We start from the raw sequence: 278580 nt of genomic DNA, 5'->3' as shown, positions 1-278580 counted from the left end.
GGGTGATCACTATCAACTTGATCTATACATTCAATTTAAATTTAATATATTTTTTATTTAAACTTTTAAAGTCTTTATTTTTATTCTATTGTCCTGTTTATATTTCTGTATTCTCTTGTCTGACTCATTCTGACCTGCCTGCTGCTGTAACAAGTGTATTTCCCCGATGTGTGGATAAATAAAGTTCTATCTAATCTAATACAATGTCGGCAGTTGACTTCGGTAGCAATAACAATGAATCACAGACTGAGGCTGCCTCTTAACTTCAAAAAGAGCTAACTTAGAGGTAGACCATAACACAGCACCATGCAACCTTTTTAGGTCATAATAAGTTTTCCTGAGAGTAGCTGCACTCTTGCTCACCCCATAGAGGATCTTAATCCTGGTCTTCATGGCAGTATGACGGGGGTCAGCCTCATACTCCTCACCATCACCCCACTCAGGGCCTGGCTGCCTGTCTGTAGCTGTGGCCTTCAGAGAAACCATGGGGAAAATAGGTGTTAAACAGCAGGAGCTTTACTAAAGTACACAAGCAATTCCTTAAATACCCACTCTGTGTGGGAATTATAGCAAACAAATAGTAATGTTTGTGTTTTCATTAATGAATTGTGCTTTTCCACCCTCCTTCATTTAGAGCGGGTCATCCACTAACCAGAAGGTCGGCAGTTTGATCCCCGTCGTCCCCATTCTGCATGCACACGTGTCCTTGTGCCAGTACTGAAACCTGACACTGAAGGTAATTGCCCCTGATGTATGTGCCAGCAATATATTAATGATGTGAGAGTGTGTGGTCATCAAGACCGTTTACCATTTACATTTGATTATAATAATTGTAACTTTATTTGTATGGCCCTTATCTAAACAATGTTACAAAGTGCTTCACAAAATCCATGGCTACCCTTGTACACAAAATATTGGACACAATATTTGTATGCTATGCAAAGAGGGAAAACTTTACATCCTGCTTTTTTTAATCATTCTCTTTTCTGTAATTCTTTCTGCTGTGCGTCTTTTATTTTTTACAGGACACAAATGAAAGTGATGCCCTGCTGCTCTGTTTTCTGCTTCCAAAGCATATAATTAGCCCAAACAAGCAGATATGAGTATGATTCTGAATCTGCGTGCTTTCCTGCTCCCCTAATGAGAGACAAAGAGACTCACTCTTTCTCTGTTTATAGGATGATTTCTCCGACAGTTCTTGTGCTAGGAAAGGCACAATTTTAGGAGAGCAAAAGGCCTTATGTTTGATCACCATGGGTGAGTTAGAAGTTATGTAAGGCATAATAGTGGGAAGTGGGAAGGGATTTATAAAATCTCCATTTTACCATTGAAAACCCTGCCATGTGGAACTGATGGGATTGCTGATGGCGCTGGTCAAGATGTTACGGCTGCCATTTAGCTGTCTTAGCGTCACACCGTGCCCACAACACAAAGCCCAGCAGTTCAGTGAACTTGTTGAAATCCTTATCCTCCAAAGTGACTGAACTTTCCTCTGGTGCAAAAAGAGTCACACCAAATACACAAATCTCATTCTCAATAAAACAGCTAACCCTTCTCCTTGTCTCTACCCTTAAATCCTTTTCTTATAGTTACTAATCTAGCCGAACTGGTGTCTCATTTACACTTCATTTATATATTTTCTTTTTCAATTTGGTTGTTTGTTACCTAAACCTAACAAATAACAGTTTGACTCTCTGTGACCTTTTTGTTATCTATCATTGTACTCTGAGATGTCAGCAATTGCTTTCAACATTGTCATAATAGCTGATAGCAATGATAGCCATAACTATGAAAAGTTAAATTAATTGAATCCTCAATATCCTCACACAAATGCTGAAAAGAATGATCCAATTGCCAAGCACTGCCCCTTGTGTTTTTCTTCTTATCCTTTTCCTCTCATTTACTCCCCCTCTCCTACCTGTGATGAGAGTGATTGCTTCGAGGGGGATTTAAGGAAGGCCGGAGAAGAGGAGTTCGCTTCCTCCTCTCGCTCTCGCTCTCGCTCTCGCTCTCGCTCTCGCTCTCTTCACCATTTGAGTGCCAGCACACTCTGTCATAGTGCCACAGTTGTCATTGTTTGTTTCCTTTTGAGTTGGGGGTCTGAGTTTCACCATACCCAGGATATATGTCCGTTATCCTGTTGAACTTAACACAACAAACGATGTTGGTTATCGACTCGGTAAGTCAACCCAGGTTTTCCTAATCTAGATATGAGCACGTGCACATAAAAAGGGGCGGTGTTTACTGCAAATTACCAATCGCAAACATGGATAAGTGTACGGGCAGAAGAGCCACATATTTCACAACAGGGAAGAAACTATTAAAATCGCCAATTGTGTGAATGCATATATGTCAATGTCTTTAGTGTAAAACTATCATGTCATTAGGGCAAGAGTAGATCCGACGATGCATAATTTACATGTATTCTCATTGTGTTTATAACTGTTTTACCCTTATTCTGGGTTCAAGTGCACTTGGATGTAAATACATTTCACATACATATATTGATATACAGTAATTTTTGGGTCCACCTGCAAACCTCAACTCTGACGGATCCATGTGAGAGTTTATAAAATAAACTACTGGCCCACATTACTTAGTTGACTCAAAATAGAACTATATGCAAAAGTAGTCTTACATGTCATTGCTTATAGCACACAATGTTTATCCTTTGCTGGATGGGCTGAAAAAAAAATCAAGAGTATACCCACTTCTCCAAGCACCACGACACCACTGATTAGAAGGCCATCTTCCCAGCAGTGAATTACTTATTTAACATTTAACAAACAGATAAATTGATTTTACCGCTTGTTTGAAGCAACATGCGGATCTTTTGTTTTAGCATCTAATTATTGTATTGCAGCTACTTTCACATTGAGTTTCCCTCAGTATTTTCCATTTCTCTCTCACATAAGCACAGAATCCTCAGACTCTGTATACAGGCGGATGTGAAATCCAACCGACAAGAAATCCAACCTACACAAGACTAAACAGTCCACAAATCCCATATGAGAACCAAAATTAGCAATAAATGTATTTAACTAATATGTGCTGTGTGTGTGTCTCCAAAGACTGATGGGGTCAGGGAGATTCCTTATATCTATCACACTGCATTTAGTGTAATTACCTGTATGTCATATAAATGTCACTATTAATCATGTTTAGCATGTAGCTTGACGGCTTGGTAAGCATAACAGGTGAGAGCCTGTGATCCTAAGGGTTTCTGCGTAATGATTACCACTGGCCATCCTCTCTAGCTGCTCCTTCAGCACTTATTGGTAGTGTTCAGGCTTCTCATGTTACTGTTAGTAAAAATCTGAGAAGTCAACTAAAGTTATCTGTATGCTTCAAATGAATGAAGTTGGTATGTGTATGGTCATTTAATTCAATTTTCTGTTCAGAAATGGATAATAATAATAATAATAACAATAATAATAATAATAGTAATAATAATAATAAATATAAAATAATAATAATAATAGTAATAATAGTAATAATAATAGAAGAAACATGTAGTTGTTAATTATTGATTTAGCTATTAGATGAGACAAGTTAAAACCAAGATACAAGCAGATTTGTTATGGTCAGAAATGGATAGGATTTTTCATATTCTGAGACCAGATGTGGTCACTCACAACACAACACCACTAAATGTGGCATTACCAGTGTGCCAGACAATGTTGCTTTAGCCCACGTTAAAATGTCTCTGGAACCCCACTATACCCTAAAATTTGACAAAAGGCAAAACATGGCGTTTCATCTGCAAAAATCTCACTAGTCAAAAGAGACAGCCACTGCTTGAATTTGAATGCGTACGTATTGGTGTGTTGACAATGTGAGGGAGAGAGCAAGAGAGAGAAAGGGAGACAGAGGGAGAGAAGATGATAGAGAGAGAGGGAGGGAGAGATAGAGAAAGAACGGTTTAGAGTATGGTGGATTATTGAGAAACATTGCAGCAATAATTTCACACATTATATTGCACACCATGATTCAATAAAGGCTTGTTGAATGTAATGTCACCAATTAAGTCCTATTTGATGAAATGGGTTTTATTACAGAAAATTAAAGTTAGTCAGCTCAAATAATTTCAATACTTTTCTCAGAAAATGAAACCATTTTATAAATCCCGCTCATCCCTCTTTGACCACGAAGAGGAAAAAAAACATTTAATAGTCATTAAAAATGAAAACTACTACCTTTTGTTGTCTTTTTTTGTTATCTCTTTCTGAAAGGACTAAAGATATCTAGGTTGGACACAGAGTCATCAGACCATGTCCAAAGACAAAAGTGTTTACCTATTCCAAATGACAACATTCAAAGACAGGGTCAAAATTCTGAGGGCATTCATGGTGTTGCACTTAGTTGTACAGGCAAAACATGAAGGGGTTGAAAAAGCTTACATAAAAAAAAAAAAAAGATCTGAAACTGATGAATGCAGAGATCTTATCCCAGGAAAACTGAAATCACAGAAATTCAGTGAGTGGGATACAAATCAGTTCAAAGTTCGCTTTGTATAACCCAATGTATCTCAATAATTTAAATAATGTTGGATTCAAGATCACTGCAGCAGACCTTGTTATTATCGTCGCCAACAATTGTCTTATTGAATGCTAAATCTTTCCCTGAGCAGCCACACACAGCCCATTGCCTTACTGAATTGCAGCCTATGAACACTATACGTGATAAACAGAAGTCTATAGGCTGTGCTGCCTATAAAATCATTATTGTATGATCACAACACTTGACAGTTGTGTTTAAATTAACCTGGTGATTAGATGACTACACGATTGCTTATGTATCCGTCTACTGTATATTGATGTTTAAAATGACTGGTTATAGAGAAAGTTACATTTTCACAGTCTGTGGCTCTCATTTGACATTTTGTTTACAATCTTAATGTAAAAGATGAGGTTTCCATGTCAAACTGAAACATTAATTTGGACTTTTAACATTAGAAATTAGAATGTCTAATTTTTATTTAAAACTGCTGAATCAGCCACAGCATTAGAATTAGACCCTGTATATAATAGGGATATTAAATTACATTAAACATGAAAAGTTGCATTAACTGTTTTACAGATGCTCTGGTCTATTGTTGTTTTACAAATTCTGGCTTGGCACAATAGCACGTTGGACTGTGTTAATTACACAAAAACAATGTGAAGTCGCTCAAGCTCTAGAATGTCTCCCCAGAGATAGTCTAAAAACCATAGTTGGCTTAGACCCTGCCTGAGTGAAAAACCTCATTATTGGTTGTTAGCGTGAGGACACTCTTGTTTGATCTCAAACTTGCTGAATAGATTATTCAAACAGTTGATAGAGGGAGTTATTTCCCCTCCCATGCCATTAAAAGGAGGAGATTCTGGCAGACAGATATGCGTGAGTCATATCTGGGAGAAGCTTCACACATGAACACACATACATACTGTATACACACACTTCCTCAAGCTTGGAAGCTGACTGTTGTTTTGTGACTGGCAGCAGCAACATCAAACATAAGTACGAATTAATGGAAATCCCCCACCCAATCTCCCAAAGTTAACTCAAACTCCAAAGTTTCGTATAGCTGAAGTAGACTGATTTGAAATTAAAGAGGCAGAACTGGATGCTGAGGCGTGTTGAAGGGGATGGCTGTCAGATGAACATATGGCTAGTGACTGAGTGGCTAACCAATGACCATATGCAATCATCTAATCATGTTTATGGCCATCAGAAAGCTGCAGATGATGATTGGCTCATCTGTAAAGCTGTCGAGCATGTATATTTAAAGCACAAACCTGAACATATGCCTTTGTCAGAAAGTGTCCCGTCAGATAGCAGTAATATCAGGTCTGTCTGGACTTTTACTGCAGTTTTTACAAGGCCGCACAAATAAGATAAAAGTCTGGGACAGTTCAGTGTGGGTATTTTGTACATGTAGAAGAGTCATCAGTCCATGTTAGTCATTACTCCCCCCCAATTCCTTCCATGTTCAGGAAATGTTAGAGTCAGTCTCTTTAAGTCAAGGGTAAATGCCTTCATCTGGCCCAGCTGGTGATAGGCCGTGAGAGAGGAGATTGGTACAAAGGAAAGGAATAAGTGGAATATGACCTTAACTTGACCATTAATGACATTAATCCACCAATTCACTGACCTTCAGTTATGCTTCAAAAATGTTTACCCTTATCAATGCTGCTAAAACCTTTATCTTGATGTTCTCCTTTACACTTGACATCTATTGCACTTCTGTCCGTCCTGGGAGAGGGATCCCTCACATGTGGCTCTCTCTGAGGTTTCTACCTTCTTTTTAGTCGTTTTTCCTTACTCTTGTTGAGGGTTAAGGGCAGAGGATGTCACACCATGTTAAAGCCCTATGAGACAAATTGTGATTTGTGAATATGGGCTATACAAATCAAATTTGATTGATTGATTGATTGATTGAATATAGACCTAAAAATGTTGCTTGCTCGCTTCAAATTTTATAACTTCCCATTTGTGTCAAAACTCAGAGGAAAAGGTACCTCAATGTAAAACATAGATTAGGAAATGTTCAGAAAATAAAAATATGTCTGGACAGTTACGCTACTCAAAGACAATCTGGCAAACAGGAAGTGAAACCAGCGGTATGAATACAGGGATGTTTTATAAGATGATTGGAAACAGGTGAACAATAACAGGAAGTAGAACTAACAGAAATGCATGAGGGGAAGACTTGATCCTATCCTGGATCTGCACCAATAAATCACAAGCACTCCTGGAAGAAGTCAAGTCAGTAACATGTATTCATGAGATATTAATGTAATGCAGAGGGAGAGGAGGAAAGAGAAGCTCCATGCGCTATGTGTCCCTCACAATCGAGCCAGGTCTAACCATATCGCTTCATAAGAAAAGGAAGGTTCTGATGATTATGAATAAGATAACTCACAATTTGTGTTGTCTCCTTCAGTGCTGAAACTCCTCCTCTGAATGAGGTTTGAGTTTCTTAGCTAATATCTTGCTCACCACAAAACATGGTAAAATGGTGTGTATTTACACACACAGTCCTTCTCTAGTCTTAATGACCACTCAAAGAGCTTTACAGTGTAGGATTTAGCCATTCACCCATTCACAAACACATGACATGCAGTGCATCTATGTGCAGCACTTTTTCTATGAGAAAGCACAGCCATCAGGGACAATTTGGGGTTCAGTGTCAAGGACACTTTTGTGGAATGGGGAAGACTGGGATCGAACCACCGACCCTCTGGTTAGAGGACGACTGGCTCTACCCCCCTGAGTTTTACACACACACACACACACACACACACACACACACACACACACACACACACACACACACACACACACACACACACACACACACACACACACACACACACACACACACACACACACACACACACACACACACACCTTATACTTAACCATACTGTACTGTTACTGCACAGATTTGGAGGACATTTTTTTCAAAATAATCAATCAATCAATCAATATCATTGCCTATGTAGTGATAGCATTGTAATATGATCCGGGTGTACTTTCAGCAGCATTAATAACCCACCTTACTAAAATAATACTAAGAATTGCAAATGTAGAGATTTGTACAGTCATACATAGAAGAGATGAGACCTGTTAACAACATTCAATACGTGTCAAGATCTGTGTAATCTCCTTTAACCAGGCTGATGCAGTGGCCCGAGAAGCCTTTCTACCTGGCCCTTTTGCTCTCACACAATATTGCCATACACACACATAATCCATACACATGTATGAAAAATACATTACAAAGAATTGATGACAGCTAGATTTTAAGATTTAAAGAGTAAAGGGCAGTGGGTTGAGGCAGAGTAGGTTGGATAAAGAAGAAAGTTAAATAAATAAAATATTCCCCTACTGACTGGTCAACTTCTGGAAGGAATGGCAGTTCTTGGGGAATATAAAGCTGCTCAGAGCACGTCCTGATCTAACAGGTCAGTGTGGATAGTGCCACGTGCCTTCAGCCGTTGCCACACCAGGGTAAAGTTTATACATATCCTCAGGTTAAAGAACACACTGATGTAAATCCATAAATTAATATTTTAGACACACACCTCCATTGGCTTTGTCTTTGTTTCCTCAAACAGGAAGTGAGTCGTGTCTGGTTTTGGTTGCCATGGAGAACATTCCATTCCAGCTCTCAGATGCAAGATAAAAACCATCCCCAACACTGCCGCCTTTCCCGCATATTAGCTGTGATTAACACACTAATTCAGGAGCTGATTTTTCTGGGCAAACATTTTAATTGGAAGTGTTCCCTATGCTGTTTGCATTCTGACATGCCACTTAAAACCAATTTACCCCTCCCTCTTTAAAGAGGATAATTCAAAGGCGAGGGCCATATGGTAACATGCAAACAGGAGGAGTAAAACACACAAAGGCATTCAGATAAGTCTGTACCTTGTCACCATCTGCATGTTACCTTTCTCACCTGCGTATGGATGGATTTTAACCAAACTTGGTGTTATTATATTTACTTACTTATGAATATATCTCCACATAATTAACTTTTGGAGCTGATTGGTCAGGAGTGGGGGTGTGGGGGACGGTCCCCTGCAGTCAAGACCTGAACGCAAACAGCGAAAGCGGCATCTATACTGCCTATATGCTGAATCCTGCCTGTTTGCTGAAGGCGGTAAAATATTTTTGGATGGTCGTTAACCACGGCCATGGGTAGTGTTGAGGAATTTTTGACCATCCTCACACATTACTGTATATGCCACTATATATCATGTATATTACATTATATCTGTACAGGAGAATAGTTCCTGTCTAATTCCACAGACACTCCCTCTCTCTAAGCACAACCAAGGTCAGGTTATAGATAAAGGGCCAACCAACTGTACATTGTAGTGTCTACGCTCAGGGACTTTCATATCTAATTCAGATGCTCCAGACAGAGAGGCACCAACTTCAACTCTCACCAACTTTAACTCTTTTGCGTATTACACCAGTGGCAAGACGTAAGGATACAATGTGATGTAGGAATGCATGTTTTAGGCTTAACTATCCAATAGGAAGCGAACACCTACATGTAACATAGAGAGTGACAGCAATTGTAGCCTTTCATGGATGTGCTGTTAGAATGGGTGTGGCAAGTAGAGGGATATATACCTGGATGCTGTGGGAGACATCTCCAGACTTGGAGGTGACGATTGCTCATGCTACTCTGTTAGTGTTTGTATATTATTTCACCTTCTGGTCTCCTTGATGCATCAAGTCTACATTAAAATCTTCTGCATAAGAAATCAGCTGCTGCCTGAGTTCTCCTTTCACCAGCTTCCAGGAAACTTCCATAACAGGTAGGAATTCTCCCAGTGCTGCTGATGGCCAGTCTGACTGTGACAGACATCAGTGTGTATGTGAGGGAGGGCCATGTAGAGAGATGTGGTGATTATTATACATTAAGTGTGACACCATTAAATGGTGTGCCTTTGGGCATTCAATAAATTTGGTTATCAGAAAAATATAGAATATTAATATTAAAAACATAAATATTAAATACTAACTTTAATTGATTAAAGTTACCTCGGGGCACCACCCTTCAAAGGAAGGGAAAATATTGCCAATTTATTGATTAAGTCTCATGAAAGTACTAACTACAAATTTGGAACTCTGATTAATAATTTAATTAATAACTATAACCAAAATTATCGCATAAGTACTAAGCAAAGTTGAAGGATATGGAGTTCTTGACAGTGTAGAGGTTGACAAAATTCACACTTATGCAACATTAATGAAGACAACGTGTGTTAAAGAAAAACATTTATTGTGAAAATAATACAAGTAGAAACACACAAACTAACTAAGTGTACTTACTATATAGATGTGTATGTGAGTATACATGTGTATGTGTGTGTGTGTCTGTGTGTTTGTGAAGAGCATAACATAACTAATATTAGCTTTCAAATAACTTATTACCAAAATATCAAAGCAACACAAATCAAACTTATAAACATCACATGAGTAGAATTGAACAGTCTTTGCTTAGCCTAGTGTAATTATTAAGCCCAGTTGTGTTACCCGTTAGTTTGTGGCTACTGTTGTTGTGGTTCTGCTTGAAAGACGTTGTCGAAGCAGCTCGTGTTGAAGTTCTTAGGCAGGCTCTCGCGTGGCTGCCTTTGGGAAGGTTTGAGCAGTCTGCTCCAGGCAGGCCTGCTTGAAGGTTGGTAGAGCTTGGGTAGGGAGGAAGTTTCCCTCGCTGCGTGAGCTGGAGAGCTACACCTCTCCTCCAGGAGAAGTGAGTAGAAAGAGAGAGGGAACTGGGCTTATATTGGCCTGGTGACCTCATGGGTCATGGGGCCCAGAGTGACCAATAGCGGTTGAAAGTTGTGTCCAGGGGCAGTTTTAACACCTAGGTGTGAAGTTGAAGCACCCTTGGAGACTGAGTTCTGGAAGCTCTCCTTTGTCTTCAGAACAAAGAAACATGTGGTTGCAGGCTTTGGCTACACATGTAGGCCCAACTATAGTTCACAAATACTAGGTCCCAGCAGAGATGTCCACCTGTTCTTTTCGCTGCCATTTGATTGCAACTTTTTCTTGCAATTTTGTGAGCAGCAGTAACAACAGGATGTTCACCCATACACACAAATTCTTTATCTCCACACATAGCCCTCTCTCTCATAGGGGATGAGGGAATGGCTGTGAAATATATTGTGAAAATTATTTATTTTGGGGTGTTGTTTTTTTGTAATGAGGTCTATGTTCACATTGATACCACTCACATCCTGGTCCCAGTCAATGTGTTGCTGGGACCAGAGGCTGGTTAGCTTAGCAAAAAGAATGTAAATGGAGGCCACTAACTACCCTGGCTCTAAAGGTAACAAAGCAGCACTTCTAAAAGTCACTAATTAACATCTTACATACATTTTTTTGTAAAGTATAAAGATGTTAAACTATATGTAGAGACAAATTTGTTTTCAATTTACTATTTAATCAGCAGAGCCTCCAGGAACCTGCATTCTGAAGATTCATATTTCATGGGCAGATATTAGATTGGTATCACGTACACGTACACTTCCATTGTTACGCAGACGACACCCAGCTGTACATGTCTATGAAGCCTGATGATTCTAATCACTTAGTTCAACTTCAGGAATGTCTCAAAAACATCAAGGCCTGGATGACCCAGAACTTCTTACTTCTACTAAATTCAGATAAAACTGATGTCGTTGTAATTGGCCCTAAACATCTCAGAGAAACAGTCTGACCAGATAGTCACCTTGGATGGTCGTAGTTTGGCCCCTAGCTCCACTGTGAGGGACCTTGGAGTTATGTTTGACCAGGACATGTTATTTGACTCACATTCAAAAAAAGTCTCTAGTACAGATTTCTTCCACCTGTGCAATATTATGAAAATTAGGAACATCCTTTTTTCTGAAGGATGATGAGAAACTACACCAGGCATTTGTTACCTCTAGACTGGATTACTGTAATTCTGTATCATCAGGATGTCCCAGTAAGTCTGTGAAAAGCCTCCAGTTGGTCCAAAATGCTGCAGCACGAGCGCTGACAGGAACTAGGAGGAGAGATCATACTACTCCTGTCTTAGCTTCTCTGCATTGGCTCCCTGTAAAATTCAGAATGGAATTCAAGATCCTGGAGTTTTTTCTGTCCACAGTCGCGAAAGTGGTTGCTCATTGTGAGAACTGTTGGGCTTCTCAATAATTTTAAAGGTCTTGACCTTATATGTAAAGTGCCTTGAGATAATGTATATCATGATTTTGCGCTATACAAATCAAATTGAATTGAATTGAATTGAATGGTATTATAATTCTGTACCGAAAAGCAGATTTCAGATTGCAAGTTTTCACAGGTGACCATAATGTAAAAATGTCCATGTCAATGAAGAGATGAGAAAAGAGGTCATGTTGTATCTGTTCTAACAGACAAACAGAGTGTGTGTGTATTTGTGTGTCAGACGGAGTGCTAAAACCAATTAAAGCCATTGAAAATGAACCTGTCACACACAATCCTCTAGAGCCATGTCAGAAAAGTTGAACAGGATTTCTGGAGTGGATTTGACTGCAGGGCCTGAAGTTTTAAAAGTCAATTAGCTCTCCCTCATCCTGAGACAAAGTTAGCTCCAGTGATTTCATCCTAGCTGGCATGTTTGTGTGCGTGTGTGTGTGTGTATATGTGTGTGTTTCATAAAGCTACTTTAGCTGAATATTAGTAATTTGTCAGCATTATGATTTATAGTTAAACTAACCTCATATATATTAGGTACTTTTAAAACACTTGAATCTATGTTATGTAGTGTATTTGCGTTAAATATTAAAACATGAAAAGTAGCCCATTAAAATGTCTCTGCAGAAAAAGTTACAAACTTAGAAGTGTCTGCCATACAACTTGACATCTCGATAAATCATTGTATGGTGATGAGCATCCAAAACAACACACTTTGCTTAATTGTGTGCAACTGTCCATAAGCCTACTTTGTAGTTTGGAGGTTTTCTTTGCTGCTGTCTGTTCATGTGATAAATGTAGAAATGGGGAATGTAAGACCATCTTCTCCGAATAATGATAATAAACTAACTGACTGACTAAGGCTCAGTTGCTAAAGCTGGGCATACACTGTGTAGCTTTAGACATTTTAGAAATTAAATTCCACCTCACACAGAATGAGTAAATCATCTGAGATAGAAAGCCAGAGCTCACGATTTACGTGCTCACACTGCACGTTCCTATTATCTGACACGACCTGACTGCTCACATTGTACATTGCGATGTTGGCTCCTCCAGAAGAATAAGAAATATGTTAGCTAACAATGCTAACTAGGGAGAAACATGCTGCCTTGATCGTATGTGTCCCAAAAAAGAGGCTCAACATATTGGCATTTTGGTTTGGCTGTTTTGCTGAAAGAAAGCAAACCATAGGTTAAAGGCTACTTTATTGTGAACTGATCACTACCTATACTCTGTGTAGGTAGCAATAAACTACATTTTTCATTGTATGGGTGTCTGTGGGCGCCATGTGGAGGACGCATGAGAGCTGCACTATTTTGCAGGATAAACGAGTTTTTGTGCTTCACTGGACATAGCAACATTTTGCGGGTACATACGGAAATTTGGAATTGTATTATAATTCAAATTGCAGAGATATACAGAATGATGTCATCATTGTCACGGTTCTGGGTTTTATGTTTGTGCGTGTGTTCACATTCCTTCGTTCTGTGTCTGTCTTCCTTCCTCTCTCCTGTGTGTGTGTGTGTGTGTGTGTGTGTGTGTGTGTGTGTGTGTGTGTGTGTGTGTGTGTGTGTGTGTGTGTGTGTGTGTGTGTGTGTGTGTGGTCCTGGGTGCAGCAATGACTCATCCTGCCACTTGGTCCATCGAGCACACCTGATGCTTATTCACTTTCATCAACTCCAATACATAAGCTTATTATGTATTGGAGTCCTTCGTTGCCAGATCGTTCCGTCTAATAAGATCATTTCGGTTACGGCCATCAACCGCTGAGTCAGTTTGTACTATTTGTAATTAGTCCTATATTTATTTTCTAATTTAAGTTTCCTTGGGCCTCTCCGTCTGCCTGCCTGCCTGCCCACCTGTTCACTCATCAGCCTGCACTTCACCTCCAAGTCGACGCCATCTCCATAACTCACCACGCCGTCATGGCTATGCCCAATCCACTGCAACCACCCTTGCTTCGTCATTCCAGCAATATTATGGACTGTTGACAATAAGCAATTTTCTTCACCTTTGGGTCAAGCCAAAAACAAAAGTGTTACAAACATAACAAAGATTCATATATTTACATATATTTACATATTGCTCCTTACTATTAAATTATACAATGCATTAGTGAAAAACTTGATTTGGTTAACAGCAGAGTCACTCTTAAGATGGGTCAGGACCACTCATAAATTCTTAGAAAAATCTAAATATGAGAAATTTGGTGACTGCAACAGGAGAAAGTAGAAATCAAAGTCCCTTTCAGACCTGCGAGTCCTTCATTCATGACATTGGACCCAGTCCACTGATGCAGCGGGGGTTCAAAACAGCCCAGGAAGTACAAAACAACTCTGCTCAACTTTGGCTCGCTGTGTTGACCGATGAACATTCCTGTTAAAGTCTAAATGTAACATTTAGACTTTCTAATGCTTACCTCACAATTGTTCTGACTACAGAAAGTGTTTGATAAGCCAGGAAACACATGAAACTGTTACTCCAACCTGACTTCCTGGACAGCACTGGTAAACATGCCCCCATAAACCCAGTGGTCTGAAAGCCTGACATCCTTCAAGTCAATTCTCCATAACCTTACCATCTTGCGTCATTCAGGACACACTACTCTCTGCATTGTACTGGATGTTGGCATTCCCCCGAATCCTCTTGGCAAACCAATATATGATTCCAACTGTAATGAACACAATGAGCAGTCTTGCATCAGAGCAGCGGAGGACTGCAAAGCTACAGACACAAAGAGATTCAATGAATGTGTAATTTGAAACACCCTCAAACTCCGGGAAGCTGTATGATTAGTTTGGTTTGGATCAGGTTAACATTGTTAGAGCTCAGTCTGAGTGAGCGCCCCAGCCAATTCCAGCCTGCCTTCCAATGTCTCCACTATGCACCAGTTCATTCCATAGCTCCAGGGCACCATGCTGGCTGTGGTGGAACAGGAGAAGAGATACTAAATATACCCCCAGTGACTCTTGGGTAATCAGAGTCTTCTGTCGCCCAGAGAAGTCTCCGTAATTGCACTCTGATTAGACGAGCTGCCAAATCTCTCAGTGAAAGGCGTGGAAGGAGCCTCCCTCATGTGCTGTTACACTGACACTGTCTCTCTGCTAAGACACGAAATAGAGCAGATGGAGGAAAGTCAAGCAAAATTATATATGCTGACATTTAAAATATTACTTCATTTCCTGCATCACACTGATCTAGGTTGTGTCTTCATAATTTCAGATCTCGAAACCTTCTCGTTCAAAACGCAGGGGAGGTTGGGGGTTTTGTACAGCAGCAAAACTTTGGGAACCTTTAATTTTGTAATCTAACAACTTCAGCTACGGTGCAGCGTTCCTTACAAGCATAACAATTAGCCCTGCATTCCCACCACCTTTCATTCTGCCAGAGTCAGGGGAAATGGAAGAGGCGCTCCGCAGCAGCCCCTGTGTTTAAAAAAAGATCAAATGAAAGTGAATTTATTAAAGACAGATATAAATATGATCCCCCACCCCCCACCCTTCCCTCCCTCTCCAAATTAGAGGATTCTGTGCTAATTAGAAATGTGTTAAAATCACAAAGGAGTGAGAGAGGAGATCATACGGTATTAATGAACAGAGACAGAGGGATATCATCCAATCTCCATCTCTATCTCCAACTCATCTCTCGTTCTGTACACAGACACACACACACTCACACACACACACACACACACTCACACACACACACTCCTTTTATCTGCTTTTGGTTCCTCCTCTTCTGAATTCCCTCATAAACTTTGTTTCCCATTCTTTCTTCTTTGTCTTTTTTTCCTCTGTACTTTTTTTCCTACAAATTCCATGCTCATTTAGTTTTTATCTCTAATTTCTTCTTTTCATTTTTCTCTTTCCTCCCCCTATTTCCACTCCCCTGTCCTCGGATGGTGCCAGCACTCCATTAGGCAGCTGTGCTCTGGTTGGCATGGTTGGAGGTCTGGCACTGTGCCGCGCTCGGAGTGTATCAGCAGCCCTCACCCATCCTTCTACACACCCAGCCCCATGGTCCTTAATTAATGAAAGCGCTGTTGTTTTTGTTTACAGGCCTGTTATATGCTAATAAAGCGAGCCCTGCATGAACATGACCATCCTTTCTTGATGTCGATTTGTGCCCTCTCAGTGGATTAGTATGAGCCCTACAGCCTTGCCCAAAGTGCAGGTCTGATAGCAGTGGATCACCTTGTTTTGTTAGCCTTTCTCCTCTCAATCATTCGTGCACATGTCGGATCAGCTCACTCAAATTACACAGGAACCTATTTTCTCACTCCCCTAGTGGTATCTTCACATGCAGATAGCTTCTAGGTGTTCAGATATCTATCTGTCCAGCCCAGTACAATAGAGATGAACAGAATGTAATATGGTGTGCTCACATGCAGCAAATTCAATAGAAAATTATTTAGCAGTAATATTTCTGGAAAATCCACACTGCACTTGCTAAAATTGTTGCTGTTAGGTTAAATTTTCTTTACTGTATTCCTAATATATATGAGCAATACAAATGTAAATGTCTGTTCACCACCATAGCATGCTGGGGGACTGGCAGAGCCATCCAAGATGAGCTGGAACTTATACAGACTCATCAGTACAAGGTACAAGCCTGAATACAGAAAACAAACATACAAACTAGAGTTTCAGATCATTCTGAGTTAACATTTGTACCAAATTTGAAAGGATTGCCTGGAGGTGTTCCTGAGATTTTGAATTCACAATGCAAGAAATGTGCTAGGTCAGGTCTCAGGGTCTTTGACCTTTGATAACTGAAGTCAGATCAATTCCTTGAGTCCAAATGAACGTTTCTTTTAAAATTTTATGAATTAACTAGTTCTAGTAGTGCTATGGAGCAGCGTTTCTAGGAGTGGATCCCTGCACAAGCACATGCATGCATGTGTAGGACACTTGGTGATGGTAACAAGCCAAGAAATGTATCCATGGACCAGCAAAAAGAAAGGAGATGATTGTGAGTTAGTCCAGGATACACAAATCTAAATATAATGATAATGCAAATGGTTTTGTGAAATAACCCCCAAAACTTTGCTTTTATTAATCCCAGTGCCCATTTTCTTTAATGAGGGAGAAAGGGTTTACCTAAGCAAACTAACCAAATCCCCGAGGTCCATGCCCTCATGACGAAGATGCGCCTGAAGCTAGCTTCTGAGTATTCTCAATGAACTTTGGGAGTTCAGAGGAGACAACAGGACACAGCTATCAGATGTCAAAGAAGATCTGAAGAGAGCAAACAACAGACTGGAAGAAGCAGAGGGGAGAATGAAAGAGAGACTGTGTTCCAAGCAACATCAATGTTAACCAGGAGGAATGAGCGATTATTAAAGGATCTATCGAACACAATGATAAAGAGGTTCTTGATATGGTCCGTTTTCTGCTTACTCAACCTTCCCCACAATATAGAGTCCGGAATTTAGTGGGCGCACTGTGCCCTGCCACCGAGGCCCATCATCACACAGGGAAAGCCTCGACCCATCGTGGTCAAGTTCAGAAGCTACCGGAAGAAGCTACCTGGCAGGTGGCAGGGAGACCGGTGTGGAGATCGGGATCCTACTGCAGCGGACATAAAAAAACAGCCTAAGAATAAACCTCATCTTGGTTATTTGCTTGAAATCTTTTATACTGGTAGATAAGATTGCTACAGTAAAATTTTTGTATCTAATTAAAGAAGTCGGGACATGCTAAAGCCTGGTGAATGGTGAATGTTCATTTGTGTATTGTATTAATATATTACTATGACACCTTGCCTATACAGCAGCTTTGTCAGCAGGTTCTGGGGGTATTTAGGACCCCACAAAAAGGTTGTCATCCTGTCATGTATTGTTGTCCGGATCAGCCAGGAGTTTCTTGATCTGGCTGGCCACTATACAAACACATCATTTAATGGTGTGCTTGTGATCCCAGGTTCAAGTCTAACGAAATGGATAATAGGTTTAAATCCTGGATATTGAGAAGAGTAACATTCTACATTCTTACAGGAAAAGGAAAAGTAAAAGACTTTGAAAACCTGAGGAAAAATTATTATCTTTAATTACCTGGGGGGGAATTATTATCTTTAAAAACCTGACTTTTTCAGAAACCTCCCATTACATAATTATTTTGAACATAAAATTAGAGATAAAGGGAATGACAAATTTTGGAGACAGTGTGTGTTTCAATGGCATATACGTGATAAGGCTCTTCTGGGCAGAGTTTCATACAACACTATATAAGCATTCTTAACATTAAACTGCCTAATTTTCCACTTTATTCTTAGGAAATGTGGATTTCCAGGTAAGACGATATGAATCTATGTTTGGTAATAAGAACAAATCACTGTGAACATTATAGGATCATAAAACAGTTTTGCCTACTTTAACTGACCTCTAAAAAATACAGGGAAAAGACTTCAAGGTTCAGTGTGTAGAATTTAGTGACATCTAGTGGTGACGTTGCATGTTGCAGCTGAATACCCCTCACCCAACCATCCCCTTCCGAACATAAAAGAGAACCTGTGGTAACCTTCAGTTGTCATAGAAACTCAAAAGGTGTAACAACAGAGAGGACCCGCTCCAGATGTAAATATAAAGCATTTAAATATAAAGGCTCCATTTTAGAGTAAAGAAAACAACAATTTGTACAAATTAGATGAAACACACTAGTGAAGACATCACTAGAGTTATTTTATATTCATTTTCTACCAATCGATACATACATCTGTAAATCTTACACACTGACCCTTTAAATGACAAGTTAGGCACAATCCCTTCTCAGCTGGGCTCAATTAGACTGATATAATAATATGAGTTCAGTCCTACAGCCTCACCGGCATGTTTGTATCACACAAAAGTGTTTGAGTTGGCAGTTTGTACGGAAGGTAGAATGATGAAACCTACACGTGGGAGAACAAAAACTGTAAACAATGTGTAAAGACAAGGCTTTAAAAGACACTCGACTCTCCTCTCTCTGTCAGCAAGAGCTCTAACCTTTCTTGTCACTATGAATTATGGAAAGGAGACGAGCTGAGGGATAGGACTGCTCTCACAAGAGGGATGAAAGAGGGCCAAGTGGGGAGAGAGAAAGAGATAGAGAGTTGAAGAGGAATGAAGGAAGACGGATGACAATCGGGAGCAGAGAAGAAGCCGCTAAATGACAGGAGAGTAAAGACCCAATAGAGGTGGCAAAAGTAGGAGGGGATCAGACAGTGATCATCAGAGAGATGAACTTCCCTTTGTCTGTCACTTATCAGTGCTTTGAGTGCGACTAGAAAAGCACAATATAAATACAGAACATTTACCATCAGCCACAACAGTGAAGATACCTGTTGTAATGTTGTGGCTGATTGGTATGTGGGATCATCAATCAATCAATCAAATTTTATTTGTATAGCCCATATTCACAAATCACAATTTGTCTCATAGGGCTTTAACAAGGTGTGACATCCTCTGCCCTTAACCCTCAACAAGAGTAAGGAAAAACTAATAAAACCTTTTAACAGGGTAAAAAGAAGGTAGCAATAGATGCCACGTGTAATGGCACCTGGATCTGCGAAGGATAAGGCATAGGGACTCCGGGGAAGAAGTCAGTAACATGTATTGATGAGACATTTCTTTGATGTGATAAGGAGGGAGAAGAGGAAAGAGAAGCTCTGTGTGTCATGTGTCCCCCGACATTCTAGACCTATAGCAGCATAACTAAGAGCAGGTCCAAGACAAGCCTGGACCGGCTCTAACTATAAGTTTTATCAAAAAGGAAGGTTTAAAGTCTACTCTTAAACGTAGAGAGGATGTCTGCCTCCCGAACTGAAATTGGGAGATGATTCCACAGGAGAGGAGCTTGACAGCTGAAAGCTCTGGCTCCTATACTTTACCTTTAGGGACGACAAGTAAGCCTGAAACCAAGGAACTACATAACCTACAACAACATGCATGGTCTACAAGAATCCTTCCCACAAACAGGCATGCTTTGTCTTCTGGAATACATGCAGAGTTCTCAGAGCTTCATTTGACAGAACTCTACATCTGATAATGTATGGAGGGTGAGTTTGACGTATTTCACCACAGGTTACAGAAGACATGTCCTTAAGACATTCTCTTAGATTAGTCAGAGTAACATATTTTAAATACTTTAAACATATTATTATTGTACCGAACACGGATTATGAATGTGGCACACAAGCCTGCTAAAAGAAGTAAACTGAGGAACCTGTGTGTGTGAGTGTGTGTGTGTGTGTGTGTGTGTGTGTGTGTGTGTGTGTGTGTGTGTGTGTGTGTGTGTGTGTGTGTGTGTGTGTGTGTGTGTGTGTGTGTGTGTGTGTGTGTGTGTTCCCCCTGGGTGTTGCTCTCGGTCTCCAGTAGTTGCTTAACTCACCTGCACATCTGAGATCCATCTTGCAATAAGCTGATCAACCCTGATGCTCTCAGCTCAGCTCAGTTCAGTTCACCTTCAGGCACCTTTACTGGGAGAAATGTTGAGGCCACGCTCCGTCTGCACCTCTCTGAGAACCTCTAGTCTGTTTGCTTTAGAACAGTTTGTATTGACACCTGTCTGCAGCGCCTCAGGCCCAACATCATCTGCCTGCCTGCCTGCTCTGCCACGTTAACTCCTGTTCACTCACCTGCCTGTCCTGCTTCCTAAGCTCCATTTAGCCAGCAATAATCTCCATCTCTAATCAACCTCATAGCAAAATGTACAATAAACCATACAAAACTACATCTGACTCTTCTCTGCATACTGAGTCAAGTAAACCCTTTAAAAATATATTTAGAAAGACTCAATTTTTTCCCCCCGAAATCATATGATGAATCCAAATATTTTAATCAGACGCACAGACAGTTATGGGCCTGGGCGACACTGGCCTACTCAACCAACTTTGATCAAAACACAATTTCTTACAAAACAATATATAAGAAAATAAATAGATATAAACTTATGATTGTGGTGGTCTCTGGGGAGTAAAGTTCGAAAAATTGGAGTTCATCCTACCTGGTTTATCTGCAATGAAGTTTTCCGTGTTTTTTATTAAATGAAACGGAATTTGCTTTATTACTGTTCATGTTTAGTTTATGTATGAGTTTGAATGATTTACTCATCTAATTTACAACTTTAAAAAAAATGCAATTCATGGCTATACATGCAGCATGACAGCAACGAAACAAAACGTTGCGCTTTTACTTTGAAGACAACTTGCTAAAGAGGAAGTGGTGAATTAAAAATAATCAAATCATCAAAATGATCTGACAGGGATTTTGACCTGCGGTTTGACAGTTGCTGACCACTGCTGAAGTTTATCAGAAGGATGTAGAAGAAGACATGTTCCACTCAGTCCACTGACTGAAGGCAGACTGCTCCGCCCCCACTGACTGCAACAGAGCACTGGTCACCTGTTAACTATGGTAAGTTTTTAAGTTTTTTTTATATTGAACACAGTGCACGTCCAAATCCAACCAACATTGGCATTGCACTTTTTCGGGCAATTTACAATACACCTGCTAAGTGTGACGCCAGACATTGACAGACAGACATTGTTAATTCTTGTAATTGTTAATATTATATATTAATGCTATTTTTTTGTATAGACTTCATATGACTTACACATGCATCTGTTTCTTATGAACATAATTCATTTGACTTCCATCTGAAACTTCTATTTCCCTATTTCTATTGTACTGTCAAATTGAAAAAATTAAAGCATCAGTTCAATAATTGTAACCAACAGAAACCAACAGATTTGGAATAGGTAATAATTTTATCTGAATAATTTGTTTAAATGTCTTAAGATGACAATTTTGGGATAGAAATTAAATGGGACATCCTTTTAAGCAATTGAAATGCAATGTGTAAGCATTACATCTTGTCTGCTGTAACTCCACAATGACAAAATTAATATAAGAACCAAGAGAAGATCGAGACACAGATGGAGTTAATAAACGTCCTTCATTCAACCCTTGGACGGAAACTACAGTGTGTGTGTGTGTCTGTGTGTGTGTGCGTGTGTTTGGTAATGTTAATTGAATATTGATAAGTGAGGCAAGCACATGGGGTAAACAGCTGTGACTGGTACTTCATCATATGTGTATGTGCATCACTCATTATCAGGCCCAGCTGCTCCTCAGAGACGAGTGATCAGACAGTGACCGCAAACACATACACACTCACACACATACACACTCACACCCAACTTCATACACACTCACAGTTATTACAGTAATTGACAAACAATTTTGACAGAGATCAAAGTCACCAAACTGAACACTGCAGAGAGGGAGTCCCCAGTGGCTTTGTTGTTTGTTCAGTAAACAGGCCTCTGAATATTTGATTTATTCATAACTTTCTCGAGCACAGACTATCTTTTTGTCCCTCAGAGGGGTCGCTTCATAGGTAGGCCAACATCTTTATCCTGTTTCCGTGACAACAGAACCCATCGCCTTAGTAACCGAAGTTACAGGCAATGTGTTTATGAAGATGGATTTAGAAATGACTGGAATTTGTTGGTGGGAAGGAAGTATTGAGGGTGCTTTACGATTCTGCTTGTGACATCACAATCCCACGATGATACCCCCCAGAACATGGCTGTGCCTCTGTTTATCATTATTCATAATCTGAGAGATCATTCTGACCTGAAAAATGATTCATTCAAAGATGATAAATCCATGTTGTTTGATCATTAACCTACTGCTGCCTAAAGAACAAATGACTGTTGTAGTAATCTTTTTATGCCCCGGTACACAAAAATATAAACACAACACTTTCGTTTTCATCTAAGATGTTAGATTCAAAAGGCTTATTTCTCTCAAATGTTGTTCTTAAATTTGTAAAAAATCTGTGTTACTAAGTGACTCACCTTAGCCAAGATAATCCATCCAGCTGTGACATATTGAAAAGATGCTGATTATAAACCATGATAATTGCACAGATGTGCCTTGGACTGGTCACAAATCAGTGAACTATAGTTTCACAAAGGGAATTCTTTGGTTAAAAAACAGTCATTATCTGGTATGACCACCATTTGCCTCACGCAGTGTAACTCATCTCCTTCACGTAGTGTTGATCAGGTTATTGATTGTGGCCTGTGGAATATTGGTCCACTTCTCTTCAGTGGCTATGCGAAGTTGCTGGTATTGCACGTTGTACCAATCAATTCAAAGCATTTTCAAAAGGTGACCTGTCTGATGAGTGTACAGGCCATGCAAGAACTGGGATGTTTCCAGCTTCCAGGATATTTGGGGAAAGGTCCTTGCAGCATGGGGCCGTGCATCATCATGCTGCAACATGAGGCGATGGCGGCAGATGAATGGCATGACAATGAGCCTGAGGACCTCATCACGGTAACTCTGTGCATTCAAATTGCCATCACTAAAAAGCATCTGTGTTTGTTGTCTGTAGCGTATACCTGCCCATACCATAACCCAACCACCACCATGGGCCGCTTTTCTGAAAACATTGACCTCAGCAAAGTGCTCGCCCAACCAACACCATACCGCTGTCTGCCATCTGCCCGATTTAATGTAAACCGGCATTCGTCTGTGAGGAGAACACTTCTCCAAAGTGTAACATGTCATCACAGATAAGCATTTGCCCAATAAAGTCTGTCACGACGACGTACTGCAGTCAGGTCAAGACCCCACTGAAGCCGCCAAGCACTCAGGTGAGCTTCCCTGACGGTTTCAGACCATTGGTGCAGAAATTCTGCAGTTGTGCAAACCAACAGTTTCATCAGGTGAAGATGCAGGACGTGAGTTTAACTATTGAACCATTTGGACACATATGGCTGCCTATAAGACAAGTAGCAAAACACATGCGCCCAAAATGAATGTAAAAAACCCGAGGACAGGGATGGGCTACAAATGGATATGTATTGTGTTGACTGAAGGGCGTGGGCTTTGAAAGATGTTTTCCTGAATACAGCCCACACAGAAATGTACAGCTAAACACACACACGTACGTCTGTTGTGAGGATCAGCACAGCCCGCATGGCCCTTAGGCTTTCATTTGTGTACAGATATTTGGTAAATTTTCAGAATTTCACAGCAACATCAACTGTCTGCTTTTAATATGTGGAACAGAAGCAACGCAAATCCAGAGTCAGTTTTGTCATGCTTCCTACGTAAAGCCTGAGTTCTGCCAGAGAAATCTAAAACAGCGATTTAAAACAGTGGTGCTGCATGCACGTCACTAGGAGGTGTTCTTCTTTAGCTGAATGTATTGAACAACAAGATGGTCCTTTTTTAAGATGTGACAGTGTACAAATATTCGTTTTTGCCCTCCAAAATGTGTGCCCTTAAAATGACATCATCATTTCTGGTTCACCTTTAGCTCACTGTTGATAATGATTCCTGTATGCATCGTTTCAAAACCTCCTTAGCATTTGTTTTTCTAATCAGGGCATATTATGGGTATGTTGAAGTGGTGTGGTCAACATGCTTAGTAGCTGTAGGCCTACACTGTATTCCTGCTGAGAAAGCAAGCCCCAAATAGACCTACTACAGTAACATTAGCTTTGCATGGGAAGGCTTCACTTCCACTCATGAAATTCACACTGTGCACTTCTTGTCTGGTTTGTGAAGTGCAGAATGTGTGTCGTTTCCCGTTGAGTTCATGGGTGGATGCATGTGCTGCAGTCGTTAATGATGCTTATGGATGTAGCTCTGAGACTGGTGTGTACAAGGCTGGGAGGGAATCATCACAGCATACCAGTGGCGTGCTGTCAGGGCAAGCCAGTCAAGCAATAGCTCTCCTAACAACTGGTCTTAAAATAGTGTCCCATAAAGGATTCGATGTTGCGTATTTAAATTCATCTTATAGTTCACTACCTACTTGTGCAGGCAGCAGGCTAGCTTGACAACCAGCCGATGAAACACATTGGGTCATGCTCATGTTATGGGTGTTCAGGTCAAGGCTTTGCATGCTGTCTATCCCATCCTCACACGCATGTACAGATCTCTGATTTACTCAAGCTGAAAAAAAAACACAGCATCACTGCTGTTCAGTATAAAGCAACATTTCACTTGTTGAAGGATTCATCTGATCAGGTATTTCCATTGTGTGGAGGAGGATGTGGCTCTCACAAAGTTACTTGCCTTTTGAAAACTGAACAAAGTTTAATTTGTCACCAATTTGTACTGCTATAAATAGAAGAGGTTATCCCTTTGTCGTTGATCAAAACCATAGATAAAAAAGTTCATACCCTCCTCCCGTTGTAAAAAAATATGGCTAAAATATCTTGGATATGGGTGCAGTGTGTTGGTCATGAAGGGCAAACAACGACGACAAATGGGGAATCACAACTGCAAATCACAAATCCTCCTATTTATCCAAGGAGGAGCCGGTGACGTTGATGACCTATACTGGAGCCAGCCACTAGGAGGTGATCAAGATGATTTGGCTTCACCTTTGGGGTGTCATGTCATCCATCCTCATGTACTGTTTCTGATCAAAACACACACACTCTAACCCAGGGCTACCTTATCTCTCGTCTCTCTCCCCCTTTCTTGGATGTCTTCTTGTTGTGGGAGCTGTTGGGTTTCTATATCATTTTTAACCTTACTATGTAAAGTGTCTTCATATTATACATTTTATGATTTGGCCCTATACAAATAAAATTGAATTATCATTGTGCGTGGTTATCACTCTCTGTACTCAATCTCTGTGTGTTTTACAGCAGCTTTAGTTAAAGAGAAATACAAACAAAAAAAAAGCTGATGTAAAGACTTTGTGTCGTGTGTGTACATTTGGATACAAACAGTAGATTGGCCGACTGACCCATGAGGTGACTGGTTACTTCCAGATTGTGTCACGCTAAGAAGCCAAGCTGACTTCCAGTTTGCAAGCTGCCTAGCTCAGTCTCTAACATCACAATGAATTAAAGAGATGTGTTTGTACCATTGTCTCCTGATTTCTTCAAACTAGTCCTCTCATGTGAAGCCATTAATACTATGACCCTCAGTCGGTGATGCAAAACACGAAACAAACAGCTCCATTCCAGTTAATGTCAGAATACAACCATTAGTCAAATGTTTGCATGTCATAGTTTATCAAAGGTCAAATCCAACACAAAAGAGTAATGCTAATTTACCTTGTCGATGCAACTGAGGCTGCTGATTCACCAAAGGAAAATGATGATGTGATGATGCCTTTAAAAAAAAGAGTTTTATCCTTATCTGCTTTGTTGTTTTCAAATCTGCATCAATTTATAAGCTAGCCCCCCCCACTCATTTTGTGGGCTCATTGTTTTGTTTCTCAGTGCTTTGCTGCCACCAACTGCCAATCGGTAGAATAGTATGAATGACAGGAATGTATCCTGCATCACCTGTGAGTACCCGTGCATACATTTGCACATTGGTATACTAGTATGAACTGTGCATGGCTTCTTCAATATAATCAATTCTCACAAGTGGTGTACATGACCACCAGCAGAGCAATCATGGGCTGCAGCTTTTAAGAAGCATTAGGGAATTGGAGGGAGTGTGGGGAGGGAACACAGCTTCGAGATGGTACTGTGTCTATGTGACAGGCACATATGAGTATTCTGTGGACCACGCCTGAGGGAAACACAGACAAAGTTAATCCATATTCAGCGGCTGCCACCAAATACGTAGAACTGCTCGCTCAGTGTGGCATTTATTTGTTTAGCATCAGTCTGTGTGTACCTCGTGCTTTTGCTGCTGCAGGAGGGCAACAGAAGGTCAGCTGAACATCCTCAGGAACTGCATGAAGACCAGTGTTTGTTTATTTTTATTTGTATATTTTGGGGGGATTTTCATTCAATTTAATTGAGAGTAATAAGCTGTGAAGGTGGGCGGCAGCTCTACCAGGTGAGCTATACGCCGCCCCATGAAGCCCAGTGTTGTGCATGAACGCGTTCAATGAACGGATCAGTTTACAATCGATGAACCACAATGAATCACTCACGTTCACGTACACGCTCATTTTTTAAATCATCATTGTATAGGCCATCATGTGAAATACCAGGAATAGGCGAAAAATGTGTGTGTGTGTGTGTGTGTGTGTGTGTGTGTGTGTGTGTGTGTGTGTGTGTGTGTGTGTGTGTGTGTGTGTGTGTGTGTGTGTGTGTGTGTGTGTGTGTGTGTGTGTGAGAGATAACAGGAGCGTTCACGTGAAGCAGCGAGTAAGTGACTTTGTTGAAGAACAGTCGAGCAAACAGTGAAAATACAGAGTTTCCTCTCTGGTCCACAGCTGCTCAATGATCAGATGGATGGTTTGTTTGGTGCTGGAGTTTCCTGTGTCCTCCCTCCACTCTCCTGCTGACCCGCTCTCACTTGAACTAATAAACTCTCATCACAAGTTGTCAGGACGATGATCAGTACATGAAGTTTACTAAGTGTTTGTTTGATTCGCTCCAGAGTTTATGAGGCTGCATTTAAACAGCATGAAATGACCAGTCAACATTTTGTGCACACTCAGTACCACACGAGACGTGACGCTCGCTGTCAGGACTCAGTGTTAAAGTGACCAGATGATCCAACACCATCGATTTAGAACTAAATAGATTCTATCATAAAAAGTAGAGTGCTGCAAGATTTAAGAAGAATCTAAATACATTCTAATCACAGATAATAAACACAGAAAAAGACATTAAGCTGAGGGAGGAGAAAAGCTTGATTTTGAGTCCTGCTCTCTGCATGAGTCTGGCTGCTTCCACATCACATTTATCAGCTTTGATTGTTTCTTTGTCCACTGATTCTCCCTCCTCCCAACCAAGGTCTAATTATTCAAACAAATTATTTTACAGGCCCAGCAACCAGATCACATTAATTAACTGAACTACAAAAATATGTTGATATCTCTTTTATATTTCTATTAACTAAATTGTGACAGCAAATGTTTTTTTAGAAAATCTAATCACAGATTCAAGTTTATGTAATGAGGTAATGTTAATTTATGATGAGTCTCAAATATGCTGTACATATCAGTAATTATTCACAGATAAAGTGTTTGTTTTCCACGAGAATATCTGATGTAACTGCACAACCTCCACCTGAATAGTGACTCCAGCTTTTTTCAAGTGTTCTTTAGACACAGTCGTTTTTATTTTCATTAAACCGAAACCATCATCTTTCATTGACCCCGGATTCTGGATGTTAATCTGTTGATGAGACAGTCCTGATCTTTGTCTATATGTCCATTAACTATTCCTGTGCGGAACGGAACATAATCCAACTAGAGATTCGATGTAAAATGTATTCCCTGTGGACGTTTCGTTTTCCTCGTAGACAGGGTTGGAGAAGAATGAGACCAAAAAGAGAACAGAACGGAAGCAGTGGAAGAAAAGAAAATGAAAGTGGGGTGGGGTTGTCTGGCATCTCGCTCCCTCAAGCACAAAGCGATTTCCACATCAAAATGTCACTAGAACAGCAGCTGCTACTCCGGTGATAGTCCTTTAAAGTAAACTTTCGACAACTCTCCTGAAAGCACACACACACACACACACACACACACACACACACACACACACACACACACACACACACACACACACACACACACACACACACACACTTACCCACACTGTCTTTAATGAAAGTGGGAGGGGTGGGCATCGGATAGAGAGAAGTGGGGTTGTGTGCATGGGGGGCCGGCACAAAGTGCTGATATTATGAGAGGAAATCTGTGTGGGAAAGACAGGCAGTCAAACTGTCAGGCGTGAGCGCTGAGACGGAACAAAGAGGAACAGTGGAGACGATTACAGTGGCGTAGCGGAGTGACAGAGGCAGCGTGCACACAGATGTAGATGAAGGTGGGGGTTGTGCCGCTGTGCACATTTGATCAATGGCAGAGAGGAGCTTACAAGGCCTCGACGCTGTCATTAGGCCTCATGGATGCAGAGTGATGACTTCCACGTCTGACATCACTCAGAAAACTTACTGCTGTGGCTTTCATAGGCCAGAGTTTTTTTTTTTGTTTCTTTCCTTATTGGTAAACAGAAAGGCTGCTTAGCAATTTATGAATTAAAAGTCAATGGAAACTAATGCCAGCCAATGCAACAGAAGAGCAAACAAATATCGTCTGTTTTAACAGCTGCCAGGTTCACTTTTCCTCTGACCAGCCTCCACAGTACAATACTGTAGCTTCATTTGTTAATGTCAGCTTCCTCGAAGGAATACACATCTTCTACTGCCATCTTCTGGAGGACATCTTGAATCTTGTAAATGACAATGAAGTTGGATGACTCACAGTTATCAGGTTTTGTATTTATCAGGCTTTTTTAGAATGGGAAATCAGTCCTAACAGCATATTCAGTGAAAGCATTTTACCTTCTTACTAGGAGAGCTCCGGAGATGTTCTAACCTGTTACGAGCTGCCAAGACATGGCAGTCAGATGAAGACAGGACGCAAAAGAGAGCACGTCCTCCAAATGAACTGAGAGGTCCAACCAGACATTAGCAGTGCATTCATTACTATTACCCATGGTGGAGTAATATGTAGATACATACATTAGACAATAAAGTCATTTTTAAAATTTAGACTGTAAGATGGCCAGTGCAAGACTTCATCTTTTTAATGGGTTTTTTGCTTTTCTATGAAGCCCAAACAAATTAATTATGTTTTGTGTTTTAATGACACTTCCACAATTTATGTTTTAATAAAAAGAAATGATTTTATCTGTGTTACCTTGGCCAAATGCAGCTTAAATTGTTTTCAGTTTTGAATTACCCAAAGCAAATATTCAAATGTGTATTGCAAGCACATACCTACAGCTGTCACTATTTACCATCCATCGTTCCATCCTCTATACCACTTTTCTATATATATATATATATATATATGTAGCCATGTCAATATTAAATATATCTGATATGTACTGTATGTAATTTCTTTTACCTGAGTCAATGGCAGTAACAATCTAAATTCCTCTAACTCTTATTTTCCATTTCCCTGAGAACAGTACTTACGATATTGAAAAGCTTGAAGGGAGAGAACACAATCATCAGATGTTGCCCAAAGACACAACTTTATTGATAAACCAGCAAGCAACACAGAAGAATACGATGCAATACACGCAGGAAAATAAAACCAGCCCAAACCACCCACTGTGGATGTCAGCTGAAGTCACAGAGAAGAAAGAACAAGGAACAAGAAGAATGAACATCCATAGAGGAAATGTGCATGTGAGGTTGTTGTTTACATCCACATATTAAAGACATTCAACAAGTGTCTGGTGGAGCAGACAGACTGGTCTGCTGGACTGGGAACTACAGTGGCCACAGAGTAAGAGGAGGAGGAAGAGGAGGAGGAGGAGGAGGAGGTGCTGCACTGTAAGCGATATCTCATGTTAATAGTGCTGCTGTAGTGATATGACAGTGAGGGGAATACTTTGCCCTCCGAGAGAAAGAGGTCTTCAGTCAGCCATAATATTCAGTGTATTCCGCATTCACATAGGGAAAAGTGTGCATCAATATGGAATTACCAACCAGGCCCCAAGTGAGCCCCAGCTTCCTGTTTTCTTGTGGCCACTTCATGCATGTGCTGTAGATCGTGTAGCTACTAGATAGCTACAAATGTAAATGCCTCAAAGAAGCATAACACGTGAACTGAAATGTGTGTCAGATGTTTAATAGGAGGTAACAGATCTTTATTCCTCTCCAGTGAAACTACCTGAGTAAATTGTCTGTGGAAAGAGCCTGTGAATGGTCGGCAACATGATAATAGCAGCTGAAGTGACACTGAAATAACAAAGAAAGGAACAGTTCCTGACACGTAAAGTGACGTGAAGTAGCAAGCTGCTGTATTTATGGTTTATCTGATCCCTGACCAGTGCAGCCCCTGAATGATGAGTAAGCGCCAATGAATATTGTTGTGTGCTTGTATTTTAGTGTGAAGCCAGCTCTCACAGTGAACTTAATGCCTATCATTAACTTTGTATGAGTAGATGAGACAATAATGCCGCATCCCATTACATTGGCTCTCGTAATGATCGCGTTCCAGTTTCATAGTTTGGCCGGATGTCCAAGAATAAGAACAGAACGTGTGACCATATGGAACAATGTTTACGTTAGCCAGCTAGCCATTGTTAGCGAATCCATTCCATCCATTGTTAAAAGGGTTTTTTAGTAGTTCTTCCTTACTCTTGTTGAGGGTTAAGGGCAGATGGTGTCACACCTTGTTGAAGCCCTATGAGACAAATTGTGATTTGTGAATATGGGCTATACAAATAAAATTTGATTGATTCCATAATAACTTAATACGCAGCATTTCACACATACTAACCCCGTAGTAACACTTCCACTGACAGTAATTGGACAGTACTATGTGTACGAGAAATTTAATGACAGAAGTGCTATAATAAGCAGTAAAAACTACAGCTTTCATTTTTTATTGTTGATAAAAGGAGCAGCCATCTTAGATTTCGAAGTCGGGGGTAGTGAGGTTCCTCCGACCTTCCGAGTTGAAATTACGAGTTAAGGGAGCATTCCAGTTGCAACTTTCGAGTCGGTGGTAGATAATGTGACCTTAGAGGTACAATGGAATGTGGCATTATCATGATGGTGAGGAGAGATCATTACACAGAGTGATCCTCACATTTAAAACACATTCAAACCAAAGTCTGCATGAAACTGAGAATAAAACAATGTTTTTCCACCTCTGTCAATGTCTGCTCTGATCAATCAGGGACAGTTTGGACTGAATCAACCGTTTTTCATGACTTGTTTAGTCACTTACTGTAAATAGTGAAACCATGTATGCTGCTACAGTAAAAAAAAAATTGATTTAAAATTGGGGATGGATTTAGTCCAATTGAACTGGTCTTTTTGGTCTTAACTGTTTCATTTTTAACCTTGTTGTGCAAAATACTTCAGGTTCTGAGATATGTGAGTCTGCCCTGTACGTTGTACACACAACATGTTTAACATGTACAAACAGATTTTCAGTCACAGTCAGATCAGGGCGCAGTTCATGATGTTGATGCTGACGTCTGCTTTGTCCTGCTTTAGAAGTCAGCCTCCTTTCACCTTCTCTTTCTTGACTGCAGGTCATTTGCATCCACACTCTCCTGATGTACAGTGTTTACTGGGCCACTTGAATGGACAAAAACAGATCCCATGACATCCTCATGTTGATACACAGGACAGAAGCACTGCCTTATTTCATTTGACAATAAATATATCAGTTTTTCTCCCTGTATGTTCTGTTTTAAAGTGAGGTCTGTGGCTTATACCTCTCCTGCACAACATCTTGTTTGATTCTTATATATAATTCAATATGTGACTATTTTTAGGTATGTGTATATACGTAAATACGTTTGTGTGCATATTATATTTGTAACATTATTATATTTTAAGAAGCAAACATATTTAAAAAAGACAAACATAAAGACAGTGGTGTAAAATATGTCTTTATACATGGGAGAAACAATATTGTACAGTATCTTACCTGTGTATGACACAGCTGCTTGTTTTCACCACTACACAACAGCATTATCTCACAAGTGCTGATATTTTAACCACTATTTTTTTTACAAAACACCAGTTTTACATCTCAAGAAGTGTGTGTTACACCTCAAAGGTATACTATGCAGGATTATCCACATAAACAGGAAAATGTACTCCTAAGTATATAGGCTCATACAAAGGTTATCCGCCTCCATCGTCACTTGTAACCCACAGGAAGTGTGTATTATCTGCAAAGATGCTGCCTGCTGCCTCTCCCCTCTGGTGCATAGCCCCCAGCTGATAACACTGTAAAGTGTGTTAGGGTGTCTCTCTTCTCTGCAATTCTGTCTGCACAGGTGCCTTGATGCATGTCTCCCCAGGGTAGGAGACCCAGGCCCCTGGTCCGCGTGCAGGCCCGAGGTTGGTTGGAGGTGTGGTCAAGAAACGCTTGTCATCATCATACAAAATGTTCCACTGCACATAAAGTTGTAACCTCAGCACATGAAGCATGTACACAACTCATGGTGCAAAGTTCTGTCTTTCACATAAGCAAACTGGGAACTAGAAAAACACAGTGGACACAGAACAGTAACACTTAAGACTGTGTACAAATAAATGTCAACTTAAACTTACTCGCTATAAACAGATTGTCTCGGAGCATGGGAAACTCAGCCGATCCATCTAAATCAAACACATACAAAATGAAAATATGTATTTGCACAGTTCGCACTGCCACCATAGTCAATATTGTGCCAACAAAGTTACAGAGGTTTCCTGTTTTACACGAGCGCACTGTCGTTTAGAACAAAACATATCTATGTTTCCTAATCTGTCAAATCACCATTGTGAAGGCTGTTGTACAGACTTACAGCTTTTTTCCAAGAAAAAAAAACGAGACATTCACATCCTGGCGATGCTCAGAAATGAATACGAATTAAAGAGAATAATAATTTGTGAATTTTCGCAGGTCATTAACCATTTTATTAATACTACAAGCGGAAAACAAGCAGATCACCTTGAAATGTCCAGTTTAGCGATGCTGCTAGCGATGCTGTGGAGGACGGACTGCGCTGAGACCAGAGAAGACCATGAGCTGTCATGTGACACCTCTCTGCTGGTTATTTAGCAGCAGTTAGCGGTTACTTATAGCAACAAGTCAAGACATTTCTCCATCAGATAACTCTAGTTACTGTCAACTGAGGCAGAGCATTAACTCTGACATCAAGAGTTTTTGTGTGACAACTTTCCTGAAATGCTACTTTGTCTCAACCTCTTCTCCCCTCCCTCTCATCTTTACTTCTCTTTAGTTTGCATGATTCCCACTTTACTTTACCTTTACTCTCTCTCTCTCTCTCTCTCTCTCTCTGTCACATACACTCACTCACACACACATACACACACACACTGTGTGTTTACAAAGAGCAATGGACAAATCCTGCATATTATACCTTCAAACGATCTACCTGTAGAAGTTTTTATCAATTAATGAATTCATAATTAATATTTAGCATCTTTCAGAATGTTTTGATGGTATCATCTTTTTACTACTGCACTGTGTGTGCTGCTATCAGTCCATTTATCTAAGATAACACAGTGATCACCCAACACTGACTCTCCCAGCTCAAAAACGAGCTGCTGGGTTGATTTAGGCGTGAAAAGCTTCTTCCCGTCACATCCTACCTTCGTGGGTCTACTTGGCCTGGAGCCACTGCTGCAGCAGGACAGCTGCTGATGTCATAACGATAATGATTTGACATATTAACGAAAATGGTGTCGTCTATAAAAACCAACAAATATTTTCTGTGACTTTCTTGTGAGTTTTCTGAAATGTTATGTTTAAATATGCAACTGAGGTATTATTGAATTAAATATGAAATAATTAACATACATTTCCAGAACAAAAATCGGAACACTGGATAAAACCAGGTTCAATATTCTTGTTTCATTGTAATGACATAGTAGAACCAAAGGTTTTATCAGAGGGGATTTTGCTCCATAATGAGAAAATACTTTCAAAAACCATGATAAAATAAATTTCACAACCTTCAGAATATAAAACTGGTATGTCAGGTGATTCTGATTGATGCTTAACTGACTTTTTGTCAAGTATGAGAAAAAGAATTTGAGTCAACACAATGTAAAGAGTTGTATTGTGATTTAAATCTACGGATGCAAATCATTGAAATATTGGAATAAAAATAAAAATGTTGGATGTTTTATTTCCTCTAGTTGAAGAGAAAGAATGTTATGGAAGCAAAATAGCCCCAAATCTCAAGTGACCAGTGTATAAAAACAATGTTTTTGCCTGAAGTGTCTCACCCCAGTGTTTGGTTTTCTATTTTTAATTTTTAGAGGCAGTAATGTCTTCCACTGTAGCCACCAAATAGCAGGTGTATGTGTCTGACCTTTAGAGTTATTAACCATAAAACGTATTATTCATTAGCGTGGGCTTCCCTGTTGCTGTCCCATCATGGTGTAGCCTACATGGTGGATGATGATGGCTGACATGCACTGAAAACCACAAGTCTAAGCACTGACTGACTGAAGGATTTGCATTTAGAATTAAAAAATGTGTTTGGGTTAACTTAAAGCTGCATGCACTACTAAATATTTTACTAAATATATATTTATCAAAAATGAACACATGACTATGTGTAATGTAAAAGTGAGTACCTTGAAGTTATTCACATACTTCTAGCAGCAGCGGGAAACAACTTGTCCAGCTCCAAACAGGAGATAGTCAAACTTACGATTAGCTGCAGTGTCAGATAGCTTTCACAAGAATTTATCGAGAATTTGTCAATATTTCACTTCCATTTTTTAAAAGGAGCTGTTCTCCATATTAACTTATGATAATGATTATGATGCTTTAAATACATTTTTAATGTTTAAAAAAATAAATTGGGATACAGCTTATTTTAGCGGTAGCAACACCCACACGTAACTGGAAGGTGAACCTCAACATCTTAAGTGTCCTTGTCAGCCTGAGCAGGTCAAGTGTCTCCTCCTCGCTCTCCTTAGAGCAAAACATCTTATGGCCTCAGAAGCACAAAAATGCAAAAAGTGTAATAGCCCATATGCACCCTTTCCTAGCTGCTTCCTCCAGCTCTTCCTGATTCTGGCCCTGGAAGCTGTGTTGTCAGGGGCAACATGTTCGGATCGGGTCACATGGGGCCCTGACCAAGAATAATTCACAAAGCCTGGCATCGGTCTGAACACCTCTCAGCCAGCAGGGTGGCCTTTTGTAAAATCATGTCCACTTCTTGAAGTGATTGATTTGTGAAAGCAAAAGAAAAACTAGGCAGGATTTCACTTCACACAACTCCCTCCGTTACCTTTTATCAGTGTGAATGAGTGCGACCCCATTAGTACCCATTAGGAGCGGTTATCTCTATTTGAACAGTTAATGTGTCTTAACCTGACGACAGCAGACTGTGGCTGTTTATAACATAGCTTCCAGTCCCTTTTGCTTTTTCGACATGGTTTGACTACACAATACCTGAACGGTGCATCTGCTCAGCCACATTAACATGTGATTTTCAGTGTATTTCAGTCACAACTATCATTATGTGGTTTGAATCCTGTTTACCATTTAGGATTTAATATAAATATCGATGACTACTTCAGCTTCAAAGAACTGGAATCGACCTTCAAAGACTACAACATCGAAACCCTGGTCAGGATACACATACCCAACAGTGGGAACATATTGTGGAGGTAGGGGTGGAGGAGGTTTGGTTTAATTCTTGACAGAGGAATATAAACTCCTGCACAATTGTGGATTTGTTATGGTCAACTCATAAAAGCGTGATTTGTGATGATGCAGATTGTATTCTGTGAGAAGTCTTGTACTGTAATCCAAACTTCAGACTGACCGATTGAGAGGAGATATAAGAGCGTGGGTTATGTCACGACGTGTGCACCTGCCAACAGTACTGAAGTTGATCAATGAAAGGAGGGAGGTCGGAAAGAGGAGGGTGGCGTCAGGCGCTCTTCAGAGACAGAAGTCAAAGGTCAGGTCTGACTTGCCCATGTTCTGTCGGTACACCGTGTCAAACTTGTCATTCATAGACACTGTGAAGACATCCTTCCACAGCCCCACACGACCTGCAATGAGAATACACAGGGAGACGGAGGAGAGTTTATTCATTTTAAAAAGTGGAAACAAAAAGAAGTCACCTTTTATCACCTTTTTTTGAAATGATTGTCCAAAGCCACTGTTCATTCCGACGTCAGTTCTTGAGCCAAAAGTTCAGTTCAATCTAAAATACTGCTTGAATGTTTGCATGATGACTTGTGCTGGAATCAACAGCTTCAGCACGGATGCAGCCTGGTGAGGCCGTGACTCACCTGCTGTGGCACCTGCTGTGGCACGTGTGACACAGATCAGAGCGACTGCCAAATGTGTGCTAAGACTAAAGCACACCACTCACCAGACTCCCATACACTAAAAGAAAACAAAATTAGATGGGAAAACAGGAAGACAGAAACTATAAGGAAGACAGAAACCATAAGTACACATAAAAATCCAAAATCAGGAATGGCAACATAAACCCAACTGAAGAATGTAAATAAATGCGTGTAAAAGGTGGAGTCCGGGTGAAACTCAAAGAAGAGTGACGCAAAACAAACTGGACCTGCAGGTTGAGCTGCAGGTGCAACATGTAGCCACACAGCGGTGCTATAATCATTTTAAACTGAGTGTGAGAAAACACTGATCCTGGGTTCAATAGTAAATACACTTTTAAAAGACAACGAAATGAACCAGGATATGAATAATTGCGTCAAAATGAACCAACGGTTTGTGACAGTATCCAAGAACCTCAAATCCAATAATGTTTATAATGCATGTATTGTTGACCAACAGTATTTCATGTGAGGTTTGATTTCATGTCTGTTCTCCAGAAACAAACCTAGCAGAATAAGAAGTGTGTTTAACATAGTACAATAACCTACGACAACCTAACGCTTTCATTTATGGGTTTATTATTTAAATGATCGTTTATCCAGTTTCTAGAAAGAACTCTGTAATTTGGAAGACGGGTTTAGAAGCAGTTGTTGATTTCCAGTGGAAATTTCTTATTCCTGCATTAATCTCCACAAGACTTGTAAAACAAAGTGTTACCTGGATGAGTCAGGGGTTTGAATTAAACTTGCTGGACATTTGTTGAGGCTGTATTGTTATTAAGGGTTGATCAACCAAGTTAGATGGACGCTCAGAGGGGCACAAGTGCTATTTCATTAAATCTTTGTGCTAGACAGGAAAAGGAAAACTGTGCCAGTCAAAATAAAAAGGAAAGATACTTGGCGCTGCATTACACTGGGTCTAAAATATTGTAAGACACACCACTTATGGCTTACTGCTCCATGTGAGTAGAATTCTGAATCCAGTTTTTTGTTCATTTGCAAATGCCCCTTCAATCTTCCCCAAAAAGGTCAGCTGGTGTGTAGTCTGCGAAACCAAGGGTAATATAGAAGTGCATGTTGCTCAGTGCCACCCTCCTCCCTCACTTCACTGCTTTCCACTGACGATTACAATTGAAGGAGACAAGCGTATCAACGTTTTTACCAGGTCTTATCTTGTCTGGAATGCGGTGACTGGGCAGTAATAAAACACTGTGTATGTTATGCATTCGCCAGATATACAAGACCAAAGTTTAAACCCTACTGACAGGTGAGGTGTTTCACTGTATGACCTCATTCAGTGTATGAGGTCAGTTTTGGTCTTTACAGCACATACTGCTTGACTTTTTCAGGCTGTCCTCGCCGTCGTTATCATTAGAGCAGACGTCTGTCGGTCAGAGTTCAGCGAAAATGACAGCTGATGGTTTTTCCAGAATCTAAAAAGACAATTGTGTTGATTCAAAGTTTCTTTCAATAGCTTTTGTCTCTGGTGCCTCGTTCCACATCACAACATCACTGCTATGAAGCAGGCCTGATCAAATTGCACTAGGATCTGTGGATACTGGACTTATGTTCTTTCTCTGAAAAGGCACTCATGACTCTTGTCCCATTACCACAGTGATGCATTTATCCGGCCCTCTACTAGGAATTGTACTTGTTGCACAATGTTATGGAAATGTATGTCCTGGGAACTTAACATTTGTCTTTTCTATTTGCACAGACTAAACACTGTACTGTTTTAATGCAACTTTTGTTTATGCTATCTGGTTCTTAGGATGAATTCCAAGTCTTGATGACTACTAAAAGCACTTAACAGTACAGTTTTGTCTGGGATTAAACTTTTTTTTATTCCATGTTATTTCTACTTTCATTGAAGTAGAAGGATCAGAATTCCACATTGAGGGCTGCAATAATTTGTACCCATTGCAAATTCAACAAAGTTAAGTGCAATGCTGCATCAATGTAGTGCTCTTTCAATAAAATGAATTGTGGGCACTACTTCTATTGGACAAACAGTATGAACATATCCTCCTTGTTTTTTTGGAGGTTGACTCTCTTAATACTCTTCATTGTACCTTCATTCTTTTTGAAATCTGAAAACGTAATCCTCTCATCGCTTCCACCTAGCTGTCACACAGAAACCCCAAAGTATGTCTACTTAGCGGACGAGAGGAACGGAGCAATGCCGCGAGCTTTGTTCTCTTTTCCCGCACCCACTCACCCCTGCAGATGGACAGTGCCTCCATGGAGCAGCACTGCTCAAGGAGCTGGTTGCAGCTCTCCACCATGCCCTCCAGCTGAGCCTTGTCATAGGAAACACCCAGGAACCGGGCTAGCTTTTCCACCAATGTCCCCAGGTCCTGTGGAGGAGAGGGGGGAGAAGTTATAATAAATGGAAAACCTACAAATGTGATGATCACTAAAACCAGAGGAAAGTCCCTCACTCTTGTGCTCATAAATTAAACCGAGGCTGTGACTGTGTTTCCACAAACAGCATCCACCCACAGAGCTGGGGTGAACTGCAGACTCAGATGCAACTGCCCTTTGGGTTTGGACTTCTTTCACATTATACGGTACTACTGTGTAAACTCTTTGTTTTAGTGCTTTAGATCAAGTTCAGATCCATTATATTTACATTTTCATTTCAGTGTTTTTTCTTATGACCACAGCTACTCAGCACACAAGTTACCTCCTATCTAAATTCTCTTCAAGGCAACAAACCTCAATACAACTACGAGGTGGACAATTTTACTTAATTTCTTAGGTTTAGCTTTTTTCTCACATGTTAACGTATACCAAGTTTGACTAGCATATTTTAAATGGCCAAACTCTTAAGTGTTACTTATATTAATGGAAGTTGGAAGTTATAATATCTCAAATCTGTGTGATAACCACTTCAAGTTTTGGATGGTTGGGTTTTTTGAATCTTTTTAACTCATTCCAACATTTTCTGTCCAGGTAACAGTCACAATACAACTATCAACTATCAACTTTCTTACTCAAGACAAGAGTTACACTTGCACTTATTAATAATACAATTAATGATAACAACTTATAACATTATTTATCCTGGAATATCTTTGAAAATAATTTGTAATTTGTATAAATCAATATGAAAAACAAAGACTAAGCCTGTCTGCAGAAGAAAGCCTTGTAAAGCCTTGTAAACATGGGAAGGCCTGATAATGTGAAGAACGACCTTTGGCAATGCAAAGAACAAATATTGATTTGACATGTTGAGCTCTTTTTCTTTGACTGGAGAGTTTTACACAAGAACATTCTGAACAAAGACAGATAGTAACCACGTGTCTTCCATGTTGGTTAAGGTTACAGGTTACAGCTGCAGACAAATGATTGGACAGGAGGTTTGAATGAAATGGGTTTCCTTTTGTCTGAAAAGGTTCAAAAGAGAACTTGTCTTGGCATGGCAGTAATGCACTGCTGCAATCTGATAAATAACCATTATTTTGAATATCCAATAACCTGTCGATTAATTTTCAGATTAATCGATTATTAATCAGATAAAAAGAGAAAAGCTAAATTTTTCCCTTTCCAGCAGTTGATAATTTCAGATACCTACAATTGAATTCTGACTAGTCATAATCCAAGTTGAAGATGTTCACCTTAATTCAAGATACCTTAAATTAAGTTTGAACTATATATCAAAATGGTGTTGTAGATATCATGAACTTGAATTATTACTGGTCAGAATTAAAGTATATATATCTAAAACTGGAATTAAAGAATATAATATAATATTTCAACTGAATTGTAAATATTTATAATGATAAACCACACATACATAATTAAAAAAGTACTTTAAATCTAAATATGTAAGTATAGATGTTCAAAATTTGAGTTTTTAGCTGTTAAACAGATTGAAAGTCATTGTTTTGACAAGTCAGAATGATGTTATATATATATATCTTTTACTGTACTACTGTATATAAAAACACATTACTTGTCATCGTGAAAGTAGATGTAGACTAGTCAAAATTATATCGTAAAGTTATTTCTGGATGGTCTAACTTGGTTGAGAAAAGTCAAAGAGGCTTGTCCTGCTGATTGGTCTGAGACAGAGAGCTGTCTGTGTGACTGGAGGTCTGCTGTGAGTGACAGCAGAGCAGCTGCACTGGGCACCGTTTATGTCTGTATTTACATCAAACTGAGCAATGCAACATCTCCAGCAGGTTGTTTTTTTGCTTTAGAACATGAGCTATGAAACCTTGTGCTCACGATCAGCGCTCCCTCTTCTTCATTCAGTCTATAGGTCTCTCGACCACCGCTGCTCTCTCTCTCTCCTCGCTGTGTGTGAACATTTTACATTAAAGCCTCAATGAAAACCTTAGTAAAGGGGATTTCTCGTGACACCGCAGCATAACATCACTGAGGTATGAAGATAAAGGTGTTTATGATCCGCCAGTAAACTGAGAGAAGAAGAATGGCTCCAACATGTTCGATGATGTGCTGCTGTTCCAGGTAAAATCAGCTTTGTACGTTTTGCAGCCAACGGTCTTATCTAATGGCTTTAATGTAAACTGTTTCCACGCTTTTGACAACTTATTTCCGCTGTATGGTTAGCGATGTTCGTCTCCACCATTTTTCAAACATTTACTCCAGAGGAGATGGCGATTGTTTTATTGGCCAGCTTCTATTTGTGAATATCTCCGAACATTAACAGGGGACCAGAGAAGACACACCTTAACAACCATCGGTTTTATATCACAGCACAGTCTATGTCAAGACGACAGCTTAAGCCACAACATGGAAACAAGCTACTCCAGTAATACCAGAACAAGCTCTGACTCACAACAGTTCATGAAAGCAGCCATGTGGGATCTTAGACTGTGGAACTGCTCAAACTGCAACTGACCAAAATGTTGGATCTGCTAGAAACTGCCCCCAGCACAAGGCTATAACAAGTGTTATACAATCAAACTTCCTCTAACCAAGGAGTATCTCAAAAATGAGGCCGTGCTTTTTCATCATCACATCTTAACAACTGTCACTTGTTGTATTCAACTGAAAACCTGGGCACCGGTCGGCCTTACAGCAGATATAAAAATCCTATTTTTTTAATTTTCAGTTAGAGTAAATTGTGATATAACATGAATCACTCTATTTAGATTTAGTTTGAGAAAGGTTTCTGATATTTCAAATGTGGAACACACTGCTGGCAAGGCAGGACAAAATGTAATCACTGTCAATGACGGTACAGAAAAGAACAAGGGTGAGGGTAAAGAGCATGTATGCTCATTGTATGGATAGAGGTTAAAAAGTAACTTCATACTAGGCAGCAGCACAGTACACATGTACACACATGCAATATCAGTACAGCAGTTCCACTGGTAAGGTGTACTGACTCACTTCCTATCTGAATCACAAAAATACATTCTAAGAGTGAAACCCTTACAGACGACAGACTACTGAGTTAAGACATACATAATGTTACATTATGATAATAGAGAATGTTGAGACAGAGACTAAAAAGAAACAGGAGACAGTGATGATGTTACCTTGTACATATCTTCATATTTCAAGAAGAGGACATTCGTGTTCATACGATGCTCCCAAAATTCCTGAACATGTTCAAACCAGGAACCATATCCCACTATGACAGAGACAGAAAAAAAAAAATACACCTAGATGAGCTTACAGTAGTGAGAAAACTGGACAAGGTGGAAGGTCACGGTGACCCAGTCCTCCAATAACCTACTTACATACTTACACTTGTCATCCATGAAACGGCGACAGAACTCCTGGAAGGTTCCCCGGTAGCTCATGGTCCTCAGAGAGCGGTGGAACTGGTAGTAGGACACCACCAGGTCTTTAGGGTTGCGAGCCATGTAGATCACCTAGAAGAAAACCCACGTACAGTAGTCACTCAGTGCTCACACAGTACTCACTCAGAATTAATGTTTAATTCAATTCAATTTTATTTGTATAGTGCCAAATCTCATAAAACACTTGTATCTCCAGGCACTTTACATATTAAGGTTGAGATCTTGAAAATCACGAGTCCTGTGAATGACTGTAGAAGAGCATTCTTGTAGAATTAGGTTACTGGAGCTGAGGGCTGGTGAGGTCATGTAAACACTGTCTATTTCGGACTTTGTTATCCTGAAGAAAGATCTCTTGATGTCATGGCTGCTTGAAACGTGCATTATTATTGGTTATGTGAGGACTCATATCAGATTCAACTTTGACTAATTCTCCTGTCTGTTTCATATATTTGGTGTGTGATATGGGCAGCAAGACACGTGTGTATGTTGCATTAAAATGAACAGTTCCATACTGAAAACAGTACTTAAAACACTACTCATCAAAGAATGTATTATTTCTGATGGTTACATTAGGGGAAACTGGCTCAGCTGTTTGTACAAGCTTCTAAGAATCAGAGCATAAACATGGATCTTCCTGCTGGAGTTTTACCCCTCTCCTTTAACATACATGTACATTAGATCTTAATAAAATCAACAGTCCGAACAACTTCGCACACGAAGAGGAAGCTGTGACGGCAAATAGCGTTGGCATGAGTGTTTTTGGCAAATACCATTAAATGCCATGATATTGTAGCTGTACTGCAAGTGAAAAGAGTTCTTATCTTTTTCTCCTAACATTTTACTTATACATTTGTTTTGGATTTTTCCAGTTACTGATTTTTTTTCCAGTAACTGTGTTGCTTTATTTAAAAAAAAGAAATGAATGAGCTATTTGTTGTTGTTTTTTTAAATTGTGTATATTTTAGTTTTTCTCTTCTTACTCCAATCATAAATTGGGCAATGGTACATCAGTATATACATCTGATAAATCATACATCTAAAAAAACAAGGACAAAAACCAATGTAAAAAAAGGCTGTGAGATTAAATGAAACAGCTGAGGCCAGTTCCGTGTGGGTGACGTCAATGTTCTGCCTGAACTAACATTATGAAATTAAATGCAATAAAACTCAGGACACAGTCTGTTAATATTTGACACCTACCTCAAAACGTTATTTAACTGTCTTAAAATGCCTAAATTAGCTTCTTCAGGCAAAGAAACATGTGTGGCTACAGTGTGGTATTGTCCAGGCTGACCTTGGCTTCTCCATGGTGCATTGCTGTCGGGAGGAATCGGTAGGGAAGGTGACTTTTTATCAGACGAGGGGACGTCAGCTCCTGTGGGAAAATAAGACAAGTCAGTGCTTTAATCTGTATTCTTCCATCTTCTTATCCATCCAGCAGAAAGTCTCTGGAGATATCAGCTGTCTCTTATCTCCTAGAAGACTATATACTCTATACCCTAACTGTACATGCATTTCTGGGAAAACAAGATAAAGCTTTTCTCTCAAGGAACATACTGGTCCTGTTTATTTCTGACCCTAAGAATCGCTCAAATTACATGGATGAACTTCCATGACATCAATCATCCATATCTAGGACAATCCATGTCTACAATGGAAACAAGGCTATGAATAAATATAGATCTGCAGTGCTGATAATGTGTGTTTGAGAATTTGTTGATGTTGGCTCTGCCCCGTCTTGTACAATCGTTGCATATATCTGTATTTGTGTTCCTTGTTTTCTGTTGTAGCATGCAATGACATGCTGCAATGACATTACATGCAACCAATAATGATCACAATGCTCTGCATGTAGAGTCCCTATATATATTCAAACTAGAAAGCCACCCAGTAGTTAGCATACCTCTGCCAAGGCCCAAGAGTCCCCTTAATTCAATCAAGCTGCACCAAGTTGCAAACAGTTAAAGAAATAATTAAATTCTTCAATTGTTCCCTGGGAAATCAGTGAAAATGTCAAAAACAAATGTTAAAGAAAGCGAGAAAAGATTCCTTGACCTCCAGATCCACACCAAAATTTTAAAAATAACAGACCATTCCCTATGCATTTTACAGAGTCTTACCTCAGAGTGAATGCAGTGTGCAAAAAAGGTTGACATCTTTAAATTGATTGGCATAATCCTAGTTTGGGACAGCATGTCACCCCTGTTGTTGTTTTTACCTTGTAAGCTTCTGAGTATAGGCAATACAATTTGTTTTGCACTTATTGACTCTGCAGTGTTCGACATTTTATGTTTGAACAAATCAAGAGAGAGAGTTTAGCATGTGGCCAGACTTTAAATCAACCTTTGCTGTTCAGTCATTGTGATTGAAAGCAAGGCTAGCCTGTGTTTTTGTCAAATAGAGACAGTAACCAGCATCTTCTCATGTTGCACATTTGTCTTAATGTGTGGGTCTACTCACAACAATGCAGGCAGCAAATCGTCATCTAAAAGCTCCCAATAGCTCAGGCCTCCTGCAGTCCTGTAATAATGAAGGTACTGGTTGAATGCTAACCTGATCTCCTCTACAGTACTGTACCTGTATGATATCCAGTCCAGGTTGGGGGTACTCTAAGACCGGCAGCTGTTCATCAATGTTCATGAGGCCGATTTCATCTGGGTCTGCTCCCTGGCTTACTAAATACACAACCTCTTGAAGCAGACTGGTGCCTATGGGGAGAGAGCAGAGGACAAGGATAGAGAGGGAGTAAAGAAAGTGGATTGGATTGCTGTGCACACAGGAACTTGATAAAAACAAGACAACACAAAATAAAAAGTGACAAAAACCCTTGTTGGATATTACTGCGCTAACTTTGTTTTTTAAGTGGTCACACAGGTGCAGAGCATAGCGTGCATGTTTGTCAGTGTAGGAGGCAATAGAAATGTTGTTCGAAAATCGAAAGTCTTCAATTACAGGACTCTAACCCAAACGCAGTCAGGCTAAGCAGTCACACGACGTTGGTTATCAATTCAGTAAGTCAACCTAAGTTTTCATACTGTAGATATGAGCGTGTGCACATAAAAGGGGCGGTGTTTGCTGCAAATGACCAATCACCGACAGGAACAAATGTACTTATGGCAGAGCCGCATATTTCACAACAACGAACAAACTAAGTACAGTCACATTATCCAGACTAAAAGCAACACAGTTGTTGTTGTTGCCAAATGCAGTCAGGACAGCTGGCAGACAAATTGTCTAAATACATGTAAGTCAATGTTGTTAAAGTAGAACTGTCATCATTCGGGCAAGAGAAGATCTGACTATAATCTTGTTTCTGTTTCCATTACATCAATGCGTTATTTACAAGTATTCTCATTGTGTGTTTGACAGTTTTAGACGTATTCTTTCACAGGCAACACTGGTGGGTTCAAGCTCGCCTGGGTGCAAATAAAATGTGAGCGCATTGCTTCTACCTGTAGGGTTGGTAATGTTCGGCTCCAGCAGCTGACAGGGGTACTGTATATCATTCCCTTCAATGAGAATCCATAACTTTCATAAAGATACTAATAGGAGCAGGCAAAGGGATTTCTCCAGTCTTTGAAGACTCTTGCTCTCGAGACCCTCTAACAATCAGCGCACTGAGTTACTGTTCTGCCATGCCAATGTTCTCTGTGGTAACCCCATGACTCATTCTGGCTTGTAAACATCCTTAAGTGGACTAGTCCAATCTAATCATATAAATATTTCTTTGGAAAAACCTGAGGCTAATAAAACAACAAAATGAAGGCTTGGAGGCTGCTATCAGATTACCTCATGCCATACCAGTCACTGCCATATTATGAAGAGTGGAAGAAAATATCTGAAATTCAGTCTGATCCATACAGCTTTATTAATTAAAGATGTTATCAACCTATTAGCTCGCCAATGTCCTGTGATGTGAAAAGGTCTGACCGTTCTTACTCGGAGAAAGGAATCAAGTGGCCTCAGGCTGACCACATGCTGGCAGTGAAACCAATTAAATGATGTAAGGTTCTCAAAGCAAACTTTTATTTCACTTTAGAGACAGTTATTATTACTTTGAGCCAATGCCATTGGGCAAGAGGTTGGGTAACACCAGCATATCACAGTGCTGACTCTCAGACACAAATAACCATTCACGCTCTCATTTACAATTTAGAGTCACCAATAACCACTCCCTAATTTGCATGTCTTTGTAGGACGTAGTAAGCAAACTGGATCTAGTGTACTTCTGTCCATCTTGGAAAGGGATCCCTCACTTGTGACTCTCCCATGTGTTTCTATGTTTTTCCTCTGTTAGAGGTTTGTCTTCACTGTAGTCAAGGGTTAAGGACAGAGGATGTTGCATCGTATACAGTTAATGAAGCATTATGACGCAAATTGTTATTTGTGAATATGGGTAATATGAATAAAATGTGAGTGATTTGATTGATTGATTACATTAGAGTAGATAAACAAACCAGTATGTCCTCTCTCACACTTTAGAAACACTCTTAATACTCCTCCATGCTGCTGTGGAGAAATCCAGAGCTTTACAGAACCATCTTTCATGTACATGGGAACACGGCGATTTGAACAGTCTTTGACTATTTCTTTTGTGTTTTAACAGGGAGCATCGAATAGTTTGAGCATGTGAGCCAATGGAATCCTCACTCTGCAGCATCCCATCCATGTGATCTGCCATGTGCTTTCTTTCCTCTACAGATACACCAGACCAGAAGGAAGGACACAGGAGAGGCAGGTTGATAGAAGCATTTTTGTCTGCTTCAAGAAACAACAATGCTAATTTTGATAAATTCAGACAATCCACCTACAGCTACGGGGACATGCATCTCTTTCCACAGTAAGGTGGCCAGCAGAGGACACATTGGTCCCCATTCACAAAGGTCCTTTAAATGTCAAACATAAAGATCACTGGGATTTATGAGGTTTTCACCTTATGACCAAAAACCACAAAGATACAAAAGAGAGGCCAGTTGTGTGCTGATCCAGAAAGGAAATCAAGCTCAGATAAGGCATTCAATGTTTGTGTGATGGATCATTGCAGATCCTGCTCTGAAAAACGTATGTAAGTAATTGTTCTCTGTAACTTTGTCCAGACCTTAACAGACCTCACTGAGGAAGCAGCCTTGATATTAAGACCATTGTTCTTTGGAAATGGCTCAGACTTTATTAATTAAGGAATATGGAATTGGGTGTGTGATCATGTACAACCCTAATCCCAAACGACCCAGCAAGAGTCCCATGAATTATATTAATCTTTGGGTGCACATTGCAGTGCATGACCAGTGCCATCATTCAGAAGTACCTTTATAGCAACGCTGTATCTCCGGTGTGGAACTATCATGCAGGAATCTTTTTGCAACAGTTGCTGTTGGGTCACCTTATAAAGCTGAAATGGTAAATGAAATAACAAACTAGGTGCCTATTTACAAATTATGTTTGTGTTTACCTGATACAAAATGAAAACATCAAAGCTCTGCAGAGCTGAGTTGCAGAATGTCTGAATTTCTGTTGGCTATGTCACTACAAGCAACATCCCTGCTCATCACATTACATGTCATCCTTTGATCCATTGTTTAAATAATTACATTTTCAGTGCGTGTGGTGTAATTGCCTGATGCTCCCCATACATGCCTTTGTCCACAGTCTGCCTGGCATAACCATACTGTGGTTGTCATGGAAAGAATAGGTTGGAATTATGAGTTTGACAAATTGTCAGGCAATATCAAAAGGATTGAAAACCAGACCCCAAATTAACTGTTATTTGTGCTTCTGTACGTCATCACAATAAATCAAAGATGCAAGTCTGGTGCATTAACTTAGCAGAACATCAATAGATGACGCAACCAATGTTTGGTTAGCCTGTGGGTCACTATGCTCCAAATGAACCATGGCTGTGTACAGTGAGCACAAGGCCTCTCTGCAGGTGATGTGTCACAATCCACTCACCATTCATTCACTCACTTCCTTTATTTTGTTTATCTTATTTCAATTTACTTGTTGGCTTCTGGCACCTTCCCAGCACACTGTAAATTATACACCTACACTGTTAAGGTCACACGAGCCATTACACAGTTTTTTCTTTAAGCAGATTCACTTTGTTCGTTTGTTTGTTTTTCATAGACTTTTAAAATATCGCTAAACATTCGCTTTGTCATTCGCTTTGTGTTTTCTAATGGAAATTGAAGACGCAAGACTAATATTCTATGGCATAGTTGTATCAACATGACAGTCCGTAATGCCATCAGTAAGCTTTTCTCATGATGAAATTGACCTCTGATGATCACTGCCTGTAATTACTTGGCATTCTTCTGCGACATACAGCTGTTGCCATGCTACTGAGATGATGAGCGAACATGAAAGATGATTCCCATGATAATAATCACACATCCCGCTGCCCTCCTGTGCGCACTGACGGAGAGCTCCAGCTGCCCACTGGCGATCACATGACCAGACCCACCCAGCGCACGGCAAGGCACCGCGCAACGCTGCGCAAAGACACTGGATGTAAACATCGCTCCTGTCTTCCATCTCCGTGGTGAATGACGCCAACTTTGACCAAGCTCATTGATGCACTACAGCCAATCATGAATCGATTTACTTTGTCTAAATCGGTTTGTTGGTTTGTGAACGTGACGCGGAGGCTGGGGTGCTGCTTTGAAAGGGCCTATAAGATGTAGTTCAGCTGCAGAAGCGTCACACGGGCCTAAAGATGACTATGACCAACTCAAAGCTGTTAAATATCAAGCACGAGCCGGTTTGCAACCTTACATTATTAAAGTAAGCTGCACATTATGCACAACGGACGCCAAGACTGACGTAGGCTGTTTTGTTTATACCGTCAAACTTTTATAATCACAGGAGAAAACCCGCAGTCGCCGCTGCAGCACAGAGCAAGTACCCGAGGATAACCGTGAAGACACAACGCCCCGTGCAGAGGGAGCCACGTAGGCGTGTTTACCTGACTTTGGGTACGTGACGATCCATATGTCACTACTTCTGAGGGAGAAATTGGCGATCTCCTCCATCTTCCCCCTGCAGAAGGGCGGCAGCCGCACTCCATCAAACTCGAAGTATTTGCTCTCAAACTCAATCGGCGTGCTCGGCGTATCTGCCTCGCTTTCGGCCATCGTCCAAACGAGCCGCCAGTGCACGGAACCAAAGCGCGCACACGCAGGCGATGGGTGTTGTCGTTTAATCCAGTGGAACACAATACGGGGCCGATGAGGAGACCGATTCAAAACAGCGTCGTCGGGGTGAGGAGGCTGTTGGTGGATGCAGCACGGCAGGAGGACGGGTTGACCTACAGCCAATCACACGGGAGATAAATGATGTAATGCGCGCACACGAGGCACAGCATCAGGACCACTCTCACGGGGGCGAGGATGCTTCCCACCACATCACACAGACCTACATGCTCCAGTAAACACTATCAACACGAGCCTGCTGAATAATCCTATGATATATACTCAAGTAACATCATGGTGCTATTATAATTTATACTCTAGGCCTAGATTTATATGATTGTCTCTATAATACTGAGTTAATAGAACCAATTAGCATCATGCTGGTATGTTACCACTACATTTATCATAGGATTGTACAGTACAGTACTATTTCAGAATCCTAGTATTTGTATGATGACTACATCTGCCTTTTAGATCCATTAATACCCAGTGAATGATGAGTTTACTGTATACAATAGTAAGGTATATCATTTGTATCAATAATGTAGGCTATTACTTTTCATTTAGGCTATTGATACATGATTGATGGAAACATTAAAGACTGTTCTAACAAGTCAATTAAAGTCTAATGAGTGTAAGGTTTGAGTGTTTTAGCATGCCCGTCTTGTGTACATTGTTACCACAGTTACTGTTGATCCTTCTGGAAAAGTATTTGGCCCTTCTATATTTATATGTTCTTATCATGTCTTCCTACCAAATATTTATACTGTATATTTATTTTTAAATACACAATATATTGCTAAATATATTGTGTATTGTGTGTGTGTGTGAACTATGTGTTGTGAGAACTATGTGTTGTGAGAACTATGTGTTGTGAGAACTATGTGTGTGAACTGAGTGAATATTAAAATCCCAGGAGATAAGACACAGACACATGCTGAAGATCTTCTTCGAGGTCTTGGTGTGGGGAGATGAGCACCGTCTCAGATTTGTGGCCCTGATGTCATCTTGGCAGTTTCACAAGCAGAAATAGTATGCATAAGCAGAGATAATATTTAGTGTGGTATAATGGTAAAATTTACCATTAAAATAACCATATCTGACAAAAAGGTTTTTGGTGAGCATCCATTAATCCAACCCTGGTCTGTTTTCTTTACCATCGACTGGATAAACATGCTGGTTTTTAAAAACCATGCATCCCCACAGTCATAATCAGTGGCTTTAAAGGGGACATATCATGCAAATTCCACTTTGTTAGTGCTTCTACAGGTTAATGTGGGTATCTGGCATGTCTACCAACCCAAAAACTCTGGGGAAAAAACACTCGCGCGTTTTGTTATGGTTCCTCTAAGTCAGAAACGTCATGCTTGAGTGACTCGATTGAGCTTCCTGGGTTTTGTGTCGTAACAAGGTACTGGAAGTCTCCCTACATGGCCTTGTTGTACCCGTTGAATGTCGGGGTTCGGGGGTAAATGATGGTCTTCATAGCCCCCCTCTCTCTCTCTGTCTGTCTGCTTGTGTGCTTGTAGTGGATGGGCAGAGGGGGACATTTAATTATGTGATTGGGAAAATTAAAACTCCAGGACAACAGAAGGGGAATACAAAGTATGGGATGCATATTTGATCATTTATATCATATAAAATATGTAATTTATATCGTTTCAAATCATGGGGGGAGAGGGGGGAGGGGGGAGCTGGCTCACTAGCATTTAAAGGAACAGGCACTCAAAACAGGTCACTCTGTGGAGGGCTGTTTTAGACAGGGTAAAAAGGGTGCTGTTTTAAATGATCCTTGTGGTATTTTGACCAAAGTATGTTACAGACATTTCATTAAGACCCCAAGGAACCATATCAACTTGTGGTAAAATGGGCATGCTATGTCCCCTTTAAGCAGCTTCATGCTGTGACTCATGTGAGCAGAGTGCAGATTATGGTCATGTAGGCTATTCATCTTCAAGTATACCCAACAAGCTCATGATGTTTGATCAACCCACAACCTCGCCACCGGAAAGTATCAATCATAGACAGTGAATAAAAGAGCCTAGTTTGTAAAACATCCTTAGGTCACAAAACACCATAAGTGTATGTACAGTATGTAAGATAACGGTTCATTTTCAAATATTACTTTTCTTAGACTTCAGCAATATGTCATTGGCTTTGTGTTTTCTAATGGAAATTGAAGAGACGCAAGACTAATATTCTGTGACGTAGTTGTATCAAAATATAAGCACATTCTCACATGGGGGGGTTGTGAAAGTTCTGACTGCTCCTGAACGCACCAGCAGAGGCTCCCCCCTCCCACTGTTCCTCTGTAAACCGAGTCCGTGTGTTTCAGTTCCGTAGACAGTATATAAACAGGGTCAGGACACACCGTGCTCAGACACTGCTCCGCGGCCGGGGCATGACCCGCCATGTTTCAATCAATCAATCAATCAAATTTATTTGTATAGCCCATATTCACAAATCACAATTTGTCTCACAGGGCTTTAACAAGGTGTGACATCCTCTGTCCTTAACCCTCAACAAGAGTAAGGAAAAACTACTAAAACCCTTTTAACAGGGTAAAAAGAAGGTAGAAACCTCAGAGAGAGCCACATGTGAGGGATCCCTCTCCCAGGACGGACACAAGTGCAATAGATGCCACGTGTAAAGGAGAACATGTTCGACTTAGACAGCGGCTGGAACCTGTCTTTTGCGGGCTGCGGCTTCCTGGGGATTTACCACATCGGAGTCGCCAGCTGCTTGCTGGAGAGAGCGCCCTACCTCATCGAAGGGGCGACCCGGCTGTACGGAGCCTCTGCCGGTGCGCTCACCGCCTCGGTGCTCGCCAGCCAGGCGTCCATAAGTAAGACACACCGCTGGGACTCGACAGCCTGGAGCTTTACGCCCTGGAAGCTGGAAGTTGTATTAATTGTATTATTGTTGTTGTTGTTGTTGTTGTTATTGCTGGTGGTGTTGGTGTTATAGCTTGTGTTTAGTGGCATCAGAAGTAAGTGAAAGTGTCCCGAGACATTGATATGTTTCTCCATCAGCTGCTTCAGAATAACAGGTTGAATTAGCCTTATATTCTAATTGAATTCTAACATGTATTGTGTGGTGTCCTAGGGGAAGACTCAGAAAGGCGTGACGAAATAATATTTATTATGATTATTAAGAATGTAAATCAGGGAAAGCACTGCCAAATAGTTGTGTTGTCCTCAGGGGACAGTAGCAATTTCTAAATGGGGCAATGAGACTTAATCCTAAGAATTACCAGCATTTCTCAGACAAACTGTCTTGAACCTTCCTCCACTGTCACCTCAAACCCACTGAACCTTTTCAGGGAGTCACTTGACTGGGATATCACATTGTCAAAGCATGCTGAGATAATGGCTCATCGGGTTGCTAGATAATAGCAGCTCGCGTGTAGGCTGTCATTAATGCAAATGAGGGACGTAACAAATAATAATACAGATTTTCTGATAATTATCCACTTTCTTTAAAGGTTCAACTTTTCACCCATGTTTCACATTTTCATCTCCACCGACCTCAGTGGCCACTTCTCATCAACACTGTCCAAATTCCACTAAACACACTTAGTAGCACCTTTCCTACTATGATTATTTAAAAAAAATATGGTAATAGATATGTTCAGTATGGGTTCAGATCTAAAACATTGGCATGGTACCACTAGATCGTTAGAGAACCCAGGTCTTTGTTGGTCATTGGCTCCTGGTAACTAAAGTGAATATTGATCCAGTTGCAGGTTGTCATTTGAAGCTGTGTGTTTTTGTTTGCAGTTCAAAGAAGGCATGTTGCTCCCCCTTTACCTTTAATGTCTGTTCTGTTTCCTAGCTAAATGCTGTCAGGATGTGATTGAAGTAGCGAAGGAGGCCAGGAAGAGGAACCTGGGTCCCCTCCACCCAACCTTCAACCTGGTCAAGGTGATAAAGTCAGGCCTGACTCGGGACCTACCCGCTGACGCTCATGTCCGGGCCTCGGGGCGGCTGTGTGTTTCGCTGACCAGAGTGTCTGACGGAGAAAACGTGGTGATATCAGAGTTTAGCTCCAAAGAGGAACTCATTCAGGTACGGGTTGGGGTTTATCTTATAAATCTGGAGAAGCCTTTAGGGTCTTAGAGTGTTGCAAGCCTCAAGAAAGAGATTTGTTCTGGTTCCAAACTGCACTCTGTCCACAGGCACTGATTTGTAGCTGTTTCATCCCCATCTACTGTGGGCTGATTCCTCCGTCTTACAGAGGAGTGGTAGGTGTCTGCTTTTTTTATACCATCTTAACATTGAGCTTTGTTTCCACGAGGGTCACTTATGTGTGAAATACATTGTGAAAAACTGTACATGTTTCATTACACGTGTTAGAAAACATTTATTGTATCAGTGGCAAAGAAAGATCGACATGTACAAGCCATATGTCAGAGGAAACTCTTCATGAGTCTAGATGGGCAAATTCTGTCATAAAAGATCATTTGATTTGCCTTTTGGTTGTAGCTGTGGTGAAAACCCTCCCTGTTATGTGACCGTATTCCAGTCAAATCCGAAAACAGGAGGCGACTGCACCGAATGCAACATGGATAATGCAGGTCAAGGTGCAGGATTGCCATGAGATCATTTTGTTCTCCATGACAGTTAACCATAATAAGTCACTTGTATGCTAAGGAAAAGAACTGTGTTAATCACTTTAGCTGCAGCACCAAGATACTGATATCAGTGTTGCCTTCACTTTAACTTATCAGCTGCTGTTGGACTTTTGACAGGGATTTCCACACCTTCTATCTTCTGTTACCAAATCACTCAGGTTGGATTCAGATCCAGTGATATCATAATTACAAAATACAAAGGTCACGTTATCAAGCAGATTACATGAACTATTATAAAAGGACACAGAATAATCACTTTAGCTTAAAAATGAACAGTGAATGAACATATCTGCTGATGCTGTTACTCGGCATGTAGGCACTAACCTTACAGTTCAGCAGAAATCAATGTGCAAAAAGTTGAAATGTTATTTGAATTGCGTCCACTGATAGCAGCTGAATTCAGAAGTCCAGCTGAAAGCAGTTCAAATGTCAAAGTAACAACATACCAAAGTCCTTATCCTAATGACATGAATGTTATGAAATGTATGTATTAATTCTTAGTTTCCAAATTCAAAATGCAACAATAAATGGATGTTGCAATTCAAAGTGTGTATGTGATGATATATATATATATATATATATATATATATATATAGCAGGTCACACAGTGAGTCCAACAATCTACCGCTACATTCAGTGGAAGTGTTTACATGTTACAGAGCTGTCTGTACAGTCTGTCTGTACAGTATGTCTGTACATTCTGTCTGTGGATTCTGTACATTGTGTACTTTCTGCTGCCCAGATACAAGACTCATAACCCTAGATAGTGTGTCTCACTGACTTTGTGCATTAACTTGAGCCGTGACACCTTGTGGACAAATATTCTTGAGGAGACCAGACCAATGTGAAGTCAAATATCGATTTTTAAGAATTTGTTAGTGATTGTTTAACTTTAGATATTTCAGAAAGCTTTTATGGATCTGTATAGTTCGCTCATACTTTTCTAGAAAGCAACTGAAATTAAATTGTAAATTAAACTGGTAATTTGGTAGTTACAAGGAAAATGGACACAGTGTTTAAATGGTATACTTTAAATATATTGATACAGGGTGTTTTAGTCCGAACATACCTGTACATTGTTATAATAATAATAATAATAATAATAATGATCATAAACATTATTTATTATTATAAATAATGACAGTCAATTATACAATTCAATTAATATGGTGAATAACGTTTCTAAGAATATATTAATATGTGCTTTTCGGTCCCTCCAGGATGTTGTGATGTTACAATCACAACAGTTAACACAAATACAAACAACCTTAAAATGTTGTCCTATCAGCTCAACCTTTTATGCACGTTTGACCAAACATTGCTATCTCCCGTGAGTTTCACCAATCATAGCATTGAAGAGCCTCCTCTAATAACGGCACCCATTATCATTTGCAGCAGTCATTTGTTGGTGGTAAAGGAGATCCTCTAAATCCTCCCCTCACGTTAATCATAGATTCACTCTCCTCCATGTTCGCTCTTCATTGCTACAGCTGGACATACTTGAAACTAGGACCATGCAAGTCTCTCTGGTTATCATGTCCCTGTTTCTAAGATAACTCTGGTTTTTATTTGGCATTTCTTTGTTGCCATTTCTTTTTAATTATCCTTAGACATATGGTATGTGTCAAGCGGACAAATCCATGATAGGCTATCTACAGGTAAACGATATACTGTGTATCAAAGGGCTTTACAGACCTAGAGAGCAAGGAGGATCCCTCTCTTAGGATGGCGGGATTAGCCTTGGGGGGGGGGAAATGTGCCGAAAATATAACAATAATATCACAGCGTGATTCAAATTGACCAAATGTTAATTAAATTAATTACATTTGACAGAAAGATGTACAGTGTATGCATAAGTACACATTTACACATATAAACGTTTATACACAGTAGTTTATATACACCACTGTGATAAGTGAATCATCCTCACTGATCTGGGCCTGCATTTTCTAAAACTTTCAGGCTAAATGTTCTCTTGTGAAATGGAACCGAGTGTTGTGTGACTCATGTTTACAAAGACGTCTCATATCAGAGGAGCTGCAGGACAAAGATGCAATGGTTCAAAAATATGTGACCAAAATGTGTGGATACAAGTATGGCTCTGTGTAGAGCCTGGGTCAATTAACACAGTACAACAGTGAATAACAGTATCCAGTGTGTGTTCGGGACCGGATCCGGATTCAGGAACATTTTTTTTCACCTTCTGTAACATTGGAAGATGGAGTGTTTTCCCAAATTTTCACCTCTTTCCCAAGGATTAATTCATCAATCTGGACAAAATAAGACACATTTAGTGAGTGTGTGAAATTTTGTGAAGCTTGATTAAATTCAAGGGGACTGTTCGGCTTGGCCGAGTTGGATGTTCTACTAAGTGCCAGTGGAGCCTATACAGTACCTCTATACCAACCGAGTGTCTCTTTACCCTTTTCGGTGTCTGTAGCGGTATGTGGATGGTGGGATCAGCGACAACCTGCCACAGTCGGAGCTGAAAAACACCATCACCATCTCTCCATTTTCTGGCGAGTGCGATATCTGTCCCAAAGACGGCTCCACCAGCTTCCACGAGCTTCGCTTCACCAACACCAGCATCCAAATGAATTTGGGCAACATGTACCGTCTCAGCAGAGCTCTGTTTCCACCAGAACCCAAGGTAGGTTGCACACAAGCACCAGGGTTGTTCTTTGTTAATTCTCACATATCACAGGGGTACACGTCAAGGCATGAAGCTGCATAAAACCATCAACAACGCCTGTCCGATGTGGCATGGCTGTTTTAGTTTCACTACTCTTAATCTCCCTCCACTCCATTTAGCCATGACACAGAGTAATATACCTATATTTAAAAATAAAACAAATAACAAATAATATAAAGTTTAGCTTCACTTTAAATTGCACTTACATTGCACGGTAAGTCGCTTTGGATAAAAGCGTCAGCTCAATGATATGGAATGGAATACCTCCTGCCTCTAATTCACCTGCTGCTGCGGTCCCTCTGGTTCCTGTGATGACTATTTAATTACCTTTAAAAGGATCTGACCTTTGACCTTGTTGGGGTAGAGCTCTGTGGTGTGTTGTTGTCGCTACTCACCGCTCCTGTCACATGTACATGTGTGGTATGCTGTCGGGAGCCTATGATTGTGTAATGGAGGTCACAGATCTCTAAAGGGGGCATTTCTGTTCTAACCACATTCATAGAGGGAGGAATTACCATGCATGAGGGACTTCTCACAAGAAAACACACACACACACTTGGCAGATGCAACACTGAAGTGCATAGCAACACAGGATTATTAAGAATTTTGACCCATGACTCATGTGGTGTGAACACTGTAGCCCTGTGTGTGTGTGTGTGTTTAAATCTTCCATAAATCTGAGCTGAAATGCAGTATATTTCTTTGTTTTCTAAATTATTTTCCTTTTAACATACTGTATTTGTTCAGTATATTGTAAAAATTATGACAGCTACATAAAAAGCAACTAAAAGGCTCAGTGTGTAAGATTTAGGTGAAAGGGATCTATTGAAAGAAACTGAATATAAAAATATCCTGGTGATGTTTTCACTAGTGTGTGTGTGTGTGTCATCTAAACTGTACACATTGTTGTTCTCCTTACCCTAGAATGGGCCTTTATGTTTAAATACGTTATATTTACATCAGTAGGGGGCCCTCTCTACGGAGGTCGCCATTTTTCTTTACACTAGTCCAGACTGGACAAACTAAACATCTTTTGAGTTTTGATGACAACTGAGGGCTACCACAGGTTCTCTGTCATGTTTGGAAGGGGAGGGGGAGGAGAGGGTGTTCAGCTGCAACATGCAACTCCACCACTAGTAAAACTTGAAGTAAATATATCAGTGTTTTTTTAACTTCATTTCATTATTTGAGTCAGAGCCGAGACAATTGGCACATAGCATGAAAAGAAATAGTATCGGCATATATCTCCTTATTAAACCATAAATTGTTATTTGTGGTTTAATGGGGTTTTAATATGTCATATAATATTTGTTTCCGTTATTGCTTTTTTTACACAGCAAATTAAATGGAAAATCGTAGATGATTCTTGTCGTGGATTAGTGACATGAACCTAATTGACTGTATTTATATAGTGTTTTTCTAGTCTTTTCAACCACTCACATTTATACAAACATTCTTACAGCGCTTCTATTCACAGACTTTTTTCTATCACACACTATTCATACACTGCTGGTACAGCCGTCAGGGGCAATTTGGGGGTTCAGTGTCTTGGCCAAGGACCACCGACCTTCTGGTTATTGGATTGCCTGTTCTCCCTCCTCAGCCACAGCCCTGGAAGTCAATAAAGTGAAGACTAATCTTCGCTTTTCTTCTATTAATAAGATGGGGTTTCTTCCTCTCAACAGGTGTTGGCTGAGATGTGTCAAAGTGGTTATAAGGATGCTCTACGCTTCCTTGAAGAGAACAGTGAGTACTTTGCTAATGTGTTGCTATGACTCTTAAATAACCATGACAGTCATCTTAACCTTTGGACTGTGTCACCCATGGCATGTTTTGTGGTACCAGACCTGCTGATGTTAGAGCGTCCGACCCTTGGACTCACCCCGCCAGAGAGCACCTCCGACTGCTGCTGCAAGCACACTGAAACAACCAAAGAGCGGGTGCTGCGGAGGCTCCACCTCCGGCGTAAACAGCACTGGTGGTTGGATGAGGAGATCATTCTGCCTACACACATTAAGAAAGGTGCCTTGTAATCTCACACTCAACCGGCTTTTGTGTTGATGAAGTTATGTTTGAAATTATTGCAGTTCATAGTAACTTTTGAATTCAATTCAATTCAATTGAAGATAACAAACCACGTCAAGCCTCTTAAATTGGTGTGTAAATAATGGCTCCAACATTCTGTATGTTTTACTGGTGCGGTTGTCTTCATTCTTCAGTGTTCTGCGAGGCCTGCCAAGAGAAGCCTGGTCTGTTTGCCAAGGTGTCGGAGATGCTGCCAGTGAGAGTGGCCTCCTACATGCTAATGCCATGCACACTTCCTGTACAGTCAGCCTACTCAGTGGCACAGAGGTGAGGTGTCGCTCTCATCAATGACAGTAATCTCAGCTTTCAGAAAAAGAGTTAAAACTCATTTCCACTCATCTTTTAACCAGAGTCACACCCAGGGCTAAGTTGCTTTTGTTTATGATGGGCGTTCTGCTCTGCTGCAGGCTTGTGGAGTGGATCCCAGAGGTGCCGGCTGATGTGGGCTGGCTGTTTGGCGTGGCTGCTGATGTGTACCGGCAGGCCCGGAAAGGAGGACCAGCCCACTCCATCAGGTGATAAATGAACTTCCAGACAGTGTCATTTTCAAACACAGTGCTAGAGCAGTGATCCTCAGCTGACAAACTGAATGAAATGATATCAATATCTGTTTTTTGTTTTTCTACCTACTACTACCATACATTGATTCACCGCCACAATATCAACAATTATGTAGATTTTTTATTTTGTATTGCTTCAGCTGGGTTGTTGAGCTGTGCACAGTGCATTGATTCACTTAACCCCTACTTGCCTCTTTCTCTCCATGCCTTATCTGCCCCCCCTCTCTGACCGAAACATGGTCACGTGCAGGAGAAGGGATTGTTGTTGCTTTTCCCCACACGAGGAAACAGCTGACGTTGCTGTTAGTCGATACCCACTGCCCGTCCACATGGATAGTGTTCATTTTAATTCATTGTGACTGTGAATGTTCGCTCCTCTGTCCAGATGACTATTTCTTAAGAGGCACAAAGACAGTCTGCACCAGAGGTTTTAGCAATATACAGAAGTAAGGAACTGAAGAAAACACGTGGAACAGTGCAACCAGTTATCATATCAATTTCTTTGGCATGTTTTTAGGCTTCAGCCAGTGCTGCTGTGGGTCAGAAAGGGTTAATTGAAGCTTATAAGGAGATGTGGGGGAGTAGGAGGGGCAGCAGACACAGATGCTCTGTGTGTTATTAGAAATGATTTACACAGCTCAAATATGCCCTTTTGTTCTGCGGGTCATCACACACCACCTGGTGCAGGAGTCACTCCCTCACTGTGCTGAACAGCAGGAGCTCGAGAGGTGAAACTGAAACAAAGAGAAAGGAATACAGCATAACTGGTCAAGTTAATTATTATTCAGGACTACACTCAATTATGATAATAAAGAATAATAACTGATTGTAACCATCACTCCTCAGTTAACTGCCTACTTGGTGGCCTACGTATCTATTTATCATCATGGTTTTCTTATATTTTTCTGGAGCCCTCTAACACTGATAAAGGCTTATCAAAAGAACTCTGAATGAGACTCCGACCCCCACAGTGTCTGCTTAGACAAACGTAATTAATGACCCATGTGCTAGACTCAATATATCCGGTCTTTGGAAAGAGCCAATGTGGAACAGTACAAACAAACATTTCACAAAAGGTATATACTTCCCATTAACCCAACCCAAGCTGACACACACAGGCACAAACACATATTGAACCGCAAAAAGCAAATTAAGAAGATTGGGTAAGATAATGTTTGGAACACTGTGTAAAACATATGAAGGTTTAAGGCAGCATTTGTCAAAAGATAGAATAACTCTGCTGTGCTATGTGAACTGTGTTTTGCACAGATATAGAAGATAATTTATGTTACCAAAGGCCAAGTCGCAAATGTCATCTGAACAATTTGTTCTTGTTCCCACACAGTTGTAATTGTTGTAATAGGAAAAACAATGTTAGAGATGAAAGGAAATAGAACAGACATCGAATCTTTCAGGGTAGGATTTCCAGACAGAAATGTGACTGGGGTAATGTGGTGGTTTCTCTGGGAATTGGGGCATAAGTCATTGCACTAAAGACTGGCTTGTAACTACTTGACAATAACATCACAATAAATATATGAACTCTGGGTTGCACCAGTTTTTTCAGATCCTATTCCCATATTTAAAGCAAGTGAGTAACAACTGGGTTTACCTCTGGTTTGTCAGAGCCAGGGTTAAGTACTGAGATTAGGAAAGCACTCTCTAAATGTAGTCAAGTCACTTTGATGTTACAATCTTAACATGTATAATCGACTTCACAGTGAGCCGTGTCTGAGGAAATGCTCGAGTGTGCCACCTCTACCTGCAGAGCACGACAAACCTATGCAAAGAGACAAGCTGCCGGCTCTTTCCTCATTAGACCTCCATGGCAACTACTGGGAAATCCACGAATCTACATCCTCATCCTCATCCTCATCCTCATCCTCATCCTCATCCTCCAACAACCACCATCATCCTCACATCACCCCCACCTCTCCGAAACAAGTGTGCTTCTTCGTCAGCTCACAGGATGAATCCAACAACCACGCACAGCAGTAAAAGACTCTTTTTATAGTTATGTGATTGGATTTCCATTCTGTGAGGAGCTGGAGGACTAATGATCAATATTGTGTGAATGTTTTGAAGGAGACACACATTTGTCACATTGTCTCTGAACACTCCCAGAAGTACAAAGTGTATTATATTTTAGTGAGCCCTGTGGAAGACAACATTACAATTCCCTCTGGATAATGGTTGTGTTTACCAGTTGTGTTGGTGGGCCTGACTTATAACACTGAAAATACGATTTGCTTTCATCTACTCCACCCCCCCATGTGAAGATGGTGCAGTAGAAACTCTTTGACAGTCAGATGATCAGAACAGAGCAGGTCCTGAACACTGACTGGTTAAACATTCTGAGTTTCTTTGTTGTTTTATTTAAAAGTAAAATAAAATGAAAGATAACTGTCACAGTCTAATTTTGAAGAGTTTTTAACTGATAACTGATCTTTTGTGCTTTGCAGTCACATTGAGCCGAATTTGGAAAGTGTTGCCCCCCTGTCCATAACACATATCATGGCTTGTCAAAGTCTTTTTGTTTAAAATGTAAAATCATTTTTGAATCATGTTCATTTTTACAGTAGTGGGATATTTCCAGGTGCCATGTGATGGCTTTTAGTGGCGATGACGCTGCTTCTGGCAGCCACACAGGAGGTCTGCAGGCCACATTTCTAAACATCAGTATTCCCTCCCAGTTTTGAACAAATTCTGTCTATATAATTATACATTTTCCTATCAATCTGACCAGCTTAATTTTTAGACAGTATTCACTTGTTCGCTTGCTGAGCATGTTTAGATTCTGGTCAGCTAACCAGTACTTTACATTACAGGTACCTTCATGGTCAGTTTTACCTCCAGTAAAGTGACTTGGAAATTGTTGGCTTATTTAACCTGACCTATCAGACTAATGTTACAGGGTCTCACATTTCACTCTGACTGTAGCCACATCCATTGGCTGCAACCATGTGCGAATGGGCCATCAGAACTGGTGGAAGGATGAATTCAGCCAAATAGAGAGAGGTCCTTCAAGAAAAGCTGCTCAAGAGTCCACACAAACTGAAAAGGATTTTAACCAAAGCAAATCAATTTGTAATATGAGTCAATAAAAGTGGCCATAAAAAAATAAATTGTACACAACCAGTGAGTCTTTTACAATAAACCATATCCTCATAATGTTTACTTCGGTAAGGACTGTTGGAGAGGTGGGGATTTTATTTTGTTAATGTTTATGGTTGTTTTTTTTTTATATTGTGTTACACAGTATGTATAAATTGTATACAGTTTCAATATATTTGTTCATTTCAATCTAGAAAATATTTGGAAAATGTTTGCATACAGTGCAGGAGGAAGTCCTATGTCTGAATTAAAATATGAACATTATAGCAACTTAGCTTACTAAGCTACGGACTTTCAGTGGAACTAAATCTGTAATGTGGCAACATCCCATTGTGGGGATGCTAATAGGTAATGTGCAAAATCACAAATTATTTCAATGGCTTTACACTCTGTAAAACACACAACAGCCTCTATGCTTGAAGAGAATGTAAAATGTCACTATAGTTTGCTCCCACAGCAACAAAAATGTTCTTCTGCCCCCCGTCTCACTGTCTCACTGTCTCACTGTCTCACTGCTGCTGTTGTAGACAAAATGAAAAACTAAAAAGTTTTCAGAATTACAGCAAAATCAACAGTTACCTGTACTGCTACAAAGCGAGGTTACAAAAATAAACAGAAAATGACAAAATAAAGTGCAAAGTAAACTAACTGACTAGTGATGAGTGTTTATTAGTTAAAGTGAGAGCAGGTCAGAGTGGAGGGAGGACACAGGAACTCCAGCTCGGTACAAACCAAACTTCTGCTCATTGAGCAGCTGTGGACCAGAGAGGAACTCACTGTTTCCACTGTTTGTTTCCACTGTTCTTCAACAAAGTCACTTACCGGCTGCTTCGCGTGAACACCCCGTCTGGGAGCGCGCACACACAGACACGCACACACATTTTCTCTCGCTCCTGGTATTTCAACTGATGGCCTATACTTTGACTAAAAAAAAAAAACATGGAGCGTGAGAGAAAGACATGCAAATAAAAATGTCTTGTATTTAGATTTTTGTATTTTAAAACGAAAAAATCTAATTTATTTCATGGATTTAACCCTGACCCTGGACTAGAACATTTTTCATCTACAGTAGTTTCGAGGGACCTTCAGGGGAATGTTGCTGATTTCCCTGCTCACCCAGAGTTAGAATAATCATTTGAAGAAGAATAAAACAATAATCAATGTCTTCTTGCAGCGCAGGTATGGAGTTAGTACGATGTGCGCTCAGGGTTCGGTCTGAAGTCTTGTCAAATATAATGTTAGGCGTCTTTGCCCGATTGTTGAGTGTCATTACGAAGATACAAATACTAGGCAAGTGAACTACAGTGAACTGTAGTGGGTTGAGCGGAGGGGAGCGTCTGTGGAGCGTCTGTGGAGCGTCTGTGGAGCAGAGAGTCACAGGAGGACGAGTGCATCTGTTGGGTGAGGTGATGCTTTGCGCATGCGCATTGGCTGACCCAACATCATCACTCCAGAAGAAGATGGCGGAGAACGGGAAAGAAGAGCTGGTGATCACTGACGCTGACTCAGAGCCACTGGCCGGAGGAAGGAGCTTACACGTCGTGGTAGGACGATCGCTTCATCTCCTCGAGTGACTCGTAAAACTGCTCGTGTGTGTGGTCTCCCATTGCACCTGTATCCAGTTGTGGTGTTGTGTTCAACGTTGTCTCACTGAAAACATATTTACTGGACATCATTTCGGATTATTGTTCGACATTTAATTAGTTGTGTTTTAGAATTGACCCTGTCGTTTCATATCCCGTTTCAATGGCGTGTACATGATAACATTCGCTTGTCAAACTGTTTCCTGACATGCCCTCCAGAGGATGACTGGAGAATTGCTTCATAAGAAAAATTGAACCAGTGAATGAGTAGGTAGTGGAGCAGTGATCCAGATGTGTGTCTGTCACTGATGTGTTCAGGTAGTGGAGCAGTGATCCAGATGTGTGTCTGTCACTGATGTGTTCAGGTAGTGGAGCAGTGATCCAGATGTGTGTCTGTCACTGATCTGTTCAGGTAGTGGAGCAGTGATCCAGATGTGTGTCTATCACTGATCTGTTCAGGTAGTTTAGCAGTGATCCAGATGTGTGTCTGTCATTGATGTGTTCAGGTAGTGGAGCAGTGATCCAGATGTGTGTCTGTTACTGATGTGTTCAGGGGAAAGAGCAGTGATCCAGATGTGTGTCTCACTGATGTATAAAGGTATCGGAGCAGTGATACAGATGTGTGTCTGTCACTGATGTGTTCAGGAGAAGCAGCAGTGATCCAGATGTGTGTCTGTCACTGATGTGTTCAGATGAAGGAGCAGTGATCCAGATGTGTGTCTGTCACTGATGTGTTCAGGAGAAGCAGCAGTGATCCAGATGTGTGTCTGTCGCTGATGTGTTCAGGAGAAGCAGCAGTGATCCAGATGTGTGTCTGTCACTGATGTGTTCAGATGAAGGAGCAGTGATCCAGATGTGTGTCTGTCACTGATGTGTTCAGGAGAAGCAGCAGTGATCCAGATGTGTGTCTGTCGCTGATGTGTTCAGATGAAGGAGCAGTGATCCAGATGTGTGTCCGTCACTGATGTGTTCAGATGAAGGAGCAGTGATCCAGATGTGTGTCTGTCACTGATGTGTTCAGGAGAAGCAGCAGTGATCCAGATGTGTGTCTGTCGCTGATGTGTTCAGATGAAGGAGCAGTGATCCAGATGTGTGTCCGTCACTGATGTGTTCAGATGAAGGAGCAGTGATCCAGATGTGTGTCTGTCACTGATGTGTTCAGGAGAAGCAGCAGTGATCCAGATGTGTGTCTGTCACTGATCTGTTCAGGAGAAGCAGCAGTGATCCAGATGTGTGTCCGTCACTGATGTGTTCAGATGAAGGAGCAGTGATCCAGATGTGTGTCTGTTACTGATGTATAAAGGTGGCGGAGCAGGGCTGCAGTCTGCTGCGCAGGATGGAGATCTGTGTTGCTGAGGCTGAGAAGAGGAGCGGCAAAAATGCCGTGAACATGCAGGAGATGTTCACCGTGTACCTCATCGAAACAAGGTGAGCACAGCAGGATCTTCATCAGCCACTGTACAGGGAGAGATGCTTTGATGTGTATTCATGTGTACCTCCTCTTGTTTTGGCTCTGTGTTGCATGTATTTAGATCTGTCTTATGTCTGTATGGGCTCGGCATGTGGCCTGTAGATAACAACAACAACAACATTTTTCAGGCGGTATCTTGATGCACAGTCTATATCTCGATATATCTCAAAATCTCCCCTGAATGCTTTGATGCATATAATCCCACTCGTGTTATGATGATTTCCGTCCTTCGCCACACATCACTAGGATTAGCAGGAAACAACATTGTTACTCTATGTATCTGTGGTGGCAACTTCTGTGAATCAAGCACAAAGTCAAACCGTTCTTACTGTAAATTTAATCCAGCATCTGCAGATGGACTCACAGTACACATCACCTTAATGACATGTACAAATGAGTAAAGACAGAGGAGAAATCTGTGTTCTTATAACCCACAGCCCCCTCCCATTGGGTATGTAAAGGTATTTATTACCCTCCTGACGTCTTATCAGGGTGGGAGACATCCCGCCTTCACGTCTCTGTGAGTGTTATATTGTGTGACCTGGGATTTGTTGCATCCCCACATGAGTAGATCGTAGATATCACACACCCTTGTCGCTAGAAAAACAACTTGACCAAATTACTCTGTGGTTTCAATCTTTCTAGGCCAATGGATGCAGTCGCTGAAGGTCGTAATCCAGCCCCCGACTCTCTGTGGAGGAGATACAGTGAATTTGAGCTGCTGCGGAGCTACTTAATCGTTACCTATCCATACATTGTGATACCTCCTCTGCCTGAGAAGAGGGTGAGTTCATTGTCTTTCTAAACCCTGTTCAGTGATTCTAGAAATGTCAAATATACATGCTCTCCTCTACACTTCTTTCAGCTGTGTCATTGGACACAGAGCAATGGAAAAGTGAGCAACAACATGGCCGGCTGGAACCTTCACTAAGACCTCTCTCAAAATGACCAAGTTATAACACTGACCCCGTTCAGACCTGATATTAACATTGGTCCTGAGCGCAAATGCGTCCGAAGTGCGTCCTGAGATCCGATGACTCAAACCATAATCGGAGGTGATCTGGGATGCGTGTCGGCCACATTGTTTTCGCTGTCTGTACTTTTTTTTCGGTACTTTACTCACAATGTATAACAAAAGATAAGGAAACCACTTATACCCGGGCCACATTCCTCACTATAAACGGTTGCTTACTTACGGCTGCTTACTTAGTCCCGAACTTGAAGGAAAGGTAACGGTGCCACACACACACACACACTGACTCCGCTGCTCACTTCTCTCTCTCTCTCCCTCTCCCTCTCTCTCTCTCTCTCTCTCTCTCTCTCTCTCTCTCTCTCTCTTTCTCTCTCTCTCTCTCTCTCTCTCTCTCTCTCTCTCTCTCTCTCTCTCTCTCTCTCTCTCACAGACTCAGCTGACGTCTCTGATCCGCTACAGTTTAAATGTCCATTTGTTTGAAATGACCCGACAATATCAACACTGATCACCGCATAATGATCGATACTTTTCTTAAATGAGTCAAATCTTCCTTCATAGCTGCGCATTCATTCATAATTCAGCTCGTCTCTCGCGCTGACACACACTCACACACACAAACAGTGTAATCGGACACCTGTGTAAAACTCCGACTGGGTGAAAACAACAGAATTTGTAAACTTCGTTAAAGTATGGAGATGGCAGGGCGCGCTCGGTTTGGCCTGATATATATGTATACATATATACTTTGTTGTCTTGCATACAGGCAGAGTTTGTGTGGCACAAGCTGACTGCAGACAACATGGACCCAGACTTTGTGGAGCGCCGCAGGGTTGGGCTGGAGAACTTCCTAATGCGTGTGGCGTCTCATCAAGTCCTCTCCAATGACAAGATCCTTTACCACTTCCTCACCGAGGTAAATGCTGTAGCTCAGGGTTAGGGTTAGTGGTTCACATGATCTTGTGTAGATCCAAAGCTGATCAATAACTGACTTTTTTCACAAATGTGTATGGCAGGAACATGGCTGGAAAGAAGTGGTGTATGAGACAGGCTTTCAGGCAAAGGTTCTGAACTTTTCTCACTTCTTTGATTTCTTTGACAAAGACTTTCAGTGTTCACAAAGCTGGACATCTGACTCTTCTCACTCTTTTTGCAGGCAGATTCCCGGCTAAGAGCTCTCAGTGCCACCTTCCGGGTGAGAAATACAGATAAGTAAGTTAGTGTTTCCAAAACACACCGTAAAGCAGTTTCCAGAGGATGTCAGGAGAATTGGGTCCAGACATTCTCTGGAGTTTGCCTGTCACATATGCACAACACAGCAGGAGATTCTCCACTCAGGTTCGATCACAACAACACAGAAACCTCTGTGTTCCGGTTGAGGGATGGTGCAGCAGGCAGCGGCAGGATGCAACATGTAAATTCTGCTGCAGAGATCATGTGATTTTGTTTACAGCACTGACACTGGCGCATTGTCATCACCAAAACCTCTTTCGACACCTTCGTTGGTGTCTTCTATGTGGGAAAGCTTTTTCATCTGGAGATTTTCGTTTTAATTTAGTTTTCTTCATGTTTGTGTTTGTTGCATATTAGAAAAGTCATCAACATCACATCTTGCGGAGGCTCTCCTGCTGTTTTTTCTCACATGGGCACTTTCAGACTTTCTGCTGACTTTTTCCAAGGGGACTCGCCAGAGAAAGTACACAGAAAGTCTTCAGGCTCATAAACATTTGGTTTCACACACTAAACTGAAATTACAATACCAATAATGTAATGTACACATTGGCTTCACCCAATGTGTACCTTCATTTAAGACCCATTTTCAATTAATCTCAATTTTCTCAGCTCTTTGATTCATCATTTTATCAATAAAACATCAGAAAACAGTGACAATCACAATATCTTTTTGCAGAAGAGGACATCATAAAGTCCCTTTTGTGCAATCAATAGTGCAAAACCCCTAGTTATCTAACTAACCATGATTTCAGAACACAAAAGCTGCAAATTATCACATTTGAGAAACTGGAACCATCAAATATTTCAAAATTTGCCTTAGAAAGTGCATTTAATGATTTAACAGTTTATCAAAAATAATAACACAACTAGGTAGAAAATGATTTGTGTTTATTTTATCTGACGCAGACGCTTCATGGATATGAAACACTACAGCGATGAGTTGCAGTCCCACACATCTCAGCTGCTCCGAGCCAGAGCAGTAAGTCTCTTTTACTACCTTCCTGTCTCTCTCTCTCACTCTCTCTCATACACACACACACAGACTGATTTCATGTTTATGTAAAATATTGAAATAGATTGCTTAAGATCTCTAAACATGCAACAACTGGATGTATCCACTTAGGGGCAGCAGCAGGGACGTGCACAGACATTTTGGGGGGGCAGAGGCTCAAATCAAAAAAGGTTTTTAAAACAAAAGGTTGAATATAGTAGAACATCTCTGACTTACTTAACAATTTATTTACCCTCACACTCACACAATTGTTAAATACTCAACAGTTCACACAGAGACAATGGTCTTCTTTGGTATTCACTGGGTTTATCACAAGAGAAACAACGATGCATCTTGATGTATTTCAATGTATCACATCCTCAATTTCCTATATTATTGCACATGGCTGCTTTTTCATCAGTTAATATTAGTTACTAAAATCAGTCAAATATGAACTCTCTTTTTATTTAGAAAGTACTTTAAAAAGTATTATAGACTGTGACTGTTATTACAAGTGTGCTGTAATTTACAAAATATGGTTTTCAAGTCCATGACAGTGGTCAGTGCTCTCCACACTGATTTGACATTCACTCAGTTTATACCTGTGTGCTGCACCTAAGGACAAAGGACAAACTCTGATTATAGCTTTTCCTGTATCAAGGTGGCCCCAGAGTTGTCCGCGTCACGATGCATCTAAGAATCAAGAAATGTCCACAGCTCTAGTGCTCACCACTGTGCAGGAGACGTGGAGGGAGGGAGGGAGGGAAGAGACTAAGTCCATGTCTCCAGACCTGATATTTAGATTTTTTATTTAATCAATATATTTGTTGACAGGGAAGCTGTGCACAAACAGGAGTATAATATTCATTTATTTTAAAAAAGAAATGGAAAAAAAATCACTCCAGAAAAAGGGGCACTTTCTCATGAGGAAGAAAAAGGGCAGGGGCTCAAGCCCCGGTTGATGTCTATGTGTGCACGTGTATGGGCAGCAGAAAGATGGGCTGGCTGCCGGACTCCAGAAAACCCTAAAGCCACAGCACCACTGCTGCTGCAGAGCACTGATCACCTGTTTGTTTACAGTTTATTAATGTCATGTATCGAGTGTCCAAATTGCACCAAATGCGACGCTGCACTTCCTTGGGCCCTACACATGCAGAGTGTGAGGATATGAGATATGCGAGCAACATGTAGACTGGCAGATGGACAGACAGACGTTTCTAGAATTATAAGATGAATTGCTCTTAACGACCTATGTTTAATCCCCCATTCCATATTGTGAATAAGATGTGTATTATATATATTTAGAGCAGGGGTCACTAATAGGTGGACAGGCCTACTACTACATATTTAAGGTATTGAGGCATGATTACTAGATTGTGCATTAAAATAAAAAAATGAATACTTCTGTCAGCTGCTGGGCTCTAGAGGCTCGGGAGCCAGTCTTAAAATGATCTGCATGTTTTATTTGAATACTCACTTTCAGTTATTGTCTGTCTCTCGAAGAGAGTAGCTGATCGACTCTATGGTGTTTTCAAGGTCCATGGGAACTACGGCAGAGTCTTCAGGTGTGACGAGAAGCGTAAGAAAGTGTAAATAAGGACCTGGGGCCTGTGCTACGAAGCAGGATTACTGGTTATCGTGTGAACTTTATTGGTCTACTGGTTCTTGACAGGGACATAAATGTTTATTAATACAAAACAGCGGATATCTTCAAGTGGAATGGTATTTCTGCTCCAGATCTTTCATGTGTCCATTATAACAGAGCTTCAAACAAATGGAGGGAGAGTTTATCACAATATCTAAATGCATCACAACTTTTATAGCTTAATTTCAATTCAGCAAACGTTTTTTATCCAGACACAAAACCACGAGGAGAAATAAAAACTCAGACCTCTGATGTCTTTCTTTTAAAAAACGATCCACACACCATTCAATATTTCCATTATTATAAATGAATATTTCAGTCAGACTGAGCTCATCACACATTAACTACTTCTCTCTCCTCTGTGCTTTGGCATCAGAAAACGGTCTGAAATCACGTTTAACTTTTTTATCAGCATCACATATTCGTAGTAGTTGTTGTTCATCATCAGACGAAAAGGAAAAATACTCACTAAGTACCTTTAAAAAATGTGCTGCTTATTTACAGATTATCTTTAGCAGTTTACTTAAATAATTGAAATTATACCTACCTTTTCTCTTACCTCATACCGGCAGAAAGACTCTTCTCATATCGTATTAAGAACTTTATTCATGGTTGTGATGATGTCATATCACGACTCCGCCTCTTATCACATGACCATACTGGTATCTGGATAAGAAAACCCAGGGTATATAAGAGCTTTGATAACTAGCTTCGTAGTAGCCTGCAGTTCATCAGAACCTGGGCAACATCCCGAATAACAAAAAAACTTCCTGCTGAACTCGCTTCGTAGTACAAGCCCCTGAATGGTTACTTGAGTGTGTGTTGTTTACATTGTCAAGTCAATTGTATAAATACAGCTGATTCAGCATGTCCAGAACATCTCAGTCCTTAAACCCTTAATTCAGATAAGGAAAAATGAAAAGAAGTTAATGTTCTTGTGTCTAGGAGCGTGTATGACAGACCCACACTAATGTGCGCGTGTGTGTGTGTTTGTGTGTGGGTGCATCCATGTGTTCACTGCAGTGAGTGGAGCGCCATCGAGAAAGAGATGGGAGATGGACTGCAAAGTGCCGGTCATCATATGGATGCGTGAGTGTTTCTCAGACATTGATGTATTTGTGCCAGAATTGCCACATATGAAGATCACAAATAAGTGGATGTTTTTCTTGAATGTGATTTCTTATGATCAGCTTGAAGGATATCAACTCTGCCTTTTGGGACCTTCTTTAAAATCAGTTTTCACTTGGACACAAACATTAGCTTACTGAATTTCAAAGGTCACAGTGAGTCTGAAATGGCACCGGCTAGCGGAGGCAAACAACCGTAGGGCGGTAACTCTAGTTTTCTCTCTCTCACACACAAACAAATCGACATCACCCCCATCTCATCGTGCAGCCGCTGCCACAAAAATAATCTAATTCTGTCAAAAACACTTGTGCCCTCCCACTGCCAGCAGTGCTGGTTATAAAGACAAGTTGCCTTTTGTCTCCCACTTGCAGATATGCTGCCTCAATAGATGATATCTTAGAGGAAGAGGAACATTATGCAGACCAGCTGAAAGAATATCTCTTCTATGCTGAAGCTCTGAGGTAAGATATTTTCACCCAGTTGGGTCTGTTATTGCACATGAATAAGCCAATTAAGAAATGAGATGCAAACATGACATAGTAAACATAGGGAGTTATATTTGAAAGATGTGTCTGTCAGGGGCTGTAGTTAGATATTCGTTCGTCTGGATGGTGTGCTTTTGGATGGATCCCAGTGGTGAACGGGAATTTGAGTCATGGGATCACTAGCTGAGATGGCTGGTGGAAGGACAATTAATCCCGATCATTATTATTATTTTGCTTCACAACTTTAAGGTTGTACAGCTGGCACATAACACTGCAGGATTTGTCACTATTACAAACTACTGTGAACTAGAGGTCGTTTTCCTCATCTATGAGGAAAACGACCTGAGCTGTCAGTGGCTCCAAAGACTGTTGTTGGATCACAGATTAAGTTTTGGTCTTTTGTCAGAAGGTATTATAAGTGGATGAATAGATCATCAGATGTTGAGCAAATGAAACCACTGCACTTCAGAGTGCTGTACCTGTCGATGAATAATGAAAATTGTATTTATGACCTGTTATTTGGCTACAAATGTGTCTTCATGCATCCCATCTGTTGTCAGTGGCTCTGTGTGTTCTGATGTGTATGATGTGATGCTGTACTGTTGGCAGGGCAGTGTGCAGGAAGCACGAGCTGACCCAGTTTGAGCTGGAGGTGTCCTCCCAGGACCTCATCTCGAAGAAGCAACAACGTGAGGAGCTGGCCACAGGGGTACACTAGACTCATGTTCTCCTGATTCTTAGGTCCAGATTTTGCTAATGCAGTAAGCCAGGGCCAAGAACGCCAAGTGTCTTAACTAGTTTCAGATGGACGCATTGTTTAAACAGCAAATGCACTTGTGTCCCACATAGGCAGGTGAACAACCACAACTATTACACTAACAAAACTGGATTTGGGCACAAACTGAAAACCCTTTCTCCATGAGTGTTTGACCATGAGATGAGATTGTTAAAAGCTTACAAGCATATTCTCTCTCTTCAGTCTTAAAGAGCCATGGTTGAGTTTGTAATAGATGTCAAACTTAGGTAAGACCTTTTATGAGGAAGCTACCTTCCACCCAACTGCTGTGTTTGTGGTTACATCAGGTAGTACGGACATTCTCCTTCAAAGGAATGACCAACAAGCTCTTTGGGCAAGAGGCGCCTGAGCAGAGGGAGGCCAGACTGAAGCTGCTAGAGGAGCTGATAGCAGAGGGGGAAGACACAGTCAAGGAGAAAACAGCCGAGTGCGAGTGAGTGCCGGCACACTGTGTGAAAGCAGCTCTGTGCTGAAGTAAAGAGAACATTTTGATGTATTTTTGTGTGTGTTAATCTGATGTGTATCACTGCAGAGAGCATGTTGAAAAGGCGTGGGTGGACATGCAGCGTTTTGAGGAGCAGAAAGACAAAGATCTGAGGGAAGCACTTATCAACTACGCTGTCATGCAGATCAGCATGTGCAAGAAGGTACACAACAGCACACCAGGGCAGCTTTAGGCTACAGAAGCATTTTAGTAGTCGTGGTCATAAACGTGTTTTTATTTCTTCTCTCCCTGCAGGGAATACAAGTGTGGAGCAATGCCAAAGAGTGTTTCCTCAAGATGTAAAGTTGAAACCATATCCCAAGGTTCTCCTCCCTCAGTGATGGTTGCAAATGGTGTCCTCTGGTTGAGGACACCAGAGACATAACGTCTCATAAAATGTGTCTGAAAATAAGGTAATCTCAAGTAACTGCAAAAATGATTTGTATGCAGCTATTTTGAAATAGTGAATGACTTGTGGATTCAAATGGCAAAGGGAAGTGATTGATCACACAGAGCATCGGGGTTCACAGGTTTTTCTCTAACTTAAATGGGCGCTTGAACAGTTTTACATGATAACAGTCAAGAACCAAGTTGTGGTATCACTACTGTACATCAAATGATACAACAAGGGATTCTTCTATAAAGAGTTTGTGGCTATTCATTTTTTGTAAACATTTATTAAGTTAAAACAGCCGTATGCCCACTGTCAGATCCCAGTGTTCCCCTGTACAGGAGTTCCTGACCAGCTCTCCGTTTAAAGGGTCAGAGTCTCAGGCCCTTGAGAGATTTACTCAAAAAGAGATTCACTAAAATTTGTTTAAGCTGGTGGCGAGGAGACACGCCTAGCTTCTAACTGCCTACGTCCAAGCGTTTACCCTGCTGCCACTGAAATAGTCCTATGAGAAAAGTTGTATTTCAGTCACGTCTGTTAACGGCAGCTCTCCTCTCATAATCTGAGCACTTGCAAGTTGCTAGGAATTGTTTAGTGGCTTTTTCAAGCCCCAAGGATCTATATAAAAATGATTGGCTCGAGTAACCTTTAAGAATCTGTAAGTTGTTAAAAATCACCAAAGAAATCCATCTACCATCATACTGAGCATAGATTCAATGTCCGCAACTTCTCTATTAATTAATATCTTTATTGCATTTGTTTTAGCAGGGGCAACGCGTACAGCATTAAATCAAAATACAATATTAAAGTTTAAAAGGTAAAAAGTAAAAATATAAAAGATAAAAACTTCAGCATACTAAATTGATAGCATGATTTATTTGGGCTCGGCCGAAGCCACCTCCCATTTCCTACCAAAAGTCTGAATTCTGTTGAGAACTCCAAACTCAGTACAAATTCCAATAGTTCTGTATCCACAGAATGAATTGTGTAATCCACAGCTCTGTTACATCCTTACATTTCACGACACTACATACTAAACATTGATCTAAAACAGCTGTTTGCCAACACACATACACATACACATACATATATATCTATATATACAGATTTATCTATCTGTATATATAGATCGATAGATCTACATATGGTGGGGGACAGGGGCTCTCCTTTGCAGGTCAATGATATTGTTCTGGGCTGTAAAAAGCGAGCAGAGCGACCTGAACTAAATCCAACAATAGGTTATATATTTATCTTTGGTTTGAATTACAGGTGTGAAAGTGACCTGAGCCTCATGAACAGATCTATGAAGGTATCTCAAAGTTATTATATGATGCTATTAATTAATAGCATCTAAACATCTAAACTGGCTTTTGCTATGAAAACATGAAGTTATAGTTCTAAAAACAACATAATGCAAGTGGCATCGGAAGCTTACATTTCTGTGTTATATGAATAAATCAAAGAGCCTACATGTTGATCATATGCAGTGGTGTCCAGGGAGGTGGATTGCACTGATGTACATTAAGCTGCGCATACTAGTCATGATACTCATTCTGAGATGATATTTAACTCTGTATTACATATGTTATAGCATTATATTTTGTATTTCCTGTTGCAAATGCTTCCCACGAATAAACTCTGAGGGTATTTATTGTCATATTTAAAACTTTAATGCTAAATTTTGCATTTATTCTATTTATTTGAATAAACAGACAATTTTTTGTGATGGTTATGTTTTGGTAACCAGAAATTGTCTGATATACTGTAGATGTATTCAAACTTAACACATAAATATGTAATTTACCATACGCTTACAGTCGTCAGAACATCTGAAAATGTTTTTTTCTTTTTTGGCCTTTTTGTTTGACCATTTTTTTATGGTATTTTCATGTATCTCCACATTTGCTTGGATTTAGAAAACAGCACACAAATACATGTAGTAGTAGTTTAATGACTTAACAGAAAATAAATGTGGAAACCAGCTGACTCTGTCTTCTCTGTCTTAGTGTCATTCATCTCAAGCAGTAACTGCATAGAGAACCATGAATCTGGGGGGGAAGTATTTAGAAATATGTACACGGCAAGTACACTGGTTGGCGGAGGCATACAACCGCAGTGCGGTAATTCCAGGCATTTGAATCTGCCAATATCCCAGACTCATAGAAATAAGTCCCCCAGCCATGCCTGATTTTTTTTCATCAAGATCCATGAATTATTACCTCTGCCAGGAAGGTTATGTTTTAGTCTGTCTGTAAACAATATTACGCAAAACTACTGGACAGATTACCACAATTTGGTGGAAGGATACAGTTATGTTTCAGGAAAGTACTGTAGTGGAAAATTCAACTGACCAGTGTCTAAGGTAGTGGAAATCCCCCTGACCAGGTGTCTCACTGCTGTGATACTGTCTACCTGACAGGATGGAACCCTTATTTGGTGGTGTCTCACTGCTATGACCTTGATCAACAGGGTGATGTTTTCTTCCAACTGCTACAGCGGACGGACAGACACAGATGATCTCTTGTCTTTCATGTCTTTTTTTCATATTATGTCTTATGAAACGCCTCTTTGTATAAGTTCTGGCTCTGTTTTACCTCTGCAGAGCTTACTATTATAAAGACTCAAAGGCAACTCCAGTCTGAGAATTTCATTATTTCAAATCTCAAGATGAATTTGCCAATTCAATTTTTGTGTGGATCTGAATAAATGGGTGGGTCCAGGAAGTTTGCTTCACTTTTTGGAAGGCAGAACGTTTAATGAGCTGCATTCAAAATTGCAATATACAAAGTCTATTCCACCCATGTACTGAAAAAACTATAAACAATACACTGCAAAGCTGAGGGGATTTGTTTTTCATTCGACTGATAGAACACTTGAATGTTCAGTGCACAAGGTGAAGGAATGTTAATTGAGTAGAAGGACATTGAGTACAAAGTTTCTATTAAATATGTTATTCATAGAAATGTAAAAAATATTTTTTGTCATAAAGAACTCCATCTTAAATTAATAAAGGATCATATTAATTTAAAACATTAAAGTAAAGGTGTATCGCATTTTTTTTAACTCAATTCAAATTCAATCAACAGCAAGCAAAAATAACAATAACAATTAATAAAAAATAAAAAAATTCTATTGGGGCTACATGGGGAACTAACAGTCCTTGCAGGGACCTTCATCATCGATCAGCCCATCGTCTTCACCACGTTTCATGAAACCATTGGCTTCAGATCACAGGACACTCTTCTGTGCTCTTTGGATCATCTCTGTCCTAGAGAGATAACTGCTCATGCACTAGTTAGCTAACCAGACAATCAGTTTAAACAGACAGAGACAGACTGTATTTACCATTAACTCCTGTCTGACATCTGCAGTCGATATGCATGCAGTAAGTTAGTAAGTCCCTAAATGCATATTTCTCCATTTACAGAATATAAATGACTGTCCCAGATTACCCAAAGCATGCTGTCCCACATTATCAATCATGTTTGATAAAGTGGAACGACTAAAAAATGTTTGAAAAAAAACAACCTAAAGCACATTTTCAACAACTCAATGCATGTGTTTTTGCTTGAATGCATCACAAACATACTTTGATAATGTGGTATATTCAGCTAACATAGATTGTTAATGACATGTTCATGGTTAGGGGGCCCCTCGTTAATGACATGTTCATGGTTAGGGGGCCCCTCGTTAATGACATGTTCATGATTAGGGGGCCCCTCGTTAATGACATGTTCATGGTTAGGGGGCCCCTCGTTTCCTGGCTCTCAGATGAATCTAATTATTATTCGATATGATACTCGTTAAGTTCTCTTTGACCAGGAGAAACTCTCTTTGACCTGTTAGATAGAGGGATTTGCATCTTTAAGTAGGAAGTAGATAGAGGGGTTTCCATCTTTAAGTAGGAAGCATGTTTTGTATTAGAGGCCCCTATGTATGACGTCATTTTATCTTATTTCCTGGGCGGAAACAACTTCCCTATATGAAGGCTTGTCCGGCACCGGCGAGGTGGACTTCTTCATTGGCCGAGAACGTCTCCGGGTATACCTAGGTACCTGTCCTGACCTGTAACTTCTGTGTAATAAACCTTATTATACAAACAAGAACGGTGTCCGCGGAGATTCCTTCATCATCATCTTCAACATCACTGCTGCTTAAATATACGACAATAACAATAAGAAACATTGTCTTTTTTTTGACAGATTCATATCCTTAACAATAATCTTGTCACTGACCCTGTCATGCAATGCCAAGGGGGAGGGTCTGATTGACAGTTGTCCCCATGAAGTCATGTGATTTCAGTCATGTGATTTCATGCTAACCTGTAGTAAAAGTCCAAAATTTTGTCAGAAAGCAAAATCAACAGACTGTCCCACATTACCCAATGTACAGAACATAACCCGGCTTTCAGGTCATGAGTGTGGCTGTGTTACAGTGGTCGTCCTCCAAGCAGAAGGTCGGTGGTTCCATTCTCAGTCTTCCACGTCTGCATTCCGAAGTGTCCTTGGGCAAGATACTGAACCCCTAAATGGCCCCTCATAGATGTTGAATGCACTAATTGTAAGTCGCTAAGGATAAAACCGTCCGCTAAATGACATTTAAAGAATGAAGGTAGTTTAAAGTATTTATTGTAAATTAAACAACCAAAGAAGGAAGGATAAATGTGGAGTGTGTACGTCGGTAATATCAGTTATGTAGATGTGAGTGTGTGAAAGCATAGCAAAGGTCAAACAAAGGCAAAACGGGGCCGGGATGAGTCCAAGTGAGGGAGCGAGAGCAAAGCCAGGCCGGGCTTTTATCCAATGGGAGCGCTCGGGCGCAGGTGCTCTGAATTAGCTGGCTGTCACCCCTGCACTCTCCTGATACCTTCAAAGACACACAGGAAAACAAGCTGTAGCCGGTTGTGTACATTGCTCTGATCGGCGGGAGGATTCCCATGTGTTTTAAGGACGTTTCGTTTATTAGTTATCGATCAGAAAAATCTGAATCTGTGAAAATCTTTCCAACTTTACCGGAGTTAACTCCTGTACTGTCATTTCCACAGACTCATATGACTCATAGCAAGCCAAAATGCACAGAGGTTTGACAGGTATCACCTGCACACACACACTACTCTCTGGTGAGTAAGGGGACAAGTTTTTGTCCCCTTAAGGGTTCCGTAGTCCTGCTGTGTCGGTGATAATAAAGACAATGTGCCAGAGAAACTGAAACCATTTTTATGAAATGAGGAAGTAAATGAGGATGTCACTTTTGGAGAGCACCTGCAAAGGGGAGAAGAGTCAAAGGCCTCGAGAACTCAAAGGCTGCTCCAAAAAAGCAAATTTCTGCAGATATCTGACTCCAGAGCTGCTGCTATAATTGCTGCTGTTGTGATGAGGTGCTATAAAAATATAACTAAATGGAATGAGCACTTTTAGTGTATTTTGTACAACAGGCTGGGTGCATTGTAAAAAAAAAATTTGGCTGAAAATGTACTGAAGAAGGGCCCATGGAGTAAACGTGCATCTTCTTTTTAAAGAGGAGAAAAAGAGGAAGAGAAATAGAGAAGCGAAAGATGAGGAAGTTTAGACAACTACAACAAGCTGGCCTGTTTTTTCTCTCCTCTTCCTTCTTTCGGCCGTCCTCCCCAGAAAAAAAACTAAATAATAAAACTACAGAATTAAAAACAAAATACCATGAAAGCAGCCAGATAGTGGCTACTGTTATCTCAGATGTCACTAATAGTTTAGCTTTCTCCTAACTGTAGCAAAAGGCCTACGGATACAACTGATTAAAGTTCAGTATTATGTCTAAAGCCTGGAATCCTCCAATTGCATCTCAAGGGTCTTTATACAACTATGAATTTGCAAATTGTCTATTCTGTTTTGGAGCCACAATTTTACAGCTGCTGATGTAACATGTAACCAAAGTGAAAACAGCCATATAGCTAGCGTCACTCCGGTTCCCAATCCGATGTCAGAATCTAAAACTGGAGATCACTTTTATGTGCAATCTACACTGCAAAGTCTATCTAGTGGTTAAATAAAAGTACACATGAAACGAGCAGAAATTGAGCCATTGCAAGACTTTTATGACATCAACATTTTTAAAGATAACACCATTGCCTACAGAATGTAACCACGGCTGAGTACAAAAACAATATCAAGTTAAAAAGGTGGAAAAGAACAGGATCATATACATATGTATCCATCTCTTTATAAATTTATATGGGGGAAAAAAAGTGTTTAAAATATCAAGCACTTCTAATTCAAACTGTAATCAGAGCATAAACACTAAAGTAAATGGAGAAACTTCATTCTGAGGTAGCTGGAAAAAGAGAATTTCTTTCCGATTGAAAACAACACTACCACAAACAGCTGATATTTTAAATACTAACATATGACACCGTTTGTGTAAACATGCATTCACACCATTAAAATACAGAATTTACGTACAGAATCATATACAGCAACAGTTATTAACAACCTGTCCATTGGAACAAGTGGACAGTGGAACGTTCTCCTCAATGATAGGCTCTTTGAGATCTTTACCTCTTCCTCTCGCTGGCGGAACCTGTTGTAAAAACGGCAGAGAACGAGAGATTATAACTGCATCTCAAAATAACAAAAATCTGGTGACATTGTACAGTGCATCAGGTGGCTGTAAAACAATTTTTATACATGGAGCAAATCATGTTAAGGAAAATCACCTTTCTTTGTTAGCATTGCCCCCTTTTTCCTGCTCTCCAACCATTTGTAACCAACACCAACGTTGGATCCTATAGTAAGAATGAGGATCACGAAAAAGTTTTACATCAGGCACATTAGAAATAACTTGATGTGATTATGATGAATTTATGGAAAAATCATTGAAAAAATGTCAATACAACGCACTTTGGTCTCTTTGAATGTCTCGATTTCTGGCCTTGGTCAAATGTTTCGCTTCAGACATGGCCCTCTTCATCAGGGGAGTTGCAGACTCGTGGGAGTTGTGCCTCCATTTCCTCTTACTGGTTGCTGTAGGGGTCTTTGGAGCAAGGGTTTCATCTTTACCCTGCCTGTTCACACGTTCTTTTGAAAGTTTCAGGTTATTATTGTGCACCGACTTAACCAAAAGGCGAGGAATCGCACAAGTACCTGAGGTGGCATCTGCCTTCTTGTCCACAGGCCGAAGCCGTTTCTCTGGTGACTGTTCAGATAATAGTATGGTTTTTCGAGGCCTTGTCTTGGCAGTTCCACAGAGGTGGGTTACAATTTCTGTTGACGGTCTGTTTTGTTGATGAGATATAACACCACTGTCTTTTGGGACTGATGGGGGCTTTCTCTCTGTTGCCTTTTCTTTGCTAGTCTGATCGTCTTTTTTAGCCACTTTGTCAGACTCTAGGGAAACTTTAACTCTTTTTGAGGTTGTTGGTTTGTTACTCTTGTGTTGAACATACTCAGAGCCAACTTCAGCTTCAATCAACTGTCCAGCATTTTTTACGCAGAGAGACGGGTCAGAGCGTTCAGCAGATGACCTCATTTCTTGGAGCGTTTCTTTAGTAGGTCCATACTCACTGTCCACAATTTCAGGTGAATGTCTCTTTTGTGTAATACACGATGAAATGGCACTATCCACAAACCCTGAAGAGATAGATCTCCTGCTGTTCTCCTTTTTGTGGTTTTGGTCACTTTCATCCTCTGTGTCAGAGTCAAGGATAATTACACTTTCGATATTTTTCCTGTTGGTATCCTGTTGAACATGCTTATGACCAGCTTTATTTTCAAGGTGCTGCCCACTTGTTGCTGTACTATGCGATAGCTCAGGACGCTGCGGGACTGGCAAGTCTGCAGTTTCTTTCACGGGTTGATGCAGATCCAAAGTTTCAGGTGGATGTCCTATTTGCTGACCCCATGGGGCATCTCCATAGTCCATTGAGCCTGAAGAGGGTGATCTCTTACGTTTAGCTTTCTTTCTGCAATTTTGGTCACTTTCATCCTCGGAGTCAGAATCAACAATTATTATGTCTGGTTTTTTTGAATACGTTTGTCTGATGGTCTTGAGTTGGACATTCTTTGAGCTAGCTTTGGCTTCAATCAACTTGCTAAGTTCTTCCATACAGCTCCCCTTGTCAGGGCGCCTGCTTCGACCTTTTTGCACATTTGTAGCCTCATTATGTTCAGATGCATAATCGTCTGTCTCTGGAGGCAGAGGTGCTGAGTAATCACAGCTGTCGTCTGTTTCACTACTGTCTTCAGGCTCAGAGTGGAACGTGCTGCTGTTAGGTGTATGTGTGTCTCCCTCGAGGACCATTTCATGTTCAGGTGTGCTTCTTCCTGATGCCATCTCAAAACTGTTCACAAATTGTGCAGATTTAGCTTGTAGAAAGCTCTTAACTGTGTCAAATACCTCCATAGCAGAAGCCGCTACTGGTTTAGGAACTGGACAGTCTGTTGGAATCATGTCACCGTGCCCATCTTTGTCTCCACTTTTACTGTCATCTTGCACAATGTTCTCTGGGATGTCCTGGATTTCATTTTCTGGTTCATATATAATGTTTGTGATGCTTATAGGCAAGACTATGAAGTCATCCATCTGATCGTCACTCTCATCTCCATCTTTGAAATCCTCATAGGAAGGACTACATGAAAATGAGTGGTTTGTTTGCACTCCCAGTTGTCTCTCACTGTCACATTTAGGACATAAATGTTCAAAACCATCATCAGTTTCAACAAAACATGGACAAGTACAGAGTTGTGCTGTATCCAGTAAAATCTGCTTCTCTTCTGAAACGCTTTCAGTCTTTACCTGAGCCTGACCCTGCACATGTCCATGGCCTTCATTTTCAAATAGTGACTGCTTTTTGTTGTATTCTGGAAAAGATATCTCTTGAGCCAATCTCTTCTTCTCTGGATTTTCATCTTCACTTATATCTTCATACTGAGGATTTTCAGCACATGGCAGGAAGCTACATTTCTCATGCTCTGTGTTTGGAAGTTTTGTCATCACCTGTGACACGTCTTCATAATCTGAAATGTCTTCATATTTTGGATCTTTCAAAAGTTTCAGATCGTGTTCCAGACTCTTGCTTTCAGGAAGGAGGGGCAGTTCTTGGACGTTGGCAATTTTTCCAGTAACTTCTAGACACAAATCTGTTTGTGAATGCACAGAACGTGCATCCTCCATCACACATTGATGACTTGCTTGGTTCCACAGCAGTTCACTTTGGTCTGTAGAAATTGATATTACGCTATGAATCTGAATTTGATCAACTGATGAAGTAACCATGGGATGTGCAATTACTTCCTGATCCGTTATATGACAATGTTGATCTTCAGAGGTTTTCCTTCTATTGGGAAATGTGTCTTGATTTTCATCGAGTACAAGTAATTTGTTTCCAGTTATAACTGAACTGTGCCTGGTTTGAGGATCTACAGAGACATCAGTCACACCTTGCGAATTGTCCAAGTCTACTGTCCAACCCACATTGTCAACTGGTTTTAGCCTTGCATCTCCTTCCTCTTTCACCGTCATGTGTTTGGGAGACCAGGAAACACCAGTCACCTTGTGCAATTCCTCCAAATTCCTGTTGATATTTAACTCCACAGATGTGTATTCTTCTTTTGGCTTGTTGCAGTGTTCCTTCTCAGTCCGTTCACCCAAAGTCCTTCCAGACCTTGATGTGAGAACTACTGGACTCTTGTCGTCATTCTTTGTGCCGGTGGCAGCAACTGTCCTCATACGTGGTAGATAGTCTGTGGAGAGGAAAGAGAAGAACGTTATTTATATCACCACTCTCATTCTGTTGCAGTATGACTTTAGAAAAGATGCCAATCTCAGCAATGTTTTTTCACTTTCTACAGACAGTAGACAGTCAATGAATAACAAAGAGTGATCAAGTATTTTCCTAATATAGGTCATGGGGGATAAACTCATAATTTTAAAGCCCTTTTTCAGCTCCACATTTATGAGTATACAATCCCCAATTTAGAAATAAGAGCATTGTAAGTGATTCTAACAGTTAAAAAATTGCAGAAAACCCTACATTTCAAAATCAATAAAAAGATCAAAGTTACCTTATAATGCTATCAAGACCTCCAGATAAAATAAGTCTTTGGTTTTTGAGTTGTTGCTGAGATGTCATTACTTGTCTAAAGTGGCATCACATCATTAATTCTTTACAATGTTGTTGAACGGCAGCACAGAGATCAGTGCATGATCAGGCAATGCAAAATATCAATCACTGTTGATGGTCTCCCAGACCACTAGGATAGTGCTTTGGAATCAGAATTAGGGCCCGAGCATGACAGTGCACGTTTAACTCATCAGTACAAACAAAATTATTGGGTACAATGACATCAACCCAACAGGAAGTCTGTCATTTTGTATTTCCTATGAAATTTTGGGGTGTGTTGAAGAGACTATGCATGGTCCTCATGGACCCGCTCAATCATACACATTCCCATATCTCACCAATACACTTGTGATGGACCACCAGGATAGTGGTAGATTAACATGTAAAAGGACAAGCATACACAATGTCGAGTAAAGACAAAATCATGGCATCAAAGACTTAAGTAGAAATTAAGAAAGGCCACAGCTTCTTAGGGGCGCATTATCACCTCATCATTCTAATAGTAATGCAAGAGTAGTTTTGGAATAAATGGAATTAACATTCGTCTTAAAAATTATGATCCCACCCACACTATCCAGTGGACTGGGAGCCATCAACAATGGAGTTCATTAGTATTTTGCATGTGCCTGACCATGCACTGATAACTTACTGCTGTTTAACATCATTGTAAAGAATTAGTGATGTGATGCTACTTCATATAAACAATGCTATCTCACCAACAACTTGGGTATTGATGAAATAAGCTAACATGGAGATTTTTACAATAAAGTTATTTTTGAAAATCAATTTTAACGTTATAATCACTTAAAATGCTGACTTTTTTTATATTTATATTATATTATATACTCTGAGGCCTATATTAAAAAGGAGATTTGCCCAGACAGTCCCCTAAAGCCCCCCAAACAGTGTAAATTTAGTTAGCCCATATCTCCCTTAATTTGGATCCGAAACATGACATTTCGGTACCATAGATTTCTTATGTGACCAATCATGTTGAATTCCATTCAGATCTGTGAAGGTGTAACCCAAAATTGTGATGATTAGTAACAGAGTGACCCATTGTATCAATTAAAATAATCTACATAGCCAATATTGTCAACACATTCATTTTTAGGATCTTAAATGTTTTTTACAGAGATTTGTGTACCTCTTGAATGTCTCTCTGATGGAACTGTAGGACAATCACTTGTCGGAGTAAACTCAGCATTTACTTTGCTGCCCTTTGAACTGTCCAGTGGAAGTGCTTTTCCAAGTGCAGCAATGCCCAGCTCAGCACTGCTGACACGTTGCACCTCTACATATTGTTGTGTCCCTTTGTCAGAGGATGTGGGGAGGTTTCCAGTGCTTTGGGTTCTTCTGTACTGGTTAACCTCTTTCGCAATATAGTCATGTATTTCGACATCTGTAAGTGGTTTTATTTCTTGCACTGGTGATGGACGAGTTAACTGCTGCTGGTACCGGGGAGTTCTTGAATGTAATAGGTTTTGTGTTCCAATCTGTTCACAGCTGAGAGCATCCAGTGAACTTCTCCCTTGCCGACAATTTCCTTTCAGCAAGGCACATTGCAGTGGGCTAGATGTTTGCTTCAGAGACCCAGAATACCCTTGACCCTTTAAAGGAAGTGTCTCTGCTGTGTCTCCAACGGTCTTTCTCTGAGGTGCTACAGAACTGGTACCAACTGAAAAGGCACAACTTAAATGTTTTTGCTGCAGTGTAGCATTATTGTTCACATATGACCCGTTCTGGGAATATCTACTAAGACTTTGCCCAATACATTCCTCATCTTGTCCACCATTATAAAGATGTTGTCTCCCAGTGTTTTCATTAGCGCAGCTGCTTTGTGCAGTGTCATGCAGTGATGGATTATAGTCAGGATTAGCTTTTCTGCTTTGTTGGTGCCAACTATTCCAAGAAGTCCATTCACTGTCCCCAGGTTTTGGGTGCTGGTATCCAGTGCTTGCTACATTGTGGTGGAGACTTTGGAAATGTTGCCTTGATTGTGCATCGTCTTGCTGCCTCTGAGCTGGACCATCAACGACTCTGAGCTCCTCAGGATCTTGAGGGGCTACCATGTTGATTTGTATTCCATTTGCTGGGTGAACCACTGGTGCAACATTGTTACACTGATGTTGGACAGCAGGGTATGCTCTGTCTTGGCTGTGTGAACATCCAGACCACATTGCATGGAGAGCTATCTTTCAATTGATGACTTCAGTTCAGCGTTTCTCAGGTCTAGGAAAACAAAAAAAAGGAAAATTAGAATGTGGATGAGTCCATGTTTATAGAAAATTTCTGCTACATGTTAAATACTAATGTATCAAATGACACTGACAACTGTTGCTCCATATCTGCTGGATGTGTGACTATGCAACTGTTGCATAGCTCACCCTATTAACTTAAAAGGCAATTACATATTCAAAAATCATTTAAAAACATAGGTTAGATGGATTCTGTTCTTTCACCATAATCCAGCTGACCCAGTTCTTTACATTCTGTAGACAACTATACATTTGTTCTTTGCAGACTAAATGTATTTTTAACTCATCTTTTGTAGCAATAACTTCAGGGTCGCTTGCATTGATAGGAGATTTGTGTATCCATCTCTCAGGCTGAAACTACTCACACACAAATGTGAATTACACATACAAAATATTTCTACAGCTACAAAACTTTAACACATGCACAAAAGGTGATTGACAACTACAACATTACGTCACAAGCACAAAATATAGGTGACCCTAATTTGATACCACACAAATGCTTCCAACTTCAGAGAAAATGACTAAATTACCTGCATAAACATTATGAATGCCAATAGTGTGTATTGGAGCAAACGAGGATGGCAAATCTATCCAACAGTTCCACAAATCTTACAGAATTTAAGAAAAAGACTGAAGGGAACCACCCCAGCCCCGTTAAGTAGGTGGCAGTTTAACACCTCACTCCTAGCAGACCTTTAATGAAATGAACGAATCCCCAGAAATCTCACCGTCACTAATCTGGTAAACAGCCATAACAGTTTTGAGAGCACATCTGATTTCGCACTCTACGCATAAGAAAAAACAGGGGAAAAAAACTGAAACTGAAAAATTACTCATTATAGCGTTTCACACACATTAATTTAACCTTCAACAAAAGTTAAAAGTACCATTTTCCATGATTACTATAAAAAGGAACCATACCAACACACATGAACACAGCCCTTATTTCAGTTTTGCTCAAGCCTGACAAAGACCAAACATCCTCAAGGACAGGCTGTTTTTGGAACACCTACGTCCTCATGAATAGATAACAACATTCCTCAATGATCTGATAACAGAAGAAGAACCTACACTGCATTTTCTGAGTTGAAACTTGGCTCAGTAATGATACTGGTACAGCAGCAATGCTCGAGGCCTGTCCTCCAAACTATTGTTTTTATGAAACAAAATTACTCTAAAACTATTGAGGCCATGAATCTACAAAACAGGTTTGCACTGACTCAGCATTTGATTGTCTGACTCACCAGCAGACAACACCTGGTTATAACTGGGCTAAATATTAACAATGTTTCAGCAACTGAATTGCCTCTCTATACTGTTGCTCTTCTAAAAGTCAAGGAGAGGTCGACCAACAGAGTCTCCCCATGGTTGAACAATAATAGTGTTCAACACTGAAAAAAACGGAGTTTCTCTTTGTTGGCACCAAATCCACCTTAGCAAAATCGGACAGTTCTCCTTCACCATTGATAATTCCTTAGTTTCCCCCTCCCTCAAGTTAAGAGTCTGCATGCTTCCATTTACGTAACATTAATTGTCCTCGCCCGTCTCTCACAACCATAAACTCGTCCAGAACTCTGCCGCTCGCATCATTTCCAGAACCCCCTCCATTAATCACATCACTCCTGTCCTTCAGCAGCTTCATTGGTATCCCGGTCGAATACCACGTCGTTTTTAAGATTCTGCTCCTCACCTTTAAGGCCACCCATAATCTTGCTCCACTATACCTTTCTGAACTCCTGCACATTGACACACCCTCCTGCAATCTCAGGTCTTCTTTAATCCACCTCACTGTACCACCTGCCGGCTTGACCACCATGAGATCTAGAGCCTTCCGCCACTCTGCTCACGCCCTCTGGAACTGCCTCCCACCGGACATCCGTAACGTTGACTCTTTGAATCCTGTCTCAAAGGCTATCTTTTTAAACTGACATATTTAGACTGTTTTGGCCAACATACATAATGTTTCATTTACTGTTAATTTTATTGATCAACAACAACTAGGAGGAGAGAGCACAGCAGTCCTATATTTAGCCGCTCTGCATTGGCTTCCTGTAACATCTAGAATTGACTTAAAGGTCCTCCTCCTTGTATACAAAGCCCTTAATGGACAAGGGCCAAGCTATAGTGCCAACTCCCTTATTAGCTACCTGCACTCCAGAACACTGAGGTCATCTGCTGCAGCTCTACTGAAGGTTCCCAGCAGTAGCCAAAAGAAGATGAAGCCTTTGTCAATTATGCCCCCAAACTATGGAACACACTACCAATAGATATAAGGGAAGCCAGCTCACTAGATATTTTCAAAAGAAAGGTTAAAACATGAGTAGAATCTTCACTAGCCTCACGATTCAATTACGATTCAGCATTCAACGATTCAAATGCACAACGATGCATTTCAATGGATCACATCCACAGTATTCTATATTGAAGTCAGTTTCTTCTCCTTACTTTTCCAAATGTTGGTAAATAAAACCCAGAAATTCCTATCTCTCACACACACACACACACACACACACACACACACACACACACACACACACACACACACACACACACACACACACACACACACACACGAGGTCTGAACAGAACCGTGGATTAGGAGAATCGTTACACCCCTAGTGGACAGTAAAAGCTATGGATGAAAGCATGAGAGGACATAAGGCAGACAGTGGTGCAGACAGATCTACAAGGAATCAAGAGAGCAAAACACCAACTTATAGATCTCTATGACGGTATGAGAAGTGTAAATCGTATAAATACACTGACAAACATACAAACGTATTGTATTTCAATGTATATGTTCGACAAAGACAGCCAAATTGCGAGTCAATTAAAATGTTAGTTACAGTCCCTTGCAAGTAGAGGGCGCTGCAGCTCCCCATTTCCAGCGCACGCCCCAGCTGCATGTCATTAGCAGGCAGAGAGTTGGTCCTAAACCGACGGTCCAGGAATATTCTGCTTTAAGGATTATTCAGTGGGCCGAAGCTCGCGTTTGTCCCGGCCATACTTCATACAAACACACATATCGTCCGGGGTATAAGCAAGTGGCCACCCGTATAAGTCCTACGTAACGTGGAATGTATTCACTTCAAATGAAATCAGTTCGAAACGCTAGTTCCGCCTTTACTACACAAAGCGCGCGGGGGAACTGTTTTACACTTAATTACAGTTGTTACATTAAACACATTAAAACGGCTAACGCCAATGACCCCTCCAACACTCAATAGTAACCCTAACCGAATGTCCACATGTTACCTTAAAAGTACCCAGCGCGCTCCTCGTCAACACTTTCCTTGTGCCCCCAAAGTTTCCACAAATTCGTTGATAGTATTTTTCTACGGCGAAATCCCACCGCGTTAAACCTCACTCCGGAAGACTTGCAGTTTCGTTATCCGTGAACGCTGGGAGCGGCTGTGGTCCGAGATCCCGGAGTCCGAAGCATAAAGTGGGGCCCGACGCGGGCAGAGACAGGGGAGTTGTTGTTTTCTCGACCTGCTCCTGACCATTGCTCCTGACCATCAATCCTCACCATGGCTCCTCACCATGGCTCCTCACCCCTGAGAGCTGCCGCAGGGACGGTGAAGGAGGAGGCGGCACCGGACTCCTTATATGGGGTGTTAAGTGAGCTCTGATTGGTGGCCTTTCGGAAAGTACTGTTGTTGTTGAAATAATCATAATACTAGAGTAATTTCCTCGATTTATCGAAATGAACTGGTCTATGTACAATAAATTCAAACTTAGAGTGGGGTATTATCTTTGCAGACGAATGAGATACTTTGGAATTCCCTGTGTTTTTGCACGAATAATACAATGAACAATGAAAGTGACTGACAACTTTCTTTCAGCTGGAAATTAAAACTATGGAGTAATACATGTCTAAATTTGCATAATCTTTGAGAGAAATAAGTTAGAGTTTAGAGATATATTTTTTCTTTTTCTAAATTAAGACACACATGACAACTGACATGGCAGAAACAAAGAGAGAACAACAGATATACACTGCCAGTGGTTATATAGCAACAATACAAAGATAGACTTCAGAGGCCCCTATGTCTTCACGAATGGACAGAGAGTCACACTGTAGAGATAGTGTGCCCCAAAAACAAGTGAGTTTGGAATAAAAAATGAAGATGTCCAGGTTTTGTTACCATAAATACCCATTATGATTAAAAACAATACTCTGTTTCTTTAACAGTTCAGATATTTCATTTTCTCCTTTTGTGTTCTGTGTACCATGTTTCAGTTAAAAATGTATCTCTTGTTTCTTTTAATGGAAGGGGTCTAAGAGACATGACAAAAATTAAAATTAAAATGTTATCCTCTTTTATCGGATATCCAACCTCCCCTTCCTGTCTAAAATCCTTGAAAAAGTTGTAGCCAATCAGCTGTGAGAGTTTCTCCAGGAAAGTAATGTATATGAAGACTTTCAGTCGGGGTTGTGATGGAAATCTGAAAATACAAGAGGCTGGAACACCAAATTTGTCTTTGTGTATTTTCATAGGGGCTTTCTGCAGAAAAGATCAACACAGAGAGTCACAGGGATCTCAGAATGAAGATGGAAAACAGTCAAATGCAAGGATCTTATATAGGAGAACTCAGACTGTTTGTCTGAGCCAGTTCAGACTGGTTCTGTAGGCACAGTTTGAGACAGGAATTAAAACACAGGAATGAATGATTTGCATACGTTTCCATTAGGTTCTTGGACAGTCAATAAGTAATAGAAAGGTCATACAGGTATATAGAAAGGTCATACAGGTTTCAGGTTACAAACACTTCAGGTCATAAAAGTCTTAGACAGGTATGCAAAAAGTTACTCTTCAACTACAAAATAGGTTTCAACCACACTTAGTTATTTTTCCACTACAGGGTTTAGAGCCAATCACAGCATGGAGACAGCCTTGGCAAAAGTCACTAATGACCTTCTAATAGCTTCAGATCAGGGATTTGTGTCTGTCCTCGTTCTGTTAGATCTTAGTGCAGCATTCAACACAATTGACCATCAAATTTTATTACAGAGATTAGAACAGTTAATTAGCATTAAAGGAACCGTCCTAAACTGGTTTCAATCCTATTTTTCAGATCGATTCCAATTCGTGCAAATTAATGATGAGTCATCTGTGCGCACCAAAGTTAACCACGGTGTTCCACAGGGCTCTGTGCTCGGCCCAATTTTATTCTCATTATATACGCTTCCACTAGGAAACATTATCAGGACAACACTCTGTAAATTTCCACTGCTATGCGGATGACACCAAATTATACTTGTCAATAAAACCTGAACAATGTAATCAATTAACTAAACTCCAAGCATGTGTCAAGGACATAAAAACCTTGATGACCTGCAATTTCCTCTTATTAAACTCAGATAAAACAGAGGTTCTAATACTTGGCCCTAAACACCTTAGAGATACATTATCTAACAATATAGCTGCGCTAGACGACATTGCCCTTGCTTCCAATGAAACAGTCAGGAACTTGGGAGTGATCTTCGATCCCGATTTGTCCTTTAATTCTCACTTAAAACTTATTTCTAGGACCGCCTTCTTTCACTTGCGTTACATCTCAAAAATCAGACATTTCCTTTCTCAAAAAGATGCAGAAAAAATAATCCAAGCCTTTGTTACATCCAGACTTGATTATTGTAATTCCTTATTATCAGGCTCCAGCAGTAAGTCGGCCTGAATTATTGTCCCAGTCCGCCCCTGGTTACAACAGCAAATATTAGGCAAAATTGTTGCCTGTATGTACAAATCACAAACTGTAATTAATAGAGGATTGCAGCTCCTCTCTTTCTCTCCCTGTCAGTGCTATTAAATCTGTATCAGAATCGGTTTTCAATATAGTAAAAAACACAAAAACAAAAATGTCACTGCACATTGTACCATGTATAACTGTGTACGTGACAAATAAAGCTTATCTTATCTTATCTTATCGAGTACACACAAATTAAGATAAAGTATAGAAAGGCATACAGGCATGTGGAAATGGAGTCTGGTTAGACAGTAACGGTAAGTGGACATGCTCGTTTTCAAGAAATCAAAACAAGTAAAAGACGTAACAAGCTAATAAAGAAAGTAACAGTTTTTCAAATATTGTTTAAATTCAAGGATTTCTTTCTGTATTTTCAGTGGTAGAGAAAGGAGGGAGGGGATGCATGTTAACTGTTCAAATCTTTATCTTAAATCAAAAAGTGTCTAATAAACCCTATGAAGAGCCTTTGTGTTGCCTTTTATTTTTAATGTGATTGACTTTTATTTTTTAATTGTGGCTAAGATACATCTCTTCCAATCCTCAGTATAAGATATAGGTCAATTACAATAAATAAATATGTGGGCACATGGTGATAGTATCTTTGAATTTGGGCCCATTCCCCTCTGAAATCTTCAGGTCCCTATGCATTACTCACGCATCCAGCAAGAGCTTATTATTTTTCTAAGTCCTCGTCTCTAGTGCCGGAGTTTGGCTTCTCTAGCTCGAGAGCTGAGGTAATGAAAATCAAATCAGGCATCCATTGGAGTCTGTGGCAGACCGCCGGCATCTTCTGAGGCAGCTGTATCTATACTGTGCTGCGCTGAAGTCGGAACAGCCTTGTGTTAAAACCACAATGTTTCCGCTGAGAGGTGCGACTTCAGAGGAACTCGATTTAGAGAACTGGTTAGATCTGGCTGTGAGTCAAAGAGCGTATGACCTAGACTTCTTTTTGAAATCTAGATGCCATTACTCACAATGGGCCCCCTCCCTTTCCTATGCTGCTGAAGCTGAGAGGTAACAGTTTTTTTATGGGCCTTAAGTACAACTGTGAGGGACTATGCCAGTCAAGACTCTTTGACACCCTGCCTACAACATTAAAACAAGTAAATAATACAAATAAGCAATACAACATATATTCACAATCTCATATATATATACATATACATATATATATTAATTAAACATAAATTATTAAGTGATTAAATGTAATAAAAATAGATTTGAAAAATAATTTAATGATTTATTAATAAATGAGCTAATACTTCATATAGATAAGCAATAAACATATCCTTCTATTGTGACATTCTTTCTCTGTCATCACAACACATACTTTATGAGCTTAATACCACTGGTGTCTTAACTTAAGGTTGGAAACCTTCATCAATTCCTGGATTTTCAAACAAACACATGATTATGCACTGATATTATCTTAATACAAGAATAAGAATAAATGAAAACACACTTTTAGTCTTAATCACATTTGGATACTTATATCATAATGATATAAGAAAGCTCAATATAAGAAGTTGATTGCAAATGAATGCATTTCATCTTTCTTTTGTCAGACAATTTCTTGTCGGTGCTACTTTGGAGATTTTCCTCCTTTAGTTTTAATTTTTTATTCATATCAGAATCAGAATCAGAATCAGAATTCTTTTTATTGCCAAGTATATTTACACATACAGGAAATTGCCTTGGTGTGGTTGGTGCCTTTGGACATAAAAACAACAATCGGACATAAAACAACAATATATACAGAAAAAACAATAGGTTGTGTTATGGGCACGTGCGGTGCTAAGGTGCAGTGATTGGTTCCGGGATAGTGCCAATAATATATAAGTTATAAGTTATGTGCGGGGGGGGGCAGAGTCAGTGTGATGCAGGGGGTTTGTTTGTGAGCCCCACTGCCATGGGAAAAAAACTGTTCAGGTGGCGCGAGGTTTTGGTCCTGATGGCCCGGAACCTTTTTCCAGATGGGAGTCTCTGGAATAGGTGGTGGCCGGGATGGGAAGGATCAGCAATGATCTTGCCTGCTCTCTTCCTGGTCCTGGAGTGGAACAGGTGTAGGAGAGCCGGCAGGTCACAGCCGATGACCTTCTCAGCTGACCGAATGATCCGCTGCAGTCTGCCCTTGTCCTTGGCAGTGGAGGCAGCGAACCAGACGGTGATTGATGCAGTGAGGATGGACTCAATGATGGCCGTGTAGAACTCGACCATCACTTTCTGCGGCATGTTGAATTTCTTCAGTTGCCGCAGGAAGAACATCCTCTGCTGGGCCTTCTTGATGATGGTGGTGATGTTCTCAGCCCACCTCAGGTCCTGTGCAATTATAGTCCCCAGGAATCTGAAAGATTCCACTGTTTTAACTGGGGAGTCGCACATGGTGAGGGGGGCGGTTTGGGCTGGGCTCCTCCTGAAGTCTGCTATCATCTCTACAGTTTTCGAAGCGTTCAGCTCCAGGAAGTTCTGGCTGCACCAGGAAGCCAGGCTGTCAACTTCCTCTCTGTAGGCGGCCTCGTCCCCATTGGAGATTAATCCAATTAGGGTTGTGTCGTCTGCAAACTTCAGGAGTTTGACAGAGGGGTGGCTGGAGATGCAGTTGTTGGTGTAGAGGGAGAAGAGTAGAGGGGAGAGCACACAACCTTGTGGGGCTCCAGTGCTGATGGTCCGGGGCTCAGAGACAAGCTTGCCCAGCCTCACGCGCTGCTTCCTGTCTGTCAGGAAGTCAGTGATCCACCTGCAGGTGGGCTCAGGCACGCTCAGCTGTGTCAACTTGTCTCGGAGAAGAGCTGGGGCGATAGTGTTGAATGCGGAGCTGAAGTCCACAAACAGGATCCTGGCGTAGGTGCCGGGGGAGTCAAGGTGCTGGAGGATGAAGTGGAGTCCCATGTTGACTGCGTCGTCTACAGACCTGTTGGCTCTGTAGGCAAACTGCAGTGGGTCGAGGAGGTGGTTGGTTATGGCCTTGAGGTGGGTCAGCACGAGGCGCTCAAAGGTCTTCATTACTACAGAGGTCAGGGCGACTGGTCTGTAGTCATTAAGGTCTGTGATCCTCTGCTTTTTGGGAACGGGGATGATGGTGGATGTTTTGAGGCAGGCAGGTACCACGCATTCAGCCAGTGAGGTGTTGAAGATGTCCGTGAACACTGGAGACAGCTGGTCCGCACAGTGTGGAGGGGGAGACAGCGTCTGGTCCAGCTGCCATATGAATGAAGACGTAACCGCCTGTCATACGATAAATAGGTAAAGTTCTGAGACCAACCCACTATATTCAATAAAAGTAAAGTGACAAAGCAAATGAAATAGTTGCAAATAGTCCTATTCTTTGGCAACTGTGGAGAAAAAACTCGAGCAGAAGTGTGCTTCATATGCTTCAACCGGTTGGGCTGAGCGGAGAAAAATTAAGAAGAGGAGAAGTGGGTGGGAAAGAGGGGAGAGAAGAGGGGGGGGGCCAAGGGGGAGGGGGAGAGAGAGAGAGAACAATTGCTTAATTTATAACCGTATGTACGTATGCAAACATTGGGATCTATAAAAACAAACTTGACAGGAGAATGTAAGCACTTCTATGCAAACCTTAACCCATTGGTACGAATATTTTGGAGACGGTAAAGTGGCGATGCAGACCTGAGGAGGGGAATTGAAGTCAGATATTGATCCACTTCAAAATTAACATTAAAACCAAATGCGTTATTTGCGCAGTGTTATCTTCTATAACACTGCGCCTGTATCACCATGTTGGACTTAAGTTTTCATTTTCTTTTATTAATGATATTAGTGCTTTCGCCACCAAAAAGTTGCTCTTCTTCTCTTCGCTTGATGCCATGATTCACCAAAGAAACCCATTTGTCAGCAGGATAATTTGATATTCATGAGGTGCTTTGCATTGACTTTATGGTTGAATGTGGGCGTGAAGAGGGCGGTATATGAGGCCGATCCACATACACACGTTTCGAGGTGGAGTGTGATTTATAAAGGGAACATCGCCTTCAGGTCTGCATGCACAGTTTTATAAATCAGAATCTTTTTTAGCGTATGCCATTTTCAGCCTTTGTGCACACGTACACTTTTAGTATGAATCCTAGGCACTGTTTTATAAATGAGGCTCCTGAAGAGGATTGTTGTTTTTTATATTTTTCTATAAATGATGAATAATAAAAGGTTGTGGAATTCTAGAAGGCTTTCTTGTTAGTTACTAGACCATCTTTACATACAAGGCGAAAATGATCTAGACTGGTAGAACTCAACTTTCTAACTTCTGTGATGTCTGTTTTAAAGCATTGAGCTAACCTCCTCTGATTTACTACCATCTTTTTCAGAGGTCTTATAGTTTCAAGGGTTGTCTGCAATGAAGCTGCTGTACTATTAACAAAGTCATTAACTAGCATGGGAGTGAAGATTTGTTGTTTGTTTTGTTTCCTGTGTTGTACTGACACACGGCTGTGGAGGAAATATCAGAGAAATTCTATCCCAAAATTTGTTTATGATATTATCTGATAAAAAAGAATGTAATTTTTTTCCAAATTCAGTGAAGAGGTTTTGGGGTAAATATTACCTTTTCAATTTCTATGCCATATGTATGAACATGATCAAAAGTGAGTGGGTTTATTTACATGTTAAATAAAACAAGTCTATTAGTGAATTAAATGCAGAACTAATGATCAACATCTAAATTATTGTTGAAATCACCCACGACAATGACTATCTGTGAAAAGCACTGACTGTTGGACCATGTTTAATGACTAGTTTAACAGTTTTCCAGATTGGACAAACAAGGTTGAGGCTTTCAAATGAGCTATAACGTCCTATAGGTCGAGGGTTGATTGAAAAGTCCGATTTAAATATTGCTGTGACTAGAGAAGAGCTATATAAATACAGACCATTTACCATTTAAAACTATCTTCGGAGAATTTACTTTTTGCTTGTAATATTATTATAATATTCTTTATCTTTTCCCCTTTAAGTGGCCGAATAATACTCGTATCGTATGATATGCTTGAATGGAAAAGGTATTTGGAACAAGCAGAATCATTTATGATAAAACTCTTGATGATTTTATTGCTTCTCATTTGTACAGCAGTGTATGGTTTCTAACTGGGTTTATAACAAAATAACTTTGTGATCATTTAATTGGCATGAGACAAAAGGCAACTGGATTCATGAGGGATGGAGCTGGAAAAGCAAACCTTTTTCATTAGTTCTTAAAATCAAAAGGAGGGAAAGGAGAAGGTAAAATGAGAAAATTAATTGTTTATCAGATAAACCAGTTACAGAGCAAATGACAGAGAGAAGGAAAAGCACCGACTTAAACACAAATGTATGTCTATATGTATGTATGTCTGAAAAAAACAGACAGAACAAAACGACAAACACATCACTTGGCACTGATTGTGAGTTGATTATATGACTTGTGTGACTGGGCACTGCTCGGGCTGATCCAGGAACAGCGTCTGGAACATGTGGTTGTAGAAGGATGGATGGTACAGGCAGGCTCGAGTGCAGTCTGGGCTGAAATTCACCTCCAAGATCTGGGGCTGCATGATCCGCTCACCTGCCCCAGAAACACACAAATTAGAAAAAAACAATTGATGATTAGGGTGATAACACACGATACAACATTTTCTGGTCCTATACAAAGACATTCTCAGGTGACAACACTGTGTAAAAGGGTCTGTATTTATATAGTGCTTTTCTAGTCTTGATGACCACTCAAAGTGCTTTACAGTATAGTTATTGCCATTCAGACACACATTCATAGAGTGCATCTATGTGCAGCACTTTCTCTATGAGAAGGGGCAATTTTGGGGTTCAGTATCTTGCCCAAGGACACTTAAGCATGTGGAATGGGGAAGACTGGGATCAAACTGCCGACCTTCTGGTTAGAGGACGAGGACGACTGCTCTACCCCCTCAGCCGCCCGTGTGTGTGGTGTGTGTTTCGGATATTGTGTAAATATGGGTGTATTTGTCTGTCTGTATGTGTGAGTGCCTCTGTGTATATGTGTGTATCAGTTTTCTGTTTGTGTGTTTGTGTGTGTGCGTGTCTCTCTCTCTCTCACTATGTCTGTGGCCCATCAGAACATCCATTCAGTTTTTACCAATCTCTGCAGACAGGCATCATTTGGCACACACATTGCCACAATAAACATCGGCAGTTGCAGGCACACATGTCCCTCCTGTGCATCAGGTGCGCATACTGTGTGTGCGTGTATGCTTTCAATACTATCACGCACTATCACCTCATAGAACAGCTACTCTCATGGACTGAATCCTTTTTATATACATTCTACGATTGAAACAAATGAATGAGTTCTAAATTTAGTGACCGTTGTGTAGTCTTCTCCATCACCATGTAGTATAGAGCAAATGCTCACCATTATCTCCTGTACTCCACTTCAGCATGACGTCTACAGCATATATGGCCCGGGACGATGGGTAGGAGCCAATCCCATATGGAGCTGGTCTAGAGGAGGCTGCCTGGAAAAGCTCCCTGAATGCTTTAAACAACTCTCCCTACAAGAGGTAGTGACAGAAAGAAATAGAAGGCAGAGGATAAGAGCAAAGAAAAGTGTAATTTAAACAAGGTTGCAAGGATTACTAGCCATCAGGCCTGTGGTGTACAATCTGGGGGAGGCTTAAGACACTGGGTCATTGACATAAGATTTGAACTCTCAGAACTTATAGATGCAGAAATTGTCATCTCTTTAAGAGTTCTAATATCTGTAGCAGTCAGAGCCAGTAACAGCTCTTTAATTGTTAAAAAGCAGGAATTACAACCCTGAAGTTAAAACTGGATCTCAGGTTCCTGTAGTTGAAAAGTAGAAGATGTTCTTAATTCCTCAATAAGTTCCTGGAATCTTGTGCAAATGAAAAGGGGTGAAATGTTTACACTTACTTGCACCTCCTTCCATGGATACTGTGGGTTCTGCTTCTCAAACTCTGGGATGAACTCGTCATAGTGCACCTTCAAACAGAAGAACAGTGATGACTTATTACCACACAATTACCATGTTCATAAATACAGATCCAACCGACTAAAGAGCTATGAAATAGATGTCAGTGAAGTTCTTGTAATTGCAGTCTGCTTTTACAGAAGGATAAGCTAAATTGCAAAAAAATGTAAGCATACCTGCTTGAGCTCTACACCATCTGCATAGTTCATAACGGTGAAGTGCTTTTGGTAATCATCAAAATGGTCCAAGAGGAAAGGCCTAGAAAAGAAAACACAAAGATTTAGCAGATGGTAGAGTTGTGGGAATTTCTAGATTCTTAGATGCATCGTGATGCGGACATGGGGGACTCTGCATTGATGCAGTGGCAGAACATAATCGATTCATGTTTAACACGACTTTCATTGTGTTCCTCCGCTGCTTCAGGATGAAAACAAACTGACATAAAAAGGTCCCGTCGTCCTGCACTGTGTCAGAGTCCCCTGTCTGAATCTGCTGTCTCCACACTCCTCCGCTGACCTGCCCTCTACTTTACCAATAAACACTAATCCGAAATTACTAGGACACGTACAATACTTGACGTTTAACTTTGTTTGTTTATGAGGCACACTTTTAAAAACACACTGTGTGTACTCATTCCCCTGCCACACACACAACACGAGACGTAACATGCACAGCCAGGACATCAGGGTTAAAATGACTTAAAAAATGTGGTTTGTGTGTGGAAAGCAACAGAAGCACACACACACACACACACACACACACACACACACACACACACACACACACACACACACACACACACACACACACACACACACACACACACACACACACACACACACACACACACACAGGAGAGAAGTTCTTCCCACAGATTATCACACAACTAATGAGGCTAATGAAGATGTACAGACTTGATATGTAACCGTCAGGATACGCATTTCTATTTTAAATGAGCAAAATCAGATAAAAAACATGGGCACGATCAACCAATACATCATTGCAAAGTGCACAGATTAGAAATCACAGTTCGTAACTCAAACAATTTGTCCAATCATCACATATCTTGCTATGATATCTTCAAAAATATCTTTAAATGAATGGGGGGGAATTAAAAAACAATTTTTAAAGTACATCAAAACTGTACCTGTTAGCAAAACGCAACCAGAAGACATCGTAGACATAAAGACACAGAGGCTGCACAGAGCGCAGCATCAGCATGTAGCGAATGTCAAACTTCACCATTCCCACCTCCTCCCTGTTATACAGTACCGGATCTTCAAGGTACTTGCACACTACCTGGAAAAACAGGACAAACAAAAAAATAATAAACCTGGTAAAGAAAAGGACACAGCCTATTTACTAAATACATTGAAATATATCATATTTGTATGATAATGTGTAGTTAGGGTTAATAGGAGAACAACTCTTTATATGTTCGACTGTTGACTCTTGAAAAGAAACCTTGCTGAAGAATTGATGCGGTAATGATGCATTTTCCAATTGAAACATTGTGTTTAGGACTCATGTTACAGGTCAGAGCAGGAATGCTTATGTTCCCAAATCATGGTGGCATGTTCCACACAGCGTGGGAAACCTGGGTTGCCGGCCCTTCTGGCAGCTGGTATAAATTTAGCCAATCTTCATCAGATAGGTGGACACCCTCCTTGCCATAACTGCAAATAGCATCTTCCCCTCGACATTCAGAAGAGCTATGCTCCTGAACTGACTGATGGTCTTGGAGTTTGGCTCTTTGGGTATGAAGACTGCCACTGCCCTTTTATGATGTAATTATTCCTTTGGGCCACGTTGTTCTCAACGGAGTCCAGAGAAGCTACATCAAGTTCTTACACAGCCATTGGGCCCTGGTGCTGATGATGATCTCGCACGCTGGATGACTTGCTTTCTGAGTTTAAGTTGTGATGGGTCAAACAGAACAGACAAAAAAAGTCAGCCACTCTTGTTTTTAAACACTGGACATGGGTGTGCGTTGAAGTGATGAGCAAGTGGACACAGGAACACGTACGTAATGTTAGAAGAGAGCACCGTGCGGCAGCTTTGTTCAGGTGAACGCCATCTGCACCAAAGACACACATGTCCCCAAAAAGAGGTTGAAATTGCCCTACATCACAGCCAAAAGTAGGCATGGGCCGGAGATATGAACTCTGTTATGGGACTGTTTGAGGGTGTTAAAGAGATTGATTAAATCAAGTTTTATTACTTCGGGCTATCACTTATTAATGTCATTTGAGCCTACAATCCTGTAACAAACACCAAATGCCAGATGGGAAGACATCCAACCAGACCCAGACTTGGAAACAGGACTGTCTGGTGTTAAACAACCAGGCTAAAACAAAAGCAATGCTGCAAATGGACTTTCATGACCTGAAGGCATTTGTGATGCATTGTGAGGTCTTAGGCTAATTGGCTTCATGGTGTCTGTATGTGTGTTGGTACCTTTGGTGTACTCTCCCTCTGCCTGATGATGTAGTTCAGGTTGTTGGTGATGTGTGTGTCCAGTCCACGGGCCAAGTTCCAAGGCTTACAGATCCAGTGGTTATCCTCACCGCTGAAAGATACACCCAGACAATGTACCTGCATGTAGCCAGGCAAGCATCTACCTTGTTAAGCACTGATCAGACTAGGACTGGGCGATATGGACCAACAGTCATTCTCTCTTCTCTTCAAGAGAGATGCAAACATGAGCACAGCTTTTTAGCATTATAAATGGTACTACTGAATCCTATACCTCATTAGAAAATATATCAATGTACTGTAAAAAGTTAATATACCGCCCAGCCCTTAGATCAGACCACCAACTTGTACAAAGGCAACATGTTTTGGTTATATCAAAGAACTCTACACATTTGTTCACATTAGGTTAATACAAAAAAAAACAACAACCTTTCTTGTCTCAGTTGATAATGCTTGATGAACTTTGGAAGTTCTGTCTGGAGGTTGAAGGTCTCTGGTAGCCAATCAGGTCCGGTTCCACTTTTTACTCTGCGGGCCACAGCGGCCAGGCAGTCCTTCACAGTAATGATGTTCTCACAGGGGAATTGGTTGAGCATCACATGCGGTCTCTCCTCACTCAGTTTTCTGTCAGAGAAATGTTTTTTAAATAAAAATGAATGATTGAAAAAAGTCATTGTGTTCTATAGAGGGATATGGGAGTAAAAGTGAGACAAAGTAGGGCTGGGCAGTATGGAAAAAAATCTCATCGCGATAATTTTTTTTCACATCAGTCGAAATCAATACATACTGCGATATAAAACAAAACCAGAATTTTTTATGTACAATGTTCTTCTAATGTACAAACGTTTTTTATAATGCACGAAACATATTTTACTTGCTCGTACAATCATCCTGTGCCACTGCACTTTACTTATAAGATTTCATACAAACCACTACAGTGAAAAGGTGTATATAATGTACATACATTTTTTAAATAAAATCTTTATTCTATTGCCTGCCTCATTCTGGCGTGCATGCTGCTGTAACAACTGAAATTCCCCTGGTGTGTTGTTCTATAAAGTTTTATCTTAACTTAACTTATCTTAAATCAGCTCCACTGCACTAAGGCACATTACTCCGCTGGTCAACAAGTGAACTGATCTTTATAAAAACCTTCTGAATTCATATTTATGTTCCTGGATAAACAGGGCGTCTATAAGACAAATTGTGATTTGTGAATATGGGCCATACAAATAAAATTGGATTGATTGATTCTTCTGCAACAATGAAGTTAAAACACAGCGTTACGTCTTAATCTGTGGGAGGAACGTCTGTCTGCAGGAGTGTGTGTCCCTCTTCACACACAAACTGATAATTCACATGGGATATAATTTGTATTTATGCCATTGAAATGCCTTTGCCTGTATGTGTGCATGTTGTGTGCGTGTTACTTGGTTTCTGACCTAAAATCTTTGATGTGATCATAGCCCCAAATAATATCAGCTTCCTCCTCTTCTTCTGTCAGCTGGAACTGCGGATGTGTCAGGTTGTTTCTTACTTGGGACATTACAGTGTAAACTCTGGAAACAAAGCAGAGAACAGGTGGAATATGAGGAAAGACAGTAGGACAACAGGCACAAGAGGAAAGAACACAGAGACACTGTAATATAATGGATTACAAAAACTGAAAAAAGCCCTGCTACAGGATGGCAGCCCATAAATACAAATAAAAGGGAAGCTCAGTCCTGGGTCCTGTCTCAGAAAGCAGCTTTAAAAACCTGACCGAAAAAACTCAAGAGTTTTGGGTTTTAGAACAGGCTATTAAAATAAGTTTACTCAACTCAGAGTTTGCATCATCACTGCAGCAATGGAAAAAAAATTTGAGCCACCTACTTCTTCCCAGTGGAATTGTAAATATATTAATGAGTAAAAATGCAGATTATGAGCATATAGAAGAGAAAGAAATGAAAGGTTTTCTCAAAGTGTGTGTGTGTGTGTGTGTGTTGCTTATGTTTAATTTATATAAAAGGTGCAACCCAACAGGCATAAAATGTTCTTAGCAGCAACTGAAGTTGAAATATAGAAATATAGTCCAAATACAATATTATTGTATTACTAACCATTGTGATGTTTAGCTTACCCTACTTAACACAACATTCAGTTGCTACATTAAAATGTGACAAATGGCAAAATGTTCTCAGATAAAAAAGAGCAAAGATTTCTGCCTTTACAACACCACCAGTATTTTACATTGTCTATTTGAAAGCATCACTTAAATGCTTTTATACTATTATGTATGTATTTGAACGATTATGATGTGGCCTACACACTGTTGTGAAAACGATTCAAATTAGGTGGGGCACATTCCTTGGTGAAGTTATAATTTCGCTGCATGATCTTAATCTTCTAACAGACTTCCATGCAGTTGTAAGTTGTCAACTCCAGAAACTATTCATAATGTGTTAGTGCAGAGCACAACCCGTTGATGTTCATTACAGGATGATGTAAACACCTCGTCAGCTGCCACAGATCCAGAGAGGCCTACTTATGTTTACACTTTATAAACAGTATCTTAACAGTTGATGATACAGCAGTCTTGTTAAAAAAATACATTTGGCACCTTTTGCATCACAGAACAATGGAAATTACAATGAGGGAGAGCTTGCACCCATGTCCACAGCCTAACTTGACTCTATGAGAGTCACAATACAATGGAACTAGGCAACCTGAACTGTAAATTACTTTCTGGTGTTCCTACAGTTCCCTGTAAAGCAGCAGAAGAAGATATAAAGAAATTCAAAAATTAGACTGAGAAATGGAACACAAGGCCGAAAATGCAAAAGACGAATAGAAAGTACAACTGGTGGTAAATCATATAAAAAGGTAGGTAAGGTGCTCCAGGTGAATTACTTCACTGAACTTAAAAAAGATCTACTATACAACTGCAATTGCACTTGCAGGAAATAAAGAAAGTGATGGGCCAATCAGAAATGAAGCAGCATATTGTGTGTCTGACTGAAAAGGGTACTTCACATTATAATAATAATAATAATAATAATAATAATAATAATAATAATAATAATAAATAAGTGCTTCACAAACAAACAGACCCTGGGATGCTAAGGACTAATTTACAGCATCCCTGTGTGATTTAGGTCCAAACAACAAAACGTGCCCATTTTTGTCTGCATTTATTGAGTGTTTAGATCAATTTCCGACATGGAAACAACTGGTTATTTTTCATTATATTATTAAAAATATATACTTTTTGTACTGGCAGTGGTTATTATTGGCCTACTATTAAAGGGAAAACACTGTATTATATATATTTCCCATGTTAGCTACAGAATGTACACTAGATTTACTACAGCAAAAACATTCCATGGCAATCAGGCAACATTTGCTAAGATAAGTTCATGAACCAACTGACAGATATTGCAGTTCGGCAAAGAACATTTGGTTCTTGGGGAACTCAAACATTATGAATGAATATAATGTCTATCTGTGAGCTTCCCATTTTCTAAACACATCACTTTTACAACATAATGCCACTGATTTAATGATGGAGGACCTGGATTACTGTCATATTTGCACTTCACAAAAATATGCTGCTTACATATTTTGCTTACAATATCTGTGCATCCATTTAGATATCTAGTGGAGAACAACAGAGTTTAGTCTTACTTAAGGATTTTGTCCTTGGGCACAGTGTAGGGTTGGATTTCCACTGGAAGCTGCTCCTTGTTTTCTCGTGAAATCATCTAGAGAAACACAGGCCGGTTAAGACTTAAAAGTAGGAATATATTACATTTTTTAAAAATCTAAAAAAAAATCTACTCCATATCACACTCCAGTTATTATTTTACCTATGAACAAAAACACACATACACTTCCTAAAAAACATTCTGCACATTAATTAATTAATCGTAAAACTTTGGAAGGGATTGAAATGGAAAATAGTGTCTGTATAGAAATATATACAGACACACAATTTCTTTGTATGATGACAATGTAAAGATCTTGAATCACATCAATAGTTTTCACCTCATAGTATGAGTCCGGGGGTTCAGTAGTGGCACTGCTGACCCCTTCTAGATCAGTAGGGATCCATGGTAACAGTCGGCATCGCCTCACCAGGGGGTTTGCCTCCCCGTATGTGTAATCACGGGTTACTTCATCTGTGGAAACAATAAGATGGTACAGATGATACAATTCTGCTGTGTGGAAATGTTGCCTCATTAAATTGGTTCCTACTAAAGACATAAATCTTTAACTGGTTTCCTCTTGTGGTTAGTTCCACATTTGTGTGCCATTGTAAATAATTGTCACCAAATAGACAGTTTTTATACAGATGCCACAAGACTTTACTTTGTGACCACTTCCCTTCTTGTGACTAAATGGGCAGCATCTATATAGCACTTTTCCATTCTTATCAACCACTCAAAGCACTTCAGACTAGTAAATCACATTTCACCTCCTTCCTGCAGGTCCTGCAGAGGCCAGAGGACAGTGTAGGCAACTTGGCCATGTGTGTAGAAAAAGGGAGCCATGCCACAGCTGGGCTGATCAGAGTGCTGTACCTGGGAGCCAAACTCATCCATGATGTACCACACAGGAACCTTCTCCTCTGCTGACTGCACATGAACACACAAGGAGAAGAGTGACGACCGAGAGATAACTGACACAATGACTATGTCCACAAACTTTTATATTTCAATCTGCCTTCAGGGTTGCATTATATTCATTTAGCATATCCTTTTGTGCAATGTTGCGCGGGATGAGAGGTTTATTGGAACAGCTTGTTTGTGCTTACAGACACAGGTTAGAGAAGGAGCAGAGCAAATGTATGCTTGATCAGGAGCTATTTGAGAGAGGGGGTAGGCTTTTTGGTCAAAGCACAGCAAAATGTGAAAATAAAATGAAAGAATAATGCCCTCAAAATAAAGAATACAGTAATCAAAAAAGATAGACTCCATAACATCCGCATACTAATATGGTCACAATAATAATAATGAAAATAATAATGAAAGAATGTTGATCAGTGTTCCTTCTCTTTTCAAGAAACCATTTTTCAAGACCTGAGTAATAGATGAGAATCAAGCTCTAGACTGATAGGTTTCTCACTGTGGAAGTCGCATTTAAAACATATATGTAATCATCCATGACTCTGTAATTAGAGGACAACAACTGTCACTAAGTATGCAGTACAGAAACATGTGGCTATAGACCTGAATCCCACTGACCATTCTATTCTACTGGATCAGCTACAGCAGCCTGATCTCTAATAATGCAAATTGCGTAAACACACATGACCCTGGAGTTTCCAATTCAGCCGTTGACCTATCGCATTTGAGCAGGCTTTGGTTGTCAGTGTGGAGAGCAAATGAGGCAGAACACATTGACCAAAATGCATTGGCAATCTGCTTTTTAATTAATCTGCATTCATTTGCAGACAGCTGTTAATAGAGATTAGCCTGGACCTAAAATACCTACAAAAAGTATCACTGTTTTTTGTGTGGAGAAACGTTCAACTTATGTGATAAAAGAAACTATTCGGAATGTACACAGTTTAAGGAGAAAGAAAGAGGGAGTCTTTGCCCTCACATGCGCGGTCTACATAAAAATAATGGCCATTGCCCCAGAGACTAAGACTACGTTCACACAGTAAGCCCAAGTGGCCCGAATCTCATTTCCCCCCCCCATGTGACCCAGATCTGATTGTTTAATGACAGTGTGAACAGCACAAATCACATGGAATCTGATCTTTTCATATGTGGTTCTAAATCAGATACAGATCTTTTTTTTTTATGCAGGCAAAGGGGCGGGCAGGTCTTTTTGGAGAGGCGTTGACAGAAGGTAGCCCCTTGATATCTTGAAGTTTTGGATGAAATCTGTTTCATTGAAGCCATTCATGAAACGATCCCACCGTTCCTGGCTCAGACTCCACACACAACTCTGTACAGAAGAGCAGCCTTTACAAAAGCCATAATTACAATTTCAACTGTCTTTCTCTTCATTCTTCTCCTACTCGTCAACTGCTTCCACATTCGCCTGCTTCCACTGCACAATAACCATGTTTATTACAGACTTTTTCTCCTTGTTTACTTCCATACACGGTCTTGTTGTTCTGCATATGCTGGTCACATCAGGGCCACGACTAATTCATATTGGAGTTGGTTATGGCCACATTTTTAAAAGATAATGTGAACAGCTACATCAAAAATATTTTATAATTGAGCACTAATGCTTGCAGTGTGAACATAGTCTAATTAGTCATCAGACGATAGCCGATGGGTTCAGAGATAGAGGAAGATGTGAGAGGAAACTTAAATCAACAGAATATAGCAACGAATCCTGTCATTTGATCTCCTAATTGTTGAGGGTGTGTTAAATACCCAAACCCACAAGCAGCAAAGGCAATAGTGCTTGTGAGGCATAACTGTTCCATAAGCATCCTTCAATTACAAAAAAATTTGCCAACTTTAAGCAAATTACGCTCAGACAGATTCAAATAGCAGAGTTGCAGAACCAAGCACAAAATAGTTTTTACCAATATCTTCAAACACAGTGCCTGTATACGCAATTATGACTTCAGTTTTCATATAGCCTATTTTTTGTTTGAAATCATGAAATAACTGAACATGAGTCCACTTCCAGGCGCACTGGATACCACTTAAATAAATAAACTAGTCACCGGTCACATTTCCATTCCAAATTATATTCCAGGGTGGAGGTTAAGATATCACTGATTGTGGTGATCAATTTGGCGAGGTGAAAAGAAACCAGTCCAATTGCTGTGAATATGTGCATCACTCCTCTTCTTCAATTTATTGCACTTCCCCATCCTCAAATCCACTGTTGAACTGTTCAATAACAGTATGACAATGCATAAAAACACAATTCATAACATACACAACGTAGAAAGCGAATCACAATACACGACAAACAAGCGTAAACAAACATACCCCGCTGGCTGCACACAACCAAGAGGGAATGAGTCCACTTGAAAATGCTAAATCTAAAAACGGGCAATGTAACCTCAGCTTTAGCTATGAAAACCTGTAAGCAGCATTTGAACTGCACTGTTTCCCATGTCTTCTAAGCAAGCAAGAATTGCGGCACCTTAAAGTGTCCGTTTGCGATATTGATTTTAAAGCAGTTCGTACTTAACGTCATCAGCACCAAATAAATCAATAGAAACAATATAATATTCATGGCAATAAATCAAATACATATAAACAAACAATATCTCAAAATTAACTATGGCAGTTAAAATGTGGGCGGGCTCAGGAGGTAGAGCGGGTCTTCCATGAACCAGAAGATTGACAGTTTAATCCCAGTCTCCGCAATCCCCCAACCCTACGTGTACTTGGGCAACATACTGAACCCCAAACTGCCCCTGACAGCTGTGCTGGCACCGTATGGGTGATATATGATGCTGCACATAGATGCACTGTATGAATGTGAAACTACTCACAGCTCAAAGTTTTTTTCTATTCACGCATTCACAGTCATAAACTATTTTCAAACATGCACTGCAGTCCCTCAGTATTTTCATGTGTCAACGCAAATGTCCGAGGGAGACGCTCCGCAGTTTCTGGGGACTTTCTCCACCTAACCTCCTAGTATAAAGCCTGTAGAAAGGTTGATGACGCTTCTAACACGGACAGACACAAACATTTAAAAAGGAAAAAGAAAACAAATATCTCTTCGTGAAAAAGCGCTGTCATACACGTAGAAGAATCAGACGAAGATGTCAAGAGAGTTTGTGGTGATAACAACTGACGACGGTGTCTGGGTGTTGTCAAGAAAATCACGTGATCTACGCAGCAGTTATTCCGTCTGTCTGCTGCACCCGGCGGCTCCACCTCGCGCCTGAATAATGAGGAGGATTTGTTGCTGTTGTGAACTTGTCTGTGCAGAAAACCACCCACTGTGTTGTGCATGTGTGAAAGGCCAACTCTGGGTAAACTCTAAACGTCTATAAAGAGTAAAGCGCTTTAAACAGACATTTTATCATTTAGCTTTAAATCCTGCTGTGTCATTGCTTAAGGACTACGTGAATGGAAGGATTAGGAGAGAACAAGTGTTCAATGACCACAAAGATTTCCTGGCCCATGTTCATAGTAGTTTGTTCACACGAAAAAAGTGTTTGTCTTTTATGGTGATGTGATCATCATTTACGTTTGACTTCGTTGTATATGACTTTTAGATATTCTCTTTACTGACTGAATCTGTATTTGCTTCTCATATCACAATAAGAACTGTATTCATGGTTCTGACCATGTCACTTACAATAAACGTCTCCGCTTTTGTCACCTGAATGTGTTCAAAGCTGGATAAGAAACCCCAAAGCTAACTGGGATAGTTGAAAACAAACTCTGTAGGTAACCAGGACGGCTGAAGTTAGGTAAAGTGACGGGGGGTGACGAAGGGATACTTTGAGTATGTTGAACTTGCTTCATAGTACAGGCCCGTGGCCGAGTGGAAACTTTTTCTGAACATACCCCCTGAGAGAGGTGATAAGTCTGGTTGTACTTCCACATGCTCTCCATCACGTCCTCCACCGTGTCCGGGTCGGGGACCTCACCATGGAAGTCCACCCCCATGAGATCAGCCATTCTCGACAGCAGGCCCGGGATCTGCTCCAGCTGCTGACGAGTGTGATCCACACGGTACGTCCATGCATGGTCCACCAAGAAAACACTGGAAGAAGATAGAAGCTCAGGATTAAAGTTCATTTTCAAGTGCCCATAATTCCTTAAACTCGCTGTTTATGTAAACAGCACAGGGACCCTCTGAAGACTCAAGCTCATGTTGAAGACACGGTGAAGCACTCCACAGAGCTGGGAGACACAGGCTTTGAGCGCCTTGGGGCTGCCACCATCGGGGCCCGCAGCCTTGCCTGGGTGGAGTTTCCTCAGCTCTCTTCTAACATGGTGAGGTGTGAAGGAAACTTTAGAGGATGCAGGCTGGGGAGGAGGAGGCTTGGAGTCGTCAGGAAGAAGACAGTCAGCTTGTGAGCCAGAGGAGGTGTAAGGAGGAGGGGGAGGGGGACCCTCACAGCAATTTGGGGGACAGTCAGGGGGAGGGGCGAGGAGTGGTGTTTGGAGACAGACCGCAGAAGAGTTGGGGGCAGGGGCCGCTGTATCAAATCTGTTAAAAGATAGATTAAATTCATTGGCCATGTCCAAGCTGCCCTCAGCTCCTCTTCCGCTAGCTGGTCTGAAGCCGGTGATGGTCTTCATTCCACACCAGACCTCCCTCATGTTGTTCTGCTGGAGTCTCCCCTCTTGATCTTCATCGTGTCTCCCCCGGAACTGTGGCCGGGTTGTGCGCCTGCCTTCTCCCTCGGGCTGTGAAGCTGTCCGTGGTCTCTGTGTCCGAAGCCAGGGACTGTTTATGTTTATTTATCGCAAGTCATATCGTCATCGTGATATTCAACAAGGTAATCACATATCGCATGTTTTCCTAATATCGTGCAGCCCTGATATATATATATATATATATATACACATATATACACAGACACAACTAGTAAAGCTTATTATCATTCATGATTACATAGATAATCTCTTGTATTCTGATTTATAATCTTAAATTGTAGGCCCCAACCTGCATGAAGTAGTGTGTGTGGGTAAACAGTATTACATTTGAGACACTAGCCATTGCCAGGCTAGGTGCACCTGGTGTTCAGACTAAAATCTATGTTTTTCTTTGTGTGTGTGTCTGTGAAGATGGCAATGAAACTGAACTCTAAACAAATGCAGTATGTTAGACAGGGGTGGGGGCAGGGGCAGTTTGGGCTGAATATGTGGAGAATGTGTGGCCTTCACATAGTGACTGTTAGTAGCCGTTGCTGGCTGGTTTTAATCTTGAAGTTGGTTAGTGTGTGTGTGTGCGTCACATCGCAGTTCAGTCTCGCACCTGTCTGATAATGCCTGTTGTGGAGACTGCACATCTGTGGCATACAATACACTGTACTTTAACTTGTTCTCATGCCTAACTTACTATATTACAGCCTAAACTCCATTAGCTTTTTTCAACATCACACATACATGAATGCACTGTGCTCATTAAGAAACTGTGACCTACCCTTAGAAAGAATTCAAGCAGCTGCCACTAGGTCAGATAGGACAGATAGGAAAGGTGTTGTTTTGTCTAGAAAATGCGCACGCTTACGCACACAGAACATACAGCCGATAACGCAGGAACAAGGTTTCTCACTCCAATGAACAACAACACCATATCTGCAAAAATACTGACGACCCACAAGGCTTCAGCTGAAGGCCTGTCTGTGAAACATGAAACCAAACACTGTCAGAATGTGAAGATTTTCCCAGCTACTGTCAGAGGAGGGGCGAACCTGGGAGCGGCTCCTCATCATTCGCGGATTCCAGTGCCAATAGGCTGGGACCACGCCTGCGCACCAGCAAGGGAGAGCCAAGGTCCAAACCACGGTGACTCCCCCTCATTATAAATATTGCACCCGCCGTCCGTTCGGCGCGACTCTAGACTACCCCGTGCTATTAGACGGCCGGGGCTGTGCGTTGCGTGCCCATAGCTATGTTGTAGCTTTTCATTGCTTCTAAATAAATACTTGTTGAACCAAACCGAGACCGGCTCTTCTCATACCTCGGGACAAAAGAACACGACACTGGTCACAGACAAACACTCTCTACATTGTACAGTTGAGAGATAGTAATATGGTATCAGGAATATTATATAGTGTCTATTACAAAACTAGTGAAATGCTTATGTTATGTTCCAAATGAGACCCATGGAACAAGTTTGTGACTAAACACATGTAGACATTGCAGAATCTCATAACAATTTACACATTTGTGTAAATTCGACATAATATAGGGATATTAAGAGGGATATTGACGTCATGGGGCGCCCTCACCTGGTCGGTTCTGAAGCTTCCAGCCCACTGGCCCTGGTCACAACCACTTTACTGCGGATCATTGGTATGGGATTGTCCTTCCTCTTCTCCTCGTTGTTTCCATTTTCCTCCTCGTCTTCCTCGTCATCTTCTTGTTGGATTTGCATGATACCGAAGACCTCCCCAGCATCGTAAATCTATGAATATAAACACAATGAGTCCATTTTTTATGGCATCACCAAACTCCATTGGAGAAACTTAATATTTTAAGGTTTGGTTGTGTGCTGCCACTAGCACACGCCGCTAATGGGGCTGATTTAACCATTTTAAAGTCCTGTTAAGTCCACTCTCCAACCCTGCACATACATCCCACTTCCCAAAGCATCATTTGTTTTATAACTTGTCATCAAACTTCCTGGTTCCTCAGCCTGTAAGGTTCTTCCACTTCGCATACAACCAAAGATCATGTGAACCGACTAGAACGCTCAATGTCTTCAATTTCTGATTGGTGCATTATTTCCTGCAGAGTTTGCCAGAGGGACTTTGGCGTTTAGTTGCAGGTGTTTGACATGTTATGGATGTCTACTAGGAAAGACCCCACACCCTGCCTGTAGTTGTGATGATTTAACAGGAGAGGAAGAACACAAACCTCGTTTGTAATTTTTTGATGCAGGCTCTTCCAGTAGATGTGGGGGATTCCTGAGGCCCTAAGGGCTCCGGTATGAAGGGCCAGAAATGACGAGAAGTGCTCGTCCACGTCTCCATCCATCGCGATCTGCTCTGCTGACATGATTCACGTGGAGTAAGATCAGGAAGACCCGGAAGAAGGAGAGTGTGACACACGATCCAGCACTTCTTCTTCTGATTTTACTGGCGGTTGGACAAACAAGCTTATAGCTGCATTACCGCCACCTACCGGACTGGAGTGTGGAACATTAGATTGGCAGTAAAACAAAATAAAACGAAATTACACTGCAATATATATATATATATATATAAGTATATAATATATATATATATATATATATATATATATATATATATATATACTTATTATTCAACCAGTTTTTTTCAGATACCTAGTGAGGTGTTTATATACTCTCCAAGTAGGTTAGATACAGTGGCATTTAGTTTTTCTATCTTTAATGCAGATGCCAATTCCTTTCTCTCCTTCTCATATCCTTACTGTCCAGTAGTGCATGCTCATCAGATTCAAGATGAAAACAGAGTGAGCATTTCCCAGTGCTCTGTTTACCTTTTTTATAAAGTGAAAGATTGGGTCCTGTTTGTCCTATCCTGAGACGGGAAAAGACTTCAATTGTGTTTCTATCCAGCCTCCTGCCCATACCAACATGTTTTTGTACATTGTAAAGATGTCTTCCTGTGTCATTAATGTCCCAGAACCTTGAAGCTATAAGTCTCTGAAGAATAAAAAAAACACAGATAAGGCTTTATTATTAGCACAATATTGCTTGGACGACATGATAATGTAGTGATTAGGGATTGTAGGCTGTAAATGTTTTTTTACCCCACATATCTAAACCAATGCTACATTTACATGACACAAACTTCCTGTAACATACTATCCCTATATAGTATTCATCCAGTGGTGTCTCTTACGTTTTATAGTTAATGAATGACGTGTACGTACAGTAACATTACTCACTAAGACGTAAACACAAGGCTGCGGTATAATCAGCCCTGTGTGTTTTGTTGGGTTGAACCATGAAGACCACTTAGGAATATAATCAAATATAAATACTGACCTGCATAGCTTCAGTCTGGTCCTTTGTCAGTGTTTGCTGTCTTTCCTCCTCCTCTGGCCAGGTGGCTATAAATCCACATGGTTCATTTATTTCATATTGCCTGATCATCCTAGCTGGTGCTACGCAAGTGTATATTCGTCATAATGCTACAACAAATGTACAGAAAACCACTGTACACATACTGTTGCTTAAACTATTTCAGTGTTATCACTATGAATGAAATATGAAACATGTTTAAACAGCAAAGAAGAAATCCATCTCTACTAAGTTTTATTACATTTATGATTTATGATGAAAGGTTATGTTGGAATGTAGTAAAAAAGCTGATGTATGAAACATGAAGCATCATGGGAAACGCTCTGGAGGCCGAACACAGTTTGGAGGAACAGAGGTCACCCAGGCACATTTTGGGAAACATAGAAATAGACTTAGTTTGTCTAATAATATATAAATACAAAATATATGGCATCAGCATTTTCAGCTTTTTTATTGCTTTTGTGAATAGATAGTCATCTGCTCTATCAGGGTTGAGGGAACATAGGGCTTACACACACATAATTGTGAAGGTACATAGACACACTCCCTCTCTAGTAAAGGAAAATGAGGTACAGAGAGTATCACAAAGCGGACAGAGAAAATCAGTACACAGCCAGAATTAAAAGAAGAATTTCTAAGACAGGAGAGACGGAGATGGAGACAGAGAGTTAGGGAAGGACAAATATAGCAAATAAAGGATTTGACTGAAAGAGAACAGAGGAAAAGAAGAAATAACAAAATGAGGCAATTTACTCTGAGATACAAAACGCTGAGGCCAAAGGAATCCAAAGTCGAAATTAAACACACACTTAAATGTGAATAAAATGTTTTTAAAATATTTCTCTTTTTTTTTGTATTTGTTGTTCAATGTGAAAATATAATCTGTCTCTTAACATGTAAATGTGTTTTTAAATCTTAAAAATACTTTGGTGTCTGATGGTGTTGACACAAAATAAGCACAATTTTGTTAAAAAAGAAAAAAGATGGGAGGTTGTATCAAAGCATATAGCTCAGTAGCCTAGTATATGGTAGATACATACATTTAGTTTAATTTGTCTGAGCTTAAGGTTTTATTTTTTCAATATTGGATCCTGTTTTGTCCCACTTCTCAAGAATCAGTGATCACCATGGATCCCATGGATTGTTAGAGGGTCTCTGAGGAGGGTATTTAGGGTAGGGTTCAAAACCTCATTTGTATACTGATATCAATATACAGTAGAAATTGAAAAAAATTCAAAAGATATGACAATCAGCCTACTTACTGCTTTGCGGTATATGTTTATTTTTGATTTGCTCCCAGGTGCGCTTGAACCCACCTGGGTTGCCTGTGAAAAAAGAAGATTAAAACTGTCATACACACAATGAGAATACATGTAAAATACACATTAATGTAATGGAAACACAAACGAAATTATAGTCAGATCTATTCTTGCCCTAATAACAGTTTTACCAATCAAACATTGACTTATAAGCATTCACACAGCGACTTTGCAGCTGTGTTTTTTTTTCCTGGTTAATGTGATTGTACTCCTTATACTTTTTTAATGTAGTAGTTTGCTACTCGTTGTGAAATATGCGGCTCTGCTGCCACTACACTTGTCTATGTCCGTGATTGGTCATATGCAGTAAACACCGCCCCTTTTACACGCAAAAGCTCATATCTAAAGTACTGGGTAGACTTACTGAGTTGACAACAAACGTTGTGTGACCATTAAGCCTGATTGAGTTTGTTGGATTGAGTTCAGCCGGATATCGGAGAAATATCCTGGGTATGTTGAACTCAGAAAACAGTCTACATCTTTTCTGATGATTCAGCTGCATTTCTAGGGCCCTGTTTCAGAAAGCAGGGCTAAGGAACTCTGAGAGTAAACCAGACCTCTAGGTTGATTAACTCTTTGCTGTCAAAATCTAATCTTCAATGCTTTTTTAATAAAGCTTCTAATTAGAGCTGGTTCAGTTTTTGGACCTGCTCTAAGTTAGGACACATGACACATGGACCTTCTCTTTCCTCTCCTCATCGCATTAATGTCTCAACAAGACATATTACTGACTTGAATTCTTCCCCAGAGTCCTTGTGCTTTATCATTTGCAGATCCAGGATCGCTGCTGCTGCCAATATCGTGCATCGTGTTGATGGATCGTGATGGTGGATCGTGATTCTGCTAGCAGCTGACATAGGATTATGATCACAAATAGATTGCTTAGATATACAATATCCCTACTCACATATACTATTAATAATGGCAATACCTCTATGATGACAATTTTAATTACTGTTCCCTTTATCTCTCTCAGACATTTTCTTATGTACAAATACTTTTGATTGATTAACCTCACCATTAATGTTAGACACTGTCTTTCCTCATCAATGTTGTAAATATTGTTATTTCACTTCTGTCCATCCTGGTAGAGGAATCCCTCTCATCTGGATCTCTCTGAGGTTTCTAAAAATCTTTCCTTGTGAATAGTTTTTTTTTTGGTAGTTCCTTACTCTTGCTGAGGCTTTAGGGCAGAGGATGTCACACCTTCTTAAGCTTAATTTGTGATTCATGAAAAATTGATTGACGGTTATTCACAGTTTCTTTATAAAATCTGAATCTGAAAAGTAACTAGTATATTAAGTAAGTTATCAAATGAAGTAAAAAGTAAAAAGTATCCTCTGAGATGTATTGTAGTAGAAGTATAAAGTAGCATGAAATGGAAATTATCAGGTAAAGTACAAGTACCTAAAAAAAAGTACTTGTAATTGTCCACACATACTGAAAATATGTAGCCTAAGGAACAATCCTCGTCTTATGTTGCCATCTAGTGGATACTTTGGGATCTGCACTGCTAGCTGTAGCAAATAGAAGGCGATGACAACATTAATTTCTTTGTTTAATAACAACACAGCTAGCTACAAAATAAACGTTCTTGATTTGCTGAACCTTAAATAAAATGTTATCTGATGATAATAACAGGTCTCTCTTCATATTCAAAGGTACTGATGGATGACATTTTATCTGTTGACCACAGTGGATTTTTCAGTCATTTTACAGCCAAAGTAATTTTATTGAAGACCTGTCTACAAAATGACTGGTATTGCTATGTGAGGTGACCAGAAATAATAAAAAATGTATGCAAATGATTTTTCATAACGTGTTTGTGTTCACTGCAATTGTGAATGTATATTACAGGAAGACGAGGACGACACTTTTGCACCAGATAGCGAAAATCCATCCATGCATTATCTACACAACTTATCCACTTCAGGGTCGTGGGGGAGCTGGGGTCAATCCCCGCTGACATTGGGTGAGGTGTGTGATACACCCTGGCTAGTCCGTCACAGGGCCGACATATAAAGACATTCACCCATTTACACTCAGTGACTACACTCACAGTCAATCAACTTAATCCCCTATCTGCATGGTTTTTTTGGAAGAAACCTGAGTACCGAGAGAAAACCTATGCAAACACGGGGGAGAACATACAACCCGCAGACAGCTAAACTGAGATTCCAACAGAGAAACTTTGTGTTGTCAGGTAGCAATGCGCTGTGAGCAGCAGTGTGAACCACCGTGCTGCCAGAGAGGGACAATTCAGAGGCCTATAGAGGTTTACACTTAATAAACAGCACCTGTACAATAATAAAAACTAGCACCATTTTTTCCACAAAGCAATACTGATCATTACATTAAGGGAGAGAGCACACCCATGTCCACAGCACAGCTGATCTCTCAGTTGATACAGTAAGTTACAATGAAACTAAGAAATGAAACTTGAAACTTGAAATTTTGTTCTGGTGTTCCAATAGCTCTGGTGAAGGAAGCAGCTGTACAAGCTGGAAATACATGTAAAAATCTGACTTGGAAATGAATCATATAAGGCTGCAAATCCCAGAGAGACAAATAGAAAAACACCCAGTAGAACATCAGCTGAAGGTGGTTCCTTTAAAGCAGGGGGTTTTCAGGCCAAGGACCCCCAAACTGATGGAGAGATGGAGCAGGGACCCCTACTATATATATTGTATAAAATTGTGTTTTATACACAATTTGAAGAGGTCCTCCTCTTTGTGTACAGGGGCTTGGAGGAACAGGTCTAGGCTAGTCTGGTGCTGTGAGTGAACCGGTGCCCAGCTTGAGAGAGCTCCTGTGTGTCGCTGAATGTGTGCATTGCTGACTGAAAGATAACGTCTTCTGCCTCCATGTATCCGTTCGCTACAATATGTTGGATTCATGTTAATGTGTATTTAAAGACGTTTAAATTTGTGGAAATAAAATTGGTTGGAATTTTTTTTTTTAATTAAAAATATATTTGTCTAATCAACCAAAACATTTTCGCGGACCCCCTGTTGAAGACCTCTGCTTTAAAGAGCTGTGATTCCCACCGTTGCAACAGACTGGCACGGATCGAAGTGAATGGGGGGGGACGCTGATTTGAAAAATCCCGCCCGGCGCCGGGCGGCTCCTCCCGGCGCAGGGCGGAGCTCTCTTGCCTTCGGCTTTGTCAGCGTGAGTCGGGAAGATTCGCTTACACGGGCGGAAAGACGAAGGAAAGACCACTGTTTCCAGAACAGCTCGCAAAAAGAAATGTCGGCTTATTCCCGAACCTTTTAAGCACAGCGGGGAATCGGTTTAGGAGAGCAGTTTGGAGGACCGTAGCAGTGTCCCACGTGTCCATCCTCCGGAGATGTGTTTGTGAGCGGTAGAAGCGGACAGCACCGAGATGAGCGCGAGCCCCGCGGCGTCCGGCGCGGTGCCCTGTCGCTTCGCCCACTACTTCGCTGTTTGTGGGATAGACACAGAAACGGGACTGGAGCCGGACGAGTTAACAGGTACGAGCTTTTCACTTGATGCCATGTCACCGGATTTGAAAACCTTTACATCTCACCCTCTCTCCAGCCCGACACATCTAGGGATGCTTGTTATTTGGGGGTGTCTCATACATGCACATTGAGCACAGAGGGACATTTTAAGAGACATTCTCATATAAAAGGAAGAAGATAATGGAAAGTTATTCTATACAGGCTCGTTGTCAGTCTGGGGGGGGTCAGTGAACTGCTGTCACTAAAGGCAGATGGGCTTCTACCAGCATCCTAATCAGATTAAAGTGTCCAGTGCTCTGTAGCTGTCCAAATGATACGAACTGTTCTGTAGTCTATTCTCCAAATACACCATGGGTTCGAGAGGATAAACAACGCAGTCTCTTGCAGGAGACTGAGCCACATTCTGCTCCGTGAACCATGGAGACAGAATCCCCCTGTACTTTTCATTCACCAGTTTGATGTGCTCTTTGGTGCTTGCTGATAAAAGGCTGGGTTGAGGAAGAAATGTTTTTTTTTTTTGCCAGAAGTTTGACCTCAGATTGAAAACGGCAGCTCTCATAGGATTGCCCTTTGTTGTGTTTATGCAAAGGGTTCAGTCGCCCTGCACAAAGCAGAGGCCCTTCTCCCAGTGTCTCCTCGAGGACGGCATCAGTCAGCTGCCACTACAGCTGTGGTGTTGCAGCACGTCACCAGATACAACAGATACTCACTGGCTGAGTTTGGCTCCCGTACAGCCCAAGCTTTACTCTCTGGATGTGGTTGCATGCTATGAGTTGCTGAAATATCAAATTGCACTCCGACTGGTAGCTTCTGACTATGTTACTCAAGCTCTGGTACAAAGTTCAGAAGAGTGATCGATCTCTCTCTCTCTCTCTCTCTCTCTCTCTCTCTCTCTCTCTGTGTGTGAGAGAGTGTTGACAGTGAGCTGTGACGTTTTTTATAAAGATCCTGAAAATATGTGAAGGATGTTTATCATGAATCACACAGTGCATTGTGTTCTTGAGTGTTGGTTACTGAGAGTGAAACTGTGTCTCTCTCTCTCTCTCTCTGTGTGTGTGTGTGTGTGTGTGTGTGGTGTGTGTGACACTGATAAGCTTCCACTAAACTGACTCCATATGGCCTGATGTCTGTGTTGCTAACACCCCTAACTCCAACTTGGTGAGCTTTTGGCTTATGGTTCACAGTTATTCAAACTAAGGCTGCCACCATCAACGATTTTCAGCATCTTTCTTGATTTAATCTTTTTGTCTTTTTATATCCAAAATATAATTACTCCAGTGTGACTCGTTTTGTCTCCAGTGTCTCTTTGTGTGTCTATTTTCTAGTGCTAGGTTGGAAAGTCAAAATAATCTCCTTTCCTAACCACTGTTCCTTGACCCTGATGGAAAAACGTCACAAGTTCAAGGAAAGATGTGAAGAAGAGTCTGTAAGGGGTTAGGAAAGGAGAGCACGGACTGTAGAGAAAATAAGATCCCACTTTCATGCAGCTTTCTAAAAAAATACAACTTTATTTATAACAGACTACACACAATAGATCAGTGATTCTCAAATAGGGGTACAAGTACCCCTAGGGGTACTTTGGAGTACTGGAGGGGGTACTCGAGATTATTTTTTAAATGTTAGAAATCAGAGAAGAAAATCACATCTTTCATAAGATAATTATAAGTTCAATAAAAATGTAAATGTAATTGCTCATGGCTAAAACCACAAAGCCATTCACCATAGCTGAGGGCCTGTTACCTCTAGCCGCTGTTGTATTGGCCGATACTATGCTGGACAAAAACGCAGCAGATAAATTCAAAACTGTGCCTTTGTCAGAGGACACCGTTTGCCGCAGAATAGATACGATGGGAACAGACATTGTTGATCAAATTGTGGACATACTTGGTGAAGCATTTTTAGTCCAGCTGGATGAATCGACAGATGTCAGTTGGAAGGCACAGCTTATTGCTTGCGTCAGATACATTGATACTGATGACATTTGTGAACATGTACTTTTCTGTTAGAGTTTGGAGTGCAAAACAACCGGAGAGGACATTTTGTATGTTGTTAATGCCTTCTTCTGTGAAAAGGGTCTGAGCTGGGAATCCTGCAGCAGTGTGTGTACTGACGGAGCTGCGTCAATGACAGGCCGGCTGAAAAGGCTCAGCGCGTATTAGAAATGAAAATCCTGAAGTGCATTGGACTCACTGTGTTATACACAGGGAAGCACTAGACCAGGAAAATAAATCCTGTGTTGCGTGACGTTTTGAACGACAGCGTCATAGTAAAAAAAACCATTTAGTCAAAGCCACTTAATGCGCGACTGTTTAACTTCCTTTGTGAAAACATCGGAGCTGTACACACACAACTGCTCATACACACAGTAGTGCGCAGGCTCTCTCTCTCTACTGAACAGACTATTGGAATTAAGATCTGAAGTGCGCACCTTTCTGTCGGAGCACAGTTCTGCCCATGACACCTTGTTTGATGACACAGACTGGCTTGCAAAGCTATGTTATCTGGCAGATATATTCATCAAACTGAGCGAATGTGGGTCTGCAGAGCAGAGACATATATATTCTGAACCTGTATGACAATGTGTGTGGTTTCCTGAAGAATGCAGAGCTGTGATTTCACCTGCTTTCCTCGGTTGGATGCTTTCCTCTCTAGTGAGGATGAGCAGAGCGCTCCTGTGAAGTCAATCATAGAGGGACATTTGGCCAACTTGATGAGTGGTTTTACCTCTTACTTCCCTGACATTGAGGAGAAATCAGCACAGCTGGATTGGGTGAGAAACCCATTTCTCTTGTCTGAAGCAAACAGAAGAAAGCTTCCTGCAATTATCAGGAAAAACTCTTGGATCTGTCACCTGACCTTGGCCTACAGATGAAGTTTGACACTTCCACTCTCACACGGTTTTAGGTGTTTGTGAAGAAGAAACACCCTGAGCTGGGAAAGAAAGCTTTGGAGGAGCTATTACCCTTTGGATCCACATATTTGTGTGTCAAAACAAAGCAAAGAAACAGACTGTGCCTGGAAAAGAGTTTGATCACTGTAGTTGCCTCCCTGCCACTGAGAATGGTAAAGATCATCTGATCAAGGCCTTTTATCTGTTCCCCGTACTTTTGTTTTTAAAACCAGAGGCGTTTACAGTTGTAGTTCCCAAATTTTGGAACGCCCTTCCCAAATCCACCAGAGCTCCTGAATTTGCGGTTATCTTTAAGCAGCTGCTGAAAAGGTAATTTCTATAGGTTGTCCATTTTTATTTTATCGAAATTATTTTTTTTGTATAATTTCTTCCAAAATTACCACGAATTCTTTTTGGAATCCAGCAGAATATCGTAGTTTAATAAAACGATAGAGATAATTATCGCGGCATAACTTTTCCTCGATAGAAATATAAGATATGTCAGTATAAATGTCGATAGAACTCATTCTATCCATGTTTTGACAGACAGCGCGAACAGCCAATGACGATGAGAATAGCGCCGAACCGATCATGTGGCTGGAATAGAGTTACATCCACGTCATGTTAGGTTGACGCACACAGCGTGTAGGAGCAGCAGCACACGTGCTAATGTTTGGGCTACAGCATGGAGGTGGACGACTCTGCATCGTTGCAGTTACAGAACATAATGATTATGTTTTCTGCTACATTCATTGTTTAAGCGGGTGTGCACCACTGAATAATTATAACCACCGCTGCTTCAGGATTTGGACAGACGTTTATTAAAGGTCCGGTGTTGGAGTCTCCTGCAGACAGAACAGAAGTTTCCTCCCGCAGATTGTGATGCAACGCTGTGTTTTAACTTCACTGTTGCAGAAGAAGCGACGCCCCACCTGCTGATGTGAAGAAAATATGTTTTCCATATATCGCCCAGCCCTAATTTGGACAGGGCATAAAGCATAGGTTCACTTTGGATATTCCAAAAATGAACATGGAGACTAAGAAGCTGCCAAAGGAAAATTCACTTCAATGATGCTGGCCCATTTTTTAGAACCCTTCGTGTACAGATTGCAGCATATGTCTCATCAGTACCTCATAAATACATGTGAACCTTTAAACTCTGACCATAAAATACGCTAACAAAATTATTTTCAACACCATGGATCTTGGTAACATCTCCATCTCATTGTCTATTTACCAGTTTGCATGTGTATTACTGAAGACTGCAGGAAGTGGCTGGAAAAAAGGAGAGATCATGAAATGTGCCAGTCAGATAAAATTTATGCAAAGTTTTCACCACTTCAAAGACCATGGCTGTGAGGGAAAGCTCCCCTTAGTCTGGGAACAGGTCATGGAGGAGATTGTCACCAGGCACAACATCTGGAAATGGAACTCCAAGTTCCTGATCCAGTAAGTCTATGATATCCTACCTAGTCCATCCAACCGGTTCGCCTGAGGCAAAGCAAAAACAACCACTTTGTCCAAAGACAGGCACCCTTGAGCACATCCTCAGCAGCTGTTCCAAGGCCCTGGTTGAGAGGCGCTATCATTGAAGACATGACCACGTCCTTAAGACCATTGCTGAGGTAATCAGCTGGGGGAGACATAGTTGTACTACAGCCAAGGCGCCCACTTTCATAATGAAGGGGGAACAGCTGAAGACTAGAATTACAGCACTGCGGTTGTATGCCTCCACCAACAACCAGTACAGTTTCTGTGTATATATTTCGACATATATATTTTCTCAGATTCATAGGTCACTGTGACTTTTGACCTTTGACCACTGAAATGTTATCACTTTATCTTTGATCTTCTGATCAGAAGTTGAAGAAATTCCCTCAAGCAGTCTAGAGATATCACATTCAAGAGGCCAAAAACATTTTTTGAGGCCACTTTGATCTTGACCTTTGACTACGAGATCTAATCAGTTAACCAGTGATTCCAAGTGAACATGTATTCCTAATATGAAAGAATTCCCTTGAGATGTTCCTGAGATATTGCATTCAAAAGACAAAACACAAAAAGTCACAATGACATTTGCCCCTTGACCACCGAATTCTAATCAGGTCATCCATGAGTCAATTTGAATTGTGCCTGATATAATGAAATTCCCAACAGGCAGTCCTGATATATCCCAATCACAGTCCTGTGAGGTCATTGTGACCTTTGACTTTTACCTCCAGGCGCATGAATGTTTGTACCAAGATTTACTCAAGCTTATCTTAAGGTATCATGTTCAAGAAAAACATGAACATACTTTGACTTTTGGCTACCAAAATGAAATCCAAGTTCAATTGAATGTTTGTGCCAAATGTGAAAGAATTACCTCAAGGTGGTCCGGAGATATCACATTCACAAGGCAAAACATGTGCTTTGTGAGGTCACAGTGACATTTGACCTTTGACCACCAAATTCCAATCAATTCATCCTTGAGTCCAAGTAAATATTTGTACCAAATTTGAAGAAATTTCCTTTCTTGATATATTTATGGAAGCTGCTTCAAGCCTCACTTTCTTTATTAGGGCAACCCTTCCCTCCCCCCGCAATCTACACCAGTGGCTGGGGACAGAACAGGCCTGTGATGTCTGTGTGACCACCAACGCCTGCCTCCAACACACTCTTGCAAGTTGCACAGGGCTGGTTCAGGTGGAGACAAGACCAGGTTCTCAGGAAGCTGCTGGAGGTTGTGGAAAGAAAGAGGCAAGTGGCCACCAATAGAGCAAGATGAGGACCCAAGACAAGGAAAGTCTACAGATACCACCAGCGGGAGACCAGCACCCTTGCTGCTCTTGTCTGGGACGGACACGAGATTGAGGTTTAATGCCCTGCTACGAGGAGATAAGGGGCGAAACATCAGTGAATGGTGTTCCCCAGCTGATGACCCTGTAGCCAACCAGACGGGCACTTGTTGTGGTGCGGCAGGCCCAGAGCCTATCAGGTTCCAACATCTAACCGTTCAGATCGAGATAACGCGTTCACAGGAATGGCACGGATAGACGGACAACCCAAAAACATAACACCTCCATGCCGGCGATGGCCAGTGTGTGAACTGCTCTGCTGGGCTGCTCTCATCTGCATTATGCGGTGATGTCGGTTGACCTGGAGAGGCAGCTGAAAATCAGTCTTCACCAAGACCAGATATCATCTTGGTCTCCGAGGCTACAAGACAGAGTGCATACCCCCGCAAGGCCAACAGTTCCCTCAACTTGCACACATTCAATATCAGTCCCCTAAACATGTCTAATTTGTGTCATTAAGATCCACTAATTATTCTCTGACATCAAATTTCGCAATGTTAAAATAAGGGGAAAGAAAATTCCTTGATCTGCCACTGAAAAGCTCAGTAAAGAAAGCATCAACGGACAGTTTCATTGAAAATGATGAATTGGATTACCTCCTGTTTATACCATACCATTCTGTATTGTCATTGATGTGACAATATTACCGCCTTTGTCTGTATCTGGGTTTTTCGGAAAGATAAATTCATGTTGTGAATGATGTGGAAGTCTGTGATTTTAGCCTCCAGCCCACGTCAAGTGTTGTTCGAGAGAAGTGCTGTAACTAGAAAAGTTCTTTCTTTCTTTCTCTGTCGCTTATCGGTTTCCCTTCTCTCCCCTTCCAGTGATTACATCCATCTCTTTGCATTTTGTCTCCAGCCCACTGCCTCTTGATTTGTTAGCTTGGCCTGAGTGCTGTTAAGCTTGTTAGAGTAATCCATTAGGACAGTTCCTTCCGGCTACACTGAACACATCACTTGAATGTCAGGAAGGTACTGTATGATATTCTAAGATGTACTAGATCCTCAGGCTTGGTTTTCAGGATTGGTTTAAGAGAACGTGTGTGTGTGTGTGTGTGTGTGTGTGTGTGTGTGTGTGTGTGTGTGTGTGTGTGTGTGTGTGTGTGTGTGTGTGTGTGTGTGTGTGTGTGTGTGTGTGTGTGTGTGTGTGTGTGTGTGTGTGTGTGTGTGTGTGTGTGTGTGTGTGTCTTATGAGACACAGTCAGGACATCGGGCTTAAAGTGACCGGAACGATCCGGAGTCATGATCCGACATCATCGATGAATATCTTAATACACGTGGTTATAAGTTTGTGTGTGAAGAGGGACAGAGACGAGCACGCACACACTCTCACACATACACTCCTGCAGACAGATGCTCCTCCCGCAGGTTATGACGCAGCGCAGTGTTTTAACTTCATTGTTGCAGAAGAAGCGACGGCCCGTTTATCCAGGAACATAAATATGAATTCAGCAGGTTTTTATAAAGATCAGTTTGATAATTAGAAACCATCAGAGGAGCAGTTGAGCTGTTGACCAGCGGAGTAATGCGCCTCAGTGCAGTGGTGTTGATTTAAGTTAAGATAATATGAAACTTTATGATCCACACACCAGGAAAATGCAGTTGTTGTAGCACCAGGCAGGTCAGAATGAGGTAGACACGAGAATGGCAAAAAAATATTTAGTGGTTATTTGATTTATGTTTAGAAATATATCTATACTGACTGATATGAAAAAAAAAATTGTGATGAGATTTTTTTCCATATTGCCCAACGATAACAGGGTTAAAGGTCAGCCTGACAGAGGAGTTTTGCACTTACCTCCCAAGGTGAACTGCTCACTTTGACTATGAGGTCACTGACTCCAGGGCTCACTGACTCTGAGACAGAAGACCCATCGTGTCTACTCCCTTATCTCTGCTGAACTTTGACTAGAAGCCATAAAGCATCTCCCACAGGATGAGACCACACATCCCTGACACTCAACAGCCAACCAACAAAGTGCACTTGAAGCAATCCACACAATTCAGAAAAGTTGTGCTCCAAATCAACCTCGAAACAGCTTCTAGCCTTTAGCTGAGCAGTGTGCATGAAGCTGCCAAAGTCATTTTTAGAAAGCAGCAAATTCTGTTCACTGTTGTTGGCCTTGTCTAAATGCATATTCAGTTTTGGTGTACTTATTTTCTCTACTGCTTTTTGCACCAGATGTAGCGGTGGTTTGAAAATCTATCGTCATCGCGTTATCAACGTTCACAATATAGGTATCGCAAAAGACGGCCCAAACTGCGATAAATGGTGTTCCATGCGCCATGCATTCACGCTCTGCATGTCAATATATTCGTCCAATTAGATGGCGCCCTGCTGCCCTAGATAATAAATTAAAGATATTCAAATCATTGTCTGGTTTTTCTGCCAATGAATCATTGTCAGAAGAAGAGAATTGAGAGAGAACAGAGAATTGCAAGGCGGCTCCGTCAAATCTCGCTCCGCTCCTCCCAACTAAATTCTATGGTGGAAATTCTTAGTTTATGTTTATTTACCGTAAGTCATATCGTCATCGCGAAATTCAACAACGTTATCGCACATCATATGTTTTCCTAATATCGTGCGGCCCCAACTATGTACAGTATGTAGTGACATGAATGTGTCAAATAAATGCAGAACATTAACCATCTGTCATTAATGACCCTGCATTCATTTCCGTTGATTGCTGAATGAAATGCCATAACATGATACCTCCGACTCCCCAGGGACACACATTATCTACATGTCTGGAACAGCATGGAGTATTGTGTTATGTCAGCCAGGCCATAAACCTCGTTATATAACTGTGATAGGCCACACAGCAGTAACTAAGGCCTCTTATGTCAGATTACAGGCTGCATGGCACTGACTACGGAAGCCCAGCTGACTACCAACAAGCCCTCACCTCAGTGTTAGACATGCTGGATACTCAGACAGGATTATACCTCATAAACACAGCCTGAGCATCACGCAGCTGAAATGCACTCATTCATGATTTATTTTCAGGCTAATCATAATCAACAGTGTTTTACAGATGTTGTAATGCACACTGCAGACTTAACTTTGTCTTCTCATTACTATATATAAGCTCTATATACTATCTTGTCTCATCTGGATTTGAAGTTTCACATGAAGACCGATAACACATGCCAGGAATTGAGTTTGTTTTAACAAAATTTGGTAGATAATGTCACCTCTTTTTTATAGGTGAGGTTGTATTTGATACATGTTTTTATGATGTTAGCAGAGCTTGTGTTTGTTTGAGGCGAGGTGTTCATTGTGGGAAACCATGCTTTATCTTCAGGACATCACTGTTGTTCTAAAGAGAACACGTACATTTAAATTTTAAATTCACGTCCAGCAGACACTGTAACATTGCGCTGACACACTGCCGGCAAAGCGTGCATGCATTGATAGGTTAATTGGACTTTGAGTTCCAAATCATTCATTGACCTCTGGTCTTTGTGATAAGGCTGGGTAAACAAGTGATGACTGCCATCAGTTAAAGTACTCCATGTGAAATTCTTACCCACTATCTTTACAAACCTTTGTTCGTTGTTTTTACAATTATCTCCCTCCCTCCCGCTTTTGTTTTGGCCTCTGGTGTTGATGTCATTGTTGTATTTATTATCAGATGAGCAGACACACACACACTCCTGCAGACAGAAATTATTCCCCCATTACGACTTAACGCAGTGTTTTAACTTCATTGTTGCAGAAGAAGCGACGCCCCGTTTATCCAGACACATTAATCAAGTGCATTGTGTGTCTTCAAAGAGGGGGGATGCGACATGAAATTATGTGAAAATACAGGATTATCATGCAAAAAAAAGATTGCTAGCATGCTAACGCTAGTGTGACCTTTTTTTTTTAAGGTTGTTGAGATCTTAAATAAACCAATGCTACTGTTTGCAGTTACTAAAGTGACAAACCTATAATATCCAAATAACATCTATGCTTATGCAGGTGAATCAATCACTTTTGAAATTGAAAAGCTTGGATGCTCTGCATTATTTCACATTTAAATCAAAAGCACACAGCTTCAAGCTGCTAGCAGTGGTCTGTATGCAACCCTGCCAGGATGCTTTTTTTATTAGAGGAGCAGTTAAGTTCAGTAACATCGCCACTATCCGCGGGCTCAATCAAGTGCATCGTGTGTCTTCAAAGATGGTGGATGTGACATGAAATTGTGTGAAAATACGGGATTATCATGCAAAAAAAGTTCGCTAGCATGCTAGCTCTAGTGCACTCCTGATCTTTAATTTTTTTTAAGGTTGTTTTGAGAAAATGACCATAATACATTGAAATTATATTAAACTAAGATATTAAAATCATCATAGTAATTTTTGTATCCTTATTAATGGAGAAAATACTACATTTGTTGGTCTCTCTGACTTGCATTTAATTTTCATCGATATTATATGTAAAGCACTTTGAGCTGCATTTTTTGTATGAAAGGTGCTATGCAAATGTTTTTTTATAGATTTTGAAAACACTGGAGTAAGACACTGTATCAGATGATGTTAGATTGACAATAAGGAAAAAATTATATCACTAATCGTATGCTTTAGAGTGATTTATCAAATAAATATGTCAAATGTTGTTTGATGCCAGTTTCATGTTTGAGGATTATCTGTTGACTGACAGTAAGTGTTGCAAACACTTGCCTGGCAGGCTTATCTGTCTTGCAGCTGTCGTGGTTGTGTCATGAGTTAAGAATGCTGGACTTGTGCCACGATAGTGACCAAAGCTTAACTGGGACAAAAGGACTTAGGGGAACGCACTTTCCCTCCAAATCCCCAGAGCACAGACATCATGACAATGCGCTTTTATGCCGTGACCTCCTGTCTCATCCCGTCTATTGTTGATATTATCCAGCATAGTGAGGGTTATCTGAGATCCTGTCATCAGTTACTTCTCTAAAAAGCATAGAAAAAGGTGTAGATCAATGGTCTGCAACTGGCAGCCTGTAGTCATGGCAGTAACTAGGGCCCCACGATATTAGGATAACATGCGATATGCACTAACATAACAAAATATTGCGATGACGATATGACTTGCGATAAATATACATATACAGTCCCTGGCTCCAGACACGGACAGCTCCACTCCCAGGAGCACAGCACTTACCTACACTGTTAATTTGGGTCCTTTTTTTATACATGTTTGGGCCATGAATTATTTTTTTTTATACAGTTTTTAGCAGCTCTGTCAGTAATCTACTGCTCCTCTCTGGGTCTCTGTTATTCACAATGTGCGCTGCGCCAACTGAGTCAAACCAAACGGAGCGCTCCGCCATCTCCTCCAGCTCTACATACATGTGTGTGTGTGTGTGTGTGTGTGTGTGTGTGTGTGTGTGTGTGTGTGTGTGTGTGTGTGTGTGTGTGTGTGTGTGTGTGTGTGTGTGTGTGTGTGTGTGTGTAAGAGAGGAGAAAAGAGCGAGCGAGCGGCTGATGAATGCGCTGCTCTGAATAAAGATTTAACTCATTAATAAAAGTAACGATCATTATGTGAAGATCACTGTTGATATTGTGCCGACAAACAACTTTAAAACTGTAGCAGTCAGACATGTCAGCTGAGAGACACACACACACACAGCGGAGTCGATGTGTCTGTGCTCTGTTACTTTTCCCTCAGCTTCTGGGATCATAAATAAGCTTAACAGTTATTTTATATAATCATCCGCTCATAGTGAGCTCTCTGTTTTCTCTTCTTCTGACAACGATTAACTGACAGAAAATACCCTTCAATGATCTGAATGTCTTTAATTTATTATTTAGGGCAGCAGGGCTCCATCTGATTGGCAAAATATATTGAGCGTGAATGCATGGTGCATGGAACACCATTTATCACAGGTTTTGCCGTCTAAAATAACACCAGTTGAGTAAATCAATAAAACATGTATCTAAACCACAGAGTTGAACAGTAGCAAAGCAAATTCACTTTCCTTTTATGAAAAACATTGACTGCAAAATTTGACTTCAACTCAACTCTGCACATGTTTTAGTATTTTGTAGGTGTATTTAAGGAGGGGTACTAATGCCAGGGGAGTATTCTGAAATAGGCTATGTCATAAATACTTCCACCAGGGACATTATGTTTCACTTTATTAGTCTATCTGTTAGTCACCAGGATAATACAAAAACTGCATTTTGAAAATGAATATCTTGAAATAGCCATTTATTATGTTCTGGCCTGCCATCTACTGGTTTAGCAAAATACTGGCCCGTGGCCAAAATTACTTGCCAACCCCTTGATTAGATAAACAGCATCTGATAATCTGTTGATATACCATGTGCCTGAATGGAAATGAGTTGGCCACCGTTATTACCTCCTGACGTAGCCTTATTGTCCCACTCCTTCCATCTCCCCCCTTTTCCCTCCTCCTTTATCCTTCTCCCTCCTTCACCCTTTCTCTTCTGCCTCTATTGGATAAAGCAGTGATTGACAGCGTGATAAAAGTATGTCATCACCACAGTGGCACCCTGTGTCTGGCAGATAGAGAGCAAATAGGGCCAACAGAGCCACACACACACACACCCATGCACGTGCATGCACACACACACACTCACAAACACAAACTTGCCTGTCTAATTCTGACTTGGTCTCGCTCTCTGCAGCTCTGATCCACATCATGTGAGGATACATTTCAAGAGATTAGAAGGTGTTAAAACCACATCTCCACCATCCTCCGATGTAATTGTCATTTTACCGAGGAATGGAACGCTGCTCTCACCCAGCCAGTGCCAGGCATTGGCAGTAGAGTTCAGCACAGCAGGCGCTGGCTCCATATACACAGAATGAGAGGTTTGAATTTGTGTTTTGTGCGTCTATGAGCTCTTTAGATACCACCTCTGTGTGTATGTGGCCCAGAGTGTGTGGCTCAGAACCAATACGTGTTTTTATGTGTTTGAACAAAGCTGGGCTGAATGAGTTTATAAATATTTTGGACCAGTGGAGTTAAAGCAGAAATACTTATGCATCACGAATGCCCACTTTCTCATTCATACAGTTTGTTGTATCACATTAAAGATGTGAACTGTCAGATCTGTGGTCTAAATATGGCATTATTGGTTTGCTGGAACTGGAAATGTTTGTTGCCATACATATGCTCCTGCTTGGTTTGACTCCAAAGAGCTGCTCAATACCATTAACCCCAAGCTATATATTCAAATATGTGTCCAACATACGTCTGCATTTTGATTTTTTTCCAGTGCAAAGGCTATTGATGGTTTTGTCCCCAATAAAATAAAACAGCAAAGTAAACAGTGCTGTTTCCGAATGCTCATACTTCCATTTGAGCCCCATGTGTGCTATGTTTGAAATACCATGCTGTGCTCTGTTGTGATATCAATAGTATGTGTGTACTGTTTATTCTCTGCTCAATTTTATGCATGTATTAATGTGTGCTTCTCTGTGTGCCATTCTTTTGACATTACATTGTTTCTTTGTCTTTTGCTCCATGTTTTTCTCCACGCGGCTCGTCGTCAGCTTTGTACCAATGGCTTGAAGCCGACCGCCAAGGCAGGGATCAAGATACAGCAGCCACAGGTAAACGTTCCATCATAACAGAGCGCCACACCACACTGTCTGCATGCATGTCTGCTTCTACTGTTAGCCGGTCCCTTTTCCAGATACACCTTATTAGCCAATCTAACATAATTTCAGAATTGTCATAGTATTTCCACAATGATCTCGTTGTTGGGGAAAATTCATCATATTTTCACATCACTTCATACACAGTCTGTGCTCATCTCATTTTTGACACTTGAAGGAAACTTTGTCTCAGATGGCACTGGGTACATTTTTGTGTGTGACCATTTTCAGTCGTCAGCCACAAATTCTAAGGCGTGTTTTGTTTGTTTGTTGCTCCACAGAAGAAAATCCAAACCTCTGTTGGTTTTGTTAAACCGCAAAATGCAGTCTGCTTGCAATAGTAAAGTAGTAATAAAGAGTGCTGTTATTTTTTCTGACAAAATGCCTTTTTATTTTAACACTTTTTATTGATTTTCCAATAAACCCACCATACATGTTTTTGCAGCATATAATAGAGATGAACGTATATACAAATTTATACAAGCATGGGTCAGCTGCCTCATACTAGCATTCATATTCTAGTTATCTTTATTTAAAGGTACTTGCAAGCTCTAAACATACTCATGGGGTCCAAATCTTCCTAAAGTTTTGCAAAGAGCCTTTAAGGTTATATCTGATGTTCTCAAGTTAGAGAAAATGTAAGGAGTCCCTAATCCATCTTGCAAAGATAGGAGGCGCGTGGTCCTTCCAGGAGAGGAGAATGAGACGTCTGGCAATCAAGGAGGTAAAGGCTACAATTGCAGAAGCCTTGTCTTTGAGGGAGCGAGTTCCAGGGCATAAACCGAAAAGGGCACATATGGGACTGGAGGTGAGGTTTTTTGGTAGATTTTAGTATAGGTGCTGTAAATGTTGGCCCAAAAGGTGCCAAGTTTGGGACAGGACCAAAACATGTGTATATGATCCGCTGGCTGACCTTTGCAGCGAGGGCATGAAGGGTCTACGTTAGGATTTTTTTTTTACCAGTCTCACCTTGGTCAAATGTGTTCTCAGAACAATGTTGAGTTGTATCAAGCTGTGCCAAGCACAAGGGGAGGAGGTGTGTATTAAGTCGAGTACTGCTTTCCAATGATCATCTGGCATTACCTCACCAAGGTCGTTCTCCCATAGTCTTCTAACGTCTTGCAGGGAGTGAAGGATGATATTGCATATATTCTTATAGAAAACTAAAATTATTCCTTTGCGATGTGGGGATAATGAGAGGATATGATCCACTGTGTTGTTGGTTGGAAGGTCTGGAAAGGAAATAATGCTTTTCTGGACAAAATGGAGATACCTAAAAAGTTTTTATTTTGGTAAATCGAATAATTGAGAGAGTTGTGCAAAGGACCCAAAATTGACATCCACATATAAATTAGAGATGGATTTAATGCCTTTTGAGTCAGAGAGAGAAGGTGGGAAGTTATGATTTTGGGAAGTTATGATTGTTCCTGATAGGAGAGTGCACCAATGTTGTCTGCAACTTGAAATGCCTTCTAAATTGCGTCGGAATTCTGATTGAGTGATAGTGAGAAGTCATTAACTTTGGATTCTCTTGCCTTTTTTGCCCTGGAGAAGTACTCTAACTCTAACCCTATTATTTGCCCACGAAGATAATCCTTGAAGGTCTCCTATAAGGTAGAGTGACACATTTCTGGTGAGGCATTGGTTTCAAGAAAGAAATTAATTTGAGAAGAAGCGTGGTCTACGAATGTTTCATCAGCAAGGAGGAGGGGGTAAGTCTCCAATTGTGTGAGAGTCTATGGCAGTTGGGTAATGCTACATGAAACAAACATGATCTGATATTGTGATGCTGTGATAAGAGTAAGAGCTAACGTTTCCCAGTAATCTATTATCTCAACTTTCTCAAAACTCTGGTTTTATTGGCCTGGTGACCTCATGGGTCTTGAGGCACACAGTGACCAATAGTAGCCGGAAAGGTTTCACAGCTAGGTGAGAAGATGAAGGACCCTGGGAGACTGAGTTGTGGAAGCTCTCCTTTGTCTTCAGAACAAAGGAGACATGTGGTCGCAGGCTTTGGCTACACATGTAGGCCCAATATTGTTCACAAATAGTAGATCCCAACAGAATTAAAGCTGTAAACTGAACAAGGAAACCTCTCACTTGGTGCATTCCTCAAAATATTAAGGTAGGTCTGTCACAATAACAAATTTTGTTGGACAATATTTTCTCTCAGAAATTATTGCTATAAATTGAATTGTTGTCATCATTGTGAAACCATTTTAAACTACTGATTTGTATAATGATAATATTAAAGCATAATCATGCAAGTTCACCCTGTCACAGATAATTAAACTTAATTCTCAAGAATATTCAGTCTGACATTTGAATGAAAACATTATTTAGGATATTAAACACATGCACTTTGCAGCAGGAGGTTCTCTGCACAGACATGACCACAGCAGCAACAAATCCTCCCGTTATTCAGGCGAGAGGTGGGGCAGCAGGCAAAGACAGGAAGTGACATATTAATTCAGCCGTGGAGGTCACGTGATTTTCTTCTCAACACAGACACCAGTGTCTGCCTCTTATTACCACAAACTGTCTTGACATCTTCGTCTGTGTCTTCTATGTGTGTGTGTGTGTGTGTGTGTGTGTGTGTGTGTGTGTGTGTGTGTGTGTGTGTGTGTGTGTGTGTGTGTGTGTGTGTGTGTGTGTGTGTGTGTGTGTGTGTGTGTGTGTGTGTGTGTGTGTGTGTGTGTGTGTGTGTGTGTGTGTGTGTGTGTGTGTGTGTGTGTGTGTGTGTGTGTGTGTGTGTGTGTGTAAACTCTGCATCGCTCCCAGACTCAGGAGGAGAGGCAATGACAAAATACACATAGACCGACCTGCTAAACTTAAGGCGTACTGGTGCATCCAAGGAAAATGTTTTTGTTACACTTCACAGATATTTGGTCACATTTATGTTTACAGCAATCTGAAAGATTACATTAGATTAAATCGTGAAAATAATTAATGGCAAACGGTGATATCCTAACATGCATCACGGGATATAATTTGGAAATGTAAGCTTATCAGGTGAACACAATTAACGAACAATTATTTTATTAATCAATTGATTCATTAAAGTGGTTGATTTTATGCAAACACTATGTGAAAACTAAGTTGTAGCCTACTTGCACAGTATTAGTGAAGATATTGTAAAAACTATTTATTGCTTTGTTCTATAAACGCAATTTTAACTGCTGTTAATTTGCTTTAAATTGGCTTATATCTTTTACAATTGAAGGATGCTTGTTAAACAGTTATGTCGCACAATGTACACTGCTGGTTTAATGTTTATGATAAAGTGGATCTATAATCTGGCTTCAGTTCACCACCTCCCATCTGCATCTCCACATTCCCATCTCCAAAATGTGCATTCATATTGGTTTGCATACAAGTGCACACATTCTCCTGTCAAGTTTGTTTTTATAGACCCCAACTTTTCCGTGTGAGGTAGAGTAAGCATCTTTCAGACCCTGTTTTGTGTGAAACAGTTGAATGAGGCCCCTGGTCACAGAAAAGTTATAAAATGTTAGTGGATCAGCAGTGAGATTAAATAGCCCACAGAGAGTAATACAGAGCTGCAGATTTGACCTCAGTTTCTCAGCAGACATTTCATCATGGAAGAGATGTGAGCCTTTAAGTTCACATCCAGTTTTCAACCCGTTGATGAGCTACACTAATTCCCTTCCATCCTAATGGTCATTAGTTGAAGGTCAAAGTCTGCATGAATGGAGTTGAGGGCACCTTTCAATCAGGTGACAAGGAAAAAGTCCCTATAGATAGTTACCTAGTAAATGTTAAATCTGTATTCATATTCATTTGATTATTGGTATCATGTCAAGTTTTAAGACAACACTTGTTAAACTGCAACTTGTTAAACCGTGCTTTTTTATTTCATAAGAATGATCAATAAGAATCAATAGATATTGAGAAATTGTTATACTGCTATTGAAGAAAAGTATACCTCTCCGGTAGAGTGTCTCTCTCTTCTGTAGATTCTCTTCGTAAGCTTGACATGATTCTTTTGTAGATGCTTGAAGAGCTTATTGATGTTTACGGTCTGTTGTGTTGCATAAAGTAAAAAAATGTTGGTCCATGTCAGACGACCTCCATTAAGAGAGTCACATACTAAATATCAGATGCTACCTTTTATACCTCTGTGTAATACATATGTTGCAGATTGATGCTTCCCTGATCATTTGCACCAGAAACATTCAGCCACAACTCACAAAAACATACACAAACTTAACAAATTTGTCACATTTTCCAAACAATCATCCATTTCTTTGTTTTCTTTTCACTCCAGGTGAAAACTCAGAGCAAAGTCCCCTGAAGAGGAAATTCAAGTCCAAAGTTCTGGCCCACTACCCTGAGAATATTGAGTGGAACCCATTCGACCAGGATGCTGTCAACATGGTAGGTGGCTGCCGTAGTGTAAAACGACGAGTGCTGTGCCCGTTCTAATCCTGCTTGGACTGTGGTAATGCTCTAGAGCCTAATTCAGAATTAGTCCTTGTCATTACTGAGCCCTTCTCAAACAGACCTATGATATACTGCGCATTGTGTGCAGAGCTTTTTTATACAATATAAAAAAAAAAATTTGCATCATAAAGTTAAAGTAAACAACTTCTGCTCATCCTACCTGATTTATCTGTGTGGAGGTGGCTGAGGTAGCACCTCCAGCTGTACTAGGGGGCTATTCAGCACCGCTATTAGCTGATTTCCCTTCTTTAAGAGGCAGCAGAGAGAGAGCAGCCACGGAGGAGAATTACACATGGAGAGGCAGAATCTCTGTCACAATCAGCATCCTCCCTGAAGGGTCGTGGGGGGGCTACCTGAGCTGCTGGCTAAGAGCACCAGAGTAGTGGCACAAGGTCGTTTTTGCTGAAATGTTTTATTTGTGTAGTTTGCCTCATTTAAGATTTTTCTATCGAGTTCAGTTCATCAAGAGGTCAGGTAAAGGGCAGGCAATATTTTTCCCAGGGCCAGGAACACAAACACTGGGAGGACTCTGGTATTCTTATCATAACTAACCAATCACCAGCCCTCATACCTAAACCAACCTAACCAACAAAGACAAGGGGTAGTATCCAATCAGAAACGGAACAAAATAATTGTGGTTCTTCCTTTCAATATCTTGGCTTGCAGCACATGACTGAATGATGCGTACCAGAGGCGATATAGGATAGAATTATATCTTGCTTTAAAATAAGTTATATGCCATATACCTGCATATGTCTTGCACTACACCACTGTGTGTGGCTGTGGGTGTTGCTTGCTGACGATTGAGGGCCCTGCCCATTATTCCACGAGCTCTGCTAAATAATTCAGCCCTGGGTCTCACCTTACGTCATGGAAACATGCCATCATGCTGCAGTGCTGTGACTAAAACCTGACCCCCTGATGATTGTGAGCTGTTGAGGGTTCTCTCCTTCTCCTTTCTTCCTCCTTCATCATACCTCCATCACACCCTGAGCTCATCATCGTCTCTTCCTTTCTTGAGAAATCCCAGAACATTCAATTACATCATGTATTCCCTAGTCCTAAACTCAAACCTTAACCCTTACAACTAAATGTCTCACCCTAATCTTTACTTTAACCTAAACCTGATTCTAAACTGAAACTAAGAACCAAATCTGAACCCTCGCACAGCCAGTTAAGGGTGTGGGTGAAAGTGAGGACCGTCCAAAATGTCCTCACACAGTAAAAGTGATGCTCATTATGTATATCAATCAGCATCAATGGTTTATGCATGCTGATTTAAATGTAGAGATGGTGTCTGCCTCCTGAAACCAGAGTGGGAGCTGGTTCCACAGGAGAGGAGCCTGGTAGCTGAAGGCTCTACCTCCCATTCTACTCTTACACATTCTTGGAGCCTGTGTTTTGGGAGCACTCATGCTGCAGCATTTTGGACCAATTAGAGGCTTTTCACAGACTTACTGGGACATCCTGATAATAAAGAATTATAGTAATCCAGTCTAGAGGTAACAAATGCCTGGTGTAGTTTCTCAGCATCCTTCAGAAAAAAGGATGTTCCTAATTTTCAGAATATTGCGCAGGTGGAAGAAAGCTGTACTAGAGACTTGTTTTACATGTCCTGGTCCAACATAACTCCAAGGTTCCTCACAGTGGAGCTGGGGGCCAAACTAACACCATCCAAAGTGACTATCTGGTCAGACAGTGTTTCTCTGAGATGTTTAGGGCCAATTACAATGACCTCAGTTTTGTCTGAATTTAAAATAATTCGTTGATAATATAGATTTTTACTGTCGCTGCTTTTAATTATGCCTCTGTGCTGGTGACAACAAGTGACAATATGATTTCAGGTTGACTGTATGTACGTACATCTGTCCGTCCATCCTATTCTCATGAACCCGATATGTCTTGACAGCCTTGAGGGAATTTCTTCAAATTTGTCTTCAAACATACCATTATTGTATTATATTGTAAGGATTTTGGAAATGAAGGGAAGGTTTGATATGGGTTCATAACTAGCCAAAAAAACTGGTTCAAGAGTGAACATTTTAAGAGTTTGAAGTAAAATAATCTGATTAAATATACAATTGCTGACTAGAGTAAAATCTTCTAGTTTGGATAGGATCTAATAGACAAGTTGATGGTTTAGATCAGGGGTCTTCAACTAAAATTGCAAGACGTCCAGAAATCAACCCTCCTCCTGGATAATTACATACGTACAAATATGCTTTCTACCAGACTTAATCAGTTTTAATTAACATTTTTATTCCAGAAAGTTGCTTTTGTAACGATACAAAATCCTTCTTAGACAAACTGTCAAAAATAAAATGCCTTTGCTGGACAAACATGAAACAAAGTGCAATGAACATTTTGTCATGGAATTTGCATAGGCCTACATTCCTTTTATCCATAAAGATATAACATCCTCTGGTGTGTGCTGTGCTGTGATACCTAAGATGTCGTCACAGAAATATTTCCTCTCTGTGTGGTAAAATCTGACATATACCAAAAGCTGTGCATTGTCACTAATATCAGTAGATTCATGAACTACTTAAGCTATGCACACTTTTAATAGCAGCAATGAGATTATCCTCTCCTTGTGGCTGAAAGGGGGATTTGTTTCTGTCAGTTCATGGCTTTCCTTTCCATTGAGAAGTGTTTCGGACACAGCATTCATGCACTCTTTAACAATGCTCCCATCTGTAAAGGTCTTTTTATGTTGCCCCAAAATCCACCGTATTCTCAGCAAACACTTGCATGTCCGCTGTTGTGCGGAGAGGGAATGAGAGGGCCCACGCAGATCGCTCATACTGGGCTTTGAGCTCATTTATTTCCCGCGTCCTTACCTTCAAAGAGTCTTCAAAGTGTCTGTGTTTAGTTTCGTAATGCCGTTTTAAGTTGCCGTTTTTTAGACCGTAACAGACTCAGTGCAAATGAGACACAACGGTCTCATTGAGCTCACTGCAGGAAAAATACACACACACTTTTCTGTCCACTCTGCTCGGAAGACTCGGTTTTCAACGTCAACTGTTGTTACTGATTATTGATAACAACATATTTTGCCTACATCTGTGTGTCTGCATCTGCGTGCTTCTCTCTACCTAGCAACCTACACAGTGTATGATAGCAACACATAGGACCCAGACTGCTCCACTGGGTTTGCTTCATTATGCCTGATTAAAAGTCTGATGTCTCTCTCACACACACACACACACACACACACACACACACACACACCACACACACACACACTTTTCACCAGGATTGCACATCCAAAAGCATGCTATCAGAATAATGGTAAAGATAGCTGGCGCCTGAATGGTGAAGATGATATACTCATAACAATTGTGGAATTGACAATAGTCTGCTCTGAGGTGGTGATTGACCACTGTTTCCTCTCTTTGCAGCTGTGTATGCCTAAAGGACTGTCGTTCCAGACGCAGGCAGATCCACGTGATCCTCAGTTTCACTCCTTCATCATCACCAGGGAGGATGGTTCTCGAACTTATGGCTTCGTCCACACCTTCTATGAGGAGGTGACCAGCCCGCAGATCTGCTCCGCCATGCAGACCCTCCACCAGATGCACAATGCAGAGCATGCCTCCACCAACCCCCATTCCTCCTCCTCTTCCTCCTCCTCCAGCATGGACTCTCTGACCAGCAGTTTAGACGAGGCTGACTCCCCCCCCTTCTCATCCACCTTACCTTCATCTCGGGCAGCAGGTGGCTATGACTCGTCACGGGACACCCTCTATGTGTCCAAAGCGTTGTGTCTGGTCACTACCATGCCATTCATGTACGCATGCCGCAACTTCCTGTCACAGCTACACAGGGCTGTTACAGCAGCCACTGCCCCCCCACTACCACTTGAGAGCTACATTCACAATATCCTGTATGAGGTGCCACTGCCTGCTCCAGGCCGAACGCTCAAGTTCCACGGTGTATATGAGCCCATTGTGTGCCAGAGGCCTGGGCTCGGGAGTAGAAAATCTGGTCCAGGTGTTCACCTGCAACCTGCTGGAGATGCAGATCCTCCTCTGCTCAAAGGGTAAGTCTTTCACAATAATAAGAAGCATAGGTCAAAACCTTGTATATGGCTGGACTGTGTGTGGTCATTAGCAAAACAGTTTGAGACGTCGCTAAATGTTAATAGATCATATCTTGTGCTCAGAAGCGTATTGATTATAGTGTTATATTAACTATGTGACTAGGATCAGCTTGTTTCAACTATTTATGTTTGTGTTGGTCCTTTCTATGCTCACATACGGTATATAGTATTTTAATACAGCTGCATTAACACTAAAGCTGCACTCACCTAGATGTTTGTGTGTCTGACAACTATTTATAAGTATGAAAAAAGTACCTGAGACGTGTCCTGTTAAGGCTACGTATTAAACATTAGTCCCTTAACAGCCATTTCAAAGCTTCTGCTTTGCTCTGCTAAAATCTGCTTGGACCTGAACTGTGTTTCAAAACACAAACTACCTGTGTTCACTCGCCAATGTTGCCTAAGTCTCTGCTAATCACAACCCACTACTTCCATGTTTGGCTGACTGCCTCTCAATCTTAACAAAATTAAAGTATTGAATAAGTCAGTCAAACATTTGATCGTGGTCTCAGTTATAGTTAACTAATGTATGCAAAACTGGCACTATAGGAACACTGATCACATTAGCATCAAAATAAGCCATAACCATCATAGATAACCTCCAAAAACAAATAGCGCTACATCTCTGAAGCAGTCCACTCAGCAGTGGGATCTGTTGCCGTGGAATATTAGATCAAAAACCTCTGAAGACAAAACAGAATGTGACTTTGTAGTCTTTAGTCTTACTTATTCCCCCCCACAGTTATTATTAGAGTAATTATGTGTTATATGTTGTTCTATGTACCTCATGACTCAGTCAGGAAAATGCCAACATACTGTGGTGTCCCTTTTAAATCTGTCCCATCAAGACACAAGAAAAATAGACAAAATGGTCTCAGATCATCAGGTAGAATCTCTGAAGCTCTCCAATCGCCCATTTTAACAGATCAGAGCAGCCGCACTTATTGCGGCTCAGCTGTAGAAGCAGCACTGCTCTTCTGGAGATTCAAGGTCTCCCCTATTTTTCTTTTCTTTTCTTTTATTATATATTCAAGACATAAATATTTACATTTTCTGTTGCCTACCCGTTTCAAAATACAAGCACTGCAGCATTTCTGTTAACTACATTTTTTAAAAAGGTTTTATTGTGAAATGTGTGCAGGAGCAGAAGATGCACAGCTCCATACTTTCAAGGCAAACCCTGTGTAAAATCATAGTGCTGGCATTAGCAGCTCCTCTGCAGAACCTATATCGGCCCGGAAAATCGGCCAGGCCGATTGGTCTATTGTGTGGTGATCACTGCTGTTATTGTGGCGTCATTTCCAACAAAACAGCTTTTTAACTGTAGCAAGACATAGACAGCAGCTGAGTGTGTGTAGGCGTGTGTTTGTTTATGTTCGCGAGTCATTGCAAGAGAGAGAGGTAGAGAGAGAGAAAAGTGAGCAGCGGAGCCAGTGTGTGTGCGTTTATACGCGAGTGCGCAATGTGATATCGTCCTTATCTGACCTTATCTTTTACGTTTTCCCTCCCTATCATACAGAAGCTATGCAATTCGGTTATAGCAATCAACCTCTTATATTGATGAATTTGGACCGGGACAAACGTGATCACTATAAGCTGTTTCCACTGTATTACGATAGTCTTCATGGGTGTTTCCTGCCGCCCGCCAACCTTGTATAATAAAAGCGCTAAGTGCCATTCAGATTATATAGTTTGAAATGATATACTACGAGAGATAAAATAACTTTATTTACAGGATTTGGAGAAAGTACATCGTCAAAGTTTAAATTAAGTATATGATTATGACCTGACATTCAGAGTTTTTCCTCAAAGTTGAATGTTGTTATCCTGTGCCTGTGTACCTACATGCTTATTTTTTTACGTAACTGTTTTCTTAAACACTCAAATTGGAATTGCTTTGAATGTAGTGGCTGATTTGTGTAGGTTTTATAAGACAGCATTAGAGATGGTCATAGCTGGGTTATCTATTTCCCTCTGTCTATATGCTAAACTGCCCACTGGCTCCAGTTGCATATTTGATGTACATTATTACTCTACATTATTATATGCGGAGAAAGTGCAAAGTGTGGAATAACTGAGCATTTCGAGCAATATCACCGTCCCTCTCTGTCTGCTTGTCATTCGAGTGAATGTGAGAGTATGCTAAGTGTGTGTTTTGGGACTTTGTTCTTTGGCCAAACACAACAATGTCAGGTTTGTCAAAACGTCTTTAATCCAATTGCAGGTGGTTGGTGGGAGTCAGAGGTCTGTCACTTTTGTGACCAGTCTTCCCTGGGTGACGATATTAAATGCAGAGCTGAAGTCTATGAATAGCATTCTCACATAGCTCCCCTGATGTTCGAGGTGAGTCACTGCGTTGTGAAGAGCAGTGGTGATGGCGTCTTCAGTAGACCTGTTGGCTCTGTAGGCAAACTGGTGTGGATCCAAAGTCTGTGGGAGGCTGGTTTTGATGTGTAGCAGAACTAACCTCTCAAGGCACTTCATGATGACCGGAGTGAGTGCGACCGGACGGTAGTTGTTGAGGCCACAGATGGTGTTCTTCTTTGGCAGTGGGATGATTGTGGAAGACTTCAGGCAAGGTGGGATGATGGATTTGGTCAGGGACAGTTTGAAGATTTCTGTGAAGATCTTTTAAAGCTGGTCTGCACATTCCTTAAGGACCCTTCCTTTCACGCCATCAGGGCCGGAAGCTTTCTGTGGGTTCACGGCTCTGAGCACACGCCTCACATCATGCTCCTGCAGAGTGATAATTATTATTATTACCACTGGTAGACTATTTGTTCAAAAGTATATGACAAAAAGTATATTTTTCCCTTAAATCGCCACATTGTAGCTGACTGAGTGACACAGGAATCCGAAGTCAAGAAAAGGTAGCGCACTGGACTCAAACCATAAAAAAGCAGTTATATTTCGTAGTGTCAGCAGTGGAAATAGAATAACACAAAAATGGAATGCAGTTACATATTTAGTGAAAGCTGTCTCTGGAGGGGGAAAGGAAAAAGAGAGTGGGCAGAACTAAATGATATGGACCAGTGCATCATTGGAAACACAACACTGCAGATTCAGGTTTGGGATGGTCACGTTGACTAGGTTGATTTTTCTTTTCTGCCCAAGTCTGTAACGTGGGAAAACAAGAAATAACTATTTGTGTCAGTAACACAAACTCAGTGCAGCTACATTAACTGCATTGGACTTGGGTGGGGGTCGCCCACTAAAAACCTAATGCCTGTCGGGTTTGGGTCGGCTTGGTGCGCAATGCCCCAAGGTCTGTGGGTGCATTGCGCACCGTGTGGTTGCATTTCTTGAGCCATCTCTCATCTCAGAATCAGAGATATACTTGTATTTCAGAATTAACAGGATACAATTGGATGGAACATTTTGACTAAAAGCTGTAGCTGTAAAACCATGGAACATTGAACAACAGACAAGTTTGCAAAAATTCAAATATGCACCAAAGCATGGATGTCATTTTAAAGATAAAACTAATCACATATTATGGTGGTTTAATTATTTTTATACACCTCAATGTGTTTTCCACCACGTCATATTTTTGTTGATGTTATTTAGCTGGATTTCCTGCATTGTTTATTTGATCATGGGATAAGGTGCTTCTCTAAGCTTCTTTCATTTTGATTTCAATACAGTCATTTTTTGACTCTTGTATGAAGCCAAAACGTTACCATTGTGCTGCTGAAGATGATCACCTAGTGTCAGCTGTTTGCTTTTATCAGTCTGTAATGAACCTAACACCATAACAGATTATTTTACACAAGCTTGTCAGTCAAATATGCTTAGGAAGGCTCTTCAGTGTGTGCAGATTCTGGTCTTATATAAGAATAAATCCCAGATAAGAAAATATTGGGGAATTTCGAAAAAAAACAAAAAAAAACGCATAAGTGGGTTTTAAGTAGAACTTTCCTCGGTAGAACGCTTGATGACTGAGGCTCAATGTGTGTTTGGGGAGAAATTCTGAACCTGTTCAGACTTGAGAGATAAAGCAAATTTAAACTTACACTTAAAGACATAGTCCACGCACCAATGTACACACACACACACGTAGGATCTCTACTTTACGGGGCGTTATCAAGATGTTTCTCAAGTGCGAGAAAACCATTTAACATGTACATATTTCATACATCTGAATTTTGTGCAAAGTTTCATCAAAAGTCAAACATTTGAAAAACTTTCAATAGGGTCCTTGCTGCGGGCTCAGTCCATAATTAATAAATGGTCAGACAGAAGAGGATTTTATGGACATATAAAATGTTCAATTTCTATGCCATCTGTAGAGCAAGATCAAGAGTGTGATTAGAACAGTGAGTGGGTTTTTTACATGTTGAATAAAAGCAGTTTTGTCTATAAGTGGATCAAATGCAGATCTAAGGCTGTCATTAGTAAGATCTACATGAATGTTGAAAAAATACTATAATAACTATCTGTGATAAGAATTAGCTCAGATAAAAAATACGCAGATTTCAGATAAAAACATTTTTTGTATCTCAATCTTTTATGTACATGGTTTAGGATTAGACTTTCAAATGTGCTAAATAAACCTTTAGGTCGAGGGGTTGATTGATAAATCAGATTAAAAATAGTTTAGGCCCCTCTACCTCTGCCTGTGCTTCGAGGAATATGAGTATCCACATGGTGAGGGGCGTTGCTTCATTTAAAACCCCATACTCATCTTTTTGCAGGTTTTGGTTACTCAGAATAAATCTAATTGATGAGCAGTAATCAGATCATTGACAAGTAGAGTTTTTGATCTGCGTTTTTGGTTCCGATGCAGTGGCTGTATTATTTTTTATTAGGCTTGTATCTATCACTCCTCTCCTGTTTACTTTTGATTTATTTAATCTAGGTGGTCAGAAGGTCGACCATAGTTTCTATAGGCTATTTGGGGGGGGACTGCCTTAATAGAAGTGCAGAGAAGCTAGACTGCAACTCTGCCTCCTGGTCTCAAAAACGTTGTCATATTTATGAAAGCCGCTCCATCCAAAATTGGATGAATGCTGTCTCTACTAATCAGACCAGGTTTTCCCCCCACAATGTACCAGTTATCTACAAAGCCAACATTGTTGTCTGAACACAACCTCGGCAACCAGCGGTGAAAGGACGACATGCGGCTGTACATGTCATCACTGGTTACCGCTCTAGCCCCAGGAATACATTAAAGGGATAGTTCACGGAAAAATGAAAATTCACTCATTATCTATTCACCACTATGCCGATGGAGGGGTGGGTGAACTGTTTGAGTCCATTAAACACTTTGGTAAACAGTGTAACTGGTGATACATTTTTTTAAACATTATAAAACAACAGAAAAAAACATAACATGCCTCCATACTGCTTGTGTGGTGTCATCCAAGTGTCCATAAGTCCCGACATTCATATTCGACTCGAAACCGCATCATTTACACCAGGTTTTAAGCCTAAAAGTACACAAACAGAAGTAGCGATGCTAGCGGATGTAGCGATGCTAACGTGCAACCCGCACTTGTCCGTGGGCGAGAGCTGTGTGTGCGTTTCCGACGTGTGCCTGGGAACGTGATGGCTGCTCAGAGGAGGATCACAGAGGACATTTAGTGTAGTAGTAGTAGTAGTGTATTCTCACCAAAATCAAGTCACACACCCAGTGTCTCCTGCTGGTTATACTTAGTTTGGAAAAATGTGATTTTGCACAGTTTTGGAAATTTTTGATTGTGAAAATTATTCAATAACTTCACTCTAATACTGTGTATCTGGAGCCTAGATGTGTAATGTGATTTTGTTGAGAATACACAATATTAGAGTGAAGTTATTATATATATTTTTGTAACATCTCTTTTCGGTTTTGCACTTTGTAGACGGTCCCTGCGCACTCGTCTCACAGCCGGCTGTACATAGAGACCAATGTTCTGTGTCCAGCTCGGAGGACGACTCCTATTGATGAAAACTGGCTTGTAGCCCGTTGTTTACCTTACTACGGTGGGAAAGAAGAGGCGTTTGGGTTTTAGCAACGTTTCACTTATGACTTATTGATCCGAGGAATCAGACTTCTGGGTCACAGAAATCATTTAAATTAAATATCAAAATCAAGTCTGGCCCCTGACCTGTTTTTTCAGTTACTATTTTCGATCTGAGCAAAAAATCCAAACTACGAAAAAGAAAGCGTTATTTGGTATCAGATTCAAAAACGAATAACAAAATAATGACTTGTCAAATTTTCCGATTTTGGTTTTCTAATTGAATATGAAAAGAACGAACGATACACGGATTTATAAACATAGTTGTTACTATTACTACTACACGAGTTTTAATCTTTGTAAAACTTATTTCAGGGTGACATCAAGGCTATGTATGAGCACTCCTTGCTAGATTAAAGCTAATGCTGTATGTTATGCAACAATAAGGGTAATATTGAATATTTGAAGGTGAAAGAAACCTTCTTTTTCACACATCATAATATAATGCTTTTGTAGTTTTGTGTCACATTCAATGGTCTTTTTCTGTCTTTTTCTGTGTGAATTAATTTCACTTCTTTAAAAAAAATCATTTCTTAAGTTATATTTAAAAACCTACTTGTTATTAAAACATTTTTGTTCTAAGGTTGTTTTTTGGGATTCAAGTGGAGCCTACAGTTTTACCAACCTGACTTTAATGTTTAAAAGGTTCTGTTCAGCTCATAAATGGGCCAGGAAATAGTTATTTTTGTGTAAGGATAACATATTTTTGTTATCAGCACCCCCGCCCCTACACACACTCACACACCCCCACACAGCATTACATGCTCAATAACTTTGCTGTTTCAACTACATTTAGCTCATTGTAAATTTGACGGAACTAGTCCAGTGCCCTTTGTCAACCTACCTGTTTGGAATGGGCTGTTTGCTTGGCCTGTGGTAATGCTCCGGAGTCTACTTCAGAATTATTCCTTGTCATTAGTGAGGCCTTCTCAAACAAATCTACAATATCCTGTCACTTTTAATTGTTTGTGTGCTGGACGCACGTGTAGGCCTTTTCATATCTAGTCTATGGTGCAGAGTGATGTTAGAAAACTGTATTCAGCCTGGTTTATCTTCAAATAGATGTTATGGTCAATGTTTCTCATAATGACATAAATATATTGCTTTATTACCGTTCATGTATGTTGCTTATATATAAGTTTGAATGATTACTGAACTGGTGTTATCTTTCCCTGCACTGTAATTTATCAGAGGATGCAGAAGAAGACATGTTCCACTCTCCCTGTTTCCCTGCCCCCACTGTCTGCAAGCCACTATTTGACTGTTTATTAAATTTGTATTAATATTGAACGAATTGCGTGAACAAATCACACCAAATTTGACACAGCACTTTCTTGGGCCCTTAATAATAATACATTAAGGTGTGAAGGCGATAAGATGAATGGTGGCAAGTTGTGCATTCCACAAACAGATTTGCGGAATTAGAAGGTAGAAAAAGTCACAAATAAGGAAGCTTCGCCTTCAGATTTTATGCATTGTTTTTTAGTGTTCAATCAATGAATGCCCATATTCACAAATCACAATTTGCCTCATAGGACTGTTAAGTGTTGGACTGAAGGAAAGCTTGTGATAGTTGATTCTAATTTGGTGGAAAGTGGAAATAAAGAAGCTTCAGATTTTCAGAATTTCTACTTGGGCTCAGTTCCAATCATGAATGAAGAACAAAGCTGTGAAGAACAGTAAAAAAGAAAAGATTCAAGTGCGGAATACAGGAAATCATGAATAACTATTGCATTGTATGACTTAAAAAAGAGGTTCCTTATGAATATGCTTTTCAAAATCAAAACATAAGTAATTATAGGCTATGTAAATTATAGTAATAGTAATAATTTAATGATTGAGTTATATATCATATAACAGTTAAAACTAAATGTTTTTGGCTGGTTATGATGTATAGAGGATCTAATGTGATTTTAGGCTAAAATAAAGCTTGAACTGAACAGGTGCCATTTTCAGTCCAGCATCGGTCTTGTGATGCATCCATGGGGACAGGTCCTCTTACACAGAGTCCGCTGTGTTTCTGCAGGAGCCCAGAAGGGACAAACCAAACACCTGCTCTAGAGAATGCCTCTCAAGTTACCTCCAGGTCACTATAGGTTCTCTATGCTTAGAAGGCATGTCCACCAATCACGCTCATTCAAAACAGACACACACACACACACACACACACACACACACACACACACACACACACACACACACACACACACACACACACACACACACACACACACACACACACACCATGACATATTGGACCCGATTATATAAAGGGCAGTTTTTTTTCCCCAAAGATTCAGAAGAAGCAGGTGGACTAAGAGCCACAGACAGGGTAGCAAAGTAAACTAAAACATTTTCATATTTTTGAATTTAAACAAAGTAAAGATAAGATGTTAAATTACATTTTTTATTTTTAGATAAAAGTTTTCTGCCCTTACATCTTTGGTAAATATAAAATTAACACAGATTTTTTTTTTTTTCACATTTACAAAAAAAGCTGCAACATTAACCCCTGTTTAGTCAAAATCAGTTAAGTAATGTAGCTGCTTAAAATGTTAACAGTAGGTCAACTAGATTCAAGTAGAAAACTAATACTAATAATGATAAAGAACTCCTCAGGCTGCAACTCAGTGATAAAGTGTTTCTTCCTCCGATCACATTATATAGTTTTTAATAAGATAAAACTGCAGAAATTCTAGATTGTTATTTAAGATCTATTCCCTCATCATAATTTTGTCTCCCTCTCAGACTACCAGCGGTTGATGACAGTAGCAGAGGGCATCACTACCCTGCTGTTTCCGTTTCAGTGGCAGCATGTCTATGTTCCTATCCTGCCAGCCTCCCTCCTCCACTTCCTGGATGCTCCTGTTCCCTACCTAATGGGCCTGCAGTCAAAAGAATGCACAGACCGCTCCACGCTGGAACTTCCTCAGGAGGTATGCAGCCAACCTCCTTGTTTTGAATTACTCCAGGCATGGAGCTCATGTTTTCATTTGTTTGTCCGTCTATCTGTGGGTTAGCAGGATTGCACAAAAATTACTGGATGGATTACGACTTGGTCAAGGGATATGATGTGGGCTTCAGTGTTTCCCACAGAATTCATTCTATCTATAGCGGTAGCAGGGGTGCATGTGCACGTACATCGCGCTCACGTACAACCAATTCCGACAGGTAAACAGACTAAAGAGTGAAAGACACGTTCTTGCCTGAGAGAGAGCTGTATTGCATGCCACATGCTCTACTGTAGCTGAAACTATGAAGTCTGATTGTCTGCGTGGATGGTAACAACAATTAATGTGTGGAAGAGAGGGAGAAGCAAAAAGACACTCCATCCGTCATGTGTACCCCGACAATTTAGGCCCATTGTAGCTTAAAAGCCTTAAGCTACACCTAAAAGCTGCACACAGCTATGCAATGCAGCAGAGCAGCAAAACACCAACATAGAGATCTTTTATAAAAAATATTATTATTATTTATCCTCTGTGCAACTTGTTATAATAAAACTAGTATGAATGATATTTATAGATGTAATGTGGTTATTAACGATAGCAGCACCAGTTAATAATAATAAATATTGCATAAATGCATCACAATGTGATTCATACCAGACGGTCTTTATGGGGAGAAGCAACGCAGTCAGACTTTTGTACAGTCGCACTAACTAAGTATATTCTGGCTGAATATTTTGCTGGATTTCTTGTCAATCGCTTAAAAAAACGCCACACTTGTGTTACTTGCGTGTCTTAAACTGAAGTTAAAACTATCTACAGGTCGCAGGCTGTACCGAGAACGAGATGGGCTCCAGTTGCACACTGATCTCGCTGTTGAACTTTCCAATGACTATATCTACAAACACACAACAATTTTTGTTTTGTTTTTGCATTATCAGAAGTGTGTATCACATATATATTGAAATATTAATATCTTTCCCTCTCCCAGGCCAACTTGTGTTTTGTGGACATTGACAACCACTACATCGAGCTTCCAGAGGATTTACCCCAGTTCCCCAACAAGACTGAGTTAATCCAGGAGCTCAGTGAGGTTCTGCTGAGTTTTGGAATTTCTGCCAACATAGGGGCCCCGCCAAGAACCCGTACCAGTTCCCCCAGAAACCCCTCCACATCCAGAAGGGAGTGCAAGACTGTCACCCTTCAACAACTGGAGGACGACGGGCGTAATGGCAACCTGGCTGGGGAGGAGCTCACTATGCTGGAGCTGCTGCAGGGGAATGCCACCTTGGAGAGACTGCATGCACTGACCGAACGCACCGGGGTGACTGTGGCCCGCGTGGATGCTCTTAGGGCGAGCGTTAAAGCTCAGGGGATTGACAGGCAGAGGGCAGCTGAGGAGGAGGAACTAAGGAATGCCAAGCTGAATGTTCAGCTGAGGGAAGTGTTTGCCAGCCGCTTCACCACCATGTTTGCTGACTATGAAGGATTTGTCATTCAGAGTGCGCCAGACCTGGAGTCGTGGCTCACCAACAGGGAGCAGATGCACAACTTCGATAAGGTAATGGAGTGAAAAAAAAAACAGAGAAAGGGTTTAATGATGAGGTTTGAGTCATTAGTCATAAAGAGAGATGCCTTTGCTTATAGATTCATGTATGTGTGTCTCTCACTGCAAAAAGAGAGGACCCATGGCCATCTGGATTCTTATGATTCTGTAAGGGAGTATTTGCATTATTTGTGCAACTGAAAACAGTTTCACTTTGAAATGTTTGGTGTCTTCTGGGTGATTAGTGATGACCCACATTCAGAGCAGTGAAGGTGTTTTTTGTGGAAAGGGCACCCACTATGCAAAATTGAAATAGGTCTGCAGATTTGTGCCCTACATTTTCACACATTTTACATTTACACATGCTTAGGAAAATACCTGTTTTTTTACCTGGAACAGACAGAGTACCTTTTAAAATAAGACATAAGGCTTAATGTGGACATAATGTAAATGAAGAGCCAACTACATTTTCCCCCTTATGTTTTATGAATATATGTGCACTGCAGTCTTAGTGTATCTTCTTCACTGTTAAGATTTTCCAGTTGCTCATGGGTTATTACAAATTCTATACTCTCAAAGGCTTTTACGATAGCTGCAGAAAGTGTCGTTTACATTAAACAACACACAGGAAGCGGATGATCACAGTGAATGATCAGTGGTAGGCGCTTTTTTGTGAAGTTGCTTTTATTTGCGACTGGGTCCTGTTTATATACATCTCTGGCTGTACATTTTGTATCTTTATGTATAATGTTTATCTCCTCGCTTGTGTTTGACCCTGCTCCAGGCCTCATTCCTCTCAGATCAGCCTGAGCCTTACCTCCCCTTCCTCTCCCACTTCATTGAGACGCAGATGTTCGCCACCTTTATTGATAACAAGATCATGTCCCAGTGGGAGGAGAAAGAGCCACTGCTTCGTGTCTTTGATGCGCGCATCGACAAGGCTCGACTCTACAATGTGCGTGCTCCCAACCTACGATCCTCCAACTACCAGAGATGCTCCATCCTTAGGGAGTCTGGTAAGCTCTGCAGGAAGAGGTGTTAGAGTTCAAACGTGTGCTTTTTATGGTTCATTTTTAGTAGAAACATGATTACAATTGTAGGAAAAGTCACTTTGCGTATGAATGGTCACGCAGCATGAAATTCTCTTTGGAGTTTCGCTTCTCTCTTCTAATGCCCCTCTCACAGCAGACAGCACACTTCCCCGCCCATCCAGAATCGCTTTCCTGCGTGCATGCATATTTTTTGTATCGGGAGAGGAGTGAAGAGAGCATCGAGAGAGCGAAAGTGAAGAGCGAAAGTGAAGAGCCCAAGCAAATTTACGAGTGTTCAGAGACGGTTATTGACAGTGTTGTTCATATTCTTTGTGAACGCTGAACCGAACTAATAAGTCTTACAAATGATGACCGTGAACGTGAGCGGCGTTCACTCCAGCGAGAGTGAACACACAGGCCCCACTAGCACACGGCGACACAGTGAGATGAGAGGAGCGTTAATGTGAAGCCAGTAAATGACTTTGTTGAAGAACAGTGGAAACAAACAGTGAAAATACAGAGTTTCCTCTCTGGTCCACAGCTGCTCAATGATCAGAAGGATGGTTTGTACCGAGCTGGACTTTCCTGTGTCCTCCCTCCACTCTGACCTGCTCTCACTTTATCTAATAAACACTCACCAGTTATAAGGAGCTGGTCAGTACATGAGGTTTACTTAGTGTCTGTTTGGATCGCTCCCTCTCCCCCTGTGATGTGAGTGTTATTGTTCAGCAAGGTTTCCACAGTCACAGCCTGGACCTCAGCCTCTGTGGTTTGCACACAATGCTATTTTTTAAAATTGTCTGTTGTTGCAAACATGATCAAACAGAAAAAGTGCACTTTAACTTATATGGTTTTGAAATATCTTTCTTAAGGATTCTTGTTGAATGCACTTCTTTGTTGCTTTGAGCTCTGTTTTTGTTAAGGGTCTTTGAGAACTAGGCCACAGTAGAAAGGGCTACCTTATTTATTTTAATTAGTTAAAAGCTTCTCAGTGCAGTTGCCTGGTCTAAAAATAGAAAGTTTGCTAAATGTAACTTGATTGTGATTTCCCCTTTTCGCATGCAGATAAAAAAACACTTGTACAGTGATCAAGAGGAGATTTAAAAATATCGAGATATATATCATGTATCGTGATATAGCCGATATATGCTTGCACTCACTGAAACCGTCTTACTAATAGTGTTCAGTCAGGAAGTTTAACAATGTTCATCTGGCTCACAGGTTCACTTGTGCATTTAAAAGTCACGAGTTTTGTTGTGTAAAAATACTGTCAGTTTTCCTTTCTGAGAGTGGGAAGATGTGATTGATGCCAATGTCATGACTGACATTAATTCGGAAACAGCCTGTAAATTCCTTTGGACTGATGTGTCAGAGAGATGAGTAAAACAACGCTGTTAGCTGTGTGGAACAGAACAGGCAACTACTGCATTAATCTTCAATTTGGCTCATTGCTTTCCGTTTTAACTTAGATTATCTCTCCACCCCGAGATGTTCACTACATTGTCTTTATTTCCATTTTGTGATGTGTGTATTTGCGCATGTCGTCTGTCTGTGACCCATGAGTTTAATTTTCAGACGATGGTGTATGCAGGTACCCGTTTACCCGTACCAAACAGTAGTCAGCCTTTTCCTTTACCTGCCCTCTACTGTGGCCACGGCATCCTCTCGCTAAACCAATGGAGAATAATGCTGCAGCAAAACAAGATCAGTGGATCAGGGCAACTTAACTCAGACAACAAGCACAGTCGCTGACAGACAACAGAGGAGAATGTGGTGTGTTTGATGTTGCTGCCATGTGAGGAGAAGATAAATCAGGTGAAGGACACAGAGCCTGAGTGAGTGTGTGGATCTCTGGACACTAATGAATGGATCAGAGGAGGAGAGAGAAACATGGGCAGAGGGCAACCTACCTCGTTCTTTGATTCGTAGTGTCTAGAGACTGTTTTAAAGTCAAGCCAGGTTTTGGAAAATAAGTAGCTGTGGCAGCATATTGTGATTTGTTTTGTTTGGTTAGGAGAACGCTTGTTTATTACAAATTAGGTTTCTCGTGATCTTGGAACATGCACCATTGCTAAAAAGAAACTTGACCAGGCCAGAAACAGGAAAGAGTTTTTAACAATGTCACCATTTGCGTTGTTTCCTCTTCCAAGTTTGCTAACCCACTTTGTTTGTTTGTTGACTAACTGCTCATGTTTGTCACCCTTTCACACTTTGTAATCATGACAGCACTGTGTAAATCCAAGTGCAACACTGTGAACATCTTCCAGGAAAAACTGTCGGACATTCTCCCCATATATGCAGTCTTCTCATTGGAGCAGCATGAACTGCTTTTAAAACCCTTCCATTTACATTAGAAAGGAAGAAAAGATTATCCATCAAATATAATCAAAGATGAACAAGCAGAGGCTGAGATCCATCTATTTTTATTATAGATACAAACACTTTTTTTTCTTCACACCTCCAGTTTATGACACAAGCATTCTGTTACAATTTTTTGGGCTGGGCTGACATTGTTTTTAAAGTTTGTAAACTACTATGGAATTTGCCCAATTTTCTATACAACGATGAACCTTCACCTTAGATTTGAGGTGTTCTTTTACAGCTGAATGTTCATTGAGATATTATATTGTCCCGACTGAAGCAACTACGTTTGAGTATTCTTACTCCCAGTGTTGTCTGAAAGTATTTGACATGAGAACTTTGCAGTAAACATATTCTGTCTCCCCTGCAGCTCAGGCCATTGAGCAGCGGCTCATGAAGATTGACCACATAGCCATCCACCCCCACCTGCTGGACATGAAGTTTGGTCAGGGCAAATATGAGCAGGGATTCTTCCCCAAACTTCAAGCTGATGTGCTGAACACTGGGCTGATCAATAGCAAGTGAGTCGACCTACCTTTCTTCGTTAAGCCGTTTTCAGACATGACCTGCTGATAAAGTCCAGACCCAATTCTCTGCATAGTTTGCCTTTCACAATAATAATAATAATAAATAATAATAGCTTGAATTTATATAGCGCCTTTCAAGCAGCTGGGTTCAGCAGACTGAGGCAGGAAGTAATGTATTAATTCCGCTGCGGAGATCACGTGATTTTCTTAACAAAACAAAGGCAATGTCTTCGGCTCGTATCACCACAAACTCTCTTGGCATCTTCATAGGTGTGGATCCGCTTTTTAACCTGGAAATATTTGTTTAAATTTGTTGTTTGTTTTTTCATCTGTCGCGTGTTAGAAGCGTCCTCAACCCCCGCACTCGCTCGCAGTGAATCCAGCAGGGGGTCCCCTACTGTGTTCACACATCGGATTCTGTGGACTTCTGCTGACTTTATACTAGGGGACCAGGCGGAGAAAGTCCGCAAAAAATCCAGAGGCTCTAAGCGCGTTCATTGCATGTCTGAAAGCAGCTTGAATAACACCAGGCATCTATTTGATGAAGCTCTGATCAGAATCAGTGAACCAGTGAACACAGTGAAGCAGCGTTTGTGGGGTTTCTTCAGTTGAGTGGCCAACAAGTTGTAAGAATAATCAAATTGACCATTTTTGATCTACAGGTGGTTTCATAGGACAGCGACGGCACAGCGAAGGAAAGACCACAGCATACAACAAACAGAGCATCTGAACGCTGATAACGACCTGAAAGAGGTAGAAGAGCTCCTCAGAACCCGTCCTCTACATGCCCACTCACCTCACTTGCGCTACAGCTATATATTTTCTCTGTGTCACGTGGTATTTATATTTAAATTTTTAGTTTTAAATAGTTTTTTTTAATCTTTTTTCTTCCTGTGCATGCTGCCTTCTCTGCTTTCTTTTTCATTTCCTTTCGTTTCTGTCCTCACCTGTCTGCCTGTGTGTGTTCGGTTCCGTTTGCATTCGTTTCCCTCCTCAGATGGTTGAGGGCTGTCTGGTCCAGCAAAACTCCATGGCATTTTGGGAGTGGGACATTGCGCCCCCTCTCTCTATCAAACCGCCTAAAAAATCCGCCTCTGCATCCTGCCTGGTATGTGAAGGAGTTGCCTGTGTTGAGGAATCCCTTTCACAGACCCCCCCTCCTGCCCTGTAGCTGTCCATCTAACACTGGCTGGTCCTGACTACTCCATTAAACTCTAACATATTTAAAAGCTATCTTTTTTGGTGGTCAGCTTTCACGTCAGTGACAAGTGCCTCATCTTTCCTGTGGCTGCTTCACAATAAAAGCCAATCTATGTTTCACACATTCTTGTAGTTCTATCTTAGTGAGGACATCCATAGGCATAATGCATTCCCTAGCCTCTTACTCTAACCTTAGCCATCACAACTCAATGCCTAACCCTTAACCTAATTCTAACCCGAAAACCAAGTCTTAACACTTAAACAACCATTTGAAAAAGTGAGGACAAGCCAAAATGTCCTCACTTTCCAAAAATGTTCTCACTCCGTAGGGTCTCTGCTCAAAATGGTCCTCACAAATATATAAGTACAAGTACACACACACACACACTCTTACCCACCTTTAGAAAACCTTGCTTTCATTCCTCCACTATACCATCACATTTCCTGTCACCTCACATGGGACTCCTCCATTGAGATTTTCACAGCTTCTCAGTGTCGGTGAAAATTCATGTGAACAAAGGGAATTTGGTTGCTGTGGGTTTAATCCTTTTCACAGATTGAACACACAGCATAGTTTGTGATAGACGGAGGCAAACAAGCGAGACACAGCAGGTTCAAATCAGATTAGTCAAAACATTTGGTTTAATGTCTTTAATGTGTGTTTATTAGATATAAATAAACACGTTACTTCAAATGCAAAAAAAAACAACCTCAGATGAGCTTTCAGATTCGTCCGAGTGTTTGTCGAGCTCACTAACTGGCTCTCTGATGTTTGCTGATCAGAAGTACATGCAGGAGGCCCGCAGCCTGGGGAAGAATCTTCGACTGCCCAAACTTTCGGATCTGTCTCCTGCTGTCATTGCCCAGACCAACTGGAAGTTTGTGGAAGGTCTACTCAAGGAGTGTCGTATGAAGGTGAAAAAACCCCAGCAATGTTCCTACACTTATAAATGACTTGAGATTTATCACTATAGTAGCTTATGTATGTAGTTTTCTCTCAATTTACAAGAATTGTATTTATTTCCTTATCCGTCAATCCATTTTCTGAACATGTGCATGCGTGTGTTCAGACCAAGCGAATGCTGGTGGAGAAGATGGGCCGGGAAGCTGTGGAGCTGGGTCATGGGGAGGCCAACATCACTGGCCTGGAGGAGAACACTCTGATCGCCAGCCTCTGTGACCTGCTGGAGAGGATCTGGAGTCACGGGCTGCAGGTCAAACAGGTCAGTGCAAACACACAGAGAGAAGAATGAATGGTACTGTCTCTGTCCACTGTCTTCTACTTAAACCTAACATAAAGCCAAGCTGAAGACACATGCATGCTGTCAGTATAACCCTGCTGCAGTTACTCATATATTTATATAAACATTGGATATTGAGCCTAAGAGGTCATTGCCTAATACATCTTCTTTTAGAACACCTTGTTTTTTGAGTACTACAATAGTTGTTATTGTGTGTGTTTATTGTGATTCTGTTTTTCTGATGGACACCTCTCTAACCTCCCAGGGGAAATCCGCCCTTTGGTCCCTCCTGCTGCACTACCAGGCCAGAGAGGAGAAGCTGGAGGAGCAGCACACAGAGTCATCATGTAACACACAAACAACTTTTTATATTTGTGTTTGTGAGGACACTTTTTGACATTGCAATCCCTTGCCTCTTACTTGGGTCCTGTTTCAGAAAGCAGGGTTAAGAAACGGACCTCTTGGTTGACTGGTGTAGGTTTTGATTTAAAAGCTGCACAAGGTTTTCTCCTTCGTGTTCCACTTACTCAAATTATTTAGATTCAATCTACATCTATATGTATCTACAGTATATATGCAAGTGTGTGTGTTTGTATATTTTTCATTTTTAGAAACATGCAAACCAATAGTCCTAGAATGTGCTCAGCAGGAACTGAAGATGAAACACATAGAATTTAATTACTTGCCATTGTGATTAGTTTAGTTCACCCTACTGAAAAAATTGCATTCAGTGGTTACATTCAACAATGTGACATATAGTGAAAAAATATCTGACTTCATAACACTGCCCACATTTAATATTATTGAGAAGCAGCATCTCGAAATTTGTGTTTGACTTAAATTTATATATTGGAAAAATTATGATGTGGCCTTCACATAGTTGTAAAAACATAATTCAAATGAGGTGGGCCAGTGTCCTTGGTGAATTTACAATTTCACTGTGTGATCTTCATCTTTGAACAGTTACTGATGATATAATCTGTCTGGTCTTCTGCCATAACAGACCTCCATGCAGCTCTAAATTGTTTACTCCACGGATTTTTCATAATATGTTAGTGAAGAACACCACCCGTTAATGTTCCTTACAGGAGAACAAAGACATCGTGTCAGCTGCCACAGAAAGATAAGATACATAGAGGCCTATTGATGTTTACACGTATTAAACAGTAGCTAACTCAATCATACAGTTGTATGGTACCATAATAAATCTAGCACCTTTTTTCACAAAGGGATATTGGACATTACATTAAGGGAGAGAGTACACCCATGTCCACAGCACAACTGATCTTTGTAAGATAAGAGTTAAGATAAGTTACAATGAAACGAAGTAGCCCAGAACTGTAAAATGTATTCCTGGTGTTCACATAGCTCCCTGTGAAGCAGCTGTACAAGGTGTAAAGACATTTTAAACATCAGATTTAGATGTGGATCATATAAGGATGCAAATGCAAAAGACACAAATAGAAAAACACCTGGTGGAACATTAGGTGGATTATTAGTAAGTGATGGGTCAATCTGAAATTATTGCAGCATATTTTGTTTCTGACTGAAAAGATCACGCTATATCTGACACCTCCTTCAATCTGAAGGCTCCAGCTAAAGAACAGGAAAATCTCTGGATTATGGAAACCTGCCAGCGAGCAGGTTAACTTCACTGAGTATATTGCCATAGCAACTGACTCCGAGTTGAGAACTGGCTTTCTGAAACAAGCCCCTGACCTTATACACGTCACATCAAATCTAAATGCCTTACCTCAACCCTTACCCTAAACCTAATCTAATTCTAACCTAAACCCCTAAAATCGGTTATGAACCCTCAAACGGCTCTCTGAAGTTGTGAGGACCGGCCCAAATCTTCTCACACCATAATGTCTATGACTCAAGTTGTTTCTAAGTGCAGACACACACACACACACACACACACTGTGTTCTTGTCTCTTTAACACAGCGTCACACATGCATCATAATATGTATTTCTCCTAACAGTGTCACGTGTTCCTGAGAGGAAGAAGTCTGACTGTTCCATATCAATGCCATCACTCCGTGTGTCTCTGTTACAGGACATGAGGTACATGCTGCTGTCCTCTGAATTCCCAGATTCTCTCTCTCTTGACTGTGAATTCTGTTTAGTTTTTTGTGCAGTTCTGGAAATTCAGAATCACAAGTAAATAAATGTTTGTCCATCTTGCAGTAATTTGCTGTTCCCAGGTCAGGAACAGCATTTCAGTGCAGCTCAGTTTCTTTAAATGTATATATATTTGGTTAATCTCAATACAACTTCCATCATCACAGACACCGATGCAGAACTGTCGCAATGCACCACATACACAATAATGGTGGTCGTCAAGGCCTTATGGGATTCAAGGTTACACAGGAATGACCAGCAACATGTTTTATTATGCGTCTGTGCCGGCAACAGCCAGGGTCCGGAGGCATAATATTGTTGGGTTGTCCGTTTGACCATACATATGTATGTCCATCCCATTCTTTCAAACACGATATCTCAGGAAAGCCTTGAGGGATATATCAGGAATGCTCAAAAGGTATTTCATTACATCTGACACAAAAATTATCCTGAACTCAAGGATGACCTGATTAGAATTTGGTGGTCAAAGGTCAAGGTCACTGTAAACAAACAAAAGCCATTTTTGACCTCTTGTACGCAACAATACAAGAATTTCTATTAATCCTGCACAAACATTCATTTAGACACAAGGATGAACTGATTAGAATTTAGTGGTCAAAGGTCAAATGTTTCCTTTTTTGGCCTCTTGAATGTGATATCTTAAGATTGGCTTGAGGGAATTTCTTCAGATTTGGCACAAATTGTCACTTGGACTAAAAGGTGAACTGACTACATTGACAATAAGTTGACTGTACAGTTAGTATATAGTATAGATTAGACACAACATCAGGAAAAGCAGGAAATCACTAATCAAAATAAAAATTGTATTCAAGTGTCTCTATTCTCGTGAGCTTTCCTCACTCTATCATTTGTCTCCTCAGTCATATCCAGAGGATGTCAGAGATTAAGACAGATGTAGGCCGAGCCAGAGCCTGGGTACGTCTGTCCCTGGAAAAGAAGCTGCTCTCTCAGCACCTCAAACAGCTGCTGTCCCGACAAGCCTTAACCAGGTGAGCATGCCACATGATCCACCCAGCTCACACACACTCACTTTGTTTTGTTGCTGCACTAATAATATTCTTGCATGTTTGAAAAGATGAGTCCGTCGAAACCAATCACAGCAATGCAGAAATGAAGACAATTTCAGTATTATATCAAAAGTGTGACATCCCTAAATTTGAAATGATAGTGAACTCAGCAACTTCTTCCCAAGTTAGAAATAAATCTCTAATTCTTGTGGATTAAGGTCATGTTTAGGGTTAATCAGGGTTGGGTAAACTGTTGGGATTAATCAAAGGTGGGGAATCGAACCAAGTATTAATTTGAGAAACCAGCTAGTTTGTCAGCTCATCCATTCAGTCGTTTCTCCTCTGAAGGTTGATCATGCTGTTTGCTTATAGTTGAGCTTTAAGCATAACTCCCTTTGAGTGTGGTGTCTTTTGATCTGTTCACATAGGGGATAATGTGCTGCACACAGCTCTTCTATTGAATATGATTTTACCCACTTGAAAAAAATAAAATCCAATATTTCCACTGGGAAGTGAGACTAAAAATGTACCTTGGTTCCTTCCTTTGATACTGTGGCCATACAAATATACCTATGGGCACTGAGTAGAATAAAAAGATTCTCCATTCAATGTGAAACTGCAGCCGGTTAGAGATAGCGGTCCTTCATATGTTGCCCATGTTGCATTTGCGTTCACAAAGCTGAAAGAATGTGGCTGCATACGAGACGCACTAAGAAACCATTTGAGTGCATTATGATAATTCTGTTTTCCGTTATTTGAGCATGACTTGACTTCTGTGTGCTTTGCCCACAGGAAGCTGTACAAGCGTTATGCCTTCCTGCGCTGTGAGGAGGAGAAGGAGCAATTCCTCTTTTACCTGCTGTCTTTGAATGCCGTTGACTACTTCTGCTTCACCAGCGTCTTCACCACCATCAGTGAGTTCTCCCTCAGCTACTCGCCACCTCTGACATTGGCTCAGATTCACTCCAGTATTTATGTTGAATACTGAAAACTATTGAGCAATCTCAATTTTAAACATAGATTATGAAACATACAATGATCTCATATAATGTTACCTTTTTCAATGTTGTGGCTCATCAGTGTTTGACTTAGTAAAACCATGAAGCCATGAAAAATGCGTGAAAGTACAAAAAATGGTTTAAATCACATCACTGATGGTTCAAGATAAAACTCTTTAAAAAAACAACAGAGGTTCTTTATGTTGTTTAAAAAATGTTAGTATCATATTGAAACTCTGTTTCAAACTATGTTGATCTTTTATTTATATATAGTGCATGTATAGAGGCATTTTTGTGTGTGTTAATTCCGTTTTTTCCTGAGACCCGAGCTCTTTCACCAGAGAATAGTTCCTGAACATCAGGGGAACAACTCCAGTGGACTTATTTCCATCATTTTTGTGTTCATCAGTGGAATTACTGGACATCTGGTCAAAGGTGCGCTCCCCTTTGCTCACTCAGTGAAACCAAGGTGCTGAGGCGCTCATGCGTCGTTCATCATTTCTCTCCAACATTCATTCAATGGGTAACAAACTGGACGAACTTCGGTTAATGGTGGCTAGAAACAGAGACTTTTCTTCATCCTCTGCCTTGTGTTTTACGGAGAAGTGGCTGTGTGGGTCAACACCATACTCTGCGCTGCAGCTGGCAGGCTTCCAGCTGTTCAGAGCAGACATCACCCTGTTTGCCTCCCCAGTGGGGAATGTTGGGTTATACCGCTTCCTGGGCACCTTCATCACCCAGGACCTGAAATGGGAGCTGAACATCAAAAAAGCGCAGCAGAGAATGTACTTCCTGCAACAGCGGAAAAGTTCAACCTCCCAAAGATGGTTAACTTCTGCACTGCCATCATCGAGTCCATCCTCACCTCCTCCATCACTGTATGGTACGCTGCCAAGGACAGGGTCAGACTGCAGCACATCATTCACTTGGCCAAGAAGGTGATTGGCTGCAACCTGCCTTCTCTCCTCCTCGCCAACTCCAGGTCTTTTACAAACAAGGTGGATGAGATCGGAATGAGAATAAGGATACATTTCCTCATCGCTATGCATCCTGGAATCAGCTGTGTAATGGTGTGGTTTGATATACCAGCCAACTTTAAACCTGTATACATTGAGTGACATGTTATTGTCTCAGATGGGGTGTTCCATTTACAGACAATAGGAGGAGTGGGAGGGTATGGATCTCTCGTACCTGTATAAGATTGTCTTTAAATTTTTTTTCATGTGAATAAGTTGAGTATGTTGATCTTTGATGTTTTCCCATGTGTTTGTTCTAAGTTTGCATCTAAAAACAGTAAAAGCACAATGTATTTTTCAGCTCAGTTTTGTTCACTAACTTTGGCACTGACATGTTTGTCCCTTCAGTGATCCCATATCGAGTCGTCATTATCCCCATCAAGAAGCTGAGCAACACCATGACCACCTCCAACCCCTGGGTGTGTGTGTCAGGAGAGCTGGGGGACTCGGGTATCATGCAGATCCCCAAGAGCTTCCTGGATATGACATTTGATGTGAGTACTGTGACCTTTGGCCTCTCATGCTGAGCACAGACTTGGTTTTGATGTGCAGGCATTGAGTTGTGTGTCAGCCTCTTAGGCCTCATCCTCAGCTCCACTGGTTTTGTTCACTTCCTTTCTCATGCATGCTATCACCTTACCAGTAGTTTGACTTTCGCCTTTCAAAACAAAATGAAAATGAAAAGCCTAAATAGTAGTAATAAAATTCAGGTCCCTCAAATTCAGATCCCAAACATGGGCCAAAAGTATCATCCAAAACAATCCATTAACAATACACTACAGAGACAGTGATTATTTATATTCTTTAATAAAAGGGTTGTACTGCCTCTAAATTCCTCAACACACCACACACGCATGCAGCGTGGAAATAATAACATTGTAGCTCTTAAAGACAAACAAATCAGTTCAGCTTCCTCTCACTGTGCAGTTCGAGTTTTCTCTAACACTGCATGTCTGTGTGGGGAACTTTCTTTTGTTGCTTGCATGAGAGTTCTTGTCTTGTTTCTGTGATTCCCACAATGTTTATTGTCCATCTCCATCAGTCTGCTGTAAGGCTTCACACACACATCTTTGCCTTGTTCTAATTAGAGGACTTTCCCACCTCCCTCCATCCCATTATTTATCAATCAATCACTCAAATTTTATTTGTATAGCCCATATTCACAAATCACAATTTGTCTCATAGGGCTTTACAAGGTTTTATCCCTCTGTCCACCTACTTCTTTTTGTTCACTTGCCCTTTTCCCTGTTTGTGCTGTTGCCATGCAGTCAACCTGCTTTTAGCTTGGACTAGGTCATCAGTGGTTTGTTATGTGCCGAGTATTTTTAGAATTGAACACCACCTTTTCTTCGAATGCAGTTCCACCCTCGACTCTAAATACTATGGAAGCCCATTTCCGCCTCTGTGATATGACTTAGTATCTCATAATTATGAGATAGTATCTCATAATTATGACTAAGTATCTCATTATTATGAGATAGTATCTCATAATTATGACTTAGTATCTCATTATTATGAGATAGTATCTCATTATTATGACTTAGTATCTCATTATTATGAGATAGTATCTCATTATTATGACTTAGTATCTCATAAATCTCATTAAAGGTCCGGTCTTCCTGTATGTGTCGGCGTCTGTTTCCGCCTCACTTCCCCTCTGACCTGCGCTCACTTTACCTTTTAACAATAAACACCAGCACTGATCACAAGTTATTAGGACACGTACAGGACTGACGTTTACTTTGTGTTTGTTTGAGTTCATGAGACACATGTTTAAACACTGTGTGCACGCATTCCCCTGCTTCACCCAACACGAGACTTAACGTGACGCCAACAGTCAGGACATCAGGGTTAAATTGATGGAACCATCCGGAGTCATGATCCGTCATCATCGATTAATAACTAAATACATGTGATTATCAGTGAGATAGTATCTCATAATAATGAGATACTAAGTCATAATTATGAGATACAGGATTTTTATTTTCTTCATCACAGTGGCGGAAATGGGCTTCGATAAAATACTACTCTACTACTAAGTGGAAAAAATATTAAATAAATAAATAATAATGAAATATTCAATGTAGCTAAATGTTATGAGTTATTAATTGCAACTGAAATGTCAGGGCAGTGTATGAGGTAGCCTCCTTGAAAATGATTAATTAAACGGGGCAATTCAATTCAGTTCAATGTTATTTGTTATTGTTATTTGGGAACTGTTGGGTTTCTCTATACATTTTAAGTTCTTGACCTTATAATAATATGATTTGGTGCTTAAAATTTAACTGAATTGATTACCTTTTATTTTAGTTCATTCATTTTTTGCAATGGATTTTTGTGAAGCACTTTGTAACCTTGTTTAGATAAGTGCTATACAAATTATGTTATTATTTTATAGCACCAAATCCCAACATCCATTATCTCAGGGCACTTTACAGTAAGGTCGAGATGTTACAAAATCTGGGGGCAGACAAACATAGAGAGGGGTAGAGAGAAATTCTCAGTGCATGAGGGAAATTCCTGCAGCATAACTAAGTGATGGTTCAGGGTTCACCTGAGCCTACCCTAACTAAATGCTTTGTCAAAAAGGAATGTTTGAAGTCCAACCTTAAATATAGAGATGGTGTCTGCCCCATATATATCCAAATGTCCTGATATTTTCTGGGTGACACTCTGAGTTGGTGAGCTATCATTGTGAAGTGAAATTAGTCTGTGGAATCAGATAGTTTATTATTAAAATTAATGTGAATTTATATGGAAAACAGTGAAAATATGATATTTCTCTCCCTCTCTGTCTCTGTGTGTGTGTTTAGTGTCAGAACCTGGGAAAGCTGACGACAGCTCAGTTGGGTCATGATAACGCTGGCCTCATAGCTAAATGGCTGGTGGACTGTGTCATGGTGCGCAATGAGATCACAGGACACACATACAGGTAAGTGCGGGCTGCTCTTTTATACCTATCATTTTAATTTAATGTAGCTCTCATTTCTCTTACCTGTAATTATTTCACATGTGTTATTTCAAATAGAAGCTTCAGGAATGTCAGTTTTCTCTATAATAATAAGTTTAGAAAAAAATTATTTCTCTGTGAAGTAAAAAAGGCAAGAGGACAAATGGCAGAAAAGTACAGATTAAATAATGTTATACAATGTTATATTGACGTGTGTGCGTGTGCGTGTGTGTGTGTGCGTGCGGATTCAGGGTGACGAACATCCAGTGGAACAGTGTGGCTCACTGATTCGTTTTAATAGTTTTGGAAACAATGGAGCTCTATGAGGCAGAGGAATTTCATATATAAGGCTTTAGAAAGAAACAACTTCGTTTGAGGGAGACATTCAGTGTTGAATTGGTTTTGCCATGAGACTTGCTGACAATAATAAAAACATTGAATGTTCTGTGTCCCCTCCAGGTTCCCATGTGGACGATGGCTTGGTAAGGGTGTGGATGATGGCAGCCTGGAGAGGGTTCTGATTGGTGAGCTGGTGGTGCCAAGTAAAGACGAGGATGGGGGGAGAGGCTGCCGTACGCCTCCACTGCAGCATTCTTCATCCCAAACCACTGGCATGACATCACTGTCCGGACGAGAATACAGTCAGTATCTGTCAGGGCTTGGAACTGGTCGGCTCAGGGGGTTTTGGAAGTTTTTCCTTACTCTTGTTGACGGTTAAGGACAGAGGACGTCACACCTTGTTAAGCCCACTGAGACAAATTGTAATTTGTGAATATGGGCTATACAAATCAAATTGGATTGATTCATTTTATTGATTCAGGTGAAACCCATGCAGTGGTGTAGCCAGGAATATTTAGGCTCTTAGTTAATGTCCACCTAAAACCAATCTACACACAAAAAAGATGTAAAAATAGTTTTGGGCTTGAATTGTGACCTGATGCACTAGATGGTTTGATAAATAGGTCAGGCTTCATCGAGAACTGTTTGCAAAGGGAAAGGAAAAGGCGAGTCAGGAGAAGAGTTCCATACATCTGTGGATAAAAGCCTTCATTGTCGTTCTTTGCAATTTTTTCAGTGAAGAAATACTCTCCCCTTCTGACATAACGGACACTATCACAGCATACATACTTAATGAGCCACCTTTGTTGTTAATTAATGAAATCAGCATTCAATTGTGCCTTGATAAACTCTAATTAAAATCTTATTAATAATTACATTTACAATTACACAACTATAGTTTATATTTAGGAATTAAAGCAGGAATGAAATCATATTGAATCATAATTTATCATAGAATTATTGGATCTGTTGTCTATTTCTTTATTCATTTATTTTGTCTGTCTAAAAGTAAATTACCCCCAGGTGTAAATGTCTGTCTGTCTTCCTCTGTCGTCCTGTCTGTCTGCTTGTCTGTCCGTCCCCACCTCTAGCCTAATATCAGCTCAGCAGCTTTTTTGGTAACTGAAATTTCAGATGTTCTCAGAACTTCGAAATTGATGCAGCTGTTTTCCTGATTCCAGAACCAACTTCTGACCAAATCCAAGAGGGCATTGGTGACGCAGTGAACAACATTGTCAAACACTTTCAAAAGCCAGAGAAAGAGGTTAGTGACTGATCTCATTAGTGAATAATTGATACACTGGGATGTTAATGAACTGTCTCTGAACTCATTAACAGGGTTGGAGAGTGGTTCATGAAATCGTCAAAGAGGCCATGAACCAGACAACACTAGATTCACGTGCCAAATTACCAAAACATATTCACAACACACCATAAATCAGCCATAGAAAACAGCAAGGAAAAGCAGCAACAGCAGATATCTGAACAGCCTCTGGGTTAACAGCGAGCAGATACATTTAGCTGTGACAACGGATTTCTGGAGCGACCCTCTTGTGGCTGTACAACTCAGGATGCCCAAATCTCCTGGTGTTGATTTTTCCTTTGACTAAAAAGTCTCTGTTAGAGTGCCCGAGCGGCTGAGGCGTCCAGAGAGGAAAAACACACGATACAGGTTCAGTTCAGGCTTGAAGCTATTTTATTCACCCTGGTGCACATGTGATACAGCATAGCTCAGACTGGCTGCCTTATATACAGGTCGATGTCAATTAATTCAGCAGGCACATACCATCTCCAAGAACCCCACACATAATCCCAAGTATAAATATACAATACATATTTATATAAAACCATTAACAAAATATACATATACAATTAATAAATATTTATCCACCAAACCATCGCGAATAAGTAATTTTTTTTAATTGAGTTGAACGAACGAACACAGACGACATCTTTCTGTTCTTCGTTGCAGTTCTTTAAGAAAAAGTAATTGCTCAACATCCATCAGCTCCAACTCCAACACGATCCGCTTAGTAACACTCACCATTGTTCTGAAGTAAACAGAGACGCCACAGAATTCGTAAATAAGCGGACCAGAAACCGGACAACACAACACTAGCATCGAAACTCTACTGCCACTAGCGTTTCGGCGGTGTAATTCTACAGTACATGTATGACTGCTCGGCCCCGTGCCTAGGCTACGTGCGTACCTACGACGTAGCTTCGACGCAGAAGCATGAATCGGCCTTTATGCTACTTATGTTTGCTCATTTACCTGCTAGTGCTGACTATTAACACTTAGGAAGAAAAGAACATGTTTTCTAAGGTTTTGGTCTAAAAGTAATTCCTAAACATCTTATTGGTTTATTTAGCCCAACTTAAAGACACTATTTGATTGAAGCATTTTGACCCATACTTTGACTGAAAGGGTATCTCGGCTTTTGCTGCTGTCATTTTATACTATTTATTTATGTCTGTATTTTGGACATTACTGTCTCTATTTTTCTATATTTTCTGTCATTTGCCATATCTGCCACTCAGCTCAGCTGTGTGCTTTATGAGTTGACCTTTCATCTCCTGGTTGTCTTCTGGCAGAGGGGCAGCCTGACAGTGCTGTTATGTGGGGAGAACAGCTTGGTGGCTACTCTGGAACAGTTCTTTCATCACAGCTTCAAGTCTGCCCGGCTCTTCCAGAGGACTGTGTTCGTGTGGGACTTTGTTGGTGAGCATGGAGCTGCAGCACCCTCTGTTGCTGTAAAAATAAACTATTTAACTTGGTCCATTATTGTGTGTAACACCCCGTTTGGCTGGTAAACCTCTCTATTGCTTTCTGTGCAGGATATTAAATCCAACACATGGAGGACATTAATCTGTCAGATAGACTTATGTCTACTCTAACTCATCTTTGACTCTGTTGTGTCATCTACTCCATATGCAGAAAAGGCTGTTGCCTTCCTGCAGCCAGCTGACCAGATGGTTGACATGGGGTTGAACTGTCAGTCACTCTGTCACTACATCAATGCGATCAACTCTACACCCAGGAACATTGGGAAGGATGGCAAGTTCCAGTTGCTGGTGTGCCTCGGAGCCAGGTGAGTGTCAGGACAACACGCATCCTGAGTCTGTTTGAGTTGAAACTGTCCATATTCACAAAGTGCTGCAAAGAGCAGCTTTTACTGGGGCAGAGCTTCACATTATAGCTGACATTGACATAGCTGATACGGGTTCTGTTGCACGGGTGGGTAATGTCCGGCGACAGGGCATTTCCTAGAACTCCTAGCAACTAGATTCTCTCAATTAGAAAAAATAACATTTTTTTTTAAATAGTTTATGGACATGACTGTAAGAAGAGCATCCGTACTTCTTATTTTTTTCATAAACGATGAGGTTGCTTTGGCAAGTTTAGAAGGAGGATCTCATTTTTGGACAAAGTTTGACTAGCAAGGCCCAATGCACAGTTAAAGTCACCCCTACCCAGACCTAGATGGTAGAGGTTTAGATCAGGTGAAAGTGCAATTGCCTTTTCAATAAAGTGGCAGCTTTGACTCAGGAGGTAGCGCCAGAAGGTCAGGGGTTCAATCTCCTGTACTCCACATGCAAGTGTCCTTGGGCAAGACACTGATCACCAAATTGCCCCTGAGGGTTGTGCCATCAGTGTGTGAATGATGTGTGATAGAAAAGCACTGCACATAGAAACGCTGTTTGAATTGGTGATTGTTACTTGTAGTTTGGTAGTTGAGTGGTAGTTAAGATGAGAAAGCTCTTTCTAAATGCTGTCCATTTAACATACTGTAAATGGATCATCCCAGTTGGGTGCATAGACTTTGACAACAACCGCAACATTTTATAAGGAACCTGAAACTAATATAAACAGCACTGCTGGTCAGCCATGACATTAGTTGAGCTAAGCTGTATTTTTTTGTATTTTAAATTGTTTGTATTGCTTTGCTGATAATATTAGAGGAAAGGTTTTGGACAAATCATGACACCTTTGAGCATAAATTAACCTCGATGTTTAGATGGGTCTCCAGAAAGACAAATCTCACATGCCTTGCATAGTTATTGGCTGACAGGAATTACATTCTGTGGCCATAGTTTATCTGCTTTGTTTATTCTACAGAGACCGTCTGCTGCCCCAGTGGCTGCCCCTGCTGGTGGATTGTCCTGTGATCCTGCAGATGTATGAGGACACAGCCCTCCTTAGAGACCACACTACTGTCAGTGCCCTCATCGGAACCCTGCAGACTCTTCACAACTTCCCTATCAAACTGGAATCCTCACTGATCAAAGGCATTGACCTTTAACCCCAGAAGAGGACCATTGGGTAGCCACACATTTTTCTCCAATGCCTTCCTCACTACTACCACCAATTACAACTGCGCTGCTCTAATTTAGCCAACGGGCTCTGCAATTAGGCACATTACCAGGGAAGGAGGAAATGAGGAACAGGGAACATTCAACTTTCAGTGGCGTTTAGTTACCAAAGAAAAATGTTTCCATATTTCATGTGAGAATTCAGATCTTTGGATTAACTATAAACTTGGATGTGGTATGATAAATCCAACAATGGCCCCCGCTACACATATCAAATACTGCACATTACAGTGTTTAGTGTTGTAAACATACCATCACATACTGACTTTCTACCTTGCAGGTAGCTTTTGGTTTCGGGTCAGTTCAGCATGAAATGCAAAACCACCATCTCTCACACTCGTGACTGTCTTTGGCTCTCAGCTTCAAGCCCACTGTTTCCTTCCACTTTACAAATATATAGTTTAATTCAAGAATAGATATATATTTTTTGTAGAAAACAGCTGGTCAAGACTTATGTTGGTCTTGTCATCTCACTCTCTGAAAGAAAGGAAACGTTCCCCAAAACCCATTAGTTTGTTAAAGGTGCATAAGCCAACAGCTGGTGTCAGTGTCTTCTCCACTTGGGATATTCAGACTTACATTGGTCAGGAATGTGAAAGTTTTTGAAAAGAAATAATAGCTATTCTGTTTTAAGGGAGATTTTTAAGGATCAAGGATTCCTAAAACTGCAGGACACTTCCCTTAAACAGGAGGAAATAAGGAATTTGCCGGGGGCTATTTTCAGCAGCAGATGTTGATATTTTCCTTTTTTAATCATTTCATTGGTGATTTGGGCTGTGATATGGTATTTTTTGACAGAAATGAGTAGGCAATATTTTATATATAACATAAGTATTTCCGTTGTATAAGAAACCAATGCAAACTGTTAATTGATTGTGCCACATGCAAAAGGAACGATCAAAATATTTATTTTTATTCCTTAAATTAAACAATTCAACCCCTACTCTTCCAAACACACAAACTGCATATAGAATGAAAAACGTTTTGTTTCTCTTTAGACAATTCTTTGCCCTTTCATAAAGTTTTGATGAATTAGGGAATTTGCCACTGTATAAATGAAGGTGTTAATATTGTCATTATTACATGTTAACATTTTGTTGGAGGTATATTTATTGTGACTCTGACTTCTAGATCGAAGATGAGGACATAAAGTGGGGTCTACAACCCCAATTCATTGTAGTATTGTTGCCTATTCCAGTATTGAGACTGAGGGACATGGTCTGTCATGTTTTGCTTCATGTCTTTATTTCATGTATTTATTATTTTTAATTTTAATCCGTTGTGATCGTTTTAAGTTTGATAAAGCTTTTAGAGGGAGAAACTTTCATTTCTATCAAGCAGTAATGGTCTGCAAATGGTATGTATTTTTATATATGCATTTTTCTAGTGTTGATGACCACTTAAAGAGCTTTACTACAGGACAATTTATTGCCATTCACCCGTTCACACACACATTCATGCACGGCAGGACTTTTTCTATGGGGGACAATTCAGGGTTCCGTATCTTCCCCCAACCCTGAAGGCTCAGCTGCAGGACCATTCACAGCTCCAAAGCACTGTAACCGATCCTCAATCTCATACTGGATTTGTTTGTGTGCACATTGTTTTGCTGAGGACATGCACTAGGGACTATTGAGATATTCCCCAGACTACCACACAATGTGCTTACTGGGCCTATTTGTGACATAAACATATATATTGTGATGAGTTGTATTAACCCCGAGTGGATAGGCTGTAAGGAAATGCTACTGACTGCCATGATGGTGGTGGTTGTGCAACCTCCTCGTAGCAAAAACATTACCAGACAAAGAGTTCCATGTGTGCTTTTGACTACTGTTGTGGCATTTATTTTGCCAGTTTAAATAAAAGCATGGTATCGTGTGTGTGTGTATATAAACTACAGTCCATGTATGTACATTGTTTTATTTAATGGGAAATATTAAATGAGAACAATGAGTATAAATAAACTTTTTGACAGTGAGGCATCCTACGTACTGACTGCTTTAATATGTACCATCTATTTTTTCTAATGGACAGTTTTCATTTAGAGAAAATATCTGAATTTATATATTTTAATCAGAACACCAATATTCCACATCCCTGTGTTTCCTGGTGTTGGGGATTATAATATATTTAAGTAAAACATAAATCATTAATGGTAAAAATTGTGTTTTGAGCTAAAAAAAGCATGTGAAATATATTTCATAAGTGAAATCTTTATAATGACCTTAAATAATATCTTTGAACTACAATATACATGTAATTTTATTTAGATTTCATGTTACAGATGATCTCCAGCATCGATGGCCAAAAACATTCAAAATACACACTGCACAATACAAACCAGAGTTCCACACTTTTTCTCAGGATTTCTTTTTCCTCTGCACCTATCTCCTGTGCATTAAACCACACTGCCCCGGCCTTGCTTCAGTGACAGTCTTTGCAAATCTTGCTGCCTCTTCCTGACACCGGATTTCCAGGACTACCAATGTCCGCTGCTCTGCAGGAGTTGCCTTGTTCCACAGGAGTCTACTCTGACCTAGGCCCAAACCTCCTCTTGCCTGCTGAACATGGCCCAAAATGTCAGCATGCTGGAGTGTTGCTTCTTTCGCTGTCCATGTCCTTCCTGTTGTCAGTGATGGTCCAACAGCCCGTATGGATGTGTCTCAGGACTCTTAGAGGGTCATCTCCAGCCTTGTCTTGGTGCATTTAAACTCCTCCAGGACTTGAGATGGGCAGCTCGAGGACGCCGTGTCCATACAGCCCGATGTTGCTCAGACATATAAGGACTCCTAACCACTTTCTCGCGTAGGAGTTGATCATTCGCTTCTTGTTCTCAACTCTTGTGATGGGAACGTCGACTACTGTAAGTGGCCACATCAGTCGGGGGAACAGGCAAAACTGCAGGCACCAGGGGCCTCGTTATAACCGTTGCGTAGTGCGTACACACAAAACGGGGCCTGAGATGCGTACGACACTTCTCATGCAGACGTTGGGATCTATAAAAACAAACTTGACTGTAGATTGTGCGCACTTGTACTTACTTGGACCCATTTGTGCAAACATTTTGGAGACGGGAAAATGACGATGCAGACGCGAGATGTTAAACTGTTCTGATTATTATTATCATCATTAACATTAAACAACAGTGTTATTTGTGCTCGCGCGACATACCTGTTCCATAAGAACCTTCCATTGACTACACAGATCGACCGGACGGAACCGAACCGTCCCAGTACAAACACAAGTACTCACCCCTCTGGTCGTTTAGCAGACAGGTCTGTTTGTGGTATGATTAACATCGTATAATATTTACCTTTCTATGTAGAGCCTCTTTTCATCATTTAAAAAATATGATTCTGTTATAGATTGGGGACATCACAGCTGTCTCTGAATTTAATAATCCTGCAGTTTTGGATGATTCAAATACGTAAAGTCGATACAAGTTCCCTCACAATCCCACAGTGTGAAGCGATTATTTATTTGCCTCCAGCTTTTAATTCGATTTTTTTTTTTCATTTTTGATTGGTACCCCTAAGATGATATATCTTAGGGGTACCAATACCTCAAATTATATCACAGAAAGGTGTAAAATATGGGCCCTTTAAGACCTATGAGACAAATTGTGATTTGTGAATATGGGCTATACAAATACAATTTGATTGATTGATTTGTTTTTTATCTATTGTTATTGTTTTTATGGTTCGGTTGTTTATTCCGTCTTTTTAATGTATTATTTGAATTCCCTGAATTTATTTGCCTTAGTCCTTAAATTTCCTAATCCTTGTTATTTCATATAAAGGACTTTATAACTTTGATTCAAAAATTGCTGCCTGAAGAAAGTTTATTAGGGCCCGAGCACCAAACAGTGGGAGACAGTGGGAGGCCCTATTGACATTTTGAGGGCTTTAACATGCTCAAATCGTTACCAAAGTTTGCAGAAAATTTGAAAGTGGTGAAAATCAAAAAAAACTATTTTTATTATGTTCTTTTAATTTGGATTGTTTTTTTGCATGTGATTCTTCAAGTGATCACTGAGAGCTGAGACAGAGTATGTCATAGTGTGTGACTCAGCACATACTCTCTATACCTTCTCTTTCGGACAGATAATTTAACTTCTAGGTTGACTATGTAGAGGTGTAATTCTTAGAATATTGACAAATATGGGTTGAAATCGTTCCGTATTTAAACACTTTGCTATTTTTATTCAGACAAATGTTTCTGTCAAATACATTTAAAATCAACAACAGTCGTTTGATAATATAATATAATAATTACCAATATTCTGTCACTTTTAAATTTAAATTTCTGTTTTTCATTTTTTTTCAGGCAAATGAATTGGCTTTTTGAGGGCTTTAATTTACTTGTGTTTTTCATTTGTGAAGCACTTTGTCAGTTGGTTTTTATTCCATTGAAAGAATTCGTTAACTTTTCTGGAAACTTTGCAAAATGTGAATCTTACAACCTGTGCTGTTGTGAGCTGAATGTGACAGTTCCCAGTGCAACTATTCACTTTGAGATGTGATAACACAGAGCAGTGGCGCCAGGGACTCATCAACGAGGTTGTCAATCACGACAATGGTAACAACAGATTCTTCAGTTTCAGTCTCATCTGTCAATCAGGACTTTTCACAAAGTCTCTATATTATCAAATAACTAATTAAAACCAAACTTATCAACACACTTGAACATACACTACCGTTCAAAAGTTTGGGGTCACTTAGAAATTTCCTTCTTTTTCAAAGAAAAGCACTGTTTTTTTCAATGAAGATAACATTAAATTAATCAGAAATACACTCTATACATTGTTAATGTGGTAAATGACTATTCTAGGTGGAAATGTCTGGTTTTTAATGAAATATCTACATAGGTGTATAGAGGCCCATTTCCAGCAACTATCACTCCAGTGTTCTAATGGTACATTGTGTTTGCTAATCGCCTTAGAAGACTAATGGATGGTTAGAAAACCCTTGAAAACCCTTGTGCAATTATGTTAGCACAGCTGAAAACTGTTTTGCTGGTGAGAGAAGCTATAAAACTGGCCTTCCTTTGAGCTAGTTGAGTATCTGGAGCATCACATTTGTGGGTTCGATTATACTCTCAAAATGGCCAGAAAAAGAGAACTTTCATGTGAAACTCGCCAGTCTATTCTTGTTCTTAGAAATGAAGGCTATTCCATGCGAGAAATTGCGAAGAAACTGAAAATTTCCTACAACGGTGTGTACTACTCCCTTCAGAGAACAGCACAAACGGGCTCTAACCAGAGTAGAAAGAGAAGTGGGAGGCCCCGGGGATGCTGGCCTTCTAGGCAGAGTGGCAAAGAAAAAGCCATATCTGAGACTGGCCAATAAAAAGAAAAGATTGATATGGGGAAAAGAACACAGACATTGGACAGAGGAAGATTGGAAAAAGGTGTTATGGACAGACGAATCAAAGTTTGAGGTGTTTGGATCACACAGAAGAACATTTGTGAGACGCAGAACAGGTGAAAAGATGCTGGAAGAGTGCCTGACGCCATCTGTCAAGCATGGTGGAGGTAATGTGATGGTCTGGGGCTGCTTTGGTGCTGGTAAAGTGGGAGATTTGTACAAGGTAAAAGGGATTTTAAATAAGGAAGGCTATCACTCCATTTTGCAACGCCATGCCATACCCTGTGGACAGCGCTTGATTGGAGCCAATTTCCTCCTACAACAGGACAATGACCCAAAGCACACCTCCAAATTATGCAAGAACTATTTAGGGAAGAAGCAGGCAGCTGGTATGCTGTCTGTAATGGAGTGGCCAGCGCAGTCACCAGATCTCAACCCCATTGAGCTGTTGTGGGAGCAGCTTGACCGTATGGTACGCAAGAAGTGCCCATCAAGCCAATCCAACTTGTGGGAGGGGCTTCAGGAAGCGTGGGGTGAAATATCTACAGATTACCTCAACAAATGAACAGCTAGAATGCCAAAGGTCTGCAATGCTGTAATTGCTGCAAATGGAGCATTCTTTGACGAAAGCAAAGTTTGAAGAACAAAATTAATATTTCTAACCTTGTCAATGTCTTGACTATATTTTCTATTCATTTTGCAACTCATTTGATAAATAAAAGTGTGGGTTTTCATGGAAAACACGAAATTGTCTGGGTGACCCCAAACTTTTGAACGGTAGTGTACATCAGTGTGAAAACAACGACCTAAAAGTCGAGATGATTTGGCTTCACTTTTGGGGAGCTGTCATGTCGTCCATCTTTATTTACAGTCTCATATTCAAGCCTCAACTCTGCAGGTTTCCATTTCCACTGAGATTCAACAGCTGCTGGATTTCCTCTTCATTTCTTTCTGGTTTCATCTCAGTCACTGAAAAACTAAATGTTTCAGATTCATCAGCGACTGCGCACATTGAACAGACAACAACCCAAAACGAAAACCTGTCACATCAGCAAACACGGAGTCTGTCCCCCACCCTGACAACGTTGAAGTGGAGCTCTTTCGCCCCCCAGTGGTAGCACAGGCTGTGACAACTTCTAAAGCTGGTTCTCGCTGCTCTCATTTGCTGCAAGTCATGTAAATGTATGTTGATAACAGTGCAGCCACACAAGTTTAAATCACTTCCAATACACCTCAATATTGTTTTACTCAAATAAACACCAGCACTATACTGTATGAAGCCGGTGCTGCACACATTTCAAAATAAAACCCTTTTAAAAACAAATTAATGGATTCAGTCAACAGAAACACTGGAGTGTTTTTATTTTGAAACAGGTAGGCAACAGGAAGTGTCGCAAAAATGTTTGTCTTGAATAAACTCGCTGTGCAACTCTGTTTTCTGCACCACAACGTGGAATTCAACTTTGGAGAACTTTGACCTGCGAAAGTCATTAAGTGCTGTCTAAACTGGGTTAACTGTCGAATGACGTGGACTTTGTCAAGTTATCAGTGTTAATAAAACACACCCTGAACATCCTGGAATGAAGCAAAGCTTGTAATTGGCTCCTCATTGCAAAGACAACGAGTTTTACTCTGACTACATATTAACTTGCTCCCGCCCCTTCACCGAGCTGCTGTTAGAAGATAAGTGAGAGTGAAGTGTGGTGAAGTTCAGGAGCTGAGAGGCAACGAGAATAACAGAGTTCGGATCTTGATACAACTTTTGTCAGTTAAAGGGAAACTGAGATCCAGGACGGTGAGATGGCGCAGAGAGAATTTCAGCTGGAGCAGGAAACATTCTGCTGTTCGATCTGTCTGGATCCACTGAAGGATCCGGTGACTACTGGCTGTGGACACAGCTACTGTATGAGCTGTATTAACAACCACTGGGACAAAGAGGATGAGAGAGGAAGCTACAGCTGCCCTCAGTGTAGACAGACCTTCACACCGAGGCCTGTCCTGGGGAAAAGCACCATGTTAGCTGATTTAGTGGAGGAGCTGAAGAAGACTGGACTCCAAGCTGCTCCTGCTGATCACTGCAATGCTGGGCCTGAAGATGTGGCCTGTGATGTCTGCACTGGGAGAACACTGAAAGCTCTCAAGTCCTGTTTGGTTTGTTTGGCCTCTTATTGTGAAAAACACCTCCAGCCTCATCTTCAGTCAGCTCCATTGAAGAAGCACAAGCTGGTGGAGCCCTCGGAGAAGCTCCAGGAGAACATCTGCTCTCGTCACGATGAGGTGATGAAGATGTTCTGCCGCACTGATCAGCAGTGTATCTGTTATCTCTGCTCTGTGGATGAACATAAAGACCACGACACAGTGTCAGCTGCAGCAGAAAGGACTGAGAAGCAGAGAGAGCTCGGGCTGAGGAGACAAACAATCCAGCAGAGACTCCAGGACAGAGAGAAAGATGTGAAGCTGCTTCAACAGGAGGAGGAGGCCGTCAATGGCTCTGCTGATAAAGCAGTGAAGGACTGTGAGAAGATCCTCACTGAGCTGATCCGTCTGCTGGAGAAAAGAAGCTCTGATGTGAAGCAGCAGATCAGATCCCAGCAGGAAACTGAAGTGAGTCGAGTCAGAGAGCTTCAGGAGAGACTGGAGCAGGAGATCACTGAGCTGAAGAGGAAAGACCATGAACTGAAGCAACTCGCAGACACAGAGGATCACAACCAGTTTCTACACAACTACCCCTCACTGTCACCACTCAGTGAATCTACACACTCATCCAGCTTCAGGATCCGTCCTCTGAGGTACTTTGAGGACGTGACAGCAGCTGTGTCACAGGTCAGAGGTCGACTACAGGACATTCTGAGTGAGACAGAGACAAAGATTTTACAGATTGTGTCTCAAGTGGATGTTTTACTGCCACAACCAGAGCCCAAGACCAGAGCTGACTTCTTAAAATATTCACAGGAAATCACACTGGATCCAAACACAGTAAACAAACATCTGTTATTATCTGAGGGAAACAGAAAAGTAACATTAATGAGTAAGAAACAGTCTTATTCTAATCACCCAGACAGATTCACTGGTTGTTGTCAGGTCCTGAGTAGAGAGAGTCTGACTGGACGTTGTTACTGGGAGGTGGAGGTGGAGGTGGTGGTGATAGGAGGAGTTGGTGTAGCAGTCACATACAAGAATATCAGCAGAGCAGGAGACTCAGATGAATGTAGATTTGGATCAAATGATAAATCTTGGTCATTATATTGTAATGCAAACAGTTATTACTTTCATTACAACAGCATCAGGACTCCAGTGTCAGGTCCTCGGTCCTCCAGAGTAGGAGTGTACCTGGATCACAGTGCAGGTGTTCTGTCCTTCTACAGAGTCACTGACACCATGACTCTCCTCCACAGAGTCCAGGCCACATTCACTCAGCCTCTCTATGCTGGAGTTGGGGTTTGTTATGGATCCACAGCTGAGTTCTGTAAACTCAAATAGACCCGAGTCATTAAAAGCAGTGATTTAGATTCTGTGTTTAAATCTTTAACTTCTTTTGTCTCCATGTTTGTTGATCAAAGTTCGTCATTGTGACGTTTCTGCTCCGCACAGAGATCAGCTGTCAATCATTCCTGACGGGCGGCACTATGATGTCCTCTCATTGGTCGTTGTGTTGATGTTTAAGTTTGTTGAGCTGGACCCATGTTGCATCTCACTGCTCGTTGCTTTAAGCTGCAGAAGCTTGGGTGAAGCTTTCACATTTCTCCTTGCAGAACAAGTGCAATCTGAAAACTGATGCACAACCACAAGAGGGCGCCTTTGTTTTGTGGACCACACCCTGTGGTATGTGTTGTGCAGACAACTTTCATCTGTCAGGCTGGACTCTGTCACAGCCTGGCTCTATAAAACATTCTAACATCTCTCTTTACCTTTAGCCGCGCTGCAGAGGTTATCCAAATGAATCCTTTTCAACACGTGGCATGAAATTCAAAACTTCAGCTCTTCTTGGGTTTTTCAGAATGATGTGTGGGTGCATGTCCCGTACACTTGCCCATGTGAAAACATCTATAGTATGTTCTGTGGGATATCTTCTTCATGCTGTGTGTTAAAATTACTGCATTGTTTCAGTTTTCCATCTTTGTTTTCTTCTCCACCTCCTGAGCTGAAAAGGTGAAATATGTAACTGCACTTTTAATGAAGAAAATCCCCGACATGAGCATCTGTTTTCATTGTTTGCTTCTTTAAAGTGGCTTTAAGTCTTTATTTGTGTTTTCAGTTGAAGAATTGTTAATGTGCTTATTTGGTTGCTGTCTTGAAAAAGCAGTAAGTGTATAGTCGGGGGACTTTGTTTTTAGGGCTGCAACTTATTCAGTGATTGATTTCATCAGTTCAATCAATCAATCAATCAATCAATCAATCACTCAGCTCCACAGGACAAGACAGGGTCCCATAATGCTCATGACTGTTTAGTTTACAGTTTCTTGGAAAAAGAAGAAGGCCCCTCACCTTTGAGAGGGTGGTACCAGAGGGCGTGTGACATTTTCTCTTGTTATTTTTTTTCAGGCAAATGAATTGGCTTTTTGAGGGCTTTAACATGCTCAACTCGTTACCAAAGTTTGCCGAAAATTTGAAAGTGGTGAAAATCTAAAAAAACTATTTTTATTATGTTCTTTTATATGGTGTGACCGTGGCGTGGCGTCAAGGTTTGATTACACGCCATCAAAACACGAGGTTCTGTATCTCGGACATACTTGGACCATGAATCCTTTGATGCTGATAATGCAGGAGTGGAGTTGTTTGTTGACGGCTGAGCATCAAAGGCTACAACCAAAAACAAAAGAAGCTGGACTTCAAACCTGTCTCAGACTTGTGGCAGCTGCTGAGAAGGCTGTGATATATGATGTTGTGATATGTGACTGGTGCCATATGCTTGGCCCTATTGTATTTCGAAGGATTTGTATTTCCCTTTTGGGGCTTTTTCAGGGCCTAGCCATGCTCAAATTCTCACCAAAGCATGTGCTCGGGCCCATTATTATTATTATTATTATTATTATTATTATTATTATTATTATTATTATTATAATAATATATATTTCTTTTTTTTTCTTTTTTTTTTCAGGCAAATGAATTGGCTTTTTGAGGGCTTTAATTGAATTTGTTTTCAATGAAGGTTGGTATTAAATGGCTGGTAAATACGATGATATGAGAAAATCATCGTCAGTGTAAAAGGTGTATCTTTGTTATTGTCATAATTAATATATAAATAAAACCAATTGTAAAAAATTTAAGAAACGTTGTTTGTCTTGTGTTGCTGTGTTGTGTTGTTGTGAACAGTAGCACACTAAACCATTCACACTGATGTGTGAATGGTCTCCAACACTGTGTTAATTGATCAGAGCCATGAATCCTGTATCTATATTCAGAAAGACATACACAGGTAGATGTTACCTTACTTGTTATATTTATTTACAAGATTAAACATATTTACATCATTATAATATTTTGGACAAACTTTTATCTACACATCCCTCTCTTCTTTGTACAATGATTGTCTGCTGGTTCAGGAGTTTGTCTTTGTTGTAGACCTTCACTGTCCCCAGCTGCTGCTCCTCTCTCCTCCACATCCTCTCAACAAACTTCAGCTCGTTCTCTCTGAGAGAGAGAGAGAGAGAAAACTTCCCTCATCAGTCACCATGGCAACCAGATGCTTCCATTTGAATTTGAATCTGAATTTGATTGGCAGTGACAGCTGTTGTCTGATTATTAATAATTTAATGTTAAAATGCCAAAAAGACTTTGATTTTACTGTTGAGGATAAAATAAACTCCATTAAAACTAGATGATGATCAGTAAAACCAACAGGGAGGATCTGACAGTTAAAAACCTGATTAGTAAAAGCGGCAGAAAGATAAAACCTGTCTAACCTGACTGCACTGATCCTTCCATCTAAAACTTTGACCCAGGTGTACTGCCGGGCTGAAGGATGCTTTAACCTCCACACATCCACCAGATCTACTTTTGTTACGATCTCGGATAAAAGCAGAGATGACTGAACATGTGGCTCCACCCCCGTCCTGTCTAACTTAAAATCTGTGCAGCAGTTCCAGTCTCCACCCAACACATTCCTCTTGGTCTATGCCACTTAGTGTTTCATTTAAAATTTTAAAAACTCTTTCCCGCTCAGAGCCTTGATTGGGTGCATAGATATTAATAAAACTGAATTTAAAATCTTGTACTTCAGCTTTTGCAATCAGGATTCTGCCTTGAATTATTTCTGAGTGAGAGATTATATTTACATTGGCTATTGTAGAAAAAAGAATGGCAACTCCTGCACTTATATTTGTCCCATGGCTGAGGACATGCTGTCCACCCCACCATAAGCCCCAATCAATCTCATTGAGACTGTCAGTATGTGTTTCTTGGAGAAACACAACCTCAAGTCTCTTCTGCTTAATTGTTTCCGATAAGACAGCTCTCTTCTTTGCATCTCTGCCCCCGTTCATATTTAAAGATGCTACCCTTAGACCCTGCATGAGAAGAGAGGAGAGAGAGAGAACAGCAAACAATAACAGTGAAACACCCAGTGATTTATAAACATATTTATTTTGATACTTTCATCTTTTTTAACATTTTTGTGTTTGATATCTTTAACCCTTTTCTTACCCGTTGACTAATTTCTTTAGGCGGTAACGTTTCTTTTCATCTAATAGATTCAGCCCAACCACCTTTTGTAATGTTTGTAATGTCTGGGAAAAAATCTCTCACATTCACTGTTTTCCCAAATGTATCATCCAGGAAAATATGAATCTCCTCCAGAGAATACAAATCAATGCTCTGAGAAGCGCTTCCTACAACTGACCCACTTTCACAGTCAGAGTCCACGTCCATGTCAGCATCCTCATCGTCACCATGACAACCATCCCCAACCACAGAGCCACCGGGCACCGGGCCGCTACCACCCGCATCCCCGACCACAGAGCCACCGGCCACCGGGCCTCTAACACCCGCATCCCCGACCACAGAGCCACCGGCCACCGGGCCGCTAACACCCGCATCCCCGACCACAGAGCCACCGGGCACCGGGCCGCTAACACCCGCATCCCCGACCACAGAGCCACCGGGCACCGGGCCGCTACCACCCGCATCCCCGACCACAGAGCCACCGGGCCGCTACCACCCGCATCCCCGACCACAGAGCCACCGGGCCGCTACCACCGGGCACCGGGCCGCTAACACCCGCATCCCCGACCACAGAGCCACAGCAGCCACAGCAGCCACAGCGGGCCCCGCTGCGTGCTGTCTGCGGGGGCAGGAGATCCGCTTGTGACCCACATCCCCACACTCAAAACACTTGATGTTCCCCGAGCTCGCATAGACCATGTAGAACCCGTCCTCATGTTTGACCCGGAATGAGACATCCAGAGTTTGGGTCGCAGAGTTCAGGAACATGAACACCTGTCTCCGCAGAGATTGAACATGCCTCAGTTTGTGATCTTTACATCCCAGAGTCACTGGCCTGAAACCACTCGCCATCTTCCCGAAGCGCTTCAGCTCTTGCTCCAGCGCCTGGTTGGAGATAAACGGGGGGACCCCAGACACAGTGACCCGGGTGGAAGGCACCGCCAGCGGGGACACCTGGACGAGCTGGTCCTGGATCACGAGCTGGTCCTGGATCACCAGGCCGCTCTCTACGAGCTGCGCCACAAACTTCTGCTCCTTCAGAAACACGACCACCGCCTTGTTCATGCGAGAGGCGTAGGAGATGTTCCCGTGTCCCACCTGCTCTCCCACCGCCAACAACACCTGCTCCACCGGGCTGTCCTGCTGCGGTACCAGCCTCACTCCGTGTCTCAGAGACAGGGACAGCGGCCCAGAGGACGCCATCCCGCCGAGAAAACACGGCTCACTCACCGCCAAACAATCACAGACACACTAACAATATAACAACTAACAACTACACAATCATACAAAAACACAGTTTAGAATATAACAATAGCAATTTGCGAAAATACCACAAACTCTCACACGCTCACCACCACTCCACCAACAAACTGCCAGCATGCACAGAGAGAGAGAGAGAGAGAGAGAGAGAGAGAGAGAGAGAACTTCCCTCATCAGTCACCATGGCAACCAGATGCTTCCATTTGAATTTGAATCTGAATTTGATTGGCAGTGACAGCTGTTGTCTTTTTGACTTTGCCTTAAATACTGTAGTTAGAGTTAGCATCACGCTATCACGTATCACTCATTCATTTAAATAGCAACATTAAATGACAAGAATACCACAGGAATCAATATAAGCAGCAGAAAACACAAGACGAGCCGTCAACAATATTCCCACATTTGTTATGAAAGCAACCATCCTCTTGAAAACCAGTTGGTGCAACTCAAAGGGTTTATTCCGTTTGAATAAATACATTTAATAAACAACCAGCACAGAAACCAGCACATTATCAACATTTAACAGCAGCAGGTAACAGCAGCAGCTTCATATTTTACAGTAGCATCATTTCAAACTTGAATTATGAGTCTGAATTGTAGAGGCTAGCATGCTGGATAAACACAGAGTTCAAGAGAGGGAGACATGACCTCACACAAGGTCAGAGTGCAATAAGAAACTTTCTTCAACTTTAACAGCATTAAAGGCAGAGTCAAAAAGACAACAGCCAATCGGAGGTCTCCTGTGGAAGGTGTCCAATCAGATTGGCCCTGTTGTCCCAGCCCCAGTGGAATTATGATGGAATTACTCTGTCAATCAAAATCAGCTTCAAAGTCAAATCTTAGCATCTGGTTGCTATGGTGATGGAAACACCAACTGATGAAGGAAGTTTTCACAATCATTTATTTTAGTAAATACTTTTTGTTTTACTCTAACTCATGAAGATAGTTTCATGACTACATTTGATTTACATTTAAAATAATAATAATATTTTATGAATAATGTTATTTAATACTATTTAAATTATATGTTTAAAAGTCTTTAAAACACTTGAAGTTGCTTTTTTCTCTGTGTGTAATTATTATTATTATTATTATTATTATAATAATATATATATATTTTTTTTTTTCATTATTATTTTTTTTTTTCAGGCAAATGTATTGGCTTTTTGAGGGCTTTAATTATTATTATTATTGTAACCCAAATGAATTGGCTTTTTGAGGGCTTTAACATGCTCAAATCGTTACCAAAGTTTGCAGAAAATTAGAAAGTGGTGAAAATTTACGTATTCTTGAGTATTTGGAAATGGGCGTGGCAAAATGGCTCAACAGCGCCACCTGGAACGCAGCCCCTAGGTTTCCCTTCGACAGATCTTCACAAAAATCGTAGCCCAGGTGTATTGTGACCAGTCATACAAAAAAGTCTCATTATTTATTTTTTTTTGAGGCAAATGAATTGGCTTTTTGAGGGCTTTAATTATTATTAATGTTGCAACACAAGCACTGCACTGCTTACCTAATCATGTGGCCATATTCATTTCAGTAATCAGAGAAATTACTACATGTTTGTTGAATCTGAACTTCTGTCCTTCAGAATGTTGTATTTGTCCCCCACCACCTGAGGGCATTGCAGAACAAAATATATCAGTTTGTATATTGATGGGGAATTTAATAATAATTTCACAACGGCAGAAATTGAGATAATTGTGTCGGAGGTGGAAGCCACAAAAGGTCCGCTTTCCCGTAGCATGTCTTCCGTGGTCTTCCATGTCTTCAGTTCTTTCCCGCAGATTACGACGTGACGCGGTGTTTTAACTTCATTGTTGCAGAATAAGCGACGCCCCGTTTATCCAAGAAAATAAATATGAATTCATCAGGTTTTTATAAAGATCAGTTTTAAGTGTGAGTGATAAGAAAACATCAGATGAGCAGAGTCACTTGTTGACCTGTGATGTAATGCGACTCAGTGCAGTGGAGCTGCCAAGGGGGCTCCTCCCAGTTCCTGTCCCAGTTGCTGTGTTTTCCTTCGCTTGTGTGGAGTGCCTCCAGTTTACAGCTTATTAGCCAAAAGACAAAAACAAATATAGTTAACTTGTGTCTTGCTAATGTAATAAGTTAGGACATACAGGCTAATGTACTGTACTTAAGGGGAGACACAAATTTGTATCTAATAATGTCATCACAATCACCACATTAAAATGCAAATCAGGCATTAACTAAATATGCAGATGAGCTTGTTTGGTGAATTTAGCAGAAATGTACGTGTGTGGGCGAGGATGTCAGTGTAGTGCACCTCTTGAGGGGTTTGAGGGTTGGCAAGTTGGAGCAGAACTATATATTTATATATATATATATAAATAAATATCATTTTATAGGCTCTCATATCAGATTTTTATTTTGCTTCCAATTAATCAGTTAAACTCAACTACAGATGCACAATTTCATGGCACTAGAAATGATTGAGAGTGACCAATAAATTATAGGCTAATAAACAATTTAACGAAAGCCAAAACTGCTACATTTCAATATGAACATTCTTATATACTTATATACTACTGTAAACTAAGTAAACCATCTCAACTGGCAAGATTTTAATGATGACAATACTGTAAATGATGAGAATGAAAGTGCGTCAATTTCATGGTTATTTAATAAATTTGCTCAATGCATAAGTAAATTAAATAATAGTTTTCTCTTAAACCCTTTTTTTATTTAAATAAATTGAGTTTTAATATACTATGCATTTAGTTAAAACCCTTTTAACTAAAGGGTTTTGTTTACATTTTCTAGGACAGCCGGGCCTTCATCATTTGCATTTAGTACAAAATTTCGGTAAGAACATATTGATGAATCCCAGATTTGTGCATCATACGTTCGTGTCAATGAGGTTAATGAGGCCCAATTGTTTTCGGACCCCAAATAAAAAAATTATAATTTTGGATCAAAATAACAGAGAGAAAGAAAGAGTGCCATTCACATAATGATACATTCATTATATTCCTTTTAAATCACTAAAAGCTGTGTTTGTGTGTATGTATGTGTGTTTGTGTGTGTGACTGCCACCACAACCGGATGTGGTGACGTTTTTCGCACGCGCAGGGGCTTGTGCTGCTGGGTATTTAAAGGTATGAGCTGACACCAGCTTGGCCTCTGCGAGCTGAACATCGCAGTCACAGGGTGACGCTTTGTTTGGTGTTACTCGGATGTCCATCTTGTGAGGACCTGACGCGCACGAGCCAAAGACACGAGGTGGGCCAGCTGCTTTTGTCGTCGGGTGGTGATTAATAAAATCCTGTCGTATGTGGCGATTGAACCTCAAATTACTAAATTATGGAGGAAAGGTTGGATTCTGCAGATGTAAACAATTGGCGTGACTTGTAACAATACATTCGAAGCAAACTTTGAGTGCATCTTAAAGACTGTATGATATGAAGGCTTGATTTCACCTTCGCAATAATTACACTTCCGCTTCTGCTTATTTTACTTTCCACCCAACCCAAACAACTAATTCAGGTAAAGGACACATGCACGCAGGCGTTTCATCCGGAGCAGAATGTCAAAAAAAACCTGCGCTTTTCTTACATGGTGTTTTTATTGTTTATTTTTTATCTGATGTTTTTCGCTGCTTATGCTTTTATTCTTTATCCAGAGAGAGCAGGCCGTTCAGTGCCCACCTTAAATGCAATGCCAAGGGGTTGGCTGGTGCCCAAACGGTGCCAACTCCCCTTCCATCTCTATTTAAACGATGAGCATGGCCCCTGCAGCATCTCTCTAGCTGCATGGCACAGAAACGGCAATGCCAACTGCTTGCATTATTCACAACTGAAATGTGTGTTTCTTCTAGCCCAGCATGGTGCAGCTGTGTCTGTCCCCTACGGAGGATGTCACCACCACACTTGAGCTCTCAGAGGAGGGCAGTGAAAGGCAGGAAGACCCCATGATGGCTGGTAACCCAAACGTGGAGCTGAACACCTTTCAGCTCAACCTGGAGGTCTCCACTGTCTACATTGGCTATGAAACCTACATAGAAGATGGCCTCATCTGCCTTAAACACAAGGTCCGCAACTTGGAGAAAAAAAAGGTAAGATGGTATATGGCCTAGATTGAAAAACAGGTTCGGAAGCTGGAGAGGTGGAGGCAGGCACCTGGATTTCATCATCCATCTTGTGTGTCAACAGCTGAAACTGGAAGACTACAGGAAAAGGCTGACCAGGAGTGAGGAACTAAACAAAGATCAACTGGTAAGTCCTGGGAATGTAAATGCAACAAAGATATGACCTCCTTAATGCAGATATGTGTTCGGTGTGCTTAGGGTTTTTCCCACCCCTTGTATTTTGTTGTTTTCCAGGCGGCTGTGGAAAAGTATCAGGAGGTGTTGCATAACCTGGCATTTGCTCAGGAGCTACACAAAACCCTAGATGACTTGACTCAGAGTGTAAGTTTCTTTGTTGATCAGATAGTTTTGGGTTCTGTATCATTTGCTAGAATAAGAACATTTTTGCTGTGATGGCATGTCAAGTATAGTTGGGAGCTTCTGCTGTGTTAAGCCGCTGCTCGGTTTCAAAGCAAAAGGTATTGATCGAAACAAACCTTATGATCATATGTAATCAAATATGTACTTTTTTTAATGCATTTGTTTTATTTCTTGGGTTATCTCTCAGTCCCGTTCACTTGAAGTTGATATCCCAGGAAGACCTTGGGAGGGTTTATAAAGTTTTGGCTTTGTAATTTTAAATATGTGTGAGGAAGCTGTCGATATTCCGAATGGCCTCATCCGTTCCCCTGTCACTATGCCTTACATTACTGCACCTGCTACCTTGCTAGATTGTTTTCCTCTGCAGCATCCATGTTACTGTTGTAGAGCAGCAGTGTTCTCATGTCCCACTTGAACACACAGAACTTTCTGGAACTCATTGACTTCATGCGTTCTTCCATATGAAGACAACATATCATTTATGATAATTAATGAATATAAAGACCTAGTTTTGTTGGGTGGCATTTGTTGCCATGCATTGTGTGATGCTGCCCTCTAGCGTAGCTTAAAGGGATAGTTCACTGAAAAAAATAAAATTCAGTCATCTACTCACCACTATGCTGATGGAGGGGTGAGTGAAGTGTTTGAGTCCACAAAACTCTTCTAGAGTCTCAAAAGTAAACTTTGTAGCAGCCGAAACAATTGAAGTAACTGTTGACCAAGACTTTAGATGAAATAAAACGACAGAAAAAATATAACATGACTTTATATTTATATTTGACTTGAAACTGTCATTTACACCGTGTTTTAAGCCTAAGAGTCCACTGGAAGTGGCTAAGCTAGCAGACTTGGCTACACGATGGTGTCTCTAAGGGGCCGTGAACACACCTCACAGAAGGATATCAGAAGACATTTAGGCTTAAAACATGGTGTAAATTACCTATTTTCATCCTTTTTTAAGTTAACAGCATAATTAGAGTTAAAAAGTCAATTTGGACAGCTCAATCAAACTCATGATTGTTGGTGAGCTTTTGAAGGGCTGGTAGGCATATATTTGTATTTCGGAGTGAGTCAGGCTGGCTGCTTTTAGTCTTTATGCTAAGCAAACCAACTTTACTCTCTAGCTCCATAGATGATGCAGGCAGATGTGTTTAGTATCAATAATATCCTTGTCTAATCTTAGGTAAGGGATAAAAACACATTTCCCATAATATGAACTATTGTACGAATTTAAATTGATACTCTTTCATGCTCTCTTTTCAATTAAAAGCATTATACTAAATATAACTTTTTCAATATAATTTTTTATAAACCATTAGCCTTGGTATCACCAGATCCAATTTGCATGTGTGAATGGGTCTGCATTCACTTATTTCATTTAAACAGTAGCAGACCAAAATGCTTCTGGATGGATTTGTATAGACTTGAGATCCGATTAAACAAGACGTAGCATATCAAACACTTCTGGTATTTTGTGTTCTTTTAGAGAAAATATGCCATCCAGTTTTTATTTTTTTAATGCGGAAATGGCAAATTCAACTGACCTCTACATCAGCAGTAGCCATCTTTTGATACTAAATGAGATTCAGCAGCACTGCATAAATCACATCATGCAAGACTTGATTAACATGAGCCCACTTATTGATCTGATTACCAGGCTAAAAATACATTCTATACTACTGTATATCATACACCCCTAGATTTTATACACTTCATCCACTGGTTATGCTTAATATCCTGCAGTTGCTGAGAGCCCAGAAGAAGGCAGTGAAAAAGGAGCAGGTGGCAAAGGTGGAGGTGGAGAGGAGGCGTCTGGCAACAGTGCTTCAGATACAGAATCTTCTCCACAGCCTGCAACATGAGCATATTAGGAGAGACTTGCAGGTCGGACACAATCAGGCACCCCACATCTCAGCCCAGAAGCTGCGCAGCCTAGGTCAGCTTGCCACCCTGCTGGGAGTCAAGAGGAATAACCAACTGAAGTAAGTTTGTCAGTGGTGTAGCACAAACATTTGGATGAATAACTAAATGCATCTGTAGTGGTTATTAGGATAACTGGTAATTAAGCCTGATTTAAACCTTGTCATGTTGAGTCCTTGGCATTTTATTTCCTTTTTGCGTTTTAAACAAGTCTGTGCTTCCACTCTGCTATTGTCTTGTTATTATTAATGATGATGAGATACTAATTTATTCCATTCAAGTTACCCAAGGCTGCTTTACAGACTAAGGAAAACAAATTAATTAAAAATAAAACAAACCAAGAACAGACAATAAGGCTTATTAACTCTATCATACAGTGTGAGGGACTGATAGAGCCAGAAGAAAAGGACACTTTCTTTTACAGCAGTCTAGAAAACATCATCTGCTATTTACATAGTTGCCTATTTTTATATTGCTGGTTCTTCCACATGATTCCCAACCAGCTGGCTATATAATTTGGTCTGGTGGCTGGTGTTTATTTTTTTTCCTTTATGACGACGGACCTTATGACCTCCTCAAAAACTTGGTTGTGTGTTCCCAGCATTCAGAAATGTATCAAATAGTTAAAGGTTTAAAGCAAAAGTACTGATTTGACTGACTATATTATTGTATTAGATCATTACTAGTGAAGCAGAAGCTGTAACCGTTTTTGCTGCTGAAAGTTAAGCTCGTTCAAGTTACCTTATGTACAGGGACGCTGGATATATTAGGAGAGCTTGCTTCTCTAATCTTTCATATTTTCTAATATTGGATCATTTGAACAACCACTAAAATTAAAGTATGTAAGCACTTCAGAGGCAAAAGCTTAACATCTGAAATGACTAAATAGCTTTTTGTACAACTTCAGAAGTCACAAATGTTTAGAAACCACTGGTTTAGTCTTTAAGAATGTGTTGTGGTTTTAAAGCTTGTAGAAAAATTTAAGCTATGAAATAAATTGATCACAAAATGCCATAATTCCCACGGAAATGTGTGAAAGTATGCTTTAGATAAAATAGAAATACTAAAATACGAGTACTTTCATTTTGTGAAATTCAATAATTGAGATTTACAGTATTTGACATTGTGTTGTGGAAACTGTCCAGCGTGCAAAAGTGGAATTATGTGTCTTGGGGTTCACTGCTGAACTAAATGGAGAACAAATAGTCATGAATGTTTAATGAAAGAGTTGTAGGTCACCTGTGTTTTGGAAGCCTTTACAGCACAGTACACATTCACTGGAGTTTGGGAAATCTGTGTAGACACATTATATAAAAAGTGTATGCAAATGGTACATGGTAGTTTATAGTTTATTACAAACTCATGTTTACTGGTTTTAAGTCTCCACAGCTGAGTTGCACTAAGCTTTCTTGCCACTGTTGTGTCTTTTCTCCTTGGTGACCTATCTTCTCTTTACTATGTTGTAGTTTAGGGGAGCAGATGGAACAGGCAGCTGTGGTGTACTTGGACTTGTTGGAGGGGACAGACAAGCCAGTTGCTGGATCCACATGTGAGTATGCTGTACAAGCCTTACTGAGGTGTATGGCTCCCCTTCTGATTAACCTTCAGTATTAAAGCAATTCATGGCTTTATGGTGGTCCCATGCATACAATATGTCTGTATGGTTTTAATAAACAAGCTATGTAGGTACTAATACCTGCCATATAAACTTAATTTGTTTTGGTCTTATATACTATTATTAAAGAGAATAAATGCATTTCTCACAATGTTTCTCAAGTGTGCATATTAGATTATTAACGTAAATCTTTATGGATAGATTTCACAGAAACTTCTTTTTAGAAACTGAATTTTGTCCTTCCAGTTAAGCTGTTGAAAGAGGAGCTCACCAGGCTGTTGAATTGCAAATACTTCAATTGTCTTCTACCCAACAAGACTCCTGAGATTTTCCCGAGCAAAATCAGCCACAGCCGTAAGACCATGCTTACACTAATGGCCAGTGGGTGATAATGGTGCCAGAAATTGGAGTTGGGCATTAAAAACGTTGAAATATTAAGTTTTACTATGGAAATGACTGTATACATTTGTCTAGTCTGAAAATGGTGAATTGCAGATTCAAGTCTCAAGATTCATATTTCTTTCTGCTGTCAGCCATATCGAAGTCAAAAGGAAATGAAACGAAAGTTTCTAATGAGGTAAGACCAATGATCTGTAAGTTTGACAGTTTTGTTTTTTGGATTTCTGTTTGTGTGACTGCAAAGCATACCTCAAAATCCAGACTTTACCTGACTGACATGGAGTCTCTTTCCACTCAGAACTGGAGGGAGGATTTGGAGGCCATAAGAAAAAGGGAGCCTCCTGACAACTGGGATATGGAGTGCCCAGTCCACAAACCATGGAAAGGAGCTGCTACTTATATCTACAAAGTCCCCACCAAGAAACAATCTGACTGCAAACAGGTGAGATACCCTTAAGCCTTCTAGGCACTAGGGCTGCACGATATATCGAGAGTTTATCATCATCACGATATTCGTATCGCATAAGACTGCTTGAACTGCGATAAACGGTGTTCCATGTGCCTTGCATTCAGGCTCTGCATATCAATATATCTGGCCAATCAGAATGAGCCCTGCTGCCCTAGATAATAAATTACAGATATCCAGATCATTGATGGGTTTTTCCGTTAATTAATCAGTCGACTGAATTCTACTTCTAGAAACTTATAGTAACCACGTTTGTCCCGGATCAAATTCACTGAGCGGTTGATTATATAAAAGAATTGCTTAGCTTATTTATGATAGTCCCAGAACCTGAAGGAAAAGTAACTGCACAATCACACACACGCACTGACTCCCTTTTTACGCCATCATTGTACAACCTGCATAACTTGTATTTGAACATTTTCAGTCTGCCTACATTGCTTCTACTACTTATTCTAAAGCCCCTTTCAGACATGCACCTCTTTACCTAAATGTCCTGTCATTTGACAAGTCTTGACATACAGAAGTATGATGATTAATCATTTTATTTTGATTCTTTACATGGGTTAAAAAGAAAAATAACTAGAAATATATAAAATGCACAATATTAATCACACCAAGTAGTTCTTAAGAGCTGGGTCTTTAGTAATGTTTCAGGGGAGTGTGATTTGTTTTGGGGAGAGTTTCAGATGTGTGAGACAGTTATGGAGAAGGCTCTGTCACCCCAGATTCGATGCTTGGTCCTGAGTAGAAGTGACAAGAGGTTGGCATCAAAGGAGCGGAGGCGATTGGAAAGAGTGTGGTGGTGGGACAAATTAGTGAGATAGGTGGGGCTCTGGTTATTGATGGCTTTGTGAATGAGCGTTCTGGAGTTTGATGACATTTCCTATTGTACCATAGAGAAGGCTGTTGCAGTAGTTAATTCTGGATGTGTTGAAGGCATGGATTTTTCAGCAACAGAGGAGAGTGATGGGTAAAACTGAGCTTTATATTTGTTATACAAAAAGGCAGGTGTGGTGATTTGGTTGACATAATTATTGAAGGAGAGTTAAAGGCAAAATAAAAATTCACTTTTATCTACTCACCACTATGCCGATCGAGGGGTGGGTGTAAGTGTTTGAGTCCACAAAACACTTTTGGAGCTTCAGGGGTAAACAGCGTTGTAGCCAAGTCCAATACAATTGGTGTTACTGGGGACTTCTTCTTCAGATGTAAAAAAACATAACATGCCTCCATACTGCTCGTGTGGTGTCATCCAAGTGTCCGCGAGCCCCGACATTCATATTCGACTCCAAACGTGGTCATTTACACAATGTTTTAAGCCTAAAAGTCCACTACCGGAAGTGGAGATGCTAGCGGACCTAGCCACACGATGGTGTGCCCGAGGGTAGGTGAACGCACCACGAGGAGGCCATCACAGGACATTTAGGCTTGTGTAAATGACCTTGTTTCGAGTCGAATATGAATGTCTGGGCTTGCGGACACTTGGATGACACCACACGAGCAGTATGGAGGCATGTTGTATATATTTTTTTCTCTTTTATGTCTGAAGAAGCGGTGGCAATTTACTTCAATTGTATTGTATTCGGCTGCTACGCTGTTTACCCCTGAGACTCCAGATGTGTTTTGTGGACTCAAACACTTCACCCAGCCCTCCATCGGCATAGTGGGGAGTGGATGAGTAAATTTCCGTCCCATTAAGGAGACTCACACCTGCCTCTCAGACAATCTGCCTCATGTAAGAACCGTTCATATGAACAGATATGTTATTAAGTTGCGCATATTGAGGAGAGCTTGTTGCACTCACCAATTTTTGCGTATTTTTGAGTTTTCTTACTGGTACGAACGGAATTTACAAGTGATCCAGACCTGTCCTAGAAGTAATTTATAATATAAATCTAAATTTATTAATGTATTAAAATGTTATGTCTGGGGGAGTGCACAACTCCTTTGAGCTGCAAAATATTGAAGTTGGCATGCACACAGAGCTGGCTGGGCTTAATGAAAAGCATCTCCATTATTTTCTACAGGTGATTAATGTAATGTTTAAATTCTCTGCCTCACGACACCTCTAGTCAACCTGCAGACAAGACACAAGCGTCTGTCCTCGTCTCATACAGAGGCATGTTTAAAAAAACAAGTCATCGATCGGCTCAGTGTTTTGTTTTTTTTTCGTTTTTTTTTAGCCGAACAATTTCTTCTTTATTTCAGTGACTGTGCGATTCACAGGTGACTGCTTTAGTCTGTTTCATTTCTACTTCTGCTGCTTAAAAGTCTAGACATCCTTTTCTGCATCTCTGCAAACAGGACTTTCATCTTTTCTTTTTTTAATTTATTTGTATTTTTCATGAATTTCTGACATGTGGCAGGAAGCGTAGCCTTATATGATATTATTGGTGCGTTAATTCTGCACATTTTCTATCCCCGACCCCTGCTCTTCTGTCTCCTTAGCTGTACGCTGCTTACAGACTCTCAAAGTCCAGTCTCTCTTAAAAACTGGCCGAGCTGCTGTGGGCACTTGCATGCTACGTGAACAGTTTGATGTTATGCAGCAGCTCATCAAAACAGGACACAGATGTATGGTGGGCTTTTCCCTTTTTTAACAGCCATACACAGATCAGCTGTTCCTCCAATGTGAGACACTGTCACCAAAGGCAATAGCGGGCTCTGTGTCTAGCCATGTTGGTTTGTGATTTGATGGCAAGCAAGGGTGACTTCTTCATGCTTCTTCACAGAATGTTTTTTTGTGTGGACATGTAGGAATACTGCAACGATCGATCCACGTGTTTTGCGTGCCAGTGATGGCATTAAAGAATTAGAGCAGTGGCATTTAAACACACTGGTAGCACTCCACAAGGCAATAACGCCTAAGGCCCTGCACCTCCATAAATGGTAAATGAACCTGCTGATACATTTTTGTGAATCATTGTATCAAGTGACAAACCCAGAAGCAAAACTTTTTTGACTCTGAAATTTAGGTACTTGTGACAGTCAGCAGTGGTATCATCCCTAATAAAATAATGCATAGTGGTACTGTGTTGCTCCATTATGCACACGTACACCACAGTACTGCTATGTTTATAGCATCTGGATCAGTTACTTCACACCTTGCCAAATTGATCATGACAATTGGTGGTATCCTATCCTCCACCCTAGGATATCATTTGAAATGAGAAGTTTGACAGATGAACAAGTGATTTTGCACAAACCATTTGGAAACTAAAGCCCTACTTGGTGATACAGGCATAGTGTTGTCAAAAACTATTAATCTCCTGGTTTTGAAACTCTCCTATTGTATGGTATCTGAGCGTAATTTGCTCTAAGTTGGCTGATATCTTTTGTAATTGAAGGGTACTTATGGAACAGTTTTGCCACACAAATATTATTGTTGGTTTTAAAATGATAAATTCACCACCTCACATCTGCATCGCTACTCTCCTGTCTCCAAAATGTTTATGCATGGGTCGAGTCTGAGTTTGCATACTATTGTGCACATTCTCCCATCAAGTTTGTTTTTATAGATCCAAACTTTTGCATGAGGGTACACATCTTGCAGACGCCTTTTTGTGCGTATGCAATGGTTATAAATGAGGCCCTTGTTCTTTAGCTGTGTAATAGAGCCTGACCAATAAGTCAGTAACAAGACCCTATTCATTTAAGATAATATAGTTTTAGTGTTACTTTGTCCAGTGGAGCACTTTCAAATACATTTTTCCGCTGTGAAATGTCCTCCTTAGTTACTCGCCTCATTATCATAATTCTGATACCCGGCTTATTCTAACTACTATATACTAAAATATATGTATTTATGCCAAATGACACACATATCTGATAAGATTTCTAAGCTTTCAAATATTAATAGCTGTGTAAATCAGAAAAGTTTAGGGGGGGGGGGGTTTATGCCTTTTTTTAAACTGATTTAGTGAGCTGGTGTTTGGTATGACCATTTCACAGAATGTTATTGTTCAGCGATGGTGATCATACAACAATTAATAAACATTATCCACAGAAAAAAGAGAGGAAAGCCAAAGGAGAGCAAAATGCCAAGTTGGTGAGTACAAAACTATTGGTTTAAAATGTACAGAAATCTACATCATACGACTTGTAAATTTATACTTGTGATTCTCAACAGGCAGTACACATGGACATGCCCCAGGTAGTTTTTAACTCTCAGTCTACCTTACCCAAAGACCCCATCCTGAGGAAGCAGCACCTGGAGGACTTCATGACAAAGATCCATGGCTCCTTCAGTTTCATGCAGGTGGAATTTGGCTGTTTGCAAGCAAAGAACATTCTATTCAATAACAAACTTTTCTCCTTTAAAACCCAGTACAAGATGAAATTATGGTTTACTTAAGTGTCACGTCTGCTATGCCACTAATGACAGTAACACATTTTTTAAATAAACCTGTCTTCTTTAGGACTCTGTCCTTGATGGTGAGAGCCCCTCGAATAATGGCCACCCTGGACTGAAGAGACAGTCATCTGGATTGCCCTCTCCTCTGGGTAACTTGGAAGTCACCTCTGTAATTTGACAAATTTCCAGCTTAAGGTGGACTAAATATCTTTTTTTTTTTTTCTGTAGCTTTAAAGGTCCAGTGTGTTATTTTATTTTTTTAAATAAAATTAAAAAAAATTAGGGGAAAGGGATCTATTGGCAGAAATTGAATTTAAAATAATCCTGGTGATGTTTTCACTAGTGTGTGATCACCTAAATTGTAGCAATTGTTGTTTTCTTTACTCTAGAATGGGCCCTTTTTATATTTACATCAGGGGGGGTCCTCTCTACGGAGGCCGTCATGTTTATTACAGTTGTCCAAACTAGACAAACTAAACACCTTTTGAGTTTTTCTGACAACTGAAGGTTCCCAAAGGTTCTCTTTCATGTTTGAAAGGGGAGGGTGAGGAGAGGGGTATTCAGCTGCAACATGCAACTACACCACTAGATCTCACTAAACCTTTAATGAAGACCTATTAACATTTTTCATTTTTAGTGCTTTGAAACATGTATTTTGTGCAAAATTATGTAAAGTTGGTAGTTTATTGAATTTTTTGCCCCCCCCCCTTCAGAAAAATGTGAAATTTGTTGAAGCATGCAAAATGCTCTTTTGGCTGCATAGAGGAACATGCATCTTCGTGTTTTCTCTAGCTCCCTCCCAGGCAATATATAGCTGAGTCGTCTTATTGCAGCACCAGCTTGTCATGCCCTTACGGCCGTCGCCTAGGAACAGAGCTACGGACGAAAACGTTATTATTTTGTACCGTTAGACGTTAGGTTGAGTACTTGCATTTAAAGAAATTATTCTGATGTTACCTTGCTTGCTGCCGCCATTACCTCCTTAGAAAAACAGTTTGTCACAGAAGTGCAATGACTCTTTTGTAGGCCACATTTGAAGGGGCCTCCAAATTTTGGCGTTCTAGTCACGTCGCTGTGACGCAACCAGTCCTCAAATGCAGCTTCTGAAAAGGATGCGGCCCCTGAATTAAGACACAGCATATGTATTTATTTTTTTACTTCGGCTGGCAGGATTTGGCATAAACCTATATTAATGCAACAAGCATACAGCGGACAAACCTCATTATAACACTTACCTGATTTAAGATCATCTGTCATTCCCCCTGTGTTTGACTTATTTTGTACATGAACAGACGGGAGTGAAACCGATACCCTGCCTCTGGCTAGGCTGTTGCACATATACCACAAATGACCCCATTTTCCTCCCAGGACAAGAGGGAGGGGGCAGTTTAAAGAAAAACAGCCATTCTGAAAAGGGCTCTTCACACAGGGTTGAGAATGGGTTTTTGGTACTATTATCACAAATGTTTTAACCTTAAACTGTCCAATCATGGAAAAGGGGTATTATATTTCTACTTAGATTTGTATCACATGTTCTTCATCAGTGCATGTTGTTTGCTGTTGGGATTGTTTCAGCAAACTTCTTTTAAGGTCAAACTTTGGCCTCTTTAGCCCGGGCTGTCAATATGCGTTACCAAACTATAGAGTAACCAACATCTCTTCACCCTGTTTGGGTTCAGCTGGTTGATTAATGTATATTTGTGAGTTGGTTAGTGCAGATTGAATCTAATAACAGGTTTGGTGGGTGTGGGTATTAAAACACCCTGACCTGTGCATCACTATAGCCAGTTAACCTTTGTGTCCTCATTACGATCAGCAGCTTCAGCTAAATGTTTGGGAAGCTTTGCCTCCCCTTGTCTCTTATTAGTGCTGCGTATGCTGTTGGGGACTGTTGTCTGTGTCTTCATTCTCCCTTGCCTTGATTTCTGGTTTGTCATTAGCTTTGTCGCTCCAAACCATGGAAACTGAAACATTATCTCTCTATCCCCTGACTGAATTACACGATCTGCCTCTGGAGGTCACATGAAGACTTTTAGTTACTTTCAAAGCCATTTGTTCAAATTAACATTTTCACAAAGCTCCCTTTTGGTCTGGCCACCAAATACTATTTTGACTATTTCTTAGTGTTATTATTAGTGTTTGTTTGGAGTCGTGGAATTTAGTTTTCAGGAAGCTACAGCCTTAGATTTTGGAATGTGATTTCCTTTATGTATGATCTTTCCCCCATACTAAGTAGTTCAGACAGACTTGAGAAGCCCAGCGGATTTCCTGCTCAAAGCAATTCATGTAAGCATATCTATATCAGTTGTGACTTAAGTGACAATGATTTGGACTTCCTTGACTTCATCCTCATCCCCATAGTCCACCCCACTGCCTACTAGGCTTCACGGAGTACAAAGCCAGTCTGACCAGTGGAGATCAGTGCCTGGAGTCAGTAACCTGGAGCTTACCGCAAAGGACACACCTCATGTAAATAACTCATTGGTAAGCGATGCAACATGTGTTTTAAATCCCGCTCAGCGGCCGTTAAATGTGTATCTTCTAATAGAGCCACTTCAGTTGGCTGATAAAAGCATTTCCTCACGCCACTGTACCGCAGAGTCCATCATTTCTGTGTGCCTGGATGAGAGGAGCCATCCTCATGTAAATGACCATTCTTGACCACGTCAACAGACAAAACATATTTCTGTTAAATGATGTTAATTGACTTTTAAACAATGCTTTAACCTTTCTCTGTATACCACAGACACCTGTTGCTGAGTTTGAGCTCACCCCATTACATAAGCATTATCCATGCAATGGGGTGGGATCTTACCCTACCACCCCTCAAAGGACAGACTTTCTCCTACACCCCCACCAAGGGAGATCTCTCCCCTCTGCTGTTCCAGGACATCCATTCTGTAGGTCTTGCAAAGTATTAGGTCTTGTTTTCTGCCATAAAAGACCACAGGTTTGACTCTACCACGAGAATTCTGTCACTTTCTAGTTCCATTGAAAGATGTGCATCTTTAAAATATGTTATAAATATAATTCATGAGTCAATATTCCACAAGTAGGTGGGGCAGACAGATTTGGAGACTGTCAATAAAAATGGTGCATCTCAGCTCAAGAGATGTTGAGGATGCTCTCGGTATTGGCATATGTGAAACAGGGTCCATGGACTGATTACTTTAACCACCAAAGGCAAGCTGGAGCTTACATTGTGCGATTGGAGCCTGATTTTGATGCAAAATTGAGTTGTAGGACTTGTATTAAATCAGTGCGATTTTCATCTTTGCATTGTTTGTCGTACCAAGCGTACTTTTCACCAAGAAAAGCTTTTGGTGCAGTGTGGGATATTCTATGTGCTGCACCTGTGCTTTTGGATTCTTTCTTTTTATGGGCGTGTGGCTGTAGGTCAAGGTCACATGATCACGTATCTCACAGTAATCAGGAATACCCAAAGGGAATTTCATTACATGTAAGCACAAACATTTACTTAGACTCTTGGACGAATAATAATGGCTTGAATTTATATAGTACCTTTCAGAGGCCCAAGGACCTTTACATGTGTCAGTGGGGCAAAGAAATGAAAGAAAGTAATTTGCACAAAACAGGACAGATATCGCAGCACTAATGGAATGGTGGAGCGTTAACTGAGGCCAAAGGCCTTTGTGAACATGTGGTGTTTGCAGTTCTAGAGGGTGGGGGCAGCGACACAGAAGCTCTTCGCCAAGGTTTGCAGTTTGGAGATGGAGAGCAAAACCTGTGTTTGAGAACTGCAGCCTTCTGAGCAGAGTGGAAGTCAGTTAGATATGGTGGGGCTAGGGCATGGAGAGGGATTTATAGGTGAGAAGGAAGAGTTTTATGGACTTGATGCGGTCTTGATTGGGAGCCAGTGGGGGGTGAGTGAGGCTAGGGTGATGTGCTGCAGGGCTTGGGTACGGGTGAGAACCCTAGCAGCAGAGTTCTGCACATACTGGGGTCTGTTCAGGACATTGTCCCAGTACACTGGACAGGACTCCGTAACAGTAATCCAGGCGGGAGGTGATATAGAATTTGGTGGTCAATGCTAGGTCTGGGCGATAAAACGTTAGCGATAATTATCGCAATATAGCCTTTCATCGATAGATATTCAAGACATTTCGATATAACATTGATGGAACTTTCCATCCATGTTTTGACAGACGACATGAACAGCCAATGATAATGAGAATAGCGTCGTGCCGAACCAGTCATTTGGCTGGAATAGAGTTACAGTCAAGTTAGGTTGATGTGGAGCAGCACGAGACATAATGTGACGTGCAGAGTAAGGACATCAGGTTCAAAGTGACCGGAACGGAGTCGTGATCCGACATCATCGATTAATAACTGTTTTAGAATACAGGACTACATTGTGAATATCCCATGTGATTATCAGTTTGTGTGTGAAGAGGGACAGAGACGAGCAGACAGAACTAGCCTGCAGAAAAAGTTTCTCCACAGATTGTAATGTATGATGTTTAACTTCATTGTTGAAGAATAAGCGACACCCACGTTTATCCAGGGTCATAAATATAGATTCAGCAGGTTTTTATGAAGATCAGTTCTAAGTGTGAGTGTTAAGAAAACATCAGATGAGCACGGCCACTTGTTGACCTGCGGAGTAATGCGCCTCAGTGCAGTGGTGCTCATTTAAGAAAAGATCAAACTTTATTGATCCCCCACACTCCAGGAAAATTCCGTTATTTCAGCTGCAGGCAGGTCAGAATGAGAGACAAGAGAATAAAGAAGTATAAAAAGAAAATGGAATAAAAATAAATGTTTCCATATTGCGCAGCCCTAGTCAAAGGTCAAGGTCATTGACCTCACAAAGCACCTTTTATGCCTTCCCTTTACAATTCTTTTATATTTGGCTCAAACATTCACTTGCTCTTGGATTTCATTTTGTTTGGCAAAGTATGTTTGATTTTCTTGAACAAATCTTAAGATCAGCTTGAGGGTATTCTTCAAATTTGGTGAAAATCTTCACTTGGACTCAAAGATGAACTGATATGATTTTGGTACCTGTAAGTCAAAGGTCACAGTGACCTCATATTCCTGTGAATTGGATATATTAGGACTGTCCGTAGGGAATTTCATAACATCTTCATTTGGACTGGTTTGATTTCGGTGGTCAAGGTCATGGTGGCCTTAAGACATGTTTTTGTGAATCTCAAGACTGCCTTAGGGAAGTTCTTAAACTTTTGCAGTTATCACTTGAACTCAAAGATAAAGTGATTTGCGTTTCAGTTCTCTAAGGTCAGTGACCTTTTATATGAATCTGGAAAAAACATTATTTGTTGGAGCCTGCACTGATTGGCGGAGGTGACTTTACTAGTAAGGTTTCAAAAGTCCTCTCTGGATTGAATCCAGATGTGATTTTAAAAACGCAATCATATTGATTTATACTCTGCCACATTCAAGTCTCTGTTGGCAAGGTGACAAACTGATTGTATCCATCTTAATTTCCCCCACATTCCATGCAAGCTATGATTAACCATGTCCAAAGTGGTGATGCACCTGAAACTGTTAATGATAATGGATAAAATTGCCTGAATAATATCAACGTTGGCAAACGCATGGATAAGCCTTGATTGAATTTCAGTCAGTCTCTAACACTATTGACACATGAAGTGTAAATGGGGTAAATGCTTGAACCCCATTTATTGGTGGCCACTAAAACGTTCGGCATATTAGTGTAAAGGTGAATAGCCTCAGTTATCCAAAAATTGCTTTTACAGTTTCAACATGATAGTCCTCCCGAAAAAAAGAGGGTAAAATAAGCATATACATGCATACAAATAAGAAAAACAATTACACATGGGCTAGTCTAAACAAATGAGTCTTAAGCTGCTTTTTGAAGGTTTCCACAGTGTCCACAGATCTTAAGACCAAAGGGAGAGAGTTCCGAGGTTTAGGATCCACAACCGCAAAAGCACATCTCCATTAGTCCTTAGTCTGGATTGGGGAATGACCAGCAAACCCCGATCAGAGGACCTTATAGACCTGCTGGTGACATTGGGCTGCAGCAGATCTCTAATGTAGGCAGGTGCCTGACCATGCAGTGCTCTATAGGTGATCACAAGAACTTTGAATTGGATTCTGAATTGAATGGGTACCCAGTGAAGAGTAATCAGAATCGGTGTCACATGAGACCTTTTGGAAGACCTTGTAATGAGTTTAGCAGCAGCATTTTGGACCATATGCTTGATCCAAGAAAGTTTTGCTAAGGCAGGTGAAAATTGAGTTACAATAATCAAGATGGGATGATGTAAAAGCATGAATGAGAATTTCCATCTTTGCTTGAAACAATAGGCCTGAGTTTTTGCAATGTTTCTGAAAAAGAAGAGCGAATCAGACATTTGACATGTTGGTCCAGAGTCAGGGCCTGGGCCATAGTGAAACCTAGATTTCTTATAAAGACCATCCCTTCTCTTCCAGGACAAGACTAGGAGGGGGCAGAAATAGGGACTTCTGTTTTATCTGCATTTCAGAAATGATCTGTCATCAGTTCTTTATAAGTTATTTAAAACTCAGTTTAGCGATGTACAACCGGAACCTTGAAATCTAGTTCTGAATGGGACTGTGCAGTTTCTTAACTACTATGATATCCATGTGCTTCTCTCTGTAGGTCTTCAAGGTGAATACATCATCTCCCCAGAATGGGAACTGAACTACAAACCAGAATCTGTAGTTTTCTCTGAGTGCAGTTACAATTACTGCCAGTACACAAAGCCCCACCTGGTTGCGCCCTCAGAAGGCGAACCACAGCCCAGTATGTTGAACCAATTTTGTTTCTAAACTTTCAACCTACTTGTGTTGAATGGTCAGTAATCACTTGTTTGAAACACATTTTGTGGTCCATCTTCTCTCTAGTGTACCAGTCAGATTATATTGTGGAAATGATGTGCAGATGTTTCCTGTCCCTGTAGCCGCTCAGGAGGAAGCATGTGTCGACCTGAGGTCAGTCCTTACTTTACACTAGAGGATCCGTGAGAGGTATGGCAGCAAGGGACTGGCACCAAACTTTTGCTTTTCTAGCTGGCATTGAGGCATCTATTCTCAGCTTTCCTATTTCTTATTGGATTTTCACCTTTCCCTTCTTTTGAATAGCTGTTCAGAGTTTGTTGTTGTGTGTCACATCTGGCTGATGTCTAAAGTAGCACATAGGCTGAAATCAAAATCTTACTGCAGGGTAGTCCTGAGAGGCTTATGCTGATTTGTGTTCCCACGGCAGGAGGATCTACATTCTGAGCTCATCTCAGGATTCTGGTCTGTCCGCTATGCTGTAAGGGTAAGTAAATCTGTATTTGTCTATGAAGTGTCCTTATTGGCTCTGGGACTTAGAAATGTGCCAACTAGTTTATGAACTTTAATTTCTTAACTGGGTTTGGATTATAGACCAAGCGGCCCAAACTGTAATTGCTCATTCCATTAAACATGTATTTTCAGTGAAGTAATGGACCAGGACAAGTTATTCCCTGATTGGATACCAAAAGTTAAAGGGATAGTTCACCCTCAAAGAGAATTCACTCATTATCTACTCAACACTATGCCGATTGAGGGAGTGGTGAAGTGTTTGAGTCCACAAACACTTGAGGGAGTCTCAGGGGTAAACGGTGTTTGAGCAGAATCCAATACAATTGAAGTAACTGGTGACCAAAGCTTCAGATGTAATAAAACAACAGAAAAAAACATGACATGCCTCCGTGCTGCTAGTATGGTCATCCAAATTGCACTTAAGCCCCGACATTCAAATTCGACTCGAAACAGTCATTACACTGTTTTAAGCCTAAGAGTTATTAAGTTAAATGCTATCGCAATGTTAAAAGAGAATTGGAGAATTTCTTTCCTGGATCCGGCCCCTGATCCTGATCAGCAACAAAATTATGAATGAGTTCTTTCCTCACTCATGCACCCTTATAAGTTTTGTGTTAATCTGTCCAGTAGTTTTGCATAATCTTGCTAACTAATAGACAGCAAATGCAGATGAAAACCTAACCTCCTTGTGGACCAAGCTGACTAAAAACTCCCCAGAGGAGAAGAAGCCATGATACTCAAATTATCATCATAATGGTTTATTATGTAACTGAGCATGCTTGTGCTCATGCAGCCAAGCACATACTTGGACTCTGCCCTGAGGTAAGTCACTGCTTTGTCTGCTTTGACTGTGTATAATGTATATGACAATTCCTCACGAGGTATTTTCTCAGGACCCTGGATACCAACACAAAAATGAGGCATAACTCAGTGGTGAGAACCAAAGTTCTAACTTATCAGCACTGCTTTCTTGTAGTTTGAAACTGCTCCTTGGGTTCTTATGGGGGGCTTATGAATACATTTTTCTGCACTTGGTAGCAACAGAATTTATCGGTCTGAATACACATCCCTGGTATCTAGGAGAAAAATATCTTGTTTCTGATGAACAGAGTTGCATAAATCATTTGAAATATTTTCATGGGCATGAAGGTCCAGGGAAAAAACCTTTATTTGGGGTGATGAAAGTGGTTTGTAGGGATGAAGTCAAGGGGTCTCTTCATAACAGCTTGCTGTACTGACTTTTATCATAAAGTGTGCCCGATTGTTGGGGTGATGTTGTTGGATAAATTCGTGAATTTTATTTAATTATGGATGGGATCAAACTTGTGTTCAGGGGCTTTTTCAAACCTATAATTAGCTCTTCTTCAAAATGATGGATGAGTTCGATTAACATTTTTTCTCATTACCACTTAGTTCAGTTTGTTTTCACACCCAAAAAAGTAAACAAATGCATTGCCTAATAACAGGTTCTTTTCCTCCTGATCATTGGTTCGATGGGTCTGGGTTGGGAGTGAGAAACTAAACACAGGATGATGATCGCCCCCTGTCTACCCAAAGAAGACACTGCTCTTGGTTGCTTGTCTATGGAGGGTTTTCTGGGCCAAAACTATATATAGTTGCATACTTGTCAAAGTCTTCATTTTGTTTTAAACCACCTGTAGTGCATGGTAGCCATAATTGCACCCTTCACCCTGCTTCTTTTTTTTTTTTTTTTTACAGCAGCATGGAGTGATTGTTCCCAGTTGAGTAGCCCAGACGGGAGAGGGATCCTTCACAAGTATTGTTGACTCTGGGCTAGGTGACTCATTGTCAGTCTCCCACTGTGGAGGGTCTCACTTACTCCCCACAGCCAACACCACCCTGCAATGTACCAATGCAACTCTACCCACTCTCCCAGCCTCTGCAAGTGGCCTTCCTGCCTCTGCACTGCCAACTTTGCCCGTGTAATCTGGACCAACCTATTGTGTTTGACCAGCTACACAGCAATCTGGGGAGATATACGACACCCGTATCGGCCGCTTCACCTGCTGTCAGCGGAGCGTATGTCTTCATCTTCCACATTCTGAAGCTCGCCATCACCGTGCCGCTCTATATCAACCTCATGCGCAACGAGGATGTGATGAGTGTCGCTTATGCCAATGATGGAGCCCCAGGTCATGGAACAGCCAGCAACCACGCCATCCTGCCTCTCTTCCAAGAGGACCAAGTTTTGGCTTCGTTTGCATCATTAATTGCACTATCTATGGCAGCACCTGGAAGTACAGCACCTTCTCTGGCTTCCTATTGTACCAGAAATGAACTGCTGTCAGCTGAACAGTCCTCCCAGTGTGTGGGGTAGTTTGCTTTACTTTGAATGGCGATTAAACTGACATTTAGTGTTGTGGTCAGGCACGACATACAAGTGTGCTTTTTCTTTCTTTCTACAATAAAGACCATTCATGACAGAAGTGTCCAGTGGCCAAATTATATGATCCGTATTCCAGTTAACTCCATTTGAAATGGGATTATATTTATCAAAGTTACCTGATTGTCCACGAATGTAGCCAGGATGGTTGTGCTCAATTTGGGTGCGATACTAGTACAACTGGGCCTTGACCACATCATCTTGCTGTTGCACTTAAGTTGTTCAGTCATTTGCTCACTGGTTTCAGTGAAAACTCTAATGTAATTTTGTGCCTTTTGTAATCTGAATGGCTTTTGACTAACAAAATGTGGAACATCAAATTAACTGAATGTATGGCTGAATTGTAACTCAGAATTCAGTCTATCATTGCTGTGTGTGAATCTGGAAGATGGTGTGTTCTGATTGAGTGGTGGGTATAGTGTCAAACACTAAGCCATATTGTTGTCAGAAGATAACTGTAAAAACATCGACATGGTCCCTTCATTTTCCAGAATGTTAAATAAAATGAGCAGTAGTGTTTGGTTTGTCGTATTTTTACTATTACAAATGTATGTTAGTATGGACATTTATTGAGATGTGCATAAATATCTAAAACCTTCAAGGTTCTTAATCGTGAAGCTTTTCAATGTGCTCATCATAATGACTTTGCTGTCAAACTATCTAGAATTGTAGCTCCAATTTCCCATATGATAATGGCGACAGTGCAACATGATTATCTTGTGGTTTAGCGTGTGTTTTGGCCCCCAACCAGAAATTAATTGCAAAAATGGATACTAATAATGGTCAGAGGTTTCACAGGCACTGTTATCGCCACTGCGGTTGTATGCCTCCGCCAGCCGTGCAGTTTGTGTACATATATATATTTTCTGACCAGATTCATAAGCAGTCACTGCTGACCTTTAACCACTGAAACCTAATCGCTGAGGTATTTCTTATGCTACAACCTCCCAGTTTAAGAATTAACTGATTGTGGTGAGATTTCTTACAAAGCACATTTTTCCCTTGTGAATCACGATATCTCCGGAACGCCTTAAGGAACCCTTTCACAGTTAGCACAAACATTCACTTGGATTCAAAGAATTATCTGGTTTCTAAGATCATGGTGATCTCTCACGTTCCTTTGAATGTCAGGACTGCCCATAGGGAATTTTATTACATCTGGCACGATTCACTTTAGCACACCTGATTATAGGTTGGAGTCAAAGGTTACTGTGACCTCTACAAAACCATGTCTTGCCTTTTGAATGGGATATTTGAAAGGAATTCTTTCAAAATTAGCAGACCTGTTCACTTGGACTCATGGATTAACAGTTTAGGTGGGTGGTCCATAGTCAAGGTCAGAGTGGCCACACAAAGCATTTTGTCCTCTTGAATGTGATATCTCAAGACTGCTGTAGTGGCGTTTTTACTTAGTTTCCACATTACAAGGCCACTTATATTAAATACCAGAGTGTTTAAGTCTGACTCGTGTCCAACATATACTTTTGCCTTGTTGTGAAAACCCAATGTGAGCACGCTTCAGGAGGCAGGTCAATCTTGAAAAGGGTTTATTTTCCGGATTACAGCACAATTTACAGACACCTTATATTGGCCCTCAGCGATGCTGTCTTTTCGATGTCTTTTCGGTCAAAAACTTATTGTGATCCTGCTCAGACTTCACACTCACGACGATTTTCATACGGTCATTATCAACAACATGCATGTGCACTGAACTGCATTACGGTTTCCTCAACTGTTGCAAACAAACCGCAAACAGCACCCAAAACAGAATATAATTAAATACAGACACACTAAACAAAATATATTTTAACTGTATAAAAATATAACTACAAACCTGGATAATTTAGAACATATCAAACCAGCTTTAATGTTATTTACTGAAAGCGCCAGGCTGCATGGTGGTTCTTACAACCGCTTTGAAGTTTCTTCAACTTTGATCAGTTGTCACTTGGACACAGAGATGAACTGATTCGATTTCAGTAGTCAGGTAAAGTGCAGTGACCTTAAACGGAATGTGGGAAATAAAATGTATGTAGGCGGAGCACTGGTTAGCTGAGGTTAGGAGCCGCAGTGCAGTTTTTCTAGTCTGAATTGTATTAATGCTCGAAACACCTGACACGGAAGTAGAAGTGTGTATATATAAGAGCCAAGCAAATTGAACAGTAAGATTACATAGATAAATAAGTACCCAAATTAAGAAATGTGTGAATAAATGGCTTGTATGTTTTAATATAGACATGAAATACCTGGCGCAACACATTAGTTATTGAAAAAGCCTGTGTCCTCCTTCCCAAATACTAACAATGTTGGAAAGTAACCAGCATAGGTCCCCCTTCTTATTGAATTCCTCATTTTCTACCAACAAAAAACAGCTAATTATAACTTTCAATGGCCATTTTCTGACATAGAAAGCTTTGAGATTAGGCCTACATAGTGGACATAGCCATAGCAATATTAATTCATATACTGTATGCAATGGGATTTTTAGGCTTTTTATTTAATCTTTTTTAGGCTTTTTATTTAATCATTAACACAAAAATTATCAGAACGTATTATTAGCCTTCAGGTTACAAACTATGTACAAACTGGTTTTTATTGGTTCCTAATATTCCTAATCTGTTTAGTTGTATTGCTTTGGTGACAGAATGCAAAAAAACAATGTAACAATAATATTAGGAAACAGAAGGTAAGAAACATTCTCATTCTACAGTACAGTTTAATGCCATTCACCCATTCACACACACATTCATACAAGAATGCAGATGGGGATTACTGGGAACAAACTGCCGACCTTTTGGTGAGAGGACGACTGCCTCCCCAATCATGTTATGATCACTGTCATCCAAAGCTGTTTTAGTAAATTAATTAATCTCAGATTACAATATTGATTTTAAAAATTGAACATCTAATAGTACCTCCACAAAATCCTATTCTATCAGACCATAATTTAAATTGAGGTAAATGGTGACTAATTCAACCTAATTCTACTCAAGATGGCGTAATTTACACCATGCTTTTAGCCGAAATGTGGAATGACTTGATTTGGTTTGGCATGAACAACATAACTTTACTATGTCAGACTTAAATCCAGGCCAGAAAAAATAGAGCAGGACTATGTTTTTCTGATTCCTAAATGACCGGACATGCTATAGTCATAGGCTAAACTTAGGCCATGGGAACAAAATGGCTGTGGAACTACGATTTGGTGCACAGAATCATGCGTAAAACCAGAGCTTGGGGACAAGCGGCGCATCAGAACACCATCATCAACAAGTTAGTCTGTAAGTCAATTGTCTGATCCACACTCCAGTGGAGTAGGTGGTGGTAATGCCAACTGCTATTGAACAAGAAGAAGAAGAAGAAAAAGAAGAAAGTATTTGTTGGAAAATGCCTCTCTGCAAGAGAGCATTGTAAGCCCAGTGTTGTTTTCAGTTACTGTACTGTAATGTGCTTTGATTGGTCATCAAGACTAGAAAAGCATTATATAAATACAGACCATTCACCATTCAGTCCTTATAAATTACATTTTTAGTATTATAGACAGATCAATTGGTATGGCATTATTTGAAGATGATATGATAGTTGAGAAAAGAGGAAGAAATAATATATAAAAAACTATATAATTACAGTAAAAAAAAAAAACACAAGAAGCATATGCAAAGTAGAAACATGGGCAACGGAGTGGGGATTTACATTATTTTTAAGACACCTTGTTTTACAAGTAGGATAATTAAAGAGCAGAACACATTAAACTTTATGGACAAAGCTTAGAAATGGTGCAATGTTTCAAATATTTAGGTATATGGTTTGAATAGAATCTTACTTGGTCAACACACATTGAAAAAGTGATTGAAAAGTGTAAAGAAGTGTTACATATTGTATGATGTTTGAGAGGTAGTGAGTAGGGTGCAAGTCAACCAGTATTAAAAACTACTGGCAGGGCAGTTCTAGACTATAAAATTGATCTTGGCACCCCTAAAAATGTAATAATGTTGCCAGATATTTAATAATATATGTATGTGTATTTTGGCCTGCATTTCAGACGTTTGGGGTTCACGTCAGTCCATCTTTGGGTTTTAAATGTATTGAATTAATAAATTGCTCTTGTTGGGATGCTTTCATTTCAAGTAACGAGTTGACATCGTCATCTACCCTTAACCTGTCTCTCCACTGCTCCTGCTGTATGTGTGTGTGTGTGTGTGTGTGTGTGTGTGTGTGTGTGAGTGTGAGTGTGTGTGCGTGTGAGTGTGTGTGAGTGTGTGTGAGTGAGTGAGAACCCTGCCGAGAGAGAGGCTAACAGGATCTAAATGACACCGGGGAATGGAACGAGTGCACGTACAATTAGATGGTAGGGGAAAGTTAGAAAAAAGACTGGTTATGGTTGCTTGGTGTGAATCTACATTTATAAATCTGTTAATCGTGTAAAAAAACATTAGTTGACGTTGAGATTAGTGTTAGTGGCTAATGTTAGCCACTAACAGTGTTGGTCAGTCTGCATTTAACAATGGACAGCTAACAACTTAAGTGACGTACCTAATTATTTTATTTTAAAGGTTCAGTGTGTAAGATTTAGGTGAAAGGGATCTATTGACAGAAATTGAATATAAAAAAGTGTGTTACATCTAAATTGTACAAATTTGTGTTTTCTTTACCTGAGAATGGGCTCTTTATATTTAAATACTTTATATTTACATTGGGTAGGGTCTTCTCTACGGAGGCCCCCATGTTTTTTACAGTAGCCCACACTGGAGAAACTAAACAGCTTTTGAGGTTTTATGAAAACTGAAGGTTACCCCAGGTTCTCTTTCTTGTTTGGAAGGGGAGGGTGAGGTGAGGGGTATTCAGCTGTGACATGCACCTTCACCACTAGATGTCACACATTCTACACACTGGACCTTTAAGTAGTCGGACATCATTTCTATGAATAAAATTGAATAAAAATAAACACCAGTAATGGTGACAGTCTGCCAGCCTAGTGACATGGTTAATGCATCAATCACTCTAATTTCACCATATCTGAGAGGAGTTGTGCAGTCGTATGGCCTGGGGGATGAAAGACCTCCACAGTCTGTCTGTTGAGCAGGACTGAGACCGCAGTCTGCAACTGAATGTAGTTATCTACTTCTGCATGTGACATGACTCAGAGTGGTGTTTGAACTCAGAGGTGTAGAGGGTAAACACGACAGGAGAGACCACAGTCCCCTGCGGTGCACCAGTGCTACTAACCACAGTCTCAGAGATGCAGTCCCTCAGCTTGACATACTGTGGTCTCCCTGTGAGGTAGACAGTAATCCAGGTTACCAGGTGTGAGTCCACCCTCATCTCTGTTAGCTTGTCTGTCAGTATGAGGGACTGCATGGTACTGAAGACACTGGAAAAATCCCAAAACATAATCCTCCCTTTGTCAAGGTGAGAGTATGCCCTCTGTAGCAGGAAGAGGGTGGAGTCTTCCACACCCACGTTCTCCTGGTAGGCAAACTGCAGTGGGTCGAGTGTGTGGGACCTGGGGTCGAAGAAGATGGAGCAAAAGCCACTCCAACAACTAGTCTGAAGTCATTCAGATCACTTGGTTGCGTCTTTTATGGGAGTGGGATGATGCAAAATCTCTTCCATTATTCCGGGACCCTCCCCAGTCGCAGGCTCAGGTTGAAAACATGATAAAGGGGCTCCCCCAGTTCAGCAGCACAGGCCTTGAGCATTCTTGGACACAACTTGTCTGGGCAAGCTGCTTTGCTGGGACGCACAGAGCCTTCTCAGCTCTCCTCTGACCTGGTCTGCAGTGAAGGGGGGTGGGGGGGTTGCTTTGTCCATGATGGCAGCCTGGGGGAGAGGAAGATCTATGGCTGATGAGGAAGGTGAGGGAAGGAGGACAGGACAGGTAGTGGCAGGAGGAGCAGCAGGGCTATCAAACCTGTTGAAGTGTTTGAATTGGTTTGCTCTCATCACATCTCCATCTACTGTGCTGCTGTTCTTCTTTTTGCATCCCGTGATGGTTTCCATACCCTCCAAGACCTCCTTCATGTTGTTGTCTTGAAGTTTCTTTTCCACTCCTGTAAGACTCCTTTAACTCCCTCAGCTGGACCTTGAGTTCTCCCTGAACACACTTCAGCTCTGCCCTGTATCCATCTATAAACGCCATATTTTCTTGTTAAGAGGGTCTTAGACGTTACAGGTAACCCAGGGCTTGTTGTCGGGAAGCAACGTATAGTTTTGGTGGGAACAACAACTTTCGTGCAGAAGTTCAGGTAGTCACTGTTGGAAGAATAGGATTATTTGCAACTATTTCATTTGCTGTGTCACTTTTCTTTTATTAAATATAGTGGGTCGGAATAAAGCCATAAAGCTATACAATACTATAGTATTACAATACTATACTAAGTAGTGTAATGATATACTCTCAGCAAATGTGGATTCTCCCTAACCACTTCTTACATATATTAACATATGTTCTACCATTTGTTTAGCAATTTATTATCACATTATGTGTTAGTATGTGCAGGAAAATAGGTGAGAAAGTGGACAGATAGTGAAGTCAGAACATTTATTATGTCATTGGACTTCATTCTAAACATCACATCTTCATTAAAACACTTTCTTAGTTAACAACATATGCTACTTGTTTATTTTCAAGGAGTAAAAGAAAATATGTGAAATGCAATGCCACTGTAAGTTAGAAGAGAGCAGTTGTCACTAACATACTGGGCAAACATAAAAGGCCATAATGGGAATCATCCAACTCGGAGGGTTTTAAAAAATTGTCAAGAGAGAGAAAAAAACAGATCAAGAGTTTTGGTTGGACAATAGAAAACGCAGTTAAGGAGATAAAGATAGGGGATATAATGCTACGCCCCACTGTGCCGTTCTCTATAATGCCACCATGATTATTTGAAGTCAGGGGTTGATATGGGAAAATAGGAAATATAGATACAAGACAAGTCAATACACATATAGAAAGACAGTATTCTGAGTATCTTAAAATATAAGCGGATGCATCAAATGCATCCAACAATAGAGAAGGAGTCGCTTTAATCATCCCAGAGTTCAATGTCATGTCAAACAAAAGAGTTAACAATCACTTATCAGTTTTTACAGGGGAATATTCTTTTTGCACTCAGGTGGGTAGAAGAAGTCAAGTCAAGCAAAGTTTTTAATAGGCTCAGATTCAAGTAGTGCTATATTAAGTGTCAAGACTTTTCAGTCAGACGCAAGACAGCACATTATGATAGAAATAGCTGAAACTATCTTCAGAATAAAAAACACAAACAACCGTGAGAATCATATCGCCGTGGCAGATAGAGCCTGCCTGAGCTCTCCGCCCTAAGCACACTCACCTGCCCCTTGTCATCTGCTGATGGTCTGTGTATTTAAACCATGTGTGTCTTCCCTCAGTTGCCAGTTCGTTGTGTTCCTTGTGTCACCTCGTTCCAGCGCCTTTCTCTCCTTGAGTTTTTTCAGTGTATGACGATCTCCTGTTTGCCTACCGTTACTCTTTTTGCCTGCTCCTTTGGATACTTTTGCTTTGTGTTTTTGATTACCCTGTACCGACCTGGACTGAAATAAAACCCTTATTTGCTAATCTGTTTCGTGGCCGTGCATTCTTGGGTCCTCCATCTCCCGGTTCTGATACATATGGGTTCCAGCACATGTAGGGGTGGAGGGGAATAATTGTCAGATGAATATGCAAAGGATGCAACTAAGAAATCAGAAGTAAACATGACAGTAACTTACAATAAGGCTGAAGCTAAAAGCATAATTAAATCATAAATGATTAAGAAATGGCATGAGGAGCGGAACAGAGAAACTAAAGGTAGACAGTATTGTACTGAGTGACATTGTGTGCCAGGGAGGGATGGAGAAAGTCATTACACCTGTGAGGGGGGTTAAGAGGGGGCAGTTTGAGAGCGGCCGCGTGGTGTCTCTGAGGATTGGAGCTTGGTAAAAAGGCGCGTTACAGGGCAGTAGAAGTTTGCATGCCGTTTTAGGTTCCTGCTTTAGGCAGGTGAGGTAGTGACAGTGGGGACTTAGGAGTGCTATTGCCTGCTCCTCGGTGTCCTGACGAGGCTCCCCTGCAGCTGGAGGAGACGCCTCACTGCGCTGGACTGGCAATTGCCCCCAAACACACTTTCAGTTAAGCCGGACCAACGCTAAAGCCACACCCTGGGGGAGGGTCTTGAACCCTGCAAGAGTTAAGTGGTGTTTAAACAGATTTATGCATTTGTAATTATTTGTACTTGTTAATGTCCATCATGTTTAATGTGGTGTGACAGATTTTTTAAAGTAGCAGCTTATAGTTATGGACTGGGGTACACAGCTGAGGGCTCATGAAAGCTACAAGTATCACTGCATGTCGTGCCCAGAATATGCAGTGTGTTTTGTGGTGGAGAAATTTTACTTGGTGTGTAATACTGTGTGTCGTGCCATGAAGAGATGCTCTGTTGTTCGATTGCAGTGCCCTTAAAGATGCAGGGGGTCAGGGTGGGGTTCTGGATAGAATGCCATTCCACCTGTTTCCGCACTTATGAGTGACACTGAGGGAAGGCTTAGAGCCCAGGCTATCCTTACCTCTGTGCCAGGCTGTGTGCTGTAACATTGAAATTGTGTAATAAAAGGTTATTTTGTTGTAGCCCTCTGCATCCCCTCCTCTTTAGTGTACACAGTAGAAATAGTCTGTGTGAGGGCAAAGGTCTCTCTCATTAAGCAAAGGTTTATTACAATTCAATTTTATTTTTTATAGCCCCAAATCATAATATACATTATCTAAAGGCACTTTACATTGAAGGTACAGACCTTACATTTTTTTATAGAGAAACCCAACAGTTCCTACAATGAGCAAGCACTTTGGCGACTTTGGAGAGGAAAAACTCCCTCATTGACAAGAAGAACCAGACTCAATTAGGCCATCTGCCTCGACCGGTTGGGTTGAGCAGGGATAATGGGGAGGAGAGGAGAGATGGGTGGAAAAGAGGGGAGAGAAGAGAGAGAGAGATAGGGAGGAGAGGGGGAGAAGGAGACCAGGAACACTTGTGCAGTGACTAGTTATAATGAAAACAATAACAGTATAAAGATGTTATTGATTATTAATGAATAATAATTATAATAATACCATTACTATATTTCATATAGTAATTTAGTAATAAAAGGTATTATTGTTAATACCTATCGATGTTTACAACATCCCTTTTTAGGGAAAGGAACAAAATGATTTCTCGGTTTATATGGCAAGGAAAGAAACCTAGGATCCGATTAGGTGTCTTACAATTAGGGAAAGGAAAAGGGGGTATGGTGCTTCCTTGTCGAAGAAATTATTTTTATGCTTCACAGCTACTTCCTCTGCTATATTGGTGCAACTAGGAGTATAAAGCCAGATGGAAGGAATTGGAATTTGGAATGTAATAATTTCCCCCTACAGGCCACAATTGCTGATAGAGGACTTGGAGCTCAGCTGGAAGAGATAAAAAAATCCCTGGATAAATCTCACGTTAAAATGGCAGAAGGTGGTCAAGTTATGCGGGATTTACGATATGATAAAACCTTTTAAATGGTGTGCTTATGATACAGAATTTTTTCCCAACAGAGGAGATAAAAGATTTGAATCCTGGATAGGAAAGGGGCTAACGACCCATCTCTCATTTACACACAAGGGGGCGCTAAAAAGCTTTCAATCACTTTGAGATGAACATGGCCTACAGCAGAGTGATTTTTATAGATACCTCCAAGTACAACATTATTTCAATCAGACGTACGTACCCACAGACTTATCAACGGCAGAATCTGAGTTTTATAAAATCCTAAAATCAGTCCCAAATTGAAGTTATATTGGTGTGGCATTCACAAAACATTAAGCATGTTATTCAAGACTCAAATACCCCTGAACTTTGAGATCCTTTATTTGGGACACATTTTGTCTTTGTATCAGAGGAGGGACATAAAGCTGCTGCAGGCCCTTTTGGCAGCAAGTGGAGATATTTAAAATGGAAAAACCTACTCTTTCAGGGTCCAAAAACACTAATTTTATTAAAATTGAAAATGGATTGAAATTATAACCCCAATGTGAGCAGACTTTGTATAACTCCACTGTTTTCATTTTCTTTTTCTCTTCCTGAAGCGAATAGTAGAAATGTAAGCTCCCTTGGTTTCAATTGTTTATAATTGAGTTTTGAACAATGGGTGTGATGGGCATAAGTAATAGGGTGAAATGTAAAAGCTGTATACTGATTGAAGTAGCGATACATACAAGTAATCAAGATGATACATACGTTTCTATGGGGTATCATATAGATGGGTGAAAATATCAAACCTATAAGTAACGAATTAACATGTACTCCGTCAAGTGAATATTGAAGAGTGTGGAGTGAAAGAATTTCAAGAGTTATACTTACCTCACGGTGTATATGCTTATATACATGTATGTGAAAAAAATGCTAAATGGTTATTTTAAAGACATTGAAAAGATTTGTATATAATATGTTAAATTGCCTTTTAAAAATAATTTAAAAAATAAAAATGTGGGGGCAGAAAGACAGAGAGAAAGGGGAAAAGTGCTCAGTGCATGATGGGAGTTCCCCCAGCAGTCTAGACCTACACTTGCTTATAACTAAGGGATGGTTCATGTCCTGGTCAAACATAACTCCAAGGTTCCTCACAGTGGAGCTAGTGGCCAAACTAACACCATCCAAGGTGACTATCTGGTGAGACAGTGTTTCTCTGAGATGTTTAGGGCCAATTACAATGACCTTTTTGTCTGAATTTAGAAGTAAGAAGTTTTGGGTCATCCAGGCCTTGATGTTCTTGAGACATTCCTGATGTTGGACTAAGTGATTAGATTCATCAGGCTTCATAGATCTTTACAGCTGGGTGTCGTCTGCATAACAATGGTAGTGTATGTGGTTCTTTCTGATGATGTTGCCTAAAGGCACATATATAATGTGAAAGGTATCGGTCCAAGGACAGAACTTTGTGGAACTCCATGACTAACTTGTGTGTGCATGGAGGAGTCATTGTTAACATTAACAAATCTATCTGATAAATATGATTTAAACCAGTCTAATGCCATTCCTTTAATCCCTACATGTTGTTCCAGTCTCTGTAACAGAATCTTATGGTATCAAATGCTGCACTAAGATCCAAAAGGACGAGTAAAGAGACAAGTCCATTATCTGAGGCCATGAAAAGGTCATTAGTAACTTTTAATAGTGCTGTTTCTGTGCTGTGATGGATTGATAAATCAATCATCAATCAATCAAATTTTATTGTATAGCCCATATTCACAAATCACAATTTGTCTCATAGGGCTTTAACAAGGTGTGACATCCTCTGCCCTTAACCCTCAACAAGAGTAAGAAAAAACTACAAAAAAATTACTTTTAACAGGGGAAAAGGAACGTAGAAACCTCAGAGAGAGCCACATGGGAGGGATACTTCTCCCAGGATGGACAGAAGTGCAATAGATGCCACATGTAATGGTGAACATAAGAAAAATAAGAGTATTTACAGGATTGATTAGAAGTAACAGTTTGAAGCATAATGAAAGGTAAATGAATTGATGGATTATTGTCAGTAATGGTTGAGTATCTGAGTAGACATTGTATATCAAGCAGTCTTGTTGTAATCATAGTCCACGATCAGCTGCCTCTACGATCAGGATCCACCATCACAATCAGATGCCACCATAATCCACAATCCATCGTCATGATCCACTGCCGCCATCAGGGTCCATCATCGGCTGCCACCTCGATCATGGTCCACCACTATCCACAATATCTGGATGTTTGGTTACTCTATAAAAATATGAGTTGTGTGTGACCCCTGAAGAGGCAGAGCAACTCAATAATACTCGACAATATCGTAAAATAGTAGAGTAACATGCGCTCCAAGGTCATGCCTTCAGGCTTCATGTCTGTAAGGTCACAGTCAGGGTGAAAGAAACCTATGCAGCTGTTTTGTGTCATTGCTGGAATCATGGTGACTCGAGAAAATAAAACAAGGTACAGACTTTCCCAAAGAAATGGACAAAACATTTATTTTGTTGAAGTAAAAAAACAAGCCAGTGTGCCTAGTTTGCAGCAACGTGTTCGCTGTGATGAAAAAGACAGATTTTAAGTGTCGTTCCATCTTGAAACATACAGCTAAACTGGATGAGTTACAAGTCACTTGAATAAAGTAAATACTCTACATCAGAGTTTGAGTGTTCTCAAGACCACACTGACAGAGACAAGGTTGTGCAGGCAAGTTTTGCGGTGTACGAGCTTAAAGCTAAGAAGCTGAAACCTCATTCAGTTTGAGTATTTTTGAAGGGGCCTTGTTTCCACTGAGTCAAATTGTGTGTTGTGGGCAAACACTGTATTTTCCTCCTGTTCAAAAACAAAAGTCTGCTATGACATCTGAATATGCTGGTGACTTTGCGAAAGCCCTTCAGGCATTTGGCGAGATGTTTTACCTTGAAAAGTAAACAAAAGGAACTGAATATATTTGTTGAGCCGTTTAATGTTGATGTGCCTGAAAACCTACAACACAAAATCCCTGAGTTGAAAAGCAACGACAAGTTCAAAGCTCAGGACAACTCTTCTGAAGTTCTATAAACAGTTTTTATGTCCCAAGGATTTCCCCATTCTGACATGTGCTCTTAAGTTTGCAAGTGTTTTAGACAACCCACTGCTTTGACTCCATTCTACACAAAACTGACTGTTGCAAAAACACTTAAAAATCACTGATGTTAACTTATAAAACCAGCCTGACCATAGAACCAGTTCCAGCCATCACATAAAAGAGGCTAGAATGATGTACTCTATGTATCCCGAAATGCATGAGGCCTATGGTCCTCCAAGAATGTTTCACTTGGCGCTTAGTAGGAAAACGTTTACCCACTTTTTGTCGGAAGGCTGGGTGTCGGCAACAAATAGTGTAGGATGTAATGTGCACCTGAACCTGAACTATTAACATTGTTGTGAATTAGAATATTGCTGGTAAAGGTGGTGGTTACTGATTATTGTCTGTGTATGTATGTGTGTGTGTCCAGGCTCTGATGTGAATAGTATGGACTCAGTGGACAGTGACTGCACTATGGGTACTGGGGAAAGCCAGAGCAACCACGCTGCCTCCTCGAGCTCTGAGCTCATCATCTGGGAGATCGAGGTGCCAAAGGTGAGTCAGGACAACTGACAGATTTAAAAATAACATACCTCTTCATTGTGACATGATCCCTTTACACCAAACACACAAGCTCACTTCCTCTTTCCCAGTGTTTGTGCAACGGTTGAACCATATATGCTGACACTTAATAAAATTGACTTGGAAGAAAAAGCTTTCCCATATTTTGGAATATAATAATAATAATATAATTGCAGACTGAGAATTCACTGAAAAGATCAGGCTATTTTTAAGAAATATATTGTCTCAAGACTAAACTTACTAGATGCTAATAATTTATAGGGAATAAGTTCCTCAGGCCAAGGATGAAACTCCAGGCTCAGCTGTGTCGTCCAAGTTCACTGTGGATAAGAAACCACAGATAGAATTGGACCAAACTGCACAAGAAGAGACAACGATCCAGGAGAAGCTGGATGAAAGTGAGCCTGTTGTGTTGGTGGAGCCTTCAAGCTCTGCAAGGAAGACACAACAAAGGGCTCCATCAAACCTGAGGAAGAAGACGAGTGGACTCACTCAAACGGAGTCCGTGGTTTTTGTGGGAGCTGCCTTCCGCAAAGAGTGGCCAAAGATTTTTGTCAGTTTTGGATTCTCTGAGGACGAGTTTAAGACGATCGAGCAAAGAAAGAGCAAAGAGCACTGAGGTCAGATGTACGAATGCAACCACCACCTCCCAGACCCTGAAGTGGACGCCTGTGACCCTGAACCCGAGGTCCCAGACCCTGAACCCGAGGTCCCAGACCCTGAAGTGGACGTCGGTGACCCTGAACCCGAGGTCCCAGACCCTGAACCCAAGGTCTCAGACTCTGAACCCGAGGTCCCAGACCCTGAAGTGGACGTCGGTGACCCTGAACCCGAGGTCCCAGACCCTAAACTGGACATCTCTGACCCTGAACCTGAGGTCCCAGACCCTGAAGTGGACGTCTCTGACCCTGAACCCAAGGTCCCAGACCCTGAACCCGAGGTCCCAGACCCTGAAGTGGACGTCTCTGACCCTGAACCCAAGGTCCCAGACCTCGTCATTTTGCCAGGAGCGAGAAGAAAAAGAAGAAGAAAAGGAAGAAAAGCAATTTGAATTGCATTTGATTACTTTGAAATATGCTATTTGAATAAAGTTGAATTGATATGTTGAGGTTACTTGTTTTCAGCGCGTCTGCTCCACCTAGTGGTCACAAGACAGAGAGAAAGAGATATACAAATGATGTTTACTCAGTGTCCCTTTGGATCTTGACAAAAAAAAACTGACTTGAATTGATCTAGGTTTATTAAAAATATACAAATAACAACAGAAATTAAAGCCCTCAAAAAGCCAATTCATTTGCCTGAAAAAAAATTATAATAATAATTAATTAAAGCCCTCAAAAAGCCAATTCATTTGCCTGAAAAAAAATTAAAATAAATACAAAATTATTATTATTATTTTTTTTATAATAATAATTAAAACCATATGAATATTTTCAGGTGGGGGGGTGTTGATACACAAATGTAGTTCAGGAGACTGAAGCATGAACACTGAAGTTACAACAATTTCGTGTGTCGCGCGGCGAGTTGTTGAACTTTAACGCCACACCATTAATATGGCGTTTGACGAAAAGTCACAGTAATCTTATGCCCACATTATCAATGTCTTGAGACCCATTTGACACAGTTTGACATGGTTCAGTGGATGAGGAGGAATACTTCCAAGTGTAAGACGTTCCAAAAACAAGACATTTCCTGTTTCCACCAGGGAGCGCTGTGATTTTAAGTCATGATTTCTGTGTAGATGTCATAAGGCCGGGACTCTTGTCTTACATGTCTAGTTTGGACTCGATTGGACCAAATATGTCTGAGATACAGAACCTCGTGTTTTGATGGCGTGAAATCAAACTTTGACGCCACGCCAGGGTCACACTGTGGGACGAAAAATCGATCTTTGAGGTAGTTTTCATCTCCATCTTGTTGTGATGACACGCATCTCCATATGAAGTTGATCTGATGAAAGCCCTGGGACAAGTACATCAAAGTAAAAATGTGGAAAATGGCCAATATGGCCACTAAAGTCAAAATGGCGGGCTTCCTGTTGCTTTTTTCCAATTGCACCTCTGACCTTTTTTGTTTGTCTGGTCATGATACACCTGGGCTACGATTTTTGTGAAGATCGGTGAAAGCTAACCTGTGTATCGATTTTTGTGAAGATCGGTCAATGTGAACGTGTTCCAGGGGGCTCGGGGGGCGCTGTTGAGCCATTTTGCCACACCCATTTAAAATTACTCCAGAATACGTAAATTTTCACCACTTTCTAATTTTCTGCAAATTTTAGTATGATTTGAGCATGTTAAAAAGCCCTCAAAAAGCCAATTCATTTTGCCTGAAAAAGAAAAAAAAAAAAAAAATAACTGAGGCTACGTTGCTACTTGGGCGAGCACAGGCGTTTTGAAGCCTGTGCGGTTAGTGGAAGCGACCAATGACCAGCGCCCGTCTCCGGCGTTGCATGTGTTTGCGCACTGCGGCAAGGACCAGCGCTTCACTTCTGCGTCCGTCGACGATGTCGATCCTTGCCTGCCAATTGCTCATTACGGTCCATGCTATCAATTGCATCACTGTTAAAATTTTATGTAAATCGAATGATAGTTGTAAAACAAAGCTTACTTCTGTTGCCAGTAGGTGGCGCTATGACACTGAGAAATATTGACACAGAGCTGTTCAGGCTTGGACTCTAATCATGAGACAGGATTTGGCAGTGATAGGACTATACACACTGGAGTTATGACAACACCGTGTCCTTTGTACAAGCATGAAAAAAATCCCACAAAGATTCCTTTTATATTTCCAACAGATGAGCTGGGATGAGTCACCCTCCTGAATGCCTTGGAGTGCTCTTGACTAGGAAGGCTAACATGCCATCTGCTTTGAGAATCAGTCCATTGGGGACAGTAAGGCCAGACAGGTGCCATCCATCACGGCAAAGTATCCTTGGATCTTCAAGAGGGCTGTGGTTATTTGTATTACATGGGACCAACAATTCACCATTCTTTTTAGAAAAAATGTATTTTAAAAATCATTTAAGATTCTCAATTTCAATATCCTTCTGCAAAACGTCAATGGGCCATTTTAAAATCCATCATCAATGTTGTATATAGTTGTCTCAGGCACACCTCCAGAGCCCCTCAATGTTCTCCACGTCTCTTTGTATTTCAGTTTCATCAATCTGCAATAACTCCACTAAACCAGCACCTTAGCATGTTGCATATTGCACATAATTGCACTATTGTTTTTTTTCTTTAGGTGTATATATATATTTAGATATATATATTTTATTTTCTATTTTAATTTTTGATATTCCTATTTGTATTATTTTATTCCAATATTTTTTGCTTGTAATATTCGAACATTGCTATAAGAGCCTGTGACCCAAGCATTTCATTACTGTGACTGCTTAATGTAATTGTTGTGCATTTGACAATAAACTCTTGAATCTTGAATCCACTTGGATAAGGCCTTGTTACAGTACCTCTAGGAGATGAGAGGAAATGAGAGGAAAAGGCTGTGGTATGCAGACCTTGCATTTGAGCACAACAATGTGGCTGGAAAGCAATAGCTTGCCCTATGGAGGTTAGCTGCACCATTAGGTTGCACAAAGATCTGGAGATCCATCGACAAGCCCTGCGCCGGACCATAAAAACATCACACACTGCAGAACGCACTGCAGCCAATGGCTCTGGATCAGGAGGACAGATCCCAACTGGGCTAATATGCTAGGGACATGCACCCAGGTCTGATCAACCTGTGGTGGGCCTGCCTTAAAGGATGTCTTGTGATTAAAAGACCTAAACACCTGATGGCAGCTAAGGTACAACTGTAGATATGTCCTAACATCTGCTGGTAGTCACTAACATCCGTTAACATCAACTGGCAATAGGCATTAATTGCTGCGGTCGACGTACAAGAATATTCTCCATCTTGTCCTATGTTCTGGAAATGGTACAGAGTTTAGTTTAAAGAAGCTAAGAGGTAATGATGTCTGATCATGAGCAGCCACATGGCTTTCATAGGTACTGCCATAATACCCAGCAGCCAGTCAGATTTATCTTGTATACTCAGTACCCCTCAAGTTCGGCCTGTATCATTGATCAGAAGGTCAAACCTTGATGGCGGCTAGGTGCACAACCAAAGTTATGGCCCTAACATCCGCTGGTGACCCCTAACACCTGCTAACATCTAATGTTTTTGTGGTAATTTGTGCAGAAGACTGGACATTACAAGGGATATTCTACATCTTATCCTATATATTAAATCATATAAACTCTTGTTGCTTTTTACATAAGTGAGATATAAAAATATGTTGCAGTTGTAATATTTCCATCTTCCTGGAGAATTTAACTCCAAAATTGAATTAGTTGAGATCTCAAATTTCCTTCAAAATTAAGACAAACACAATCTGCAGAAATAAGACTGTATCGATTTACGGTGATAGTCAGCAGCAACTGTGTCTTATTCTGAAAATATCTGACAGTTAGATGCTTACTATAAGCTATTTGATCACCAGCCATGTGGGGTCACTCTCTCTGCCTTATACAGCTTGTTGGAGCTAAGTTCAGGTGAAGGTGTGATGGCTGATGAATTAAAGGAAGAAACTAAACTTGCACCTGTGAAACAGTGAATTTTCAGCTTAGCAAAACAGCAAAACTTTGGTCTCAGTGGAATAAATCCTGAGAACAAATTCTTTGATTTTGAATCTTTTAATAATTGTTTTAAATATGGGAGGGAACCGGGCACCTGGAGAAAAGCCACAACAAGACTTAAGTCTGAGTGGAATAAATACTGAGAGCAAATAATTCCATTTTATACATTTTATTCATTCTTATAAATGTGGGGATAACAGGAGCACATGGAGAAAACATATTTAAATTTGAAAGTGAAGCCTCAGAATAACATCATCACCTTTATCTCCGGAAGAGAAGGAAGAAAGACACTATCTAGAGGAGAAGAAGCCAGGCTTTTGCACAGGCGTCTTTTTCAAGAGGAGCTAATTGATATCTCAAGTTCTGGATCTCTTAAAGAAAGGAAACCAATAGCATCTCTGGACAAGGCCACTTCTTACACAACTCCTTGAAAATGGCCTCGTCAAGAGGATTGTGTTGGGTTGAGTTGAGTCAATGTCTTTGACCTCGGCCCATATTCTCTCCAGATGACTTGTGTCTGTTATGTCGACATCAGTCAGTCACCTTTGCTATTATAGCCGTGTGATAGAGCTGGTCAAGAGAACACTGACATACATTTTACATCTGTCTGCTGCCAGCATCTTTGCAATCTTCTCCCTGGAGTTGCTGTCTGATGATGCTGAGTTCTCCTTTTCTTTGCTGACCTCTGATGATGTTGTCTGCTTCGATCTTTTCTCCTCAATGCTGCTGACCACTGCTGGTGTTGACTTCTTCGGTCTTTCATTCCCTCCGCTGCTGACCACTGCTGGTGTTGACTGCTTAGATCTTTTCTTCCCTCCGCTGCTGACCTCTGATGATGACGTCTGCTTCGTTCCTTTCTCCTCAATTCCGTTGAACACTGCTGGTGTTGACCGCTTCGATCTTTTATTCCCTGCTGCTGACCTCTGATGATGAAGTCTGCAGCTGATCCTTTCTCCTCAATTCCATTTGAACACTGCTGGTGTTTGACTTTCTTCGGTCTTTCATTCCCTCCGCTGCTGACCTCTGATGATGTTGACTGCTTCGATGTTTTCTCATAATGCTGCTGACCTCTGATGATGATGACTGCTTGTTTGTTTCCAGTGAGTCGATGGCCATAAAAGCCTCTGACACCCTTTTTTGTGTGGCAGTTAACTTGGTTGTTCAGCCACCAGCTTATCAGGACAGAAAAACAAAACACCCTGATCTACAGATGTCTGCATATATATGCCCTGTGTGCCTTAAGACAGCCACATTTCACTGGACCTGAACTAATGTCTGAATTCCTTCCAGGTGCGATGTGCGCATAGATGAGATCTAAGCTGTTTGTGAATACAAGAACCTTTTCAGATGGAAGCTTCTTCAGTGTTTGGAATGCAGAACTTTCATTTCCACCTCCCTGCTTCTCCTTCTCCAGAAGCACAGCGTCAATACTAGCCATCAACTGGCTGTATTGTCAGCCTCCTAATGACTTTAGTCTCCTCCTTGAATTTTCGTGACCCTGTCCGTCTTTGAAGTGTCTCACTTTGTGCAAAAGTCTTTATGAAAAGACTATTGATCGTCCTCATTCCTTTACTGATTGAGAGGTTTTGGCTGTGGAGATTCCTTTCCATTTGCTTTCCTTATTGATTGACTCAATAATTTCATCTAAAGCCATATCAATCTGGAGAAAACGATGGGTGAAAAGAGGATTTATCATTAGAACTCACATTCAAAAGTCCTGCCAGTATCAGTCAAACTGTGTTGATTGTTTCCTGGACAAGCATCTTCCCTGTCCATGCAAGCATGTTGTTGGACTCCTCTGAGGAACTACCTGACTTGGAGCTGACTCTGAAGAGTGGGAGCTTGAAGAGGTCTACACATCCGAATGGGATCATCTGAAGCGTCCTGTTCCTCTGAAATGAGCTGACTTCGCCTGCGCGATTGACACTCGAGCAAGAGTTTGATTTTTGCATCTGCCTTTAACGTCTACGCAGGCATAACAGATCATCTTCTGGACTCTAGCGGGGTTGTGAGGCGGGTTGGTATAGGCTTCTCAGAGCTCACACAGGTGGAGCTTGCAGACAAGTGGAGTTGACAGTCTTAGGTCACCTCCTCTACAACCAAGTCTGTGAGCTTATCCAAACTCTTTGACTTTATTTATTGCCTGGTGAAAGACTGTCGTTGAGTGTCGCCCAGAATGGACCGAACTTCTTCCTCAGACAAAGGGTGCATCAGGACTGTCGCTTTGCAATGGCATTTGAAACGGTCGTCATTAACTTCAGCGGAAGATCTGCCAACATAAATGTTGTAGCTTCATCCGGTTTGCATGACTTCCAACAGCTCCACTGCTCTGCAGTGATCTTAAATAAAGGACTTCGGAAATGCGAGTAGGACAGTCTCTACCTTTATATCCATTTGTTTCACTCTCAGTAGTCTCCATTCGACTATTATTTTATTTCAGTATTATTATTTACACGAATTATTATTTTAAGCTGTTCAAGATGCTTATTTCAAATTCTCATGAAATCTCTATCTTCTTTGTTCTACCAATTCGCTGGTTAATTCAGACTGATTCTTCACTTCTTATTTTCTGAGATAAAGAGCATCTTTAAAGAATAGAAAGGGAATTAAAGCAAAGGAGTTTAAAGGAATTGAAGCAAAGGGGTTAAAGGATTTGAAGCAAAGGAGTTTAAAAGGAATTGAAGCAAAGAGAGGTTAAAGGGTGAAGCAAAGGGGTTAAAGGATTTGAAGCAAAGAGTTTTAAAGGAATTAAGCAAAGGGGGTTAAAGGAATTGAAGCAAAGGGGGTTAAAGTTTGAAGCAAAGGAGTTTAAAGGAATTGAAGCAGGGGGTTAAAGGAGTGAAGCAAAGAGAAGTTAAAGGATTTGAAGCAAGGAGTTTAAGATTGAAGCAAAGGAGTTTAAAGGGTGAAGTAAAAAAAGGGGTTAAAGTTTGAAGCAAAGGAGTTTAAAGGAATTGAAGCAAAGAGTTTAAAGGAATTGAAGCAAAGGGGTTAAAGGATTTGAAGCAAAGGAGTTTAAAGGTGAAGCAAGGAGTTTAAAGGAATTGAAGCAAAGGGGTTAAAGGAATTGAAGCAAAGGGTTAAAGGATTTGAAGTAAAAGGAGTTTAATGGAATTAGACGAAAGGGGGTTAAAGGAATTGAAGCAAGGGTTAAAGGATTTGAAGCAAAGGAGTTTAAAGGGGATGAAGCAAAGGAGTTTAAGGAATTGAAGCAAAGGGTTAAAGTTTGAAGCAAGGAGTTTAAAGGAATTGAAGCGAAGGGGTTAAAGAGTGTGAGAGTTAAAAAGTTGAAGCAAAAATGGGTTAAAGGATTTGAAGCAAGGAGTTTAAAGGAATTGAATCAAAGGGGTTAAATGAATTGAAGCAAAGGGGTTAAAAGGAATTGAAGGAAAGGGGTTAAAGGATTTGAAGCAAACGAGTTTAAAAGAATTAAACAAAGGAGTTTAAAGGTGAAGCAAAGGAGGTTTAAAGGAATTGAAGCAAAGGGGGTTATAGGACCCGAAGCAAGGAGGTTTAAGAAATTCAAACAAAGGGTTAAAGGACTATGATGTGACTAATAGATCAAGGAAACCATAAACTGTTTTGCCTGCTGCCGTCTGGCTGACAGTGCCGCAGCGTCCGGGCCCGCACCACCAGGCTCAGAGACAGTTTCATCCCCAGGCCATAAGACATAAACTCCTCCAATCTGCAGCTAACTCCACTAAACCAGCACATACTTATGTTGCACTATTGCACATAATTGCACTATTGTGTTTTTCTTTAGGTGTATATATATATTTTAGATATATATATTTTATTTTCTATTTTAAATTTTGATATTCTATTTTTATATTATTTTATTCAATATTTTTGCTTGTAATATTCGAGCATTGCTATAAGAGAGCCTGTGACCCAAGCATTTCATTGCCTTCGACTGCTTAATGTGAATTGTTGTGCATTTGACAATAAACTCTTGAATCTTGATTCCACTTGGATCGACCTTGTGTGCAGTACCTTTAGAGCGGTTGCACCAACTCAGTAGATGGCAGTAATCAGTCAAAATACTGTTTAATCTGACAATACCATGACACAAAAGTTTTTTACAGTTATCTTCTGGGATCACATGATCAAAGTCCCTTTCCCAACATATTTTAAGGCCCTCCAACTTTGGAAATGTATATAAATATAATCATAGAATTTTGATGCTCCCATATTTTTGTGCTCCATCTTAGGTGAGATCTTCCAATTCCAGTTGTACCTTGAAAATGTGTTTATTTGAAATACAGCAATGCCTAATTTAATAACCAATGCCTAGGTACACTGAGTGGAACCTCTGATCCCATACAAAATGCCATATATTATATAAATATTGTACATTTCATGAAGGTAGGACATGTTTTAGGGCTGTTAATTATTGGATTGTATTAGTTTTAGCTTGGTGTACCTAATAAACTGCTTCATAGTTCATATGCAATACGTTGCCCTTCATGTCCATTGTATAATACTTTGTGCATTGTCGAAGTTTGTTCTGCAGTTGAAAAACAAATGACTTAAGATAAATTGTGAATAAAATTCACATATTTTTCATTTGGAGAAGTGATGAATGTCACTTAATACAGTCTGTGTCAGCACCCAAGTTGAGATCTGTGATTTTGTTTATGGTTTGTATTAAGCATATATTTAACCAAAGCACTTTGTCAACTCCAAATACAAATGACTGAGTCTTTTCTATTGCTTTTTTTTCAAAATGTCAGTTTTTACTATGTATGACTGATCTGTGGAGAAAGGCATTTTCTTCTTCATCATTCCTGTGTATGCTGAGTGAATATTATAGAAGTGACACTAAATCTGATTCTGATTGTATTTCAAGTTGATTTGGTACTTATCGCACAAAAGCAAGTTAAAGCCGGAACAATACAGGCTCTTCACAGAAATATCAGTAGTGGCATGTGTACCAACCAGTAACTAACTAAAAGCTGAAGAGCAGGTTCACACCTGAACACATGGGAAAATTATGCTGCCTGTACATTCTACACACTAAACCTTTAAAGAGTTTCCTACATTCTATTGGCCAGGTCGTCAGTATCCTAAGCATCCACATTTAGATTTAAAAGATGGAAAAATAATGAGCATTGCAAAGTTTAAATTGATAAAAAATAAGTCGGGTTCACAACTGCTGAGACAACCTATTTGAAAAATAGGTTTAAGAATAGAGGATGACTGTAGTTTTTCCGAGCATGGAAGTCTGAGTTTAAATGAAGCAAGCGTAAGTTCAGTCAGGAAGACTTAACCTGCATGCTGATCAAGCTGATTATTGAAGCTTAACATGCTGATCGGCTGATCGTGGGTGTTCCTAAATGTCCAGTGGGTCTGCGCATGGTCTCTTTCAGCCAATCATTTGTTTGTCAAACTTTAAAAATCCCTTCTCCTTCCATGCAGTCAGCCGTCTTTCAGTAGTCGCCTCACGCAAGCTTCGCTCACCTAGCTTATTTCACATCGTTTTCATCTCGATGCCGGATCCTGACAATGATTATTCCCCAAGAGGTTCGGACCCAGCATCCAAGATCGTTCAATCCTACGGATAGAAGTAATGGCAGAAGCCTTCGCAGCCCGAACCCAACGAGTCTCCACGGGAGGCCCGATTCCTCATCGCTCAGCTTCAACATCGCGGCATCATGCCAGCTTCAGGCCGGCCTCCTTCTCGAAGCTCAATTCTTAGCGGTTCAAGTAAACTGTCCATCGATTCTACCTGATCGCAGATTGAGCACGAACCAGCGGCCCACGGTTCCCCCGCGCGTCTGTTCGCGGTCGCAAAGGACGTTTCAACAAGCACGACTTGTTCCAGCCCCCTCCTGAAGATAATGTCTACCGTACTTCTTAACACTCCTGCACCACTTCTTTAGATAAATATTCACAGCGACCACTCTACGATCCCCGATCCTCACTGTGCAGAACATTGACACTCGTCTAAAATCCTAAGCATCCATATTTAGATTTAAAGATGGAAAAATAATTACATTACCAAGTTTAAATTGATAAAAAATAAAATTAGGTTCACAACTGCTGAGACAACCTATTTGAGAAAATAGGTTTAAGAATAGAGAGGATGACTGTGGTTTTTTGAGCATGGGAAGTCTGAGTTTAAATCAGATTATAACAACTCAAAGCTAAACTGCAATGTGCGGATTGGGGGCGTATGAATGTTATTTAACTGAAGTGAATATCAGGGACTGAACTAATCTCCAAGTCTCCAGTGTCTCCGACTGCCCCTGATCTGGACTCAGCTCCGCAGAGAACAACCACAGCCAGCAGTGGTGCGACCTGATGACCAGTCGGACACTCAGCTGCTACCGCTGCGAAGAGCGCAGGCAACGCTCCAGCCGTCCTAACCTCTATCAGACTCCAACCTTGTTGCAGCGGAGAGATGTGGACAGGCTTCCAGCATACACCACTCCATATGTGGCAGCCCATATTCCACGGCAAAATGGAAAAAGGACAATTCTGCCAGCCTAATGCAACCTCTTAAACTTGCCGAGGGCGCTAGTCAGTTATTTTGCCACGCCCATTCCTTAAACCATCTGAATGTCTGCAGGAGGCTGTTGTTACACAAATGTAGTTTGAGGTGGAGTTGAACCTCAACACGAGAAGTTATAGTAAATATCAAATAAAGTTATTAGGTATTGTCATGGCGAGTTGATGAACTTTGACGCCACGCCACTATTATGGTGTTTGTGAAAAGTCACAGTAATGTTATGCCTACATTATCAATGTCTTGAGACCCATTTGATACAGTTTGACATGGCTGCGAGCAGTGGGTGAGGAGGAATACCTCAAGTGGGCTGTTCAAACAAGACATTTCTTTATTTCCACAGGGAGCACTGTGATTTGAAGTCAAGATTTCTGTGTAGATGTCATCAGGCGGGACTTTTTGTTTTACATGTCTAGTTTGGAGTCGATTGGACCTTGTATATCCGAGATACAAAACCTCGTGTTTTGACAGCGTGTAATCAAACTTTGATGCCACGCCACGGTCACCGATGTGATGAAAAATCGATCTTTGAGTTAGTTTTTATCTCCGTCTTGTTGTGATGACACTCATCTCAATTTGAAGTTGATCAGATGATAGAAAGCCCTGGGACAAGTTCGTCAAAGTAAAAATGCATTTACAAAGCAGTTTTGTAGATTAGAAGTAGAATCCATTGTTTCACCTACATGTGCTGATCTATCCAAGGAGCGAGGCCCTTTAATACTCCTCGCACCTTTAACTTCCCATTGAAGTTCTTAAACCATCATCAAATACAACTTTTCATCACTGTGTTGGGATTAGGATCGTGATTGCCATTTTGTCTGTGATTCAAAGTTTGAAAATGGTCTGTTCATGTTGTTTACACCCTCCATGTCTTTTCCTCGTGTTTTTTATGTGCCTTTGCAAATAGAATTTACTAATCTTGATGATGTTGCAACAAGGAATTTGATCAAGTGCCTTTCTGAAAAGATCGACTTATAAAATGTTATGTTTTCTACTGTAAATAAACGATGTATTTCATTGCTCTTTTGTGAATGTAAATCAACGAAATAACCAGTGTCTGCCTGTGGAATTACAGGATTTCATCTGAATTTGTTTGTTCTCAAAGCTAATGTCCGATTTTTTCCTCTTCCCGTTTGCAGTATGTTGTCCAACATCAGAGTTTAAAGGTTAACACTGCATCCAAATGATAACATGAAGTCAACAGAATCATGTTAAACTAAAGAATGTTAAAAGTTAAATTTGTTCAGTTGATATCTTTTATTTCAGACTGTCAATTGTTGTATGGTCTGATTGTAAAATAATCAGATCATTTAAGTCAGATCAGTTTCACTTGAGTCATTTTGTGTCATGGATATGGATTCATATAGAGACAACCGCTAATATTATTACGCTAGGGTCAGGCACATCCTCACTGGTTGTAAAATAAGTATCTCTAAAGGTAGGTATACGTTGATACACAACCAGATGTCTTGAATAATTTCAGCTTGTAAAACAACCAAAACTTTAGTCTCAGTGGAATAAATCCTGAGAACAAATTCTTCGATTTTCAATCTTTTAATAATTGTTTTAATATACAGGAGGGGGCCGGAGCACCTGGAGAAAGCCACAAGGAGACTTAAGTCTGAGTGGAATAAATACTGAGCAAATAATTCCATTTTATACATTTTATTCATTCTTATAAATATTAGGATAACAGGAGCACATGGAAGAAAACAAAACCCCAAATTTGAAGAGTAAGAAGCTATCAAGACAACATCATCACCTTTTTATCTCCAGAAGAAGGAAGAAGCCTGCACTCGAAGAGGAGAAAGCCTTGAGCTTTTTGCAGGCATCTTTTCAAAGAGAGGAGCTAGTGATATCTCAAGTTCTGGATCTCTTAAAAAGAAAGGAAACCAATAGCATCTCTGGACAAGGCCACTTCTTACACAACTCCTTGAAAATGACCTGCGTCAAAAAGGATTGTGTTGGGTTTGAGTTGAGTCAATGTCTTTGACCTGTTATATTCTCTCCAGCAGATGATGACTTGTGTCTGTTATGTCGACATCAGTCAGGTCACCTTTGCCTTATTATAGCTTTGTTTGATGAGCTGGTCCAAGAAGAACACTAACCGCACATTTTGCATCTGTCTGCTGCCAGCATCTTTGCAATCTTCTCCCTGGAGTTGCTGTCGTTGATGCTGAGTTCTCATTTTCTTTGCTGACCTCTGATGATGTTTGTCTGCTTCGATCTCTTCTCCCCTCAATGCTGCTGACCACTGCTGGTGTTGACTGTGATCTTTTATTCCCACTGCTGCTGACCTCTGATGATGTTGACTGTGATGTTTCTCCTCAATGCTGTTGAACTCTGATGATGTTAACTGCTTGATCTTTTCTTCCCTCCGCTGCTGACCTCTGATGATGACATCTGCGCCGTTCCTTTCACCTCAATTTGAACACTGCTGGTATTTGACCGCTTCGTCTTTATTCTCACTGCTGCTGACCTCTGATGATGAAGTCTGCTTCGATCCTTTCTCCTCAATTCCGTTGGGCACTGCTGGTGTTGGCCGGCTTCGATCTTTTATTCTCACTGCTGCTGACCTCTGATGATGAAGTCTGCTTCGATCCTTTCTCTCCTTCAGATAGACACACCTGCTGGTGTTGGCTTGCGGTCTTTCATTCCCTCAAGCTGCTGACCTCTGATGATGTTGGCTAGCTGATGTTTTCTCCTCAATGCTGGCTTATCTGATGATGATGACTGCTTGTTTTGTTTCCAGTGAGTCGATGGCCATAAAAGCCTCGACACCCCTTTTGTGTGGCAGTTAACTTGGTTGTTCAGCCACCCAGCTTATCAAGGACAGAAAACAAAACACCCTGGTCTGAATGTCTGCATATATGCCCCTGTGTGCCTTAGGAACAGCCACCTTTTTCACTGGACCTGAACTAATGTCTGAATTCCTTCCAGGTGCGATGTGCGCATAGATGAGATCTGAAAGCTGTTTTGTGAATACAAGAACCTTTTCAGATGGAAGCTTCTTCAGTGTTTGGAATGCAGAACTTTCATTTCCACCTCCCGGCTTCTCCTTCTCCAGAAGCACAGCGTCAATACTAGCCATCAATGACTGTATCGTCAGCCTCCTATTGACTTTGGTCTCCTCCTTGAATTTTTTCGCGACCCCTGTCAGTATTTGAAGTGTCCCTGCTGTGGCAAAAGTCTTTATGAAAAGACTATTGATCGTCCTCATTCCTTTACTGATTGAGAGGTTTGGCTGTGGAGATTCCTTTCCATTTTTGCTTTCCTTATTGATTGACTCAATAATTTCATCTAAAGCCATATCAATCTCTGGAGAAAACGATGAATTGAGAAAGAGGCTGTCATTGAACTCATTAAAGAAGTCTGTGATGTCAGTCAAACTATTGTTGATTGTTTCCTGGACAAGCATCTTCCCACTGTCCATACTGCTTGTTGTTGAACCTCCCTCTGAGGAACTACCTGACTTGGAGCTGACTCCTGAAGAGTGGGAGCTTGAAGAGGTCCTACACATCCGAATGGGATCATCTGAAGCGTCCTGTTCCTCTGAGGAAATGGCCCGACTTCGCCTGCGCGATTGACACTCGAGCAAGAGTTTGATTTTTGCATCTGCCTTTAACGTCTCGCAGGCATAACAGATCATCTTCTGGACTTTAGCGGGGTTAATGAGGCGGGTTGGTATAGGCTTCTCAGAGCTCACACAGGTGGAGCTTGCAGACAAGGTGGAGTTGACAGTCTTCGTCACCTCCTCTACAACCAAGTCTGTGAGCTTATCCAAACTCTTAGACTTTGTTGTGCCTGGTGAAAGACTGTCGTTGAGAGTGTCGCCCAGAATGGACCGAACTTCTTCCTCAGACAAGGGTGCATCGGGACATCGCTTTGCAATGGCATTTGAAACGGTCGTCATTAACTTCAGCAGAAGATCTGCCAACATAAATGTTGTAGCTTCATCCGGTTTGCATGACTTCAACAGCTCCCACTGCTCTGCAGTGATCTTCGTAAAAAAGGACTCGAAGTACGGGCGGACAGTCTCTACCTCTATATCGATTTGTTTCACTCTCCGAGTGATCTCCATTGCGACTGTTGTTTGTTTCAATGTGTGTTACGAATTGTTATTTTCGCTGTTCAAGATGTGTTTTCCAAATTCTCATGAAAAATCTCTTATCTTCTTTGTTCTACCAATTCGCTGGTTAGTGCAGACTGATTCTTCACTTCTTATTTTTCTGAGATAAAGAGCATCTTTAAAGAATAGAAAGGGAATTGAAGCAAATGAGTTTAAGGAATTGAAGCAAAGGGGGTTAAAGGATTTGAAGCAAAGGAGTTTAACGGAATTGAAGCAAAGGGGGTTAAAGGAATTGAAGCAAAGGAGTTTAAAGGAATTGAAGCAAAGGGGTTAAAGAATTTGAAGCAAAGGAGTTTAAAGGAATTGAAGCAAAGGGGTTAAAGGAATTGAAGCAAAGGGGGTTAAAGGATTTGAAGCAAAGGAGTTTAAAGGAATTGAAGCAAAGGGGTTAAAGGAATTGAAGCAAAGGGGTTAAAGGATTTGAAGCAAAGGAGTTTAAAGGAATTGAAGCAAAGGGGGTTAAAGGAATTGAAGCAAAGGAGGTTAACGGAATTGAAGCAAAGGGGTTAAAGGAATTGAAGCAAAGGAGGTTAAAGGAATTGAAGCAAAGGGGGTTAAAGAATTTGAAGCAAAGGAGTTTAAAGGAATTGAAGCAAAGGGGTTAAAGGAATTGAAGCAAAGGGGGTTAAAGGATTTGAAGCAAAGGAGTTTAAAGGAATTGAAGCAAAGGAGTTTAAAGGAATTGAAGCAAAGGGGGTTAAAGGATTTGAAGCAAAGGAGTTTAAAGGAATTGAAGCAAAGGGGTTAAAGGAATTGAAGCAAAGGGGGTTAAAGGATTTGAAGCAAAGGAGTTTAAAGGAATTGAAGCGAAGGGGGTTAAAGGAATTGAAGCAAAGGGGGTTAAAGGATTTGAAGCAAAGTGGGTTAAAGGATTTGAAGCAAAGGAGTTTAAAGGAATTGAAGCAAAGGGGGTTAAAGGAATTGAAGCAAAGGGGGTTAAAGGATTTGAAGCAAAGGGGTTTAAAGGAATTGAAGCAAAGGGGTTAAATGAATTGAAGCAAAGGAGGTTAAAGGAATTGAAGCAAAGGAGTTTAAAGGAATTGAAGCAAAGTGGGTTAAAGGAATTGAAGCAAAGGGGGTTAAAGGATTTGAAGCAAAGGAGTTTAAAGGAATTGAAGCAAAGGGGGTAAAAGGAATTGAAGCAAAGGGGGTTAAAGGATTTGAAGCAAAGGAGGTTAAAGGAATTGAAGCAAAGGGGGTTAAAGGAATTGAAGCAAAGGGGGTTAAAGGATTTGAAGCAAAGGAGTTTAAAGGAATTGAAGCAAAGGAGTTTAAAGGAATTGAAGCAAAGGAGGTTTAAAGGAATTGAAGCAAAGGGGGTTATAGGACTTGAAGCAAAGGAGGTTTAAGAAATTCAAACAAAGGGGGTTAAAGGACTATGATGTGACTAATAGATCAAAGGAAACCATAAACTGTTTTGCCTGCTGCCGTCTGGCCGACGGTACCGCAGCATCCGGGCCCGCACCACCAGGCTCAGAGACAGTTTCATCCCCCAGGCCATAAGACTTTTAAACTCCTCCAATCTGCAATAACTCCACTAAACCAGCACCTTAGCATATTTGCACTATTGCACATAATTGCACTATTGTTTTTTTTCTTTAGGTGTATATATATTTAGATATATATATTTTATTTTCTATTTTAAATTTTTGATATTCTATTTTATATTATTTTATTCAATATTTTTTTGCTTGTAATATTCGGAGCATTGCTATAAGAGAGCCTGTGACCCAAGCATTTCATTGCCAGCGACTGCTTAATGTAATTGTTGTGCATTTGACAATAAACTTTTGAATCTTGATTCCACTTGGATCGACCTTGTATTGCAGTACCTCTAGGAACGGTGCACCAACTCAGTAGATGGCGGTAATCAGTCCAAAATACTGTTTAATCTATGACAATACCATGACACAAAGAAGTTTTTTTACAGTTATCTTCTGGGATGACATGATCAAAGTCCCTTTCCCAACATATTTTAAGGCCCTCCAACTTTGGAAATGTATATAAATATAATCATAGAATTTTGATGCTCCCTTATTTTTGTGCTCCATCTTAGGTGAGAGATCTTCAATTCCAGTTGTACCTTGAAAATGTGTTTATTTGAAATACAGCAATGCCTAATTTAATAACCAATGCCTTGGTACACTGAGTGGAACTAATGCAGTCCCATACAAAATGCCATATATTATATAAATATTGTACATTTCATGAAGGTAGGACATGTTTTAGGGCTGTTGGTGTTGGATTGTATTAGTTTTAGCTTGGTGTACCTAATAAACTGCTTCACTTAGTTCCTTATGCAATACGTTACCCTTCATGTCCATTGTATAATACTTTGTGCATTGTCAGGGATTTGTTCTGCAGTTGAAAAACAAATGACTTAAGATAAATTGTGAATAAAATTCACATATTTTTCATTTGGAGAAGTGATGAATGTCACTGTCTGATCTGTGTCAGCACCAAAGTTGAGATCTGATGTAAGCCCTGGTACAAGTACCTCAAAGTAAAAATGTGGAATATGGCCAAAATGGCCACTAAATGCAAAATGGCGGGCTTCCTGTTGCGTTTTTCAAATTGCACCTCAGACTTTTTTGTTTGTCTGGTCATGATACACCTGTGTATCGATTTTTGTGAAGATCGGTCAATGTGAACGCGTTCCAGGGGGCTCGGGGGGCGCTGTTGAGCCATTTTGCCACACCCATTTAAAATTACTCCAGAATATGTAAATTTTCACCACTTTCTAATTTTCTGCAAATTTTAGTATGAATTTGAGCATGTTAAAGCCCTCAAAAAGCCAATTCATTTGCCTGAAAAAAAAATTAAAAAAAATAACTAGGGCTACGTTGTAGCACTAACGGGCCCGAGCACAGGCATTTTGAAGCCTGTTGCGGTTAGTGGAGAGAGCGACCAATGACCAAGCGCACGTCTCCGCGTTGCATGTGTTTTGCGCACTGCGGCAAGGACAAACGCTTCACTTCCTGCGTCCGTCGAGCGATGTCGATCCTTGCCTGCTAATTGCTCATTACGGTCCACGCTATCAATTGCACATCACACTGTTAAAATTTTATGTAAATCGAATGATAGTTGTAAAACAAAGCTTACTTCCTGTTGCCAGTAGGTGGCGCTATGACACTGAGGAAATATTGACACAGAGCTGTTCAGGCTTGGACTCTAATCATGAGACAGAAGTTTGGCAGTGATAGGACTATGCACACTGGAGTTATGACAACATCGTGTCCTTTGTACAAGCATGAAAAAATCCCACAAAGAATACTTTTATATTTCCAACAGATGAGCTGGGATGAGTCACCCTCCTGAATGCAGCAGGTCACTCTTGACTAGGGAAGGCTAACATGCCATCTGCTTTGAGAATCAGTCCATTTGGGACAGTAAAGGCCAGACAGGTGCCATCCATCACGGCAAAGTATCCTTGGATCTTCAAGAGGGCTGTGGTTATTTGTATTACATGGGACCAACAATTCACCATTCTTTTGAGAAAAAATGTATTTTAAAATCATTTAAGATTCTCAATTTCAATATCCTTCTGCAAAAACGTCCAATGGGCCATTTTAAAATCCATCTCATCAATGTTGTATATAGTTGTCTCAGGCACACCTCCAGAGCCCCTCAATGTTCTCCACGTCTCTTTGTGTTTTCAGTTTCATCCAATCTGCAATAACTCCACTAAACCAGCACCTTAGCATATTTGCACTATTGCACATAATTGCACTATTGTTTTTTTTCTTTAGGTGTATATATATATTTAGATATATATATTTTATTTTCTATTTTTAATTTTTGATATTCTATTTTATATTATTTTATTCAATATTTTTTTGCTTGTAATATTCGGAGCATTGCTATAAGAGAGCCTGTGACCCAAGCATTTCATTGCCAGCGACTGCTTAATGTAATTGTTGTGCATTTGACAATAAACTCTTGAATCTTGAATCCACTTGGATCGACCTTGTATTGCAGTACCTCTAGGAGATGAGAGGAAATGAGAGGAAAAGACTGTGGTATGCAGACCTTGCATTTGAGGCACAGCAATGTGGCTGGAAAGCAATAGCTTGCCCTGTGGAGGTTGGCTGCACCATTAGGTTGCACAAAGATCTGGAGATCCATCGACAAGCCCTGCGCCGGACCATAAAAGAAACATCACACACTGCAGAACGCTGCAGCCAATGGCTCTGGATCAGGAGGACAGATCCCAACTGGGCCCCAATATGCTAGGGACATGCACCCAGGTCTGATCAACCTGTGGTGGGCCTGCCTTAAAAGAGGATGTCTTGTGATTAAAAGACCTAAACACCTGATGACGCTAAGGTACACAACTGAAGATATGTCCCTAACATCCGCTGGTGGTCACTAACATCCGTTAACATCAACTGGCAATAGGCATTAATTGCTGCGGTCGAACGTACAAGGAATATTCTCCATCTTGTCCTATGTTCTAAAATGGTACAGAGTTTAGTTTAAAAAGGCTAAAGAGGTAATGATGTCTGATCTACTGAACAGCCACATGGCTTTCATACTACTGCCATAATACCCAGCAGCCAGTCAGATTTACCTTTATCCTCAGCGTACCCTCAAGTTCGGCCTGTATCATTGATCAGAAGGTCAAAACACTTGATGACGCTAAGGTGCACAACTGAAGTTATGGCCCTAACATCCGCTGGTGGCCCCTAACACCTGCTAACATCTAATGTTTTTTTTGTGGTAATTTGTGCAGAAGACCTTCAGACGTACAAGGGATATTCTACATCTTATCCTATATATTAAATCATATAAACTCTTGTTGCTTTTTACATAAGTGAGATATAAAAAATATGTTGCAGTTGTAATATTTCCATCTTCCTGGAGAAATTTAACTCCAAAATTGAATTAGTTGAGATCTCAAATTTCCTTCAAAATTAAGACAAACACAATCAAGTAAGACTGTATCGATTTACGGTGATAGTCAGCAGCAACTGTGTCTTATTCTGAAAATATCTGACAGTTAGATGCTTACTATCGCTATTTGATCACCAGCCATAATGAGGTCACTCTACTCTGCCTTATACAGCTTGTTGGAGCTAAGTTCAGGTGAAGGTGCTGATGGCTGATGAATTAAAGGAAGAAACTAAACTTGCACCTGTGAAACAGTGAATTTTCAGCTTGTAAAACAGCAAAACTTTAGTCTCAGTGGAATAAATCCTGAGAACAAATTCTTTGATTTTGAATCTTTTAATAATTGTTTTAAATATGGGAGGGAACCGGAGCACCTGGAGAAAAGCCACAACAAGACTTAAGTCTGAGTGGAATAAATACTGAGAGCAAATAATTCCATTTTATACATTTTATTCATTCTTATAAATGTGGGGATAACAGGAGCACATAGAGAAAACATATTTAAATTTGAAAGTGAAGCTATCGGAATAACATCATCCACCTTTTATCTCCGGAAGAAGGAAGAGAAGCCTGCTCTGAAAGAGGAGAAGAAGCCAGGCTTTTTGCACAGGCGTCTTTTCAAAGAGGAGCTAATTGATAACTCAAGTTCTGGATCTCTTAAAAGAAAGGAAACCAATAGCATCTCTGGACAAGGCCATTTCTTACACAACTCCTTGAAAATGACCTCGTCAAGGATTGTGTTGGGTTTGAAAGTTGAGTCAATGTCTTTGACCTCGGCCCATATTCTCTCCAGCAGATGATGACTTGTGTCTGTTATGTCGACATCAGTCCAGGTCACCTTTGCCTTATTATAGCTTCGTGTGATGAGCTGGTCCAAGAGAACACTGACATACATTTTACATCTGTCTGCTGCCAGCATCTTTGCAATCTTCTCCCTGGAGTTGCTGTCTGATGATGCTGAGTTCTCCTTTTCTTTGCTGACCTCTGATGATGTTGTCTGCTTCGATCCTTTCTCCTCAATGCTGCTGACCACTGCTGGTGTTGTCTGCTTCGATCTTTTATTCTCACTGCTGCTGACCTCTGATGATGAAGTCTGCTTTGATCCTTTCTCCTCAATTCTGTTGAACACTGCTGGTGTTGACTGCTTCGATCTTTTATTCCCACTGCTGCTGACCTCTGATGATGTTGACTGCTTCGATGTTTTCTCCTCAATGCTGTTGAACTCTGATGATGTTAACTGCTTCAGTCTTTCCTTCCCTCCGCTGCTGACCTCTGATGATGTTGACTGCTTCGATGTTTTCTCCTCAATGCTGCTGACCTCTGATGATGATGACTGCTTGTTTGTTTCCAGTGAGTCGATGGCCATAAAAGCCTCTGACACCCTTTTTGTGTGGCAGTTAACTTGGTTGTTCAGCCACCAGCTTATCAAGGACAGAAAACAAAACACCCTGGTCTGAATGTCTGCATATATGCCCCTGTGTGCCTTAGGAACAGCCACCTTTTTCACTGGACCTGAACTAATGTCTGAATTCCTTCCAGGTGCGATGTGCGCATAGACAACCCAGTCTCATCAGAAAACGTACACCACCTACGTTGGTCCACTTGGAAAAACGTAGGCATCTCACAATTTGGCCTCTCAGATTGTGAGATACCTACGTTTTTGTCTGCCCATTGTTTTGCATTGGCCTGTGCCCACGTCACGTGACTCTCAAGTTCCCGTTTGCGAAAAGGAAAACATGGCGGACATTCCTTGTTTTTTCCGATAAAAATGTCATTTTGCAACTTAGTTTGGGCATTAAAATACATTCTGACACCACTTCTAGCGGGAAATGGGCTCTTTGCTTCCACAATCTTCAGCCAGTTCATGCTTACGATCTATATTTTATTAGTTATCACGCAGATTCTTTCAGATCTCGCCAGACGATTGTAGGACTACTACGTTTTTGTCGTTCCTATGGTGGTTGCTATGGACTCTGCAATCCCGGAAATTACGTAGTTGCGTGTTGTTTGAAGCATCGTCCAATGCGTTGTGTCGTTCAGGGAGCGTGAATGTTATTCCTGTTATTTGATATTAACAATTGATGATAGATTACACGTCTAATTCCATGGATCTAACCATTCTCCACTTAAAAAAGCACATTCATACCGAGCCGGGCACTTGGACAAACTAAATGGGAATTAAAATGCCGTGTTACGGTATATAGGCCGACTGTGTTTTTTATAAATCTTATATGGATGAATGATCATGAACATGGCTTATTTTTCTTATGTTATTAAATTTTTTCTTTTTACTTTTTTTGTAACTTTGTATTTGTATTATGCATTTTTGTTTGTACATACTCTTAATACATGTTAATACATACATGTGCTCTGTAATAGCAATGATATAAAATAAAATACACCCAGCATACTGTTGACATCACAGTTGATGAGCACAACGACATGTACAATCAACTTCCTATCTGCTGTCTACTTAAAGTTTTTTTTAACTTTTGAATTAGATTAGATAGAACTTTATTTATCCACACATTGGGGAAATCCACTTGTTACAGCAGCAGGCAGGTCGGAAAGGACAGGAGAATAAATAAATATAAAAAGAACATTAGAATAAAAATAATGAATAAAGAATTTAAAGTTTAAAAATAAACAAATAAAAAATGCTGAGTATGACACATTCTGTACATACAGGATGATTGTACGTGGCAGGTAAACATCTGTTTGTACATAAGAATAAAACGGTTGTGCATAAAAAACAACAACAGTTGCTTTCTCATTAAAAATAGTGCATAATAGTACTAAAATGTAACTGTATAACTGTGCAAAAACAGATGATGATATACCCTGTATATGACAAGGGCTGTGGGGTAAACAAATTGTATAATAAAAATGAAATTAAAGGCTTCAGCATTTCACACAATCACAGAAGGCTTTGGGGTTTTAAGTTTTTCTTTAATCTATATACAAACATATATACAAAACAAATGTGACATTCAACAAATATAAAGTAAACAGTACGCTAAAGCTAAAGATAAATTCTAAATAGTATTAATAATATATATATATATAAATGCACAATAAACACAGAACATAGAACATTTTATTTTACATTTGAGTCTCTGCGTGTGTGAGTGCGAGTATGTGTGTGTATGCGTGTCAAGCCCTAGTGTTCTTCTTTGGGACCCACTGCATGGGCCACGTCTTCCCACTGTAATTAAACAAGAAGTTGTTTTTTTTTATATTAGCAATGAATGCATTTCAAAACTTGAAAAGGGCAATGAGACACAGCGAGCTATATATGCCATATGCTTTAAATATGTTAACATGCACACAATGTAGATGACCTGATTATGTAATAGTCTGAATAAGGTGTCTACATCAACTCTGACTTTAAACTTGTGTTTTTATATCTTTTATATCTTTCAAAATAAATAAATAGCACCACATTAGCATTTAACAAATTTAACAATCAAATAGAATTCTAGAAATTCTAGAGAAATTCTACATACCAAATTGAACAGGGCTCCCACTCCACGTACTCCATTACGTTCCCCTGGAAAACAATAAAACATGTTTACCATTACAAGCAAATCTATGGTCAGATGACTATATACTTTGAAGTTGTGATGAATTTAAATCCAGTTAGTAGCTCTGTAATAATGGTTTATATGTACATTAAAACATGACATTATTGACCTCAAATTACAACAAAACAAACCTTCAGTGTTTTGCTCTTAATTACCCTCTTCACTGGGTAAAATGTTTCTCCTCCAGTCATTGCATGGTTGCATTCTGAAAGAGAAAAACAAGTGTACACTTACTCTCAGTCTGACCTCGAATGTATTAATATTAGCATTGTTGCACAATTTGATATCAATTGTCAGGGCACATCCTAATACTCCTAAACCTAAGCTATGCATTCGGCATATGCATCATGAAGCTCATGGAACCCTACTGGAAATGCTACGAAACTGGGTGTGTCAATCAAGGGCTGCAATCATCATCAACTCCAAAAATAAAACAATTATTGTTGGGTCCCACATGGTTCTTTCCTGGAACTTTTACATAATTCCCCTTGGCTTATCATCAGCAAACATTACATGATTATGTCAGCTGCTTGTAAGAAATTAACCACTAGATGACAGCAAAACTAATTTAGCTTTAGAACAATGAAAAAGCATGGTTATGGGTTTTAAAGCCTAGACAATAGGGCTGCACAATATATCAAAAATTTTGCATCATCGCGATATCAACATGCGCGATATACGTATCGCAAAAGACTGCTTGGACTGCGATAAATGGTGTTCAATGTGCCATGTATTCACGCTCTGCATGTCTATAGATTCAGATCATTGTGTGCCAGCTCTGTCAATTTTGTGCGTCCTCAACCTCCTGACAAAATTCTAGTACAGTGGAAACTGCAAGTGATTATGTTTGTACTGTGCAAAATTGATGTCTATAAGCGGTTGACTATATATATGAACTACATAGCTTCTTTAATATAGTCCCCCAACCTGAGCACACAACAGTTTAAACATTGATTTGTTTGAAATTATGCCACAATATCAACACTTGATGATGTATAGAGAGAGGAGATGTCGGGACTTCCTGTGTTTGTTTGGGATCACAACCACAGCATCTCAAGGTTTGCGAAGTTGACCAACTTTGAAAGATTTGAAATATCTTGGCCTTTCTTTCCAATATGAAATATTGAAATGCAAATATAGGATAGCAAAATTACCTTCAGGTAAATCTTCCTGGTTCTTCAACTTGCTTTTTTTCTTTGCAGGCTTGTCTGTTGAGAATAAAGTAAATCAAGTAAATTTTTTGTAAAGAACTCTTGTACAAATACACAAACACATATATATATATATATCAATTTACATTACAAGTAATGAAATGACAATTGTAGAAACAAAGTTCACCAACATTAATCACAATTTGGTGATTTTCTTTTCACCTTTACAACAATTTCCAAGTTTCGTTACTCTGACCTACGTATTACTTACTTGTATAACACTTAAGTGATAATACAATAATCATACACATCTCTGTATCTGAAGCTGGATGTGTGAAAAATGTCACCACAACATACGCTGATTCAACATACCACTTGGAGGCTGAATGTCAGAACTGGTGGAGGGGGAGTTGAGGGCAGAAGCGGGTGGTTGAATGGTGGGTGGCTGAATGTGGGTGGCTGAATGGTGGGTGGCTGAATGGTGGGTGGCTGAATGGTGGGTGGCGGAATGGTGGGTGGCTTGTTGGCAGAACTGGTGGAGGGTAGTTGAGGGCAGAAGCGGGTGGTTGAATGGTGGGTGGCTGAATGGTGGGTGGCTGAATGGTGGGTGGCGGAATGGTGGGTGGCTTGTTGGCAGAACTGGTGGAGGGGTAGTTGAGGGCAGAAGCGGGTGGTTGAATGGTGGGTGGCTGAATGGTGGGTGGCTGAATGGTGGGTGGCTGAATGGTGGGTGGCGGAATGGTGGGTGGCTTGTTGTCAGAACTGGTGGAGGGGTAGTTGAGGGCAGAAGCAGGTGGTTGAATGGTGGGTGGCGGAATGGTGGGTGGCTTGTTGGCAGAACTGGTGGAGGGGTAGTTGAGGGCAGAAGCGGGTGGTTGAATGGTGGGTGGCTGGTTAGCAGAACTGGTGGAGGGGTAGTTGAGGGCAGAAGCGGGTGGTTGAATGGTGGGTGGCTGGTTAGCAGAACTGGTGGAGGGGTAGTTGAGGGCAGAAGCGGGTGGTTGAATGGTGGGTGGCTGGTTAGCAGAACTGGTGGAGGGGTAGTTGAGGGCAGAAGTGGGTGGTTGAATGGGGGGTGTCTGAATGGTGGCTGGCTGAATGGTGGGTGGCTGGTTTGCAGGGATGATGGAGGGTTGGTGGGTGGAGGGATCCTGGTTACTCCAACCTCAATTGAACAAAAACACACCTATCAGAGTAATGTTTTGTTGTGCATACAAAATAGATTTTATCTATGCTTTAAATGTGGTGTTTATGAGTTTTTGCAGAAGATTGAGCTATTTGTTGAGATTTCAAATTATTACAAATTAGACTTACCCTGGATTAGCACCTCGTATAGGGCCTTCATTCTGTCGAGGCATTTTCCCGCCTGATCGGAAAGCTGCCATTTTGGGTGCAGGACATGAGTGAACCAGGTTGATGGCTTTTTCCCTGGTTTCGAGTGAAATATTATGGCCCTGTGCCCCAAAGTGTGCAGTTTTTCAAGCTAAAAAAAAAATCTGTCATTACCAAAAGTCATACAGAAACATCACAAGCCTTAATTTTGTGAACTTCAACTACAGAAGTTAAGCACTTACCAAAACAGATGCCTCATCAATAACATGTGAGGTAGTTTTGTTTTTCTTTTGGTTTTCCAACCAGCCCTCTTTCTTTTCTTCAAATGTCAGAAGTTTTTTGGCCAGTCTCTGCCTTCTTGGCTGCACTGCCTGGCAAAACTTGCATGTCTTGGTTGCCACACCAATTATTGCTTTGCAGCCAACACATTTGGTATTAGTAGACCCTCTTGGCATTTTAAATCTGGAAGAAAAACACAAGACATAAACAACCTAACTGACAAAAGAACTCAATTATTTTAACTATTGTGCCTTATTTAAAAAAGGTACACTGTGGACGTAAATGTTTGTGTCGCATACCGATACACACTATACTACACTACACACCCACACCATTTAAGTTGCATAAATTTATTCCTGTGTATTCGTTCATAGGTCAAACAGTGTCTGATGGAAAACAGTAAAAACTATAATTTTGGAGCCTGGACTTTAAAATTAAAGCTTAATACATAATATTAATGAGTTTATGCTCTGATGGGAAATGTTTCAAAATATACAGTTGTAATTGGTTTCAATGTGGAGTGTAGTTATGTGTATTATTTGCATAATAAGTGCTGAGGCTGACATAACTTACTAAGAAAGACAAATAAGTACCTCTGGGTTATCAGTTTAATTCCTGGTACAATACCAGGAGGAATTCAGGTGACCATAACATGCCCTCTGCTAGCTACATATAGCTACAATGCTCAACCTCAGTCACACCAAGCGGAAATGTTAGCAACCAATATATACTCATTATTTGTTAATTATTAACATAACAAATACAGCATATTAAGATATTATTCAATGCTTAAATCCTAATATTCATCGATGCTCGTTCCATACGAAAATAAATATGAAATAAATGAGGATTTTAAAGATACTCACTACACTTTATACAGGTTAAAATAAAAACACACTATAACTATAAAAACACAATCATTAGTTCTGAATAAGTGGGTTTCGATAAGTGATTTGAAAGTGGACAGTTCTGTGCATTCTGATGTATTTGGGGAAAGGGGGTCCAGAGGGAGCGGTCAGCTACGGAGAATGTTCTGGCACCCCTGGTTGGCTGATTGGTCTGATGGAGACAGGAGGTTCAGCGTCACGAGCGGAGGCTGCGGGAAGGAGTGTGGTGGTGGAGCACAGTGGTACAGCTTCACTTGAGAAGAACTGAAGGACACACACAAACCATAGTGTTAGAACTTGAAGATGGTTCCCTTTGTTTTGTTTTTTAAAGACAGGCCGCTAAAAACTAAGTATTGAAGCCAACGGCTACCTACCAACAAGCTACAGAGACAAATGGCTTCGACCAGAGTCAACAATTTATCAACAATCTTCCTCACAGACCAGTCACTACCATTGCACAGACAGACACATTGTACTGACATCATACACCAGTTCAGTCACACCTTTACCTAATCACTGCAGTCACAGTTCTTCATCACTGGAGGAGTTACTCTCCAAGTTTTCCTCTTCAGAGGAGGAGTCATCCAAAGTAGTTTGCTGCCCAAGAATGTGTTGGTATGTTCTACCCGCTGCAGCCTGATGAGCTTTAACTTCGTGCAATCTTCTCTTCAGCACGCAGAGTAGACCCTCTCGCTCCGTCTCCGCCAATGCCTCAGTACTGCCTGAAAATGTTTGAAAAAGGAAAATGTTTTAATAGTGTGTGTGTGTGTGTGTGTGTGTGTGTGTGTGTGTGTGTGTGTGTGTGTGTGTGTGTGTGTGTGTGTGTGTGTGTGTGTGTGTGTGTGTGTGTGTGTGTGTGTGTGTGTGTATATGTATATATATATAAAATGTATTTTACCTTGCCCGCCGATGGCCTCAGAAAGCTGGGAGGAAAGCTGGGAGGAAAGCTCTCCCATCACTCTGACCATACTCCTCATGTACTCCAAGTGCTGCTTTACCTCACGAACCACAATAACAGATTCCTCTTTAAGTCTGGACAGCAGCATTACCTTGTCGTAAACTTTTTTTTTCTGTACCATATCACCATGACCTGGAAATCATATCAAAAGAGTTATCAATTACATATATAGCAAGGGTTGAGTCAGCAATTTGGTATTCTGTGGCTTTCAATAAAGTACTTACACTCCCATTGCCAGGAATAGTTGTCATTAGCCAAGAGCTCGTTAGGAGGAGGGAGTTTGTCTGCTTCCTCCACAGCAGCATTGTGTTTAATGATGGCATCCTCCAAGGCTTTCTTTTCAACAACAATCTTTTTCCTGAGTTGATGTCTCCGCTTATTGCCATCTAGAATGTGAAACAAAATATTTAGTGTACCCCTAGATGACCAATCTAACACCAATAACATCAAGTCTAATACACAAAAAAAGTTAAGCAGCCGTGTCAGAGACAGTTAGTGGCCTGGTTGTCAGTCAGTCCTATTCCTGTGAACGCAATCTCAACAAATTTTAACTTGGAATCAAGGATGAACCGATTCCATTTTGGTGCCTTGAGGTCACAGGCCAAGGCCACAATGACCTCATGTTATCGTGTTTCAGTTGTCAAAATGTTAGTGATCTTTATATGAAAAAAAAAAGATTTGGAAATATGTTCACAGAAACTGCACTGGTTAGCGGGCTAGACATTTTTTCCACAACTATAAATAGTAATAAATACATTTTGTCTCACCAGACTGACGATAAAGCTGAAATTTCCGCTGCTTAAGGCTCAGATACAGTCCTTCAATGGTCTTCTGCAAGTCATTTTGGCTGGTTGGTCCTTGTGAAGATGAGAAAAAAAAAAGAATGTATTCATGGCAATGTCAGGTTACAGTCAAGCTTTGAGTAGACCTTGTGTAAACAGAGACAAAGGACAGTGCAAGAATAAAATCATTTCTTTTTCCACAGTACCTGTCGTCCACTGTTGAACATCTGACACCCATTGCTGGACTGTGTCTTCCTGTAGAGACAACTCAGTGTTGATGTTCTCGAGGTCCTTTGTGGCTTCTGTAATCCTTTGCATAGTCTGACAAAACCAAAACAATTAGAATTAGAGAATGTTTACAGGCCCCCCCAAACAAAAAAGGTATCTTGGTTTATACCTTGATGTATCTTTTGGCCAATGTTCGGTCAAGGTTTTCTGCTTTCCGCTTGTTCCAGCCAATTGCTTGAATGGTAAGTATATCTGTGCGAACTGAAGACACAATGCATATCAGGTCAGGAGACGAAAAACTAAAAATGTATAAATAAAGTTAAAATACTTACCAGCTTTTGACATGTACTTGGAACATATGGCTGCTCGGGAGAGGAAGCTGTTGACCTGTTCAACCTCCTCCCCAATGGTTGTCCCGGCTCCTTGTTGATTACGTCCTCCCCATTGCAACTGCAACACATTTACTTCAATGTTACCATTTGAAAAAGAGAAACGCTGTTTTGCAAATGATAATAAGATTGACGATCATTACCTCACACATCCATGAATGTGCTTTAGCATGCATGATGGAGAGAAATGGACGCATGGTCAACAAATCTTGCAGCTCTGGACAGTGACGCACAACCCTTTGCAGATACGGCCAGTATTTGCACACCACATCAGAGCAAAAAAACTGCACATTCTGTGAAGCAAGCTGTCTTTGTAGATATAAGGGATAGGCAAATATTTCTCCACGGAACATATTCAGTCCCGTAAGCAAAAATCCATGACGGCAGACAGCAACCTCAACGCCTTCTTCATCTACTTTGCTTGCAGACTTGTTTGCGGATTCTCGTGCTGCCGCCCACTGGCTTGTACCACATCGCCCTTTTGCAGGATTCTAAAAATAAAAATACATACAGAAATTAACAGCATAAATTGAAGGTGTAAATATTGCTAAAATGATGTTTGATGGGATCAACATTATACATAAGAGGAACACTTTGCACAGGGTACAAGAATTCATTTAACTTTGTCGTAAAATAAGGAACAATGTATATTAACTTACGTGTTTTGTCGTCCCATGGATGTAGTCAACAAAGGAAGACACCTTAGAATCCTTGGCCAGAAATACGCCATCAAAAAAACCACCAGGTCTTAAAAACAAAAATGTATAAACATTTTAAAAAATGACATGTTTATGGCACTCTAAATTTTCTATGGACAACATTCTACATACCCTGGTTGGCTCTTAAAGCGGTACAGTTTACGGTTCCCATCCACCGCAACAGCCAACATAGAGGGTGTGCATGCAGGGCACTGAAAATGCTGCACCTGAGACAGCTTCTCAACCTCAAACTTGGCATAGGTCCATTCCAGAAATGCCTTCTGCATGGTATCCCCACATATCTTTCCACTCTGATAGCGAAAGACATAAAAAAAAAAATCAACATTATACAATAATAAATATGGGAAACTCATTGCAAGCAGTGGGAAAATAGTACCAACTTATACTCACACGACCAAAGACTTTTGTTCGATGTTCAAGCATGCTAACAAAAGCTTGCCGTGACATTCCCGGAGCCGCAACCTTGAGATCCTCAAATGTAGAGAACAAATCCACTGCATACAGCGTTTCAAAATTGACTGTGGCTGGCCAGTACCCACTTTTAACTAGATCAGCAATGTCGACTGAACAAGTCTTTCCACAGGAGCAGCTACCATGTGGGAGGGACAGATTGAATCGCCCTGAAAAACCAAGACAAAACGTTATTACTTAGATGCACAAGCAATTTAAAATTACTGTATGAAAGATATTTTAAAAAAACATTACCATTCATTCCAATCAAAATGACCTGCTTTCTGGTGGAAACAGTCATTTTCCCAGATGAACAATCACAGCAGGGAAGCACGATTGGTAAAAAACATTCTAGGAAGCAAGGGGAAAATAATTTGATATAGTAAATTCCAGTATCATCATCTTTAATCAGTGGAGGTATTCTTTCAGTGCGATAACTTACTTCACCCATAGTATTTTTGGTTTTAATCAAATTTAAAATATTATATAAAACGTGTTTTTTAACTTAGAAGTACCTCTTTCATGGTAGGAGAATGTTCCTCCCTCATCTTCCTTGATGTAGGTGGATGGCGGCAGTGGCCTGAAGAACCCCTCTACCATGGATGCTCTATTATGGAGCACCATAGACCTGTGAATGGCAAAATCACACGTTAAGCAGTAAAGTGGTCTTGGCAAACAATCATGACACCTCACTACTGCAGTCTTTTGTCTGCAGTGCTGGCAAAGTCCCTCTTTAGGCTTCTCAGACAATAACATCTGATTAACCATAAAGGGCCTTAACAAAGTCCACTTTTCCAAGGTGGATGTTTGCCTGTCCTTCCAGTGTGAAGGGAGAGGTTCTGCAGTAGGACATCCCAAGAGGTTCTGCACTTCCTGGAGGAGGGAGTCTTGACAGGGGAAAAATGAAGGGGTGGAGGTTAGGAGAAGAACAGATGTAAAGCAGGGGGTAAATCTAGCTAAGTGTATGACTTCATTACAAACAAGAAGAAGAAAAACCTACCTATGTTTTGGATTGTCCCAGTCTCAGTCTCCGTCTCTTGTCCACTAGTAGATGGAGGGTCTGTGCTTCCCGAGGGATCTGCAGGAGGATGAAAATGCATTTTATATCTTGCTTGAGGAGAAATAAAGTACGGTTTTAAATGATCAAAAAAGAAAAAACTACTAACCAGTGGCTGAACAGCGCTTCCGTTTCTCTCCTGTTCTCCTCCTTTTTGGGAGAGGCTGCCCTTCCTGGTCCTCATCAAACCAAACAAGCTTTTCTGTCCCAGTTTTTGAGGTTGCTGCAACTCCTGTAGCTTCAGTTGGATTCTCCTTGATTAAAGAATTGAGACACAGAACATACCATTTGTTACTTAAAACTTTCTTACAACATACAAACATGTTGTTATGAAAAAAAACATAATTGTCGTATTACATACTACAAATTGATCTTGTAGAGTCCAATAATGGTAGACAAATACATCCCTTGTTAATCTATCATAAACAATCCTGTATTTTAGAAAACGAAATCAAACTTCATGCACACTCAACACCTATAGTGAAGGCCCTACGTAGGGCCCTCCCCCCAGGCCCTTCCCCTGGCCCTTCACCCCGCAGGCCCTTCCCCGAGCCCCTTCCCCGGCCCTTCACCCCGCAGGCCCTTCCCCCCGGCCCTTCCCCCCGCAGGCCCTACTTTGCGACCTTCCCTTACACGGTACAATGTAAAACTATTTTATGAGTTGATTCAGATTTCTGTTTTTTATACCACTGCATTTTTGTTTATGTTGATATTTACATTGTAGCGTCCCTCAATGATGAGGTAAGCCGAACGGAACTGGTCTCACTAAACATTTATTCACAACCGAGGTAACAAAGGCTACCGTGGGCCGTACTGTGCCATACAAATAAAACATTACCAAATGAATTGCATTCCATTCCCTCTATCATCGGATATTCCACATTCGCTTTCTCTCTCAGCCCTTTAAACCCTGACCGTTACAATAATAAAAACAACATAAAAGTAAACTTCTTACCTGACACTCATCCAAAAGTGCATCCGCAAGGAATAAGGCATCGTCGTTTTCCAAGTTGTCCATGCTCATCACGTAGTTTCGTGTTGAATGGACCGGAGCGTCCAGGTACGGCGGTATATATAAGCCGAAAGATCCGCTCACGCATGCGCAATCGGATCCGGCTCGGTATGACGGTATTTACGTAACTTCCGGGATTGCAGAGTCCATAGCAACCACCATAGGAACGACAAAAACGTAGTAGTCCTACAATCGTCTGGCGAGATCTGAAAGAATCTGCGTGATAACTAATAAAATATAGATCGAAATCATCAACTGGCTGAAGATTGTGGAAGCAAAGAGCCCATTTCCCGCTAGAAGTGGTGTCAGAATGTATTTTAATGCCCAAACTAAGTTGCAAAATGACATTTTTATCGGAAAAAACAAGGAATGTCCGCCATGTTTTCCTTTTCGCAAACGGGAACTTGAGAGTCACGTGACGTGGGCACAGGCCAATGCAAAACAATGGGCAGACAAAAACGTAGGTATCTCACAATCTGAGAGGCCAAATTGTGAGATGCCTACGTTTTTCCAAGTGGACCAACGTAGGTGGTGTACGTTTTCTGATGAGACTGGGTTGCATAAGGCCGGGACTCTTGTCTTACATGTCTAGTTTGGACTCGATTGGACCAAATATGTCTGAGATACAGAACCTCGTGTTTTGATGGCGTGAAATCAAACTTTGACGCCACGCCACGGTCACACCGTGGGACGAAAAATCGATCTTTGAGGTAGTTTTCATCTCCATCTTGTTGTGATGACACGCATCTCCATATGAAGTTGATCTGATGAAAGCCCTGGGACAAGTACATCAAAGTAAAAATGTGGAAAATGGCCAATATGGCCACTAAAGTCAAAATGGCGGGCTTCCTGTTGCTTTTTTCCAATTGCACCTCCGACCTTTTTTGTTTGTCTGGTCATGATACACCTGGGCTACGATTTTTGTGAAGATCGGTGAAAGCTAACTGAGGGGCTTTTCCTTAGATGGCGCTGTTGAGCCATTTTTCCACGCCCATTTTAAATTACTCCTGAATACAATTACTTTTTGGGGTTTTGAATTCCTGCAAACTTTGGTAACAATTTGAGCATGTCTAGGCCCTGAAAACCCCAAAAGGGAAATACAAATCCTTCGAAATACAATAGGGCCTCCCACCGGAGGTGCTCAGGCCCTAATAATTAAAGCCCTCAAAAAGCCATTTCATTTGCCTGAAAAAAATAATAATTAAAGCCCTCAAAAAGCCAATTCTTTTGCCTGAAAAAATAAAAATAATAATTAATAAAAATATATCATTATTATTATAATAATAATAACTGGCCCGAGCACATGCTTTGGTGATAATTTGAGGGCTTTAATTTGTTGTTGAATCCTTTGATGCTGATAATGCAGGAGTGGAGTTGTTGGTTGACGGCTCAGCATCAAAGGATTCATGGTCCATGTATGTCCGAGATACAGAACATCGTGTTTTGATGGCGTGTAATCAAACTTTGACGCCACGCCACGGTCACACCGTGTAACGAAAAATCGATCTTTGAGTTAGTTTGTATCTCCATCAATTTGAAGTTGATCTGATGTAAGCCCTGGGACAAGTACCTCAAAGTAAAAATGTGGAATATGGCCAAAATGGCCACTAAATGCAAAATGGCGGGCTTCCTGTTGCGTTTTTCAAATTGCACCTCAGACTTTTTTGTTTGTCTGGTCATGATACACCTGTGTATCGATTTTTGTGAAGATCGGTCAATGTGAACGCGTTTCGGGGGGCGCTGTTGAGCCATTTTGCCACACCCATTTAAAATTACTCCAGAATACGTACATTTTCACCACTTTCTAATTTTCTGCAAATTTTAGTATGAATTTGAGCATGTTAAAGCCCTCAAAAAGCCAATTCATTTGCCTGAAAAAAAATAAAAAAAATAACTAGGGCTACGTTGTAGCACTAACGGGCCCGAGCACAGGCATTTTGAAGCCTGTTGCGGTTAGTGGAGAGAGCGACCAATGACCAAGCGCACGTCTCCGCGTTGCATGTGTTTTGCGCACTGCGGCAAGGACAAACGCTTCACTTCCTGCGTCCGTCGAGAGATGTCGATCCTTGCCTGCTAATTGCTCATTACGGTCCACGCTATCAATTGCACATCACACTGTTAAAATTTTATGTAAATCGAATGATAGTTGTAAAACAAAGCTTACTTCCTGTTGCCAGTAGGTGGCGCTATGACACTGAGGAAATATTGACACAGAGCTGTTCAGGCTTGGACTCTAATCATGAGACAGAAGTTTGGCAGTGATAGGACTATGCACACTGGAGTTATGACAACACCGTGTCCTTTGTACAAGCATGAAAAAATCCCATAAAGATTCCTTTTATATTTCCAACAGATGAGCTGGGATGAGTCACCCTCCTGAATGCAGCAGGTCACTCTTGACTAGGGAAGGCTAACATGCCATCTGCTTTGAGAATCAGTCCATTTGGGACAGTAAAGGCCAGACAGGTGCCATCCATCACGGCAAAGTATCCTTGGATCTTCAAGAGGGCTGTGGTTATTTGTATTACATGGGACCAACAATTCACCATTCTTTTTAGAAAAAATGTATTTTAAAATCATTTAAAGGGGACATAGCATGCCCATTTTACCACAAGTTGATATGGTTCCTTGGGGTCTTAATGAAATGTCTGTAACATACTTTGGTCAAAATACCACAAGGATCATATAAAACAGCACCCTTTTTACCCTGTATAAAACAGCCCTCCACAGAGTGACCTGTTTTGAGTGCCTGTTCCTTTAAATGCTAATGAGCCAGCTCCCCCCTCCCCCCATGATTTTAAACGATATAAATTACATATTTTATATGATATAAATTATCAAATATGCATCCCATACTTTGTATTCCCCTTGTTGTCCTGGAGTTTTAATTTTCCCAATCACATAATTAAATGTCCCCCTCTGCCCATCCACTACAAGCACACAAGCAGACAGACAGAGAGAGAAAGAGAGGTGGTGGGGGGGCTATGAAGACCATCATTTACCCCCGAACCCCGACATTCAACGGGTACAACAACAAGCGGAGAAAGCAGAATCGCGGGCTGACCTTATATATACAGTCTATGGGGCTGACCAGCGGAGAAATGCTCGTCCCGTGTGAACAGCCAGGCGGCTGCGCGCTTGAGAACGGCGCTGCGCTGCCTCGCAGCGGCACTTCCGCGTCCGGTGTACCCCGGCGTAACTACTGTAACCCGGCGGAACTACTGTAACCCGGCGGAACTACTGTACCCGGCGTAACTACTGTAACCCGGCGGAACTACTGTAACCCGGCATACAGTAGAGCTGAACACTGCGGAAGTCTTCCACACAGCTGGCAGTGTGGAAGACCGCTGCGAGGCAGCGCAGCGCCGTTCTCCAGCGCGCAGCCGCCTGGCTGTTCACACGGACGAGTGAGGTGGGGCCAAGACCATGTAGGGAGACTTCCAGTTCCTTGTTACGACACAATACCCAGGAAGCGCAATCGAGTCGCTCAAGCATGACGTTTCTGACTTAGAGGAACTATAACAAAACGCGCGAGTGTTTTTTCCCCAGAGTTTTTGGGTTGGTAGACATGCCAGATACCCACATTAACCTGTAGAAGCACTAACAAAGTGGAATTTGCATGCTATGTCCCCTTTAAGATTCTCAATTTCAATATCCTTCTGCAAAAACGTCCAATGGGCCATTTTAAAGGGGACATATCATGACAATTCCACTTTGTTAGTGCTTCTACAGGTTAATGTGGGTATCTGGCATGTCTACCAACCCAAAAACTCTGGGAAAAACACTTGCGCGTTTTGTTATGGTTCCTCTAAGTCAGAAACGTCATGCTTGAGTGACTGAATGAGCTTCCTGTGTACTGTGTTGTCACAATACACTGAAGTCTCCTACATGGCCTTGGCCACCCCCACCTCATCCCCCGCCCCACACTGGTTCGCTGGGTTTACACCGACCGCGGATGCGGAAGCGCCGCGCCGTTCCCAAGCGGAAAATTGGGAAAATTAAAACTCCAGGACAACAGAAGGGAATACAAAGTATGGGATGCATATTTGATAATTTATATCATATAAAATATGTAATTTATATCGTTTAAAATCATGGGGGGAGAGGGGGGAGGGGGGAGCTGGCTCATTAGCATTTAAAGGAACAGGCACTCAAAACAGGTCACTCTGTGGAGGGCTGTTTTATACAGGGTAAAAAGGGTGCTGTTTTAAATGATCCTTGTGGTATTTTGACCAAAGTATGTTCCAGACATTTCATTAAGACCCCAAGGAACCATATCAACTTGTGGTAAAATGGGCATGCTATGTCCCCTTTAAAATCCATTTCATCAATGTTGTATATAGTTGTCTCAGGCACACCTCCAGAGCCCCTCAATGTTCTCCACGTCTCTTTGTGTTTTCAGTTTCATCCAATCTGCAATAACTCCACTAAACCAGCACCTTAGCATATTTGCACTATTGCACATAATTGCACTATTGTTTTTTTTCTTTAGGTGTATATATATATTTAGATATATATATTTTATTTTCTATTTTTAATTTTTGATATTCTATTTTATATTATTTTATTCAATATTTTTTTGCTTGTAATATTCGGAGCATTGCTATAAGAGAGCCTGTGACCCAAGCATTTCATTGCCAGCGACTGCTTAATGTAATTGTTGTGCATTTGACAATAAACTCTTGAATCTTGAATCCACTTGGATCGACCTTGTATTGCAGTACCTCTAGGAGATGAGAGGAAATGAGAGGAAAAGGCTGTGGTATGCAGACCTTGCATTTGAGGCACAGCAATGTGGCTGGAAAGCAATAGCTTGCCCTGTGGAGGTTGGCTGCACCATTAGGTTGCACAAAGATCTGGAGATCCATCGACAAGCCCTGCGCCGGACCATAAAAGAAACATCACACACTGCAGAACGCTGCAGCCAATGGCTCTGGATCAGGAGGACAGATCCCAACTGGGCCCCAATATGCTAGGGACATGCACCCAGGTCTGATCAACCTGTGGTGGGCCTGCCTTAAAAGAGGATGTCTTGTGATTAAAAGACCTAAACACCTGATGACGCTAAGGTACACAACTGTAGATATGTCCCTAACATCTGCTGGTGGTCACTAACATCCGTTAACATCAACTGGCAATAGGCATTAATTGCTGCGGTCGAACGTACAAGGAATATTCTCCATCTTGTCCTATGTTCTAAAATGGTACAGAGTTTAGTTTAAAAAGGCTAAAGAGGTAATGATGTCTGATCTACTGAGCAGCCACATGGCTTTCATAGTACTGCCATAATACCCAGCAGCCAGTCAGATTTATCTTTATCCTCAGCGTACCCTCAAGTTCGGCCTGTATCATTGATCAGAAGGTCAAAACACTTGATGACGCTAAGGTGCACAACGGAAGTTATGTCCCTAACATCCGCTGGTGGCCCCTAACACCTGCTAACATCTAATGTTTTTTTTGTGGTAATTTGTGCAGAAGACCTTCAGACGTACAACGGATATTCTACATCTTATCCTATATATTAAATCATATAAACTCTTGTTGCTTTTTACATAAGTGAGATATAAAAAATATGTTGCAGTTGTAATATTTCCATCTTCCTGGAGAAATTTAACTCCAAAATTGAATTAGTTGAGATCTCAAATTTCCTTCAAAATTAAGACAAACACAATCAAGTAACACTGTATCGATTTACGGTGATAGTCAGCAGCAACTGTGTCTTATTCTGAAAATATCTGACAGTTAGATGCTTACTATCGCTATTTGATCACCAGCCATAATGAGGTCACTCTACTCTGCCTTATACAGCTTGTTGGAGCTAAGTTCAGGTGAAGGTGCTGATGGCTGATGAATTAAAGGAAGAAACTAAACTTGCACCTGTGAAACAGTGAATTTTCAGCTTGTAAAACAGCAAAACTTTAGTCTCAGTGGAATAAATCCTGAGAACAAATTCTTTGATTTTGAATCTTTTAATAATTGTTTTAAATATGGGAGGGAACCGGAGCACCTGGAGAAAAGCCACAACAAGACTTAAAGGGGACATAGCATGCAAATTCCACTTTGTTAGTGCTTCTTCAGGTTAATGTGGGTATCTGGCATGTCTACCAACCCAAAAACTCTGGGGAAAAAACACTCGCGCGTTTTGTTATAGTTCCTCTAAGTCAGAAACGTCATGCTTGAGCGACTCGATTGCGCTTCCTGGGTATTGTGTCGTAACAATACACTGGAAGTCTCCCTACATGGTCTTGGCCCACCCCCCGTCCCGTCCCGTCCCCCCACACTCGTTACTTCCGGGTTTACACCGGAGGCTGCGAGGCAGCGCAGCGCCGTTCCCAAGCACGCAGCCGGGCTGTTCACACGGGACGAGCATTTCTCCGCTGGTCAGCCCGCGATTCACTCACATGTGGCATTTGTCTGGATCGTTGGGACTGGGAGGCTGCAGCAGCTGCTCGGGAGCGACCGCTTGCCTCCCGTGCGTGAGCTGGAATTTGTGTCAGCGCCACACAGCCAACAGTGTGGAGGACTTCCGCAGTGTTCAGCGCTACTGTAACCCCCGAACCCCGACATTCAACGGGTACAACAACAAGCGGAGAAAGCAGAATCGCGGGCTGACCTTATATATACAGTCTATGGGGCTGACCAGCGGAGAAATGCTCGTCCCGTGTGAACAGCCAGGCGGCTGCGCGCTTGAGAACGGCGCTGTGTGGAAGACTTCCGCAGTGTTCAGCTCTACTGTATGCCGGGGTACAGTAGTTCCGCCGGGTTACAGTAGTTCCGCCGGGTTACAGTAGTTCCGCTGGGTTACAGTAGTTACGCCGGGTACACCGACGGGAAGTGCCGCTGCGAGGAAGCGCAGCGCCGTTCTCCAGCGCGCAGCCGCCTGGCTGTTCACGGGACGAGCATTTCTCCGCGCCTGGTCAGCCCCATAGACTGTACATATAAGGTCAGCCCGCGATTCTGCTTTCTCCGCTTGTTGTTGTACCCGTTGAATGTCGGGGTTCGGGGTAAATGATGGTCTTCATAGCCCCCACCCCTCTCTCTTTCTCTCTGTCTGTCTGCTTGTGTGCTTGTAGTGGATGGGCAGAGGGGACATTTAATTATGTGATTGGGAAAATTAAAACTCCAGGACAACAAGGGAATACAAAGTATGGGATGCATATTTGATAATTTATATCATATAAAATATGTAATTTATATCGTTTAAAATCATGGGGGGAGGGGGGAGCTGGCTCATTAGCATTTAAAGGAACAGGCAGTCAAAACAGGTCGCTCTGTGGAGGGCTGTTTTATACAGGGTAAAAAGGGTGCTGTTTTAAATGATCCTTGTGGTATTTTGACCAAAGTATGTTACAGACATTTCATTAAGACCCCAAGGAACCATATCAACTTGTGGTAAAATGGGCATGCTATGTCCCCTTTAAGTCTGAGTGGAATAAATACTGAGAGCAAATAATTCCATTTTATACATTTTATTCATTCTTATAAATGTGGGGATAACAGGAGCACATGGAGAAAACATATTTAAATTTGAAAGTGAAGCTATCGGAATAACATCATCCACCTTTTATCTCCGGAAGAAGGAAGAGAAGCCTGCTCTGAAAGAGGAGAAGACGCCAGGCTTTTTGCACAGGCGTCTTTTCAAAGAGGAGCTAATTGATATCTCAAGTTCTGGATCTCTTAAAAGAAAGGAAACCAATAGCATCTCTGGACAAGGCCACTTCTTACACAACTCCTTGAAAATGACCTCGTCAAGGATTGTGTTGGGGTTGAAAGTTGAGTCAATGTCTTTGACCTCGGCCCATATTCTCTCCAGCAGATGATGACTTGTGTCTGTTATGTCGACATCAGTCCAGGTCACCTTTGCCTTATTATAGCTTCGTGTGATGAGCTGGTCCAAGAGAACACTGACATACATTTTACATCTGTCTGCTGCCAGCATCTTTGCAATCTTCTCCCTGGAGTTGCTGTCTGATGATGCTGAGTTCTCCTTTTCTTTGCTGACCTCTGATGATGTTGTCTGCTTCGTTCCTTTCTCCTCAATTCCGTTGAACACTGCTGGTGTTGACCGCTTCGATCTTTTATTCCCACTGCTGCTGACCTCTGATGATGAAGTCTGCTTCGATCCTTTCTCCTCAATTCCGTTGAACACTGCTGGTGTTGACTTCTTCGGTCTTTCATTCCCTCCGCTGCTGACCTCTGATGATGTTGACTGCTTCGATGTTTTCTCCTCAATGCTGCTGACCTCTGATGATGATGACTGCTTGTTTGTTTCCAGTGAGTCGATGGCCATAAAAGCCTCTGACACCCTTTTTGTGTGGCAGTTAACTTGGTTGTTCAGCCACCAGCTTATCAAGGACAGAAAACAAAACACCCTGGTCTGAATGTCTGCATATATGCCCCTGTGTGCCTTAGGAACAGCCACCTTTTTCACTGGACCTGAACTAATGTCTGAATTCCTTCCAGGTGCGATGTGCGCATAGATGAGATCTGAAAGCTGTTTTGTGAATACAAGAACCTTTTCAGATGGAGGCTTTTTCAGTGTTTGGAATGCAGAACTTTCATTTCCACCTCCCGGCTTCTCCTTCTCCAGAAGCACAGCGTCAATACTAGCCATCAATGACTGTATTGTCAGCCTCCTATTGACTTTGGTCTCCTCCTTGAATTTTTTCGCGACCCCTGTCAGTATTTGAAGTGTCCCTGCTGTGGCAAAAGTCTTTATGAAAAGACTATTGATCGTCCTCATTCCTTTACTGATTGAGAGGTTTGGCTGTGGAGATTCCTTTCCATTTTTGCTTTCCTTATTGATTGACTCAATAATTTCATCTAAAGCCATATCAATCTCTGGAGAAAACGATGAATTGAGAAAGAGGCTGTCATTGAACTCATTAAAGAAGTCTGTGATGTCAGTCAAACTATTGTTGATTGTTTCCTGGACAAGCATCTTCCCACTGTCCATACTGCTTGTTGTTGAACCTCCCTCTGAGGAACTACCTGACTTGGAGCTGACTCCTGAAGAGTGGGAGCTTGAAGAGGTCCTACACATCCGAATGGGATCATCTGAAGCGTCCTGTTCCTCTGAGGAAATGGCCCGACTTCGCCTGCGCGATTGACACTCGAGCAAGAGTTTGATTTTGCATCTGCCTTTAACGTCTCGCAGGCATAACAGATCATCTTCTGGACTCTAGCGGGGTTAATGAGGCGGGTTGGTATAGGCTTCTCAGAGCTCACACAGGTGGAGCTTGCAGACAAGGTGGAGTTGACAGTCTTCGTCACCTCCTCTACAACCAAGTCTGTGAGCTTATCCAAACTCTTAGACTTTGTTGTGCCTGGTGAAAGACTGTCGTTGAGAGTGTCGCCCAGAATGGACCGAACTTCTTCCTCAGACAAGGGTGCATCGGGACATCGCTTTGCAATGGCATTTGAAACGGTCGTCATTAACTTCAGCAGAAGATCTGCCAACATAAATGTTGTAGCTTCATCCGGTTTGCATGACTTCAACAGCTCCCACTGCTCTGCAGTGATCTTCAGAAAAGGACTCAAGTACGGGCGACGACAGTCTCTACCTTTATATCCATTTGTTTCACTCTCCGAGTGATCTCCATTGCGACTGTTGTTTGTTTCAATGTGTGTTACGAATTGTTATTTTCGCTGTTCAAGATGTATTTTCCAAATTCTCATGAAAAATCTCTTATCTTCTTTGTTCTACCAATTCGCTGGTTAGTGCAGACTGATTCTTCACTTCTTATTTTTCTGAGATAAAGAGCATCTTTAAAGAATAGAAAGGGAATTGAAGCAAAGGAGTTTAAAGGAATTGAAGCAAAGGGGGTTAAAGGATTTGAAGCAAAGGAGTTTAAAGGAATTGAAGCAAAGGGGGTTAAAGGAATTGAAGCAAAGGGGGTTAAAGGATTTGAAGCAAAGGAGTTTAAAGGAATTGAAGCAAAGGGGGTTAAAGGAATTGAAGCAAAGGGGGTTAAAGGATTTGAAGCAAAGGAGTTTAAAGGAATTGAAGCGAAGGGGGTTAAAGGAATTGAAGCAAAGGGGTTAAAGGATTTGAAGCAAAGGAGTTTAAAGGAATTGAAGCAAAGGGGTTAAAGGAATTGAAGCAAAGGAGTTTAAAGGAATTGAAGCAAAGGGGGAATGAATAGCAAGGGTTAAAGGAATTGAAGCAAAGGGGGTTAAAGGATTTGAAGCAAAGGAGTTTAAAGGAATTGAAGCAAAGGAGGTTTAAAGGAATTGAAGCAAAGGGGGTTTAAGAAATTCAAACAAAGGGGGTTAAAGGACTATGATGTGACTAATAGATCAAAGGAAACCATAAACTGTTTTGCCTGCTGCCGTCTGGCCGACGGTACCGCAGCATCCGGGCCCGCACCACCAGGCTCAGAGACAGTTTCATCCCCCAGGCCATAAGACTTTTAAACTCCTCCAATCTGCAATAACTCCACTAAACCAGCACCTTAGCATATTTGCACTATTGCACATAATTGCACTATTGTTTTTTTTCTTTAGGTGTATATATATTTAGATATATATATTTTATTTTCTATTTTAAATTTTTGATATTCTATTTTATATTATTTTATTCAATATTTTTTTGCTTGTAATATTCGGAGCATTGCTATAAGAGAGCCTGTGACCCACTCATTTCATTGCCAGCGACTGCTTAATGTAATTGTTGTGCATTTGACAATAAACTCTTGAATCTTGATTCCACTTGGATCGACCTTGTATTGCAGTACCTCTAGGAACGGTGCACCAACTCCGTAGATGGCGGTAATCAGTCCAAAATACTGTTTAATCTATGACAATACCATGACACAAAGAAGTTTTTTTACAGTTATCTTCTGGGATGACATGATCAAAGTCCCTTTCCCAACATATTTTAAGGCCCTCCAACTTTGGAAATGTATATAAATATAATCATAGAATTTTGATGCTCCCTTATTTTTGTGCTCCATCTTAGGTGAGAGATCTTCAATTCCAGTTGTACCTTGAAAATGTGTTTATTTGAAATACAGCAATGCCTAATTGAATAACCAATGCCTAGGTACACTGAGTGGAACTAATGCAGTCCCATACAAAATGCCATATATTATATAAATATTGTACATTTCATGAAGGTAGGACATGTTTTAGGGCTGTTGGTGTTGGATTGTATTAGTTTTAGCTTGGTGTACCTAATAAACTGCTTCACTTAGTTCCTTATGCAATACGTTACCCTTCATGTCCATTGTATAATACTTTGTGCATTGTCAGGGATTTGTTCTGCAGTTGAAAAACAAATGACTTAAGATAAATTGTGAATAAAATTCACATATTTTTCATTTGGAGAAGTGATGAATGTCACTGTCTGATCTGTGTCAGCACCAAAGTTGAGATCTGCGATTTTGTTTTATGGTTTGTATTAAGCATATATTTAACAAAGCACTTTGTCAACTCCAAATACAAATGACTTCTGAGTCCTGCTTTCTATTGCTTTTTTCAAAATGTCAGTTTTTACTATGTATGACTGATCTGTGGAGAAAGGCATTTTCTTCTTCATCATTCCTGTTTATGCTGAGTGAATATTATAGAAGTGACTCTAAATCTGATTCTGATTGTGTTGCAAGTTGATTTAGCGCAGCATCGCACAAGCCAAGAAGTTAAAACCGGAACAATACGAGCTCTTCACAGAAATATCAGTAGTGGCATATGTACCAACCAGTAACTAACTAAAAGCTGAAGAGCAGGTTCACACTGAACACATGGGAAAATTATGCTGCCTGTACATTCTACACACTAAACCTTTAAGGTTTCTACATTCTATTGGCCAGGTATTCAGTATCCTAAGCATCCACATTTAGATTTAAAGATGGAAAAATAATGACATTACCAGAGTTTAAATTGATAAAAAATAAGAGTCTGGTTCACAACTGCTGAGACAACCTATTTGAGAAAATAGGTTTAAGAATAGAGAGGATGAGTGTGGTTTTTCCGAGCATGGGAAGTCTGAGTTTAAATGAAGCTTAAGCGTAAGTTCAGTCAGGAAGACTTAACCTGCATGCTGATCAGCTGATTGTGGGTGTTCCTAAATGTCCAATCAGGTCTGCCGCGGTCTCTTTCAGCCAATCATTCAGCACCTGTCAAACTTTAAAAATCCCTTCTCCTCCTTCCGCAGTCAGCCGTCTTTCAGTGACGCGCATAACGCAAGCTTTCGCTCACCTAGCTTATTTCACATCGTTTTCATCTCGATGTCGGATCCTGACAATGATTATTCCCCAAGAGGTTCGGACCCAGCATCCAAGAGATCGTTCAATCCTACGGATCGTCGTGGCAGGAGCCTTCGCCGAGCGAACCCAACGAGTCTCCCACGGGGAGGCCGATTCCTCATCGCTCAGCTTCAACATCGCGGCATCATGCCAGCTTCAGGCCGGCCTCCTTCTCAGCTCCGTAACCCAGCGGTTCAAGTAAACTGTCCATCGATTCTACCTGATCGCAGATTGAGCACGAACCAGCGACCCCAGCCGGTTCCCCCGCCGCGTCTGTTCGCGGTCGCAAAGGTTTCAACAAGCGACTTGTTCCAAAGCCCCCTCCTGAAGATAAGTATCACATCGTACTTCTTAACACTCCTGCTACCACTTTAGCTTTAGATAAATATTCTGACGACCACTCTGCAGTCCCCGATCCTCACTGTGCAGAACATTGACACTCGTCTAAAAAATCCTAAGCATCCATATTTAGATTTAAAGATGGAAAAATAATTACATTACCAGAGTTTAAATTGATAAAAAATAAGAGTCGGGTTCACAACTGCTGAGACAACCTATTTGAGAAAATAGGTTTAAGAATAGAGAGGATGACTGTGGTTTTTCCGAGCATGGGAAGTCTGAGTTTAAATCAGTTATAGCAACTCAAAACTAAACTGCAATGTGCCGGATTGGGGAGCGTATGAATGTTGTTTAACTGAAGTGAATATCAGGGACTGAACTAATCTCCAAGTCTCAGTGTCTCCGACTACACCCTGATCTGGACTCAGCTCCACCAAGAGAACAACCACAGCCAGCAGTGGTGCAGCCTGATGACCAGTCGGACACTCAGCTGCTACCGCTGCAGAGGGCGCAGGCAGCAGCTCCAGCCGTCCCTAACCTCTATCCAGACTCCAACCTTGTTGCAGCGGAGGATGTGGACAGGCTTCCAGCATACACCACTCCATATGTGGCAGCCCATATTCCACGGCAAAATGGAAAAAGGACAATTCATGGCCTAAATGCAACCTCGCAAGCACCGAGGGGGCGCTAGTCAGTTATTTTGCCACGCCCATTCCTTAAAACCATCTGAATGTCTGCAGGGGGCTGTTGTTACACAAATGTAGTTTGAGGTAGGTTGAACCTCCAACACCGAAGTTATAGTAATGTCGTAAAGTTATTCGTGTGTCATGGCGAGTTGATGAACTTTGACGCCACGCCACTATTATGGCGTTTGACGAAAAGTCACAGTAATGTTATGCCTACATTATCAATGTCTTGAGACCCATTTGATACAGTTTGACATGGCTGCGAGCAGTGGGTGAGGGCTGTGATTTGAAGTCAAGATTTCTGTGTAGATGTCATCAGGCCGGGACTTTTGTTTTACATGTCTAGTTTGGAGTCGATTGGACCTTGTATGTCCGAGATACAAAACCTCGTGTTTTGATGGCGTGTAATCAAACTTTGACGCCACGCCACGGTCACACCGTGTGATGAAAAATCGATCTTTGAGTTAGTTTTTATCTCCATCTTGTTGTGATGACACTCAATTTGAAGTTGATCAGATGAAAGCCCTGGGACAAGTTCGTCAAAGTAAAAATGCATTTACAAAGCAGAAGTTTTGTAGATTAGAAGTAGAATCCATTGTTTCACCTACATGTGCTGATCTATCCAAGGAGCGAGGGCCCTTTAATACTCCTCGCACCTTTAACTTTACATTGAAGTTCTTAAACCATCATCAGAAATACAACTTTTCATCACTGTGTTGGGATAGAGTCGTGATTGCCATTTTGTCTGTGATTCAAAGTTTGAAAATGGTCTGTTCATGTTTGTTTACACCTCCATGTCTTTTCCTCGTGTGTTTTTTTATGTGTCTTTTACCAAATAGAATTTTCCTTAATCTTGTTGATAATTTGCAACAAGAATTTGATTGCCTTTCTGAAAAAGATCTAAAACTTATAAAATGTTATGTTTCCATGTAAATAAACGATGTATTTCATTGGCTCTTTTTGTGAATGTAAATCAACGAAATAACCAGTGTCTGCCTGTGGAATTACAGGATTTCATCTGAATTTGTTTGTTCTCTAAAGCTAATGTCCGATTTTTCCTCTTCACATTTGCAGTATGTTGTCCAACATCAGAGTTTAAAGGTTAACACTGCATCAAATGATAACATGAAGTCAGCTTAGAATCATGTTGAAAACTAAAGAATGTTAAAAGTTAAATTTGTTCAGTTTGATATCTTTTATTTCAGACTGTCAATTGTTGTATGGTCTACGATTGTAAAATAATCAGATCATTTAAGTCAGATCAGTTTCACTTGAGTCATTTTGTGTCATGAATGGATTCATATAGAGACAACTAACTAATATTATTACGCTAGGGTCAGGCACATCCTCACTGGTTGTAAAATAAGTATCTCCTAAGGTAGGTATACGTTGATACACAACCAGATAATGCCTTGCAGCAACACTAGAAACTAAGTGAACTGCTACCAATGCCTTGCCATCCAAAACATCGAATGCAGTTTAAAGGACAACATTTATCCAGAGAGGGAAAAGAAAGAGAGGCCTCCTCCACTGGCCGGTAGTGGTCAGTTGGAGCAAGTCCGGGACTGGGAGATGCTGGTGGATGTGGGCCAGCGACTTACAGTCCCATCACATATTGTCACTACCACCCTAAGACCTGACCTAATAATCTGATCTAATACCATGTGCATCGTCTACTTTTTAGAATTGACAGTACCCTAGGTGGATAATGTTGATGAAGCAAATGAGAGGAAAAGGCTGTGGTATGCAGACCTTGCATTTGAGGCACAGCAATGTGGCTGGAAAGCAATAGCTTACCCTGTGGAGGTTGGCTGCACCATTAGGTTGCACAAAGATCTGGAGATCCATCGACAAGCCCTGCGCCGGACCATAAAAGAAACATCACACACTGCAGAGCGCTGCAGCCAATGGCTCTGGATCAGGAGGACAGATCCCAACTGGGCCCCAATATGCTAGGGACATGCACCCAGGTCTGATCAACCTGTGGTGGGCCTGCCTTAAAAGAGGATGTCTTGTGATTAAAAGACCTAAACACCTGATGACGCTAAGGTACACAACTGAAGATATGTCCCTAACATCCGCTGGTGGTCACTAACATCCGTTAACATCAACTGGCAATAGGCATTAATTGCTGCAGTCAAACGTACAAGGAATATTCTCCATCTTGTCCTATGTTTTAAAATGGTACAGAGTTTAGTTTAAAAAGGCTAAAGAGGTAATGATGTCTGATCTACTGAGCAGCCACATGGCTTTCATAGTACTGCCATAATACCCAGCAGCCAGTCAGATTTACCTTTATCCTCAGCGTACCCTCAAGTTCGGCCTGTATCATTGATCAGAAGGTCAAAACACTTGATGACGCTAAGGTGCACAACTGAAGTTATGTCCCTAACATCCGCTGGTGGCCCCTAACACCTGCTAACATCTAATGTTTTTTTTGTGGTAATTTGTGCAGAAGACCTTCAGACGTACAAGGGATATTCTACATGTTATCCTATATATTAAATCATATAAACTCTTGTTGCTTTTTACATAAGTGAGATATAAAAAATATGTTGCAGTTGTAATATTTCCATCTTCCTGGAGAAATTTAACTCCAAAATTGAATTAGTTGAGATCTCAAATTTCCTTCAAAATTAAGACAAACACAATCAAGTAACACTATCGATTTACGGTGATAGTCAGCAGCAACTGTGTATTATTCTGAAAATATCTGACAGTTAGATGCTTACTATCGCTATTTGATCACCAGCCATAATGAGGTCACTCTACTCTGCCTTATACAGCTTGTTGGAGCTAAGTTCAGGTGAAGGTGCTGATGGCTGATGAATTAAAGGAAGAAACTAAACTTGCACCTGTGAAACAGTGAATTTTCATCTTGTAAAACAGCAAAACTTTAGTCTCAGTGGAATAAATCCTGAGAACAAATTCTTCGATTTTGAATCTTTTAATAATTGTTTTAAATATGGGAGGGAACCGGAGCACCTGGAGAAAAGCCACAAGGAGACTTAAGTCTGAGTGGAATAAATACTGAGAGCAAATAATTCCATTTTATACATTTTATTCATTCTTATAAATGTGGGGATAACAGGAGCACATGGAGAAAACATATTTAAATTTGAAAGTGAAGCTATCGGAATAACATCATCCACCTTTTATCTCCGGAAGAAGGAAGAGAAGCCTGCTCTGAAAGAGGAGAAGACGCCAGGCTTTTTGCACAGGCGTCTTTTCAAAGAGGAGCTAATTGATATCTCAAGTTCTGGATCTCTTAAAAGAAAGGAAACCAATAGCATCTCTGGACAAGGCCACTTCTTACACAACTCCTTGAAAATGACCTCGTCAAGGATTGTGTTGGGGTTGAAAGTTGAGTCAATGTCTTTGACCTCGGCCCATATTCTCTCCAGCAGATGATGACTTGTGTCTGTTATGTCGACATCAGTCCAGGTCACCTTTGCCTTATTATAGCTTTGTTGATGAGCTGGTCCAAGAGAACACTGACATACATTTTACATCTGTCTGCTGCCAGCATCTTTGCAATCTTCTCCCTGGAGTTGCTGTCTGATGATGCTGAGTTCTCATTTTCTTTGCTGACCTCTGATGATGTTGTCTGCTTCGATCTTTTCTCCTCAATGCTGCTGACCACTGCTGGTGTTGACTGCTTCGATCTTTTATTCCCACTGCTGCTGACCTCTGATGATGTTGACTGCTTCGATGTTTTCTCCTCAATGCTGTTGAACTCTGATGATGTTAACTGCTTCGGTCTTTTCTTCCCTCCGCTGCTGACCTCTGATGATGTCATCTGCTTCGTTCCTTTCTCCTCAATTCCGTTGAACACTGCTGGTGTTGACCGCTTCAATCTTTTATTCTCACTGCTGCTGACCTCTGATGATGAAGTCTGCTTCGATTCTTTCTCCTCAATTCCGTTGAACACTGCTGGTGTTGACTTCTTCGGTCTTTCATTCCCTCCGCTGCTGACCTCTGATGATGTTGACTGCTTCGATGTTTTCTCCTCAATGCTGCTGACCTCTGATGATGATGACTGCTTGTTTGTTTCCAGTGAGTCGATGGCCATAAAAGCCTCTGACACCCTTTTTGTGTTGCAGTTAACTTGGTTGTTCAGCCACCAGCTTATCAAGGACAGAAAACAAAACACCCTGGTCTGAATGTCTGCATATATGCCCCTGTGTGCCTTAGGAACAGCCACCTTTTTCACTGGACCTGAACTAATGTCTAAGATCAAGATGCTACAAGGTGAACTTGTGTATGCTCTATGTGAGAAAGACCTTGCTCATCAGGCTGCCATCTCCCAGCAGCATAAAGACACAGATAGACTTGACCAGCTGACTTTGGGAAATCTCCAACTGGATTCTGAGATCAAGAAGCTACGAAGTGAACTTCAGGATGCTCTACGTGACAAAGACCTTGCTCATCCAGCGTCCTTCTCCGAGCAGCATAAGGAAACAGATAAAGTGATCCGCCTGTGTCGGAAAATTCACAAATTGGCTTCTGAGAAGAAGAGGCTACAAGGTGAACTTGAGGATGCTCTACGTGAGAAAGACCTAGCTCATCAGGCTGTCATCTCCCAGCAACATGAGGACACAGATAAACTGGACCAGCTGACTCAGGCAAATCACCAACTGGCTTCTGAGAACAAGAAGCTACAAGGTGAACTTGAGGATGCTCTCGGTGAGAGTCAGCTCACTCGAAGGTACAGCCAGAAAGACAGAGAAGCTCGCAGCAGACTCAAGAAAGAACTGAAGAAGGAGAAAGCCTTCATCTCTAAGAATCAAGCTACGATTGCTAAGCTCCAATATATGGTCGATAAGTTCAAAGCACAACAGTCAGAGAGCAAGACAAGACAGGCCCAACTTGAAAATGCCCTAAAACAGGAAAAGATACAAAGGGCTGTCTTGGAGGAGCGAGGCAAACACACTGCCTCTGCCTTTGAAAAAGAAAGGAAGAGAGCTGCTCAAATTGGTTCTGCTCTTGAAAAAGAAAGGAAGAGAGCTGCTCAAATTGGTTCTACTCTTGAAAAAGAAAGGGCCACAAGATGTACATGTCTTCCGCTTCAGGGAGTTATGATCAAGCAAGTAAAAACATTGGAGAAGCGGCAGAGTTTGGTTCCGAACCTCCTTGAAGCTACAAGAGCAGTCAAACCTTCAGCGCACATTACGACCATTAAATTGAGCTCAAGCCGAATGAGATGATACTTTTAACCCTTGTGTTGTTCCTGGGTCGGATTGACCCAGAGTGTGTGTGTGTGTCTGTGTGTGTGTGTGTGTGTGTGAGTGCGTGCGTGAGATCATCCGCAAGCCCTGGCCGGTCAGGGTTAGGGTGACCCAAGGATTGTCATTATCCAATTCTCCTGGGGTAATTGAGACCAATGGATTGTCATTCTCGATTCTCCTGGGGGGTCATTTAGACCCCAGAGAGGGCGCTGTGGTGCTCTGTGGGGTCATTTAGACCCACACCTGATTCCAATTGTAATCTAGGGGGGTACATTAGACCCACATAGAAGCCGGCGCGCCCGCGTTTCACCAGAGAACAGGTTCTCCAACAGCTATTCTCCCAGCAACCATCCTCTGAACCCGAAGAGGACGCGAAAGAGCCAGACCGAGAAGCAGACAGAAAAGCAGGCCGAGAAGAAGACAGAGAGGATGGCGACGACGATGGTGATGAAGACTACAACCCAGTGGGTGATGCTTCTGCAGATTCGTCATCCTTGGAAGAAGAAGAAGGACAAGACCACGGCGACACCACCACCACCGGACTCGTGGAAAGAGAGACCTTCCCGTCAAGAAACGGGAAATAACATGGTCCTCGAGGGCGTACGGTCGAGAGGAGGGCGCCCGCCGCTCCTCCTCCTCCTCCTCTGCTGCGGCTCAAAGCGGGGTCCCGGGGCCCCACGATCCTCGTGACGTCCCACACACGGTGACCTAGCCTCGGCGTTCCGCCTGTTCATCACACCGGCGGTAGAGAACATCATCCTGGAGATGACGAATCGGGAGGGTCGTCGAAAATACGGCGACGAATGGAAAGGGATGGACGAGATCGACCTGCGCGCCTATGTAGGGCTGCTGATCTTAGCAGGCGTGTACAGGTCCCGGGGCGAGGCCGCCGCCAGCCTGTGGCAGAAACAAACTGAAAATAAAATCAAAAACTGAAAACAAGTGACCGTGTCACTGTGTTGCCTCCTGACGACGTTTCGACCCTCTTGGGTCTTCTTCAGGTCTTATTAGGCACTTAAAAAAGCAAACTATTTCTATCTGAGCTGTGAGGTCCTTCCATTACAACTTTTAGAGCAAGAGTGAGTGAGGAGACTGAGGGCTCCTGTATTTATAGGCTGCCTCTCACAGACTCCTCCCCCTTGTCGATTCCACTGTGATCCTTTAATTCTATAACTGTGAATAAAAATAAACTTATTTATATATATTTTCATTCATGATACCGTGTATCTATGAATATATTATATTTTATTGGACTTAAGTGATATATTTATTTATTTATATTCTATTTAAAATAAAATTGTGACTTGTGACTTTAAGCGAATTTTGTATAGATAAACTGTGATTTTTGATTAGTGTAATTTGGAGAATATGTTGTACAGAATATCTGGACTTAGATAAACACTGTTGTTCTCAAGTTAGAAGGTTTTAGGTTTAGGTTTAGGCAAAGGTCCATCGTGGTTAGGGTTAGGCGCTCCACATAGATGGGAAGTTGGAATTCCATATTCCAACTTTTTCTTTCATATTCCAACTTTTTCTTCCAAATTCCATTTTTCAAAATTCCACATTCCAACTTTCGATTTGACCACTGGGGGCTGTACAATCCTACAAATGAGCGTTTTTGATTCCATATTACAACTTTTGCTAAATTCCATTTTATAGTCTATTTTTATGCCTAAGGTTAGGTTTTGCCAGCATATTCCACTTTCAGGCCTGAATGCATGCAAACACTGCTAAATGCATGCAAACACTCCTGAATGCATACAAACACTCCTAAATGCATACAAAAACTCCTAAATGCATACAAACACTCCTGAATGCATACAAACACTGCTAAATGCATGCAAACACTCCTGAATGCATACAAACACTCCTAAATGCATACAAACACTCCTGAATGCATACAAACACTCCTAAATGCATACAAACACTCCTAAATGCATACAAACACTCCTGAATGCATACAAACACTGCTAAATGCATACAAACACTCCTGAATGCATACAAACACTCCTAAATGCATACAAACACTCCTCAATGCATACAAACACTCCTGAATGCATACAAACACTCCTAAATGCATACAAACACTCCTGAATGCATACAAACACTCCTAAATGCATACAAACACTCCTCAATGCATACAAACACTCCTAAATGCATACAAACACTCCTGAATGCATACAAACACTCCTAAATGCAGTGATAGTGATAGCGGCATCAACTGATCATTATTAAAATGTCAGCGCCATCTAGTGGTCAAACCACCAAACGCAAAGAAGGAGGTTTGAGGAGATATTCTTGAATAACTATTTTTGTGAAGGTCATAGAGACTTGAAAAGTGCGTTCGTCTCAACTAATTCGGGTACGCCCGATCGATTGGTACCATCCCCGAGCTTCTAATACCTTCGGAAGTGGTCAAACCACCAAATGCAAATAAATCTGAGGAGATATTCTTGAATAACTTTTTTTGTGAAGGTCGTAGAGACTTGAAAAGTGCGTTTGTCCTTCCTGTTGGCTCACGTTCAGCGAGGTGCCAGTTGTCAGTCAAAAGTGGTTTCAAATCAATCGGACCTTGTATGGTTGAAGAGGCCTCAGAAATGTTACTCAGAAGGCCCCCATTGACTTAACATTGGTGACCTTCTGACCTCGCTAAAAATCTAACCTTTAAAGCCCCACAAGTCAGGAACTGTAAGAGCCACAGGGATGGGAGATAGTGTTCCTGGGAGCTCTGGGTCAGCTCTATCACATATGTCAGAATCAGATCGATAGCTCATTGCTTTCTCTTGGAGCTCCAAAGAGGTTGCAAATGCAATCAGTACCATGAAGACTTATTGCCCCCAAGACCATCTGTCTGACTCAGGCTGGGGTTTCCAACTTTGTCATCCTGGGTCGTACAGTCACAACCAAGACATCTACGGAAAGGCCTTGGCGCCCTGAATGACTGAGCGGTAAAAGCAAAGGTGTACACCTTTCCTGGGCGGCGCTAGGGGGCGCCAAATTGTGAGATTTTGCACCTTGTTAAGGGCTGTATCTCTTTGACAGAAGCAGTGAGGGATTTGGGACAGACATGGTTGGAAAGCTCTCAAAGAGTTGTATTGCATATGTCACTCAGACGGTGTCATCATCTAAAAATTCCATATTCTCATCTATTTGCATTGCCTACACCCCTGACATTAGGGCCCATTTTGGGGTCTTTCCTGTTGGCTCAGAGGGAAACAAAAAGCACGGTCACGTTCAGCGGAATGCCAGCTGTCAGGCAAAAGTGGTTTCAAATCAATCGGACCTTGTATGGTTGAAGAGGCCTCAGAAATGTTATTCAGAAGGTGTCATCATCTAAAAATTCCATATTCTCATCTATTTGCATTGCCTACCCCCCCTGACTTTAGGGCCCATTTTGGGGTCCTTCCTGTTGGCTCAGAGGGAAATAAAAAGCATGCATCTAGGTGGCGCTGTTCTGGAGCCAACTCTTCAACTTTAGGACCCATTGTGGGGTCCTTCCTGTTGGCCCAAAAGTATACCCTCTCCCCTGGTGACTCCGATGGTTCAGCCTGGTTTTCAAAGCTCTGCCAATTACAGGGCCGGAGATATAGCCGATGACCTTTTGTGCACCCGGGGTCCACCGTTCAGGCCCCGAAACACCCAGGGACCCCAAACTTTCAGCAGAGCTTCATCCAGGTACCCAGACAGTGCACAACAACTTTGGTGGCTCTAGCTCAACCGTAAGTATAAATGCACCTCAATATAATGTGGGGCCTGTCGAAAGTCACTGCAAAGGGGCCCCCTAGCCCAAGACCCCAACAAGGTAGAGGTCTGACATTTGTTACACGCTCTCCTCTGGGGCCCTTGAAGGCTCTGTACGGTTTTCAAAGCTCTGAGGGTTACAGGGCCGGAGATATAGCCGGGAGCCACAGCTCGGGCCCCGAGGCACCCAGGGGCCCCAGATTCGCAGCAGAGCTTAGGCTCGGCACCCAGGAGGTGCATGCAAAATTTGGTGGATCTAGCTCAACCGCAAGTAATTTGTTACACGCTCTCCCCTGGGGCCCTTTAAGACTCAGCCCAGCTTTCAAAGCTCAACCACAAGTAGAAAATCAAAGTGGCCCCTGTCTGGGCCCCTTAGCAGGTGCAGGTCTGAAATTGTGCACACCCTCTTCCCTGATGACCCCAATGGCTCAGCCTGGTTTTCAAATTTCTGACATTTACAGGTCCAAAGATGATGCCAGAGGCCAGTTGATCCTGAAAACCACACAGGTGCAGTTCGGTCCCCGAACCAAGCAGGGACCCCATATTCGCAGCAGAGCTTAAGCCCGGCACCCAGGAGGTGCATGTAAAATTTGGTGGCTCTACCTCAACCAGAAGTAAAAAACACCTCTAACCTTTGTCTCAGCTGCTGACTGCACAGAGGGCCTGTACTGAATGGACACTGAAAAGGGCCACTGTCTGGGCCCCTTAGCAGTGAGAGGTCTGAAATTTTGGATGAGCTCTCCCCTGCTGCCCTTGGTGGCTCAGCCCGGTTTTCAAAGTTCTACCAGTTCCAGGTCCAAAGATGATTGCAGTTCGGGCCCGAGAAACCCAGGGGCCCGAAAATCTCAGCAGAGCGTCAACCTGTCACCCAGGAGGTGCATGCAAAATTTGGTGCCTCTACCTCAACCAGAAGTACCAAAAATACCTCCATCTTTTTTCCCAACTGCTGACTGCACAAAGGGCCTATGCTGAAATTTACACTAAAAAGGGCAACTGTTTGGGCCCCTTAGCAGCTAGAGGTCTGAAATTTTGCACGAGCTCTTCCCTGGGGCCCTTGGTGAAACAGCCCAGTTTTCAAATTTCTAACAGTTCCAGGTCCGAAGATAATTGCAGTTCAGGCCCCGAGACACCCAGGGGCCCCAAAATCTCAGCAGATCGTCAACCTGTCACCCAGGAGGTGCATGCAAAATGTGGTGCCTCTACCTCAACCAGAAGTACCAAAAATACCTCCATCTTTTTTGCCAACTGCTGACTGCACAAAGGGCCTATGCTGAAATTTACACTAAAAGGCAACTGTTTGGGCCCCTTAGCAGCTAGAGGTCTGAAATTTTGCACGAGCTCTTCCTGGGGCCCTTGGTGGCACAGCCCAGTGTTAAAAGTTCTAACAGTTCCAGGTCCGAAGATGATTGCAGTTCAGGCCCCGAGACACCCAGGGGCCCCAAAATCTCAGCAGATCGTCAACCTGTCACCCAGGAGGTGCATGCAAAATTTGGTGCCTCTACCTCAACCAGAAATACCAAAAATACCTCCATCTTTTTTCCCAACTGCTGACTGCACAAAGAGCCTATGCTGAAATTTACACTAAAAGGGCAACTGTTTGGGCCCCTTAGCAGCTAGAGGTCTGAAATTTTGCACAAGCTCTTCCTGGGGACCTTGGTGGCACAGCCCGGTTTTCAAAGTTCTACCAGTTCCAGGTCCAAAGATGATTGCAGTTCGGGCCCCGAGAAACCCAGGGCCCCCAAAATCTCAGCAGATCGTCAACCTGTCACACAGGAGGTGCATGCACAATTTGGAGCCTCTACCTCCACCAGAAGTACCAAAAATACCTCCATCTTTTTTCCCAACTGCTGACTGCACAAAGGGCCTATGCTGAAATTTACACTGAAAAGGGCCACTGTCTGGGCCCCTTAGCAGCGAGGGGTCTGAAATTTTGGATGAGCTCTCCCCTGCTGCCCTTGGTGGCACAGCCCGGTTTGCAAAGTTCTACCAGTTCCAGGTCCAAATATGTTTGCAGTTCGGGCCCTGAGAAACCCAGGGGCCCCAAAATCTCAGCAGATTGTCAACCTGTCACCCAGGAGGTGCATGCAAAATTTGGTGCCTCTACCTCAACCAGAAGTACCAAAAATACCTCCATCTTGTTTCCCAACTGCTGACTGCACAAAGGGCCTATATGGAAATTTACACTAAAAAGGGCAACTGTTTGGGCCCCTTAGCAGCTAGAGGTCTGAAATTTTGCACGAGCTCTTCCCTGGGGCCCTTGGTGGCACAGCCCAGTTTTCAAAGTTCTACCAGTTCCAGGTCCAAAGATGATTGCAGTTCGGGCCCGAGAAACCCAGGGGCCCGAAAATCTCAGCAGAGCGTCAACCTGTCACCCAGGAGGTGCATGCAAAATTTGGTGCCTCTACCTCAACCAGAAGTACCAAAAATACCTCCATCTTTTTTCCCAACTGCTGACTGCACAAAGGGCCTATGCTGAAATTTACACTAAAAAGGGCAACTGTTTGGGCCCCTTAGTAGCTAGAGGTCTGAAATTTTGCACGAGCTCTTCCCTGGGGACCTTGGTGGCACAGCCCGGTTTTCAAAGTTCTACCAGTTCCAGGTCCAAAGATGATTGCAGTTCGGGCCCCGAGAAACCCAGGGCCCCCAAAATCTCAGCAAATCGTCAACCTGTCACACAGGAGGTGCATGCACAATTTGGTGCTTCTACCTCCACCAGAAGTACCAAAAATACCTCCATCTTTTTTCCCAACTGCTGACTGCACAAAGGGCCTATGCTGAAATTTACACTGAAAAGGGCCACTGTCTGGGCCCCTTAGCAGCGAGAGGTCTGAAATTTTGGATGAGCTCTCCCCTGCTGCCCTTGGTGGCTCAGCCCGGTTTTCAAAGTTCTGCCAGTTACAGGTCCAAAGATGATGCCAGAGGCCAGTTGATCCTGAAACCCACACAGGTGCAGTTGGGTCCCCGAACCACCCAGGGGCCCCAGATTCGCAGCACTGCATCAACCTGGCACCCAGGAGGTGTATGTTTTTGACTGAATGGAGAATTTCAGTGTGAAGGCCATATAAAGCCATCTATGAGAATCTGGAAGTACTTCAAAGGCTGATATTTCAAAGACAGAGGAGAGAGGGCATTTCCAATACAAATGGAAGCTTATAGAGTGCTGCATCAAAGACAGGTGGCTACACCACTGTAGGTACATTTGAGGATGAGATATTAAGGAAGGAAATAATTCCTCACCTAACCTAACCCTATAGATGAGAATCTGGAATTCAAATTCCAAATTCCAATTCCACATTCAATTCCACATTCCACATTCCACATTCCACATTCCAAATTCCACATTCCACATTCCATATTCCAAATTCCAAATTCTCATCTTAATATGTATACATGGAATTTGGAATATAAATTGTGGAATAGAAATTTAAGTGTGAGTGAGGAATTGTAATGTGGTGATTGTATGTCAGCCTTTTTTGTTTGCTCATAGATAGAAGTCCCTAATTTTGTACACATAAACCTTAGAAGGGTCTGAGTACAACATATTGACACCAAGGTTTTCAAAGTTCTGCCAGTTCCAGGTCCAAAGATGATGCCAGTGGCCAGTTGATCCTAAAACACACAAAGGTGCAGTTCGGGCCCCGAG

The 278580-nt window shown here is 41.0% G+C and overlaps 9 protein-coding genes across 10 annotated transcripts; 5 read left to right on the top strand and 4 right to left on the bottom strand.

Annotated features, from left to right (window-relative positions):
* Positions 1 to 32039: 32039 nt before the first annotated feature.
* Positions 32040 to 49585, bottom strand: sult4a1 (sulfotransferase family 4A, member 1). The gene is made up of 7 exons (XM_035146926.2): positions 49238 to 49585; positions 44854 to 44984; positions 43571 to 43651; positions 42222 to 42348; positions 42010 to 42104; positions 38715 to 38853; positions 32040 to 36196 (listed from the first exon to the last, which is right to left on the bottom strand). Exons 1-7 carry the CDS (start codon positions 49404 to 49406, stop codon positions 36084 to 36086), a joined length of 855 nt encoding a protein of 284 aa, XP_035002817.1. The 5' UTR covers positions 49407 to 49585; the 3' UTR covers positions 32040 to 36083.
* A 2423-nt stretch (positions 49586 to 52008) lies between these two features.
* pnpla3 (patatin-like phospholipase domain containing 3) lies at positions 52009 to 63195 on the top strand. Its single transcript, XM_035146904.2, has 9 exons — positions 52009 to 52308; positions 53298 to 53530; positions 53641 to 53706; positions 56537 to 56746; positions 58474 to 58534; positions 58634 to 58810; positions 59008 to 59140; positions 59281 to 59388; positions 61155 to 63195. The coding sequence occupies exons 1-9, from the start codon at positions 52101 to 52103 to the stop codon at positions 61429 to 61431; spliced, it is 1473 nt and encodes a 490-aa protein (XP_035002795.2). The 5' UTR covers positions 52009 to 52100; the 3' UTR covers positions 61432 to 63195.
* A 779-nt stretch (positions 63196 to 63974) lies between these two features.
* Positions 63975 to 75710, top strand: LOC118102020 (sorting nexin-4). The gene is made up of 14 exons (XM_035148154.2): positions 63975 to 64091; positions 65434 to 65558; positions 66247 to 66385; positions 67338 to 67487; positions 67588 to 67635; positions 67728 to 67783; positions 68711 to 68783; positions 70299 to 70360; positions 71464 to 71529; positions 71940 to 72029; positions 72663 to 72762; positions 73137 to 73282; positions 73382 to 73496; positions 73589 to 75710. Exons 1-14 carry the CDS (start codon positions 64008 to 64010, stop codon positions 73634 to 73636), a joined length of 1302 nt encoding a protein of 433 aa, XP_035004045.1. The 5' UTR covers positions 63975 to 64007; the 3' UTR covers positions 73637 to 75710.
* Positions 75711 to 79769: 4059 nt separating this feature from the next.
* LOC118101761 lies at positions 79770 to 89643 on the bottom strand. 2 transcript variants are annotated; one of them, XM_035147742.2, is made up of 5 exons: positions 89334 to 89643; positions 84965 to 86049; positions 80597 to 83437; positions 80413 to 80481; positions 79770 to 80276 (listed from the first exon to the last, which is right to left on the bottom strand). In XM_035147742.2, exons 2-5 carry the CDS (start codon positions 85995 to 85997, stop codon positions 80251 to 80253), a joined length of 3969 nt encoding a protein of 1322 aa, XP_035003633.2. In that variant the 5' UTR covers positions 85998 to 86049; positions 89334 to 89643; the 3' UTR covers positions 79770 to 80250. The 2 variants fall into 2 exon arrangements, with proteins under 2 accessions (XP_035003633.2, XP_035003634.2); XM_035147743.2 differs by having other exon boundaries at positions 89431 to 89643.
* A 7214-nt stretch (positions 89644 to 96857) lies between these two features.
* On the bottom strand, positions 96858 to 112965 carry ttll12 (tubulin tyrosine ligase-like family, member 12). The gene is made up of 14 exons (XM_035147826.2): positions 112767 to 112965; positions 112139 to 112314; positions 109740 to 109938; positions 105707 to 105866; positions 105277 to 105410; positions 104917 to 104993; positions 102696 to 102812; positions 101683 to 101877; positions 101236 to 101347; positions 99926 to 100077; positions 98955 to 99036; positions 98721 to 98789; positions 98200 to 98338; positions 96858 to 97377 (listed from the first exon to the last, which is right to left on the bottom strand). The coding sequence occupies exons 1-14, from the start codon at positions 112905 to 112907 to the stop codon at positions 97226 to 97228; spliced, it is 1905 nt and encodes a 634-aa protein (XP_035003717.1). The 5' UTR covers positions 112908 to 112965; the 3' UTR covers positions 96858 to 97225.
* A 5422-nt stretch (positions 112966 to 118387) lies between these two features.
* Positions 118388 to 172279, top strand: LOC118101663 (DENN domain-containing protein 5B). The gene is given in 24 exon segments (XM_035147590.2): positions 118388 to 118732; positions 131942 to 132001; positions 136335 to 136444; positions 139912 to 140477; positions 140479 to 140552; positions 149363 to 149550; positions 150554 to 151123; positions 151893 to 152124; positions 154871 to 155021; positions 155690 to 155780; positions 156025 to 156135; positions 157011 to 157142; positions 157298 to 157450; positions 157734 to 157815; positions 159455 to 159536; positions 160475 to 160603; positions 161414 to 161535; positions 162984 to 163129; positions 165449 to 165567; positions 166045 to 166226; positions 167106 to 167188; positions 168520 to 168646; positions 168863 to 169016; positions 170045 to 172279. Coding segments are annotated over 24 exon segments (3957 nt in total). The 5' UTR covers positions 118388 to 118623; the 3' UTR covers positions 170229 to 172279.
* A 4985-nt stretch (positions 172280 to 177264) lies between these two features.
* On the top strand, positions 177265 to 179147 carry LOC118101790 (tripartite motif-containing protein 16-like). The gene has a single exon (XM_047338579.1). The coding sequence runs from the start codon at positions 177468 to 177470 to the stop codon at positions 179145 to 179147; it is 1680 nt and encodes a 559-aa protein (XP_047194535.1). The 5' UTR covers positions 177265 to 177467.
* Positions 179148 to 186717: 7570 nt separating this feature from the next.
* Positions 186718 to 206430, top strand: LOC118101971 (caprin-2). Its single transcript, XM_047338662.1, is given in 20 exon segments — positions 186718 to 186833; positions 187429 to 187665; positions 187763 to 187825; positions 187933 to 188019; positions 189802 to 190040; positions 191445 to 191527; positions 191840 to 191947; positions 192127 to 192170; positions 192291 to 192434; positions 196465 to 196506; positions 196588 to 196716; positions 196877 to 196961; positions 199046 to 199098; positions 199174 to 199246; positions 203444 to 203587; positions 205852 to 205889; positions 205891 to 205950; positions 205952 to 206341; positions 206343 to 206360; positions 206362 to 206430. Coding segments are annotated over 19 exon segments (2100 nt in total). The 5' UTR covers positions 186718 to 186833; positions 187429 to 187434.
* A 40624-nt stretch (positions 206431 to 247054) lies between these two features.
* On the bottom strand, positions 247055 to 252759 carry LOC118103835. The gene is made up of 17 exons (XM_035150939.2): positions 252642 to 252759; positions 251796 to 251940; positions 251630 to 251707; positions 251145 to 251516; positions 250885 to 250980; positions 250570 to 250799; positions 250291 to 250469; positions 250120 to 250207; positions 249604 to 249951; positions 249404 to 249521; positions 249241 to 249332; positions 249050 to 249164; positions 248829 to 248918; positions 248286 to 248447; positions 248002 to 248193; positions 247613 to 247825; positions 247055 to 247367 (listed from the first exon to the last, which is right to left on the bottom strand). The coding sequence occupies exons 1-16, from the start codon at positions 252708 to 252710 to the stop codon at positions 247626 to 247628; spliced, it is 2574 nt and encodes an 857-aa protein (XP_035006830.1). The 5' UTR covers positions 252711 to 252759; the 3' UTR covers positions 247055 to 247367; positions 247613 to 247625.
* Positions 252760 to 278580: the final 25821 nt, after the last annotated feature.

This window comes from Hippoglossus stenolepis, chromosome 22 (genome assembly GCF_022539355.2).
Source record: "Hippoglossus stenolepis isolate QCI-W04-F060 chromosome 22, HSTE1.2, whole genome shotgun sequence".
Lineage (NCBI taxonomy): Eukaryota > Metazoa > Chordata > Actinopteri > Pleuronectiformes > Pleuronectidae > Hippoglossus > Hippoglossus stenolepis.
This window is presented reverse-complemented; position numbering and strand designations above follow the sequence as displayed.

Bases quoted from the DNA above. Each gene is read 5' to 3' on its own strand.
- sult4a1 (XM_035146926.2), bottom strand. From the start codon at position 49,406: ATGGCCGAAAGCGAGGCAGATACGCCGAGCACGCCGATTGAGTTTGAG. The intron at 43,652-44,853 runs GTACAGTACTGT...ATTTTCCCACAG, and splicing joins CTGGACTGGATATCATACAG to GAGCTGACGTCCCCTCGTCT. The intron at 42,105-42,221 runs GTAAGTATGTAA...TCTCTGTCATAG, and splicing joins CCGTTTCATGGATGACAAGT to TGGGATATGGTTCCTGGTTT.
- pnpla3 (XM_035146904.2), top strand. From the start codon at position 52,101: ATGCCACGTGTAAAGGAGAACATGTTCGACTTAGACAGCGGCTGGAAC. The intron at 58,811-59,007 runs GTGCCTTGTAAT...TTCATTCTTCAG, and splicing joins GCCTACACACATTAAGAAAG to TGTTCTGCGAGGCCTGCCAA. The intron at 59,141-59,280 runs GTGAGGTGTCGC...GCTCTGCTGCAG, and splicing joins GCCTACTCAGTGGCACAGAG to GCTTGTGGAGTGGATCCCAG.
- LOC118102020 (XM_035148154.2), top strand. From the start codon at position 64,008: ATGGCGGAGAACGGGAAAGAAGAGCTGGTGATCACTGACGCTGACTCA. The intron at 64,092-65,433 runs GTAGGACGATCG...TGATGTATAAAG, and splicing joins GAAGGAGCTTACACGTCGTG to GTGGCGGAGCAGGGCTGCAG. The intron at 71,530-71,939 runs GTGAGTGTTTCT...TCCCACTTGCAG, and splicing joins GCCGGTCATCATATGGATGC to ATATGCTGCCTCAATAGATG.
- LOC118101761 (XM_035147742.2), bottom strand. From the start codon at position 85,997: ATGTGGTCTGGATGTTCACACAGCCAAGACAGAGCATACCCTGCTGTC. The intron at 83,438-84,964 runs GTACACAAATCT...TCCTCTCCACAG, and splicing joins ATCAGAGAGACATTCAAGAG to ACTATCTACCACGTATGAGG. The intron at 80,277-80,412 runs GTGATTTTCCTT...TTTTTACAACAG, and splicing joins GGCAATGCTAACAAAGAAAG to GTTCCGCCAGCGAGAGGAAG.
- ttll12 (XM_035147826.2), bottom strand. From the start codon at position 112,907: ATGTCAGCAGAGCAGATCGCGATGGATGGAGACGTGGACGAGCACTTC. The intron at 99,037-99,925 runs GTACAGTTTTGA...TTTCTTTTCTAG, and splicing joins TGGTTGCGTTTTGCTAACAG to GCCTTTCCTCTTGGACCATT. The intron at 98,339-98,720 runs GTAAGTGTAAAC...TACCTCTTGTAG, and splicing joins ATCCATGGAAGGAGGTGCAA to GGAGAGTTGTTTAAAGCATT.
- LOC118101790 (XM_047338579.1), top strand. From the start codon at position 177,468: ATGGCGCAGAGAGAATTTCAGCTGGAGCAGGAAACATTCTGCTGTTCG.
- LOC118103835 (XM_035150939.2), bottom strand. From the start codon at position 252,710: ATGAGCATGGACAACTTGGAAAACGACGATGCCTTATTCCTTGCGGAT. The intron at 251,708-251,795 runs GTTAGTAGTTTT...ATCCTCCTGCAG, and splicing joins GAAGCGCTGTTCAGCCACTG to ATCCCTCGGGAAGCACAGAC. The intron at 250,981-251,144 runs GTACTTCTAAGT...CTTGCTTCCTAG, and splicing joins ATTCTCCTACCATGAAAGAG to AATGTTTTTTACCAATCGTG.